Genomic DNA, 288,358 nt, shown 5'->3' with positions numbered 1-288,358 from the left:
CTACTTTATTGTCACATCTGAAAATGTCAATTTCCAATTCAATCTTAAGATCCTTCTAGCATAATATTTTCTCTTTATGAATAGATATAATTAATCAGAAGTGTCATAGAAAGTAATAATATCTTCCACTGCTCTGTATTCTCCCTGGTGGCATGATAGATTCTCTGCTGCATTATTTACCCTTGTGGAATCTCTCTCTTCTTTTTTTAAAAGAAAAAGACCAAAAATATGTATCTGTAAATATTAGCTAATTTCAATGTTGCTAATTTTGAGGAAAGGACCTATGCATCATGCATGCAAAGACAAATATGTCCTACTCAAACATCATTATGACACACATGGCCACATCAAACCAGACGTATGCATGGCTGAAAGCCTCTTCATCCACCAAAATATGGATTTGCACATACAATGTGACTCATGTGATGTAAAATAGCCGTGATTAGAGCTGCTTGCCCTAGATCCTCCTCAGGAATTTCAGACTGCGGGGCACCACCAGGGTGGCGATGAGCTCTTGAGCCAGGCCCGGCTTTCTGCTTGCCGTGCGGGAGGCCCTGCCTCACGCTTCGCCACAGCATGGCCCGGTGGCAGAAAGGGCAGAGCCATCCCAGCCAGTACCTGTTCCTGCCATAGGTGAAAACCACAGGGAAACAGGCTGGCTGGTTGTAGAGAATCACCGCGAGCACCTTCTGCCTCCCCGTTTCCTTTTTAGAGAGCCTTAACAAGGATTGTAGGACAAACCAGGGCCTTGCTAAGGCCTTGTCTATGATGTCCCGGAGCACTAAGAGTTAGACCTAATCTGTCTTTCTCTGCAATGTGCTGCTCTTGCCTCCTCCCCGTAGTGCAATGCAAATCCAGTCACCTCAGGGTAGAAATCCAAGTGCAGACGCAGCACAGGAAACCCATGTTCTGTTCCTTTTATAAAAAGGGTTCTGCTTTTTTCTTAATAGGTCCTTGCCCTCAAGGACCACAGCATCATGGCTTGGGGGTCAAAAGCTTTTTATGTTTGCTTGTTCCATTTTTTTTCCCTTCATGTTTCATTGGCCTGTGGGACTATTAGCTAACACAATGCTGTAAGTATCTTTGGCATCTTGTTTTGATGAGTTAAAGATTTTTTTCAGATTTACACACACTGGAAAATACATGAAAGCATAAAAATACCTAAGTGTTTTCCTTATTCTTTCCTTATTTCCTTATTCTATACCCACTGCTTTCCTTATTTCCTTTTCCTTTTCTATTTTAAAGTATGTTATTTACAAGACCTCTAGCAATATTGAACCCAAATTCTTTAAACTTTCCTTTCTATCTTTTCCTATTGGTATGATTTTTAGATTTTTAGGTCAGAACCTCCCCCCCCACCACCATATTATTTCGAGACTGTCTCAAATTCCAGTGCTTCTATCTCACAATAAAACCACATTCCTGTTTATAAATGGAAAGCTCACTGTGAATTTGGCTTTCAAAGCAGAATTTTAAAGATGCATTTTCTGTGTAGCTTTTACTTGTTTGGGATGCAAAACTCCCTAGGAATCTGAGAACGGCACTTTATAAATGAGATTTACTATTATTGCTGTTTTTACCACAGCAAAAGCTATTGTTAGTAACAATTGAGTTGCAGCCTTATAGCTCCCTGTCCACTGTTACAGCTTTCCAAAATTCTCCTTCTGGGCTCAAACGTCGTGTGTTTAGGATAAGCTGAAAACTTTTCTTTGGTTGACTGAAGTTGCTTCAGCTTTTTCTCTGTTAGCAAAACATGTTTTGCAATAAAAGAATCTGTCTAGAAACAAAACTGAATCTATTTACAAAATACAGTGTGTTGTACAAAACCGATTTTTGTTAGCTTGATAACTTGAAGAAGTTGAAATATGAAGGCTGGTTTTTAGATGCTATAAATGTTGTAGTTCCATGCACTTAAATGAAGCTTTGCCTGTTTATAAGTGATAGTCCTGAAATGTTTAATCTCCCACATGGTATAGCTCAATGAGGAATTATCATTCATAATGGGCTGATTCTAAGTGGTGAGTGGGAGTTAGTGGGATGTGTATATGTGATTGTGAATGCCAGATGCTGCTTAGAAACTTAAATCACAAAGAGAATTTAATTTTTGAAAATTTTATCAAAAGTCTATTTACTGATAGAGGGTAGCTTCAGATTGGAATTTTTTAAATTAATGTTTTCTGTCATTCCATTATTAATTAACATTAGACAGTATGAAGTTCAAAGAGTATGTTATAAAGTTCTATACGAAACCATTTAATGCTTTGAAACAGAGCATTTGGGTTTATGGGTTACTTCTTAACGAAGTGGCATTTTTTCTTATGGCTGTGATTATCTGGGAGACTGTTTCCTTTACGACTCTTTTATGACTTACTGTATTCCAACTGTATAGTGCTGTAACCTGCCTGAGTATTTGCAGAGAGTTTATAAAGCTTTGTTAAGAAAACTGAAAGATAGGGTAATCTGTGGACATAAATCAGTGTTAGGTATCCTCTTTCATAAAATTTAAGAATGGCTGAAACATCATTTGAGGGATAAATTGCCTATATTCAGCACAGAAGCATTGCTGTAATACAGCAAACATTTTCTATCATTATAAAATAACTCTTTAAAAATTGCTTATTTGAACTAAAAATACTCAATAGGTTCTGTGAAAAGGTGGGGGAGAGCAGATGAGTAAAACTTGAAAGAAAGTGATGCAGATTCTCCTTCTTTCTCTTCCCACCTAGTGGTTAGATCATTATTGTAGGATGAGGGAGGCATAAAATAAATCTTCTCCTCTGCTCGAGAGGAACTGAGCCCATACAGTAACAAGGAGTCCTTCCCACAATACTGTGATATATTATGGGCTGCGTTATGCTCAGTTGACTGTGACCTTGTAAATATTAGATATCTGATGCAAAAACAGAAGACCAGTTCTAGGACCTGATGTGTTTAAGGCTGTTTCAGGTATTCTCCTGGATTTCTGCACCTAGTGGAATAGCATTAGCTGCACACATTGAGGGAATGATGCTTTGGGATATTTTATAACCTGGTGATTTGGTCTAAGGCATCAAAAACTTATTTGGAATAAGAATTTGAATTAAATATGCCTTCAACTTAGGGTACTAACCGCTGAATAATTAAGCAAAAAAAGCATCACCTGGAGAAACTGAAAGCAGCTCATCCAAGAGTACTTTAATAAATCACGTTTAGGACATTATGCAGGGAGATGAAATCCAGTGAGGCCAGAGGGCAGCACTGACTCTGTGTCAGCTGTCCTGGCAAGGAACTGATGGCTATACGTATCACAGGGGTTGGGGTGAGACACAGGAGGCTTGTCGTTATTTTCATGTATATTTAGTTTTACTTGTGTTTATGTGTGCTCATACACATATACATATATATAGTATACAAAATATATATGAAAGAAAAAAGCAAACTTTATTTTCAACTTCTAAGACCATGATACATGGTATTTTTTTTCCTGTGGGTTGCCTGTTGCTGGGCCAGGTTTCATCAAGTGAGGAATGCCAGGATTAGGTGGAGGCGGCCGAGGGGGAAGGGATTTTGCACACTGTGACTGCTCATTTATTCAGTTCCCAGCTCCCGAGTGCAAATGGCACCAGCTGGGTGTGCTGAGGAAGGGAAGCTTCCCAGGAGAGGGGGAACCTGGAAGAACCGGCTGGGTCTTAGGCAAGCTGCAAGCTCCTAGTGCAGCACAGGCCTGGAAGGAGTAAGGGGCAAGTGCAGGACAGAGTGTGGCTTCTAGGGGTCAGACATGATGGAGTAGACATGTGTTTTGATTGTGTGACCACAATATAAGAAGTCACCGAAAGGCTGACAGACTGATAAAAGGAATAGGAAAAAAAAAAAAAAAAGGGGGACTCTCTTTTCAGGGAATTTCAGAAAATTCCCTGAAAAGAGCTTGTTTGTGAAGCCTTTCATTCTTTCTTGCTTAATTCCTCACAGGATTTTCTATTTTAAAAGATCTTTTAAAAACTCTTTTAGTTCTTTTAGTTCTTGTTCAAGTAAAACCAGGATTTTGATCTCAAAAGCCCTTGTAGCCTAAATAGAGCCAGTTAAAGTAATGGTAAATTAATACGTCATTTTAAGGGCAAAATAAGAAAGTTATGTATTTGGTACCACCCAATTTTATTAATCTCAAGGCTATCTTAAAGGACACATAAGGAGCCAGGAACAATCTGAACCCTTTTACTTCTTCTAAAGAGGAAGACGCTGGTAGGCTGAAAGTGCCCTAGCAGAATGCAGAGTCCATAAGCAGTTTGGGACGGAGCTGCTGGAGTGGCAGCTAGCTAGGACGAGAGGAACAGGGACAGGTGGAAACAGCACAAGTGTGGCAGCACTCTGCCTTCTTGACTTCAAATGTTTTGTACTTTTGAGGAATAGAGAGAATGTGCTATGTTCAGAAAAACCGCTTTTGGTTGCTTCAATCCACTTTTGTCAGAAGCTCCTGGAAGAAAGTCCTTGAGCTTCCTATATTAGTCTAAATTGGTACCCAGAAGTAAACAGGTGTTGGCTTGAGAGGCAGAATTGAATTCTGGTAAAAGCTGAAGCCTTCACAGTTGCATGTAAGACCCTGCATGTAAGACTCAGTAAGACCCTGAAAGAAGGGGTCCTTGGAAGTGTATTTATTTAGCCTGGTCACCGTGTCAGTAGCATTCCCAAATACTTTCTGCTAATGGAGAGCCCAAAATGTCATATCTGTTTAGTATCTTTTTATGTATTCTGTAGATATCACTGATGCTTTCATTTCAGGAATGGACAAACTGAGGAGGAGCGTGGTCCTAGAAGGCATCCTTATGTCTTTGTTTCCATTATCTCTTCAAGACTTCCTTCCTCTGAAAGGGATATGAAAATCCCTGTTTGGATCACCAAGTGACACACATGGGGTGCGAGGGTGCAGAGGAAGGCAGGAGTGTGTAGCAGAAAACAGACGAAAAGCAGCATAACTCCTTGTCTGAGCAAAATCACAAAAGACAAAACACAAGCAGCTGGACTGAACATAAACAGATCCCCACAGACCTATAAAGACATCTAAGCTTCCAAATTCTGAATTCTGTCTCACAGCCACCGCTCCCTGCTCACTGTCCTGCGGGACGACACGCAGCGGGAAAAGCACCGGCCCTTCTCCGTGCCCGCCCGCAAGCGTCCAGTGCATCGACCTCCTCCAGCTGTTTTAACCAAATTCTCTAGGTGTGCTCCTGTATAATTGTATATATTTGTATAAGAGGATATAATTCAGAAGGGTAGCCTTCCTTTAAAAACATTATTGGATATAGAAGGGAAATAATACATTAATTATCAAAGTGGCATTTCATATGTTTATGTACAGTTAAAGACAGTAAAAACTTTGGTGGATGAAAAAATACGTTTTTTTTCTTACTAAAGGTAGAATGATCTGGATGACAGACATTAATGAGAGCTATTGATGAGGAAATGACCAAGTGGGAGGGGAAAGACTGGAAGGAATGAGCAACATTTCCATGATGTTTGAGAGGAGCAAATGGTAATTCCATTCACCAGGGATTTTTTTTCCCTATTTGAACAGATGCTGTTGTCATTTGGCAAAGTATCCTCCACGAGGTCCATACAAAAACATTAGCACTACTGCTCTTCCTCCAGTGAGTGCGTCACGAGTTCAATTAATTTTGAAAGCGGAAGGTGGTGCTGGAAAGAGCTGATATTAATGAACTCTACTAACAACGTTAGCAACTGAACAAAACTAGCTATTAGAAATAAGAGCAGGTCTTATTACATACTTCTGAACAACTGCAATGAGTAAATCCAGACTAACATCATCATTTTTTGATATATGCCTATCTGTATATAGCACAGGAAAAACTCTGATCCTAACCTGAGTTGTGGGACTCGGTTTTATATCATAAAAAAAAAAAAACTTTTGCCTATAAATGACTTTTCCAACTTGAAAGATAACATTTTACTCTTAGCTTTTTTGTTTTCTTCAGTTTGAATATGTTGTGAGTTACCAGTATAGACTGTTGCCTCTTTGACATTCTGTACTGACTGCTGCTGCTCTCTACGATTTGACTTGCATATCCACGTGACTTTCTTCACTATGCTCTCCTTGGGGCTGGTGAGGTATGTTTTAAGGTAGACACTATTTTTAAAGATTTCTCTCAAGCTTTTTAGCAGTGACCCAGAATAGGATTCTTCTTTTTCTTATTCATTACCTGAAGCCAGAAATTTGTTCCTTTAGTAATATTTCTACCAGCAAATATTAACCCTATTCATCAACCTGCAGGAAATATTTGGTCAAGTTGAGCATGAATTAGCTTTCAATAGTTTGGAGAGACACTAGTAAGGAGACTAATTTCTTCATTATTGAGCAAAGTGTGACAGGCCAGATCATCAAAACGCAAGGCACTAGGCTAAATACTGCTTTTATTTGCACCCCTGTGAACCCAGAGTATTCACAGTGTGATCAAGAGCAGTGCTTGACCCAGTCCTCCTCCCTGCTGGGTGACAGACACATTCACAGCTGAAATCCTGGTACAGCACTAATAGGTGAAAGAAGTTCTCCTTCTCTTAGCTGGGAAGATATTTTCATAGGCATCCGGGAAGAAGGCTGAGGAGCAACAAAAGGAGATGCAGATACTAAGGAAATCTTCTACATAGGTAAAATTGTTTATCACTTCAACCTGTTATATCACAAAAGGAAAGAGTGCCCGATCCTGGGAGAGGCAAGGAGATCCATCTGCCTGGTCACTGGGCTGGGGAGGAAACTTAAATCTTGCCTGGAAGGGCAGGGATGCCTCGCTGAGCCTCTCGCACCTTAGCAAAGCTTCTGTACACAGAGTTAATGTAGAAACCCTCTATTCAATAATGCATATACAGTTTTAGATAGCTGCAGCATGGATTAGCTCTTATATAGGCACAACAAATCCTTCCTTAGAATTCTCTCAGCAGAGAGAATCTTTTTTTTTTCCTTTTTCCTTTCCCCCAAGTGCTACATTTCCATTGAAGTGTATACTTGCATAGGGTTGACTAAGGGGTAAAAATCGTATTTTTATTGCTTTTTTCAGTGATTACTGTATTTATCATATAAATAAGCATTCACATTTTTATTACCATGTGTGGGAAAACAGAGAGAGGAGCAGGCACAACAACCCAGAGGCACCACCACCTCTTCTCCATCTAGGGTCTCTCTCCCTTTTTGATCCTTCAATCTTCTCTTCACCTTTCTAGGTGATGCTTATATCCCCACATCTCTACCTTCACCAGGTGTTCCTTGTTAGCATCTAATGGTTGGCCTCAGAAAATCCTTTAGTCCATCAAGTCATCAGCAGTATCATTTTCATCCCTAGCCAACCTTTCTTCCTATTATTCCTACAACTGTGGAGTCATATTGATATGTATTCAAATCAAACATATTTTCATTCTGCTAGTGCAGAAAAATGTCTTGCTCTTTTTACGTAAAACTTAAATACGGCTGTCATATATCCAGAGCTCGTGGATTAAGTAATTGAAACTTGACTTCCTACAGGAGTGCTAGGTATTCTCAAGAACGGTGGCTAGTATGAGGTAAAAGTGTCCCTATCATGACCTGGAGGATGAAATTATCAGAAAAAAAATCTGTAGTTAGCAGCATGAAAGTCAATGTACAAGTACCTTTTAAAGTCTGAAAGAGGGGCATAAGCAGAGTTAAGCTGTTACAACACAGCTTCAAAGAGCTCATGTATGGAGAAAGACAGGGTAATTTATTTAGGCCACAAAAGAAAAGAACTAATAAAGATAACACTGATCAACACATGATTTTCTCTGTCTGCAGAAAGAAAAATGTAAATACAGAAAAGCCTGCGAAAATCTGGACTGACTCAGCCATAATATATGCAAAAGAGAACAACTTTTATTCTACAAACGAAATAACTCCCACAACAACCTCAAATCCATATGTGCAATGGTCAAAATGAAGCTGGATGCTACCAGCTATGCAGTGTGTTACGTAAGGCACTCAGATAGCTCCTGTTCTAAGCAGTATAAATTGTTATGTGCATTTGGTGGCTGATGGTCTCGGTGGGACTTTTGGAAAGAAAGAGAAGGAAAATTAACTACATGTTGTATAATCCCTTGCCACACTAGGAATCTTCAGGATGACCCTTATCTTATGGTCTCAGCCATCCAACTAGGCAATAGCCAGGCGATAGTTCTAGCCCTAGCTCATCTCTTTTCAATCTTGGCCCACCTCCTGTGCCCTGGGCCTAAAGAGGAAAAGAAAAATGTCAAATTGTCATTGTTTGTTACTTGTGCAACATACCTGCTATCTCTACTCTGACATTCACGGCTGAAAATTATCACATAGTTACAATTTTTACCATCTGCAGAAGGATACCATTACCAAGATATATTTGCTAAATCTTAGCAGATGGGAGAACTCACAACTTTTCTAAGTATTAAATTAAGCTTGCAAACCACCATGAGGGAAGGTTTTGTAGATACTGCATTTTTGCTTTACTTATCCCTGCATATGATATGATGTATCATCTCTGCTCTAATGCAATCAATTAAAATACGTGGTGTAAAATTATTTTAAACCTCTGTCCTTACTTCACCGAGCGCTCATCAATAACTCTGAAATGGAAATGACTCTAGGAAAATAGAAAGCATAGATAGTCAAAGACACAAAGAAGTAAAAACATCTGTACATAACTTTATCACTTGTATGCTGATGTTAGTGCTACCATCTTAAAATGAAGAGATTTCTGTACCAAATTTTATTTTCTAGTGCAAATCCAGAGTAGATAAAAGCTGTTGGAACCACTGATTTATCTTCAGATTATGTGAATCCACACACTCTTGGCCTCTTTACTGTGGCTCCAACTTCTCTATATAAATTAATGCAGTGTATGCTGGAAGGGGGCGAGCGGCGGAGGGAAGAGGAACTAGAATAAATTCTGTATAATCTATTGCTATATCAGGAATCATCAATATGACCTTTATTTTATAGTCCAAGTAATCCTGCTTGATGATCTTTGGAATTCTAATATATGGCACAGATCATTTTCATAACGATTTCTACTGATGGTGAAATTGTAAATAATTCTGTGTGGGAAGAACGTATCCAATTCGATACAGCTATTGTGCATAGTTTTTAGCAATATCCTCTGAAGCCAGCATTTTATATTTTCAATTCTTTGAGTTTCAAACATCTATAATACCTACAGAAGTTACATTATTGAATTTTGGTTTACTGGTACAGGAGTATCTTCTGTCTATTCTAATACAATTTGGTATGACAAGACCTGGAGAAAGTTTATCTGAGCACCTTGTGGGTGACTTTAAAACTGATATATCATTCATTGCACCAGCAATGCAATCTCCTACAAGTGTGAAATAAGAATCAGTTTCTGTCAAAATAGATTTTTTCTGAAACTCAGGATATATTTTCACCAAGGCTTGCAATATCAGAGACTATATGAATGTTGTCTGGCTCCATTTGGAAGGCCATAAAATCCATTTATCACCTTTAACATATTTTATGCCTCTGCAATTAAATAGTATTGTTCATGTGTTTTTCTTGCACTCCCTATATGAAATGCAGGGGGAGTATAATGAATATTACTTATAGGGGCAGAACTTCAAGATTATTGGAATGAAGGCTGTATGAACCATACAGTTTAAGGGTGAGTGAATAAAATTTTCATCAACAGCATTCATAATTATCTCAGCTTTGTTGCTTTAGGAAAGAGTGAACTTCTGAAATATGGCTTTGTTTTGACTCAGCATTTAAGTCAAATATATTGACTTTGGTAAGTGCAGGTGCAATGCTTATTTCTCCTCCACAGAATAAGCTGGGCTCAGCAGCCGAATGCAGTTGTTGGGTCTGTCACGGCTCTCTGATTCTCTTCCGCGGCCAAACTGGGGCAGCCTAGGGACAGAAGCAACCCTTACCAAAACAGCTGATGTTTCCATAATGAATTGCATGGCCAATTCTATCTACAATCTCTTCCACATCCTCTCTATATGTGAAAAAAAAAAGAGTGAGTCTTTTTTAATTGCACATGTCCTTTAAAAGGACTTGTCTTAGCAGGAGGAAATTCAGAACCAATCCAAAATGTCATATTGGAAGATATTCCTAAAACTAAAAGCATACAATCAAATACTCATCAAGAAACATTAACAATATCCTATTTCTGTTTAATGGCTCTTCTCCCAACACACACAAGATTAAAACAAAACAAAAAGATGCTATATCTAAGTATGAAGTATCTCACAATATAAAGGTATAAAATTTGGACAAAATGTTAACAGTACCCAAAGTCAGGAGAAGTAAAATTGAAACAAGTGAAATAATAGTCTGGATAACACACCTGCATGATCTGCATTATAGCTCTGAATTTGTTTATAAATTGGAAGTGGCCTCCTGCACTACTACTACTGGGATTTTGTTAATCTTAGCATTTGAAGCCTTTTCAAGTTACTCTGTTTAAGCTATATTTGTCCTTTCCACAATTGTTTTGGTTTTGTGACTTCTCACCATTATTTATATTTCCTTTGTATTTACTGAAAGCAATCCAATGTCCTTCCAACCTCTATTTTTTTGTAGGCTAAACAAGCTTAGTCCTCCCTTCAGCATTTCAATAGCTTTCTAAGCAGCTGTTCTGGTATAGATTCAGCTGTTTTGAATATAGGTGACCAGATTTATACATGGTATTCCAGATGGGGCTTCGCCTGGCCCCTGTACAAAGCACTAATGTTTATTTCTAGTAGAATGATCTTACTTTTTATATCCTCTATGCTGTCCTCATTGAGTATCAGTTCAATACCTACTAGTCAATCTGCAGTCATTTGCAAGGCATGTAAAATGTGTAATATTTGTAAATTGATTGCACTCTGGCTGAACAAAATTTTGTTTTTCTCTTGCCCAGTTGTTTGCAGGTGACAAATGTTCACTGGTAGACACCAATAACCGCACTGTCTGCTCTGCTGCAAGACCTTTGATTTGGTAACACTAAATTTCACCTTCTTCCTCCTGCTTGGCTCTGGTGTTACTGAGCTTTCCCGATACCATACTCCAGTCCAGAGTATCGATGACATCTCTGAACACCAGCAACTTATCAGTAAATTTCGGGTATGCAGTCCTGTGGTTTTCGGGTATGCAGTCCTGGCAGGATCAGGCCAGAACCAACCCGAGCCTAAGCCCACTTAGTGCCTCTTTACAGGCTGGTACTTCTCCTTTGCCCATGGACAAGTCCTGCTTCCTTAACAAGTCCACAGTTGCAGTTCATGGTTCTCCCACTTCCCAAGCTAGCCAGTATTTTCCCACACATTTATAAATGATGTGTTTACACACATTGAAACTATATATTTTTCTTTCTCACAGTTATTTAATCAAAAAGACAATGAACTTGCCTATCATGACTTGCTATTTGTAAACAAGATGTCGCATTTCCCTACACATTCCATTTGCTTATGTAACTTTTTTTTCCCCCCAAATATTTAATAAAAAGCCTTTAATACTGCAAGGCCAGACTTTCTACTCGCTAGATGATTTTTTTTTCTTCCTTGCTATTACTTAGTCCCCTGAAATCATTCCTACCTTGATGAAGTATTGAAAATATTTTTTGCTCATAAGTTCTGCCAGTATTAGAGGATGGACTTGTATTACTGCCCTGTCATATTCAGTCTCGAGAGCACTGAAGTCTGAGGTTTCTTTCCTCCTACCTCCAAGCAATGCAGTTACTTTTAGCTATTGGGGTTTGTCTATCTTCCCTAAAAGCATATTACTTATCAAAAGTTAAAATACAGTATTGCTTTTGGCTCTTGGGTAAAAAATAGGTTATCTTTAAACGTCAACCTTTCCTTATTTCATGGCGAACACACTTTTTTTTTCCCCTACCTTTTTTTTTTTCTTTTTAAAAAGTTGGAAAATCTATTAATATTTTGAGAGATGTAACTGTCTCTCTCAGTTTCTCTTAAGCTCTCCCTTTCCTTTCTGTGATGAATGATCTTTTTGATTTTGCAGTATCTTTTCCATTCTTAACGCACTTTTAAATACATTAGGTCTCGAAGATTTTCTTTTTTTTTTTTTTCCTCTTTCACTAAGAACCCGATTTCTGGAAAAGATGTGCCTAAAAGTTGCATGATAGAGTCTAAGTTTTTCAGTCTGGATGAGAGCATTCAATAATTTCTTCAATTTCAGTATCTTTTCCATTCTTAACGCACTTTTAAATACATTAGGTCTCGAAGATTTTCTTTTTTTTTTTTCCTCTTTCACTAAGAACCCGATTTCTGGAAAAGATGTGCCTAAAAGTTGCATGATAGAGTCTAAGTTTTTCAGTCTGGATGAGAGCATTCAATAATTTCTTCAATTTCTCAAAATTTTCTATTTTGGAGTCAATATTAGGTTGCAGATTTAATCAGGTATTTAATTAGGTATTTGATTTAATCAGCTCCTGTCCCTGGAGGCTGTTTTGTATCTTTTTTTCCCCTCTTTAAGGATATCTTTATACATCAAGACAAAATATGAAGTAGCATGATTTGCATCTGCATCAATGAAGAATTGCAGCACATGGCCGAATAACCACTCATCTTTGTTTTCCATTCTCTGTTTGGACAGAAAGTGAGAAATATCCTGGTAAGATATATGGCTCTAAAACCAGAGTATTAAAAGAATATGCAAATAACAGAACAGACTTTAGTTTTTATTATTTTGTCGAGGACTCACTGTCAAAAGGTAACAGATGTGAAGAGAGAAAAGGAGAAAAAAAACTAAGAACATACTTTTAATCAACAATATTAATGTCACAATAATTAATAGGTAAGAATAACTGCAAGAATAGCAATGAGAACTTTTTTTTTTTTTTTTTTTTTGGAAAAAGGAATACTAAATCCCTAACTGAAGTCCTCATTAAACATAGATGCTTCCTGAAGAGAAAAATGATACTATTTTCTGCTGGAAACTACCCATTAGAAGTAGATAAAAATATTGATGACTTTGCTGTCAGAGGTTGTAGCTTTGCCAAAACCAAAATGTTTTAATGGAAGCATTCCAATTTCTGACCAACTATCATACGCACTTGCTTGAGGAGGGAAGGGCCTGGTCTTTCTGCATACAAAGCAGCATCTGTCTCCAAAGATTTTAATGGAAGTGGAATATCCTGCAGAATTTGATCCTAACGTGACTGTTTACCTCTCTGAACGATCAATGGAATAAAATTCGAGTGCTGAATAAGTCTCTGAAGATCAATGGAATGAAAAAGAAGAGGCTCTGTCACATGGAAACGGAAGACAGATATTTTCTCATGAATTCCCAGTCCAGCAGAATTCCAGAAAAAAAAATCCTAATTGCTACAGCCGTGGCCTCAAATCAATATGCCTTAATCTGATAAACTAGTTAGGCTCTGAAATCCACAATTCTACTGGTCAGGACAGACTGTTCTAAACACAAATTAGAACTAAAAATTCAGTCTGATCAAAAACTTCCCTTTAAAGCTATTCAAAGATAAAAGGAGCACCCTCAAAGAGAGATGAAAATTGCATACAGAATACTTTCAACTACAAAGTATTAGCCACATTTTTTGTTTTCATTAAATAAAAATGTAAAATATAGTAATAAGCATCTGAAAAATGAAACTGGAACAGTACTTTAAAAATGGAAATGAATAAAAATCAGTAGTGGTGAGGAGACAGTGAATTGCATGAAAAATATTTTAATATAATTCTTTCCAATAACTCATCTGATGCTGCTTTCAAGGCATCCAATAAATTGAGCAAGTAGTTGTTTTCTGGAACAATGAATAACTGTGGTATCTTTAACACTGTATGGCACACACTGGCTTTTAAACTAGTGGCTTCTGTAGAAGTAGGATTTGGATCATTACACTGTGATTTAATAGGATCTTATTCCATGAGCATTCCTGTTTGGCCAGCTTGTGAGCCATTTATTAGCATTCCTATCCAGTAACTCACACGTGCCGTCCCACCTAAAGGTTTCAAAATAGTAGCAGTGTGTCAGTTTTGCTGCCAGTGCAATATGGAATTAATCTATAAACGCAGCGATACAAAAATCTGATTTAGTGTGGCAGGGCTGAATGTTCTGAACAATTCCGAGGCTGAGATAACGTCTCCTAAGCGCAGGAAACCTCTTCTGGCCGCCGCACCAGGTCCTCTGCGCACCGGCTCCCGCACGCTGCCCACCTGCTTCCCGCCACCACCGCGGGGACACGGCGTGTGTGCAGAGACAACCAGGGAATTCCACAGACCAGCATCAACACTGCCACATATCCACCGCTTCCACATCACTATCCACGCCAGAAAATAAATGTGGGTGACAAATGCTGCATCTCCGTGCCTGCTGTCCTACAAAAATGCCCTTTTTATCTGTAGGTCCAGCTTGGATCCCTTGGTAAGGATCAAACCCAGTAAGTTTTCAATAGTTTTACATTTGTTAACTGTTTTATCTACCCTAGAGACCTTATTTAATATCAAATAAATGAAAATAATTGAAGTGATAAAATTCTTCCATTTTCTTTTTTTTTCCACCTCCCACCAAATCTACTTTGTTACTCAATAAAATGGATTATCATTATTACTATGTAGTGGATATCAGCTGATGAAAATGAGCAGACTATATAGCTTAACAATGCATAGTGGTCTTATCAGGGTATTTTATTTTATTTTAGAATGCCTTTTATGACTGCATACTCTGGCAGAGCATATTGATTACCCAGCTGATAATGTCACATTCTAAAATACAGAGATTCTGGGTATTTCATAAGAAATTATCACTAAAAGCGGAATTGACTTAACCTATATGAATATAGTGTTATTGTAAAAATTTCAGAGCCCTATTATTATCTGTTCTTTGGGATAACTATGCAGCATAGCATTGTAGATACTTGGAAAGATAAAAGTGAAGTCTAATCAGACATCTAATCTCTAGCTTTCTGTTTATATTTATATATACAGCTATATATATTGCAAATATATACACTATATATATAGTATTCAGATGTCATGTATGAGTTCTGTGCTGAAAGAAAGTTTTTATGTTGCTTCAGTTCATTACTCTGTGCTGATCTTATCACATGAATGTTATTCACTCCTTTCTTGGATAATTAATATTGATCAGATGCAAGTCCATGAAGTAGGAAAATGGCCTTCATTCCTAGTCAGAAGAAACTCTGCTTAGAAATTGAACAGGTAATTCTTTGCTTCTTTGCACCCTTCTTTCTGCCTGTTTAATGGTGCACCTCTCCTGCCCATGGGCAGTTCTTAAGGCAGCCAGCTCTACTGGTGCTGATCCACAATTTCATTCGCCTCCTGATGCTTCTGCCTGAATCTTTCCAAGCTGCTTTCCTTGAAGAAAGATACAAGCACATGAATGGATTTTGAGATCCCAGAAGACTTTGGTATTGTTATTTACATTTTTTCACCTTAATGCTCTTTCGTCAAGTATGCTTACATCCTCTTGGGAGTCCAACCAATATGCTGGAGTTCATGCTTCTCAAGCATGATCCTAATCAAGTTGTCTTTAAAAAAAAAGTTTGTTCCGACAAAAGTAGGGGGGCCTGAATAAAAATCCACCTTCAAAGACTTCTGAATTGCCTTAGCATTAGGATATGACTCCTAACTTTTTACCTCAGTGCCATCATGACATTGCAGGAAAAGGCATGACTTGAATTATGATCTGAATGTATAATGATCTGAATACACCACAGTGATGATAGACCATTTAATATTACAGAGAAAAAGGAATATGGAAAACATTCTACCAAATATTATGATTTAAGGCATAAAGTCTTAGTACTAGAAAATGCTTTATTTTATCATTTGCGAATGTGTCATTTGCAACACTTTCTTGTTTTTAAGCCAGAAAATCCCCTAGCTAAGTATGTTTTGAAACCAAGGCATGCATCTAAGAAGTTCATAATGACCTTATGAGTCAGATCAAGATCACAAGATATAATTTTAAAATTGGAGAATAAGAAGGTCCTAATGTTATTCCTGTTTTGATAAGCACAGATTTGAAGCAGGCTGTGAGAAGATATGTCACTTTATTTAAATGTCAGAGAATGGTGGAATCACCTGCTAAGCAGAGCTAACGTTTTCCCTAAGAAAAACTCCATTAAAATATATTTAAGGAGACAAAAACATGGAGCTAATGAAAAAGAACATTAATTAATACAAAATGCATTTAAGTAATTGTATTTACCACCTGTGGTTATTTCCCCAGAAGAACATCATCATTTTAAAAATGGAAACATGCATTTTATTTTAACAGGAAAAAAATCTCAGAAAATCTATTCGTGTTCTTGTATCTTCCTTCAGCAAAAGCAACTTGGGAAGATTAAGGCAGAAACATTAACGTGCAAATGAAATTGTGGACTGGCACCATTAGAACTGGTTGTCTCTTCTAACTACAGTATGAAATCTAAGAAAGATCTAGTGGCTACCCTGCAGATTTGGAGTGACATTTACATTCCTAACGCTGGAGCATAGCTGTCCTTCTCAATGTATGAACACTGTTAATACTTTTTTTTTTTGCCTTTGACAACATGTTTAGATCTGCTTTCCTCTCACATATAGATGACCTGAGGGATTGAACCAAGTGCTACATTAGCATTTCGCTTGGCAGGGAGTGATACCGAGAAAATGTAGAAGAGATGACAAAAGGCAAGGCAGAAAGCTTAAATAATGCAGCAGCACATAATGCTGGTACCTTTTCCTGGGTAGCTAACAGCTGTAGACACGGAGGAGCACGTGGCTGGCCCGGCTTTCCAGGGGCTCCGTGGAAATCGCTGACACAACCGCAGGTGCGGGGGCTCCCGCGCGAGGCAGCCAGCGCCAGCAGCTTCCGCGGAGCTGGAACGAGCTAAGGCATCTTGTTAATCCCAAATTGTCTAATCAAACATTGTCATCAGCAGAAATATTTTTGTGCTCATTTTACTGGATTATATGCATGCCATTCTCTTTTACTGTCCAGAAAATTGGCTAATCTTCCAACAGAAATATTCACATATGGGAGGAAGGAAAGCAAAGGAGCTGTCTGTCACTTGGTTATGTGACAACAAAGAGCCCCCAAGACTATAACTAGCAGCAGAAGAGAGGTTCCCTCCTGGACAGTTGCTGTATTGGTCACGATCCTGCAAAGCACATTTAAAATACTGATTCAGAAGTCTTACATGAGGACCACTCTATTTTTCCAAACAACAGTTCCACATCAGACAGAAGGGATCAGTGTATTATCTGAGAAATGTAATTCTCAAATCATTCAGATTTTCCAGCTAGAACAGATGTTAAGAACATCCACTAAAGCTCTGAGTTAGCAAACACCACAGAATGTCAGGAAGTCATTTACATTATCTCAACATCATCTGGACGAGCTAATGCACACAGCTTAGCTATTCTGTTGTCTTGATTTAAATACACCATAAAGTTGAGAATCCACCTCCTCTATAGATAAAACATCCCAGAGATTAATTATTCTTGCTATCTTATTTCTGCTCTTGATTTTTTTTTAATCCTTAGCTTGATTCTTACTATATCTATCTATAATGGAAAAAAACAACCATATGGTTTTTCAAGCTCTCCAGACCCATACGTCTTCCAAATAGATTTAGGACTAATAACTCCCATTGCAAATTCTATTTTGGGGAAAAGCATCCATCCAATCCCACATGCAGAAATAGGAAAAACGATGCACAGAGGATCACAGACACAGAATATCCCTACAAGAATCCCACATTCCAGAGGTGATGTTATGTTTCAACTAGATATCAGACATTTCTCCCACTTTCAGTTAATCCTAAGGTGAGCACATGACATACACACTTACAGCCACATATCGGTACTGGGGAAATCAAGAGAGATTTGGGACTAGGATTTAATGAGTATTAGTGTTCTGCTCACAGGACTATGAATTTATCTAGTTGGAAGCTTAGACTAACATAATGAAGGGAGCAACAGCCAGCCGTTATTTGGGACACTACAGATTAGATGCTTTTCCAACTTTCCATGACTTTCTGGTTTTCACCTAACGTTGTAGCTCTTTGCATAGCTGCTCTGCCTGCCACCCTCATATCCTTGTCCTCTGAATGCCGATAGGGAGAACAGTGTCTGAGGAACGGTGTGATTGCATATTGATACCAGAGGCTCAAAAAGAGACTTTGCACTTTGAAACACTAGATCATCCAGGGAAAATATTTAAAGATTCACAAAAAGAAATGTGATGAAGTGGCAATTTGGAAAAGCTGGGCTTCCAAGTAGAGCCATTTCTGTATAGAAATGTTGAAGCATTTATACTGAGGTTCGTAAGCGCAAATAGACCCAGTGTGATAGGAAAATTTTGGCTCTTTCAAATCAGCGAGGTTTGAGGATAGATACCTGCACAATCAGATTTTTTTAAGCAAATTTAAAAGAGCTCTTTGATGCCTGTAAGTTGCTGAGAGAACTGAGACAAAGAAGTCCTGAAGGAACACCCATGTTTGCAGAGAAAAAAAAAAGCGCAAATTTTTTTATCTTTCATTATTTGAATTTGAATTGATAAAACCAATCTCAAGACAACTGTAGTGGTGAAAGAATGTGGGAGCTTCAACTGCAAGAATTTAGCACAGTACAGGAAGTTAAGAATGCTCAGCAATACTAAAATTAGTCATCTGACAAAAGTATTTTTATCCCACTATCTTGCTATTCAGGCACTCTTCTGAAAACAAGTTTGTCCTGAGAAGCAGAAGATAAGGCTATGAATCATTTGGTAATTTTTTTTTTTAGCCAATGAAAATATTGACTGAGCTATTGCTCTTGGGTTTTATACTCCAAATATACTTGCAATCCAAATCAACTGCTATTAAGTAAAGAGCTTATTGAACTCATAGCTAAACAAAGGAATCTGCTCAGCATACATATCTAGCAGCAGGATTAGTGAAATACTGTTATTTGTTTCATCATCATTTTGTGTCATGAAGAAAACTATTCTTTTTTTAAAGGAGTTATTCATTTCTATTTAGTGTCAAATAGGAATATTTTTCTGTCACTTGTATAAGCTGATATGACACTACATGACACTTGGCTATGTAAAACTCTCTATATTAAGGCCTGTCATAAATAAAACCAATTCTTAATTAAAAGGTAAGCGCCTGTATTCCAACTAAAACAGCATTTGCTGCCTGAATTAGAGAATCACATCTACAGTGATTTAGATTTGGGGGGGGGGGGGGGGGGTTGCTTTTGAAAAATTAGCCCGATATTATGAAAGTAAGGGTTGAATTCTGCCTCAGTGATATGCTGGAAGCGGAAAATTAGGACAAGTCTTCCCATCAAGAACTGTAAATCTACTGCCACATGTGGTATTTGGAAAGTTGGTTGCTGGCTCAAGTGTCCTATCATAAAACAGTTTTCAATTCAGTACTCTGACACTTTAATTTGTCTGTTCTTTACTGTTCAGGATTAAGGAAGGGGCATCATTCCAAGCTACTTCTCCAATATCATTTAGAAGCAACATGCCTTTTGACCTCTGAGTTAAACTGCAAATCTCTTTGCATGCACAGTATTTTGCAGGGCTGAATTATTCCTTACATTAAACCCCCAGCTGTTTTATTTTGCCACTGAGAAAACACAAGCACTTGTTCAGCAAAAAGGAAATTACCATGAAATAAATTACTGTTTTTTTTTTTTTTTCCTCAAGGAAATTAAAGGTTTAGGGAACACCTTGATCTAACGTAGAACTGCATTGCTATTCTAGAACCTACTAGTCAGCTCAGCACAAAGCATCTTCATTTATTTTTATACATAACAAAGAACTTCAAGGTCAAAGCTTCTTTCAGAAATAAAATGATGTGGAATAGTTTAGAGTTTAAATTCTCACATCCACGTTGAATATAACCTGCTACGCCTACTCTCAGTGATCTGACCAAAGACCTTCTAAAACAGCTTTTCTATCCTCTTTGGAAAAGAACCTCACTCTTTTGAGAAGCCTCTTGTAATCAGGTTTTGGTACCCGCATAGAAGATTTCCCAACTCAATAAACTGTAACTTACTTCAGTGTCAGTATAACAGTCACAACTTGGTCTTAGTCATACTAAAAGTCCATACCAAAACTGTAGTTATTTTTCAAGGGGATAAAAATTAATTCATGTGTCCATATCTGTTTCTCTAAGTAACTTGAGGGAAAGAAGGTTTTTTAGGTCATATATCTTTCTGAGGTTGTAAACAAGTTCCTGTAAAGGAGACAAGTGCATTTCTGGTGCAGTCCCCATGCGGTGTTCACCACGCGTGTGGATGCCACTAGCTCTATCAAGCAGGGCTGCTTTTAGTGAAAACAGCTATTGTAACGGAGGAGCTGAGTCCTACTTAAAAAAACCACCTCCCATATCTTCCCATCCCATTTTCTAGTCTGCAGCATACAGATTCTTCCCTATGTTCCACTCTGCACAGTTTATGTGTGGACCCAAGAGATTTGCCATAGCAGAACTCCATATGCATATTTTTGTTGCTTGTCTGTTTAGTTCAGAACTATTCAGAAAAATATCCATGCATTTATGCATGTGAAAACAGCAGCAGTCACTGTTAACGAAATCGCAGTTAGGAAAAAAATAAAAAAAAGAAAGAAATGGATTTTTTAAGTGCAGCACAGCAGCAGAATCAACCTTGAACAAGCTGATGATACTCAAAAGTTTGATAGAGATTCAGCATCCATTGCAAAAGTCTGGCAGAGATAAGTGTGAGAATCTATGTGCACTCAGAGACACTACAATCAAATCCAGACGTATTTGGTGCTTATGAAAGTTACACTAGTTCTGTCACAAATGCAGTTACACAACTTCCATTTGGTTTTGAAAAAGGCTTGAACTCTGAACTCAAAGTTACTGTGGACTCACACCTAAGTTACATGTAGTCCTGAGCCCGTAAAATCCACATACTGCTATACTAGAGCATAGCATGTAGAGTTACACACTCAGATACATGGGGGCCTAACTACATGTTTTTTATTCCCTGTAGCAGACTTCCAATTTCGGAAGTCTTCAGGAAGCATTAAGCAACTTAAAATTCTTGTGTTAACCCTTACTAAAGGTCCTTTAATCTCAACAGACATGGATCTATCTTTATTTTTTTAAAGCTTTTCTGACACAGTTAATATACATTTAGGAACTTATTTGCAGCCACAGAATGGTTTGGGTGTTTCCTTTGTTGTTCCAAAAGCTTCATAAGAAGCCGTCATACGTGGAGGTAAAGATGGACTTGTTGGCTTGAGATTGCAGGAGACATGATAGGATGATTGAGCACTGTGAACAAAAAGAAAGGCTGCCTTTCTTCTTCTGTACACTCTGCTAAATAGAATGCCCTCCACAGGTTCTTTTACTGCATACTGTGCATTAAGAAAGTCTGAATTGCATATGTGGTCCCAATTAATGGCACACTGAAAAACCTCTCTATACTGGGGTCTCAGCTCTAGATATGATGCAGTCAGTCTGGGATATCTTTCAGGTATAAGGTGCAAATGTTTTATTGGGTAACCATCAGTCACTCTCAAGGAGAGAGTTACAAGCAGGTGGTATTTAAAAACTTAATTGCCCTCTGTATACAAGTCATTTTCTATCAGCACTTAATTATCCTTCATGGAAGAGATAGCATTAAAATCAAGGATGGTAGGGAAGACTTGTGACTCTGAAAGGCCAATGAAAGCCTTTACACATGAAATGAGGCATTGCAAAAGATGCACTTTATCTCATCAACTGCCCTCAAGCTCCTGATGATCATGCCTTTCTGAAGGCCTTGTTCTACAACAAAACTCACATAAAAAGCCACCTATAACCTGTCAATCCTCAGATAAAGCTAACAGAGGAATTCTCTTCTGCTTACTGGTAAGAACAGGAGACACCACAGAAGCACTTTCTTTATCAGTCTCATTTTCTCCCTTAAAATTAGCCCCAGTATGTCATCTAATATAAGCCTTTATTCATTCAGCCACAGTAGCAGGTAATCATAAGAGGTTCTGTGGCCATCTTCACCTTTTGTGGGTGTTCCATCTCTGCCAAGCAAGGGAGCAATACAGGGATGCATCACTATGCCAAAGGATGCACTTCTGGTTAAGACAAAAATACTTTCTTCCTTCGGTTTTCAAAATGCTGCTGGAACTTAACATCAATTAACTGGACAATGCTAAAACTTCGAATGCCTCCTGGAGCACGGAAGAGACAACTGGCTTCTGCAATCTGGGAAGCCAAGTGAATCTGCAAGTATCACTTGGTAAGTCAAGTTTAGTTATATATTGGCCACCACCCAAGCCCAGTAGCATTTCATTAACTGATGTACCGAATGCACATCTGAACCAGATATCACATTCAGCTTCCAGAAATCGATTAAAAGGAAAAGAGATATGCTGATAAGGATCTGAAACTAATGTAATTGGGCTATAGCATTGCCTATCTGTAGCATCTTCAATAATTTGCCTTTTGCTGCATTCAATAATTTCTCAAGATCTGAGGCATTTGTAAAACTTTCAGGTTTTAGGGGTTTCTGCTACAGAAGTCATCACATCCAAAATCTTTTAATTGGCCACCTAACTTCTCTTTGCTGCCCAAGAACTGATTCTTCCCCAATGGTACTGCTGGTTCTTTCATCAGACTTCTGAGGTTCCTGCTGCTTCTGGAACAAGCTGCTCGCAATGTGTCTTCAATGACTCCCACTGTTTCAGGATAGTAGCATGATTAATTTGAGCTGTTATTTTCTCTCTAGCAAATTTCTTTACTAACTTTCCTCATACCTTCAACAGCCTCTGGACCAAGAACACATTTTCCCAGGAGAAAAACAATATCCCATTGCTCATTTCTGTATCAGTAGCAAGGTAATCTCATTAAGGAACTGCTCTGAATGCTTGGCTGACTGGAGGTTCTCCCTGTGAAAGAACTGAAAGTGTTTGAAGTTTTCTTCTGTTTCAGCACATGCCCTACGACACTGACTTGTGCTTCTCTCCATCCTTAATCACATGCTAGAGGGGCCAGATGTGAAGGCAGCAAAGTAAAGGGAAAGGGGTGCAAGAGGAGCCCTTGCAACCCCTTGTGCCACCAGCTACCCCGGAGCTGTCAGTCCCCTGAGCCTCACACACACACCCAGGGCTGGCTACTCACCTCGTTCCAGCCCTAGCCATTAACAGACTGGTAGGGATCACAACAGCCTCCAGGTGAGGGTGACCAAACCTGCAATTCTTTCTACTAAATCCAACCAGGGATTGATAAAATACAAGAAATAGGACACAGTCAGAACAGACTTTTGTAGATCTAAATCTGCAGCCAGCCTGTAGGCAGCTAATTTTCTGGACGTACTCAGTCCATTTCTTGTCTGGTGAAACACCACAGTAATTGCTTCTGTTCGTATAAACCTCCATATCAGAAGGTAAATAGCTTAAGCAAACTGAAATTAAAGTAGTCTTTCTAGTGCAGCAATATCTTCATAGAGGTAAAGAGGGAAAATGAATGTCTATCTATAAATTCATAATCAGTCATAGTCTGAATTTCATGTGTATCCATGGGGACAAGTTTTAAAAAGCAGAATGCTAGTTTGCTTGCAGTGCATTATATATTATGATATATTCCATAATTATTGGATGATTGCCATCTGCTGCTAGTGCTGTGTAAAACTGCATGTTATAGTTCATGGAATTTGGACACTTCAAATATCTCAGCTTAAATGGATGGAAAAATCATGTAATTGGTAAAGCACTTGTATAACAATCGCATCTTCTTACTCAAGATTTACTCTCCAAGGGTTTTTCAGCTTTCCATTGGATTGCTTCAATGATAAAAATAAACAGTTATTACTCTCTACACCTGGTTTCAGTACGGAGCCAAAACAGCTACAGGGCTCAGATAAATAGCTGGATAATGGACCAGGGAGGGTTTTCCATCTCATACATCTTCAACAGAAGTTTTAGCTAAATTCCATTAATGATGTCGACTTTCCCTAATGGAGCGAATAGTGTGTACAAAGAGAATTTGGCCTTGTAGAGTCTTTATTGCCAGTAAATATATGTCAGACTGAAAGGCTATATCACATCTGAGATCTCAGGCTGAGCATGCAGGGCTGCAGTTGGAAAAAAAAATAGTTTTTTACAAGAACTTGGGTAAATTTGATATCAAGTCACAGATCATAATAACATTCTATCTGTTACAGTGACAGAAATAGAGACTGTTCTACAACTTGGGAAATAAGATAGCTCTGTTATGTTATGCTCACTGTATTCAAACTTAAGTTAAATCATATAACTTCAAGAAAAACAGTTATTTCATGCATGTGTCACAAACCCAGCTCACACATCTCAAAAAGTACTATTTTTCTGAGCTGTTACATCATTGCTCCAAGACTGGCTTGTTTGAATAGAGGGGGAATGAAATTTATTGTTTCTGAAAAATGGCAGATAACAGGCTGAATATATTTTGCAGCCCCTATCTGGAGAGAACTTTTCAGAAATTCATATAGGAAAGAATGAAGAGACCTCTTTGGTGCCATGAAATAAGAAACTGTACTGTAAAACTAAAATATTGTTTTCATAACCAAGGTGTAATTTCTTAAAAATGCTGGGACCTTGGAAAAGAAGGAATAGTGACCTGCTGAATCAGACCTAAAGTTAAAAAAAAAAAAAAAAAAGGCTTCCATAGAATATGACTAACTTTTGCAATCAAAGATTGCTGGAATACTTGACTTCAAAGTTACCCAGAAAGAGTATTTTTGAAGTCATTATAACTTTCCACATACAATTCCCTGGATAATACCACAGGAAAATTTGCAGTTTTAGTGAAAGTTTTGATGTAGCTTTTTTTTTCCTCTCTCTCCTTAAAGCCCTATATTGTAGACTCCAACAGTTTTAGATTATATTTAGCTTGTAATTAAAAAAAAGAACATTCTCAACTCTTACTTACTATATTTCAAAGATCTTACAACTCCAAACCCCAGGTGTTTAAAGTATAGTTAAAAGATATCCATTTACTATTTTTAGAAGAATATGTTTTTTGAAATAGTAAGTTTAGGAGTGTTAAGTGTATGGAATCTTTCCATTTCAAAGAGGCAAATCTGATTTTACAGAAATATTTATACTTGATATAAAAATATAGAAACATATTACATACAAGAATAGAATCAAAACCAAAAGGAAAAACTTCAAGGACATAAGAAAAACAATATAGTGCTACAGATTCAGTATTAAACCGTAAGCACTGGGATACTATGCAACAATGCTTGAAGAGAAATAGGTTCAAAGAGCCATTCACGGGCGTATGGGGTCAGCCACGCTCACCACACACGGCAGAGAGGCCTGTTTGGACACTAGCCGTCCCCGCAAAGTCTTCTGTGCAGCTCTGAGGCCTGCACAAAGCCCCTCTGCAGAAGAAAAGCAACACTGAGGTGCACAGCCCACTGTGACAGAGTCCTGCCACCCCACCTGGTGCCTGGGACGCGCCAGGATGAGAAGGGGCTGCAGGGAGCTTGTGAGGAGCCCACACAGCCGCTGCTCACCGGCCCACGAGCTGCACTGAGCCCCGGCCCTGGCCCTCGCTCCCTGCCTCCGGGATGTGCCTGTGCTTGGTCTTGGACTTCTTGAAGTATGATCAGCTTGCTCTGCTGGTTCTCCTAGCAAGTTCTGGGCTGGTTCTGCTATTGCTAGACGCGCTCCTTCAATTCAGGCTCCTTGCGGTTGTAGCCCTTGTCAGGGAGCCCGCCTCACTGCCATCCTCAACTCCTGGCTTGTCTTGTTTTGGGGAACGATCCTGCTTTCGTTGGGACTTTCTTGATAGGTTAAGTGTTTTGGATGTATATAAATAACAGTTCATAGAGAGCTACCTGAGTTGCCAAGTGACTAAGGAAATGCTGAAGGTATTATTTTATTGCATGACAATAGAGAAGTCTTTAACTGCCAAGTTGTAAATAACACTAATGTCAACAAAATGGTACCTGGTGTCTGTAAGTCCTCATGCAAGACAGAAAACCATAAGCGTCCTCATCAAAGAACTGTGACTTCAGCAACATTTGCATCTATTTCAGTATTTAGGCCTAGCATGGAAAAAAAACCCACCTTTTTATATGTAATTGAAGGAAATAACACAAAAGTCAATTCATAATAGTTAACTCACACTAAGAAACTACTTAGAATTGTATACTGGTCTACGGAACTACATAGGTATATAAGGTGAATCTATAGACATTGGAGACAAATAGCTTAATCTGTTAGCTTACTGTATCTTTACTATCTAAATGTTTAATAGTATTTCAGAATATACTTTTTGCGGTGTAATATTACTTCCTGATCAAAAACACACTCGTGTATAAAACCTTTTAAAGATATTAGCATCTTAATGTATGTCCCTAAGGAGACAGGCTTTCTGTCACTAGTTGAAGAGCAAGAAGACCCGACATTATTTTTCTTCTATAGTTTTTTTTCCTCTAATAAATGCCTGGAAATGCTTTAAAGATTAGAGGAACAGAGGCTGTAGTTGACTGTTGATAGACTGTTAATTGTTTTATTTAACCTGTGTAGCTTATGGTGATGGATGCAGAATTAAGTACTCAATTTAGACATTTTCTTCTTCTATTATGTTGGGCGGACACTTTATGTACAGTTATTTTGCAGCATTTTTATTTCTATTCCTGCAAGTACTAGCAAGCCCTATTTTTCTAAGTAGAAAAAATGCTCAGATCCAGGAAGTGCGTTATGTTAGAGTTGCCATTCAGGGCAGTAAGCTTATGAAAATCTGATAAATAGATCATATAATCAATTGCTTATATAACCAGTAAACAAGCATGAAAATCAAAGGAAGCAAAAAATCTGAACAAACTGTCTATAGTCGCTGCAAATATTCTTGTGCTATATTCAAGCTGAATTTTGCTTCTGGTTAAGAAACTGTAGGAATGAGTTGTCATTAAAGCTGCAGAAAGCAAGCAGAGCATTGCACTAGTAGCCTATAGTCACCCAGCTGAAACCACAGCTACTACTGCTCTTGACATTTCATTCATTTGTGGCTCTGTTCCTCTTCAGCAGGACACCCACTATTTACTTGAATATTGCACACTGGGGATTGTGCACTATCATGTGCTATTTCAAATTTTTTGGGGGGAGGTTAAAAAAAGAGAACAGTCTAAGGCCTTCTAGATACCTGCCTTTCAACCAGTATAAAGCTTAGATAATAATGCTGCATACATCTCTTCTCTACTAGGTGTTTCTCAGTTTGTTAACAAACATATGTTGGTTAAGAGCACTACCTGTTGCTTTTACTAAGTAGTACTGATGATAGTGTGATTGCTGTTTACTTCTGAAAGTATTCTAATTTATCCTAATATTAGATAAAAGGAATGTGTCAAAATTCTTGTGACAATATTCTCAGAATTTATAAATTTCCCAGAAAGAAGCTTTTAGCATGGAGTAAATAGAGAAAATCACCTGCACTGTAGCCACTAGTTGGACAAAATTTATAAATCTTCAGGAGACAAGCGGTTAGGCAGACCGATTTTAGGTTATTACTAATAATCAGCCTTTATGAAAAATGCAATAACACTAAAAGGGTTAACTGAAAAATGAATGAAAGATGAAAGAATGAGTATATTCAACTGTCTAACTCATGAAATGTGTCATAGCATTTCTGCCTTTCAGCGAAGAGTAATAGAGATAACGTGGTAGCTAAATTTGGATAGTGAAAGTGGTCTCCCTTGGTCTATATTTCCATCTAGAAAGGAGGAATCTGGATTTTCAGCTACCGAGTCCCCCCACTCCTCTTTCTCTGGAGGCTTGTCCTTATGCAGGCTTGTTCTTGCAGAACCGAGCGTATTATTTCCTTCCATTGCTACGACACAAAGTCGGCTCATCCAATAGAATAAAAATATTGCAGTAATAAACTTTATTTCTCCCATACGAGGCAGGTTATAGTACACTACACCTCTACAAGTGTACAAGTTATTAGTACACTACGCTACCACTTCTACAATACACAGAAGAAAGCATACATGCTATCCAGTGTGAACATTTCCTTTCAGGAATTGAATCAGTTGATTTGCCACAACATATATTTCACAGAAGCCAGTGCTAGAGGACAGAACCAGAGCTGCAGAGACTGGAGCCATTTGCTTACCCCAGGCCAGGCAGGAGATTTTCACAGCGGCTGTGTGTGCATCTCCACATCACTCCCTGCGTGCACCACTGGAATACAAAAGTGTCCACATCCAATTGCATCCCTCTGCCCAGACCTCCCCTCAATAACTGGGTATGAGGGCTGTCTCTGGTAGCTGCGTGTTCCATGACGAAAAGATCTTTAAAACAAGTGAGTACTTCAGAAAATTAACAGCCAAAGGGCTTTACACTGTACAGATTGCTTCAAAGACAACTGCAAAGTTTTTAAAGATTTTCTGTGGCCAGGCACTTTTTCTTCATCTCTGCTTTTCACTTTGAAAAGTGCCAGTTGGTAACTCTCTCCCACTAGCAGAAATTGGAGAAAAAATATTAACAGCTAACAATATAATATGTAACCTAGTTCTGGTTTGTAGTCAACCCAGAAACATGCTACATAACTAAGAGCAGGGGTTTGGGAACTCTAGAGAATGAGGAAAAAGGAGCTCTGGCTAGTGATTAAAAAAACCCTTTTTATTATTGCTTTATGCTGCACATGGTTCACACTGATCTGGAACAGCCTAGAAATTCAGCCTTCCAGGCCTGTCTTCCAAATTCTACAGATGCCATCTCACAAAGCAGCTCTATAGCTGTTAATTTTTTTTCTCATGACTAAAACATGATTAGCATATAGAATAACTAAACACTGAAAACACTCTGAACATTTATAGATCAGGAATAATGTTTCCCATTCTGTTTGACCTGTACTACCTGGTTCAAACAGCATACAGCAGGAGAGAAATTCATTATTGAGTTCTGTGCGATGCTTCATAAAACTTTTAGGAGGCGTTTTCTAATATTCTAGCAAATTCCCTCCTAATATCAACATGAGTAAGATTTGACAGGTGGATACAGCATCTTTCTTTCATTTTCAAGAATTACCAAATATCCATCTATGTTTTGAATTCTATGTGCCTAGTTAATAAGATACTGAACTGCTTAGAAACAAGAATTAAGCATTTCTGTGCATTAAGAAGATACACACTAACTAAATCAACAAAAGTTCAATTTTGCAAATAATATTAAGCATTACATTTGGAACTCCGTTTTTCTTTCTTTGTTTGTTTGTTTTCTATAGATCTTTCCAACTTTCCTCTCTACCTTGACTTTTTCTGTTTTGTTTCTACTGTGGCATATTATAGTACTGCCTTATGAGGATTTGACTCAGCTGTTCTCCTGTTGATTTAAGATTTTCTGTGGATTTACTTTTGCAGATGGGTAGACTTGCTGGTAACTGCAGAGCCAATTCATTGCTGAGAAATAATAGCTGCCACAATGCAGAAGTCAAAGCAGGAGCATTAGGGAAAGGCTTGATTAGGATCTGAGGTTTGGAAAGGATAATAATGATGTAAGACTAAGATTATGTAGGTAAAAATCCAGAGGGGGAAGAAATAAATGGAAGTACTGAGGCTTAAATATTGTAAGATTTGAGGATACTGGAAATCTAAACAAGAATTTGGGGGTATTCCTTCAAAATAACAGTGTTATTCTAACATTATGTGATGGTTATGTTTCAAGAACAAAATGAGGGAGTAGAGCCCGAGACGAGATGAAGGAAGGATGAAAGACAAGCCTCCGGAAGACTAGAGGCTTTCTGAAAATTCTGGGAAGAAAAATCTGACTTTATGCTAAGCTCTTGGAGCTTGTAGTCCCTTCAGACTTTAAATTGGGCTTAAGATGCTGCTCAGACACTTTTCTAGCTAAAGGTACTGCAAACTGAGTGGAGAGCAGACAAAGAAAAGCTACACTGGATCTGAAGGATCCTGCTGTTTGGTGATACTTCAAGCAATGAGTCAAGCAATGACTCATTGAGCTGATCGGTGTGATATGCTTGGTCTGTTTTGTCTGGTAGAGTGAAGTAAAGATAACTATACAGAAGTAGAAGTTTCCTCTCTTGAATCTGGAAGGATCAAAGATTATTTTCATGTCAATATGTCCAAATGAAATGTTTGAGTAAAGCTTTCAAAGGGAAGACCTTAGCTCAAATACCAGTGTTATTCAAGGCCTTAGCTTACTGAGTACACTTTCTTTTAATATCCACTGGAATAAAGGAGTAACTAAAACTATTTTAGTGTTTAGCACTGCTACCCATCTCCTTCACCACAGTTCACCATCTGTAGCTGAACATATTCTTAACCGTTTTGCCTGTCCAACAGGAATTTCTACTAAGTATCCTAATCCAGTAAAGCAGCCTTCCACAAACCGAAGTGTGTTACAGGAAGGGCAAACCAGCCAAAGTGCACTGCAGTATGCTCTAAATCAGGTCTCATGTGGCACAAAGGTGTTCACATTGACTGGAGCACTAATTGTGCTTTAATGCTTTTGGTCCACACTTCTTCATCTTCACTTTAATTTCACAGATCATCCCTGTTCCCATTCCTGATAGCAGTCCTTCTAATTAAAGTTAGAATACATTAATATTCTTGTAGTGGTCATTACATTACAAATTGGGCTAAGGTGTAAGAAACCATGCAGCTTAAAATCTGCTTTGCTAGCACTAATTCCGAGGCGTGTAGGGGATATTTACTAAGAGAAAAACTAAGATGTTGCAAAAAAGTGATTTCCTGGGTGCTGAAAAATAAACAGCGCTCTGTAAATATGGATAATACTTTCTGTGATTCAAATGTTTTGACGGGCTTAATGGAAATTAAGACGGGCTTAATGGAAATTGCCAAATAAAGGACATTAAGAACTTTTGATTCTCTTTCTATACTCTTATCCTGACTAGGAGCATATGATCTTGATGGCTTTACTTCCTAATTGTAGTGAATACAAGGCGAATTGTTATGTATGCTTTAGAGCCAGCTTTGAATTGCTTTTTGTACTTGGAGGTATATTTGCACACATTAGAATATCAATTCTAAATGTGCAGATGAACTCCAAATTCAAGGCTTTGGTTTCAGCTTAGCGACTTGCTATTATTTCTGTGATGGACCCTTAAAACATCTGATACTGCCAGCAAGCACTAAATATGATCAAATCTTAGTAACGGAGACTGCAAAAGAATCAGTATAAGTCTATACAAAAAGATTTCCATCTAATACAGGATTTGCTCTTAGAGCATCGGTACTAATCCAGTCCAGAGCTGCAATTAAACTTAGTAGAGAACAAGAGTTTATTTTCAAAAATGTGGAAGAATTATGCATACAAAAACGACAATAATATTTGAGCATCCAACTTAATGTGAAGTGTTCTGAAAACTGATTCCATTTTTGTTGTGGCCTGCTGATCTGCCTTAGAGTGATGGCATAGATGTGCTGGACAGATATAGTAGAAGAACATGGTCATAATTCTCTTGCAACATGAATAAAAATTTCCTCAGAATAGGATTTGGGTTCACATTCTAATTCTGTTCTCCCAAATAATGTTTGGGTATAAAAAAATTTATATGTTTTAAAAACCTTCTTCAAGTTTGCTATATTCATCTTGCTTTTCCCAAATATGAGGGGGAGGCAGAAAAAATATTTAGTGCTCTGTTGCACTGTCTAAAAAGAGGTGAGAGGCTGTAGCATTTAGATGTGAAAAGGGGTAACAATCTTGTGGCTTTTTTGTAATGTAAATCAGTAGAGGCAAGAAATTGTTCTACATTTCTTTTTTTAAGGATATAAGAGATTATTGTGCTATAAAACCCATGGACTGCAATCCATTTCCTGAAAGTCTCTTCACTGCACAAAAACAAGGATCAGACTGTCTTTCTGTGCCAGGCTCCAATTCCCTCACCAGGCTCCTTTGTAGATGATAAGTTCCTTACTGTTGTTCCTTATTCCTTATTTCCCCTCTCAGCTCCAGCCACTCAGCAGCCTGAAGAAGCTACTGCTAATGCCTGTCTGGGGCACTGGCAGGTGTTGGAAGGAATCAGAGCCCACCACCCTTCCAAAAGACTGATACAAAGTCGGTACTTCAAGTAGGCTACATGACTTGGTTTTCTGCTCTGTTTTCAGATGAGCATGTCCCTTTTTTCTTGAAGAACTGAACCACTGATTTACTTCAGGCACCTAAATGACTAGCACCTTCTCCAGTTGCAAGACAGCTCGTGGATGCTCTGTGAAAAGTGAGGGCCTCACCATTTTGCTGAACTAGATAGCAAGACTCTGCCACCAGAGAAACTAGACCTCAGAGCTCAGCCTGGCTGCGACCCAAAGCAGTTGTTTGCAGCCATCCTCTGGCTTTTTCCTCTCCTGCTACCAAATAATATCTAGTGATGACACCCATATCATTTTTATATTCTAGATATCTAGCTTTAAGACTTTTTTAAATAAGCAAAGTCTGACCTGAACTCACTTGGATGAGAATAAGAATAGGCAGGCTGCCTTGCATCATAGTTCACTGAATATTAGACGAAACGTATTTGGTAAGACTTATTGTTAATATTTTGGGTGATTGAGGAACTATTAAACAAACACTAAGTGCTAAGTCCAGATGAGTCCTGCAGACCTACATAAAATGACTAGAAACAACCTGTAACACTGATCTACAGAGCAGTGTAAGGGGCAGTGTAGAAAGGGACTGGAGGGAGAAATGCTTACCTAAGGGGAGGATAAATAAAAAGAGGACAGGCATCAGCTGAAGAATTCAAATGCCTCACTTGCCATTTCAAAGTTATTTTATTTTTTCTTTTTTTCTGGCATACCTTAAGTAATGGTATCAGATGAATTTCTATGTATGGATATTTTTTCACTGATTTGTACGGTACATAAGCAGGAACTTTGAGTAATGATGGATAGACTTTTTGTCTAATTTTAGTGCTAAACATGTTTAGTGATGACGGAGCTCACTGGCTGCAGAGAACATGTAAAATTTATTCTAGAACTTTGGTAACTTTTTGAGAAAGAATATCTTTAAGGTAGAAAATTGCAAATCCCCTATGGAAAAAAAAATAATGGCAATGAAATAATTTGGAGTACTTTTGTTTCATAATATTTTCTTTCAGATCCTACACCTTCAGCTAATGCTGACAGCTAATGTTTTTCTAAGGCTCTAGTGATATTCTTGGACCTGGCAGGTATCCATCCCCTTATAGATCTTTGCTCTCTGAAGCATCTCATCAGCCATCTATTTGGGAGACCTGCTTTCAGTACACTCCGGATTCCAGGAACTCCATATACTTACCCTGTTTCATCTCAGAAGTTCCCCACATACACATGAGCAGCCTGAGAGAAACACATCAAGAATGAAAAGATAATTCCTTACTTTGTATTTTTTTTATTTAAACCATCGTCATCGGTCTAGTTGACCTGGTGAATTACAGTGAGTATCTTCTGAAGTTCCCCAGTTCCAAAGTGAAATGGCTATGGCATCAGCTATTGCCTGTTGCTCTCTTATACAGCAAAAGGTTCAAATCTCTTCCCCGCCATGAAATACTGGGCAATGACAGTGGAGTTGCAAGAATCCACACTATTGATGGCTTGCACAGTATTTGCTAGCATGTGGACATCATTTAATGAGTTTGATTCCTCTGCTGTACTAGTGTAAAGTGGATTCATTTTAATTTCAGCTTACTGGGCAAGAAACACTAGGGAAGAGGAGGAGTGTCACTCCTGAGGCCAGAGAATCCATGTGGAGGCTAATCCTGGAACTTCCAGAGACTGAATATAGGTCCTAGCAACTTCATTAGTTGTTAGAAAGGCTGCAAATGACTATTCCTAAGGCTGTCTCCAAGCGTTCTTTACAGTAAAACATAGTTGGGGGAGACATTTTCTGTTGCTACCTTTGGTCCAGCACCTTTGGTGGAGCACTGCAAATGGAGCAGCAGATTGCTACCTCAACCTTTCCTCCTGCACTCCCTAGGCTGCTCTCAGTGTCCACAGAGAACTGGAATGTGAAAAGCATGCTGCACGGTTTGTAGACTTGCCATATGATTGTGTTTTCCCAAGCACTTTTTCTGATGGAGGATTGCTTAGGTTGGCCTTAAAGGGCAAATTTAAGGTTTCTGGATGTGCAGGCAGATGGGGTTCAAGTAGTTTCTGCACACCCAGGAAACTCTGGACGTGTGTTCAGCATGTGTGGTTCGGTTCTGGGGCACATGCATATAAAGGCGGATGCTTTGGAGAGTTCTTACCCTTGCTATAGCACTACAGTAGAGTAGCCAGTCAGGGGATCAGTACAGTTGATCCAACACTGTCGCTCGGCTGGTCTGAAAGCCTTCGATTGACTGCAGAGCTGATAAAATTAGTAGTATGCAACTGTAGAGCAGAGAAGGGAGGAAGCCATTTTCTTGCATTTAAAGGCTACTGTAGAGGGGAGAGAATGAACAATTCTCCATGTCTGTGGTGCACAGGATGTAAAGAAAGGTCCTTAAACATCAGCAGAAGGATTCCAATTTGACACTAGTTAGTTTCCTCACTAAGTTAAGTGGAAATACTTAATGAAAAGTAAAATAAGCTCCTTTCAGGAGATAGGGATGAGCCTGCTTTAGAGGGGACACTCTCTAGATGGTCTCCCCAGGTTCCCTCTAGGATTATTTCCGTATGATTCTATGTTATGTTCAGTAAATCTGACATGTCTCAAAACTTTCCAATTACTGTGCATGAAGAGACCATCTGTGCAAACATGCTCAATACGTCTGCTTCCTCCAAGCTTTGCACTTACTGAAGTGAATCTAACAGTTCCACACATTTATACAAAAGTCTGTTCAGAGCCATTGTGCAGGGAAAAGAAGTTTAGTAGAAACACCAGTCCTAAAATATCTTCCTTATTATTTACTGAGTGTCTCCTATTTGAATTTGAGTCGCATCTGATTGTCCTTAGATCAGTGGATGCTGAAGACACTCAGCAAGTGTTAAAGATGCGGCCTTTCCTTAGCTATCTTCATAGGGTCCCATCCCATGGGTGCTTAAGGACATAAATACACAATGGATTTGAGTATGTAAAACACTTCAACCGCTTTTATAATGAGAGTTCTCGGTATTTTACTGAAGTAGTTATTCAGGCTTAAGAAATACATCGAACCACTTCTTCTATTCCTTTTCTTCATTAAAGCGAAAAAACACAGCTAAAGCTGTATTGCACTAGCCAGTGTATACACCAAATAACAGTATTTGTCTGTTATTGCAATGTTAACATGATAGGCAGTCATTGTAAACAGCTAAATTGACTGGCTGTGGTCAGAATCAAAGCCCTTAACAATGTGAAATTCTGCAGCTTCAGTGAAGGTGATTTTTTTTCAAAATAAAGAAATGCTCTTACATAAACCCCTCACAGAATCACAGACTCACAGAATGGTTGAGGTTGGAAGGGACCTCTAGAAATCATCTAGTCCAACCCCCTGCTCCAGCAGGGACACCCAGAGCACAGGGTGGCATCCAGGCAGGTTTGGAAGATCTCCAGAGAAGGAGACTCCACAGCCTCTCTGGGCAGCCTGTGCCAGGGCTCTGGCACCCTCACAGGAAAGAAGTTCTTCCTCACATGGAGGTGGAACTTCCTGTGATTCAACTTGTACCCGTTACCCCTTGTCCTGTCACCAGCCACCCCTCATGGAAGGCTATGTGAGAAACGACCATGAAAAGCTATAACCAGCTAGACCAGCTGACATGTCAGACCTGGTGAATCAAATCTTAAAGCACCCAAGATCACTTCTGAAGCTTTCCTAACTAAGCTTTCCTCCAGTTTATATGATTTCTGCATGGACATATGAATATTGCCATTACTTCTGAGGCCTGCACTGAGTACACAAAGAAAATTCTACCAATACATATGGAATCACTTTAAAACCTACTTTATAAAAACGCAATATAGAGTTAGCATAATCTGTCTATTCGGAGGTTTGAAATCTTGTGTCAGTATCTTTAAAATGAGAACTATAAAGTAGATGATAACAAAAATGTCTCTTACTCTTTCCTTGGATTGTTGCTGTCGCTACAGATTTATCATTTCATTATAACAGTAGCTAGTAGCCCTGATTATGACTAGGTGAATTCACACCCTGAGGGAAAGGAATGTGTCCTGTTTTGTGCTCATCCTACAGGGAGTTTTATATCCTTGGAACCCTTCTTGCTTGTAAATGAATAACACCCTAATACAGATCAAGAGTTGGATTGGGTGTAATGAGACAAAAGAATAAGCAGAGGAAGATTTGGCAAAACTCTCACATGTTAATTGTGTTTTATACTGGCAGCTGACCTTGTTAAATGTTCCAGCGCTTTACACTGGACTCTGTTTATGCTGAACTAACAGACCCATAAAGAAAGTTATCAAAAAGACAAAGGAATATCAGAGTTTCACTAAAATAATGAAAGTTACCAGATTCTTCTCTTAGGCTTTGTTGGATGGAGAAGGGATTTGTACACAGGAATATTCTAAGAATCAGCTTTTTTAATTAAGTGTATTTTAAACACCTGACATGTTAGTTCATTCTAGATGAACTAATTAAACAATATTCAAAATATTGTTAAATAAGTTTAAAGTCTATCTTTAATAGGCCTCGCAGATAAATTGTGCTGTACTTAAGTAAATTGTAACTTTTTATGCCATAATCTCATATCCCTCCTGCAAAAATTTGTGACCAAGTTCAAAAGTCTGAATGGGAATGTCTGGGTATGGAACTAGTGAAGGGATGTAGAAGGATAATCATGGTATGAGTTCATAGCATCTTTATCAGAAGGTGCTGAGTACCACTGTGCATCCACATGCAACTTCCAGGGCCCCTAGATCAGAAACAGCCTTCAAACCAAAGACAGACTAAAGTGAAAACTAAAGTGACAGAGTGAAATAAAGATTAAAGTCAGTAAGAAATGATGATGAGAAAACATAGAATAAGTCGGAGCCACTGGGCTCTCAGGGAACGAGACAAATGTCAGTGAATTTATTGGCAGAGATGCCCCGTGACTCTGCAAGTGAGGCAGGCTGGAGAAACAGAAGATATTTCACTGCCACTTCCTAACGGGTGCAAACAGGACACTGTCCCCCATATAAAAAACTTGGAAAAGGCAGTGAGGGCTTGAGAGCCCACATGTCTTTCCCTTCTGTAGTTCCCTGTATAGATAAGCACTGAAACTCATTCTCCTGTTTCCCAAAGACTGTTAAAGGGGGAGAAGAAGCATCGCCAGTGACACTGGGAAAATGGAACTGAAGGAAAAAAAATCTGTACTGTGGTTGATTCTGTGGGGTGAAGTAAGGATGAGGAGATCTGCTTTCTGCACCCAAGTACTTCCTGTAAGCTCACAGGCTCCTACTTGACAGGATGAGTATCTATATCCAAGGGCAATGCCTTTCCTCAAGCTACTTGTTGCAAGTTAAATTGATTTGGGGTTCCCTTCTAGAGGATAAGTAGCTCAACACTGAGGTATCATCTAGAACTGTTAAACAGAAATCATCTCCCTTTTTATTAATTTTAAATTTTACAATTCAGAGGAAGTGTGGCAAAAAATATGTAGCCTTTGTCCCTTTAGACAGCAAGTATCTGGGCAGAAGATGGTACAAAAGGGGTGGAGACCATAAGAAGATGGAGTTCATATAAGCTACATTTGCAATTGCAGGGACAGTTTTTTAGGTAATATAAATCTGTCTAGATCCACTAATCAAGACTGTTTTATACTTTACTGAAAATTGTGTCTCGTATCTTCAGTAATGCTTCTGTAATTTCTTAGAAAGAACATTTTGATGTCATCTCTGGTGCTAGGGTAGATCTTCACTATAACCCGATTAAGAACTCTACTTAGAAAAAAACGTGAGGATGCCTAATGCTGCTTAGCTCAGTACCCTGTGTTGGCTCCAGTTACAGAACTCCCTCTGCTACTTCTAATGTAACGTAAAGACTATGGCTCTTTTTGTTGAGTTTGAAGAGTTGCTGTTTACCCATGCTGATATCCAGGTTTTATATATGTTCCAATTGTTTGCGAATCCTATGGGATTAAAGTCAAATAAAAATAATGTAATTAAGTCTATAAAATACATCACTTAGTGTCACATTCACAAATGCTGTCTATTTTTTGATATCAGTGATGCAAAGCATCATAAGCCAAACTTTACTGTCTCGTTAAACAAAACGTTTTCAATTCTTCACATCAGTGGGTAGTATTAAGTTGCCAGAGGACACTGCTGAATCCTCCTCAGTAATTTTAAAATACTCCATGAATGCTTTATTTTCTTGATATCTTGTAGATCTTGGAGTGTAAAAGATGTAACTTTCTGGAGCAGCAAGCCAAAGGAGAATATCAGGTAGTTGTAGTCTATAAATTGTAAAGGCCAGATGAGAAATCTGTGTCACTCCAATAAGTATTAACGTATTTGATCTGTATCTGTATTCAGGAACTGCCTATTTTAGGATGACATAAGTTGTTCCAAATTAATAATCAAGCTAGATAAATCTGGAGGAAAAAATGGAAGATTAAGGACGTAGTGAACAATTCGTATGTCTTCTTTGCCAGTCATAACAGCTGTTAGCAATGTCTGTTAGGTGCTTTCATCAGCTTTGCTTTCATCCTGTGACTAACATGATAGCTGAAAAGAAACGTACAGGCTTTCAAATATTCTTTTAGAATTAATTTCATAGAATGGTTACTTTAGAAAAGAGGTGAGTAAAGGGCATGTAAGAGGTGTTACCAAATAAAGATGAAAATGGGGAGGTAAATTACACTGTCAGGCCCTTTCTCACAGTGTAATAACATTAAAGGAAGCTAGAAGACAATACACTCTAAAGCTAAGTATATTTGAATGAAAATACAAAATTAGAGTTGTAAGAGATAGTATAAACTTGATCCTTTATTTATTGAAAATATGACAATGTTCCTCATTGATTTTAATGAGCTTTAGTCTCTTTGTGAGCCGAATTTGAAAGCTGAAGCAGGGAATATGAAAGGCACTTTTGCCTGGTGGGAGAGGAGCAGGCCTTGTTCCAGGGGGGCTGCCTTCGCTGCGCAGCCAGCGGAACACATTGCACTGTGAGGAAGCCGCTCGGAGCTGCCTGCAGACTGGCTTTGATCACAGCTGAGAAGGGAGAGAGGCTTCCAGATTCCTTCCAAGAGACGGGTCTTTCTGTCATTAACATGAACACCAAGAACAGAAAGAAAACAGAGAACTTATGTTACAAGTTATGCACCTGAGGCTAAAGAGGATCCAAAGGCTCATCTGGCAAGTTTGGGGAAGTAACGCTAAACAGCACGTACCTGGACAGATGCAAAAAGTCCACTGACACAGGCAGGGAAGACAGCTATTGTAGCAGAAACCTGCGTTTTCTTCAACCAAACCTTTTTGATCCATAGGAGGAAAGAACACAGCAAGGAAGATGAACAAATGGCTCAAAGGTTACTTCAGCTTCAAGGGAGATTCGGGAATGCTTGAACTCTTGGAAGCGTGAATTGAGAAGGGGTCCCTGCCCTCCTCCCCTCGCTGCCTAGGGAAATAATGTTTTTCAGACTGAGGTTGATCTGAACTAGTAAGGAAAAGATTAAGAAGTGAAGGTATGTAGCTCTACACTTGATTTTAAAACACACAGAGTAGTTGATATATGAGGATATGGCAATAGGTAAAACATCAGAGAGTCTCAGTTACAGGTAAGGAATTCAGGTAAGTAATATACTAAATGAAGGCCTTGGATTTTGTGCTCAGTTCAGGACTCCAGGCATCAAAATAGCGAAACTACAATTATTAACATAGAACCTGGAGGTAGTTATTAACACAGCAATCATAGGAGATCACAGCTACTGAGGGACACATTGTTCAGGAAAGGCAGATATAAAGTAAAGATGATGAATACCACTGCATGTGGTGCTGTATTAGATGCAAAGAGATAACAGGGGAAAATCTAAAAATCTGCTTCGAGACAGACAACCTTTTGGGAAAGGTTAATAAAACAGCATGTATTGGGATAGTACTGTAATAGAGTCTCTGGAACAGATTTGGATAGAAAGAAATGATGTAGGAATAATTCAGGAGAATCAGTACAGAAGAATATCCTTATTGAAGACCTTAATTTCCTAATAATAGACCTGAGAGCATAGTTACACATCTAAATATTCTTGAAACTCAGAGCTGACGGTTTTCTATCAGCTTATAACTAAGATGGTGATGCCACAAGTGATTTTGGTAAGTAATGAAAATGTGGAGAAATGAAAAGGCTGGTCACAAGGGGTAAAGAAAACCCTATATCGATGTCATAAATCTATTTTAGTTACGTTAAATAGAAAATAAATAGTTTTGTGATGAATTTTAGATTTCAGAAGGTCAGACCTGCTAAGGGAAAGGAACTGGTTAGTATCTGGATTAAAGCCTTAAGGGCTTGAATATATGAGGTTCACTATTTCCTGAAATCAAAGAAATCTGATTGTTAAGCAAAGTTAAAATGTTATCAGAAAGTTAAGTAGATTCAAAATCCCTTCACAGGGCATATTAGTAATGAATGGTCAATTTCAAAAAAGGAGGACAAAAAGATTTGTTTAAAAAAAGTTGCATGTTAGAAATCAGGAAGCATAGGGGTAAAGTGAATATAGCCTAAAGTCAGTCGGAGCTTCATCTTAAACATTAAAGCAAATAGCAAACATTAAATGTTTTACATATTTAAAGCTATATAAAAATTAGAATAAGGAAAGAGTAGTCATATGTCGTATTCAGTGCTGATAATGATATAGTAGAGAAAGATGAAATGAAAACCATCATTTTTTACTAACATGGGAAAGCAGCGTTGAATAAAAAGGATGATGTGCTGTGAAAAGTGAGGATAGAGAAATTACTATCTTGAATCTGAAATCATTCACTGAGTTTAATTCATTGATGTTATGAAAAAACAATAAATTATTAAGAAATTCTTGCATAACTACTGTAGCAGTGACAGCCTGAGTGAGGCTTCCAACTGGAGCAGCAGCTAGAAAATCCTCTGGTATAGGGTGATCAGTCTCAGAAATGAATTGCACAATATAATGGACTAGACCTGATGACTGGGATGCCCCTTCTAGTTGCAAATTATGGCACAATTTTAACTTTTCCAAACATTTTTCCTGAACAGTTTTTTTCTCCACTGGAACTTTCCAAAGACTTTTAAATGTCTAAATAAATTATGTAAGTGCATTCTCCTTTGTCACCTTTGTTTTGACAGACTTCAAGGTATTCTTTTAACTTAGGCATGGTTTCTTTGCAAAATTATATTTAATATTCAAACACACAAAGTAGAAATCAACAAACTGGAGATGGTAGAAAAATTAGTCTGGATTGAACACAGAGCTTATATTAAAAATTGTTTAAGCCTTGTTCATCACTCCTTTCCAACAATTTTCAGGATATGTTGTTTGACATTATTGCAGAAAGGATGAAAGGCATTCTAGCCATCAAAACCAAAACCCCAACAAACAACTGAAATACAGAGAAAACTAAATTATTTGCTGTAGCAATCAGTTCTATTTCAAAACTAGTTCACTTTTAGTTCCTGCTGTGCCTCTTTAGCAAAAATATTAGTGCCTGGGTCTCTGCCTGGCCTCCACTGCAATTAGTGTTAAAGTTTTATTTCAAAGCACCTCTGAGCAAGTTGTCATCTTTCATCGCTGCTTCAGTCTTCGGCAGAGCTAAGCTTCTCTTGAAAGCAGGAAACATCAAATGAGTCTTAACATTTTCAGAAACAAACCTTAGTGTGATGCTGTGTCTTCCTCCCCCTGACCTAAGCACTCTTGTGGTTCAGTTGAATTTAATTCCCTCCTCTGGGAACTCCTGCCAAGGACTGGGAATACTGCATGGCTTTTGATTTCTTATGCTGCAGAGGTACAAACCATAAAATTTCTAAGAATATCCAGATAATTTTATCAAAGAAAATGACATCATTCAGCAGTCCTGAAATTCTTCCACGGAGCAGATGGGGAGTGGGGAGTTAGAGTCCAGGCTTCCAATGTGAACTCTGAGAGCGTTTCAGTTCTTTAGGTTTTAAATCTCAAATGGTGTAAAAAATTGTAACTTTTCTCTCTGTGAACTGTCTGCATGGAAGATAATTTTTTTCCTCCAAATACTTGATACAGGAATGTAGGAAACTTTAGTGGCAAAGAAACAACGTATTTTCTGACACAACACACCTGTACATCTCGGCACGCACAGGAGCTTCTAAGGTCATACGCTGACATGCAGTTTACTGCATAACACTGCAAGCTGCCAGTTCCAGCATTTGCTAGAGGATTCCTACACCACTAAGATTGCCTTGGCTTCTATGAGGTCCTTCATTTGCTGGATTAGCTCATTGCGTACACTGGAATTAGTAATAAAGAATTTGCTTGAGTCTTTGCGTGATATGGTCCAACAGTTTGCTGTCATATACCTTGCACTGAAATTCAGACTTCATTACCAACTGATTCTAGGAGTGTTTTTTGTCCCATTTTCTAATCAGCATATTTTCCTTAAAATTCTTTTTTTTTCTTGCATTTGATTATTTTATGTTCATACATAATCTTAAATCTCTTCAAAAAACATACTCATTACCAATAACGACTATTTATTGTTTTGTCTTGTGTGGTTTGTGCCAGATTTTAGACATACTTCTGCAAAGTAGTAAATTAAGATTGTCATTTCTTTATTTCCTTGAAGACAAATAGCCCATTATGTTGATGGTAGAAATCATAGCACCGTTCTTAAGAAAGTCTTTAGGAAAATGTCATGATGCAGGCTTCTGTTCCAGTCATTAGTTCTCTTTAATCCATTTCCTCCATGCATTAGAGCTGCATGTCAGGGAGACACAAAAACTTTCAGCGGTTTCTTTCCGATTCACCTAGTTAGTGATTATACATGTCCTAATGCACGGAAAGGTCAATACATTATCCTTTCATCTTCTCTAATGTAACTGTGGAAGACCATATGGTAAATTCTGAACTTTCACATAGAATCCATACATTTAAAAAAAAGGGGCAGATTCTACAACAGGTTAATGATACATTTTGTAAATAAAGCATTTCTTTTTCTAATTTTCAATTGTCTGCCTTGTAATTGGAGCATGGCTGATTTTGAATGACAAAATAGAATGAATTTTATTTTACAGTTAACCTTAAAATGTTGCCAAAGAGATTTTATTTATCCTTCTCTTGTTTACCTATTCTTTTATCTTTAAGAGGTAGGAGTGTTTTCAGGTAAACAGTACAACTTGACTTTCGGTTTGTTATTCACTCTTAGGAATGACCCCGTGAAATGAAATAATGCCTTTGTTCTGGATATCGGGCTTTGGCAACATCGATTTCAAACTTCTGTCATCCTCCTATCCCTCACCTTCCCTGCTGTTGTTATTGCTCCTGCAACTTGCCAGCTTGTCAGTGGCATCAAAAGATTGTGTAGCCATGTTGAACCTGGACCAAAATTCTCTTAGCATTCCTTTCTTACCTCTCCTTTTTTTTCCTCCATCTATGTGTATGTTTTAAGCTGTGTTCAATCCACAAGGGAATCTTGTAAACATTGAAGGGAGCAGTGAGCTGTGACGCAGCTTACCAAGGCAGGAACTCCATAAGCCCTGCTGTTTCCAGATAAGCCTTGCTGTTTCCAGAAACTGCATCATCGAGATTGATGCTTCTCTCTTAGAGGCTTTTTACAAGCTGGAATTTTTCCAAAGTGGCAGGAAGAAAGTTTCGTTGCTCATGGTCATGTGTCTGCATTCACACCCCTTTGGGGTTCTTATTCTAAATTATTCTGGTATAGGTGCAGTTCTTGTTATCCGCAAATGTTGCTTTAACTTGTTGGAACAGATTTAAACAGAGGGTTTTCCGTTGCATAACTTTACCACTTTCTGGTTCACATTAACTACACATCAGCCTCTTACCTCCCTGGCTACCCTGCAAACCCAGTTGTGCAATCTTCGTTCCAGATTAGCCAAGGCAAGGTGGTTGGGAAGTTGTTCCTAGTATTGTATAGAGAAACCAAGAACCCAGGCTGTAGGAAGAAATGGCAAGGCCCAATTTATTGATCTGCTTAAATGCCCCTACATGAGCTGCAGGAAGACTTGCATGCTTCAATACAGCTTCTTATTTTACTCTTTTCTTATATCCGTTGCCTAAGACTTTGCAGATGAAGCAGCAAATCCTTGGTGCTAAGACAAGCTTTTACTGTTATAAAGACAGAAGAACAGCTGAAGCTTTTTATGCCAGAATTGTGATGTTATAAGGAGGAAAAACAATTATTTTACTGGATGTCTTAGTGTCTTTGGATCTCCCTCTTGTTCAGCTCTCCTGCTGTAGGTGATCTTCATCCCACTGGCTAGAGCAAGAATCCACGCTTTTGGCCTTAGAACTCATCTTGTGGCTGAACCTGATAGCACTTCATGCTATTAACCCTGCAAATTTAGAGCAAAAGTACTACAGCATTTACTTTAATTGACCTCTTCCTCAGTCAAGATGCCGTTTGGACACACTGCAGTCAGTGAGAGCTTTTCTACTTCTTTTTCAGTCTGCAGTGTACAACTATCCCTGGAATAATTTCTTCTATTCCTTGAATTAGGTGGTATAAATTTACCTGTGACAATACAACGGAAACCAGCTTCTCTGTTTTGAGGGCAAATTAGCTCACACAGAGTTCTCTGCCATATGTTTAGACTTCAAGTCCTCAGCCCAGCTCTTTTAAAGGTAGTTTCTGTACCTGTTAGTCTACCTTGAACTTCTCTACAAAGTCTGTTAATTATGGGGTTTAAGATTCTAAGCAAGCTTCACAGACTGGGCCATTGTCTGAGAGAGACTTCTGAATCTCACTATAATATAAAAATGAAATCTCATTTCAAAAAATAAAATATCACTGAAGAAATATTTGTGACTCACTTCCATTCTGATGCTGACTCATGTATTGAAAGTTTCCAGAGTTCAGAAAAAGGAGTTTGAAGTTCTTTGCTGAACAGAAAGGCTTACGTTACTTACAGGAGCACACATGATGAATTGATTCAAATACTATTCTATTTCTATTGCTTCCAGTTAAAGTATGGGAAATGCCATTTGATATTTCATCCATGGCAGCAGATAATGAAACTGAAGCCTATCTTGAGGCTTCAGTCTTGCAAGTAAATATCCCACATTATCAAATAAACAGTGTGAAAAGGGATAGTTGGGAACTTAGGTGGAAAGAGAAGAAAAACCGGCACACAAGACAAGAAAGGATTTTGGATCAGGATGAGATTTTAGTCAGAGTGTAATGAAAATCAGACTTCAGAGAAAAAAGGGCTCGGGAGTGAGTACGAAGAAAATGCCAGCCTGGTTTCATTCTGCATCCACAAAATTGGAAGGAGTAGCCTTATAGAAAGCATTATAAGCAGATGACTTGTTACAGGATGAACTTTGGTCTCAAATGCTCCCCATAACCCAGGTAAGTAAGAATGTACTATGATTATTTAAGGGGACAAATGAAAAACTATGGAATAATTTTATCAGTGTACTGCATCTGACAATACCTAAGAAGTCCATGCTGTAACCTGTACGAATCATTACAGGAAGCAAAGAAAGTCACTAATGTTGTAATACTACATTTTCTTGAAAAGAAAACTGTATTTTTTGTTTGTTTTTCTTTGGTAACACTACTTGTAATGTCAGTGATTTTGCCTAAATGTATCTCCACAACTCAAAGATGGATGAGAGGGAAAAGGATTTGGGACTGATAGTCAGGCTTCCTTTTTCTTTCCCCTCCATTCTTTTTCCTTATGCCCCCAAAAAATCAATAATTGTAGAAAGCGAATGTTGGTCATTGTCACTGTGACCACAGTTAGTGAAACCATGACAACCGCACTGAATAGGAATAGCCTGTGGGTGGTAAAAAACAGTCTTTATTTTAAAAAGAAAACAATATGATGAGTCATTTAAAGTAGAAAATATGTAGTATTACACTCCCAATTCAAAAGGATATATTTGATATGATTAGATACCTGGAGTGGTGTTACCAGGGTTAGATGACGTGACACTTTCTATTGCTGCATGTGACAGAAGCAATGAGCCCATGTGCAGAAACCCTTTTTTTGGCAGTACCACCTTATCACATCACAGAGCTCAGGGAGAAAATCAAAACCTAGAGCTAAAAGAAACACCCTGTCTTCATGTTTTTCTAGAGATGCAGAAACTGAGAGACATGGACTTCAGTGCAAGGAGAAATCCTCTGTTACTGGAAAAGAATGGGTATTGGCCATAAGATATCGAAGGAAAAGCAGAGAATGTTGGGCTGAAATGGTCCTATTTCCTGGGAAGCTCCTGAGTAGTTTGAAGAATATAAAGGGCTTATTGAGCTGTGGCACTTAACAGAAGGCATTGCTTAGCAGGTTGTCAATGTACCCCAGCTACACTTGCAGAGAAGCAGCTCTCTGCTCTTCCATGCTCAAGAGTTTGCTTTCAGTCATCATAGATGTTCCTCAATGGGCATTTATGCCCTGAGCTTGAATATGAAGACACCTCTGTGTCTCTGTGCCTCCATTAACAAAGGTAGTCTGATGTGCAAAGATGTTTTTAAGAATATAGAGATCCAACACACTTTCACCATGGCAGATACAGGAAAATTTAGGTGAGCTTCCTGCTAATAGCAGACAGCAGCAGAAACTGTGATTTACAGCACTTGCTGCTCTGCATGAGCTCCTAGGGAGCACTTAATTGCTCATATATTTACTCGGCTTTTAAAATTGGTTCTAGGTGTCCACTACTTCAGATTAGTTCTTATTTGCATGGTGCTTTATTTTGAAGTATCTGTGCCATCATTATACGCTCAGTGTACACAGGCTGGAAACTAATAACTGTTTAGCCAGTGAACACTACTTAAATTAGTTGATATTAACCTCAGACAAATCCTAAGAGTTAACATTTTCATATTTGGAGATGAGAGCTGAATAGGACTTCTCTTTAGTATGTATTTTTTATTTGTTTTCATTTTAGAAAATTAATGAAGTAGCTGCATGAACAGAAGACCATCAAAACCACTCTTTTTTATCACTGATCTTTGTAAGAAAGATGGATTTTTCTTGCTTTTCATCATGAGCCAATTACAGTATCTTCCATAGTAACCATAAAAGGAGCTCTACAAAGACTTGTTTAATTACATATGGACTATTGCCTTTTTACTAGGACAGAATTTCCTCAAAATGTAAGCTCTTATCTCTAACACATCTCTTTAAAGACAGTATTCAATATAGTACTAAAGAATGGTCAGTAATAAGTCATCATTAAACGTCTCTTAAGCAAAAGGTATATTTTTAAAAATTACTTCAGAAATAGTTCATAAAAGGGAGTTTTTTTTGATTCAGCTGCACTTCGGAGGTACATTTTAGACGATACATTCAAAAAGGTTTTAGAGAAGAAAATAAGGTAACTAGTAATTCCCATTCCCATCTTCTCACAATAGGCCAATGATAGAACCATTATTGTCTGTGTACTTTGTTTCATAAGCAAAAATATGTACAAACCTGAGTCAGCAGTATTTTTTAATGCAGAAGCAGGAATTGTGCAGCTTTACAGAGAAGGCTTGACAATTCAGAAAAATCAGATCAATCTTTCCAGGGCTCCTGCATTCTCTCTGGTAATTGAAATGATCATTCTAAGAGCTACAGGTTCTCTTTGCCACTGGCAAGTACCTTCAAAGATGCTGCAAAGCCAGGAAGGATGGTGTTCTCGCAAAGCAGATGTATATTACCTCACAAGGGGCTATACTGTGCCCACAAATTATGCAGATGTATGCAGACAAAGAGGGCAATCAACTTTTTTCTCTTCACTCAGAGCCTGTGCGGCTTACATAAGGACATTGCATAATTGTAGCCTTTGGATGTGGTGGAGCACAGGGATTTCTCCTTTGCTTTTTCTTAGGAGTGTGCAACTGTCCAAAAAAGCAAAGTGGTAGAAGAGTGCTGCTTCGCAGTCATCTATGCCAATTTGAAATATATAGAGGAGCAAACATAGGTGACACCCTTTAGAGATCAATTACCCAAATAGTATTCAAATGCTTGGGCTTTATAGCTAAATACAATTAAGAAGGTACCTTATACGCTAATTATCAAAACACACTTGATTTACTCATTTGCCCTCAAGGCACTACCAAGGAAAAACCCTAAGCTAACAGTGATTACCTCTAGAAACAAACTAGAAACAAATGTCTCAGCTTGTTCCCAAGGGCAGATTCTCCCTGCATCCATTTCGGACTTTCTCATTAACATGCAGTTTAGATATAGGTTGTGAACCCCGTATTTCCGATCATGTGGAGTTATGCGTCCAAATTTAGCTAGTCTTGCAGATGCTTCTGAAATTGAGAAACTCTGGAATTTACTATATGGACACAGAAATGCTCTTTTGTACTTTCAGCAAATCTCTACGTTTATTAGGCTTCTCTAAAAATTGTCACTTGTACTTTAAACTCTGAAACACTATTTCAATAAAATGCTTCAAGGTCCATTTAAAGAAACTTATTTTAACCAGATATTATGTAAAACAGAGTCCTAACGAGGAATGTTAAGGACTTGCATTCATCTTTTGTTTTAGAATACTAATATTACAAAAAAAATGGGCCTGGGTACAGGACTAGTTCTTTGGTAGACAGTTATCAGTTTTGACTTTCATTCAGGATGATCCTGGTCAAGCAATAAAGCTGCTAGAAAAAATCCTGTTGATTCCACAGGGTTTATGCTCTGCTGTAAGCACAAATAAGCTATTATGTGTCTGGTAGCTTTATTTTGAAATCATATTGAAATACATACATGAAACATCACTATTCAGTCATATTACTAGCTGTATTTGTATGTCCTGCAAATAGTAAAGTACTGAGGACACTATAATAATAATATATGAAAAGATTGTAAAATAAATATTGAAAATACATAAATAATTATCTATTTTTGAGGATTTCCCCTTGATTGTGTCACTTAACATATGTGTGAAGGGGAAAGGAACTAATTGTTCTCACAAGGGTAACTTAGCATAATAAGGATTTTAAGTCCAGTAGGGCAAGACTCCCGATGGTCTTTTCCAGAGGATATTTCAGGGGATAGGAGGGAATGCCTAAAGGATGGGTATTCTGCATTTTGTTTTGATTTTTTTTTTGGCAGACGTGCTTTACAAAGATTCTGATCTTTAATTCTGTCTGTGTTGCTCTATATGTTGCTCTGTAATTTTTAACTTGGCTCTTTGCATTGTGTCTAAGCAATAGCACTGGTATTGGCTCCACAAAATCTTTTCACCTTGGCTCCACAAAATCTTTTCTCTGTCTTTAGAACAAATTTCTTCTGAAGAGAATAAATCACGGTACTTTATAGTATTTAATATTTACATTCCTACCTTGATTTTTCTTGCTGTTCTGGCGTCAGTTGAATCTGCTTGTCCAGCCAGGTTCAAAACTCCATTATGAAAACTGGAAGTTGGAAATCCAACTCTTAAATACTCTTAAAGAGAAAATAAATAACATTATCTGGGATGAACACAGCCACAAAGCAACTGATAAATTGGAAAAATGACACAGTATCTGAAGACCAGAAAATAAATCCAGATCTCCTCAATTTTACACCCTTGACTTAGCTGCAGTATTTAATACTTCTCTCTGAAATCATAGGTCCATTTAAATTGTTTTAAATGCCCCTTTTTTATCCCCTGTGTTGTTTTTGGTCTCTGAGAATACTGTTTCCATTTCTGTCCTACAGAAGTTCTGTTATATACGTCCAGAATGTTTGCATTGTAATTTGCCCTAAAACTTTCGGAATAAAAAGTAAACCAGCTTTGCTGTTTGCTTCAGGTTCTCATACTATCATAAATGTAAAAGGCCAGAGTCAAATGTCACCATGCAAATTTTGACTTAGGCTAGTTTGTGGCATTTATTTTCTTTTCTGCAAAATATAGCATTTTTTTTTCTGCTCACAGGACTAACTTTAAATCTTTAAGAAAACTTAAAACAGTGTTGATACCCTTTTGCATGAATAGTAATTGAAAAGAAGAGCTGTTCTGCAGTTCCATATTTTTCTTATAGTTGGCAAATGCTTCTAGATACTCTTTTCTAGTACTACCTGTAGAACACTCAATCAAAGTTTTATTTTCTACTAAAAATACTTCTGTTTTATACGGCTAAATAATGCAAATAATTGAATCAATTTTTATATTTTATTATGCAGATGGGTTATAGAGAGGCACAGAGTTAACTTCTCTCAGCTTGTGGCATGACTGAAATGGATTTGTAGTCTTAGGGTCTTGGGCCCAGGTCGAATAGACCCAAGGACCTTTGCATGATATGCAACAACAACTCTAAATGAGTTGCTGTCAAATATATTTTTAATGCTTGGGAAAAATAAAACCAAGTCAAGTCTCAATAGTATTAACAAAACATGAAATGTTAGCTTGGTTTAAAAATAGGTATTTGTGTTTATTCCTGCAAAATTTATTTCATTAATATGACATCTGCTACTACATCTGCAAGAGACTCCAGATATGAGCAGGAAGATTATCTGCTTCATTCGGGGGATTTATGGTTGTTGAAGCAACTTAGATTGCAAAAGCTTCTCTGAATCCAATGCTTCCCATGACTTAAATGCAGTTGCTTTAAAATGGGCAGTTTTGACTAACTACTAATTAGTTGGCATTCTCTAATATGGAAGAGCAGTGCCTAGTAGGTTAGCTAGGAGCAAGACATGGCTGATGCCACCCTCCTGGTAGATTAGTCACTTACAAAGTGTAAGGTGCTCCTGAGATCTTGAAAAGCTGCATAATGGTCATTTCGAAAGGATCTGGCTATTTATAGGCGTTATATTCTTCATCTGAAAAACATTATTTAGTGCTACAGCAAGTGGGAGGTGCGCAGCGGAGCACAGCGCTCCTGCGGCACGCGGACAGCCCGCGACGAGCGCCGACTGCCCGTCTGCCGGCCGGCCGCTCGCCCGCCTCATGAGGCACAAGCGGCCCAGCGCTCACGGGGCCGCTGCCGCACACTTGTGTCCTTCTTCACTGCAGCACTTTATGTAACAGCCTCCGAGTTGATTATATTGCACTAATTACATTGCTTTGTTCGCCGCAATATTCCAGTCAGACTGTTGAACGTGGTGTCCGACACTCATGGAAGTAGATGTATATTGAGTGATTCATAGTGATGCAGATACCATCTCACGTGGTAGCTGCAATACTCCCTATTAATAAGCTATGGGCAGACCATATGTTTTTCTGCATTTAAGGCCAGAAGGGACTATTAGATCATTCAGTCTGATTTTATGTGTGATACTTGCCGTAGAATTTCAGGCAGTTGATGCTAACAGCATATTTTTCTAGAAAGACATTTGATCTTTCAGCAAAACATCAACAGTCAGGCTCCACCTTTTCTCTTCTGTTGGATTCAGTACTCAGATATCCCTTTGGTTAAAAATGCGTGTCTTGTTTCTACCTTCACTGTGCCTACAGTTACTGGGGTTTATTAATGCCTACCTTTGAGCCAGAACGACATTTAATGCCAAGTATTTTCTCCTCAAGGAAATACTTATGCATTGTGTCAAGTCACCTTTCAATCTTCTTTTTGACATGCTGAACAGATTAAGTTTAAGTCTCTTCCTCAAAGGCATTTTCTCAGCACTCAGTAATTTTGGGTTCTTTTCTCTGCCTTTTCCAGTTTAGAAAACGGGGACAGCAGTTCTGTGAGTGGTATTCCAACACCGCTCCCAGCAATATCGCCCTTAGATGAAGTCCCTTCCTCTTTGTTTACAACCAAGGATCAGATTACTCTCAGGTTACTGTAAACTGTTCTTCTCTTGGAAATCCTCTTCAGGATTTCCCTGACTGAAGACTGCAATTCTACTTATGATTATAAAGCAAAATATTCCTGAATGTCTTATTCCTACTACATCATCTAAGTGATCTGATGGGATTATCTTTTTTTTTAATGTTATTTACCAGTCTTCAGGTTTTGTCACCAAAGCAGTTGTAATGCTGAATAGTAGCACTGAGCTGTTGTCTGCAGAGCCCCATTAGAAGCACCTTGAGGTGACACTGCTTCTTTACGAACAACTATTCTGATAAGACAGGCAGCTGTTCTGAATTCATATAATGTGTGTTTTATTGAAGCTACATAAGGCTTACTTGTTAAAAAAACAGACTAGATCAAAAGCCAGAAAAAGGTCAAGTTTATTTCATGTAATTATCCACCAAAACTGTAGCCTCATAAAAAAATATAATCTAGGTGACAATATTATATTCACAATAATTCAAAAAAAAAAAAGCCCACAATGATTTTGATGGATATTGAAACAATTGTCATTGCCACCTGTCTCAGTTTCAGTAGGACAATTTTATGGTTGTCATTCCAAATTTTGTAACATGCAGTTTAGGCAGGAAAACTGCCTATTTTTTCTTCCTGCATACTGTCTAATACTGTATCATCTGCAGTTGCTGAGCAGAACAAAAACATTGTTGCTTGGTTTCTCTTGTATTGCCAGGCACTGCAATGTTTGCTACAGAGAGGAGTTCAGCAGTGTCAGAAGAAGATAAAAGGGGAAAAAATTATAAAACACAACCAATGTGCAAGCGTAGCACGTGCCTGTGTATCACCACCGTCCTAACTCAAGCTTCTGTTCAAGGAACAACTGGACAGATTTAGAAACCTGCTGGGTTTACTTTGTTCGTTTTTAATGTTAAGTATTCAAATAAAATTGTAGCAAAAGAATATGGAGTTTTCAGAGTGAAACAAGCACTAAAGTTAGAAAATGACAGCTGAAGACCCTCACCCATGTTACTATTCACAGCAGTTGGCCACATTCACATTCAGACTGTAGCAAGAGACTACACAGACAGCAAGGGCATCATGCATCAACATCATCATCATCATCATCATCAACATCATCATCATCTTAGTTTGGCCCAACTACCAAACTCATCCAGACAGCAGATTTGGAAAAAAAAATCAGGATATAAAAATTAAAAGTAAATATAAAAGAAAGTTAGCCGTTTTTAAATAACAGGAAACCTGACCTCAGTTGTCTGGATTAGGAACCACTGCGGTACTTGTCACAAACTTGTCACAAACAATTCAGCACTATCTTGCACATGTTAGGTTCAAACAGCTGCAACTCAAAATATATTGTCACTAGTGGTAAAACAAACAAACAAAAAGAAAATGAAATTCTATCATTGTTCAACTTTACTCCACTCTAAGAAAAATGCTTTCCAAGTGCAGTGTGTACAGCTACTCAGCTGGCATTATTTGTATCCCCTGTTCCCCACGCGGTACCGGCTAAACTGCTGCCTGTGTGCAGGTAACTGATGAGGTCTGGTGTCAGAGGAAGACACGTGAATGCTCTCCTGTTCCCACATGTAAACTGGGAATTTTGATAACTTGACAGTTGTTCAAGACTAGAAGAATATCAGTTTGTGTTAGGAAAAAATATATTGTTGAAATCCGATAAAGCCAGATGCTGACCTTAAAGCTTTGATCCCCATAGCTCACCAAGCACAAGCTCAACACTGGTAGAGGTTGCTTGAGCATCTGGCCATCCAGCTACACATTGCAGTGAATCACTGATTCTTAGCAAGTAATACATCAAAATAACTAGTCAAAAGTAGTAAGATCTTACGTGCCCTCCTTCTTGCCCAAGAATCAGTCCAAAGCATCCAGCGGAGCTACAGGTTAAAGCAGAAACTGTGTATAGAGCCTTTCCAAAGCAATCTATTGGTAGCAACTTCTTTTACCAACAACTGAAGCACAGAAAGGTGAATACGGCGTAACGAGTGGGCAGGTGACAGACCCCCCGGAACCTCCTCCGGGCTGTTACTGCCTCTGCCTCCCGGGAGGAGCGCGGACGGAGCGAGCAGGGACGGGCAAGACCCATCCGCACATTCAACAACACGGCAGTGCAAAGTACCAAGAGCTTTATTTAAGCCAAGACTATCCAGCAGCGCACAGGAGACTTCCAAATCTGAAAACAGAATCTAATTTCCTCACTTGCCATATGTTAAGGGAATTAAAAAGACAAGTCTTCAGACATCTCTTAGGTAATTCTGCTGTTTTCTGTTATTGCCTAACTGCTACCATATTCTGTGATTGTTGTGTTAGAGGATTATAACTGTAGCAGTTACATCACGGTTAAATAGAAAGAAATTATCTCAGCATTAGAGGCTTAACTACTATTACCCTGAAATTGTTTTTGCAGATTCTTTGGAGATTTTTCAGTAGAGCCACAAGATTAAGATGCTTTCAGCCCACAGAACTGCCACAACAATCGGGCATTTAGTCCTGTGGATTCCTTAGGAAACTCTGGTTTGTTTCTTCCAACTTAGAGATTACATTTATAATGTTTTTGGACGGCAGTGCCATTCAAAATCTCCACAGTATCTTCTGTGTTTCAGTAGGGATAAACACAGAAATCTGAACATGCTTTCCTTGAAGGTTTGTTACCTACAGCAATAGAGAGGGGCTGGATTGGTAAACAGTGCCCTGTCCTCCATACCCTGGGCCGTTCAGGTGTGGAACCATTACAGATAATCTCTTCAGTTTCATGCAGGCAGAATTATGGCAGGTCTCCAAGAGTGAATGGTTTGAGACTGAGTGACCCCAAAGAGGAATAATGTGCAATATGCCTATCATAGATATGACGGCAGCATAATTAAATAGGGAAAGGCAACTAATCTATCATTCCAAGTAATTTTAAGTGTGTATTATTTTAATTTAGACCTCTAAAAAGGGAAGGTAAGAGCCTATTAAGAAGGGATAGTAAGGGTCCACTCTTTCCACTTGTTTAAATGTCTTTGCAATTGAGAGTTACATACCCATCTTTTCCTAAGTATCCTTTGGGAATGCTGCTAATTCATCTGTTAACAGCCATGGTTCATGAAGAAAATTCTGAAGAGCAAATGCATTTGAGTGAGCTTGCTCCTGATCATTAGAAATTTGCACTGAAATGACTGCATGTACTCTTGTCTTGGTAATCAACCTGCATTGTCCGTCAGCTAGGACAAGGCTGGGGTGCAGACCTTGAAAACTTTTTTTTTTTTTTAATTTAAGTGCCTGTCTTTAGGAGCAAAATGAACTTCAACTGTGTTAGTTAAGGACAGAACAGTTGTTTTAGAAGGACAAAGAAAGGAGTACATATTTGTGGACTAAGTAGAGGCCATTTGTGTGGGGGGTGGTGTGTGTGGTGGAATATTCTTTGTTAAGGCAACACAAAGATACAATTGTTAGGAAATCCAACGCAAGATCTCAGATAGTTTTTTGCTATGTATTCCTTCCCATTACTCTCTATCTTACAGGTTATAAATCTAGATTAATAGATAGGTAATCTGTTCTCAGGCCTTCTTGAATATTGAAGAACTTAAATATGTGTTCCCCTTTAACATGCTCATGCCAATATTATTCTTAATTGGATTCTTATTTCTTGTAATTGACATAACTTCCTGTAACAAATTGGATTTTCCAAATTTATTTACAAGACAAACCTAGCTTTGCCACTGGAAAGTTTCCTAATTCATCTGCCAATGTAGAATCATAGAATCATAGAATGCTTAGGGTTGGAAGGGACCTCTAGAGATCATCTAGTCCAACCCCCCTGCATACGCAGGGTCACCTAGAGCACGTGGCACAGGACTGCGTCCAAGCGGGTTTGGAAGATCTCCGGAGAAGGAGACTCCACAACCTCTCTGGGCAGCCTGTGCCAGGACTCTGGCACCCTCACTGTTAAAAAAATTTCCTTAAGTTCCTGTGGAACTTTTGGTGCTTCAGTTTGTGGCCATTACCTCTAGTCCTATCAGTGGCCACCACTGAAAAGAGACCAGCACCATCCTCTGCACTCCCTCCCTTGAGGTACTTATAGACACTGCTCAGGTCCCCTCTCAGCCTTCTCTTCTCCAGGCTGAACAGGCCCAGCTCCCTCAGCCTCTCCTCATACGGCAGATGTTCCAGGCCCCTGATCATCCTTGTGGCCCTGTGCTGGACTCTCTCCAGCAGCTCCACATCCCTCTTGTACTGTGGGGCCCAGAACTGGACACAATACTCCAGATGTGGCCTCATTAGGACTGAGTAGAGGGGCAGGATCACCTCCCTCGACCTGCTGGAAACGCTCTTCTTAATGCACCCCAGGATCCCATTGGCCTCTTGGCCACGCGGGCACACTGCTGCCTCATGTACAGCGACTATTTCTTCTAAATCTTCTAAAATCTATCTAGATCTTTAAGCGATTACTGTTTTACTGCCTGCTGGGAAAAGACTTGAAGTTCATAGCAACTAACTTCCAGATTCCTTACGTGCCACAATTTTCCATTACCTTCTCAAATGGAAAGCAGTACACAATTACTGACAACATAAACCTTTAAGAGGCAGCTCAAAAAATATTTTGAAAGAAAACCAGTGCAGGTGAAAGCATGTAAGAGTCAGGATGGGTATGTCTATAATAAGCTTGGAAAAGACTGCCTTTGTGTTCCTTACCAGGTAGGTACCTGTGACCTATTCTACATAGCACAGGTAAAGAAAAGAACAAATGCTCTTCCCCACTGCAGCAGAACTTGGAGCTAGAACATCCTCCAAGGAAAAGCCTCCTTACTGATGTAAGATGAGGCTCGCCCCACACTGAATGCATTTCTTATCCTTTACAGCTTTCCCATGCAGATAACAGAGCTTATTGTGCTGATTATCAGTGAGATAACCCTTACATTCTATTTTTATATGTTAATGGAATAATTGCATCTGTGAAATAACCATCAATGCAGTTATGTTATTCTCCATACAAAATAAAATTTGGGTGCCATTTTATCACACTTCAGGACAAATTTTAATTGCATCAGTACTTCTGGTTTTCCACAGGGCATGTTCTAGAATTTTATTTGTATGAATTGTTATTCTAAGTTCTTGTCTTAGTGCCTCTTACTTTTATGGCAAAAAGATGGCACTTTCTTTTGCCTGATGGGTCATCCAGCTTTAGCATCTGTATTCCTTTCCCTTTTACCTTTCTGGAGGAATCAAACTTGGTTTGAAGAGGCTTTGGGCCTCTTATTAGCCATATGCCACAGCACAGAGACGCTGCTCCTTACCAGCCTTGCTTGGCTCCTGTCCTTCTCCTCCCAGGAGCTCTGCTGTTGAGCCGGGAAGCGAGGACATAGCCAAGGGCTGAGCCCCACTCCATCACATGATCCCCAAGGCAGAGCCAACACAGCTATTTATAAGGATGCTCCATCTAACTCTGAACAGAAGCACACTAGAAGTTCAGCTGCCAGATAACGTGAGTGAGACTTTTGAATTCATGTGGAGTATCTCACTCATTTGAGCTTGCATCCAGTTTGTATGTAAAGCAACTTTAGGGTCAAGTGTAGGTTCAGGCCTGTAGTAGAAAAATAGTGCAAGCTATCCAGTGCAGATAGAGGTTACTAACTTTATCCTGTATGATACTGTTTTTGGTTATTTTTGCTCTCATCTCCTGTTTTCTTTTTTCCCTATAATGATGAACGGGTAAGCTCTTCTGAAAGTTAATCCCTTGTTAGCTTTGTTGCTTGTATGCTAATCTCCTGTTGGCTTTGCAGCTTGTATTCCTGCATCTGATTTGCATTCCTTAATCCAGAGCTGAATCTCTTTGCTTTAAGTACTTACTTTTGCACAGTATGTATTTTTAAAATAATTAGGTCCATGATACTCCACACAAAACTTAACATAGATTGAAAATATCTTACACAAACTGATGTTTAAATGGGCTTTTAAGCCACCTTAGATTTCTTTCCAATATACTTTTCCATCCAGGCATTGGCAAGCCATATGTTTATGTTTCTTAAAATTAATGCTCAGCTCTAATTCTACCACAGTATTTCTGAGACACTTACTCTAGTGCTTGTAAATGCACTGGAGCAAAAACATGGGCTTTACTCCATCTGCCATTTACATCTAGTCTGAAATACTTTCCAGAACGGTCAGAGAATCAAACCGTTGTAAAGCTGTTGTAGTCAAATACAGAATTCTAAGAGTTCTCCTTTAATCCAGTGTTCCCAACTTCTGCTGTTTTGTGGACTTACCAATTTTTAACACAGCATTGTTGCTTACAGTCATATTTAATTTCTAATATGAGCTACTAAATCAGCTACTGTACTCATTGGTGTAATGAATTATTCTATGTTATAGAAAACATTATAAATTTCAATAAATGCATCGTCTGAGATGACAAACATTACCAGTTGGATGCCTGAATATTTACATTCTGTTAGCACATCTGACTGAACAAATGTGTTAAAACTAAACTCCATCTAACTAGAACTACATTTCAAAGACGTCTTTACATGGTAAAAGTGAATCCATCTCAGGCAAAACTCCACAGCATAGGACAAGAGACTGAAGAACTTCCAGCAGTCACTAGCAGTTTGTCACAAAGCCCTAAAATGATTTTACAGGCACGATGACTGTTACTGTGTAAAGCCACAACCCAGTCACCAGCCACTTCGAGAACTTTGTCAACAAATATTAACGTGTACCATGATACCAGACATTACACTTTAGTGTTATGATCCATTCATTGAACTCGGAAGAAAAACATAAATTATGCCTTTTATATTTCTTTATGTGTATATATTACTGATTAAATTAATTAAACTACTGGGATTCATCTTTCAAGAACGTCTTTCCTTTTCAAGCTTATTGATTGTGATTAAGCCATCATATTAATACAGTGCTGAAGAGCACTTGCATTTTGTTTTTACTGAATATCCCATAATTAGAAGAGGTTAATCAATCTAATATTAATTTTGAAGCATTTCCAAATAATTTTTTTTTTCATTTGCACGTGGTATTGACACGCAAGCAAGAGTTGACAGTTACTTTAAGCTCAGCTGAGAAATGAACAGTTAGCTGTTTGCTTAAAAATTAAGTCTCAGTCCTGGCTTGTATAGCAAAAGGTTATTGCAACACTATTCTGCTCTGCTTTATTATTGCTCATTGATTTGTTTCACAGTGTGTGGTGATACACTCATCTGCTGATAGAAGATTCACTGCCCATCTTTTAATTAAATTGTTGAAGAATGATGAAGGACCCTTGATTGTGAGACCACTGATTATAATTTTCCTGTATTTTACCAATTTCTGTCCCCTTCTAAAAGTTTGGGGACGTAAAAGTTGTTTTGCAGCCTATTAATTTTTAATACAGGATAACTCCTTTGGTTTTAATCCCAGTGCTCATTCACTTGCACAGTTAGCTCTTTCTTTTTATAATTTCTTTAGATACTAGAAACATATTCAGATAATACTCTAATTTATATATAAGAATAAATATGAAAGAGATATGAATAAAGCACAGTCATTTTGCTACTAGGCATATGTTGCTAGGCATAATGGTATCAATCAAGTAATTTTATCTGTTGATATACAATTAAACAATCATCACAGTGTAAAGGATAAGAATACGTTACTCTTGCCTATACTCATGTTCACCAAGTGAATAGTGATGGTATGAACTTAACTATGCTGGTTTTGAAGGACTGGCTCCTGGTGATTACTTTCAAGTCCTGCTCTGGTCATGGTAAGTTTTTCTGATGAGTTTGTTTTGGAAAAAGAAGGAACAGAAGTTGCTGCTCCCTGCAAGTTCTATTTATTCTGTATCATCCGAATAACGTTCTTTTTTTGCACAGATTGTCCTCTGGATCCCACAACTTACTGAGTACTGTGCATTGCCCTTTGGTATTTAGTATTGGTTACTGAAGGAGGTCAGGCCGGAGTCAAGATGCACACTCAATGTGAGTTAAAGGATCTTGCTCATTTATTAGCTTGCATGCAGTACATTTATATGATTCTAGCAGTTAGCGATGTAACTACACAGGCTCCTAATTGGTAGACAATGATGTAACTGAGACCCTTACAGCCCCCCCTTACTTGTTTAGCTCAGCCTTTTAGTTCAACAGCTCTTTTATTCCCTCTGACCTTGGCCTACCTCCTTCTCTCCTAGCTAGCAGTCCCTTTGTTCTTTCACTGAAATCTGAAAGCCCGGATTGAGCAGGCCTGCTGGGCAGCCATGTCCACGGCTCCCTAACCATTCCTCTATAGGTTATATTATTTTTTCATTTATGATAGTTGGTGCTAGAGCTCAGACATCACAGTATGTACAAACCGGAATCACTTGGCAAGAACTTTATAAACAATACTCAGCAATCACACATATCTAAGAATGTTTTAGAATGGGGTCAATTTTTATGAAATTATGACTGCAACTTGAGAAAGAGACAGCAATTCTGACATCTGCTTAATCAACCATGCTTTTTTTACATATTTCTGATAAGTTTCTATCAAAAAAAAATTGTTTTAGCATATTTCAGACAGTTTTTGCAAATAAAATTCAGCAAGTTATTTTACTTTCCATAAATGTCCTTGAGTTGAAAGACAGACATTCTTTCAACTTCTTTTCAGTTGACTTTTTAAACTACATATTTTTAGTGCTTGAAAATAGGATTTAAAATAGTCATTAACAAAACAAAATTCAGTGTAACCCCTTACTCTCATAATAATAATTCATAGATTATTAATACAAAGAGTATTCTTACAAACATGCTTCCAATTGTCTGCAAGACACCCTTGAACTTCATTGGTAATTCCTGAAACAAGTTGTAATTTTGCATTGAACTTAGGTATATTGCTAAGAATGGTGTTCAGTCTTCATTTCAAGTGATAGAGAATGGCTAGGGAAGCTTTCCCATTAGCTCACTACTGAAACTGTTGACATTTTGCACCATATTTTCAGTTTGAATGAACCTAAGTTCAGTTTCTACCCGTTGATTCCTTTCATGTCTTTTTCACATGTACCAGAGAGCTCTCTATTATCAGACATCTTTTCTTCACACTACTTGTTGACTGTAATCATGTCATGGTGTACTCTTCTCCTCAATTAGGTAACTGAGTTCACATTATCATTGTGAAAAATTATCCTTTATACTAAATTATTTTGTTTTTAACAGGATTTCATGAAGTATAGGTACAATACACAAGCATAATGTTCCCACTTTGGTCCCACCAGTTTCAGTGCTAAAGCAGTACTCCCATCCTAGTTCAATTTCCTCTCCCTTTGATTATGCACAGAAGAATTGTTTGAGAGACCTGAGCTACCGCATGGCAATGAGAGGTCATATTAAATGAGTTACTAATAGAACTCCTAAATCACACATAATTGCTACTTTTTCATTCTGTAAGTGTTCCCTAAATTCTTTCCTTAGTCTTGGCTTTCATTTATCGTTTTTAGAGTCATGTTAATCATGTTAATGAATTAATGTGATATGTTTTTAAAATGCAACAGGAAGCAAAATGAAGCTTCAGAAGCCCCAGATCTCACCCCATCTGGTGAAGCTCATTCTGTAAGTGGCAGCAGCTCTAAGCTCACAAAACCAAGTGCCTATTACAAGCCACATTTAGCAGGGCTAGCTTAATGCCATGAGCACCTGAGCCCCGCTTTGGCAGCGCTGTTAATGCAACAGGAACGAGGTATAGGGTCACAGCAGTGCAGCTGGAAGCTGAATCACATGCAGGGTGTTACACTTATAGTTTATAAAAGGCTGAATGGGGAAAGCGTGAGGCGAGAGGTTGTCCTTATCAGCGAACCCCAAGGGAGTTGATGCAGGACTGACAGCAGTGGTTCTTGAAGCTGTTAATATTCGCAGGCTACAGAGCAAGTTAGTTGCCATGTTGGGAATGGGTTAGTTTCATGAAGTTTGTAAGATCCAGACTGGCATTTCTCATGGATACTATCATTTTTACCCTCCCAACCCATATTTGGGGAACAGAAAGATGTAATGAGAAGGTTCATTAGTCCAACATCTTCAGAAGTGTTAGGGGGAGTGAAGACGATTCTTTTAACTGTTCACAAAGCTTCTGATACTGTATTCTCTTTTCACTCCTATGACACAAAGACATATAGGTAAAATTTAAGACATATAGAAGGAACATTCTATTTTAACTATATGTAAAAGAGAAGGCAGAAGACTGCATTGTGATGACTTGAGAAAAACTCTTTTTCATTTGGGTATTTTGCTTGCAGCACTCAAAATTCTTTAGAGGATGATGAAAATGAAGTGCTACTGGGAGATATTTAAAGCCTGTAAACTGAAATGTCATCCACTAACGCACCATCTACTAAAGCCATCTTGTTTGGAGAGTCTCCTTTGAAGACTTTCAGGAGGGTGACCAAGGCCTGCCTGTAGGGGAATTAATTAGCTTTTAAACAAATAAATAGGTATCAACAGAGAACTTTCCTACAGTAAACATAAAATTGGAGGCACATCACTATTTTAAACTATGTGTTCTTTCTGGAACATTAGCATTAAAAATAATATTTAGAAGCTTAGGAAGTTCAGTGTCTTTCTCCATCTAGACTAACTTAAAATTACTTCCTGTGATGAATAAATATCAATATGGATGCAAAAAAAGTAATTAAGAAAGTTATAATATTTTACTCTGATTATTATAGGTCATTAAAATGTTTCCATTCCTGATATTAGCTTTGCTTAATATCAGGAGATGAATTATATTCATATGCCTGATGCTTAGAAAATATCATAATTTACATATTTATGTTGTTGTTGCTACTTTATTAAATGAAATGTTTGAGATAATTAAACTTACAAAAGTTTCTTCCTCTGAAAATGTCACGTGCAAAAACCTTCTTCAATGTGCATGTTTATTTTTGGTATGCTAGAAAGATACATCTTCCTTCAAGTTACTATGTTTTGATTTTTGTCTTGCTAGAAGGGATCATAGGGAGAGCTAACAGCAAGACCTAATGAAAACTGTAATCTCAAGAACTGTTGGTTAGCAGAATAAATAGTAAAAAAGAGTTTTGTAACAGGGCAGAATTCTCTTTAAAAGCATGATTTTCCCCCCTAGGATTTAAAAATGTTCCTGCAATGCCCTTGGTCTATCCATCTCCCATACACTGAGTCTAGGGCCCACTGTCCTACTTCTTTCAACTCTTGCCTTCTAGAAGGGGAAAGAAAAAAAAAAAAAAAAAAAGGACTTTTATACTCAGGCAAAGAAGTTTGGAGCTGCTGAGAACAAATAAGAGGGAAGTAAAAATGTGTGGCCTTGCTGTTCACCTAGGAGTGCACATACGATGCAGCTAAGAACGCACACGAATCTTTGCTTAGTATCGCTCCCTAAGAGATAATTTTCAAGCAACTGAAATATTGCTTTCAGATGAGTGACTCTGCAATGGCTTATTTAAAGTAACTAGGTACTGATTTTACTTTCACACTATATTCTTATCACCTATGTCCATTTAAAATGTTTTTTAGATTATCCTCAATAAACCGAACAATATTCAGTATTCCTTAAATGATATGCTTTTGACTAATCAAAAGTCATTTGCATTTCCATGAAAAGCACATCATCTGAACAAACTGGTGCTCCATAGAAATATTTAGCATCTTAAAGTATGAAGCATTTCCATATTTCATTAGAATTATTACTGGAACAGATTAAACCTTATGTTATACAATAAAAACACTCATTATTGAATGTGGAAATGATGTACATTTGCCTTCTCATTCCTAAAGAGGAAATAACTACCATTCTCAAAGCATCATTTTTACTTAAACCTTTTCATAGGGAGAGACGTAAGAGAAATTGTGACTGAAATAACTTTCTGTACTGCTTGTCCTTTTTTTCATGCTCCCCTTTCCATTTATGAATGCAATATTCACATTCAGTACTACTTCAGTATTTTGTAAGTCCTTAATTTTGATGATCCACCAGACATAGTAAACATTAACCGTGCTCTTAATGTGTTGGGCTCTGTCTCTGGACTAGCACCAGCAACGACAGGTACAATTACTGAAATTGGGCCTGCATTTTTCAAAACTATGACTTTTCAGTAGTTTTTGTACGAAGCTTCTTGTGCTCCATCTCTCAACATATTCCTGTCTTCCTCATTAATCCTGCAGCAATTATACCTTTACATTTGCATCTGCAAAAATCAAGCCATTTTTTTGTGGCAAAAAAACCTGCTCTTCTAGGCAGCGTTCCCAGGAGAGTAACTGTGCTGACTGGATTTGGAAACGCAGACCGCCTTCCGTTCATTCACCCAAAGCACTACATTTGTAAATTCCATTTCCATGGATGGTGTTCATCTTCCTAAATTTTATAACCTAACAGTTTACCTAGTCTGAAATAAGCTGCCTGTACAGTCAATGAAAGTAAGTGCTCTCAGAGAGTGATGTAACTTCTCCTAAAGACTAATACCTAAGATAACTCATATTTTCAAGTAGTTTAAAAGAAAACAAATGCTCAAACCTAATTATGTGACATGAATTCACCTTATATCCCTAGTGAGGATCACTTTGACATTTACATCAAACATTTGTTTCGGCCTTTCTTCTGGACTGAGATATTAAAAGGCATAAGCCATTTCACATTCCTAACAGATTTATTTTTTATTTCCTTTCTTCTTTGTAGTCAAATGCCAAACTTAAGAGTTTTCATATAAGGAAGGGAATGGATTATCGCACCACTCTTGTTTCTTACATTTTGAGAATTACAGGTGTCTATAGGCCTAGTTTATAAGTTCTATTCTGCTATTTGCCAATAGAAAATATCTTTTTTTTTCACTTTCCTAAATAAGTTTTTCATAAACCCAGCTTCAATGTCTGTAACTTTCTTTTATAACACACACGACACACCATTTCTTACAAATTCCTTTATGATACCATAGGTGACACACCATTGCTTATAAACAAAATAACCATTAGGATAACGTTAACCAAAACTCCATTAAACAAAGAAAAAAAAGAGGGTTAAGTAAACAATCAGTCAAAATCCACATCAACTCAAAATAGAAGTCTAAAGATCTGATTACACATTATTCATAATAAAATCTTATATAGACTTTGTCTCTAAACACACATATGTGCAGAGATGGGGCAAGGGTGATGCAGAGAGAGACGGGGAGACAGAGATGGAGGGAGACACGTGCACGCTGCAGGGAGCCTCTCCTGGGAGACTGAAGAGGTGTCCCTTCACAATTTCTTACCAGCACAATGCCCGTAACATTTTTTCTAGCTTCCCCACTTTCTTTTTAAAACATTTATTTTCAGAGCCTCAGAGACATTTGCACTGTATTTCTTCGTGCCTGACAGTGCAAACGATCCCGTGAAGGCTGCCCCCCTGTTGCTTATATCCCCATCTCCCTCCTCTTCAGCCCAAGAGCTAAGACGGGCCAGGACCCCACGCTACGGCTGCTTGCGCTTTATCGGTACGGCCGCAATTCAATAGATCTGCAAGGCAACCTGAGCTAACGCCTGCTCTTAAATACAGAAAGCAGGTGCTACACCTCTACTGCTGATATAAATATCTTATGTAAGGATATAATTCTCTACACAGATATATGTTCATAAAGAAAGTTGCTGTTTATGCGTTGATTGCTCTTTTACCATCCTGAATATGTGGATTATCCTATTCTGGATGTGTGTCTGTTTATCCAAGATAACACACAGTATATTCATAATAATGTGAAATAACTCATGAATAAAGCAAAATGAATGTTTATAAAAAACAGATATTCAACAGGTATCCATTGCCTTTAGTAGATGCTGGTAGCCAGATTGGTACTATAACATTAAAAGTTTCAGTGATGGGATCAGTCAAAACTAAAGCCCATTGAAATTAGTGTGTTTAGCTCTAGAGTATGTAAAGTTGTATTTACCTTTTGGAGCGGTATTAATTTTAGAGTCTTAGATAAGTCCATTGTGCTGACTCGGAAATACTGTTACTATTTTGTTAAGCATACTCCTATTAAATATTAAACATTCAATTTCAATTTCCAGATTCAAACAAATTCTAAAATGAGCTATGTTGGCTGACACCTGATTCTAATTCTCTTCATAGACAATTAGCTGAAAACTCCAAGCAACAAACTCAGCAGATTTAGGATTTGTTTACAGAAAAAGGTTGGGGAGTTGTGGCAGTAGCTTCCTATGAAAAAAAAGGCTATCCAATAAAAAATTCTTAAATAAAATTAATGGAGACTCAAATAAGTAGCAGATGATATGTGACAATCAGAAACATATCTGCCTAGACACGGTTGCCTCACATAACTCTTCTGTCTGAACCCGACTGACTGTAACAAAGGTCAGGTTTAAACTTATGGAGATTACTTAAAAAAAAAAAAAGGAAGAAGAAAACCACAGTTGAGTATCCACTTGGAAACCTGAGGTAATTATATTAAACATTCTGTTTCTGAATGAGCTATTTTCCCTGCTCATGAATAGTAAGCAAACAATATTCTTATTACAGGGAGGAAGAAAAGAAGAAAATAATAGCAAAGTAAGCAAACAAGAAAAGAATAACTCCTAAAGTGTTTACTGAAAAGCTTTTAAACAACTTACACTTTTCCCCTAGCTCCCATGAACCGTTAGGCTGGCGCTTCCCTTCACGCAGTTCCCTCTGCTCCCTCTTTAAGGTTTCTGCAGCAGTTCTGGGTGGCAAGGTCTCATTTAAGCTATCTGACCTGTTGATCTGTCATGTTTCTGTCAGCTGTCCCTCACTTGGACAGACGCTCATGCACTGGCCAGGCACTTGCTCCTCTAACCTTTTTCTGCCTGTTGTTTAGGCCCCTAGCTCCACTGCCCGCTCCCGCAGTCTTCCTGTCTCTGCCACCTGTGCCTCATGCCCATGCGTTTTCCTCTGGTAACTCCTCTCGCCAACTCCTACAGCTCTGCTGTGTTTATCCCATCAGCCCCCAGAAGGATTTCTCCACTATTGAAAAAGGAGGATAATCTGCTCATTCGCAGTGGCTCTTAAACAGATTGTTCTCTTCTGCACATTTTGCAGAAAAGTCGAAATTCACAAGAATGCAAAAGTCACCTTTTCTGTCTCTTGAACCTTAAAACAACTTTTATACCAAGTTTTCTGCTCTTCTTGTCCCAGAGTCTGTCCTTTGCATGCTAATAGCAAAAGCAGTTCCTATTTCTAGGGTTAAGACTCTCATCCTAGGTACATTTAGAGAGAGTTATCTGGCTTAGATATATGTATGCTATTATAGATAAAAATTTTTCTTGGTAATTTCCTTTCTGACAGAACTAATGCTCAAGGACAGTAACACAACAAATGCAAAACCACAGTATTTCAGGCCTGTACATGTAATCCTGTTCCATTTATCTCCCCTTCTCCTGGTCCAGGCTGTTCCCCTTTCTCTCTAGTTTTGGGGCATATAGGGAAGGGAGATTTTCTCTTCACTTTTGGCCTTCCTACTAGGCTCATATTCACAACATGTCATTACGCAGCAACTACCCCTATATATAATGAGGCTACTTCTACCAACACAGACTCCAAGTGTAACATATACTGAAACTCCTTTACAGTTCCAAGTTTACTAGGTCGCTTGTTGTATGTTGTGTTTCTTAGTCTTTCCTAGGAAGCAGTAGCTCCCAATGGTTCTTAGTTTCTTAGCAGTTTTAATGCTGTTTTCACACATGGTAAATGTGAAAGGGCCACTGTATGAGGCTCAGAAGGAGAGCAGTAGGAATCCAATAAGACTCCAGTGAATTCATCTTCTAGATTTACCATGAGATTGTTAATGAAATGCTGTTTCTTCTAGCACTCTAGTTAATGCATGTCTCTCCTTACTCCAGTGCAAAATTTCTGTTGAATTCTTAGCCCCTCATGCACTAAGAAAAAAGGTGTTTTTAAAGAGGTACTTATGATAGATATATCCTGTCCCTACAGAGTTGAGGTCTGAGTTTGGAACCTCTAATTTATTATACCAATGGCTCATTTTATTATCGCTCTCTTTTTTCTTCTCTTTCTCCTCACTGAGAAGGAAGAAGGGAGAAGGCAGAGGAGATAACTTCAATCCCATACCATGGTATCATGCTATGTTCACTAGGTAACTTAGATTGGAGGACTAACTGCAGAAATAACAGAAGCTGGAGTAGCGTAGAGGTACTGACAGGGGGAACACAGATGAGGACAACATGCCAATTCACACCGAAGCTTTGTTTCTGATGGTACCACTAAACGGTAGAAGATACACTGACTTGGAAGTATAGGCTCCTCAGGTATATATAGTTCCATCTTGCTTTCCAGTAAATTGCTGCTACTGTTGCTTTTAAGCTAAATCCTAACAAGTGAATGTTAGAATATTCATAATAATGCGTTTTAAAATTAAATGGGGTTTTAAGGGTGATATAAAAAGCCAGTGCATTTAAAAGTGATGTTTTTATCTGAAAAAAAAGACAAAAAAAACTCCTTAGTGGAGCCTTAGAGATTAATGATAGCACAAGAGCTTGCAAAACCAAAATAGGATCCATTTTGTTGACAAGAAAGGAGACAGGAAAGATGGGGTATGGTGCCTTCTCCATGATATTCTTCCCCAGCTCATGAAAGGGAATGTGGGTTTGCAAGCTCCAGAGACACAGGACTGCCCCCCAATGCCCCCCAGGTCCTGGAACACAAATGGAAAAAAAGAAAGTCTCTTACCTCCAATCTTCATACATTCACTTTGCTACCATGTGAGCCTCTCTGTGTATTCTTTATCTTTTTTTCCATTTCCTTCTGTTCCCATACTTTCTTCTGAATTCCCTTTCCCATTTGCAAATGTTCTATCTTGATCAGCCCATTCTCTTTTCCTCATTTCCAGCACTCCAGTCCTTAATTCTCAGCAACCATTGATATATTTTTTTCCTTATATCATTTGAGTGTCTTTTTACTTTTCTGTTGTGTTTTGATTCAACCAAATACAGGGTAAAACATGGAAGTCTTTCTCTCGCCTCCTGAGATTTCTGTTACGGGAGGGATTCAACTGATACGGCCTTGGTGCAGGTTAGATTCAGTGTTTAATAGTTTCTGGAACTTTGATTTTGAGGTGCTCGCTGTGTTCGTAAGATGACGTACAATCCATTTCTGCAGTGCAGGTTGCCAAAGGCTTAGGTAGTCTCTCTCCTTTTCCTTCATGATCTTCTGTTTATCTTTCCATGAGATACAGTAGTTGTTAAATATTAAATGACTTATTGGTAGCCGAGACTAGGCATGACGAGATCTGTGATCTGTCTGAAGAAAGGTCAACAGATGCTGTACGCAAATCTCTTGTTTTGAAGAATTATGGCAGCTGGTGTCTTAGCTTTAAAAAAAGGCTAAGTCAAAGGCTATTGGACCAACCACCCTACATACTTGCAGATGTACATTGCAGATGTAACGGATACAAAAGGAACGATTGATTTTTTGATGTTTGAAACATACAATGCTGAGGCCTCTCCAATATCGTCAATCTATAATCATCAAAATATCATCTTGTGAAATTAACTGCTCAAAATAAACAGATACTTATAAATGCAACTTCTCAGTCCCTCCCTCCGTTTTCTTTTCTATTATGATGTATTTGATTATAAAATCATAATATTTTTCAGTGATAGAGAAAAATCTCTAATGAAATGAGTAATTCTGTCTTTGGAGTCTTCCATATGTGTGTAAGTAATGTAGTGTAAGTTGAGTACTTGAAGTCCTAGAAAAGGATATTAAAAAAAAAAAAGTGCTCCTTAATTTAACATTATCTATCCTATGCACTGCACAATGTGTAGTTTTGTGGAAAAAAAATACACAATCACCTGATATCATGCATGAGAGTACCAAATTAAGGCTGCATAGCGAATGCGCTCCAGGAATTAAATTCAAATTAAGTGTACCGGTATATTACATTAACATCATTTTCTGAAAGGAAAATGTGAAAGGTGATGTGAAAAGGGTGCAAACACGTGGAAAAAATTCCTTTTACTGAAGCGCAGTCTTGACTCAGGACTGTGCTTGCTGCTCAGATGGCTGTGACGGGGATGGGGGTTGTGAGCAGTGGGTAATGCTTCTCACAGCAACCCAGCGCAGCAGAAGTACCCGCTATGGAGCCGGGGGCGACCGCTAAAACGGGGGCTGTAACTTTGGCAGGACACAAAGTTCCCGTGTCGGGTGGGTGCGTGGAGCCCCCGAGGCCACCGCGCGCCTCGCGGCACCGCCGCGGCCCAGGCGCCCAAATGGCGTCGAGGCGGCGCGCGCCACGCGGCGGGCGCCAGGAGAACTACATCTCCCAGGAGCCTCCGCGCCCGCGCCCGCGCCCGGCCAGGGGGCGGGGCTGGTGCCGCAGGTACCGCGGCGGGGGGAACATGGCGCTGGGCAGCGCGGCGCCGCGGCGGCTGCTGCACCTGCCGGCCGGGAGCTGCCTCCCGCTGCGGCTGCTCCTGCTGCTCCTCCTCTGCGGGCAGCTCGGGGGAGGACAGAAGAAGAAGGAGGTAGAAACGCTCCCTTCCCTCGCCCTGCCCTGCGCCCGCCCCCGCCTCTCCCCTCCGCTGCGGCCGCTGGCGCCCCGGAGCGGGCGCGTTGTTGGTCCCGGCCCCCTGTGTCCCGGGCGGGGCCGCTCCCCTCCTGCCCGGCGGCGCCTCTCCCTCGCCGGCCCGGACGGGGGCGCCCGTGGGCGGCGGGCCGCGGAGGGGCGCCCGAGGGCGGAGCGCAGCGCGGCGCTGCCGGGCTTGTCCGTTAGCCAGGGGCCGTTAGCCAGGGGCCGTTACTCGCTGCCTCGTGCCCGTGCGTTGACGCGTATCGTGCCCAAAGTGTGCGCTGCCCGAGGGGAAGAGCGGGGCTGCTCTGGTGTTGGTAGCAGCAGCGTATCCGCAGCAGCCTTGATATTTACATAAGGAAACGTGCAGTACATTGCTTCTCAGTGCGATTGTTCACTGTCTTCCCTTTTCAGGTTTTTATGGTACTAGAGATTATTATATTCTTTTTTCCTAGCTTGCAGCCAGGTCCCAGCAGTTCTCATACACCTGCCGCTAGGCCAATGACTACACTCCGTGTCCTATTTCTTCAACTTAAATTAAGCAAGAGGAGAACTTGTTAAGGACTGATGAATAATCACGTGCTGTTGTAGTACCTCATTTCTTGTAAAGACTTCTTTAAAATCTGTTTTCAGTGTTGCCAGAGAACCTGTGCTTCATGGTGGTGGAGGGGAGGGAAAGAACAGTTTTGCTAACAAATCATCTCTTTGAATTAGCTGCTCAAACAAAGAGGAGATTGGTCACAAAGATTTTATTTGCTTTGATTTTATTTTTAAAAAAATTGGTGGTCATTTCAGGTTTATAGGTCAAGAAGTCCAAAGTTAAGCCTGTAAAATCTGTTTAAACAAAACAAATTGTTTAAATATCTTGAGTAGTCAGACTCTGTGGTCTTTTGTGATTGTTGAAATAAAATATTTGTATATCAGTGCAGAAAATGAACACCTGAACTCTAGATGCTCTCCTCCTTTCCCCTTCCCCCATACATCATAATTTTTATGCAACTGGAAAGAGTAGGCAGCAATATATTGCTCTTCTACAGTAATAAACTTTCCCACCTAAAGTCTAACTTACCAACTTTTTATTTTTTAATAAAATGTTCATTGTTTGACAAATTTGTTTCTTGTTTGTATTGTAACTTCTATTGGCACTTTCCTGTGGTATGGCAGCTGTGCTCACAAGATAGCTGAAATAATCTTTATTTCTTCTTAAATGGAATCTTTTCCTAATAAATTAAATGTCAAATTAAAATTGACATCTGCAGCTACTTTTTGTAATGCTTTACAGTTTTACTGCAGAGATGGTACCTAATCATTCAAGATGGTGTTTCTGCCCTGAAAAGCTTGTTACTTTTAAAGGAAGAAAATCTTTTTCCTTTAATCTGGTATGATTTAGTCTCAGTCTTCTGCATCTTTTTACTTCCATTCCTCATTCACATTTTTATTTTTCTCTGTGGATTCCATACTGTTCATACAGTCAGAACACTTCCTGGTTTTTTGCAGACTTACTGTATCTGCAACTCCATATTTACAGAAATTAATGCAACCTTATAAGTAACTTTTCTCTAATTGCAATTTATGAGAGACTATAGTGATTTTTTCAGGTCTTTATTCACTGTAGTGGTCATTATGTATGTGCGTGTGTGTTTATTATATGTTACAGCTGAGATTGTCTCGTTTTCCAATCTGATACTTAAAACTTGCCATAGTTTATCTCACATATATGTGTGTGTGTGTATATATATATATGTATATATGTAAAGGTAAATGTTAAAGGCGAAATTTGACCTTCCTTAAAGTATGTAGTTTGAAAGCAACATTTGAAAAATATTATTGGAATGATTATATGAATTGAAGGAGCACAGGCTCTTGTACTGTGGGATATTCCTGTTGAGAATACTATCCAGAAGCACAGAGGCAGAAGAGGAAAATCACAGAGGTAAAAATGAGTAAAAAGAACCTAGTTTCTTCTATGCATGTACTGAGAAGATTGCCATCTATTTTATGGAAGTCAGAAAAATGGCTGAACGTACAATGAAGTGTTTCAAGATGAACACTTTAAGAGGGAAGTTAATAGGGTTTAAATGTTTATTTCGGAAACTGAAAAGGAATCAGGTCAATCAATTTATTTCCAGCTTGCTTTGTCTGTATATGTTTTGGGGGTGATGCTATGGAAGGAGAGGTAAGAGACTGGAGAAAGAAAGCGTCTTTTCTGATCAACTTTTTTGAGAGCATGAGAAGTCCTTCAAAATGGAGTACTCAGAAATGAGAAGGACTGAAAGTGTTGGAGTAGAGGCTTTAAGCAAAAGAAGTCACCTTAGTGAAGGCAGGGATTTTTTTTCTTTTTTTTTTTCTTTTAAAGTATTGAATACATAGAAAAATATGCATGAAGTGCAAGTCATGAGTGCTGTTTGTTTGGATCAATTATATGAGTCTGGAAATAATGACTTTGTGGAAAAGAGGATTGAATTTAGATGATTTTGAAGATTTTTTTTTTGTCTAGAAGACAAAGAGAAGAATGGAGAAGACTAGAGATTCTGTACATTTCTGGCATAGATTCACTGTATTGATCATGAAATAATGTAATTGTTATTAGAGAGGAAAATAAAAATTCTTAAATTACTGAAATGTATTGAGCTGTACTGCAAAATACTCTTTATGATAACTCTTCTGTAGCAAATTAGCAAAAGCAGTTAAGTTCCAACTTAAATTTGATCAAATTTGTAAGAATTTAAAGAATCACTAGAGATTTAAAAGTTTTACAGTTAATCATCTGGTATGATTGAAGTTACAATTCTAGAATGGCAGCATAAATATATAAACATACAAACATTCTTACTGCTTTAATTTTATTGTTCACTTTTCTATATTGTGGACACTCATGATAGCCTTTGCTACTGAGAAGATGAATAGAAAAAGGTGGACACTTTTCTTAAAAGCACCAAAGCTGGAATGCAATCATTTGGAAATTAGTCGGAGGAAGAGCAACACTGTAACCTTCTCTCCTGACTTACAATTGAGAGGTCACTGAATATGAAAAAATTGTTTTTTGATTTTAATTCTGACGGTGTGCAGTATCTTTATTTAAAAAGAAACAAACAAACAACCCTTCTAGAAGGAGCAGCGAATGACTGAAGAAGTGATCTTCTTTTGGGAACTATGTAACTGGAGAGATGATAATTTACTGTTCCCACAAACTCTGAGATAATGTAATTTTATTAATGTATGGACAGTGTATCACAGATTTGAGGCATGTTTCTAATCCTTTTGATGGTTTTTATGTGTATATACACACACATACATATATAGGAATCGGAGGAGGATATTATGCTTCAAATATGCAAATAAGCCAGTTGGCTTTTTCTTATGACTTTCTTCACATAAGCTGTTTACATTTCATGTTTCCTTTGTTATCTTTCATCATTATGCTGACCAAATAGACAATTTTTTTGATAAAGCACATACCTGGAAATTATTACTTTTGCAATGTTAAAATTGTTTCTGATAAGGTTTATTTTTGAGCTTTTGGATGCAGAATTCAGAAGCTGACTTAAACCACTGAAATGTAATTGGAGTAGCTACTTATCTGTGGGCAAGTTGGTCATTACTTCTAGGTTAAGCACAGAGAAGCTGGGTATGCTGACTCATATCAACTTCTTACCAGTTTAGCTATCTAGTTTAAGTATCTTGTCAGACTTGAATCTAGTCAACAACATGGTTAAACCGCAACAAAAATACAGGATTTTATTCACTTGTGATTCTTGCTTCTTACATGCCACTTAGGAATACCCTGGATTTGTTGTCTTCCACTTAGTCAGTCCACTTAACAGTTCTGGACCTGGTTTATGCTCTTCTGCTACTTTTTTTTGCTCCTGCTTTCTTTCTGAATGAACGAACAAACGAATGAATTGCATTTTAGTCATACTAGGAATTGTGCTTAATAAAGTTTGGCAAACCTTACTGTGTAAACATTTGTGTATCAGCCTGATGGCATTAGCACTCCCGCCCCAACCTCTGGTTATAGTGGTGCAGGCCCTTTGAGGACTTGCATCTTGAGCTCACAGACGTGCTGAGGGCTGTAGCATCTGTTGCCTTAGGGACAGACATCACTTTCTGCTCTGTTTCAAATTTGGCTTTTCTGGACTTATATATCACCATTGCTGTGTGCCATACTGCTACAAGATTGGGATACTCAGTTACTTTTCTTTTTGATTTGCCCTACAAAGATGAACTTAGACTCTGGTCTAGAATCTGGTATACTTCCATTTATGTTTAATTTTTCTAGGGTTTGGTGTGTATGTCCTGATGCCTGAGCTAATGTGCATGTCTTTTTCAAAAAAGATATTTGGGCTTATAAAGCAATAATGTAACTAATGTAATAAGAAGCCAGCTAAAGTCTTAAGATTTAGTTTTGATTTTTAATAATGTATGACATGTAGATAACTTGTCCCTTTTTTTTTTTTCTTTTCTCTTTTTTGAACTCCTAGATACTTAGCCTGTTTTTTGTCCCTTGTGGAAGTAATTGATAGTTGTTCAGCTAATTGATTAGCCAATTTCCTTAGCACTGCATATTGTCTAGTCCTGCTGATTATACGTGTAGGCTTTTTTAAAAAACTTATTTCTTTACTTAGTTCTTGTGAAAGTCTGAGGTGCATTCAGAATATATAGTTAAACTCTTAATTCAGAACTGCGCTGTTCTCTACGACACTGTTTATAATAATTCTATTTGTATCACAGGAGTTTTCCCTCAGCATGCTGAGGATCATGGTTATTTTAACAATAAAGTGCAGCAAGTATTTATTTGAGTGCCACAATTTAAGCTTTTCTTGATAATTGTAGCTTCTCTGTCTTTCTCTACTGCTGACTTCACTGCTTCAAATTATTACGTTAAACGCTGTCCATTTGCCTTCTTAGTTAGCATCAATACTGACTAAATGCTATATGATCCTCCTCTATTTTTAGTAGTAAGCTAGGACTAATTTGCATTTAATTCAGAATTAATAATTATCTGGGGTATTAATAAAATGTTAAAATTAATCATTTTATTTTAATCCTATTAAAGTATTTGTATGTAAATTATCATCTTTCTATGAAAGACCTTAGTAGAAACTTGGGTTCTGCAACGTAGGTTAATACAGGCCATGATAAAACCAAAGCAGCAAATTTTTGGAAATACTTCAGCTTTCCATACTATTTTATCATTGTTTTATCCTCTTGTCTGATGATATAAACAGGATACTTGAACACATGTATGAATTTATTTTGACTGGAAGAGGTGATACATGCTTTTCTAGATACCCTAGAAGATGTAGAGTAGGATTCAGTGAAGGAATAAAATAAACATATCAGAATTTGCTTAGGTAATTGTTCGAAGAGAGAAGTTAATTTTTGTACATGGTCCTTAGTAAAAAAGTAAAATGGGAGCATAGTCACTAGATTATAAAGAATTTCACCTTTCTGGCTCCATTGATGTTACTGCATCTTGTATTTCCTATATTTTTTTTTCTTTACGCACTGGCATGGTTATAGTTAAGGTAGTACAGGCACATGTATTGATTGAAGTTTGCAGGATATGGTACCAGGGATTTCCTGTGAGAAGCAGAGTTTGAATATGCCCGGGTTGATGAAGGTCTCGCTCCCTGCTTGACCAACCCCTCTGCCCGTTAGAAGTGTAGAAATGCACGCAGCTACATAAGCAGAGTTAGCGTTCGGGCATGTTTTTTTAAGTACATCCTCTGTGCCTCCTTTCAGTGGGAGAGTTTCGGGTATGAATTAGATATGTTCAGATTGTGTGCAAGATCAGGTTCTTAGAGATGCTAATGCACTTCCTACCGACTTTTCTTACATGGGAGGAGCCATAGGCTTGATCGAACTCCCTGCAAAGTCTGAGCAATTTCCGGCGTGTTCGTAGACCTAGTGAACATTGAGGGTTGTTCCTCCTTTATCACTCTGAATAGTCTGTGCACGTAGGCTGTGCATCTTGTAATAAGACCAGCTCATATGCAACTACCAATTTAAATTGCAGATTTGCAGGTGGTTACTGACCTTCCCTACCTTCCTTCTGACTGGCTGTTCAAAACTAAGTCCTCTAAATATGCATACTTCCCATCCAGGGTCATCTCGGGGACTTAAGTGGAAACCCAGTCTTGTTTTGATCTATTGTTTGAACAGTGTGCTTTGGAAAACAAAGGCAACATTGTTGGCTGAAGTAGAATTAAAGAAATTTGTGGCATAAAATTGGTGTCTTTTTGGGTGATTTTTTTTTTTTAAAAATGGAGAGAGAGAAAAAATCCTTATGAGAATTTAAAACCCATTTAAAGCTGTCTTTTGAAATGAAGAGGGCATAAATTTCCAGGGATTTTTATCTTAGCTTTTGTTGTAGTCATCAATCCCTTTAGGATGTTACTTTACTTCTGAATTCGATAGATCTGTCTATCGATAGATCTATGTCTGTTGATAGATCTAGTAGATCTATCTATTGATAGATTCTTCTCATATTATTTTCTGAACTGCTCAACAAGTAGTAGATTCTCCTGACTTAATTCATGCTGAAATATGACTTGTTCAATGAGTAGCCTGATCAGATAGGATTGTTGAATAGCCACTTAGTCTTTTCTATGAGTAGTGGATCTGAATTTTAAGGCAAAATGCATGTGAAATATGCAGACGCGAAAATTATGTGTAAATATCTTAAACTTACAGAAGATACACTCCTAAAAAGCTAAGGTGTGATCATTCAATCAAATATTGTTTTGATCCAGAATAAGCATTTTGGACATGCTGCTGAAATGTGTCATTTTTATTACAGTTAAATAGTGATTTTATTCTTGGTACTTGGTAAATTCATACCAGAAATTGTTTTGACAATATACATTTTTTCTCAGGGAGACATGACATGATCCATTAAAAATTATTAAATGTGCTTACCAGGTTTAAATATTAAGATTTAAGAGAAGCCATATTCAATAACCAAATGAATTCAAAGATGAGAATTTTTAAAACTCCTACAAAACAGTCATAGTCTAGAGACTGCATACTAAATTGTTTGAATTTGTTTTTGTAATTTTTGCACCACATTTTTAAATAGTATATCATGGTTTGTATTCTTGGCAAACATATGATGCCTGAACATTAATGCATTTTATTTGAGATATAGATATATAGAGATAGATAGATAGATATTCATCTTTTGATCTCTATGCCTAATTGCTGCCAGAGCTTCCAATCTTAAGTAGAAGATGTGTGGCAGGAAATTCACTGGATTCCCAGGAAGGACTGAAGTCCTTGGAAACTCTTTGAAGAGCAAGATGTGGGTCTGTTAGGTCTCTTCTGTTCACAGCAAATGAGTTTTCTTCTTATTGGCAATAAGACAGTGCTTTAAATAGATGAGGGAGAAATCTCACCCTGCCAGCTGGACAGGAGTGATGCATTCATACTGAAATAACTGGGTAAACCTTTTCATTGCTCTTCTCTTCTAAAACAGATTGCTCTCCTCTCCTAAACATGGTGTGGAAAAGATTGCTCTTCTCTTCTAAACATGGTGTGGAAGGCAGCTCTTGCCTATGTTTATAACTTTTCTTCAAATCTCTGTTTATTGATAGTGATGCAATAACTTCTTTAGTGGGCAATTTGTTTAGAAACGAAGATAACACGTTATTAATATCCGCTGGATAGGCTCCAGATACTATCATTGTTTTTCATTTCCTCTGGTCTTTTTAGGGTGCGGGCACTGCTAACTGCTAACTGTTTTCCACTTAAAATGCATGATAGGCGTGCGTTCTCTCTCTCTCTCAGGCTATGTATGTAAATTTATGTATACACACACTTCTGTACACACATACACACATATGTTCTGGTTGTCCTGGCATGCATGAAATAGCGCTTATCCTCACGTTGACAACTGTGGATTTTTGCCTTCATACAACTCTAAGTCTAGATTCTGGATGTGATCAGTGTGTAAACCAGACTTCCTGGAGAAGGTAGCTATGAACTTGCAACACCAATAGGTTTTCATTTGCCAATGTAGTGTGACTTATTGTTCTTATATGTAGTAGCTTGTGATTGGAGTACGTAAGTGGGAGACTGAAGCAGTTAGAAGAATTGACACAGTTTCATGGATGCCAAATAATTATCCCACTTCATGCCAAGTACCTTAAACCCTGATGTGTCTGCTTTTCGGCATACTTGAATCTTTTTAAGATGATCTGCATTAGTGTTAAATTCCAAGCAGGCTCCTGCTCAGAGGTGGATCGGTTGTTTTCCACCCTTAATGCACTGTTTACAGAGTGTACTGTTTTCTGCTTGTGTGAACTGGTTTCTGTTCAGTGAGGCTAAGCTGAAATATGCACTCCAGAAAAGCAGGTAATGCACTCCGGTTGCTAGGGTGCAGTCAGCCTGTAAAATCAGTTTTGAACTAGTTTGAAGCAAAATGCTCAAAATGGGCAGGATGAGGTAGTGGGACTTGAGCAGCAGTTGCTTTGTTCTATGGCCCCAGTCTCTGCAGTGCATTGCCATTAATGTAGCTCAAGCTCCCCTTTTGCACAGGCACCAACTTTCAAAGAAGGTTGCAGGATTCTGTGGGCTTGAGGGGTACAACAAGAAGGAAGATGATTTTTCTGACTGAATGATGATCATTTGGAGAAGGGAAATCCTGGGTTCCCAGAACTGTTTATATATTTAATGCAATAAACTGTTTAATGTAAAATATTGTAATACAAGCTGTTCTACTAGGCTAACTTGTCCCACCATCTGGAGATGGGAGCGTTGCCTGCCAAACTTAAAAGTTCGGGAACCCACGGAGGGCACTAAAAGGCATCAAGATTACTACCTTACAGTGAGAGCTCTTCAAGGAAACTCCTTTACTTAGTCCATCTAAACTGCCCTTGTTTTCCATTTGCAGTTGCTTCTCTCAGTGTAGGCGGCTGAAGGAATGCAGTGCTGCCAAAGTCGGTGCTTACAGTGCCAACCCCTGAATGTTTGGAGCTAGCAGCCTTGCTGGGAACGTAAAGGTGTTTATGTATTCCAGCAGTGCAGAGGAGAGGGAGAATGTACAAAATTTGGCACTTAGTTACCCAGTGGCATCCAGGAGATGTTTGTGCAAATCTGCAATTGCTAGCTCTCCTTTACTTCCTGTTTGCTCTAGACCCAGATTCCCCAGTAAACTGTTTCTTGTGTGACTTCTTGAAACTAAGCATTGTATTGGAGCTACAGACACCAAGCAAGAGAGAGTTTAGCACAAGATTATAGTGGTGTTTGTGGTTGAGTATATAGGTAATCAAATATGGCCACATATGACTCATAGGAATTTCATGAGACACATATGAATTTTAATGAAATGTTAAGATGTGGAGGGAATAAAAGCTGATGAGTTTATTTTAGTAAAAAATGTTTTCCGCTCTTAAAGACATTAGAGTGAGGACTACATCAGAAAAAAATGAGGCCTGAATTCATTCCACTTAACTTCAGACTTTTAATTAAGATTTTTTTTTTATTGGAACCTTAGGAGACCCAAGCACCATCAGAGAGAAGGCAAGACAGCTCAGACCGTTTACGATCTGAATGATATTTCCCTCTTCAACCTGTTTATAAAAAGCTTAGGGTGAATATGCTGATAAATTGGCCACTTCCATTTGAAAAGACCCTTGCCGAATTGAAGAGGTCATACATACAAGTTTATATTGCATTTCCAGGTGAAATTTAGTGTTAAGTGCAGTGTTACAGCACTCTGCACTCTGAGGGAAATCACAACAAAGTAAAACTTTCAACTTCAATTGCACTTTTCCTGTCCCACCTTACTCAAGTAATGTAATTTCCTTTTTATTACTGCGTTGGTCTGTTGGCATCTTAGTGACTCAAAATCCAACTGAAGCCGTTCAGTTGTAGTAACAATTTTTAGAGCAGTGAATGCACTGTGTTTTCATGCAGAACTCATGCTTGGCTGTGAGAGAGCATATTACAAGTTCATTAACTGACACAGCAGCTTTGTTTTTTCAACACAATTCAAAATTTTCCCTTCTTTCCTCTCTAGAAGTGAAAATGAAAACTTTAATTCAGTGAGCTGCATTGATTTTATAAATTGTCTAGAAAAAACTTTTTTTCTTGAAGGCCCAGCATTTAATCTAGAATTTATGGAGAGTTGAAAAAAGGTGTTTTAAAAATGAACTCCTATCAGAAACACTTTCAGCTATGTTTATTCACCAAGTTAACTCCTTCATCACTTTTTCAAAGAATGAAAAGTGGGTGGACCTCTAGAAATTTAGACTTCATGAGATCTTCATGTTTTTTAAGAAAACGAGGTTGTTTTGGTAAACACTTCCATCAAATTTTTCATTTTCTAATGTGGATTTTAATTCAATTTCCTATTTGAAATTTGAAATTCTGTTTAAATTACCAAGTTATGCACTGTTAATATATATAAAGTTTTCCTTTTAAACAAATGAATTAATGCTGAAACCAGGTGTTTATATGAGTTTCTTAAAGCATGAAAACAAAACTAATTGTTTTTAATTGTATTATTGCCTTCAGATCATTTGTACAGTAGCGATTTGGAAAACCAACTTCTGCTTTAGTTTTATTAGTCATACTTTTTTATTTAGATTGAAATTATGTGCAGGTATCAGTGGATAGACTTTCTATAAACTGTTCAGAAATAGAGCCAAATTTCCCAAAGTAATTATTTTATTTGAAAAGCATGGAGGGCATTATCCATCACTGAAGATTCTCTGCCTTCCGTTGGACTGTAGGAGCTGTTCATTAATTTTAGCACTGTGCCATGTCCTTTGGCCTGTAACGAGTGACTTAGCAGGGAAGGTACCACTGTCCTGCCCAAGGATTGCTCCCTACTTCTTTTCCCTGTTAATGGAGGGGAATTGCAGGTATGACGGCAGGGGCAAGAGCAGGTCGGATCGCTGCAGAGTGCGACGCTCGAGGTTTCCAAGTGGTTAAACAGGATGGGTTTGGTCAAGGCCTTGCCCTGAGAGCTGCATGGGAAGGCTTGGCGGCCGGGCAGGGGAAATGCCAGCGGGAGGCACGGCTTGGGCACGCGGCTCGGAGGCACAGGTGGGCTCGTTGGATCTAAAGGCCTCTTAAACCTGCTAGGTCTGTGTTCCTCTCTCAGCCGTGCTAAGCTCAAGTAGCTACTGCCTAGGAAGCAGCCAGACGTGGTTGGCAGAACAGTCGGCCTGCCTGGCCCTCGTGCGAGTTTGGTCAGTGCATAGTTTCCTGCTGCCACGCAGTCTGCCAGTCCCCGACTCCCGGCCACATCTGCCACAGGGGCTTTCACTGCAGCAGATATGCATGAACTTCATCCACATGGCTGACGGGGAAAAGGAAAGCTTTCCAGAAAGTTCTGTTGCTTGAAAACCTTGCGTCCCATAGAAGAGGAGTGCTAAATGTTATGGTTCTGTGATATTTATGTCAATTTTTCTTCTAAAAAATGGGAATGGCTAGGAAGCTTCAACAGCAAGCAACTACAAAGGGATGGCATAAGACGGTAAACCTATGAAGAGTAAATGTCAAACATGGTGAAAAATGTATGGATAGCCATTAGTAATGAAATGACACTGAAAGAAACTAAATGAGGATAGATGAAGCTTTTTTTTTTCTTCTCACAAGGAGAGCTTTAGTCATGATCCAAACTAAATTGAAAAAAAAAAATTAAGATACCATACTATCAGGAAATGTATATTCATCCAGAAATGATGAGTGCAATTTAAAAACTGTGCAGTGTTAAAAGTGTAATTTATATTCGGTTAACCTAGCATTTCTATTTTTGTTTTAATTGTTTGTGAAACATATTTCCAAAACAAAAAGAACAAAAAAGATTGCCTTCTGTATGATGAAAGAAGGAAAGTAGACTGAACTTTTACCCAACCTTTTGAGATCAGATGTGTCATCTACACCTATATTTTAGTCCTTATCCCTAGAAAATGAGAAAATTAGGAATTTTAGTTTATGGAAGATAGAGCATATGAAGTAGATTTTCTTTTTTTTCTTGAAGTAGGGACTTTGTAGGATTTTATAATTTCTAGAAATAACTTCTAACTTACCTAGTATAGTTTTTCAATCTGCACTGACTTTTGCTTCTCAGCATATCCTGTGAGGTGTTATAAAATGCAAAGACACTTGCTGCAGTCTCAGGTCATCACAGAAGAAGAAACTTTTTGCTTCTTGTGAATACATTTTTGTTCTGCTTAGTTGAGGACTGATATATATATATTTTTTCCTTCCTGTATTCCAACTGTTGTTTTACTGGGGTGATTATTTTTGGCAGTTTTTTTCTCATACTTGGTTCCTCTGTTTTTGTTTTTTCTCTTTACTTTATTCTTCTTTTTGGTGAATATTTGCTCTGTCTGGCTAATAGAGGGCATCCCTGCTCAGTGCAGGGAGCCAATCTCATCCTGCAATGTTGTGACTGCCGTAGGGGAAGTTACTGCTGCCTCTTCTGCCAAGAAGTGTTGTCTAGGATTTGTTTGTGGTCAAATTTGAGATTGGCCGCATTCACTTTCTGTGGTGTTTCCTTTCCCTTTAGTCTTGGAGCCTATTGTTTTTCCTCCGTGCTATTTCTAACAACCAGCACTTCTGTTTTTTTGTGTGTGATATTTTTCCTTCCTATGTTACTCTTCATTGTGCTGTTGTCAGTGTCGCATACGGTTTTGCGACTAGCTAGATATTTTTCCTTATAGTCTCCTCATTATTATAAAATGGGAATATCCATTTGCTTCATTTTTGATTCAGGGGAGTTGGTTTTGACTCATACGTCTTGAGTGCTTATTTCTTCTGTGAAAATCGCAAATAGGGTGCATAAATTAGTCAGCTCAAGAAACTGTCCTGCTTTGCTAGGCTTAAGGTGTGTGGGGAGGAAATAAGAAATGGGCAAATGTGCCAAATGCCATCAAAATGAATGTGCTCTCTGGCTGCTGGTTGCTTCTGTTTTTCCCTCTGCACTCGTCATTGCAACTCCCAAGGCTAGTAATGGATGCTGGTCTCGTCATGATCACTGTCTACACTACACATAAAAGAGGAGTTTCTCAGTAAGCTATAAACAGTGCCCCACATCTTACCCATCAACTGACAGAAGTCTTTGCAGAAATGCTTTTTTCCCCTCCTGTCTCTGTGTTCTGTCAAGTGAAAATGGTGCCCCTGATGTCTCCTTCCAAAAGAGCAAGCCTGGTGTCATATTATCATAATGAGAGGACACTTTTTTCTGTCCCTTTTGAGCAGTAGTGAAACACCGTATTGTGCTTGAAATATTTTATAACACAGCTAAACATCCCAGTATGAGCTAGTAAGAATGGCTGAACCTGGTCTGGATGAGTTCATCCCATCCCAGCATTCTTTCTCCATTGGCATCTCGTGGATGGGTAGGGGTGAGTAAGATCAGGGAAAGCATTACCCCATCGCCACCCCTTAATGTCCTTTCTGCCAAGTGCTTTCAGCTTGGCTTTTGCTGAGTTTGATGTGGTCCTACACTGAATGTCTCTACTTGGGAGAAGTCTCTTCCTGTCTGGAAACTTCTCCATGTCACAAAAGAAATTCTATTGCATCACTTTGATGTACAAATAAAACCACAAAGCACTTTTCGATTGGAAAGTACAGAAATAATTAGATAAATCAAAATAGACTGGTATAGTTTTACACTTCCAGATCTGTAGTTACAGCTGTTGCCTGCAGAGGATTGATCTGGCCTCAAAATGAGAATAGTTTACCATATATAATTTGCTGTTGTGCACCTTCTGTTGTGTCAGTATATTCTGTTTAATTCAAAGGTTAGTAGAACCATGCACTGAGTGAAGTACTTTACACAACTTGTATGTTCATTGAGTGTTCTCTCCGCTGCAAACAATGAGATTGAAGTTCAAATCTTATGTGCTTGGCTTAGGTGTTGGGCAAGCATTATGGCTCATATCTTTTCATCTTCCTCATCTTTGTAGTGTTTTGCTGTCAGAGTGAGTGCCTTTCTTTTTTCCTTCTTTCTGTGGTAGGATTGTCCATTAGCCTTTTCTTTGAATCTGTTTGATGCAGTTACTGCTGAAACACCTTCAAGCTTATTCCATGCCTTCATAGGAGTCATTTTAACAAGAGACTTTTTTGTCAGAAGTAATTTCTCTACTTTCTTAGCCTTGAGCCCTGTGTAGGGTGAATTTGGCAGATGAGCCTGGGCTCAGTTCGTGTGTTACAGTGGGGAGATTTGTTTGCAGTGGTGGCATCCTTACCACGTCCACTGGGGGCTGGTGAGCATCTTTAGCTTACCTACTTTCATGTCTTTGGTGCCTATCTCTTTTTTTTTTTTTCTTTTCACATTTAATATCTCAAAACCGTGCTGTATTTTGCCATTATGGTAATGGTCTCTTTGGTCCTTCTAAGCCAAACACTCAAATACAGGTAGCTGTTATAGCACATGAGGCTTGGCCAGGTTTTCTGTTGGTGTAAGTTTTCTACTGTATGTATTCCAAGCAGGACTGCTTCCATCTTGTGGATGTTTCTCCTTCTGCCAGTCACGCAGCTTTGGAATTGATGAAAGATTAGAGCTGTTTATTCAGTAGATTAATTCTGTATCTTCCTTTCAGTTGTCTAGTTTTGTTACAAGATGCATTATGATTTTTGAGACTTTATGCCAATAATTTGACAGTGTTGGACTACTGTTCAGTTCAAGAGTAGAGTTCTTATCATATGCAAATAGCAGACTTGGAATCAGCTCCATAAAAAGACATGAACCAGGTCTCTAGCTTGTATTTCTGTGGAAAAAAAAAAAAAGTTTTTCTAAGAAACAAGAGCTATTCAATCAGTTGCAGGTGGGTATCCAACTGAGCTGAACGACTGATATACTAGAGGACAGGGCTGCCATTCAGATGGAACTGGAGAAGGTAGCGAGGAGTCTTACAGAGTTCAAAGACAAATGCAAGTCCTGCACCTGCAGGATTGTTCACACCTGCAGAACAGCCCTGTTCATCCGTAGATGATGATGGATGGTTGGTACAAAAGGACCTGGAGGTCCTGAGGACAGTAAGCTGTATATCAGCCAGCTGAATTTCTTGCAGCGATAAAGGCTATAGAGTTGCAGTGGCAAGAAATAATTTAAAAGTAATTTAAGGGAAATTATTTTATTCAGTGCTTGGTGAGGCAGCATCTCACTGAGAGCAGTGTTTAGTTCTGGTCTCCCGTGTCTCTTTCCATCATTCAATATGAGAGATACTGGTGAACTGGACTAAGCGCCATGGATAGACAGTAAATGTTTCAGGACAATCCAGCATAGGAGGCAGAGAGAACTGGGTTCACTTAGCCTGGAGTAGACAGGGAGGAAATGTAATTGAAGACTTGTGCTGCTTTATAGAAAAGGTGGAGCTAGATCTCTGAGGTTTTCAGAAGCACATAGTGAAAGGACAGGAGGTGAGGGTCACAAGATGCAACAAGGGAGAAATTCTTATTTGTACTAGGGAAAAGTTTTCATAATGAGCACTTCAAAACTCGCCTGTTACCGTCAGTAACCCAGTCTAAGTCCTGAAGTTAGCCGTTCTGTGAGAAAGGGGTTGGACTTCTGACCTCTGGAGGTTTCTCCCACCACCATTTTTCCCCCCATGATTATATAGTAAGTAAGATAAATTTGTTTTCTAAGGCAAGGTTGAGCTGCCTTATTCACTTTAAGAAATTGATGCTTTATATGATAATATTATTTTTCAAGATTGTAACTGTCTGACTCTAGTATTACTTGTTCTGACAACTTAGATGAAAATCATTACTTACCATAAAGACTCGCAGAAATAAGTATTTTAGTAAGAATAACTGAATCCAAATTTAGTGTCTTTGGTACAGCTATTTTGATATGTTGACTTTTCTTGAAGAAGTCATAGTGCCCTCCCTCAGCAGGCTGGCAGTGCTGCTGTTCTGAGGCCCAGCAAGCTGTTGCCTGCAGGGCTGCAGAGCTGGCTCTGCTGCAACTTGTTGCCCACAGGTCTTTTTTTTTTTCTATCTAATCAGCTTCAACCATATCATCTATCAACCTCTCCTCCCCAGTTCTGTGCCATCTGCAATTGTAGTTCGCCAAGTGCAAAATCGGCTATAGAAGTTGTTAAAAAATCTGTTTGACTGCTTGGGTAATGCAGATTTTTAGACTTTGTATAGAACATAACACTTAAAAGGCCATAATACTAAATCTGGGCTTACTTTTATTGATTCTAAATTGACCTTTTCTGCTCACGTATATTTTAAGTATCTCCTTTAATAATCAGAACAGAGAGGGATAGGATGTAGTGTTTGATAATGCTTAGTCCTGTGAATGTGTATGTTGGTGTCAAATGTCCCACTGAAGTTTGTATCCATCAAACAGTGCTCCCAACTATTTGTTCTGGAGCTTTGCACAGAAGGGAGAAAAAAAAAGTGCTTTCTTGGGTAAGCAGCATGATGCTGTTCATTTCACCTATACTTCTGACATGCTCTGGTTGTTAGGATGGCATGTGTGAGGAAGAGAGGCAGTGTTTTTAGTGCTGTTCCTTCAGAATTGACATGAACTTATGATGGAGATCAACCCAGTATAAAACCCGACTCCTCTTAATGTATACTGTCAATCAGCCTTTTGCAAAACATTGAGCTAAGCCCATGGTCGTTTAACAGTACATTATACCAACCCAAATACGGTTTTAGGTTTTTGATGGGGAGAATCCTGTCTTGGTTGCCAAATCATAGATTAACTCTGAACCTGCCTTACTATCAAAAATGAACTTACATTATTTTGAAGAAACAGCTCTTTCCCTACTCTATTTTTTTTAAAGACAAAAGCTTGGAGTGCAAAGATACATTTGGAATAGGTCTTACACCTCTGAAGAAAAAACACACGTGTTGACTAAATTTGGTGTTCTGTTCCTCCTGTAGTTCAAGGGAATGTGTAAAGTCTCTTTTGTGACAGAAGATCAAATGAAACACAGGGAACAGCATAAACAAACCAGAACATCATACTTGCTTAATTAATGGCTGAAACTGCAGAAGTGCTAAGTATCACTTAAAGAACTTAAAGAAGCATCCAAGGAAGCACTCCATCAGTGCAGAAGGCTGCAAAGCACTGCAAACATGAGCTTGTAAATTTACAGGCAGATAACACTGATTTTTAGGCGTCTTAGATTCTGTATGGTCCTGTCCTGTGTTTGATATTGAATACTCATTTTGTTGCACTTATTTGATCTGTGAAAGTGAACACCCGTTCAAAGCTGCTGTGAAGAGAACATGATTCCAGAATAAACATATTTCCGTAAGAAATGTTCAGCTGAGGGAGTTTTATATGAACAGAGTATTGGCACACGTGTGACTATTGATATTCTAACCAGTTCTTGTATCAGCACTGAAGAATATGTTGACAAATAACAAAGCATTTAGAGAAGAATTTCAGCAAATATTTGTAGTGTACCTAAAAGCAGAAGGCTCAAATGCAGTCCTGGTACAGAAAGAAACATTAGGGATGCCATTGACCACAATCTAAAAGTATGTGGGGAAAGGTCTCTCATGTAGCAGAAAATTTCATCTTTGGTTTCATAGCTGAAAGCCTTGAGCGAGTGAGATTAGGTGCTTTTTTTTTCAATGTAAGGTATTAAAAGCTGCTGGCTAATTTATTTGGTGATTTAATCTATTTTGTCTCTCAGTCAGCGGAGTAAGATTCTCCTGCTTTGAGCTATACAAATCATGGAATTAATACAGCAGCTGGGTGTGATCTAATGGTCTTGCTTTGTAATAGGTCAGAGTCGATGATTGAAATTGGTGCTTTTTGGCTTAAGCTCTGGCAATTCTCTATAGCCAGCACAATTTCCTTAATGGATTTCTGTGCTGCAGTTCATTTTTTTTTCATGCTAGGTATTTTTCTAGTATGCCACATATTTGTATCAACGAGTCATAACTGCAGAGTGACAAACTAGCCATTCTGCTCTCTCTGGAATCATTGGTTTTTTGGGGTGCTTGGAAGTTAGTGGGATTGCTCACTAGAGTATTAGCAGACTGTTTCTCCCAAAGCGCTCAGCACTGGAATGAGCCGTGTCAACATCCGAGGTGTCATTCATGGGCCTGAAAGAGCAGATGAAAAATGTAGGTCATTTCATGGCTGTTTTGAATTTTAGACAACTTGAGGAAATCAACACTGCACTGACATCAATCAATTCACCTTTAGTTTTCATCACAAGTCTCAGAGCTGGAATTGTTTTTTTTTAATTGAAGGAACATCTCCAAAACCATCTTAAACCATCACAGCAGTGTTCTTGCTTTACCCCGTTTCCCTCCCTCTCTGGGACAGACATAATTTGCCTGTATAGAGGCTTCAGAACTAAGTTCTGTGATCAGTGCATGCTTAGCTTGCCTAACGAATGACCTGAGGTGAGATGAAGAACATCTGGAAATCGCACTGGTTCTATCACTGGTTTCAACATGAGACATCCTATCTCCTTGATGGTGACACCACTTGAATGGCATTGCTGTCTTCCTCAGGGGGTTTTACATACACTTTATTTGCAAGAGTTTGAGCAAGAGAAGGAAAGCAAACATGCCCATTTGGTGCAGGTGGAGAGTTTCACAGTTAATTTGGCACCCTGACTGGGATAACGTTTCCTTCCGTGACCTGAGGAGGAAGTGATAGGCCTTGGCTTAGACTGAGGGAATGATACCAATGTAGGTACTATCTGGAGGCAGTTTGCAGCAGTAAGCTCCCTGTCGTGAGGACTAACAGATGGAATTATTACAAGAAAGGGAATTGACAGGTAGGTTTTTTTATTATTATAATTATTTTATTTTATTTTCCTCCCTATACCATTACTTTGGGGAGAAATGCTTTAGGGTTTATAGAAATTTAATAAATATGCATAAGCTGATATTTTGTGTTCTGCATCCTTTACATTTATACTGGCTTATTAAAGATTTAATTAAGTTTTCTAAAAAGGGAGAGGATGCATTCTTGCAAAAAAATGCAGATGACAGTGTGGGTTCACAATAATTAGGGCTTCAGGGATAAAATAAAGGTCTCTATAGTTGATGAATATTAAAGCAATGACTGCTCTGAAAACTTATAAAAATGACATCATTTTATTTATCAGATCGTCCTTTGTTTGCATTCTGGCCCTTATCCTTTAATATTTGTGACAAACAATTTATCACTTCTGAATTGTTGAAGTAGGCAAAAGCTACAGAAAATGTTTTATTTTACTCTTTCTGTGCACAAGCAGATATTATTGATAACTTCTTCCTTTTGATTATCCTGCAGTGTCATTCTTCATTGTACACTTGATTAAATCTAAACCCAAACTCCTTTGGGTCTGTTTATTAATATTTTCGATTGAAGAAGCCTAAGAAAACATTGCAGATCCCTCCTGTGTTTTTGTTTTTTAACCCCTCTAAGTCTCCCTTGCTGTGATGCTTCCAAACCCCGACCATGGGCAGACAGTAGGCATGGTGAAGCAAAATCGAATTATGTTAGCTAAGGTCCTTCATTATATTCTGCTTGCAGACACACAGAAGCAAACAAATGAGTTCTCTTCTCTCTTGCAGCGTCCATGGCTTCCAAGCTCCTGGGACAAGAGCTCTGTACCTGGTACAATTAAAATCTGCTCCTTGACTAGAATTTCTTAGCACTCTGATTGTATAAATAACAGCGATACTGAGATGGAAATTCGTGGCACAAAATCAATTAAGAACATGGAATGAAGACAATGTTATTTTGCTTATTCCCTGGACAACCTAATCTGGTCTGTAAAATCTTTATCATTGTAATATTAGAGAAGAAAAATAGTTGTGTTCTACAACAGTTTAAAAGGTTGTTCAGTTGAATACAGCTGCCCTGGATTCTCTTGAAGGCTTTTGTGCAAGGCCATATTAACCTCTTGCTGTTTCACATTGGCCAGAATGTATTTAAATACACTGTCCAACAAGGTGTTGACTGTGGCAAAGACTCTCATCTTTTACGCTACTCTCAGCCATTTTCCAAATCTTTCCTCTGCTATATTGTCATTGATCCTATATCACTTCTAGAATGAGTAGAGGATCTTCTTAGAAAAATAAGTTGCTCGATTTTCTTTCTTTTCTATCTTCTCTGTTGAACAGTTCCAGGGGCCAGTAGCACTTACAAGAAGGTGGTAGCAGTCAGTGGCCCTTTCCTCCTGTTCTCATTCGTTCCCATGGGGAAAGGGGACACTTTTGTGTCTGCGCAGAGACAAACGGGATAAGAGACAAAGGAGCTGCTAAGGGAACTCAAGAGTAGGGGCTGTGAGGAAAGACCATCAGGAGGTAGAGCCAGCTGCAGTGTGTATTTTGTGTGCATGTGTTTTTGTTTTCCAGTTGATAAGGAACTCGACTCCCTCTAGCACAAGCTCCTTTGAAAACTCATGGTCCCCGTGCAGGGTTCTGCTTGCCCCAGCTATATATCTGTTTTTTTTTAAGACTTTTAAAATAGACCTTTTTGCAAAAGGTCTTGTGTTGTTGCAATTTGCCATTTTCAGTTGTCTGAGCACTGGCTTAATGTCATCTTGTTACTGTTCTGCCAATGCAGTTTAAAAGTAGCAGAAGAATAGGATTTCCCCTTGTGCTAACTCTGTGTTTTGAAGTGGAAACTCTCCATTATGTATTTCAAAAAGTAGTATTTGTTTTTGTATAAGTACAAACTTTAGTGCTATGGATTCTGTTAACTTGCTCTGAAGACATAGTTGTATACTGCAAATTACCTTTTTTTTTTTTTTTTTTTTTTAGATGAGATGGTAGAAAGCTATCAGGCTCAGGAGTCCTGCTGTGTTTTTAGGTGTTTGGGCTTGGTTTTCTTGTTCTTATTCATCTTTTGAAACATATATTCATATATTTTTGGCAAACGAACATTTTGTCAAAAAAATACTAAGTGTATTTTGTCTTTTAACCTTGTAACTAAAAAATCCAGTTGTTCAAAAAAGTCCAACAAGTCCAAACAGAAGTGTCCAAGTCAAGCCCAAATATTCATGAATATGGAAAGTGAAATCATTTTGGTCCATTAGCAGTGCTATTTGTACAGAGTGTGTAAAGCAACTCATTTGTATGCGTGACTAAGGTACATACAATTTAATTCCTGCAGATGTAGCTCAGTGTAAATAAAGTGCAGAATACTTGATTTTGTTGGTTTAAATTTTTCTGTTTGTTGTGTCCTATATATATATATATTATAAATTATTTCCTTATTAGAATTATATTGTTTTGCAGAGTAAACTCAATTCAGTTGAAATAAATTGTTGGAATGGAAGACAAATATTTATGTGCCAGGATAGTAAATTGGAAGATAATGCCTCATTTTGTTGTGATTCCGTGATTCAGAACTAAAAGTTTATACCAAAGCATATGCCGTTTTTATGAAAGGATAAGTTTCTGTCAAACAGAGATAAAGTGTGCTCTCACTCCTTGTGTCTGTAGGGATTAGGATAGTAATTGCATCTAATTTTTGGAGATGCTTTTCTCCTCCCTGTTGTCACTGATGTATTATTTCAGTGAAAATATATGGGGATGAGCTGAAATGTCTTTAGTGGATTTCTTAAATATTAATATAATTCTCATTACCTAGGTTTTATTTCTAGACTTGGCAGAATTGGGATGCTTTTCCTAATTGTTTCCTTCTGCTCTAAGTATAGAGGGGAAAAATGTGAAAGTTTGAGAGTGATATTTAGGGGTGGGCACATACATAAAGCTAATGTTGATTTTTCTCTCTCACTTTCCCTCCCACCCCCCCCAAAAGTGGGAAGGAAGTTTTGTAACTAAGAATAGTGGGTTTGTTTTGTTTTGTTTTGTTTTGTTTTGTAAAAAGCTGTTTGCTAGTGCCTAATTCATAAAATAGCAAACCCTGTCTCACTTGCACATTACAGAGTGTAAATTATGCCAAATTAAAATTGGAATATACTAATAAGCACATTCTTTCAAGACGTTTTAAGATCCTAAGACTTTCAGACCCTTTGAATAATGAAATTTCCCCTAATTAATTATGTTTATTTCCCTAATTAATTATGTTTATGGTGATACAGCCAACATTAAATGAATGTTCCAGATTGATATATTTTTTTTTCTTTTTCCCTTTTAATTGAATGAAGTCGGTTGATGTACTTGCATATTCAATATTCACCACTTTTGTTGCTAAAAAATACTAATGAGTTTTACATTCTGTTTATCAGATCTCTGGTTTTAGGCTTTCGTTAACCTTCCTCTCAGCAGTTACTGTTCCCCTCTCATCCCCTCCTCCCTTAAGCTTAACTCCCTAAGACTTCTTTCTCGCTTGATCTTTCACTAGTGAATTATATCACACTTAGGTCGTCCTTGTAAATGAATTTGTAATGTTGACTTGACAAAAACTAAATAGATCAGAAGTGTTCTCGGTTGGCCACTCTGCTGCCGTTTTGTGCTTTCTGCCCTCTGTGGGGAAGGTAGGACTGAGACCAATGTGCTGTCATAGCAATAACGGGCAATATAGCCCACGCTTTAACTGGAGAGTGATTTGCTTTAACTGTCTTTGTGGCCCTGGTGGCGTAGCTGGCTTCCTTTAGTATGTCAACGTCATGGAAAATGGTATAGGGCATTTGTTGGGAAACTAGGAAAGCAGTTTTACATAAGGTCACAAAGCAAAAAGTGCAGACTTTTCGAGTCATTAGGGAGGTTTTCGTATGAAAGCTGCTTTTGGAGACAGGACTTCAGAAGCGTGTATTTTTTTTCCATGCTGATTTTAAACAGTAGATGGGGCAGGAGTTGAAAATGCACTGCTGGAAAATCGAGTAGTTAAGTAGCGTATAAATATTGATTTTATTGAATGCAGATTTCAAAACTAGAATGCTTTAATGTTAGATAATAAAATGAATTAGCTGGAATCTATCTCTTCACTTAGCTGCGTAACTTTTTCTTCACTAAATGTATGGCTGTGGTCTGTCAAGTTAACACAACCTTTGGTGTGACTAATATTTTAGCGTTTATCCTTTGTGTAACTTTCAAAGGGTTTTAAATACAAAGTAGCAGTTCTGTCTCTGCATGACTCTGAGCTGCAAGCGGAAAAGGCTGGAGAATATATCCTGGGATGGCAGCCCGGCCGCCTGTTGGGCGAACTTCAGAAGTCATGCGGGTAATCCCGGGCGCGGGGCTGCGTGCTCTCGTACCTCACATAATCATCCCTCTAACTGCTGTGAAGGAGTGGAGCACACAGCTTTTACAGCCATGACGTTCGCTTCCATTGCTCTGTGTTGATGAGCACCTTGAACTAAACCACTAAAAACAAATTCCTAAATATTTTGTCCTTCCCTCTCCTTAAACAACCCACATTTCAAAAGCAGGAGTATTCTGCCTTTTTTCTCAAGAAGTAACAGCTGCCTCTATTAGTTCTTTTACGGAATTAAGGCTTAATATTTCTTGACTTGAAAAGGTCTTGAAATTAGAGTTTTTCATTTTACAAAAAAACACAAAATATAGATTTTTTGCTGAAAATCTTTTTTTTTTTAAACCCTGTTACCTCCAAACATAGCAGCTGTTAGAGCTATAAGTTTCATGTAGTAAGAGAAAGAATGCTCTTAAGTGCTGTTAATGTCTTTTCTACCATGTCTTTACATTGGAGGCTTTATTCTATGGGTATCTAGGTTTATGGGTAAAACATGAAGAGAATAAATAACATGACTGAAACCTTACTGTTCCTCTAATCACAAACACAGAGGCGTCATCTGGTAATGCTGTCTAATTTTGCTTTAGTATCCTTTCCCCTTTTATTGGTAGCGCAGTTCTTATTTCTCCCCCATCATCTGAATCCCAGTTTACTCACTGATTCTCAGACTGAAACACTATGAGATTGCTTCAGGCAGTTCCCTAAATATTGAAGAATGAATTACTTTAGACTCACCTGATTTCAAAACATCAAACTTTTATGTATTGTTTTTAACTTTTTCATTCCTTGTTCCAGCATATGTTGCTAGTGTTAGTTGTGTTGGCCACCGAATTACAGATAAGCTTTCAGAGGAGACTGAAAAAGGAAAAGCTTTAAACAGTTTGTGTTCTCTGTATGAGTTGCAATGGTTTAATCTTAGAAGCAGAACTTAAAACAAGTGCTGAAATTCATCCTTCCCAGCTCGTCCATGTGTTAAATTGAGTGCTGCAAATCCATGGCTGCAGTAGCGTGGGGGATGCGATTGGATTCTCTTGGGCAGAAGAGTGAGAACTCAGCCTTCCCAGGGAGAGTGTTCTCATCACTGCTTGCCTTACGAAAGGGCACTTGGACCTGCTGTTCGATTACTCCATTTGAGAAGGTGTTACAAATATTAAATCTGTGTTATGTGTCTACTCTGTGATTGGACCCAGTCTAGGAGTCTTAAAAAGATATGGGAGTTGTTAGTCTGTGAATCTTCTCTGGATGTGATGATACAACCTAATTTCAATCCTACCAAATTTGTGATACATTTTTTGTAATGTGCAGGCAGGTAGACTTTAAAGAGTTTTATTTGTGTTTTGTTTTGTTTTTTGTGTGTTTTTCGGAGTGACGTAAAAGATGCGTAGAGCTGGATAGAATTTTGAACTAGGTTGGCATGCTTAATACACTCTGCAGATCCAGTCCTTAGTCTGTTTTTGAGGGGATTTTTTGTTTGTTTTGTTTTTAACTGAAGAGAGGTGAACCTGGTAAATAACATGTGAAGGGAAAGCAGTTCCTTATTGGAAACAAATAAACCCATACCGTCTGTATTTTGTGAAAACAGCCCTTGAATTCTGCATCAAAGATTCTACTTTGCTTATGTAGGTATTTATTATTTGCCTTTTTGAAAAGGAGTTCCCTAAATCTGCTATTGGGAAGTTAATCACCATTCTCCAGGTAGAATTACTGCCCGTGGCTCTCCCATCGCTCGCCTTTCCCGTGGCTCTTCCTCCCCTCCTGCTCCGTGCCGTGCGTTATAAGCAGCGATCCCATCCTGGGAGGGATGGGGTCCTCTGTGCACTTGAATCCAGGCAAGAGTTGAGTCCTCCATTAAATGGGACTGGAGCAGTAGTAGCGATACCCTGAAAGAAGGGAAGCTGTTCCTGCAGTTCCAGGTAGGGAAACTTAGCTTTTCTTTAAAGGAGATGGCTTTAGGGCATTACCACTATGTTTTAGAGGGTAGGGGAAAGATAGTTTTTATACTGAAGATTATAAGTGTCCTTCAATAAATTCTAAGTATACAGATAGATTATTTTTCTGCAAAGAGAACAATAAGCAGTCTTATTTAAAGGCAAACGCTTACATGGAGATGCTTTTACTACTTGTAGGTTTGCGGTTGATACATTGTAGGTGATGTGTATCCTATAATAAGAGTTTTGTAGCATTGGAAATATTGCGGAAATACTGTACCATCAGTAATATTAGATTTCCTAGAAGAACAAAAGGAGGAAAACAAAAAAAGCCAAAATGAGCCATCTGATCAGTAATTCATACGTCAGTACATTGATGCCGTCGTTATCCAACTGACCTTTAATAACCAATATTGTAACATTCCTATCTTACAATGATCTGAATATCTTGCTAGTTCTGCTAGTTGTGCAATCTGAACACTTATGTTTTCTGACATTGTATAAACTGAATTCAAATTAAGAAAATTTCATGTTCTTTCACAGTTCTTGGACATCTAGAATTTTATGCAAGATACAAAATTCATGTCTGTCAGCTATTTAGATGATGCTTCATGATCTTAGGTAACAGTATTTGCTTTTTCACTCCAAGACTGTTTTATAACAATTCTCATTGCAACTTCTTGATTATAATGTTGAAGTACTTGTACCTAGACTAGTTTGCACGCAGTTAGATATGCACAGGGTTGTTTCAGAAAGTAGCTACTTGGCTGATTTTGCTTGTTAAAAGATAGAAAATGTTTATTGCTTATCGCCACATTTATTCTCTGCCATTAGTCTTTCAGTTCCATTATTGTTGCAGTGTATTGAAAAGTGGTGATGCAGATGAGAAATTTAACTGTTTCCTTTCCCAGGATACTAATCAGCAAGGTAGCATTTTATTAGTAGTGAAGGTTAAAACAGGGAATAGGTACTTCAGAATCGTCTCAGTAATAACAAAAGGCAAACCCGTGACCTTTCTTTACTCATTTTTCCAGTTTTGGGAGAGCTAAAAACTGAAATGTTTTCTGCCTCGATAGCGAGATATGATAACATGACAAAAAAAATTACTTTTCTAGTTCCTGTGGATGGGAAAGGGAAGAAATGAGAGTCAAAGTTGCTTAATCTTTAAAAATATCCACAACATTAATAATGTGTCTGAGAAGTCAGTACTCTTCGTAGTAAAGGAGGTTCACAAATTATGTAATTTCTCTTGAATAGCTTCCAGGAGTTAATTTGTATTTCTCTACTGTAAATTGAGGCAGGCTGGTCAGTGCTGAAAGGTGAGGTTTGCAACAAATTGAACTTGACTAAAACTCCTGGGAGTTGTGTGGATGAAATCCTAAAACTGGAAATGGTAATGGCTTCAACATGCAGAAATCAGTTTAAAAGGCTAAATTTAGTCTTAGCTAAATTCGCAAGTCTTAGAAAATGGCAGAATGCATGAGGATGCCACAGCATGTCTTGATGATCTGTAGTACCTGGACTTTGAAGAGCTTTTGTTTCTGAAATCAGATTTGCATATAGGATTAACCCGAAACATCTATTTATTAACTAATATTCTCAAAACAGGCTCATATCCACTTGTCAAGAAGTTTTTCATATCTAAATGTGCAGTCACTTAGAATTATTACGTTAGACATTTTACTATTGAATTCAAATATCTATGCTGAAACTTCCTAATTTTTAACAGTGTTGTATCATTCTAACATTTTGCAAAGGCTTTCCCCCAGCATCATTTAATCAAGAACCTCTGCAGTGTTTTTGCTAGGTCACCCTGATGTGTTTTCCACTGAGAATAAGTTGGTTTTTTTAAACCTTTCTGTTTAACAAGTACTCTTGAAATCATCCTGGCTGCGCTGTATTATGTTTTCCCAAGAGTAATATCCTTACAATGTAAAGGTGACCTAAGCAAAATACATTCTGAGCTTAAGCTGATGCTTTTGTCATAGTATCTTTTCTCTAATTCATAATTCATCATTTTGCTGTTTCCTATTACATTGTTAGTTGCTTTTATGTTTTTAAACAATAGTAAAATAAAAAAAGCAGGGGAGAATGGGCTATAATAGTCTAAGACATCTTTCCTAAACTTCCTCCTGCAGACTTTAAAAATGTTTAACTGGTCTTTATTTAGTGCAGTAGAGTGGAGATATTCTTTCCTACAGGTAACCATTTATTCATTTGCAGTGCTAATGTTCTACTACATAAATAATATTGTAGGCTTTGCAGACTTTGTTAAATATTGAGTGAATAATTTCATGAATAACTCCACTTGGTACAAAATAAAATGTGTAAATATTTTGAAAAATACTATTTAGATATTTTTTCTCTGTTTTGAAAGCAGTTGTCATTTTTGCAGTATGCTCCCTGGCAATTAAGGAACTTTCAGGGAAATCTTTTTTTTTTTTTTTTTTTTTTTTTTTTTTTTTTTTTTTTTACTATGGAAGAGCTAGTGAAGCATACCCTAAAGGCGCCTGAAATCACCTGCAAAGAGTACACCAAGTAACAAGCTACTTTCTAGCTTGCATTTTTTGCAATGAGATGTTGTGTTTGTGTGCGTGTAATGATTAGATGATGACATCTCTGTGTGATGCCAACCCCGTTTTTCTTTAATTGCTAATAGAGCAACATATGGGCCAAAATCAAAAGCCTTCAGTACTTGTAGTTCTGTTACTTTAACCGTTCAGACTTAAAAGGACAAAATGTAGGCTATTGGATATAAAGCTGAAAATCAGTGTCTGACTCCAAGAAACAAACCCTTGGCTGTAAATCATCACAGCTATTTTTATTTCAAGTCAGTGAAGCAGGGTATGAAGTCAGTCATACTGTGCCAGTTTGGATGGCTTCTCTAATTGTGTTTAGGTAATGGTCCTTTGTAAATTAAATACTTTTATTCCTTTCAGACAAATTATCTTATCAGATTGCTTTACACATTAATAATTAGCAATATTTGCATTAACTCAGGTTCTTTTAAAACAAATAAAAACATCTTGGGAAGCTGGAGAGGAGAAGGAGGCAAGGGAAGAGAAATATTTAATGTAGCGAAACAGTTGTTCTCAACAGAATGATCTATAGAAAGTTTACAGTCTGTAGAATAGATTGTGCTTCTCTTCCCTCCAGGATTTGATGTGCATGATGCCAGTTTCTGTGGTAGAAAAAGGCATTTTGTCCTCTGGGAGATCAGGTACTTAATTCTGGAGACCTTGAGCTTCTTGTATTGTCTATTAGGAATTTTATTTGAAGAAGTTTGTAAATTTGACGTGGTCGGTGGTTTTCAGTGCTTGGCTGTGGACATTTGTATAATAGGAAATAATATTTCAGATAATCTTAGTGATGCTGCTTTTTCAAGAGGAGTAAACTTTAAAAGGAGTATGTTAGTTTTGTGCCAGGTTCCAGAATAGTCTTGGAAGTCTTAGGGAGGAGAGTGAAGATCTAGAAAGATTAAGGAAATTACTTAACTACCATACTGTCCATGTGTGCCCTTGTTTAGAGTTTACTTTTACAAACGAGAAACGAAATCGTTAAGCAGTAGTTAGAGGGAGGAATAAAGAAGCCCTTCATCGGGGTTTATTAACAGAAGAACAAAGGAAAGGAGTGCAGGAAAGGAGTCATCTTTTCCCTTGTGAAGGCCTAAGAAGTGATACAAATACATTAGATTACCCGAGAAATGTGCAACTTTTGTTTGGTCAGGTTTTGTAAATGATAAAACTATTCTGTTTAGTCTGGTTTAGATGTGTTTTTATAGGAGGTACCAAGGAGCCTCCTACCAAGGACCTGCTGAAGTGTGTCCATTTAGTACATTTTCTCTATACTATTATTCTTTACATAATTAAATATGAAAAAAGAAGAATATTACAAGAAGCTGGAATTTTAACTATGCACTTCAGACTAAGAGAAGTTTATGAGGCAACTTGTGTGCTTTGATCAATACATCCTACTTTCTTACCATATATTTTGTTCTGAAATAATTGCCTACAAAGTCAACATTTGTTGAGGCTGTGGCTCTCCTGACTGAGCCAAGTGAAGCCTTCATCTCTGGCAGTGTTTCAGGCCACGTTATCTGGCTTTGGTGACATACATGTAAAGGAGCATGGAACTCACCTGAAGCGTTTTGAATGACAATTCATAGCTTAGAATGTATAGGTAAATGTAAATCAGCCCCACTAGCAAATTCAATACGAAATTGTTAATTATAAACTCTTTGCTTTTATTCATTGTGCTGCAGAAACTGTGAAGACTGAGCTCCTGGTGCAAAGGTGAGTTTTTCATCAGGAAAGGAGAACAGCTTGGTCATCAGCAATGCCTCTGCCTTAATAGTAGTAGACAGAATTACGGATTGAGTTCTCATCTGATTCTCAGAAGTAGACTTCTTAAAATTATTTTGAGGACTTTATCATTAATATCTATGTCTTCCTTTACAGCCCTTGCGCCTGCCTTTCCAGAGCTCCCGTCTCCCCCCTTCCCATGTCTGGCGGTAGTCTTCCTCATACCCGAGGAAGAGCTGGGACCTGACCAGCTGAAAGAGGCTAATTGGTAGAGGGCCAAGTTAGGAACTGAAGCCCTGAACGGCAGCTTCAGGCTTGTTCTTTGCCTTTTTTCATGGGTCTGTTTGCCTCAAGTTTCTTGTATGAAGTTATTCTGGGTGAAGGCAAAGTAAATCAAAGGCAGTGTGAGAAAGAAATTAGTTAGTAGAAAATAGCTTTATCATATCACCTTTACCATTATCCTGTGTGTTCCTAGATCAACAGTCTGAATCAACAAGAATTTAAAATCCTACATATTTTGACTCGGAAACAAGAGGTTTGTCTTGAGAATGTCAGTGTCATTCGAGCAGCCAGGAAAAGCTGCAACTGAGAAAATAGTTGGGGTTCCTTTTCTTTTTTTTCTTTTTTTTTTCTTCTTTCTTTCTTTCTTTCTCCCACACAGAAATGGTTTGAGGTGGGCCAAGAGAAACTTAGCAAATCTGCCTGAGGAAGATTAACAGTCAAGTGAAGGGGGGTCTGTGTGTACATGCCTGTTGTTATTGTTTTTTATCATTCGTTTTGTCTGTGTTGTACCTTGGGAGAATAAATAAATAAAGCTGTGTTTTGAGTTGCTAATCTGCTAGTCACAGAGTATGAAAGAGAAGGCTGGTAGATGCCAAGCTCTGTTGGGTTAAGAAGCAGAGAGGAGAAGCTGGGAAGCAGTCCCAGCCAGGGAATTACTTGTGGGGCTTCTAACCAGAGGCGGATGCCAGAGGCGAGGCCTGCCAGCGTCTTCTCGGTCACAGTTTGTCACAGTTTGCCTGTGTTTTGGTCAGGTGGCATATTCTCTTTTATCAAATCTGTGGAGACTGGGGGATAGACCAGGCACATTTCATTCTTTTTCTTTCTTCTTCTTTGTTCTTGACTCAGTGATGTGAACAACTGCAAGTGGAAGAATCTTGCGCTAGTCATGGAGACAAAAGCAGAATTACTGGAATTGCTGTCCTAAGAGCCATGTTTCGTTGGGGACTGCTCATCTGCTTTACAGGAGTAAGGCCAGAACATAGTGATTCTACCCCTTCTTCAGCAACAAGAGTGGATTTCATAGGTGTTCTCTTCAGGCGGAATCCCTGTCCTAAATAAAGATCTGCTTTCATGATGTGGTATCACAAATTTCCTGGATTTTGATTTTCTCAATTTTCTAGTTTTGAAAAAAATATTACTACACTCTATTTTCATTTGTTATGACACGCTAGAGCAATGGCAATTAAGATGTGAACATTTGTACTGTTTACACACAGAGATCTTATGTATCATTTTATTGTTAGAGGCATCAGAAAATGAAAATAAATAAATGATGTGTGGCCGCTGCTCTCCCTCATTGATTTGCCTGTTTTGTATGCTTTTATCAGGAGACTGCTAGCCGTTAGCCCTTTGATAGTTACTCCATTTGCACCATCAAAATTGCAACTTTAAGAAGAATTTGTCTTCATCAGATTTATGCCTGTGCTTTTTTTTTTCCAGTGCATCTGTTAAAACAGTTGCTTTGAGTTAGCAACGCAGAGCTGGCAAGTGGGCAGAGGAATTCTCTAACTAAAAAAACACATTTAAACAAATGTAAAGTCTTTCCCACAGACTGTGGAAAGCAGCAGGAAACTATCAGTCTTGGACAAATTTGAGAAAATGTCTCTCCCTCTCTGTTCTAGAGACAAATTGCAAACGTTTGTGTGTCTCAGTCCTCACATGTTTCCTTACTCATTTGGTCAGAATTAGCCATGTCCTCCTATTTCCAGATTTCCTTTGAGAGGAAAGTTTGCCAAATAGATGAAAAGAGGCGATTCAGTAAGATTTTTGTAGAAGTCTAGAATCCTAATAATGACCCAATTTGGTGACAATTTATACCAATTTATATAAATTTATATTTAAGTTTGGATAGCTGGTAATGAAGTGTAAACTTAAGACACATGCTGGTAGAAGAAAACATGTTAAAGGCTCAAGGTCATGTCATGTTCATTCTAGATAGAATAAATGGCAAGAATATTTGGGATGGGCTTTTCTAACAGTGCTTTCTGAGAAATACTTCAGAAATACCTCAAAATAACTTTTCTTTCCATTAAGACAACGGAACTTGTACCTCTTGTTTCTAAATGCTCTCTGTTATTTTTAACATGCTTATTTTATAAACAGGAGAAAATTTTTGACAGGTGGAGATACAGCTCATACTCATACATTTATGCAACACACTCTTTTAAAAATAAGCTTCTATGCTGCAAACTTTTTACTGTTTATTTTGTTTATTATAAAAAATATCTAAAGGTCCATTTCGGGTTACAAAGTTCTACTAATTTTAGCATTTGATCAAAATATACATTTTTTTCATTTTAAATAGAACTGGTCAATTTTCTGAGTGTAATGACTGAAAAGTAGGTGCCCGTTTGATCCGAAGTCAAAGAATACGGTTGTAACCTTGAAATGTGTCCCATTTGATGAAACCGGTGCTGAACTTTAACAAGTGAAAGGCAGAGCTAAAATGGAATCTCATTTAACAGGAGATTTATTTTGTGAATTTTATTATTAAATGAGGTGTGGAAAAGGTGATAGCTTGCACAGCAGCATGCGTTGTGCAAATGCCTTGTAAATGACAAAGCAGTATCAGACCTGCCTCGAACTGTCAAGTTGTTCTAAGCCAGCAAGCCTTAAAATACAGGAAATTCTCCAGACTTCCTTGTGAATTCTTGAGCCATTGGTCTCATGTAGCAGTCGTTCTGTTGAAAGAGACTTTCTGGAGCAGAAGTAAATCAGAGAATGATAGGATACTTGGATGCAGTCAGATATCTAAGAAGGTTTTGTTTTACGGAAACATGTGTTACCGTTTATATAAATGATTATTCACCGTCTTTTGAATGATAATTTTACATTTCAAAGAACTAGATGGCTTCTGAATCTACTGAAGCTAGTATTAAAATGTTGTTTGATGACTTTGTACTCCTGAAGTACTATCTTAGTTACATGCTTTATTTTAAACTTGATACCAGTTAGCTATCTAGAGCTTTAACAAGGAGAGAAGTCCTAAGTGGGTGACAACATCTGAGTAATCTTCACTGTATCACAGAAGAGCTGTGAGAAGGTGGTGTCATAAGTGGATGAATTTGGGGGAAAAAAAAAAAAGAAAAAAAGAAACAGGGCAAATATTTATTGGTGGCACAAGTTGCCATATAAAGGTTTGCGTGGGGCTTGGCTTCTTTAAGTAAGTCTCTTCCTGTGCTGTTGGTTATTTAGTAGAAACAGGTAATGTAGCAATAATAAAGCACTGCTTTATTTTTTTCCTTTTTTTCAGTCAAGGTCATTATGCTTTTACTTTCAATCACTTACTGAGGATTTATGGAATTCTGTTTCTTTTCACTGAATAAAGGCCCATTCTGGATAGTTTATGGTTTTCTGTAGCAAAATATAATTCATCTTTCTATGTTAATTTAAAAGTTGTTATGTGTTGTTATTGAGCTTTTTCAGTTTATCTTTTTTCTTCAGTTACTGAAGATTTACCACTTTTCTAGTATTTACCACCCTCTTCTCAGCAGCACATGTTTTATTGAATACTACTCATTTAAAACTAATATATTTTTTGAAATGAACAGTAAGATTTAATCCAGACACTGTCAATCCTAAGAAGTCCTGGGAATGCATGGACTTTATTTTTTCTCTGATATCCTTGCTGATTCTTTTTTTTTTTTAAATCAAAGGACTTAATAATCATAGTATTGATTCATTAGTATTCTCATGATCAGAAAAATTGTATTCTGTCACTCAGATAGTGTTCAGATACTGTTTGTAAATATCAGATAATGATTAAGAAAGTTGTTTTTTTTGTTTTTTTTGTTTGTTTGTTTGTTTTTGTTTTTTGTTTTTTGTTTTCAAAACAGGCCTTATGGGGCCAAATAAACCTGATGATTTCAAAACTGTTCAAAATTTGTAACGATCTATGCTTCTGTGTTCTTGAATTACCAGCACAGGTAGTCTTGAAATTCATTATACAGCAGGTCCTCCTTGCAAGGACTATCTTCTATTTTTTTTTTCTTTTTTTTTGGTGGCGGTGGTAAGTAAGTTCTGTACTAAAAGTCTATTACAAATATATTTTTCACTTGTCCACGAAGTTTTCTCATTCTCTCTTTCAGTATATGTATCTTGACTTCTTGTGTAGCCTTGTTGGTTTGCCAAAATGTTATCAGATGAAGGAATTTTTATATTTTTGTATTTTTAAAAATCCTAGAAAAGATGCCTCGTCTCCCTGCCCAAACAATGGTTGTTGTACAGCATTTGAATTTTACCCTTGTCCTGCCCTTAATTTTGTTCTTTTCCCAGCGGGTCCCTATTTCAGGATGTTTTTTTTTCTTAAGCCGATCTGTTCTTCCCTTCCATGTTGGATCCTGATTGTTTTTTCTAACCTTTTGCCAGCTCCTGCTTATTTTATCGCACCTTCTAGTTTTGGGGGGTTTCTTTTGCCTTGGTCTCTCTTTTGTTTGCTGTCCTTTCTCCACTTTCTGTCTCCCTGTCTGTCTCTTTCTTTGTGTTCTTCCTGCCCTCCCTTAGCACTAAGTTACTGTGTGAGTCGTATTATTCCAGTTTTGTCAACTATTTTTTTCCCTTCCTATTACTTATTATAGGCAGCTTCCACAGTGTCCTTTAGCAGGGAACTGAGCACTAAGGTGGGTGGTTGCTTTGATCCTGATCTGCTCTAAATATAGCAGTTCACTTAGAGCATGATTAAGGCAACCCCACTGAAAGTAGGCAACTTTTAAAATTCTAGCAAGCCTCTACTGAGCATGTATCAATTCAGATTTACTTGAAAAATAGTAATCTAAATAGACCTTCATAAGAATGGTTAAATGAATGCATTTTCTACAAGGGCCACCTTATAATAAAACTCATAACCTGCCTTTAAATCATTCACGTGATTGAATGCCTTCATTAAAACATACACTACACACAGGCCAAATATTTTTTTCTTAATGCTCCTAGATCAGCCAAAATGATTTGTTGATCTCAGTGTTAAAAGAAATAAAAAATACCATCTCACAATGGGGAGCGCCTGGGTGAGTGTATAAGAAAATGTGATCATTTCTGTGTATAGCAAGATACAAAAAGTACATTAACATGAACACCGCTCAAATAACATGCATATTTGCAGGAAAATTCTGAGCATAATGACTATTTATCTCTTTGTAGTTGTTTTTCAGCTTAATATATGAATGACAGTATCCTGCTGTGATTTTTTTACAATATAGAATAAATGTAATGTAATGCTGCCTTTTCTAAACCTTCCAATTTTTAATGGCATTTTTCATTTAGACAGTGAATTTTACTGTACTCTCTTGCCTGAAGTAGCAACCTATATGTCTCATTTCATTTTAAATCACTATTCTCTTTAGGAACAGATTGAATTATTTTAAGAGCCTTAAAAACTCATTGTTCTTAGATATATCCAAGACTTAAGTTGTGCTATAAACTTCATAGATATGCCCCCCTACACTCTGTCTAAGTGAATGGGAGCAGGGAGGGAATGCAAAGGCAGAAGGTAGCCACAAAAATATTGAAGTTCAAGTTTAAGCCTTCCTCGTTCTTGTCCTTGATTACAGAACCTTTTGGCTGAAAAGGTGGAACAGCTCATGGAGTGGAGCTCAAGGCGCTCAGTCGTCCGCATGAATGGAGACAAATTCCGAAGGTTTGTGAAGGCTCCACCACGGAACTACTCCGTCATAGTGATGTTCACTGCTCTCCAGCCGCAGCGGCAGTGTTCTGTTTGCAGGTAATTTATGCCTCAGTGACCGCTTTTGTCTTCCCCACCGCAGTTTTTAAGTGAACATTTTAAGCAATGCACCCTGCAAGCAGGACTGGGCTTTGCATGGGGCAGGTGTTGAGACTTTAAAGCCTCACTGCTTGTATTAGCATCCTCTTCAACTTGCCTTCAATCTGCATGATGAATTTTAGGTGTTAGGTTAGTTTCAGTTTGTATTGTTTTTTATTGCAATTGAGTAAAATGTACACTGCCAATGAAGACTTTCTCCTGAAGAAACATGATTTGTTCTATTGTCATTTAGCCTTGTTCTTTCCAAAGATGCTTTGTGATGGAAGTGATTAATTGCTGTTTAGTAAATATGATTGTTTTTTTAATTCCTCTGGTTAAGCGATGTCCAAAGTGCTGATTCAAGTGTGAATTACCCCATGGTTTCACAGTTCCGAGCAATTCTTACATGAAGCACGTGGGGATATTATGAAATCATTATGGAATACTGCCTGCCACTGAACTATGCTGCATACTGCTGGCTCATGTAAGAATCCATGATAGACTGCGACCAGTGTTCTTTTCAGGCCAAGATTTTTCACTGGATGTTCCTCATTCAATAAGCTAACTATACACATGGGAATAAGGCCAAGGGACTGAAAAGTAGTCATGTGCTTGATTATCGTGCTAAAGCAGAAAGTGAGCTAATAAAGACTTCTCTAGCCAAAATATGCATTAGAAAGTATTACATTTAGTAATATGTGGGATTATTTTGCAGAGTGTTATAACCTGTATTTAAAAAGCCAGCCAATTACTCCGTAAGGCTATGAATTAGGTAAGCTCTGTATTAAGCAATATTGTTCCTTGGTTCTAAACTGTGTACTTAAAAAAGCAGGCAAGGTCAATAAATGTAACAGCTTGCTGGGTTTTTTTGGGAATGTTACAGAATTCTTAGGGAATGTGACGTTCACAATAGAAACTTTTATGTGTAATAAGTGGTAAATGTGGAGTCATATGTTCTTACAGTTTTCTTTTTAATATTTTGTTTGTTTGTTATGGGAGTCAGTCCATAAAGGCTGAGGGATGGAGTATGATTTGCATTCCCTCAGTTCACCTTCCACATCTGAACTGTGAAGTGCAAAGAGTAGGTATAGAAACTATCTATTGCTTCAAAGTCAAGGGCATTTTTGCTTTACCCTTCCAATGCTTAGTTGCTGCTCTTTCTTCTTGGTGTTGCTAGAGTTTACCTTTAGAAGATGAAATGCAAATACTGTTTTAAATAGTTTTTTTATTTTCCTACTCAATAGTTAAAACTACATGAGATGCACTAAGTTCAGCTTTTTAAGGGTCAGTTTATTCATCATTATAATGGAGATATGAAATTTCTTTATTATATACAGCTCTTTGTACAGCATATGAAAACAACAGTAATATTTACTGTTATTAAGGGAGTAATGTGCCACTTAAGGCATTTTTGTATATAGCAACATTAAATCTTGAATCAGAGAAGGAAGGAAAAAAGCAACATACTGCTTTTATTAGGTTTGTTGGGTTCCATGCTTGCCCTGTGAAATAAAAGGAATTTAATGAGGTTGATTGTATTGCACATAAAACAATCATCAGGAACTTTGACATCTTTAAATCAACAGCTAATTAATTGATGGGGGCACTGAATGAATATACAGAAATGAAAAATGCATGCATTGCTTTAGTTATTCACTAACCACTTTGCCAAAAGCCAAAACAGACTTTTAACTTAATATGTAATGTTCTGTGATCAAGGTTTAAGTTAACTGTTGCTATTATTTTCATTAAATACTTTCAGAACAGTTGCATACAAAAAAGCAGTGCAATATTTTGAATATACAGTAGCATCTAGGCCTGAAACCCTGCTGTAAGTGTTGGGACAATTTTTCACCTAAGAAGTGCGCCTGCTCACTTTCATGCACCTCTAACATTGACTAAAAAGCTGTTTGTGTCTTTTTTTTTTTTTTTTTAATAGTTATAGTTGGTATTTCATTATGGATGAAAGTAATGGATATGTGCTCTTCTTCTGGAGTAGAGCAGTGAAAGACAGTCATTGTTAAAGCAAGACATTGTAGGTCTGCATTTGAGGCTGGTAGAGATCATGTGTGCCCTGTGGACCCTTTCTTTTCCTTTGTATCTGATGTAACATTTGGCTATATTGTCAAATATTTATTGTCAAAATGAGCCCTTGCCTTTACAAATCTTGTGGTTGAAATGGTTATGCTTGTATGGTTATGTCCACTCATGTTTTAAAGTCATTGCTTGGATATTTCTATTTACAGAGGGAAATTAATTTAGAGAAAAATAACAGATAATATCTACAAGTTGTGCATGTGCATTTTTTTAATTGGAATTTAAGCTGTTTTTAGAGCAACACTGATTACTCCCATTAGCTGAAGTTGTGCATGTGTTTGAATACATACCTATGCACATAGATGTGTATATATGCATGTATATGCACATACACATGTATATATGTGTAGATATATACTCACATAAGCATGTATGTATATACATATACATATATATACACATACATGTGTGTTTATATATCTGTGTGTCTGCATGTGTGTGCATATATATGTGTGTGTACATACATATATATATATATATTTATATGGCCTGAGGACGATGAGTCAATTCCGCAGATGACACATGGTTTCTAATGACTTCTAGTGTTCCATTTGAGCAATGTTGCTGAATTCTGTCAAAAATGATAGGTGGCATCTCCTGGAAAAAGCTAGTAGCCACTGCAAAAACTCTTGGAGAATGAGTTCCATGTCAACTGCTTACAGCTATTGCATCTGTATTGTTTTCAGGATTGTACCAAAGGTAAGTTATGGTACAAGCTGAAACACAGGGAGTTCCACCTCCATGTGAGGAAGAACTTCTTTCCTGTGAGGGTGACCGAGCCCTGGCACAGGCTGCCCAGAGAGGCTGTGGAGTCTCCTTCTCTGGAGATCTTCCAAACCCGCCTGGATGCCACCCTGTGCCACGTGCTCTGGGTGTCCCTGCTGGAGCAGGGGTTGGACTAGATGATCTCTAGAGGTCCCTTTCAACTTCCCTATCTGTGATTCTGTGATTCAACATATGGTTGGTGTATTGTCAAATTTCAAGCTTACTGCAGTGTATACTTCTTTAAGGATTCTGATTATAGCTGCTTTCTGCTGTTGACCTGCAGTATGCAGAAAGAAAGTGACAAAATATGTGAGAGAACAGGTTCCACAGGGTTTCATTAGTGCCTGCCCTATCAATGAGAGACACCCAGGATGAAACTTTTCATTTTGATAGAAAAGAAAGGAAAATCTGCTTGATTTAGACTTTCAAGATCTCAGAGAACAGTTTTAAAGTAGCTGATCAAAGAGTACATCAAAAACAAGAAGAATCATCTGGTTGTAAGGAAATTCATTAGGATGTTTTATTAGAAAGAAAGATCAGGATTCTCTACCTTTCAGTTTTCACCTGTTGATCAAGCATGAAAATCATTGCTGTGTCTCTTTGTTGTGCAGAAATAGAAATATCTTTTGAACTTTTGTCCAAAAAGTAACAGGAAATGGGGAAGGAGTAAAGCTGTGCAATCGCTTTTCCAGTGCTCCTCAGTGTCTCAATAACAGTATGGATGACATCCAGTTTTCCAGGGCAGCAATTACTTGTTTGACTATAGGTGCCTCCTTTTTGTGGTCACAGATCTGTTTACTCTGTGCTATGCAACTTGTACAAAATTTGCTCTGCTAGCTTCTCTTCATCTGCTAAATACTGGACAGCCAGCAGGATGCTGTAGGTAGAATAGCGAAGGTTTTAACTCGCCTTCTTATTACAGAGATCTAGATTGTAAAATTGGTGTAGTTTTTCATCGGTTGAAACCTAGGAGATGTGAAGCCTTCATTTCATAGTGTGTGGTGAATTTTATGGGTAGAGACATTAATGCTTTTAGCCGTGGCACTCTAAGTCTGTAGAAAACTGAGTAAAACGAAACAGACCCCCAAGCCAAAAACGCAGCTAAGAATACAACAGGCAAACCCTTTGAATCTAGTCTCCTGATTCAAAGAGGAAATTAAAATATGCTTTTTAACCTCCTCCACTCTTCATTTTGCAAAACCTTTCCAGATAAAAATGGCAAATTAATTGTTGAGGAAAATTACAGCACTGATGATAGTTTACTTTCAACAGATGGCTAGTACCTGGTAGGTCACCTGCTAGTGCACGCTTTGCTGATTGTACACTTATATGTGGTTTGTAAAGCCTGTTCTATGCCAAAAAATAAAGAGTGTTTACTGCTTTCTTTGGCTAAGAATTTCACGGGCTGTTTTACTCTTTCTGGTACTCAGTTTCTGTTTTCCTTAATATGATGCTAATTGGGTGTGAGTTTTTTTTGAACCAAATGCTTATGCTTTTTAATACTGGTTCATGTGGAGAGGAGTAAGCACCACTTCAAAATGTTATTAATGCAGCTGATTGCATTAGTAGTGTGTTCATGGAAAATTATGTAGTGAAGGCAGAAAATGAATTGTGCTTCTAATAAAATGCCCATGTGATGTTCTTTGCTTGTGTATGTAGTAATGCTGTAACTTCCCTGTCTCTTGTTTCAGTCTTGCTCCTACTAGCCCCTCAGATATTTGTTATACCCAATTCTTTATACCCACTTCTTCCAGTTCTTTACAGAATTAACCTTATGTATTTAGTAGTAGTTCCAGTATGGTAAATGGGACTACTTGCAGTTTGTAAAGTTATTCATATAGGTAAATCTTTGAGAGAGGGGGGAATGAACTGGGGGACCTAGTAACTAGTTCAGAAATGAGAATAGTTCAGAACAGATTCTTGGAACAGTTGTGTGCAGAATGGGGAAGGTAGGGCACATAAGTAATGCTTTTCAGCTCTCTATTCACCATCTGAATGAAGAGTTAGATTTCAACATGTAAATGCAAATATTTGCATTTAAAATTTGAATGACTTGTGGTGATTCAATTCAAACAGCTATGCTGTTTATAACTTGTCTTTTCAGTATCTTCTTTACAAAAATTACTATAATGTTGTATTACAGAATACTTTGCTAAATTCATTGAGGGGAGGAAATTGAACTTCAAAAATGTTGCAGAAAATTTAAGAGGACTTTTTGCAAAATGTTGCTTCCTGAAAAGGAAGAGGCCCATTGCATTAATTCAAAATAGTTTAAAGATGTAAAATGCGTGGAGATCAAGGGGAACAAAAGTGTTTTATTGAATAGCTGAAGCATAACTGTAGTATCTGAATTTCCCAGAAATATTGTTTCAGCAGAAGTTAAAGCTAGACTAAGAAGAATGATAGCATCAGGATGAAGGGATCTTATCTTGTTCAAATAATAAAGATGGTCCAGCTTTAATATAGCAGGTTTAGCAGAACAGTGCCCTGCCGATATGACTTAAACTTTTACAGCCTCCCTTTGATGTTGTCTGACTGCCCTCTTCAGGATGGCCATGAATGTTAGTCTGCTTCATGTAAAATACCCAATTTTAGAATTAAGCCAATATCACACTGCTTTAATCATGCATTTTTTTTTATAGTTAAAATTAATGCCTTAATTAATTAATGCCTTTTGGTCAATCAGCTAGTAAGGGTAAAAGTTTACTTTCATTGTGCTTCATAGGTGGGTTTTTTCTTTTTTTTTTGGAAAGAGATTATCAAATTTTGTTCTAAATCCTTTTCATGATGGATATTCTTATATACAATTATATTCCTTATAATAGTACAGATTTACTGGAATTATAGTATAGCTTGTGCCGTAACAGTTGTGAGGAAACAAGGTCTCTTCTGACACCTCTGATCCTACCTCTTCTCCCCTCCTTTGTTCTTTCGAAATACAGTGTATGTCTAGTGCACAGCTTCCCTGTTGCAGTAAAAGCAAATTTTGCAGATAGAGTTTTCAAAGAAATAGCGCTCTGGACCATAATATATATATATGAAACTGATTTTACAGAAATATTGTTTTGAGAAAACAATGACACCAAAACTCAGTTATGTTATTTGCATCCTTCTGCATGCAAAGGTAGGTGGCCAAATGGTGCAGCCTTGGTTAGCATTCTATAACAGATATATTTCATTTGTGATATGGAAATAGAGAAGGAAGATACATAAAGTCTGAGTAGCGCGTGGATTCTTTCAATTCTTTTTTTCTGATTTTTTTCCAAATTTTTTGATTTGGATGTGTCATGTGGGAAAATCTGTCTGGTTTTGGGATTGTGTATTTGGAGAACTACTTTGCTCATAAAGGATCCCGGAATCCTCCTCTTCTCTGCAATGACAGCAAAGTACTGCTGACAAAACTGCAATGAGGAGACTTGATCACAGCTTGAGTTAGTAACAGTCTGACTTCCAAACTATGATAGAAAAAAATCTTTTTAGTCCTGTATGTTGCGCAAAGTTTACCTTTTATCACTTGTAAGACAGTTTTTATAGAAATAGTGCTGTTTTATGCTGTCTGCGAACTACTGTTTCATTAGTTCTTTCTACAGTGTCTCTGCAGTGTATAGTAGTTTTTGGCTGAGTGCAGGCAGACCTCCTTCTATGCTATTTTGTTTCTTTGCTTTTTTCCCCCCTAGTTTCAGAATCGGTGTATACCCATCTTGAGTGAGTAAATCCTGCCATTTTACCCGAGGGCACGCAAGCATCTCTTTGCATGGTCTGCACTGGGATCAGATTTGGATGGTGCCACTCAGGCTTTTCTTGTTCTACTCCTGCTTTAAGGCTTTTGTTGTTGTTGTTGTTAACATGTTTTGGAATGTCTTTGGTTTGATTTTTGTCTATTTGTAATTCTGGAGAAAGTGGGAATGAATGAGATTTGTGTAGTCATCTGAAACTTCTTTTAATTGGTAGTATCAGTGTTGAGAGTGAGGAGTACGGAATCTCTGTTGCCAGTAAATGCCCTGCTGATGCTGCTTCCCTTCCCTTCTCTAACAGGCAAGCTAATGAAGAGTATCAAGTGCTGGCCAACTCCTGGCGCTATTCCTCTGCTTTTTCAAACAAGCTGTTTTTCACAATTGTGGATTATGATGAAGGGGCAGATGTTTTTCAACAGGTAAATATTGGATACAGTGAAACTTTTTAAATTGTTTTGTGCAGGCCAATTATTTTTAGAACTGCATGCTTATTTGCCAAATAACATAAAGAAACCTGTTTTCTGTTTGTGGAGTAGTTAGGAAGGATGAGAAATCAATTTTGGAGAATAGTGTAGAGTCTACTGTGAAATTGAACAATTGAGAAAAGTAAAATGTAACCCTTGAAAAATAATACTAAATTCCAAAATGCTTTTTCCTGTCTAGTATTTGTCCATTGATTGGACTGTGAAGAACACATTAAGAACAACAACAAGTATTGAAGTTTTCTGGTTTTTTTTTTTGTTTTGTTTTTTAACCTGTAGTGCAAGGTAATGTAAAAATATTCAGAGAAAATGTTTAGTATTTATTGTTCAAAATTTTTGTATATATAAAAGATGACTTACTGTGTTTAGTAAATATTTTTTGTTCCCAATAATCATCTTGGGAGATGTTGTATAAAAAAGTGGTTATTCTTAGTATTTTGCTATTAATTTTAGTTCAGATGGATTTTAAAACAATTATCTATCCTCCTACATGGTTACGGTAATACTGAATACCTGCTTTCATCATTAAACCAATCAATACATAATAGTCTTGTCCAATTTATTCCTGTTTAAGAAAGCGCAGATTCAATTTGCATCAGATGATGCATGTGTTTAAAAATTACACCAAATTACATTAAATGCATGTTAGCTTTCTTTGTGAAATAAACTGAAGCACCAAAAGTTCCACAGGAACTTAAGGAAAAATTTCTTAACAGTGAGGGTGACAGAGCACTGGAACAGGCTGCCCAGAGAGGTTGTGGAGTCTCCTTCTCTGGAGATCTTCCAAACCCGCTTGGACGCAGTCCTGTGCCACGTGCTCTAGGTGACCCTGCGTATGCAGGGGGGTTGGACTAGATGATCTCTAGAGGTCCCTTCCAACCCTAAGCATTCTATGATTCTATGACATAAATGACTGATGTCTATTTTAAGATGGATTTTTCATAAATACTATCTGGACTTTGCTTATATGCATATAAAGTAATAACAGATCTAAATTTTTCTTATCAATAATACAATATTGATGCCATAACAAAGAAATTTGAATTTGATTTTCTACTTTTATTCTAATTATAGAGAAATGTCAAAGCCAGTGGTGGCAGAACCAGTGCATGTGAGCTCTCTACAATGTTCGGAAGTTTCTGTATCTTATAAAACGTTGAATTAAAATATTTTGCAACATCTCTGTTAGCCTCTCTAAGAATATGTGTGTTCCCAGATCCAGCTTACTAAAGAAAAGGGCTGTGTTTTGCTTAGATATGAAATATTTGAATAACTGGTAATTTTGATAAGTTCACATCTGTACTTGATTAAATAATAATGTTTTGCTAATGCAGTAGTACTCACTTTGCAGGAATGCCAGTAAATATAAAACTGAAAAAGAAGTTTGCTTTGTATTTGTTATTGAAAGAACTCCATACTGCATCATCTTTAAATATTTTCTGATTTTTTTTTTTTTTGTTAATTTTCAACCGCTATTTTGGTTAATAGTGTTGTATTTCACTCTTTCTGAAATGAACTGAATTTGGAGCGATTTTGTATAGCAAGAATATGTTATCCTGTATCAGATTGTACAGATCAAGTTCTAATTCAAAAATCAGCTTGCAATATAAAGTGGCAGATATCAATATGAATGTATTTGTTTATCATGTATGGTATTTTTTCCCCTATGAAATATAGCTGATCATTTATCTTATTATGGATATTTTTTTTCTTTAATTAAAGACCTCGATTCCCGTGAGTTTCAATCTTCCAACCTGTCTGCACTAGGAGTAGTTTCAGTGAGTTCAGCCCCTGGGTTAGCATTCCTATCATTCCCCAGAGCAGTTATGTATCCTAAGCTGGTTATCTTGGCCTTTGTGTATTCAAAATGAGAGTAACTGCTCCTGGATGGTGTCTGCCTTGAAACCACACAGACTCTGGATGTATAGCTTGGACTAGATAACACCAACCCGATGAGAGTTAGACCAGGAAAGGTATAAACTTTTTCTTCTGGGAATGACAACGTAATACACTTTAATAAATTGGAAGAGAATGGGGAGTTTGTTTTATTAATCACACTGAACAATGTGTGAGAACTTTAAGGAGTATGATACTCTTACTCAGAAAAGTTTGCATCTGAAATCCCCAGTGGTATAACCGCCTTCCTAAAGAATCTACCAGAAAGAAACAGGAAGGACTATTCTGAGCACTTTTTTTGGAGTCACTGGACTATCTTTTAGGATATATGAAAAGAGTAATTTATATTTGGGAAGGCAGTTATATTAATTAGACTTCTGATGTCTGATACATAAGAGATGAAGATCTGCAAGCTTTAGTAATATATTTTGCTGTTTTTTCCCATTTTTGTAGCTGAATATGAACTCTGCTCCGACTTTCATGCATTTTCCTCCAAAAGGCAAACCCAAGAGAGCTGACACATTTGACCTGCAGAGAATCGGGTTTGCAGCTGAGCAGCTAGCTAAATGGATAGCTGACAGAACAGATGTTCATGTAAGTCTTTTGACAGTTTTAAAAGTTGGAGCCAAATATATCTCTGTAGTTTATAATGGGCTGGCAATAAATGCCATCTTTCCTTAATGCCTTTTTTCTTCTCAAGCATGGGCTCTTAAAAATAAACAAAATATCAAATGCAGTCATGCTGACTTCTGCAATTCGCAGAATATATTCCAGTCTTCTTAAATATTATGTAGTCTTATTCTAGATGAAGATAGTGATTTTCAGATAACTAACTGTTAATTATTAATGTATGCATTCAGTATTACATACCAAACAGCATGTAAAAGGTAGTTGCTCTTAAATCCAGACATACCTATCTGCAAACCTGTTGAAGAAATATTATTAATATTTCTTAAAAAGAGATATATAGTATAATATTCTGTTATTAAATTTCCAGATTAGTAACATATCTGTTTGAAAAGAGTGCTTAAAACTATTTTATGTTATATATTTACTAGAGAGAGTGCTACTTTACCTTATTTAAGAATAACTTTATTGATTAGTCTTTGCAAACCAAGAGTTCACATGCTCCCTTGCTGTTTAGATGGGAGATTTATATGTATACTTTCTTTTCCGTTGATTTTCCTTTTCTAGATTAGAGTATTCAGGCCTCCTAACTATTCTGGTACAATTGCACTGGCTCTTCTGGTATCTCTTGTTGGTGGCCTGTTGTATCTGCGAAGAAACAATTTAGAATTCATCTACAACAAGACTGGCTGGGCCATGGCAGCTCTGGTAGGAAAATTTTTCATACTAAAATGCTTTTTTATTTGCTTTGTGTTACGTGTTTCCACACCACCACAGTAAGTTAGAAGGTGTGTGACTACATCGTTCAGAATGGTGCTGGCTTTTGAGATTGGCTCTCATTTATATGAATATTAGTTGCCAGCTGTTGCTCAATGAAAATTAGTTAATTAATAGTCATAATTAGCTGGAGTTTTTTGTTTCAACTTTAGCAGGAAATTGTTATTAGTAAGGAATATTATTGATATTCTTTACTGGTATGGAACTTCAGAACCTTTTTCGGTAAAAGCAGTAATGTTGCAATAGATTCTGTGGGTATTAACACCAGAGTGTTTGTATTCAGAAAGAGTAAGAAAAAATAGCCAAAGCTTTTATGTGTCTATAGGAAAGTGGTACAAGAATAAGAAATAAAGACAAAGATTAGTTCTTTGAAATACTGGGTTCAGTAGTACATTCTACCATTAATTTAAATACACTAGGAAGATCTCGGCTAACTTCAGAGAAATTTTTAAGCTTGCTATCAGACTGTTTGAAATATTAATAAACTAAGCCTTCAAGCCATAAATGATCAGTTAAGTTAGAATGTGCTTAACAGTGTATTGTAGTATATCCATTTGTAATGTTATTGTTTTCAAATAACCAAGAATAGTGTGATCCGTGCCGCATAGTCTGCTGTCTCAATTTTAGATAGGATATAGCTTTTGAGGATGGCAGATGACCAAATGTATCGGGAAATACTTGATACTAATTACATTTCTGCCTTCGTTTATGACTGCAATGGAAGTAACATTTGGAAAGTATCAGTTATGGCTTAATTTTCCTGATCTGAGAACTGAGTCAGAAGCGTGGTTACCAAGAATGGAAGAGAGTCGAGTGTTATTGAGTCCAGCATGTGTGAAATCACAGCCCAGCATTTCCCAGAAGGATCTTCTCCTTCCTTCTGTGTTAGTGTATCAATATATTAATTGTGAACAGTCCTTCAATCCTTTTTTTTTTTAATGTCCTTTTGTTTTGTACAGCATAAGCCAAGCTTTTCAGCTTGCCCCCAGTAATACAGGTCTGTTTGTTTAGTGGATTTTCATTTGATTTTTCTCAACCTGCGTCAGTCTGAATTGATGTTCTTGAGTTTGTGTGGCTGGATTTGAGGATAGAATATAAGATGAGTGTGCAGTGGCATTCATATTTTAACTCTGCTATGCCCTAGGATTCTGTTTGCCTCTTCAAAGCTGCCTCATTTGGTAGCTTGTTCAGCTCTGACTTGAGCAAGAGGATATTTACCTCTTTCGACACCTTCAGCAGATGAGCGTGTTGGCAGCTTGTACTGAATCAATTCAAAGATGAAGTTGCCCGGTACCTGTTGGACACTCATTCATTTTTATATCTAAATGATTAACAAGCTCTTAAAGCAAACTCTGTGTTTAGAGTGCCTTAATAGTTGGCTTTACCCTTGAATTATGGTTACTGATTATACTATTTTCTCTCATTTGCTGTTACAGCATTTCCTCCCAGTGTACACACGGCATACATTCTTTCTTTAAGTGGCCAGATTGTTAATCTTGCTCATACATTTGGCAAAAAATAAGGCTTAAGTGTAGGAGAGATTTTAAATAAACCACCTACAGGATTAGATTTCAAATAAACCATTTCCTTTACTAAATTATGATTTAGTCTAGGACAGAATGGTGTTTTCTACCCCTTTTTGATCAGGAACAGAAAAACCTGTCATCTGAATACCAGACTATACCATTCTTGGAGTCTCCTGAGCCCAGACAGACTCCATATCTTACTGAGTAGTCTGACATATTTTTTCCATATATTTTTCTAGACTAATACTTCATTCGATTACCTGTTTTCAAGAGCCACAACCACCAGAAACCCCAGATAGGATATGCATCAGTCTTTTTTGGAATCCTTATCAATTGCCTTAGAATTGACCAGAATTAAACAACAATTAACACACAAAAAGAGATATTTATATCAGAATCAAATAACAATATGTGATCAATGGTATTTCCTGTGCTTAATAATGAATTACATCATTGGAGAGCAATTTTAGTCTAATTTTGAACCTCAGAGATTCAAATCAGAAGCTTAAAGTTTGAAAGTTTTGAGGAGGTTGTATTTTTGTCTTGCAGATGTTCTAATCAGTTCTTCAAATCAGGAGTCATTCTATTATACTCTACATCAAATAAAGCAGTTGAAGGTGTAACTAACTTGATAATTAAATTAAGAAAATGATTACACCTTTTCTTTTTATAATACTTCATGTTCTTGCTAGGAACTGTTTAGTGTGTTTTACATATCAACTTAATCGTAAATTGAAGTTTAGAAAGTTTCCAGTCACATTCAACTGAACTCCTTTGGACGGGATTGTTCTCCACTTGTGATCAACCATTAAAAAAATTGTATTAATGTTTTTCAGCAGAAGTTTTCAGCCTTGTGATTATATTGACAACAAAAGTTAAGCTTAAAAGGAGCTTCATTAATATCATTTATTGCTGTTATTACTGCTACTCAGGGTGTGTGGTGATTTTTGACTTAAACAGAGTAGAAATAATAGAGAGGAGAATTTCAAGGACTCTTAGTTGCTGTTGTAACTGTGTTTTTGATCTCATACCTACATTCCTACATCATTTTAACATTTTTTAAAAGCCTTTATTGTTCTCTTTAGAAAAAGATATGCAGAAATTATCTCAAATGTAATATAAATGACACAAGAGAAAATGTAACAGTTGTCAACTGATAAAAGATCATCTCTTAATGCTTGATAGCTTATCTAGCCACTTTCCATGTACGGGGTGTGAGTCAGAGGTTTTTGTTAGCAGCACTAAGCCGTGCATTTTGTACCCTTTCGCTGTGAATTGAAGGCAGAATTGTATTTTATCTTTCTGTATACAACCAGAGTTGAAGCTTTCTGCTCCCCTCTCAGGTCTCATTCAGACAGTATCCATTAACCATATGGAAAATAACATTTTTAATTTCTACTGAGTCTTTTTTATAGATCTCCTGGAATTTATTAGTTGAAGACTAGGGATTTGAGATCACTACAAACATACAAATCTTTCTCTCTTTTTTTTTTTCCCTTCTCTCCTTACCTTTCAGAGCTGCTTAGTTATTTAGAAAAGCTTTTATGCTTCAAAATGTTGCATATTTTTTTAATGAGAACTGGACAGCGTATCAGCCTTTCTAGACTCTGCCGTGTTGAATCAACTGCTGCTAAAAAGCAGAAAAAAACTGTTCTGCAAAGAGTGCCTCTGTGTTGGAGTACAGAGGATCTCAGAAATGTCAACTGGATTTTTATGTAATATTTCCTTCAATACTAAAAGAAAGTTTTGTCACAAAAATATTATTTCTTTAAGGACAAGTTTTGCAATGGCATTTTAATTATCTATCTTCTGATTTTGGTATCAGATTCTCAGAATCCAAACGGGAACTTTTTATCTTCATGTTGATTCCAATGGCGGTTCACCCAGGCCTGTGGAGTTGCTCTGACCCCAGCGTCAGCTGGAGCAGCAGCGGTGCCTTGAGCTGTTTCATCCCCTTGTTGAAGAGCTGCATGCTCTGTTAGGATCTTGTATGCCTTAGGCATTTCTAATCGCAACAGTGTTACCCAGAAGACTTTTAGAATGGCAAACTGTGATGGTTGATTCATAGTACATAATATTCTAAAAGGTGTCTTTGAGATCACATCCAAAATTTATCCCCTAGATTATTTTAGACTTTAATTCAAATCCTACTATTCATCTATGGATATTTTTTCCTCTGACATGCTAGCACAAAGATGAGGAAAGACTTCAGTCCTTAGATATTTGCAGAGCCCTGTCCTTTCATACTGATAACAAGAAGCAATTGAGATTCTTGTCAAGACTCTTCATTTCTTAAGCAGAGAGAATAAAAGGTCAGACAGTATAAGTTCAGCAAATTTCTACCATTTTAGATAAGGAATTGCTGCATTTTAGACAGCAGTTCTGTGGCTGAAAAAATATCTGTTCAGTTGGCTAGAATGTGGATTACTTGGCATTTTAAAGCAATTTCTTTACAAGGCTGATACCATGCTTTTGTACATACAATTTTCAATTTTATGTGTGTATTTCAATGTTGCCCGTGTGCTTCCGGACTTCAGGAAAGCATATTCTGTTCTTGGATTACAAGGCAGCTGTCTGGAAGTTGTGTTGGGCAAGCTATATGTCAGATCGTATGGAAGAGGAGAAAAAGCACGAGCTTACAGTTGTAGCAGTTAATGGTTGTGAGAACGTGCTCTGCACAGCTACATTGCAGGGTGCTCGCACGGTCCTTCTGTCACCAGCTTTTATTCCAAAGCAACTCGAAAGGTGACGTGCACTAGTGGCTTCTTTACCCCTCCTGGGAATGGGAATATGCAGTGTTTTCTCTGGTGAGCGCACTGTAAACAATGGGGCTCCACTGCATAGTAGACAAGGCATCTCAAAAGAACAGCAGTAAATGCAGATTATTGTATATATTTATTTTATATTTTTCCCTTGCTTCCTGTAGTTGAAGACTTTCGACGTGCATAGTACCTTTAGGGGTAGGAAAGCCCATGCTCTTTGCGTGTGTTTTGCACTTTCTGGAAGAATTTGAAAGATTCCATTAGGGTAAATAACCCTGCTGTTAACTCTTTCAATAACACTAATATCGGGAATTAGTTTCTCTCCATTTAAACAGCAATTTGCTTTATGTCTATTGTTTGTTAGACTTTGCCATGTTATGAGGCGATGAATTTGTACTGGCAAGCATTAAAGATCTTCAGTCATTTGAGAGAATTATCAATTATAAAATAATTCAGCTTATATATAGTAATATACTTTATTTTCTCCTCCCATATGTAAGCAGATTTGGCCCTGGAGAGCGATTTAGGAAAAAGTAAAGTGACTGTTTTCAGCTTGCTTTCAGAGAGCCAAGATTTATAAACTGTATGCACCTGTTGCTTTTCTTTTGCTGTTTTATTTTACAGCTTTCTAAGTTTTGCCCTTTCAAAAGATCTCTTTCATCTCACCTGATATCCTTCAATTTCTGTTCCTGTGTTACCTTCATGTAAGCATCTGCTATCTGTTGTGTGATTCATTGAGAAAACTGCAATATAAATTCCTCTGCTAAAGCAATCTGCAAAGTATGGAAATAGCTATCTACTCCTCTTTTCCAGTAATGGAAGCATGTACTCTCTTCACTTCATTGCCTATTATTAATTAAAATGCAATCCATTTGTTAATAATCACTACCAGTATGTTGTCATCTCTCATATTAATTACAATACTATTATACTCCAATCCTGTTACAGGCAAAATGAAACACGCCTAAATTTAAAGCTAAGAATCTGTTCTTAGTGTAATTGAAATCTTACTCGTATAATTGGAGAATTATTATTAATCTGGATCTGATTATTAGAAAAAAAATGCAATTGCACACACCTCCCAGTATCTTTCCTTTTCTGGGATCTTCTGCTCACACTGTTTCCTTCTGGATCCTGAGACTTTATTGTCTCAGGTGGGTGGGAAGGTGTTATGGAGAATCATCAAGTGTCCCAGGTTCTTTGCTGGGAGAGGTAGGCCTTCTTCTTCCTCACGGTAGGGTCTACCTGGGGCTATTTTGTTGTTGTTTTCCAAAACTTTTCTAGTTTGTCTTTTCTTCCTTGATCTGCAAGGACACCTTACATTGGAATTTACTGTCTAAATGGAGATTATCTTAAATATGTTGAATACCTGTCCTTTGTTCTGGTTGTGATCAGCTCTCAGGTCAGTTTACTTTGACCACTGGTGAACTAATGATAGGCCTGGGATCTCCAGGATCATTCTCCATCACCTCTCTTTTCATCCCATACTTTTCATCCCACACTGCATCCGCGGTTCCCACTCTTGAGACCTTTATCATTATCCCGAACCTCTCTTCTTCTAGACTATATCATTTTGTTGATCATAAATATTTAATCCTAAATAGAATAATTACTGACTATTACTGTCTATAGAACACAAAACAAACATGGTTATGTCTTGCAAAGATGAATAAAAGTAATATAAACTAAGCACAACCATTTAGTCTTTAGGAAACTTGCTGTTCTTGCTAAATAAATGAAAACTCCAAGCAAGTCAACACAACTTTGGATAAAGCTGAGCAAGAATCAGTTGAAAGGCCTTGCAGAGCTGGTAAATCCCTGGAAATGGCAATATTGTGTTTAATGGGTAACAGAGCCACACATGCTGACTTTTCCTTCACAAATGTATCATTGAGCATTCACTAAAGCAAGCAGAAGGTTCACCTCCCCACTTCAACATAGTTGCTATTAGTACGAAATAGTCCACTCTGGTTTAGCAAAGCATCATAATGTGTACTGTGGTAACCCCACGTATTACTTTCCATCCCCCTAGTTTGGAGTTATTAGGTTCCTGATCAATGTGTTTAAATTATTCTGAGTACACTATGCTGGTGAGACCATTCCTATGCACTAAAAATGGTCATATACATCAGCATTTGTAGAAACTGGACCTAACTTGTTGGTAAGAATTATGTGTGTTAATATGTCAGAAGAAATGGTTAGGGGGTCAGATCTTTCCATTTCTGTTCTCGTCATTTGACAATCAAACAATACTATATTGTCCTCTTTCGTGACTGTGGCTATGGCCATGGTTTATGTTGTGTAGATTCTATGGCATGACCTTCTGCAACAGGTTATGTCAATTTACAATTAATTACAGGCTGCTGTAATTCTGCTTTTCTTTCCAAAGGGAATTTCACTTTCCTACTGACTCCACCATTGTACTTTTTCATAGCTAAAATGAAGCAGCCTCATAGGACACACGTGTAAGAATTATATAGGGTGGGACACATCTTTTTTTGAGAATTGGATTTTTTTCTAATGTATTTTTATATAATTTCACACACCTGAAAACAAACATTTAGGCTAACCATTTCTACATTCATATTAGATTAGAGACCGAAATAACTTCACAAAAGGCTGTATAATTTTTGAACAGTAATTTTCAGAATGAGTAATTTGCAATGAGTGCCTTCCACTGCCATGCATGATTTTTTGCCGTATAGATGTGTAAATGTGGCAATTCCGAGTGCACATAAAGACATGATCATTTCAAGTCAGATTTTGAAAATCTCTGTCTTGAGCTAACTCATTTTCTAACAGAAGTCATTAAGAATTTAATGAGAGCAACACTTCTGAAAACACATAGATTCTACACATCTAATAGAGGTAGATATTGTATTTGGCTAGGTAAACAATTATGTATCTAAAAGTAACATCACCAGCAAGTTGAGTTTCTACTCAGTTCCTCTGGATAAATAAATGTATTGTTTTCTGTTTTCCAGTGTGTTGTGTTTGCTATGACATCTGGTCAAATGTGGAATCACATCCGTGGACCCCCATACGCTCATAAAAATCCTCAGAATGGACAAGTGGTGAGTGGGTTATTTTATTTTGGGGGGAAGCAATGTATAGATAGGCACTTCCTACAATGACTAGGTATCTGCAGCTATAAAAACTGCAGTTCTGCAGCACCGTATGACAGTGCACCAGGGTCCTCATTCTTAAATTGCAAACAGTGTCTTTTACAAAATTTCAGGTGTTTAGAAAGTATCACCATCTTCGATCTGAGCACTGAAACAAGCGGTCGTGTTTTTCAAAATTCTTTTTGGTAATCTCTCTGTCAGAATCTCTATCTCTTTATCCCATCTGCAGTGAATGTGTTTTCAGTATCACAAGATTTTAAAAAAATAAAACTGCCCCAAAACAAACAGATGTTGTGCCTTTTAGTAGCAATGTACTCATTCACAAGAGGAAAAATTAGGAACTGTTGATTTTTCTCCCCTCAGTCCATCAGGTTCCATTTACACAAACCCTGAGGTTTGAAACCTCTTATCTTCCTCTAGCTTGCAGCATTTTAATTAGAGGAGATGGTAAATGCTCCCATGTGCTTTTGCCTTATTTCCATCATAGCTGTCACTTTTCCACTGAACTTTACAGAATGCTTTTTCCTCTTTGCTCCTTCAATTTAAATGTTTTATCATCTTTCTTAGGAAATTTCTATTAGTTCAGTAATGCCAAAATTCCTATTATATTCTATTACTCCTGCCTGTGAAGGAAGTCTCCCCCTTGCTGGTCCCTGCTCACAAATTAGCAAATGTTCATTAAAATTCAGAAGGAGAAGCTCCCTTTGCCAAATGGGAAAGTGAAGTGCCATGGGTTTCTATCACTGTCTGTCACTTGCCACTTTTCAAATAAGTTACTGGAATGGGATTCACAAAACTTGCAGTTAAATTATTTAGAAAACTCTTCCAAACTCTGTGGAATGTCGAGCTGTTCTGGGCTTTGCCCATTGCTAGTTAATAGAATCTGGCTTAGGTTGCATTTTCTCTCAAACTTGCTTTGATGCGTCATATCTTAATTGGAGTAGCAGAAAGTGATGGTTTGAATTTGATTACTGATCTGCTTTGTGTCAGGAATATAGCAGTATATTGATGTCCTAAAATGACATGAGTCCATCTGTCAATTTTGTTATGCAGAAGCAGAACTGATAATGTAATAAATAATGTCTGTAAAATACTGTGTTCATAAAAATTTAGGATTTTTCATTACTGCCTTGCCATATCAAATTTATGATGCCTTCCTTCAGAGTGACAGAAAGGAGAAATACTGCATAGAAAAAGCAAAATTCCTGACAAATTAATTTTATTGTATCTAATTTCATGATACTGCCTTTCTTAGAGACCCGTCTCTGATGTGTAGCCTGCATTAAATTATATAGAAAAGTCACATAATATTTTTGTTTCCTAAACTTGTACCATGTTGTCTTAGTTTTTTGAGAGTGAACTTGCATATCTTTCCTGAGTGTCTGAAAAGGTACTGGTTTGGAGGTGTTAACATAAGCAACCAAATTATAAAAATACCAGTAAATATGAACTCATATTCTTGTTAATAACCTGCTGGATTGATCTACACATTTTTTCTTCTGGTTTTCATCCATTATATGACTTGGTTGTTTTGTGTGTCCAATTCACCTGTCTTTTATTGTTTGTATGCCAGTACTGCCACCCCTTTGGCACTGTGTTAGGAAGTAAAACCAGTCAGATGCTAAGAATTGAAGAATGGTCTAGGTGAGCATTATAGTTGTGACTTAGGGCTATGAAATATGCCACTGTAAAAAGTTCATAAATATTCTGTAAGCCTTTACATGCTTAGATGGCAGGTCTTTCAAGGAATGTTATTGAACACCTTCCTGTTTCATTTTTCTAGTACTTATATCTGGTCCTCTGAATTTGGAGTCGTAAAAAGTCATAAAACCATGTAACACTGCTGTGGCATTTGTTCAACCGTGACAACCATGATTGTTATAGCAGGGTGTTTCTTTAAGTTAGGAAAGCTGTCTTTATATCTGAATGAAATTTAAGTGATCGTCTGGTCTTCATTGTCCAAGATCCAGTGTTAATTCCAAAGTTTACCCTAATGTACAGGAACAACAGTACTAACATGTAAAGATTCTCAAGTTCTGCTCTGTACACTCAAGAAAACTGGTAAGCGTATAACAGTTTACTAACCTTAAGTGTTTTAAGGTTAGGTTCAAGTTTCCTAATGCTTCCTTTTTCTCATTTCGTGGAAGGGTTTAGTCATTCAGTTCTTGCTGTGGCCCAAAATGCCGCCATACTTTCTGTCTACATGAATTATTCCTTTGATATCTATTGTTGGCTTTATTCTTGACATAATTTTAAGTGACATTTCATTTCTCCTCTTTAAATTATTGTTCTATCAAAAGATGAAAAGCCATTTGTGCACTTGGCTGAAGCATTGCTACTTACGAGTGCCAATATCTTATTAAGGTAATATTAAAACTTTTTTTTTTGGTCATATGCACTGTATTTATGATTCTGCACCTGATTACCTTAATTACTTCCTACGTGCAGTTGTATTGATTGAATGAAGCTTTTAAACCATATTTCTCTAATTCTCTGTGGGTCTGTTCTGTGAAGTTGAGGTAACCTGTTACTGAGATTACTGTTCCTTTTTTTATTAGGCTAGGTGTAAAATACTGAATTAAGGTGCATTTCAAAGCTCCTAATTTTCCCTCTCTGAGAATAACTAATTAAAAGTTGGAAACAGAGGTTTTTCAGGGAGAGAGAAAAATGATACTCTTATTATTTTATGTAATAAACATATAAAACGTATATCTTACCTTTTTTTGTACAAAAGGCGATGTCTTGTGAAAGTGATAATGGTTTTATTTGTACTATATTTGAGATTTTTTTTACATGCCACTTTAAAACTTACTAAAATGGCTTATGCATAGGGAAAAGAATTGTCCTTAGATAGCAATTTTTATCCGATTAGCAGATATTTTGGATAAAACACTTTGCAATATCAGATCAGCTATAAATATCTCTCCAATTGCAGAGCTGTTTATTAAGCCTCTTTTTTTCCCCCCTACTTTAGTGGTTTTATGACCACTGATCCTTATGTAGGAACAGACCCTAAAATACCACTTTAAAAATGGCCTTGCTGATAAGGGCATTTAATATTCTGTATGTTTCTGAAGTCAAATGAAAAAAATATTAGACTGCTATGATTCATTTTTCCATTTCTAAATGGAAAATTAAGGCCTCCTGACTATTTATGTTTAGAATATCCAGGTTCTTAATTCACATTAGTCCTCTACAGCTAGGCATAACAAAATGTCATTTATTTTAGTGTATTCTTCTGTGTTGTTCTTACATAGCCTTTTCTTAGGATTCTAAATAAAATAAACTATTTCTTGGAACTGATTTAAAAAAAATACTTTCCCTTTCAAGCTCAGTAAATGATAGTTCCTTCAACCTAAACGGAAATATGTTTGAAATACATTTCACCAATATTTTATTTGTAATGCCCAGCAAAGTGTCCAGATGGATTGATAGCAGTATCAATATATAAAAAGTCACTTTACTGTGTTGTCTGACATTAGATACTTGCGATGTTTTTGGTTTAAAAAAAAAAAAAAAAAAGAAAAAAAAGAAAAAAAGAAAAAAACCCATACAGGTTCTTATAGTATCAGTGTATAGCCTAAGAGATTCGATTGGCCTCCTTCATATCACAGTGATGTTTTGGTGCATCTGTGAACAACATATGCCTTCGTCTTTCTTGAAAAGACTTCTTAGCATTTCTGGTTCGAATAGTCAGTTCCTTATGTTAGTATGCTTTATATATGCAAAGTGCATTATTTGATTATGACTATATATTTAATGAAACTGTTTTCCTGCGGTCATCAGGACCACATCAGTAGTCAGCTCTGATGTAAGTCTACCCAGAAAGGTGCGACTACTAAAGGCTTCCTCAAAAATTCTGATTTGAACTTATATCATGATTTAGCCAAAAGCTTAACTTACAGTATATGCAGTTAAAACTAACTAAAACAAACTCTCTATTAACTTATCTTAATAACTCTGCTAATAGACCAGCATATTAACCAATAGACAACATTATCGCTAAAGCAGTATTGGGAAAAATACTGACCTAAGACATCTGTCCTAATCCTTAAGATCCCAAGCGTGATGATAGCTACATTTCAGTAACTTTCTGTATAGTGTTTCTGACTTGAAATCAGAAGAAGGAAAATCTTGTCCCATGTTTTGTCCTTTTTTTCTTTTGTTTTTTTAACTAAGGAAACAAAACATGCGAGAGAATTGTTGTGATGCAAGAGTGTTCAGACGAAACACAAGAACATCTAAATTCTTCAAACTAACGGTTCTTGAAGTATATATTCTGTAAACGTTCAAACGTGATTTTTTTTTCCAGTGCTATTGCACTATTGTAGCTTTGGCTGAGTAAAAGTCGAATATGTTCCACATGAAATATAACTAAATTTTGAACAAGTAATCAGGCAGCAAGTAGTCTCCCATGATAACATCAAATGAAAAAAAGCTCATATATTAATTGCTATTTGTAACAGCAGAAGTTCTATTTAATTTGACCAATAATCCTTCCAAGTAACTCCTTTCCCCCTCTTGGTGGAGTATAGCTAGGCTTTGGGAAGCAGTTTAGCTTCATTTGGAGGAACGGTTTGGCATAGAACAGCCATATTTATGTTAGAAGTCAAAGCAACCTCCGCTAGCTGTGAAGTAGCTGAAGAACGGATGACAATGCAGTCAGAAAAAGTATGTTACTTAAGGAAAAAAATCTGTTGTTCTGTTCAGTGAATGCTGATTTAGTGGAGTGCTTAGTTAAAGGATATCACTGACTTCAAGGAAAGTTGGCACAGCCCTGCCCTGCGCACTTCAGAGCTCCTGAAGCAGATCCTTGCTTAGGTGGCACAGTCACTATTCTGATATCCCCACAGTATCCGTACCGGAAACAAGAACGCACTAAGATTGGAGTCTTCAGGGAGATTTTTCCCTCTACATGAGAGATCTTCCTGTAACTACTAAAAAATATAGTTTAAAAATTCAAGCAAGCCTGTTTTGCTCTAGATTTTTTCAGAATGCTTTCTACAGTTTTGAAGGAGTGAGTAACAGAGAGGAAGAAGAAACTCTTCTTTTTTGACCATTGTGCAGGACAACCTTTTGCTACTTCAGCTCAATTTTGTGAATCTTTTCCCTCCAAAAAGATAATCTATAGCACAAGAAATCAGATGTTTCCCTTGCTAATGTAATTTTTCTGCAGTTGCAAGTCATCCTGTGAATTACAAAGCAAGTAAACTATACTGCAGAGCCTTCTAGTGTTACAGACCTGCTGACTTTTTCAGCTGAAAAGTTCTTTCCTCACCATATAGTTTTGCTAGTAAGATCTAATGCTGTAATTTCAATATAACAGTTTTAAATTTCTCATGCGCTTGTGAACAATGTGAAGAAAAGGGACATGTATTTGTGTTTGTAAATGAAAATAAAGCAGTGTACTGCAGGCAGTCCTTCATGAATTAATTCACCCATAGTCTGCTTGGTTATTTTTTATTGAGCTTAAGGAATTTTGTTACTCCTCATTAGCAATGCAAGCGTTGTTTGCTATTTGATAATCTGATAAATACGTTTCATATGTTTTCAAGAAAACAGAAATTATTCTAACTTCTTTTTCTAGCTCTGATGGCAACATTAATTCCTTTCTTTGGTTAATCTTTCATGTTTAATGACTGTTCCTGAAGGAAGAAGCGGTAGAAGGAGAAAAAGACAATATTAATAATCAATAAAAATAAACTGTGAGGTTTTCTTCTACATAAGAGTTGTTCTTCTGAGCCTCTAATCAGCAGAAGGGCAGCGCTGCACATCCTCAGGAAAAGCATCTCTGTCCTCTCGGTGTCAAATACTTTTCTGAGATCCTGGAGATTAAATGACATCATTTCCATGTTTTTGTCTTTCCGTTCTTTGAATCGCTCATAATCTGTATGTGGTTGGTTTCTAATCCCCTAGTAGATGTTGATAGACAGATCTTGCTGCTAGTGTAGGGAGAGACACCCCTCGTTTTCATTCCCTTCCTCACATGTGAAGCATCAGGAACATTCTGCAGGTTAGCAATACTACAGTTACTGTTCTCTCTAACATTCATTTTGATACAAGGTAAAAGTGTTTCGCTCTCTTCTTCTTTTTTTTTTTTTTTTGGGGCGGGGGGGAAGCATTTTAGGCATTTCTTCTTCCCTACCTGTGCTGAAATTCCTATGCTAAAGGGTTGACTGTCAGGCTGAGAAGATTTTTTCAAGACATTGGTAAAAATATCCACTGATTTCAATACAATAAAGTTAGACCAATGCAAAGCATATCCAGGAAAGATTTTTTTTTTTTTTTTTTTTTTTTGTAGCAGTAGTAGTTCTCTGTTACCAGAAATAAGATTTGGTCTCGTGGTATAATAAACAGTGAGACTGTTTTGATAAATGAAGGGCTTTGTTTCCCGATTTTTGTGTTTCTTGGAGTAATTCATCTGCGTTGGTAATATTCATTTCCTGGAATCCTACTTTTGTTTTTTACAATAATTGTAATTATACAGGAAATTTGGGTAATGCTTTCATCTCCCTATGCTCCTCATTGCTGTGCATCTTGAAAATACACTGAAAAGTTTTCAATATTGTTAGAAAAATATACTTACCAAATCTTTAATATTTATGTCATCAGCAAAACAAACTTCATAAAGCTTGTGTTATTAAAACTTTTTGCTATTCGGTCATGTCCAAAGGACAAGTTCCACCTAAACTGTTGGAATTCTGTAGAATATACTTAATATGTGAATTGAAGACTGATAAACTAACAGCCTGCTGAAATGTGAAAGTAAAACTATTGCAATATTTGTTTAATCAGAATTTGCTTACAAATACAACTTTATGGGTGTTACATTATCAGTGCTTGTGTGTAGACCTTCAGTGAGTTGGCTTGCTCTGATGTTAACAGTAATAACACTGCTTTGCAAGTGGTAAAGCTATGTTTATCAACACAGAAAACCAAAAATGCTTGAAAGTGAGTATCTTTCAACTGTTTCTTCCCCTAAAAAGTTTCTTCCCTTGGGGGAAGCAAAGAAGAGAATTTAACTTTTATGGTATATCGTTATTGCTACTGAGGATTCAAACCTGTTTCATGTCCCTATTGTTTCTAAGCAGGTTCACAAAAGGAATGGGCTTGGGAAATTACTCGTGTCTTTCACTGCTGTTTAGTCAAACCCGCTGCCATTCTCCTTCTGAAAAAGCCCCTGTGGCTCTGCCGCACAGCGCGCTCGGAAAGGTTGGCCTAGAGCCCTTCTTAAGCCTGTTACTCTTTTTTGTAGCACAGCTGTGATAAGTCTGCTCTTAAAATGTTTTACAAGCACCTTGCATCAAGCTGATAGGAAGTACGGAGCTGGGAAGCAGATTTAATGTACTTCAATTTCTTAGTGTTTGGTTTTTACAGAATTAAACTTTCACATTCGTTGGACTATGGTTCTTCTTTATATGTGCACTGAAATGAGTAAGTATTTTTTCACCTTCTTAAAAATCAAGTTTTAGTATTTGTTTTAGAGTTGCCAAAGGTTGCAGTATTTTAACTTAAGGCACAGTAAAACTCAGAACAGATTTCTTTACTGAAGATCTTGCAAATCTATATTTTGAGCAATAAACAAAAAATATAAAGTGAATTCTTTCATGTTAACTAGTTCTGAGATTGCTTAGCATAACAAGATCCTCTGTATGAAGAGGAATTAGTATTATCACATAAATAGGGAAGTTTTTTATGTTTTTTGGTTATTCCTTTATGCTGTCAATAGGCATGAATGGATTGAAGACTCTATGAATTTTTATAATTATTTCTCTGAAAAAAATATCTAACAAATGCATTAATGTTCATCTGCTTTTTCTCGTCCGTAATTTCATAGTTTTTACTACTCAGATTAGGTAAGGTTGTCAGAGAAAAGAAAAAACTATGCCATAGTCTTCCAGATGGCTAAATACAAGAGTCATAGAGCCAAACTGAAAATTGATTTTTCAATTAATGTTTTGCTTGTCTAAAAATTGGTAACTCTTTGACTAATGGAATAAACGTCATGTGATCTTATCCAATGTGATCATTGATGAAGACATTATTAATGCTGGAAATGGGGGGTGGAAGAAGATATAGATTGTTTCTAGGACAGAAATACATTTATTGCAATTAAAATGCTGTGGGTGTAGAAGTTGAACTTAAAAGTTGAGCTCTGGAAATGAGCAGAAATATTTGTGCATATTAATATATACAGCCCTTGTGTGTGGCACAGTAGAGAGTTTGCAGTTGCAGAGTTTTGCCAAATTTAGTTCCCTCACCTTAAGAATGGCTATTTAACTAGAAGTATGCAACAGTTGGTGGAAATTATGCAAGTATTGGCAGCATTCGCTGCACAGTTTGAGAATGGATTTTTTAAACCAAACTGAATTAAATGTAAACTGTTGGCAATTCAGTATCTTAGTAATTGATCCTTTGCGTTATTATTAATAACCCTTGGAAAATACAAAACCACAGGGATATGACATGAATTCATTACCCCACTTTGGGTAGTGCTCACGAAGGGACCGAAGCTTTTTTGATGCTCTGGTCTTTCCACTATATACTCTTTTACTATAAATGCACTGTATTAAACAATATCTTGCAAACAGTGAGCATATGGAAAACAGTAAACAGATTTTAATTTCTTTCTTTTGTTTTTCTTTCACTGTTTATTTCCTGCATACCTAATCCTTCTAAAATATTGGGAAGGCTTCATTCACCAGAGAAGGATGAACAAATTAACCTCCTTTCCCTCCCCCTTCTGCCCCCAACAGTCTCTTTAAAGCAGAAGAAAAGCTGCTAGATGAAACAGATAAGAGAAAGCCATTCAGGCCGCTTTTACTCAGAGGATTATTTTTTGCATAAATTGAAGAATGTGCCTTCAAAAAAAAAGGGGGGTAGGAGATACAACACAAGGCAAAACATAATCCTGAAAACAGGTAGAGAACTGGAGTAGCAGATGTGCAGCAGGAAGGCGAAGAAAAAAACAAAACTGGAAGAAATTTTCTCGTAGAATCCTAATTGGTATGTGTCTCTGCTGATATGTTTAAACTCTTGCCAGTGCCTGCTGTGTTAATAACAAACCTTCCAGAACTCCATAACTCCAAAAGGGAGTAAGCTCCACCAGAGCTTCCAACTCTTGCTCGTTTGCAGGAGCGTGAACATATCTGCAAACACACGTCCTAGTGCAGGAGCGCCCAGAACGGGGAGAGCTCCTGCGGCCTCCATGCGTGGGGAAGTACTTCACGCAGAAAGCAGCTCTGACCCAAGCTAATTCAGATGTTGCTCCCACACTCGTTTTAAGGTACTGTTAAAGCTCCTTGTATTCTCATGAAGCAGCTTTTAATCGCTGTATGAAATTGACTGATTTGCTATTTGTTTGTATCAGTGTTTGTGCTGGAATTAAGCATTTCTGTCCCTTGTGTCTGTTTATAGACATACTACATGTCAGCCTCCATTTTCCAAGGTTTGGACAAACCTTTTTACTCTTTCATCCAAAATGATATTTTATTAGTTTGTCTTGTTCTCTGACAGCTTTAGATAATTTGTGGCTATAGGCAATCAGTATCATATAATGTATTGCAGATACAGTGCTTTGTATCCTGGATCTCACTTAATTTCTTAAAAGACAGATTGCATTAATGAGCCATATTCATTCCATCCTTTTTTTTTTTTTTTTGAGATGATAACCTAATTTGTGGAAATTCATCTGACTTTCCAAACATATAACCTTCATTTCGTCCCGTATAATTTAGTGACTTTTTTTTTCTGAGTTCATCTGGCATCAACAAAATCCATTAGTAACTACTTTTGTGCTTAAATCATTACCTTTATACTTAATAAATTCATCTCAAGATCCAGAGTTTTTCCAGACTCATAGTATCTGTTCCTAAATAACACATTCTGTCTCCCAATGAGCCAGTTACTCAGCCCACTATAATCTTGATTCAAAACCCCATTTTCTCCAGATTCACATGTAACACAGTAAAAAACAATTTACCAAAGTCCAGATGAATTATACCACATTTTCTTTGTAAAGAGTGTTATTTACCTAGTGAGAAAGATTATGCCAGATAAATCTACTAGCTTTATCTTTGGAATGACAGAGCCATATTTCATACCACTTCTTATTTAACTTCATCTGTTTAGTTATTCTTTTTTTTTTCCCTCAAATACACTGAAAGCATTTTGTATTACTGAAGTTAATTATTTTCTTTCAAAATCTGTGTATTTTCTATGGTTATGATTCTTTAGATATAGATCATATCCTTTGTTAAATACTACTATAAATTGCTACTAGGCTTTAAAGTATGTACTAATTTTGTAACTCTGCTCTTTGAGTTTTCCTTCAACTCGTGTATTTGAGTTATATACACTAAAATATATTATAGATGTGTTCTGTTAGCTATATAACTCTTGTCTCCCTTTTAGTCATCATCAGCATTGCAGAAACCAGAGAACTGAATTCAGAGAGTGGGTCATTGCCATTGTTTACTGCATATGAACTTTACTTTTTTGCTTACTCTCTGTTTTAATGGCTGAAATCAGCTGTTTTATTTTAATTTGCATGGTCCACCTCAGCCCATCTCCTGACAATTTTGATTTTCTTTCTAATCTTCTTGACCTTTTAAAAGGGAAATGTATTTGCTAGTCAGTCTTGTTTCATTCTTTCTAAGCTCTGCTCTTTCCAGAGCCTAGAAAGTAGGATTCTAGGAAATGAACGTTACCAATAAACACTACAGATGAATTACTCCAATAAACACAAAAATTAGGAAACAAAGCCTTTCATTTATCAAAACAGTCTCACTGTTTATTATACCACCAGACCAAATTTTATTTCTGGTAACAGAACTACTACTACTACTACAAAAAAAAAATCTTTCCTGGATATGCTTTGCATTGGTCTAACTTTACTGTATTGAAATCGGTGGATATTTTTACCAATGTCTTGAAAAATATCCACTTAGCCCGACAGTCAACCCTTTAGCATAGGAATTTCAGCACAGGGGTAGGTTAGGCCCTACCTGAGCATATCTGAAGGCAGGAATAGTTCGTAGCTGCCTGCGTTTAGACCCACTGAATTCCTGCTGGGCTACGTTGCTAGGTGGTAGGGAAGAAGATATGCCTAAAATGCTCCCCTCAAAAAGAACCAAAAAAAACCCCACACACAAAAAAAAGGAGTGGGAAACACTTGTACCTTGTATCAAGATGAACGTTGGAGAGAACAGTAACTCTAGTATTGCTAACCTGCAGAATGTTCCTCATGCTTCACGTGTGAGGAAAGGAATGAAAATGAGGGGTGTCTCTCCCTACACTAGCAGCAAGATCTGTCTGTCAACATCTACTAGGGGATTAGAAACCAACCACATACAGATTATGAGCTATTCAAAGAACAGAAAGACAAAAACATGGAAATGATGCCATTCAATCTCCAGGATCTCAGAAAAGTATTTGACATGGAGAGCACAGGAGATGCTTTTCCTGAGGATGTGCAGCGCTGCCCTTCTGCTGATTAAAGGCTCAGAAGAACAACTAGTCTTCCTTGTATTCTGACGCTTAGGATTATTAATCATTTAGGTCTGGAATCCTTCCCTGAAGGATTAACTTTTTTTTTTTTATATATATCTATGTTGGATGCTGTTTCCAAAAGCTTAAGAAATTTCGATTCTTAGGTGATTGAGTCTCCAGATTTCCCCAGTGCAATTGGCTCGTTAATTTTTAATTATGGAAGAATCTTAAATGGAAACTTTTGCATGTGTTGTTCTTTATCCTTCAATTTAATTTACTGAATCAAATGAGGTCTCTTTCTCTGAAGTCATTTTATACTTCCTGTTTCATTACAGGATTCTTGTTTTCTATCAATATGGTCAATATGAGATTTAAAATAGTGTTGCCTTTGTTCATATTCATATATGTGTATGAAAATAAATATATATACATATAGAAGATACAGCTAGGTAGAACTTTCCTTTAAAAGTTTTGGGATTTTTTTTCCCTTCTAAGAGTAATGAATATTTTTCAAAATCCATTAATTCTTTGGGTCATGTCTGCTTTTGTCCTAGTAGCCTAACATAACTTCAGTTGGGGGAAGATGGAAAAATAAAGACCAAATACCTCTCATACATTTCACCATCTGTGATGCAGCCAGCAATATTTTCTGTTCTCCGATCACTGTTTTCAATGGGGAGAGAAAGGATTGCCTGGGTCAGTTGGACACAAGTACAAGTATTGCGTCCGATACAACAAATGTTTTGTTTATGCTGTTCTATCATATTTTTAAGTATTTCAGTAGATGAAAGAACCTCCTTTTTCGTGTCTAACTACTTTAATGTGCTAGCAACATAAATTCATTTCTATGCTCGTCCTTTTTATTTTATACATTTCTGTACGATTATTCTGAATGTTTAGTAAAATACATTTTCAAGTTGATGACATTAAGACCCTAGACATAAATAATTCAAAAAGGCTCAATCTTTTAATAGAACTCTAACAAATACTGTAATGTATATGTATTTCCTAGTTATAATGCTTCCTCTTTTATTTTTAAAGGTCAATCTGAATATTCTTAATGCTTTTATTTTAATTTGGTCAGCTAAAAAAAGGCATAGAACATTCTCAAACATACAGAAGTAGAATTTTAATATCTATCCTAAAAGCAGTGCATTTCTGTAACAGAGAGTTTGTCAAAAAGGGTTTGCTAGATAGTATTAAAAATACTAGTTTCAAGAGAGACAAAAGAATAACCTTCAAACTTTTTCTGACTTTCTGTGTCTTATCAGTCAAGTAAGTGTCAGAGCCATAATGTGAATACTCAAGAAGGCTTTGAATTGTCAATAGAGGAGGCTTCCTCTTTGAGGTTATATTTGCTGGAACAGAGGAGATAACGCTATTATCAGTGTTTTTATAGTGTAGCCAATTTCTCATTGCATGTACTGAAATGCAGTTTTTAATGTAGTTTAGATATTAGTATAATGATAAATATGTCAGACTCCTAAAATAAATTCTGAATGTTTCTGTCAGTCCTGATACAGTGTCAACTTCTACTCTGATCTCTCTCAGAGATTTTTATGAACATTTTCTGGAAAAGAATTTTTTTTTTTTTTTTTTTTAGGAAATTAACATTAGATATGCATTTATTTCTGGGAAGTGTATATTGAATTGTCGTTTTCTTCTACCAGTTGGTACTTCAGGGTTTAGCACTGGAATGTGAACACACACATAGAATCAATGCAAGCCCTTGTATAACGTACAAATGCCATTAGAAGCTATTTGTGATGGCATTGCTGGTGTTCCGCTTCCTTTGACTATATGAGTTAGTTTGAACTAGGATTTATTACTTTATATATTGTTGTTTTTTTTTTCCTGTGGCTTACCTAATTCACAAAGTTAAAATATATTTCAAAATATATATTGTGTGAATTTCAAAGTACTGTGTGAATTTTACATGAAGAGATACTGGCACCAAGCTTTTGCATATGGCATACTTCACACTCGTTAGTATTTATATGCAAATTAATGGAGGGAAGTAACCGCTGCTGGTGGACAGAGAGCTGCAAATGATTTTGTTTGCAATGACTTGCAATTTATTGTTTAGGAGTATGTCTGTTACCTCAGTTGTTCAAGGCTATTTCTCTAAGAATTATATGTTATCATTACTACAGATTTAGGTAGTCTTCTGAATCTTTACTGCAGAGTAATATGTGTGAATTACTTGAGTAAAATGCTTATCTCTGATCTTCTAATGCACAGATTAGCAAGTAAAGATTGACAAGTGTGTTGGTGCGAGGCATTTCAGTAGCAGTCTCAAGTGTTTCCAATGGATGAAAATAGCCTTTGCTTCCTAGGGAAAATTATATAATCTTCCAGCACTCATAGAGACTGGACAGAGTATTTTATTTAGGCAAAACTATGACTCTGCTCAGAACTAGGCAACATTTTTGTTAATATCATAATATATTCCATATTTTGGACTATTTGAATTAATTAGCAGTGTTTTTGTGAGCTCATTACCCATAGGTTACTAGCTTGCCAGAAGAAGAAATCCACTACTTCTCTTGAAGAATTAAAAAAAAAAAAAAAAAAACACTTTTTCATTTTTTTTCTTCCAGATTTTCCAAGTGTTAAAGAACTCTAAATGGAGAAAAGCATCAAGCTTGCAGCCTAGGCTGTATTTAGCATGAAATAATTCACAAGCTTGACTTTAGAACCTCTTAGTTCAGCCAAAGCAGCAGAGTAATTTTTCTGGAAGATTCTCTGTTGCCCATACAGAGATGTTTACAAATACTTAAGATGAAGAACAGGGCTTTGGAAGATGGGAGAAGGTATTTCTAGAAAGAAAGCTGAAAATAACATAATGTATCTTCCCACAGTAGCTTTATATTTTTTAATCTTGGGGACGCATTGATTCTTCATGCCATGCCATTGTCTGGCCTTTACTCATGATGTTTGCTACCACCAAGATCCTTCCTCTTTCTTCCTTCAGTAGATGACTGAATAATTATTTTTCTCTAGATAGTTGCTCCTTCTTTATTCTTGAATCCAAAGCCCTCTTGCTTTTTTTTGAATCTCTTGTGCAGTAGTTGTCTGACTTTAGGAGGTTCTTATGCTGACCACTGAATTATCGGTATTCTGCTCTTACAGTACATTTCTTTTTAGCTCCTGAATCTGTTTTTAGTCTATTGTAGTTGTTATATTTTAGACTTTCAAGTCTGGTTCATGTTCTTAAGCTGACTAGATATAGAGCTGACCGTACTTTCAGATCTTTGATCAGTTTGTGATGCCAGTGGTTGTGCATTAATCTTCTTTGAGCTTTTCACTTATGTGAGTTAACAAGCCAACATACAGTCCTTGAGTTTTTCAAAATTTATTCTCTTTCCCTAGAATCTTCAAGTCTTTCAAGTCAATTTTTGTCCTAAGATGCTAAGTCTAAATTTTTCTTCCCGTTATATGCTATCTATTGACCTAGTCTTGTAGTTGCTCATATGATGAAGTTGGCCATAAACAATACCTAGAATTGTTGAGAAAATTGTTCTATCTCTAAAAGCCTCCTAAACTTCACTTTTCTATCTATGTTACAGCATTTCATGGATAAGATAGTAGCACTTTGTTTTACACCTATCCCAGGATCACTGTGTTTTTATACCTGCAAATTTTATGGCCAAGTTTAATTGAAACAGAGATAATGCCATGATTCAGTGTAACATACAGAAATCCCATGCTGACCATTGCTAGGTGTAACCTATGTCTCACCAAATGAAATGTCATTAGGTCAAGGATTGTTTAAATTCTTGCTGAATACTTTTATGACCCTGGATCATTCTAATGTCAATAAGAATTACTTTGCTTTTTGCAATCTTAAAACTTAAAACAATCTTAAAACTCAGTTCTTGGTTTTTGGGTTTTTTTTTTTTCCTCCTCCTGGAGATAGCTCACTGAAAGAAGTTGAAATGCAGCTTGTCTTGCTGACAGCAGTATTTGATTTGTATACATTACATGTTGGAGTACTTGTTTATGCTAGCACCGTAAGTAGATGTGAAGTTTTGTATCATAACATAAAATTTTTAGCGACTGACTTTTGTGGTATATTAACTTAATGCCTTTCATCCTACACAGAACTTTAGAAAATTCATCATCACAAATTTGATAATTGCTGAAGTACAAGATGTTTAATGGTATAGCACATCCATTGAAAAAATGGTCTCTCTCTTATACTCTAATAATCAGGAAGCATCTGCCAGTGTGTTGAACAATGAATTTAAATAGGTGACTCCCATAGCTGCCTTCATAAATCATGAATTCAAGGCATTTGTTATTATGAAATACATTCCTGTTTGTCAAGTATGTCTAGTTTCAAATTTTATAACCAAAACTTGGGAGTTATTCCATTGTTCTCAATTTGTCCTGGAAAAAGGATTCGTTTTTCTCAGTTTCTGTGTCATGTCAGCATTACTTCCTCAAATATGCTAACTGGATTTAATATCCTGTGCAAAAAATTGCTCTGGGCAATGCAGAGCAGATTTTTTTAATAACTCAGCTGTTCAGTTTTGAAAGGCATAGGCTTATTCTAGAATATTGATGCAAAGATTAAAACACACTACAGCAAAACCTAACAAGAATTTGCCTTGACCCTTTTGCTATTGAAAATATGAACTAAGCTACTTTTTTAATACTTTTGTTCAGTCATATAATAGGCCTGTCCCTTAATCTCCCTTTCTGTAATTTTGAAAATTGTAAATTAATCATTAATCAGCAAAGACGAACGAGTAAGGTTGTACTGAGAAGAAGATGCAAACATCTCCCTGTGTTTCAGTGAGAAAATTCTAATGTAGATCAGAATTTGAATATTCTGTTGTAACAGAGGCTGCTAAAGTAACTTGTAAAGTCATGGGGAGACAAACTATTAAATATGAAATATAGGTTTTAGAAAAATAAGAATTTAAAAAAGAATGTAAATTACTTTTCCTCAAATAATGTATGTCAGCCTGAATTCTATTTTCTTAGAAGTTTCATTAGGGATGTTCTCCGTATCCCAAGAATAATGTTAACATGTAGGGCTGCAGAGCAATATGATGTAATAAACTTTGAGCATCAGTGTTCAAAGCCCTAGGTCACTGAAATAGCATCTTATTACAACAACATCAGAAAGAGAGATACATCTGCATCTGAACAGAATAATAAAACTCTTACAGTATTGGAAAATATACCCTCTCCTATTAAATGACTTAAATTTTGATACATTAGGTACTTGAATAATTAGATACATAAAATTGTTTGTAGTAAAGAATATTATTTTTTAAGTATTTTAGTGCTTGTTTACTCTCAAATAACAATAAAATCGCAGGGTACACATGCATGCAACAGTTATAAAACTCTGATGACAAACCTTTTGAGTTTTTGAAACTTTTTTTTTTTTTCACAAAAAAAAACGTTGCTTTTTTGGTTATCAAAAATTCCTGAAATCTGAAGAGTCAAAAGAAAATGTTCCTTTTAATGGTGTTTGCAGCTCCAATCACTTGTGTTCCTGTTGGGTGAATTAGCTGTCACTCTTCCTCTGAAGAATAGTCAAGTGTTTACTTAAAAGTGTAACTTAAATGGGAAGCAAAGATCTCCCCTAGTCCTACTGAAGTAGGTCTTTTTATTGTGAATCGGTTAATCCATATTGTGTTTGCTTAGCTCTTTTAAAAGTAGTGTTAGAACAGATGTTAAGGTTTTAAAAGTAGATGTACAATGAGTATTTCAGTTGGTAGAAAAAATGATTACCATGATTTTCCTCTCTGACATGTATCTAGCTATCACACAGGAAATACAGGGATATGATAGTGTCTATGTGAATATTTAGCCTTGATTATTACAAGAAACAGAAATCAGAATCAATAGTATGCTTTATGTGAGACCAATGGAAATACACAGGGATATTTTAGATTTAAGGAAATAACTCTCAGTAGTAGTATGTTGCAGTTTTTTGTGGGAGTGCTGTTTGGCAAAAACACCACAAAATATTTCATTTTACCCATTCTTTTATGAGATATTTTCATCTTTTGCAACTGTAGTTCAGCTGCATTAGTCACTTCTCCAGACTAAGGCACTATATGGTGAAAATTAATAAGTATTGCTATTAAATTTAAGGATGAGGCAATCTAATAATATAAAGTTAAAGGAGAATATTCATTGACAGCTGGAAGGCAGAATATTTGAGATTTAAAATAATGGAAAACAGCTCAGCATCATCAGATTATTTTTAAGCAATTTACAAGGCTAGCTGAAGAAAAGAAAGAGCTAAAGGAAATTAGAAAATAAAAAATTACTATCATTGACATTTTTGTCCTGTGTGTGAAAGTGTTCTTTGCAGAAATTTTACTTAATAGTTTTTTCAGAACTCAAGTAGGAAGGAAGCTCACTGTAATCAATAGCAGTCATAGACCAGTACAGTGTTCTAGTGAAGTGGATTAAGTTAAGTTGTTCTCCGTAGAGCAGCCAGCATTTCCGATGTTTTCTAAAGGCATTTACTAAAAATATATTCACTAACTCTACAATAAATACGGTGTCCTGTAGTTGCTGAGACCTTCTGGCTGTGGCGAGGGTAAAATTCTTACTTTGTCCAGTCCCCGAGGATTACCTCATCCGAAACGAAGCTAGTTTCATGCTTTAAGACCTGATGAGCACAATATCAGGAATAGATTTTACAATGTGAATTAACCCAGAAGTACTATTGTTGTCTTAGATTTTGGAGTCACCAAGTTTGACTCAAACATAGCACCAAAAAAGTGATAGAATTATTTGTCAGCTAATGGTCTGCTAGTCAAATAAATGTTTCCCTTGTGTAGATAGTACAGCTGTGTAGATAATAAAACTAGGGTCAGGCAGGACTGTGCAGTTCACCGTTGTCTCAGGTCTCTGGATGCCAGCCTTCTCCACAACCTCGTTATGGATGTGGGCATGTACTCCTAAACCTAATGGCATAGTCTGACGATAAACTGTGCGAGTATAGAGGAGATGATGTTGAGAGGACTGAGGGTATCGTAAAAGAACAGCAGATGAGTGGTTAGAAACGATAGAGTGTAGAGATTTAAAGCACTAGAAGTAGGAATAAGTTCACACCTTAAAATTATTCTGTCCAAGGGAGGAAACTAATTGATTTCCCTCAGCTAGTTATATTACGAAAGGAGTTAATAAGCTAACAGGTTGCTTGTCTTTGCGTATGTTTTCTGACTACGCCATTTTTTGTTTCCTCATGGGAAGAAATGTCACAGTTTGTCTTCCATGTGCCAAATGACCAGTCAGTAGTCGAAAAAGAGCAGAAATGACTGAACTTCAACTGCAGTCTGTCTGTCTTTAGAATTACTGATTTATGACTTATCTTTGTGTGGCTGTAACGAAATGTGTAGGAAACTCTGGTATCTCGGAGATCTTTTGCCCTGTTTTTTAAGTTGGTTCAAAGTTTGCTAAGGGTGGATGAGCATCACAATTGCAAAAGTTTAATTTCCTTAGGCAGCTAGGCAGAGCAGTGTCAGGTAAATCTCACAAAGCCACCAGAATGCTATTTCAGAGACGCTGGAAGTCTTAACTTCATTGCTCTTAAAGTCTCGCCTGGGTACCCTGTATGTTAATGGCCATTCAGGAAGAGGTGCGTTGCATACCAATCATTCAAGTAACTCAAGAATTAAGTGTTATAAGAGTAGCAGCAACATTTTATTCCTCATGAGAGCCCAGTTTCTATTTGTTCTAAATTTAGCCTACAAAGCAATGATTCATTAAAGGTTTGCTCTATTTTCTTTTTTTGTTACTATTCAATAGTTAATAAGTATGGGAGAATTTTGCCATTGACATAAATTCTTTGCAGCAGCCTATGTCTAAACCTCTGTATAGCCGAGCAATGTTCACAGTTTCTGCTTTTGTGGGATCACCTCTACTAACTAATTCCTTTGATAGCATTTCTAGATCCCCACGTATGAAAAATGATGCTGTATACCCGTGAAAGCTGCCTAGGGGCAGTCAGAGCAGTAGATTTGCATACAGTTTTAGATGAAATAAACTGTCCCTTCCAATGCGCTAGCCTGTGAGGCCAGGCAGCATCCCTCCACCTTTGCATTAGGGCTGGGAACGGAGGTCGTATCCTGCTGCTTCGTGCCGGAGGGACCCTGTGGAAGCCGGCCAGCGCGGGCGGCTGTGGCCAGCCAGCCCCATGCAGGCGGCCTGTGCCCTCGGTGCTGTGGCTTGGAGTGGGGCAGCGCGGGCACAGGCTGCACTCAGGCGTGGAAGGTGTCGCTTGCATTCATTTAACAAATATACCAAGGATTCTGCATAAGGTTCTGTCATGCCTATATATCGGATACACTTTTCTTTTTAAAATGAACCTTATACAGTTCTGAAGTGGAGTAAAAACTCCACCTCAGCCTTTTAACAGCAGCTGTTAAAATCTCCCATCCAGTATAGCTGTTAACGTTCTGTAGTCGTGTTTAGCAAGTGCAAATCTCCACACCTATGGTAACTTGTATACAGAGGATGTTGAGAATGTTTTCATGCCCAGAGTCCAATTTGCAGGATCCAATGCTGATTTTCTAGATATCCCACTGTATTTTGCAGTGCAGGGCTTGAGCACCAGCTGAGCAAAATCAGTCAGGAGTAGGTAATCACTCCCTGGAGGAGTTGCTCTGTTTATTCCTCACTATTCTGTGTGCATCTCAGCTCCAAGCAATAATATGCAGTAATGATTCAGCAGCTCTTGCACAGTGGAAATTATTAGAGTTACCTCTTTTCTTTAGGTATGAGATCAATTGTTGGCATGTTTCTCGCAGTTGTTGGTGCCACTCTTGTTGATCTGCAACTGAGCTGCATTGGATTTTGGGGAGAGGGGAGGCATTTCCTAGAGTTTGCTTGATAGCAACACAATAAATCCAATTTTCATCAGAGTAAATCATATTCAACCCCCCAAAAAAGCAACTCTGTTGTTCTTTCCATGTCTACAATGGTAATTTTGTTAACATTGCACATACCTGCTTATTTCTCTAGGCTAGAGCTAAACTAAAATGTTCCTCTTCTGAAATTAAATAAAATGAGGGCTACTGAAAAAGATACCGGTTTAAATAGCTGTCTTCACATTAGAGTCATATATGGTCTTTGTTTTGCCAGAAATATAAATTAAATGACTCAGGATTTCTGTTGGCAGTTAGTGAGTTTAGATTTATTTCATGTTTAATACTACATTAATTTTTGCAGCAGTTGAGCATCATTTTCCTTTTGATAACCGAATATCTATAATAAAACAAATCACCTTATTAAATACTTGGACGTTTTCCTAACTTTCTGAAATTAATATGTGATTAGTCAAAGGTTCATGAGTTGTTCAGCAAATGAACAAGAGGCAAGACTATTAGAGACTAGGTATGTCTCTAATTCTTAAGATACTGCTTCCTGTATTTAGCTGTGATTTCAGTATTGGTTAAACATATTACCCACCATTCTTCCCCTGACCGAAAAAGGGGTATAAAATAATTTTGGTACATTGTATTCATAAACTATGTGTAGATGATTTAGTCCCAAGACAGCGTCATCTCAGGTTTTTCACTTCAGTGACCATGATGAGGGCTTTCGAGGGCAGGTGGCTACAACGAAGGTAGGTTACTGTAGATATGCTCTCCCTAGCATGTTGCAATAACGTATATTTCTTCAGAATATAATGAAATATACTTAGATTCTATTTTCAGATTTTCAAAGACCTGATGAGGCTGATAACTGCATATTATTAGTCTAATTTCCTAGTCTCTTGTTGGATTCTAAAGCAAGTAAAAATTTGGATCTGCATGTTTGAACTGACTTGATAGTAGGAACAATTCTACTGTCTAATAATAAAACAAGCATATATGGTGAGCATGATCCAAGTGAAACTATACAGTTATTTAGAAAACAAAGTATTAAAGTGAACTGCTGTAGTAAAGGGAGGCTGCGGGCTAGGGTTCTTTGAGCCTTCGGAAGATTCTGTTGATGTTGAAGTGCTATAGCTCATACGAAAAAAAAAAAAAAAGGTCTGGAGCATTATATATATATATATACATATATGTATAAAATATATAATCACAGAAACACACAGTAAAAAAATACTCTAGTGTATATACTCTATACTCCAGTGTGTATATATATATATACTCTATACTCCAGTAATATGCTTCATCTTTCTTTGCATTTACACTTACAGTGATAACACGTTGTAAGTGGTACTCTGAGAGAATATTTTAGAAACTTTGATTTTTAGATATTTAAGAACTGTTGAAAATCATGCAAGTCTTGGATGTCAATTTAATATATACAAAATCTGATATGAAGAAAAATACTGTGTTTGTTTTTTTTTCCCTCCTAGATTAAGAGAAAAGAAAAAAAAGTCCCCTTTTTTTTCTGTGTCTTTCTTTCCTTGTTAGAGTGTATTAGAACAGGATTAACATGACATTTGAGAAAAAAAAAATGTCTTTCTTTCGGGGAAACCTAATGAGCAAAACAACTTGGTAAACCATGAGATAATCTGAAATGATGTGGAGAATGAAATTGGAGATTTCCAGTTGAATTGGAGATGAATTGGAGATTGGAAATTGGAGAATGTGGAGATTCAGTTTTTGGATGAAAAGAAGTTTATTCCTCAAATCTGCAAAACCATACTGAAATATTTGAGGAGGAAAATTTGCAGTTACTTTTGGGTTTATGTATTTCTTAGGAATTTAAAAAGGTAAGGCAATAATGAGGAGAAAAGCAAGAAAAATGCCATGTGAATTTATGGCTAACATTACTATTACAATGCAGTGTATTAGAAGTTGATGCACAAGGGAGTGAGTAATTAAAGAATAAAGAATATAGATTTATTTGAATAAAATTCACAAACCTTGTTTTTAATAAATTGTGGGAAGATCACCCAGTAAATGTAATTAATGTGACAGAACTTTAAGCTCTGTAGGTGTAGACCAGAGGCATCTAATTCAAAAAAATAGTGTATGCTGTGGGAGGGGGAGAAAAAAGTATTTTGTATGTTCAGTTCTTAAAAAAAAAAAGAAAAAAAAAAAAGAAAAAAAACACTTTATGTCATAAGTGAATTAACTTGAAAAAAATAGTTCACTTCAAGTCAAAGGATTTCCAAGTATTTCAAGTTTTATTTTTAAGTATTTCAATTTAATTTTCAAGTAAATGTCAAGCTATGAGCTAAGTAGAATAGATACCTATATTTAGAAAAGCATGGTGTGAAGTGAAAAGTGCACATCTTGGCTATTCCAGTAGCTTGCTTTTGAAACATACTTTTGGTCCAAAATATGTATTTAGACACAAGTTATGTCTTGTAAAGGTAGGATAGGTTATTTGTCATTTATCCATAGTAATAATTATTCATGAAATAACTATTTGTGGTGTGTTATTATGAAATCAAACTCACTTTAATTAATTTTTCCATCCTGGCATTTTTCATGCATGTACCCTTACAAAAATAAACATTGTAGTGTTTATTTAGGGAAGGAGTATCGGGGCACCTGAAATACATGATCATTTTTCAATTTTGATGTGGGCTAATCAAAAGTTGTGGACTGCCTGTTGTTTTAAGCATTAAAATACAACTCACAAGACTTTATTTCTGATTACTATGTTGCTTTACATTGCATAATAGAAAGGAAGTCAAGAGCAGAGACTGCATTTAATGCAGAGACTGCAGTGTTTTTCCAAACCATGACAACTATCACTCTTGAATGGAAATCATATCCAGACGCAATATGTAGGGAAATTTAAATATATTACTAGTTATCCTTGACTGTCATAGCAAGGATTATTTATATGTGCCATCTGCAGTTCAATAGCACTAAATATTTAATGAGTTCAGGAATAGTAGATAAATATTTAACAATGCTGTGTAGACATTTGCATGCGTTGAACAATTGTTTGTTACTGCCAAACAAACCAGCCTGGTGTGGGGAGATGATTATTTTGGTTAGCAATTCAAATGGCTTCTGTGCAGTCAGGCCCAAGGTAGTAGAACATTAAAGCTGGAAAGGGAGCGATTGTTCGAAATGTCACTCCCTAGCGTTTCTGCTCCACTATTTGCTGTGCCAGGGTAGCGTTTGCCTTTGCACCACTTGTGGTAATTCCATGTCTGCAGAGCTCTTCTGCTTGAAACATGGCTGCATCTGTTCTGTTGGGCTTTGGCTTTGCATCTTGTATGGTCCTCTCTCTTGATGATTCTGGAATGAAATAGCCGTACCGGATTTATCCGTGTATTTATTTAAAGCACTCGCATAGAGCATTTATGGCCAGATGCACTTCACAGAGGTTCCAGATGTTAAATGGTTTTAGAGTCAAGAAGCAGAGAAGATAATCAAGCCAGAAACCCTACTTCTCAGTCATTTAATAGTTTATAGCCTCAAATAAAATTTCACAAGAATATATGCTTTACATGTTGGCAGTTCAGTTTCCTTATTACAGAAGAATTGTGAAATAAGGACATCTGACTGAAAATATATGTGACTGGATCCTTTATTTCAATTATCTGGATATAAATTCAAGAACTTCACCTGATTAAAAGCTGCTATGGAACCACAAAAAAGTGTGGAGAAAATTAGCTGAGAACTGTTGGAAGTCAATTTGTCAAAATTCCTTTAGAAAATGCTGTCTTTAAATCTGCTTTATTACAGGCAAATATGAGCCCAAGGTGGCCATGCATTGTAGTACATAAATCTGCTGTATCTGGGCTCATATGCATAAGTATATATCCTTTCCAATAAAATGTGTGTTTCTTGCGTGGCCTGATGATGATGATGATACATGCCTGCAGGGTAAGACACAAGAGCAGTTGCCACAGAGCTCATGTTCTGTCTTCAAGGAGAGTTATTTGCCTTCATTTTTATGTGAATTAATTCTAAAAACTTTTGCTCTGCTTGCTTCTTGTCTGCTATTTTTTGACGACTTCACTGCTGACCTGCAATTTCTGCGGAGATATGCTCTGGCATGCTTTGAATATTCTGGGAATAATGTCTTGGAAAGCTATTTGAGAAGTGTTATCGTCACCCAAAGTCAGGTTTACTGCTAGATAAATTTTAGGAATGATCTGTGTAAACAGTTTTGTAATAATGGAACAAAGAAACTAAAACAAGTGAAAAATGAACATACCAAAATCATTCTTCTCGGGTAGACTTGGTTATGTTTAGAAATAAAAACACAGGAAATTAAATTAGTTTGTATAGCTTTTAGTCTATTCTTATTGGCATTTCAACTAGGTCTTGAGTATTATACTGTTTTGCATTGTAAATACTCCATATGTGTATTGCTTGGAAGTGTGCTATCCTGTAGAGAGCTCTCATCAGCCTTAGATCAAGACTTTTTTTCAGTCAATTTGTCAAGTGTGAATAATTAATGAAGAGTCATGCTTAAATTTTTCAGAGTTGAGAGCATACAGATTGGCATTTTTAAAAAGAGCATTAAAGTCCTGGTTTGTCAGCTAAATACAACTGAAACTGTCCAATCTCATGAACTAAATATTCTATAATTTCTTGATATTCTCAGTTGAAACAAGAAGCCAAATAAAATAGCTCGAGTGATGTTTTTTAACAGTTACTATGCTGGGTGATTGAGATTAGTGCCTAAAATGTGATTCCTCCCAAGTAGGGATAGAATTGTATCTTCAGAAGTAGTAGTATAAAAACTACTTTTTTGGCTAGGAACGGGGTGGGGGGCGGGATGAGAATCCACCTGCCTTCTGGGAAGAAAGCTAGACAGCTTCAACAGTAAACTGTCATGAGGAAGGGAAGGTTTGCTGTGTATGTTCTGTGTGTGTGTGCACGCACATGTTTGTATATATACAAACACTTTCGGATCCTCTGTAAGATTCTCTGTAATATATGGTGTTATAATGGTTTAAATTGCTACCAAGTACAGAGAAAAATTTTAATAAAGTGTATAATTGAGGCTAAAACAGGAAATGTCAAATTGCTTTTACAAGGAATGATCAGCATTGTTTTAGCTGCATGAGTTATGACACAAGGTCACTGTTCCTGTGATGTGGTCACAACTAAGTCAGGAGTCTACTGGAGAGGACCTTTTTTGGGCTATTGTTTAGTCACCATGCTGTGAAAAATGACAGGGTAAACAGCCTTAATTTATCTCATACTTGCATACAAAGGTCAAGATCAGGTCAGCTGGGTTAATGTTATAAAGAGAGTGTTTGGATTGCCGGTAGAGATGTGTTCTTCTAGTGACAGTTTTATATACCAGGAGTAATGCAGAGAGGTCCCTTATGCCACTTGGCACAGCAAAGGATGGTGATAAAGAATCAATCAAGTAGCATTTTAACTTCATCATTAACTTGCCCTAATGTGAAATATTTCTATTTCCTTCATTAAATTACTCTATTTTGCCTCGGTAAGATTTATAAGGACCCTTGAGAAGTAGTCAAGAAATACAGACTCGATTTTTGTCGTATACTATTGAAATGAGATTATCTTAGAGATTTGTGATTTTTATCATGTTAAAGAAAAAAAAAAAGATGGTTTATTTGAGAAATTGAATCATTTAGATACATGAAGTTCTTGCCTGATTTAGCTTTGAATTGGTTATTTGAATATAATGTAATTGAATTTTGAAAACAGTAGGTAAGCATTCAATGAATGGTTACCTACTATATTATCATATCTTGCTATGTTGTCATATCTTATGAACTACATGTATTTTGACAGTACATCAACCAACATTTAACCCGTGTGAATCAAGACTTCTTTTGTATGCTTTTGTATGTAGGTAATATTTCAAATCCAGATTGTTCCAGTTCTTGATAGGGGTGAGATTTAGGCAGAACTATTGAGAATAAAATTAATAGAAGTAAAATGTATGGGTTAAAATAAACAAACAATGCTAAAACCAAAACAAAGACAAAGTTTCCCTTTCTTTCCCTTATTTGGAGCAAGCATTTTTATGTGTATTTTAGTAGGATGAAAATTGTATCTATACATCAGAATGTGAAGAAAATGCCTATACACAGAGACAGGTATACACACACTACTTTGAAAAAAAATGCTATGACAATTCTTCATTTAATTAATGCAGTAGCGGAGGAGAGAAAATTTCCCTTTTTTGTACATATTTGCAGTCCTTCAAATTTTTGCTTTCTTTATTTGATAAAATATCTAGTTAAAGAATACATTTAACAATCTCTGAATAATGTGTTATATGTTCTTAACAATGAATTTGTTAAATGAGCCTATTAACAATTATTTTTAGGAAAAAAGCATTGACTTCTTTAGGTTGGCATTTGGTATTTGCATTGCATTCTTTGCAACTCCGTATAAACCAGACATCTTATTTATGAGTTAGGATTTTTTTTTTGTGAACATACCTGTAACTTCTTAGGGAAGAAGGGTGGAATAGGCTGTGTATGAGGAAACTTCTCTCATTTTGCATAACACAGAAGTCGACCGACTTTTTAAAGACATATTCTGAGGTTCAACTTTAACTTCTGTGAAAATGACGCATCCTTGATTTCATTCCCTCCCTTCTCAAAAAATCATCTCCTAGCAAACAAAGGCCTATTATTACTCCACATCAGCAGTAGTGTGAAAATGAGTCCAATGTAATGTAAATGTATATGAAATACTACATACATTCTGTATATATATATACATACATACTTTACCTAAATAAGCTCTGCTTTTAACATTCCTTTTTACTAAATACATGTACATAAACTGTGCTGCTCATCTGTAGCTGTTACTGTTATCTGTGTTTTTGTGCGAAACTGTTTTTATTTTGATCCATACATGTCTGGTGGTGCCTTTTTTTTTGTTCTAAGAGATTTTTATTTTATTTTATTTTACAGAGTTACATCCACGGAAGCAGTCAGGCTCAGTTTGTTGCGGAGTCACACATTATTCTTCTACTGAGTATCCTTCAAAAAAATATTGAGTGAAAAAAGGCAAGCTGAAGCTTGCTGTGACAGTGGACATCATTGAAGTTTTGAGCAGGTATTGCCTTTTGACTTACTATATGATTAAATAAATATTCAGTGTTGTTGCTATTTATTGCCAAGGAAAACTGGCACAGCTTTTTGGTAATATGCACTATCTTATCTTCTTGTTATGATGATGCCTGGTTACTACTCTGAAAGGTTTTCCTTTCACTGTTACCTTCTCAGTAGCAGAAAGTATTTTTTTTCCTCTTTTTCACTCTTAAGTTAAAAATGATAAGCTAGAAATTATTTCTTTTAACTGTTTTCTATGCTGGACTTTACCAATTATATATGAAGATGATTTGTCCTCTAGTAGTCTCTGTGTTTTCCATGTTTTTTCAACTAAACAGATTACAATAATAACCTAGTCCTGTTCTGATATCTAGTTTTTTGGCAGAAAGACTCTTACTAGAGAAGTCATTTTTGAGAAAGTCTTAACAATCTGTAAATATACTCAAATATATTCAGACGTGAAAACTGTATGCAATCATTTATCACAGTTACTTTTCTCTGAGGAGAATAGAGAGGAGAAAAAAAAAAAAAAAAAAAAAAAAAACTTTTCCCAAGCTTTGAAGAAAGAGCCGAATCTCGATGTTTGGTGATGATAGCTACTGCCTTGTTCTTTCCCTGAAGACACATTGACTGAGATCCTGCCCTTCCCCTGTCTTTGCAGCTGCCTGTCTCTGTGACATTTACATGCACACCGTGACAGATGCTGATCTTTTGTATCGTTTTGCTTACTCCAGCCAGCTATATGGCATCAACTTGCTACTGATTAAACCTCATTTTCTTAGCAGATAGCAAATTTAATTTCAATATTTTCAGACCATATTTTTCAGAGCAAGTGCACTGTCCATTAATGAATGTGGTATCTTCTTGTTGGCAGGAAGGATCTTTAAAGTGGGAAGCTGGTTAACTCTGTTAGCGTCGCTGCCTAAAGAATACTCCCAGTGTTTGACTATTTATTGTCGCTTGCAAAAATAATTCTCTAAGGTTTCATTTCATGGCCCAGTGCTATTGAGCTGAGGTTTCGGCCACAAATTTCACAAGTGACATGAGGTCTTGACAGATTTTAACAGTTATGCCTGAAAGAATTAATACTACTTTATCCTTTTAATGCTGGGAGTAATTACTAACTGCTTCATTGCTTCTTTATTGTATTTCAATTCAGAAAACGTAGATATAAAATGCAGAAATTATTAGAAACTATGCCAGATTGATAAACAGTAGCGTACTCACTTTATCCCTTAAAGTTTGAGAGACTCGCTGCCTTTTGAAGGAAAGCATTGCAGTGCTATAGATAAAATGCTCCATTTGGTTGCTTCTTTTCACTTAGTAGTAGTAGTAAGAACCAGGACAGGATTGTCACTTCCTACTAGGTGTTGAAAGAATGTTGTATTTCTCTGTAAAATGAATTTGAATACCTTTTATGCAAAAAGAAAATATAAATTTCCATTCCATGCGCCACAGTTTAAGTATTTTCTATATTCTTGCTAGTTTAAATATTGATGCTACCTACCCTGCTACATGATTTCCATATAATGATCTGCTATTTTTTCCAAGTCTCCAGGTACAAAAGGAGGAGGACATTAGTAGGAAGCACTTAAGAATGTATGAGACATTCTGTTTCAGTTACATTCAAAAGCCAAATTAAACTCAGTAACACCTACACAGTATTACTTTGTACATCCTAGGTGCATGCCCAGTATTTTTAGAAAATGAAAAAATATCAAGTCTTAGTCTTAACGAATTGTTACTACCTCTTAAGAGTAACATGATGGAAGTAAAGTCATTGTGATAATACAGTGCACATAACACTATATCAGTAAAACAATTCGTAAAAAAAAAAAAATGCTGTGTGTGTTTGTCAAGATTATTTTTTAATTAATTTTGCTTCTATGATATATTATCTAACAGCCAAAATACTGACATTGTGTTTAGCAGCAGATCAGTGTGTTAGATTTTAAATGCTTTCTTTCTGAGCACACTAAAAATTCCCACTAAGTCCCTCAGAAGAAGAATGTAGACATTAGCTTGCTTCGCTTTCCGCTATCATACATCTGCAGTAAAGATTCTTTTTAGGACTTGGAAAAATAGAATTGTCCTACTTTGACATAGGTCTTGTTGAACTTCATATTGTAGAATAATGAAGGAAAAAAAAATGCCTTTTTTAAGAAGAGAAAAAGATTTTCTTTTAAGAAGAGAGAGAAATAGTTTATTTTGTAAGAGGTAGATTACTCAATTATGCTATTTTTTTTTACATTGTGGAGTGAGGTTTTCTAAATAATTCATCCATTTCACTTACACGTCGATTCTAGACTGCATTGTTTGAGGAAAAATGGTCGTGTGGTTTTATGTCTAGGCTAAGAATTTGTCAGTATGACTTAATCTTTTAATTTCTCCCGCAGAATGCCTGTTTCATCTTTTTAAAGTAACTTGATCGCTCTGTATCCAGGCTAATCCATCTATGAATTGGTGATAATTGTGTTCTCTCCCATCATTTATCTATCTCGTCTAATTAAAGTGTAAACTCTGCAGATTAGATACTGTAAGTTAAAATGTTTATTTACCATTGAGTCAGATTCACTCATAGAACTGAGTCAAGTCTCTGTTGTCCATAGATGATTTATTCAACTTTCAGGTAACCTCCCAAGGCATGAGCTGACCTGTGAGCTGGCTGTGAGCAGAGATGACTCCAGTCAAACCCCAGCAGAACATGGCATAGCTATGGTTGTACTTGTTCCAGGACCTATTCAGGACAGTTTAGATCTACCCTGGCCACAGAGAGATCTCATATGTCTAAACCATAACAGACCCAAATTTATAGAGTTGTCTTGGCATCCCAATGCATTTTTTTTCTCATTACTAGGAATGCAGTTCAAAGTATGCAGTTGTTCAGGCTGATCCCGGGTTGCTAAGCTTTGCTGGACGTGCTCGCTGGTACCTGGCCCGCCAGTCGGGTGGCCCTCAGAAGGGAGCTGTTCTGTCAGGTCCTAAGCGAACACAACGAGCCGGCGGCTCGCGCTGCAGGGTTATCACTAACACTGAATTAGGTCTTCTCTGGCTTTCGTCTCCAAGGCTGGAGATTGCATAACCTCCCTGGACAATTACGTAAGTGAAGAAGCTATTCCTAGCATCCTATCTGAACCACGAGAGCTGCAAGTCGTGGCAGTAGCCTTGCTGCTGTGTGTAAGGGCCTTGTCTGTCATAAGGTTTTGACTACCATTTGAATTTTTGCCTGCAGAATCAATGCTTTCATACACAGATAAAAACTATGGCCAGATTGACTATCCCACAATTAGCTGGTTTGGCATGAAATAGTTGTAGAACATTCTGCATTGAGGTTTTGAGCTATTCTCCTCCTGCTCATCCTTTCATTTCAAGCTGTTGAGTTTCTCCAGAACATGGATCTGATTCTCCTTTCCAGCCCATTAGAGTGATGGTCAATTTTGTTGTAGCCAATGGCACTACAATGCTGCGAGGCTGAGAAGAATGTGGCAGAGAGGGGATATTATGGAATGGAATAATGAGATCCAGTATACTTCAGGTTTTTTTATTGCCTAGGGAAAATAAGTCAAGTTTTACTTTTATTCATGTTGCTTTACAGATCATTCTTTTTCCATAGATTAGCAAGTAGGAACATTTTTTTCTTTTCTGGGGGAAAGTGGAGGGAGTGATGGTTTAATAAATTATCACTAAATGAATTACTTGCAGAAGAAAATTAATGCTGAATAGAAGTTAGATATAACTTTAATGTGAAGTTGCATTTAATCTTGTGTAATGATATAGTCATATTTTTAAACATCTGTTTCCATTTTTCTTTGAAACTGACAAACTTTGGTTTCCTTCCCAGGAGCAACAGAAACTTGTTATCATGTGCAATTGAGAATGAAGCCTTATGTAATATAAAGGTATTTATCCCTAGATTAGATGAATGATCACTGCTTCAAGCAACTGTGTATAATTTACACATGTAATAATTTCTGGGTTTAGGCAGAATTATAGCAATATTGTAACTTTCCTGAGAAATAAAAAAATGATCAATAGATCATTGCAAAAACTGAAATATACTCCAAGTAGAATAAATATGACATGCTGCAGAAAAATTATTTTAAAGAAGTGCATAGAATAAGTTTATACAGCCTTTTTTAGGTAAATGCAGAAAAAAAAGCAGAAACATAAAGTTACCAACATACTAGACATTGTACAGCCTGTAATGAAAAATATTTGCTTCTAAAGGGTACATAGGCAACTAGCTTTGTTAATATAAGTAATCCTTTTAAGACAATGTATTTCTTGGGTAGATATTTAATGGAACCCTGTGAAAAGGAGAACAGAATATATCTGAACATATGATTTAGCAGTATGGTTCAGCATCTTCTGTTGTTCACATCAAAATTTACATCTATGCACATGTGTGCAGATACACGGGATCAAATCAGGGATGTATCGAGACATGTTCAGTCTCCAACAGTGACTGTTAAGCGGATAGATAGGGAAGAACTATAAGAAAAAAAAAACACATAATCAGTGATTTAGAGATTTTGGAACCAGACGCTACAGAACGTTGTAGCACTCAACCAGTGATGAATGCACTCACATTTCTTTTTAATCTTTTTTTTTTTTAATTAGTCTTGGTACTCACCACATTCCATAGCAATGACTTTTCACAGTGTTAACTTCGTGGCATGCAAAAATTATTCCTTTAAGTTGTTTTTTCTAGCCTACTATTCACATGCAGTAACTTTATTGAGAGATTTTAGTTCCTTAGTTATGGGAAATGTGCTTAAACATTTTTTTTGCCTTTTTCCTTGCAAGTCTGGCTTTATGGAATTCAGTGTGTAGATTTATCTTACTTTTCTCCTTTCAGAGCTGAAAAATATGACTCTCTGCTCATGCTGTTCCAGGCAGTTATTGTCTGTTCTTCCTCCCCTTTCTTGGCAGAAATAGGGCCATAGGTAATAAGAGTTAGTGGAAATGATCAGGTATTTAAAAAAAAAAAAAAGTTATTTTGACGTTCATGAAGAGCTAAAGTAAAATCAGCCAAAGAAAAGAATATCGAAATATTGGTATAAGAGTTAATGAGGGATAGGGCTATTAAGACACAGAAGCAGAGGGGAGATAAATTTGTGGGAAAAGAGCTGTCTTTTCCTAAGGGGAACAATACAAAATAAACTGCACAATCGGTGTTATTGTTGTAATTAAATATAACTAAAAATAGAAGTATATATTTGGCTATTGCAAGCCAAATAACCATTGGAATATTCAGCACTGAGCTGTAATTATGACTTTGGATGGGGAGCTATAGAGAAAAAGATAAGCAATGATGAGGTCGGAGAAGCTGTGTGGAAGTAAACCTTGATTTCTTTCATTTGCCCTTTTGATAGATCGCTAACCAATATGTCTAATGAATATTTCCATTTTTATCCAGTTTGCGTCATCCCCTTGAAAATGGAATGGAATGGCATGTGTCCTGCTTCTTTTGTTTTGCAGTAATAGTAAATCCTTATAATGTGTACGTAGTTTAAAAGTTGCAGTAAATATTTTCATTAGCAAAAGGATTTCTGTTCCTAGGCAAATTATGTGCTTGTACAACAAGTGATAAATTTAAAGGAATTATTACAGGAATTAGCAGTTGCTATTAACCTGACAATCTTTTTTGTTATTGCTATTAAACTTACTTAAGCGTGATGTTGAAAGAACATATGCACCAAAGTAAAAATGGAAATGTCTCTTCAATTTGTTAATTTGAATTCCCAAAGCAGAATTAATGTAACAGCTGTGTAGGTGGGTATGAGACATTGATTGAAAAGGAAAAAGAAATCTGATCAGTTACAAAGAAAAAGGGAAATCTTTTATATAGGATTAAAATTATAGCTATTATGGAAGACATCTCCTATTCTACAGAGTGAATTTAAAGTAAATGTCTTAAGTGCTTCATTGGTATAAGGAACTTTAATCAAAAGAAAAAAAAACTAAAATGGAAGATGTTATTCTTTGTGTCAGTAAGGTTAGTGCAAATATAATCACTGAGGGCAGAAACTTGAAACTTTGAGACATCATGACTCAACACAGTCCTCAGTTCTCTGTAACAAGAGATTATCTCAGATATGCACACTGGATCAAATTGTGCCCCTCAGAATTTATGAAATAAGATGAGAATGAAAGCAATGAGATTATCATAGTGAACTTTTAATGTTTGATCTGAAGGATAACAAAGAACACAGTGTAAGAAGAGTTGTGTGCAAAGGCACACAATTTTTAGACATATTTCTTAATTATGGAAATCCATGTAAAAAGTGACAAAACACAAATTAATGCGTATTTTACACTCTACCTATGTTACCCACCAATACAATATATTTTAAATATCTCATAGGCTCTTCTGACTCTTTTGAAGGCTCCCAGACTCCTCCCAAATTGTAATAAAGCACAAGGGGATCCTGGTTTGAAAAATGGAGCTTTGTAGTTGATTTTCTATTACATTGCCTCTTTGTTCTCTTTCTTTGATTGCAAAATAATTCATGACTTGTCCTTTTAGGAAAGATTCTAAAGCTTGTTAGGTATAAGTGAAATACAAAGGAACTTCAGTTTTTCAAGTGGACATTAATCATTTCAACATACTATATGCATACAGCATACAATATAATTCTACTTCACCAGCTAATAGAATGCTAAATAAATAGTATTTAGTGAATTGCCTTTCAGATATGGTGTGTGACCTCTACATGAATACATTAACTCTGTAGTTCAGTGGTGTTCCACCTCTTTCATTTTCTAGCTCTTCACATTTTTTATACTGGAAGTACAAACCCCTGTGGAGCAATTTATTTGCCAGCTGCTATGCCCTGTTTTTTTTTTTTTTTTTTCTTCCTTTTCAAATATCTGGCCGGTAGTCACAGATCAAGATGCATTCACTGGCAGTGGGCTGAAGAGAATAGCATGGTATTTTTCAAGGATAAATATTTTAAGTTTTTTATATAAGTAACTTTATAATTTTAACGATTATTTTAATATTTAAGAGATATATTTGTTTCAGTGGCTAAAAGATACAGAAACATTACCTTTTTAGCCATCCACCTAAGGTTCTTACTAACTTGAATCATTATGAAGTGCATTCAGCTGACAAAAAAATCCGTGGATTAAAGTCTTCCACAGGTCTTCAACAATGAGGGAAAGTGCAATAACAGCCTACAGTCATATTGATAATGACTTGTAATATAGAAAAAAGCATGTGTAATATTCTTAAAAAGATCTGTAGGTCTTAGAGCAAAAGAGAGGTTGTATACATGTGAAAAGATCAACTGTGTACTAACAAAGAGATGAGACAGCATACTAAATAGTATGAAGTTTGAAATAAATAAGTCCTTGGAAATAAAACAAGGTGGGAGTTTGGAAGAGGGTAAAGTAAGTGTTAGATGCACGGGAGAAAATGAAACCAAATCATAAATACTGGCGAAGAGTCTAAATACAGTTACCTGTGTTTGAAAGTTAAGAAATGAAGCTAATAAGAAAAAACTGCTGGTAATATTTTAATGTTAAATAAATTAAAGGACTGTTATGCAGCTGTCTCTTTTGGAGATGTGTATACTTTCACAATGAATAATTAGGATTTAATTGAGGCTGAAAACCCCCGAATGGAGAAATAAACATTTGATAAGTTATCTAGCAAAAACTTGATGCAGTCCAATGAAAACACATTTCAGAATATTTCTATTGATCCTAGAGCTTTTATATAACCTTTTTTTTATTCTCAGATGACTCAGAACATCACAAGAGCACATGTCCATCAGTTTATCTATGCATTACCAATTTGTGAAAGCCTCCTAGAATGAAGCTGAAATTAGTCAAAAAAATCAAGAAAGGATGTGTTGGAAGTTGCCACAGTGTGTACCAACCAGCTATGCAGTCCAGGCACGTTAGATCTGGTGCAGGATAGTTTCATGTTTCTGCGCAGGCACTGTGGACATGCACAGGCTTTTGCTGCTGCCATTCCTGCTGAATCGTTCGAGTGAGTGAAAATACTCAGATCCCATTTAGACAAAGTTTTCTGGGCAGAACTGAGATATGTCAGTGGATAGTCAAATACATGTAATTCCCAAGTTCAGACATTTGTTATGTTTTGTTGAACAGCTGGGGAGAGTAGAAAGCTCTCAAAATGCCTTGAGAGAGTTCTAATGAAGAGAGCTCTAATATTTTAGACAAATGGACAAATGGAAGGTATGAAAAGATATATATCGTATTTTCAGTAATACAGAAGTGTTAGATACATTACAAGGAATTCAATATTGTGCTACTTCTGGCTACCCATAGAGCTGAAACTGGCTCAGCTGCGGAGCAGAGCTGTAAATGGTTACAGCCTTGTGGCTGTTCACACAGGCTACAAGAATGCAGGGAATTAGAAAAAATAAAGTTCTAAGACTCTTCTGAGGGATAGATGCCCTACAGAGCGTGTTATACTCACTCTGCACTGCTTTCCTTTCAACTCAATTTCTGGATTTTCTATCACACCTTGACTGGTAGAGCAGTTGGCAGAGGCAAAGTACAGCATTCCTTGAAAAAAGTGTCTGTTCCCCAGCCATCTTTAACCTCTGACCTTCTACCTCTTGCAGTGCAGAAGGATACTTTTGATGAGAAGGATGAAAGCTACCGAGTTGCTTGCGAAGTGGGAGGGGACATTTCAGAGATAAAATCTTCAGTTCATGCCACAACAATTCTGAACTTAAGGTTATTAAGTAAAAGCAGTTTTGGAGCTGAGCCTAGGAGCATGAAAGAAGAACGATGAGTAAAAATTATTGTGGAGTTCCTGAGCTGGTGGAGTTTCTGCTTTTGAAGGAAAATAGGAGCATAGCATAGAAAATGCGTAGCTCAGAGCATAGCATAGACAGCTGCATTGTTTTAAAGTGGGGTCTTTGTATAGCAGAAGCTGAATCTTCTTGAACATTTTTGCTGCACCCGCCACATCCTATTAGAAATCTCAGAGTATTAATTACTAATAAGAAATCAGACAAAATGACCATGGTGTCTGGAAATCACACAAGTTCAGATTGTTCTTTTAATAAAATCACTCAATGACATTATTGATGCTTTATAGGTTCTTTGTAACTTGTTCAAGAATTTTATTGGTTCTCTGATGAAAATTAAAAAGTATGACTGAGTAATTTATTGCAAGTTTATTTTTAAGTTACATCCTCAGGATACCTCTACTCAGATGCAGCATCAGGATTTCAGGAAGATTCATCTTTTCTCTAGTCCTAGGTCAGAAATATATTCAGAATATGCCAAATCTCATGCAATAATTTCTAAACTTCTTGAAATAGTTATTGTCACAGCTGAAGGCAGAAGGTTTGAGGTGAAAAAAAGGATGTAGTGGGTTGTTAAAATGAACATCAGTACAACTAGAAATAAATCAGCTAAAAATATTAAAGTACATCTTGATTATCTATGTACAATTTAAGTTTAAATTAAGTACATCCTAACATTTAGATAAATTACTTTCAAACTCTTGTTCATGTTTTCATCTTACGAATGAGGACATGTCCCTCTTCAGGGAGATGAGATATACATAGATTGGTTAAAGATGTCTGTTTTGCTCAGGCCTCAAGGACTGTTGAATCATCATGGTCCATCATTAGATTGCAGTTATGGTCCAATTCAGAATTGATTGCACACTGGATAGCATAAGTGGAATATTAGAATCATTGCTCATTGTTTCATGAACTGAAGCAACAATGCTTTGTAAGAAACCCTGAGAACGGATTCATTTCAGGATCACACTTTTTGTCTTGATTACTTTCTTCATCCTATCACAAGAGATCAGATTCTCCAGCCAGGGGAAGTACAGGAGCTATAGATATATAGCTGAAGAATATTTGCTAAATAGAACCACTAGAATTCATCCTATGTCCATAATTTTTTAAAATAATTGACTAAGTCTGTTTAAATTCACCCTGAATGGTTCAGTTAAAAAAAAAAAAAAAGGAATGGGGTCAGCTTTTCTGAAATTACAAAAAGTATTTTAGACATTTCAGTTTTAACATGAAAAAGTTAAGACATCTCTCTCCATAGGTTTTAGTATACCTCATGAAAGGGCCAGCAAAGGATTTCTTATGTCTTAATCATTACCTCCAGCCAAAAAAAAAAAAAAAAAATACCGCTTTGCTTGTTTTATCATCCTGTTTTCAAAGTAATCCTTCCCAAAAAATATATGCTTTTCTTTGTTGCATGATTAAAAAGGAGACAGAAGTTTTCACAGAATCATACAAAATCACAGAATGGTTGAGGTTGGAAGGGACCTCCAGAGATTATCCAGTCCAACCCCCCTGCTCCAGCAGGGACACCCAGAGCATGTGGCACAGGGCGGCATCCAAGCGGGTTTGGAAGATCTCCCGAGAAGGAGACTCCACAGCCTCTCTGGGCAGCCTGTGCCAGGGCTCTGTCACCCTCACAGGAAAGAAGTTCTTCCTCACATGGAGGTGGAACTGCCTGTGTTTCAGCTTGTACCCGTTACCCCTCATCCTGTCACCAGCCACCACAAAGAAGAGCCTGGTCCCATCCTCCCTACAATCACCCCTCAGGTACTCGAACATGTTGATCAAGTCTCCTCTCAGCCTTCTCTTCTCCAGACTAAACAGGCCCAGCTCGCTTAGTCTTTCCTCATACAACAAGTGCTCCAGTCCCTTAATCATCTTCATGGCTCTCTGCTGGACCCTCTCTAGAAGCTCCATGTCCTTCTTGTCCTGGGGAAGCCCAGAACTGCACCCAGTGCTCCAGGTGTAGCCTCACCAGAGCTGAGTAGAGGAGAAGGATCACCTCCCTTGACCTGCTGGCAACACTCTTTCAATTTTGAGTGATACCCTGTCTGCATTTTAGTTAACAATAAAATTGAGCACAGATGTAAGCAGAGTGTATTTTGTTCACTTGCTTTTCTATTTCATGTGTTATGAAGTGGTATGCAACTCAAAGGTAAAATTTCTTGATATGAATAATGCTAATGCAGGATTTTGTACTCTTGGCAGTCATCCAGTGGAATATGAATGAGCCCACAAAACTTTTTTCACAAAAGTAACCAAGTGTCAATCAACTTATTTCTCACCTCTCTTTATTCCCTACTCACTACTAGTTAGTACCAATTTTCTCAAGGAAAGTTCTAAATAATATATCACATTAGCAAACTAATGACCTATCAGATTTTCTCCCTTTTGGATATTTTCAATGAAATTGATAGCACTTACATTTTCTATTAAAGTATGGCAATTAAAAGAAGTACCCAAAATTTACTAGCATTTTTTTTTCATTTTTTCTATCACTCTGGAATGTATTGATCCTGTCAAGTTTCTTTTTTTTTTTTTTTTTTTTTTTTTTTTTAAATAATGCCAATCAGGGGTCTTGTTTTTGCAGGGCTAAATGTTATGTTTAGTTGCTGCTGATCTTTTCATCCTGTAAATTTTAATGATGAGCTTGTTTTTTATCCTGCTTTAAAACTGTTCTTCCTCTTATATCAAAGCATTCAGAACCTTTTCAAAAGCCCTAGCTAAATAATGTGTTATCATTTTTTATGAAAAACATTTGCCAGCTGGTAAAAGGGGCAGCAGAAGTTTAATGTGTACAAATAAAATCATTCCAAATTAAAAATTAAAAGAAATGCTACTGGGTTTACACAAACACACACGCACAAATTATTGACAGGAATACATTTGTCAGGAAATATGAACCTCTGAATTTGAAATATTTACTACCATGCTTTATCTGAGTGACACATTCTTCTCATCTTTTCAAAACAGTTTCATAATGCACAGTGAGGGTGATAAATTAGAAAATAAATCTTTTGATGACTTTTTTTTCTGGATAGAAAACTGGCCAATTAACCAGTTGCCAAAATTTTAAATTCTGTGCTGCAAGGGGAATATGATCTTGTAAAAGGTTATTTTCAGGGATAGGACAATCACTGTTCTTTGTAGAATATTAACATGTATAAAATTACAAACACGAAACAACAAAAAAAAAGACTTCAGTTAAATATTCTATGGTAAACAGCTTATGATTGCATTGAAATCACAAGTCAGTGATACTGAGTATTTATTTCAACATTGTAAAGTAAATGCTGAGCGTTACTGTGTAAAGCTATGAAACCACTGTCACTGAAGCTAAGAATTAACCAAGTGAGGATAAAAGCTCATCAATGATGATGAGAGATAGAAAGCAAGAGTTGAAGCAAAAATAGTGACAATGTGAGTGAAGCTGTAGCAGTAATAATGTGACACTCCAAACAGAGAAAAAAATCAGCCCAGTTCAGTTGGTTATAGAGATGCTCCAAAATTCTCCATTGCAAAGAGACAATTCCTTTTGTGAAACTGTTCTTCCTGAGGATAAGGACATTAGATTAAAAATACAATCAGATAAGGAAATAGGAACTCTGTTAGAAAATCGTCATCTGCCAAAAGTCTTTTTAGTGTTGTTGGGTTTTTTGGATTTTTTTTCTTTTCCTCAGAAGCAAGCAGGTAAGGGAAATGGCAAAGAACTACTTTAAGTGCAACTATTAAGTGCAGTATTGCATGTAATAATCAAGCAAATAAATTCTACTTATGAAGCAGTTTAAAACCTTTGAAGAGACTAACACTTACCTAAAAGGTTCTGATAAGTTGCCCTCAATTTTTTTTTTTCCCCAGATTCAGTTAAGCTAAGACTTATATAATACTGCTCTAAACCTAAATGAGAGATCTGGGAAAATAAAATTATTTTAGACAATGCTACATGAGGCAGTTTCTTAGTAGGATAAAAATATATATGAAGTCTGATTTTTGCTATGGCTTGTTTTTTTTTCAGCCCTTCCTGTTCCAGCTTTCTCCATTCATTCACTTTTATGCTTTTTTAACTTCTGAAAGTGGAGAAATAATTTGTTCTTTTTTTGACATTATTTCATTTCTTCTTCCTACATAGAAGCTTATAAGTATCACAGGAGATTTCCTTTCCCTTATGCTCCGTACATATCCTCCTGAATGAATTTTAACAAGAAAATTTTTAGAAAATAATTTTTGCCTTTTCAATTGACATTGTCTCATGGATTCCTTTTTATTTATGTAATTCAAAAACTAAATTGACCTGATTAACCTAAAACTAAATTGATCTGATTGACCTATAGTCTGGTTAATGAATATTTTGTCAAGTTCAGGTTCTGGAATATTTTTATTATGGTTTTCATATTGCATGCTTCGGTTTAATAGGAACTTTTTTATTAGAGTATGTATTTTACAGAATTCTCTAAATAAATGAAAATCTAGTCTGTAAACTCTGCATTTAAAGATACTAGCTAATTTGCAAAGTACCAATCTTTGCTGAGCTCTGATGCCTTTTAAATCAGTGTTCAAGTCCACATTACACAATTCCATTACCTGCAGGACCGGGTCTAATGTGAACTTTTGAAGAAGTCATGTCTAAGGTTCAAGTTTATCACCTTGTTGTCTGATTCTGTTTCTTGAAACATAAACCAAGACAGAAATAAGATGCTGACACAATTAAAAATAGTGTATCATTTCCTAAGGAATAACAGTATCTGCAGAACACAGAGGTGTCTGCAGACATGGAGATTAAAAAAAAAGGTAGATGGATGTGAGATGGATTAGCCTGTCTTTTGAAATGCAGATTTACTTGATTAAGCAAAGAATATTGGAGCATGCTATGCATATAGTAAAAAAAACTGTCAAAATATGTATTGTCCAAGTTGATGTTTTTTGAAATTGTGAGCTCCCGTGATGCACTTCTGCTTCAGTGTGGCATTCACACATGCCTCCTGTTCAGAACAGGTGCTAAGCACAGTAGTAACCTCCTTGCTTTTTATTCATAGTTTCAAATAAGCAATTAAGTGAATGGTTTAAGATGTTGCTGCATTTGATAATTTTATCATTATGTACTTGCTCACACTTGTAACACTTAAAATTAGACAGTAAAACACTGAAAGTGACAGGACTTTGCCTTTGAGATGTTTCTCTGATGAATTATTAAGCAGTATGAAACTAAAAAGGGAGATAATGTCTATCTAATCTAAAAGCACTTCAGTGCTTTAGTGTGAATCAAATAATCAATGAATTAAAAGAACTGTGTGCAATAACACTGAATGTTTTCTGCTTTTTTAAGTCTCCCTTTTCTATAATATTTCCCTTTTAAGATACAGCATACTGTAAGGTATTGGGGAATGTTCATTTTCACAACTATCAAAACTTGCCCTACTCGCAGCATTTGCAGCTGCTTGAGTCATCCTTCCTTTCCTATGTAGAATGTGGCAATAAAAAGGTTGCTGCACATTTTTGCCACAGATGAGTATAATTGTTCAGTACAGAGTGTGATATGGAACTTGATATCTACATACACAGTTTCATTGCATGAAAGTTTTAGTTTGTAAGATGTGTCTTTGTGGCTTTCTTGAGATGCCCTCGTGTTCTGCTGTTTCCTTGACAATAGCCATATAGATGCTGCTATAACCATGGGAATGGTGCTCCTGAATGAAGCTGCTACGTCCAAAGGCGATGTTGGAAAAAGGAGAAGTAAGTTACTTAGTACAATTAAGAAAATATTTATACAGTTATAAGAAATTGAAAAAATACATATATATATGTTTTTTCAAAAGTTTTTCAAAAAATTTCCCTTAGAGCAATTTTTACATTTTGCAGGATAGAGTATGAGAGAGTACCAAACCTGCATTCACATAAAATTATAACAATATAAAAACATGTTAAGCATACATAACCAAGTTACTACTTGAAACAGTATCTACTCACTGTAGTACTGTACAATATGAAGTATTTTTGGCTCTTCAGTTGTAATGATGCAATGTACAAAAGTTTCAAAACACTATTTGCAAAATGAATTTAGGCATTTAAGTTGCTTAAGATGACAACATTCCAAAGAGTATGAAAATTATTTTACTAGGTACACTTTGAAGGTGAGAACCCAACAGCAGATGTGGTACAGACATATTTTAATCTCTATTGTCCAAAGGATCTCAGCTTGACATGCAAATTTTATATTTTTCTGATATTTTGTCATTCAGAATATTTAGAAGCTTTTTTTGACCGTGAATTTCTTAAGCACACAGATTTAAACTTCCTAGTTCTTACATTGCACAGCCACTTTCTTTTCTAATGTAAGGAATTCAAGACCTTTTAAACATACCTGACTCTGTACTACTTCACCATTCTCTCTTAGTTCATTTCTTAGAATCTTCTGTGCGGTACTCAGAAGGTTTTTGTATTCAGTGATTTTGTGGTTTCTTTCAATGAGCTGTAGGTACCTAAACTCCTAATCCCCCCTCCCCGCCACTCGCTTTGATACCAAAGTCAGGAGAGACATTCAGAGAAGTCTCATTAGAATATAATCTTACAACCTGACATCTTGGGAAGGTGACATCTTAGTCTGTGAAGCTGAACATAATAAAATAACACTGGGATACAGTACGCATTCAAACTCTATTCTGCTTGTGACCCTAATGGAAATGCTTTTTCTGTGTACATGCCTTCCACTGTTTATACTTGCCAATCCATACGTTGAAATGATAGTTAAAGTTCTTTGCAATGAAGTATATAACAATATGTAGGTAGTTTTCTCAAAGTTGCAAAAAATATATATATTTTGGCATATTAGCTCTCACATAGAGAATTTTAATGAAAAATATATATCAGTTTCACAGGCTTGATGGCTGCTTCATCTTTACTCAAAGCCAGAACATATTTGAATCATGAATATTGCAATTAAATAGCAATGGTTTGACTAAACAAGAAAAAGTATAAGAAAAGTCTTTAAATTCAAATTAGTTCACTAGAATTGAAAGATTATCTAATGGAGATGAATGCATCTCCACTATATGCATCAGCTTGTAAGGTGCTGCCGTTTTTTACACACAGTTGAACAGGCTATCCTGATTGAAAGGTTTTACATTATTACTGCACAGGTGCCATTTGATGTCAAACTTTATTTGTTAATATAAGCACTTTCCTAGTTTGTTCTTAGCCTGAGAAGGCTCAAAGTGCTTGCATCTGGATACTGTCAAAAGGTTTGCATCATTCTTACTTATCATCAAAACCTAAAGATTTAGGCTATAACATTCAGAGGAAAAAAAGTAATCTGGCCACCAGCCTTATATCTTATTACGTGGAATGTTCTGGCCACAAGGAGCTAGATAAGGTAGTTTCTATACTGCCTTTACCATTACCTTAGCCCTAACTGACTAGAGAGAACATGACTTCATTAGTGAAAGGATTTTTTTCTAAATATAATTTGTTTTCTGGAAAGAAGCAGCAAATACCTGAAATTACATTGCTTGATATATATAATTTACAGAGTTATTAAATCCATTATCAGCAGTAAGGTGTTTACATCCACAGGCGTTTGAGTTGCAAATTGCTATTCCCTTTTCTTGAAAATACGTTCATACTGACAAGTTATTTTGCTTAATAACCATAAATATTATTTCCGCATGTGTTTGCAGTCCTGTCAGAATATAGTGGGCATCAGTAGCAAGGCAGCAACACTCCTATATTCTGTGTCAAAATTTATTGACATAAATAATATTCTTTGTAGACAGTCTAGATTCAAATCTTTTATGTGCTAGTAAACAAATTTATTTTCTTTCCAGTAATATGCCTGGTAGGCCTGGGTCTGGTGGTCTTTTTCTTCAGCTTCCTGTTGTCAATATTTCGCTCCAAATACCATGGCTACCCCTATAGGTAATATTTTATTAAATTATCACTTTAGATAATTTATATAATTTTATATATTTTAATATCATTGTGTATGTTTTAACAAAATCTTACCTAAAAGCTATTTTAATGTTTATCACTGAAGTCCTGGGGAGCAGGACAAAGCAGTGAGAATGATGGTTCATTCAAGCAAGCCAAGAAGCTTAACGTGGTTGTTAGACCAACACTTTTGAGCACAGAACATAGCATCTACAAGTACTCCAGGGAAAGTGCAAAAGGAAACATCTGCTTGAATGTTTAGCCCTCTAGGTATTTATTTGTCTATCTTTATATACACACATTCTAGCTATAAAATAGATATAAAAGACACACACAAAAAAAACAGTGTTTAGTGCTGAGTTCTGATTTTCTGAGTTCTGCACTGTGCAGGTAGATGCTTTTGGGTGGCAGGTTATCTACAGTCTAGACTTCTGATTTACATCTTCACATCAGCTGTCCTGTTCTTTTTTAGTAAACTAAAAAAGTAGTTTTAGTCATGAACAGAGAGGGGTAGCCCATATCATTTTCTCATGATTCTGGCATCATTTTCAGAAAAATGAAAAAGCATCACTAGAGGAAGGAATCAAGGAAAGCAAAGTCAGCAGTGATTTAGAAATGACAGACCAGGCTTCTTTGCAATACAATGACATTTCCCTAGTTATTTAGTTTGTAGAACAAACTAGATCTTTATCTTCCAAACTTCTGTTTTAAGTTTACTAAAGTATTTTTCATGAGAAATAGTTCTTCTACTTGGTCTCCCCCAAGACAACAGTTTCAAGCTATCAGCTACTGATCCTAGTTGAGATTGTGCTTTTCTTCCTTTTGCCCCAGTCTTTTTTTCCATTTTAACCTTTTCTCTTGTTAATGCTCACAGACAACTAACATTTTATATGCTTTATCACCCATAACTGAGCATACGCTTAAGTACATTAGGCCTTTTTTTTTTTATTTTGAAATCTCCAAATGCATGTATATCCAACTAAACCAATCTCACTTAAGATAATGGATATTTTTTTTCTGTTAGCTTTTGCTAAACTATTTTATTGTTCTATTCTCTTCAAGTGTAAATGACATTTAATCTAGATTCCTGTCATTCAATAACACATATTCAAGATAGGAAACTCTTCCTCTTGCAATAGTTGCAGAAGGTCTGCTCCTGCTTCTTGCTCTTGCCTGTCAAGGGAAGAGGTTTATAAAGATCCCAATTGTCTAATAGTGCAAGGTCTTGTTACTGTGTAGCTAGTAGTTTGTATTCTGGGATAGTCTGTTCAGCCTCCTGCTCTCCCTTCTAGAGATAACCTTTTAGCCTTGGGGAAGCTCAGGGTGACAGATTTCAGTTTTCCTACGTGTGACATTTTAAGTAATATTGAGTTTTCTCTTGCATTTTCTTACTTACACTTTTACTGTGTGTTTTCAGGGGGACAGATTTTCTGTTTTCGTCATTGCATCTATATTTGATAAAGTATCAGAGATTCTGGAAGCCACTTTTTTTTTCTCCTCAATTTACTTGTCTTTCCTATGGAATGTCTAGCAGAAGTTAGAGCCCTGTGTAGACTTTAAAGTCAGCAGTTAGTATCTAAGATAAGAATGAAGGAAATCAAAAAGCAGGAAAAAAAAGGAGAGAAAGAACTTAAGAATTCTGTTAAACCTTTAAGTTCAAGAAATGTAATTAAATGTACAATGCATATGTAAGAAAAGTGCACTTATTCCTGTGCTAAAACAGCTAAAGAAAAGACCAGAAGAATTCCAAGGTGGTGCTAAAAAATGATTTGTCACAACCCTGTTATAATCAGGTATTGCTACATCCTGTTAAAATGAAGGAATTTTTAGATCCATAAAACCAAATTCTGCTCTAAGAAGCAAAGTAAACTCACTATTGCAGCTTACTAGTCATAATGCCCACCCATCAAGGAAGTTCATAACAAAATGAACCATGTATGGTTTTCGTTTGCTTTCATTTGCTAGTTTTCAAATGAGTTATTTACTTATTTGCTCCTTTCAGCATTAAATATTTGAGGTTTCCGCGTCTCTCTTGGGGAGCTCTGACCCCATTTTCTGTAGCACTATTGTAAATAAACATGCTGTTGATTCTTTCACACCTCAGCAATCTCAACCATGCCGCCCTTATGGAAAAATTTGTTTGCTACAAAACCAGACACTGTTTCTTAAGAACAGAAGCTTTTACTGGGTATATGCATATAGCTTGAAATAGGTATTAACATGCTTTAGGCATGCCTAAAGCAGTCTTTAAAGAAAACTGGAATTTTAATCCTATATACACATTTTCAAGCATCAACTTTACGGTCATATTTCAAAGAAAGTCAAATAAACTAAATTACTTGTGTACTCTGTCACTGAACAGCCAAATAAGTCTTCTGTGAAGCAGCATGCATCAGTAAAAATTGGAGAAGTAACAGAGCCTGCTGTGCATCTTTTTTGTCGCCACTGACTTGCATCTTGTAAAGATAGAACAAAATAAAGGTAGATGAAAATAAATCATGAGTTAAAAGACTAGAGAAGGACTGTTGCTTCTTCTTCTTGTTTTTTGCATATTTGCTTCACCCTTGTAATGCCATTGTCATTGTTCTTTACAGTGACAAAAGAATAAAGAGAGTCTTAGATAAAAAGCACACGTATGTGAATGTGCTCTTTAGGAGTCTGTATATGTATGTGGGAGGGGAAAATAGCACTTTTTTTCCAGCCCTCTTAGATATTTCCTGTGAGGGTTTTTGATTCTTCCTTCCATTTTTTCCTAATGTTTTTTTTTTTTCTTTTTTATAATGTGATGAATATGCAGGTAAAATATCCTTAGAAATATACACTCAATGGGAGAGGTTAGGCAAAAAACAACAATAAGATACACTCATAAATTCTGTTATTGAAGTTTCTTACTAAATAGATAGAATCATGATGAGTACTCAGCCAGCATGTAATGAATGCCTCTCAGCTGTTTTCTTACCACGGCAAGGCCTTTTAATGCCCACATAAAAATAAGAACAGGAGCAGGATGGATTTTTTTCCTGTTGCTAAGCCTTTTATTTTAATTGCTATCATTAACTGTTGAAATATAACATTTATTTATCAAAGAAATGCCACTTTCCAGACTGGGCATTTTCTCTTCATACAAGAGTATTCGTATATCCAAGAGAATCTTTTGGGAAAGACTTTTCTCCCCTTTTCAGGGATTAAGTATTATTAAGTGATTGAGCGATAAATTTATTACATTAGCATTGATTTTTTTTCTGTCAAGTAACTACAAGAGAAGGACAGAAAAAATTATTTATACACCAGAACTATGACCGATAAGATAACTGCTCATGAAAGAGCTTGAAAATGAAAGCTGAAATTAGGAGGTTCTATGAAAATTACACATTAAGCCATTGCAATCCAGAAAGCACTAGTCCAAAAGCCTATTTAGAAGAATACTGAGAGCCCATAAAATGGATTAAAATATCAGTGCACTACTACAGACTATAATATTTCACATGCTTTAGGCAATTGCCATCACCTCATCTTTGCTATTTTTCTTAGTTAAAATTCAAGATGGTACCCATTAAATTTGAACATTAACCAGCTTTTGTAAGAGCAGCTTTGCAACTTGAGCTAGGGAGTGATAGCAGTGTAAATATTTGTAGTCTGGGCTTCTTCGGGAAGATGAGACAGATAGAAGCGTTATCTATTTACTAGTGCTTAAAAAAGGCCTCTCTCTTTTGAGCATTGACTGAAATTTACCAGCTAATGTGTTGTGTTTGTGGGTGAGTTTCTTGGAACAATTCCTTTATTGTTGACATCTCCAGTTATGCTTTCAAATCAACATGTCTCACCATCTGCAGGTTTTTAAAACTGATTTTAGATTATTTGTACACATGAAAAATTGCGTTTTCATGTATTTTTTTTTTTTATTAAGCTGCTTTCGGTGCTTTAAGGTTTTTTGATAAGTGCAGTTAAGTACTTCATTATCAGATTGTCCTTTTTAGCCATTGTATCAGGATAGTATTGAAAAGTCTTATACATGTATAAGACTTCAGTATAGATAATCAGTCTTTCAAAACTATATAGTGATAGAACGGAAAAATGTTCTGTATTTACTAATAGAGAAGGGAAACTAAGCTCCAAGAAAGCATAATAAGGGATGGCTTACTTTTAAAGAGGTAAAATGTTAAGTCAGACATGAAGTATTCATTTATTGCTTAAATTAAAACAGCCAATGCATCAAGAATAGACAAATTGCAAGATGCCTTAGAGGTGTAAATTTCCTGCATACACCATACATACCATATGACAAATGTCCACCCTCATCATAATTTAGTTCTTTCAGGAAAGAGAACCTGCATAATATTGAGCAGTTGAAAAATACAAATGATTAAAATTGAGTAGTTATTTAAAAGCTACAGGTAAAATATTAGTAACAAATGGTATTTGCAGACTGTTGAAATTAAATTTATTAATAAAGGTTGTTAATACTAACAGCTTCTTAGATGGTATGTTACCCATATTGACTTCATGCATAATTAAGTTGACTTAAGTTTTATAAACTGATAAATCCACTTCTAATAAATACTTAAATTCACATCAAATCTATACCATTACACATAGGAGGCTATCTCCAAATCTGCAGAAATCACGGAGAGAACAATAGCACACAGGTGAATCTTAAATTTACCATGTTTTGGCTAGACCACACGCTCTTTAGAAAGAAGCTGCCCAGAAAGAATTGCTGAAATGCAAGAGGAAAGAGCTCAGTCTCCTTTGCTTCCCAAACCATCTAATACCTCACTGAGTTTACGCAGATCCACAGACCTCCATATTCCCGGCTTTGTAGCACTTCTAAGATCAGTGCTGGTTTCCAGTGCTTTAGAGAACAGGAGAACTGAATTTTAGGATGTCTTACCCCATAGTAGAGCTTTTCAGAAGGCAGTGCCTTGTGTCAAACTCCAGGCATGCCATGCTCTAAATCAAACCTTCTTTATGTGATTGCCACTCAACTTTAAAAAACACTTTTATGGCTTTCCATAAGTCTTCCCATGGCTTTACAATGTATTCTTCTCTCCTCTACTTAAGTAGGGTTAGTTCATGTCTGAAAGGCAACAGTTTGGCCATGATTTTCTGTTTTTCCCTGCTTTCCATAATCAGATATGGTAGAGCTTTGTTTGTTTTCAGGGTTGCTCCAACATATGTTGTCCAATTTGTCATCTTGATTTTTCAGAAACCTTTCCTTCTCCCTCTCTTTTTCTGCTACTGTCTTCTACATAGTCTTAACTTTTTGCCTTATCAGTATTATCTCCTAATAGCTAAAGATAGTCTTTCTGTAAGCAGACTTCTAAGGAACAATAAATATGGCAGTGTCTATTTATCCAAAAATCACACCTGATATTTACAATATTGATGACTACCTTTCTCTACAGTTATAAGCACATCATTAAGTCTTTAATTAGCAAATTTATATTCCCAGAAGGGCTGAGGTTGGCAGGGACCTCTAGAGATCATCTAGTCCAACCCCCTGTTCCTTTTAATTGTAATCTTCAGTCCTTCACTCTTCTCACCACATACATTTTCTTTTACTACACCATTGTTACTCTCCTATCTTACTTTTTTTCCTATACGTGGCCTCATACCATGATCTGGATTACCTTTCTGAGCAGGGAAGGTCTTAATATGCACAGCCTTCTCTTACTTCTTCATTCACCGCCTTACAATTTCCACCTCTGTGGAGTTGTTCTTGATATGAGAGGTGGAAAAACATCACTTCACCCTCCAGCTTCCAACAGCAGTCATCTATTTTGCCTTGGTTTATGCATCTTGCCTAGTGAGCTTGTCAGCTTCTTGCAGCAGAGAAATCTTTATGCTGGTACCATCTTTTAAGCTAACAGTTTTGCATAGATGTTTTGTAATGATTAAGCAGTTATGCAATGAATGGAAAACTGACAAGTTACTGCAGCATGTGTATGCTAGAGCACACTACATATCTGCAAGGAGATGAAAGATGTTTATATGTTTTATGAAAGCTAGAGGCAGTGAAGTTAAAGACACTCCTCCATTCTGTACTTCACATAGTGTGGATTATGTGTCCCTACACAAGACTTCCCACTTTGTAAGATAACTCTTTACTGAAGTGCTTTAAAAATACATATATTGCTTATCATAACTTCAATTTAAGGATTTCAAAGTATGAAGTTTTGTTCCAAGGGAAAAGAATCCAAGTGTGTGCAGCCCTACTGAGCCTTGCCAAGTTCTCTAGACTCTCTGCACTCTATGGCCAGTTTAACAATGAGGAAGAACATCCCGAATAAATCAAACAGCTCTTGGGAGAGGAAGTTCTCACTTAAATAGTAAGAGCAGATGCAGAACTTGATTGGTGTTTGAAGTACATTTTGCTTTTTAAAAAATTTTAATAGGAAAATTTAAGTTTCAGTCACTCAACTTTTATTTATTTTGATAACTTTCATGCTTGCTTAGCAATTACTTAAAAGGATATAAAAATTTAAGAGATCATCATGCATGTCTTGAATGACTTCTCAAATGAGTGTTTTGAAGTACTTGCTTATTCTGTTAAAAATAATTGTGATGCCATATTTTATATGCATTTTTCAGCACTTAATCTCTTTTTCTCTCCTTTTCAGCTTCTTAATTAAATGAATTCAAGAGGGATTCATTTAGAGCTGTTTCCTGTGAAGATAAGCTGTTACTTATTATCTGCTTACCACTGTTACATGTATTTCAGAATATTTTATTGGTTTATCTGTTTTTGTGATAAGTTATATAGTATGCTGACAAATGAGTGCAGTTTTATGCAATGAATGCTTAATTTATAGAAATGTACCATAAAGATCCCATTGGGAAGCGTTAAAATTATGAATAGAGTATACTCAGTGGTCAAACATTTAAATAAAGTTCATTATAATGGGTGTCTTTCCAAGGCTTCCTCATTAACATGAGTCCAGAGTGGCAAGATTTTCCTCTGAAGTTTGTTGTAAGGTTTTGAGCTACACTTCAGAAAACAATGAAAATATCATAGGTTTTTTCAACTACTGCTAAGAAAAATACTGCAGTGGGGAATCGTTATTTGATAACTACATGCCTCTTACCAACACTTTGCTTTGAAATTGTCTAAATTCAGGAAACAGTAAGTGCAGGATTCTGCCCACCCAGGATGTTTAGCAGTTGATAAACCAACTGTGCTAGCACATGCTGTGAAGGGTCTCTGCCTTGGGCAGCCACCATCCTTCTAGAGATGGAACAACCCAGCATCATCTTAAGACTGTTGGCTGAACAGAGTCACAGAAGCCAGGTCAGGTAACCTTCATTTTTAAACAAATAAGCCTCCAATTAGTCAAACTACTTACTTAATAACCATATTTAAAATTCTACCTTTAAGAAAAATTAGAACATCTAATGCTACGTCCAATTCTTTATGGTGTTGGGAGCAATGTGAAACAAGCATCTTCTCAAAATCCATTCTGGAGTCTTTTCAAGGTGTTAACATAGTCCCTGATCACCTTAAGCATGCCGAGTCACTAATATAAGATTTAGAGACATATTTTGATCCTATGCATTCTCTTCTCACCCGAGTTCAGCAGTGTTCAGAGCACATGCATTCTCAGTCTGCATGGACATGGACTGTCCAACATCCACAACCATCATCCACAAGCAAAGGTGAGGTCAAAAGACCTGGTCTTTTGCTTTCTTTCACCGTTGCCGTATAAACCCACCATTGTCATACAAACCTGCCATAGACCCATTTGTCCTGCGGGGGAACAAACCTGTGAAGAGTTTTTAATTTGATTTACCTATGCCAAAAGCATAATTCTGTGTTCTTCATTCACCCCAGTTGGCTACAATATTATATAAGGTAATAAGAAAAAAAACAATTTTTTTCCTTCTGTGTCACAGTAAGTGTATGATGCATAAAGATTCATATTCCTATATTTTCAAGGTGGGTATGTTATGTGTTAACTTTGTGTTAACCAGTTATCCAGTACATTTTGAGGTTAGTAACTTGTGATCACTAAGCTGTCTGTTTGTCTAAGAGCACTTGAAATAAATATTTCTGTTTTCTGTATTTAGCCTTTCCAACTTGTACTTTTAAAAAAGTGAGAAAGTAAAACAGTAATGGAGAAGTCTGAAGTTCCCAAGTTGGAAAGCGTTGTTTCATCTTTCAAGACTTATGTTTTTGCTTTAGATATTTCACTCTGGAGAGGGGGAAAAAACCTCAAGGCAAGTCATTATTGAGAAGTGCTTCAGGCAAAACCAGTGGAATATGTGAATTTATCTAGGTGTTAGAGCACATAATTCCATAAGTATTTGTTATCCCTCTGGTAGCATTTGGTGCAAAAGTTCCCTTCTCTATGTTTCAGAATAAAGAGTAAGAAGCTTTGTAGTATGTTTTCTAAAAAAGCTGTTAGAATCCTATTCAGTTATACTGTGTTTAGTAATATGTATTTTCTCTAGCAATGGAATCATTTTGCCCAACAGGGGAAAACATAACCTTTTATTTCTTATTTGAAAATATTTTAATTCATCAGATCTAAAAGATGATATTGTCTATCAGAGATAGCTTTTAGTGATTCCTTGCCTTTTTCCAAGGATAACATTCACACGCCTGTCTCAAGAGGGCCATCTAAGACCCTGCCTAAGACCATGTCTTGTGGTGAGTAATACCTTTGGCCAACCATCTGTGTCACTAGAAAGTTCTCCATATTCAAAGTATTCAGAGTTAAGAATATTTTTACCTGGTGCAGAATAGCTTTTATCTCTTTTTTCCCCAAGAAGTACTCTCCTCTGCTGCATTTAACCTCTGTCTGTACAGCTCAGCCAGTTAAAAACAAAATCACACAGAACCTTAGGGCTGAGTTTCAGTGGCTACATAGATATAACTAAATCCCAAACAACTTAATTATGCGTCATTTTACAGGCAAGACCATACTCAGTCCCAAAAAGCTATGCCCCATCCAGGCTTATGCTAGAGACATCTATGTTTTCTCATAGGAATGCTCAAGGTACTGCTCTTCTCTGATAGGACTCATTACTACTCACATGTTAATACTCATATCCATTTAATCAGTCAAGCAAACCACACAGATGTGGCAACTTAGACTTTCATGGATATATTAGTCATCAGTGTGTCAGCTGGTATAATTAAGGAACTGCTAGAAAATAAAAGCAATATTCAGATTTCAATCTATTTTTCCGGTAACTCGCTTATCAGAAGTATCTTCTACAAAAGGTACTGAGATAACTGCCCTCCTGCTGCACTGTTTTCAGAGACATCTGAATGCCTCTGGGTTCTCTGTTTATTACAGAACTGCCATATGAAGTACAAGAACATTTTAATCACAGAGCGCTCTGCAGTAGTGTAATGGTACCAGCCAAAGTATCCAGTATCCCTCTCAACCTCTTTTTGACTTAAAAGCCTCGCAGCTTCGTTGTTGCTAGGTTCCCTTTGGGGAAGGTCAGCAATAAAAGTTGATGTCTTTCTTGATAAATCTAGGCATGTTTAAAAACCCTCAGAGTTACTCGTTCCTTCAAGAGGCTCCCTGCTGTCCTTACTGCACATGCACCATCATTTTCCTTTGTGAACTAGCACAGAACTTTCAAGAGTCATTCACACTGGAGGATACCTGAAGTCCATTACATGCTTTGGTTTCAGTTGGTCACGCTTTCTGAGTTACTCTTCCTGCAAACACTTCTTGCAACAGATTCATTTCAGGAAAATATTAACATCTAATGTTATTATAGGTTTAAGTAGTTACTTGTTTTTTTTTGTTTGTTTGTTTGTTTTTTTAACAGGTCCCTTTTGTAATACTAATATTAACCAGCACTAAATGGTGCTTCAGTATGTCATGCATTAGTAAGACAAAAATTAAAAAATGGGCAAGATAGAGATAAGCAAAGGTACATGTAAACTGTCTACGGTATAAACTAACTTTCAGTGTGAACCTTAGATGGGGTAAAGCAATTGGCAATAGTCTCAGTGTGGGAATATAGGGGGTGAAATGTTAATAAAGGTCACCTGGTGAAGATGGAGGTGTGGGATATAGAGGACACCTGGTGAAGATGGGAGTGCCCTTCTCCAGGTTTGGTCACTGAGCTGCAGGTGCTCCAGGACTCATGGGAAGGTTGTTGAAATACCCAAACCCTGGGCTTAGAAGGGGCCTCTGGGCTGTCCCTGCTCCTGTCTCCCACACTTCAGGAGTGTCAGAATTCTGAAATTAAAGGTACTGCTCCACATAGACCTAGAGTATTACCACGTGGTGGTTTTGTAGGCACATTACTACTACAAAGTGTATTAAGTGATTAAGGGCTAGAGATTACTACCAGGGATATCCATATACCTTTTCCAGTGTTTACTTGCCACAACTCCCAAGACAAGTGTTATTACTGTGAAGAAATAATGAAATTAAGCCTTATTCTCCCTATGAAATTTACTTTCATTCAGATTTGTTTTCTGCTGAAAGACTTTTACTTAAACCTATGTGCTATTTGCAATCATTAGTAATTAGCATTCAGGTAAATAACTGAAGTCTGTTCCTAAATACTATAACCTGAAGCAGAAAGTTTGTTGTAAAGAGTTGCTGCCATTTAGAACAAGAGTTTGATTTTGCTTTCCTGTCCATAGTCTGCCTCAAGAACCCAATCACATTTTATATGATGCTGATTATACCAAACGGCTAGGAAGAGTTTACTCAGTCCATACTCAGTGACAGAAAATGCTGCAGATGGTTTGATCTGATCATAACAGCAATTTTCAGTGCTACTATCTTCAAAAGAAGAATTCCTCCATGTCCAGGTAGCCATAAAATAGAGTATCTGATGGTCTCCAGCATTCCAGCCTATCTTCCTTGGAAAAGATAGCCAGCTTTAAGATAATTAGTTTGCCCCACCAAAACAGTGTAGTTGCCTTTCCAATAGCATCAGCATGTAGCTGGCTGCATGTACCACCATAGTCTGTCAGCTGGAGTAAATGCAAAGCACCAGGAAAGGTGTTTTTAGTCACATAAGCTACACCAGTTGATGCAGGACACTAGAACACAGCTCTGCAGCAAACTGGCTAAAGTGAAAACTGACAAACCAGTGTTAAGAACAGGGGATTATTATTAAATATAGAATCAACTTCCAAAACCAAATTAGTTCCATAACTTAAGTTATGGTAATATATGTAACAACATGTTACATACATCACAAAAGTGTCTGCTCAACAACAAAATCTTGGAAAACACCTAAAATTTTTTATACTTCTTTTCTTTTTCCAGTTTTGATGAGATTACTTATTGCAGTGACAGAGACCAATAATAGGCATGCTTTATCCTTTTTGCACACAGTGTTTTTCTTCAAATAAGTTTCCTTTGCTGTGCCTTTCCAGTTCAGTATGAAATATAAAGACCAAAAATGTTACAAAGTAGTACAGATGTTCTAAGCCTTGATTCTGTGAAGATGTATATCTAAGCACATTCAAACACAGCTCTTCTGCAAGCTTAGGAGGAAAAGATGCATGCATGGAGGCGTTAAGGAAGGTATTTAGATTATGTGCACATAGTGTTTGAAGCAGGAAACACGAACTGCTTACCAATTCCTGAATAACTTCAGGAACTAGAAGGTAATACACTACCTTCTATGTAGGGATAATGGTTCCTAAAAACCTGGACATGAAAAGTAAAATTCATGTCTATAGTGTTATTGTTTTCCAACTAGTTTCATTTTTTAATAAACAATACCAAATCTTCAAGATAAACTATTTCACCTTGTATCCATATATATATATATATATTTAAACACAATTCAAACTCATAATATTCCCTTGTTAAATCCAACACAACCCAAGCACTGAAAATTTATTGAAAATTTCCTATTTCCTTCCTATGTTCAAGAGGGCAACTATCTTTTAATGTAACTAAATTGTTTTTTCTTTGAATTACTACACTTTCCTTAGTGCAGAGTCAGCTTTTCTTGATTCAGTCCAATATAACAATAACAGAATACAGCAAGAATTAGACAGAAATTGTCATTTGTATCCTATGCCTGATCCATTTAGTTCATTGCTAAGTTGTGTAAAACACGCGTTACATGTATCCTAGTTAGCCTCAAGGAATTTAAAATGGGTAGCAAATCTCATTATTGTTGACAAAAAGGCAACACTGAACAGTTAGCTGTGTCTTCAGAATAAATATTTGAGGAACCAGAACATACAGGATTAACTAGGCTTGTAAATCTGATGTGCAGCCTCTTGTGTAATTAGGATTACAGCTTCATGAAATCAAATGATAATGAATAATCCTGCTCTATTAAAGCAACAATTACATTTTACATTAATCTTTTTTTACACAAAGTAGTTGTTCCCCTTCTTAGGGATAACTGATTGGTTACCAGTTTGCTCAGTTTAGCAGCCTGCTGTGCTCTTCTCTCATTATCAGAGCTATACTGATCATCAGGATTGCCTTGAAAGTCCTAATCAAGAGTGATGCATCAAGTACAAGAAGTTATAGTATTGTTGATGAAGAGAGTAAATCATCCTTAGAATAGTATCTTTTTTCTTTTTTTAATTTATAATTTATGGCTCCTATGTCATCTATTCCAGCTACTATTTTCAAGTCAATCAGCCAAGGTATACACAGATAGAACAAATGAGCAACATGAAAGTATGGAACATATGCAGTTATAAATGCAAGTTACAAGTTCCTGTTATTTCCAAGCAGATGGGAGCTTAAAAGGAAAGTTTTTGGAGACCCCCTAAGTTCATATATTGTCCTGTGCTGTCCTTTCCCTCATTTGGGCATAGTGTACATATGGTTTGTTAAAGGAGAGCAAAGCAAAGAGCCAACTGCAGCCTGGGCTGGGCAGAGGGCAGCCCAGGGGGAAGGAGAATGGTCCCAAATGCACTGAGCCTGCTCTGCTGGCCAGTTTCCCCCCTATAGAGCCAGATCACAAGCCTGGAGAAAGTCTGAGCAAGCTGGACATCCACAGCATGGTCCAAGATCTAGAGCACTCTCTGGAGAAGAAAAGAGATGTCTCACAGCTAGAAGCCAAAAGCAATAAAGACCACCCTTTCCTACAAGCAGGAGAAAGGCCATAGAGTTTGTTGCAATTTACAAAGGAAAAAAAGTCACCAGTTCTACAAGACCAGACTGGGTGAGATAGCAGACCTCATGTTTTGTCCCATCTTGCAAAACAGAGTCTCATCTTTCTTCTCCAGATTAGCTTCACAAAGCAAGCCAGTCCATATCCTAACTTCAGGGAAGGGACACAAACAACCCCATTCCAGCCAGCTCAGATCTACTCAAGAAACTCCCATCTGAGACAGATGCAATGCTGGAAACGACCTTCACTGCCAAACACTGCACTTCACACACGAAAAACCAGTGGCTCCCAGCACAATGCAGAGGGCTGCAATTCCACAAAGGCACCCACTAAACACTTTGAGGAGAGAACATACCCTCAAATTGCAGCATGGAAGTGAGGTTTGCCTGCATACTCATGGAAGTGATTTTCAGAAAGGGACTGGAAACCAGTTGCTAAAGCTGGGCCAGCTGCTGCACCCTGGGAGGACACTCTACCAAGGAGAAGGCTGCAGGGCAGCAGCTCTCCTCCACTCAAGCCACACACTACCATTGCTGAGGACACCAAACCCCACATCCTTACCTTAGTCTCCAACAGTGCAGGTTCATCAAGCTGCCCTCCCACCCTTTCTCCCAAGGGCTTTCCCTCTATCTTTTCCTGCTTTTATATCCCCTGCAGCTGGGCCCATTTTCTGTCGTTTCTGCTCAATGCATGAGGTTAACCCTCATCTCCCAGGTGTGTTTGTAAGACCCATGGGAGCAATATGTAAATTTGAATCCCTATAATCGTTCTAGCTGGAATGGTTACTTGGTAAATGGAACTTTTTAAAGTAGCTTAATCGAAGTTAACATTGTCTATTTTAAATTTGAAACATTGCCTCTAAAATATACTTATTAATTGATACAATTACTAGAGGTAATAATATTATAGATAATAGCTTGTTTTATGATTTTAATTTTGCTAAGGACCTGCTTTTACTCAGAACAGGGGTGGGTTCTGGAGGTCAAACACAGGCTGAAGCTCTGGAGTTATCAGCGTGATTCTAACAGGGAAGGATGTCGTTCACATCCCTGAGTGTGCAGCAAGCGGCTGCCTGGGAAGTGGGGGCTCCGGCCTAGCGACAGTCAAAGCTGAATGTGGCAAGTGCAAAAGAAAGTTGTTTCTCTTGTCAAACCCTCCTTAAAACTGCTTAAAGCAGATTTCTGCTTAATCATTTATAGACTCACTCACCTCCTAAATGGGAGATGGTGGCTCACTCCTAGCAAAGGCAAGACTATATGCAAGACTATAGAGTATTTACTATTTCCCCGGGTACCACTTACAGGATGGCTGCCTTTATTTTATAGTCCTGGAAGTGGCGTATTTCTATGGTTTGCGGGGAGGCAGGAAAGGTTGTCTTCAGGATTTCTGCTATAAGCAAACATGGCTCTTCTGTTCTCTTTCAAATGTATAGATAAAAACACAGGCATGTTGGGTATGAATTATGCCAAATATTTTATCACTAAATGTAATGGATTTTTTTATTCTCCTCCTTTCTCTGGGCTAATTCCTGTAGGTCTAATAACTACTGCTTAATTGAGAGTAATCTTTGTGAAAACGAAGGGGTAGGGGAAGGGAAGGGGAAGGGGAAGGGGAAGGGGAAGGGGAAGGGGAAGGGGAAGGGAAGGGAAGGGGAAAGGGAAAAAAAAAAAGAGAAAAGTATCAGTCTTGCCCTCGCCCACAGCTGAGCTGATGCAAGCCCTGGGCCTGAACTCATCTCCTTCTGCTGCCCAGGAGCTAACTGAGAAAAGAGCTAAAAATAAACCTTAAAAATATTAGCAAATGTTTTGCCCTCCTCAATTCAGATTTTGATCTTTCGTCCTTCTCTAATTGAGAAGAAGGGATAGATGATTGTGGGAATAGGAACAAAACTGACTTTCCCGTTGCAGAGGTAGTGAGTAGGCGTCCTGCGATGTCCCATGGGCCACCTTGCAGAGGGGACATCGCGCAGGCACTCCCGAGCAGCAGGCAGCACCCAAAGCCCTTGTGCCACCCCACAGGGATCTACCCCAGGTCTCGATACCAGCTCATCTGTAAATGCTTATGCACTGACCTCCAGGCACTAGACCTCAATTAAATAATATTAAGAACCTTGCAACATTTCTGTCATTACACCCGACAAGCTATGGTGATTCTGCAGCCTGGCAGTGGGTAGGCCCTGAAGTTCTCTGAAATATATCAGAAAATTGAGATCTTTAGCTGTATAAACATCAGAAAATGAATGAAAGATCACAAAGCCTCTGTCCTAGAGGAATGCCCAAGTCACAGCTGGGATTTCCCGTGTGACCTCGAGGAAGTGATATGGGAGAGGAAAGTGAAAACTTGTATATATTTATATACCGAAATATGAACCAACTAGGAATTATTGTTCCACTGAATGTATAAAAATAAAGAAAGAAATAAAAATAAAGAAAACAAAATAGAAGATTCCTCTATTCTAAATGGAACTAATTACTGATCTTAAATCAACATGTGTTATATTTGCATAAAATGTTATGAATTCAGTAATATTGTTTGTAAGTTCTATGTAAGCCCAAATCTTCGTTTGCAAAGCCTAGCCTTGATGATGATGTATCTAAGAAGCTGTAAAATAATACTACGATATTATTAACCAAATGAAACTACGCATAAAACTTTTGGGGAAAAAGGAATACATGTTGGCAGAAATTAACTAAGAAATAGAATTAATCAATTGTGATTTTTTTCCAAAATTTTTTTAGGGATGGTTTCCCATTCCTTCCCATTTTCAACTTCTAAACAAAAATTCTGACAAATGCATAGAAAAAAATGAGCAATTTAAAGTTTTAGGAAGAGATTCTGTTGCTAAAAAGATCTGTTTGTAGTGATAGTATGTTGAACAGTGTTTACACTCGTTATCTTATCAGTGTGTTTCTAATGTAATAACCTGCATAATTGTCTTGGCAGAGATTAAGCTCTGTTAGCAGGATTCTTTGTTTTCAAATATTTTCCCTCTTGATAGCCAACTGCACAACAACAGCTTCTCTGCTTTGCCCTGATAAGGGTTGTTTTCTCAGCAGTATAAAGAAGCATTACTGACCACTTTTTTTTTTTTTTCCACCAAAATGTCCATTCGTGTCTTATTTTACATTTATTATCTGTTGCTGTTGTGACCACACCTAGTCAGGACTGGTGCTGTGCTGGGTATGTGACTCCTGGCCCAGCAGCTGGATTTTTCCTTCCTGCTCCTCCGAGTACCAGAACACCGGGTGGGTGATATACATGAGTCCATTTGAAATATTTGAGCATATTTCTGACTTGATATTTGCAGTGACGTTTTAGCGATTTGGAATTTATTATCTTGATTGCTCTAAGTATCGCAAATTTGATGAGCTTCTAATGAATGATTCTAATGAATCCATATTCTAATGAATATGGTTCACCTTTAGAGAAGCGGAAGGACATTGCAATGTATTATTTTGAATTGCTACATGTGAGCATCAACTCTTCAGATACTTATGTGCTAAGCACATAAACATACCCACTGATTTAAACACATCTGCATTATTTTGTCTGCATCACATAGCATACTGCACTGTTAAACAACTATTTTAACCCAGAGGTGTTTGCACTTCTTTGAGAGACAGAGTAATGCCTATATGCGCCTCTTGTAAAGGATTTTGGGATCCTGTAGGATGGGAGTATTGAGCCTTGTCCAACTGTCTTTCCATGTCTCTGGGCAGTTTGTCCATCACTGATAGCATCAGGATTCTTCCTACTATTGCTCGATCTGGGACACAGCAGGAGAATTTAGTTCTGATATCCTCTGCACTGATCCATGGAAAAGCAGTAAAGACAATAGGGAAAAGGGGATGAATGAACCTGAAGAATGAAGATAAGTTACTTTGATGATGATGTACTAAAATGTTTTGCTCATGACTCTCTGTCTCCTAATTTGCATTCTTTTTATTCTGCAAAGAAAAAGGAGCTGAGATTCATAACTACCTTTATTTGCTTCTTTTCAAATTTCTTGGGATTTACCCATCACATGAAAAATTTTAATTGCATTGTCAGTATTCATTAAACTGCACCTAACTTGAAATTCATTTTCTGTCATGAATGGAAAACTTCAAAAATTGTCTCTCTTCTCTAGGAAAAGCTATTTGAATTACTTTAAGCATGAGAATGGATGTTTTGGAGGCTCAAAAGATAAAACAGATTTGACTTTGTAAACACTTATGCACGAAAGTCAGTACAAAATAATATGAGTAAACATCTATAGAATATGAAAGAGAAGTAGATGTTGGATAAGAAAAAGAAAAATGTTCTTGAGAAATGGAGAAAGAAATACCAATAAGAAATCATCTACTGTTGTCAATGGCTCACCATGCAGAATTTTTTTTGCTGATTTACTTTGTTATAGGTAGTACCGGCTGATAATTGCAACAAGGATGGAACAGAGTAAGAAGAAAAAAGGTAGGGGAAGAAAGGGTTTTGGGAAGCTATGGCAGGAGACGGGAAAAGGACACACTTCTGGCCACATGCCAGGTCATTATTTTTACATTAGAGACTGATACATAGTTAATACTTACTGAGTAAACAGTAAACAGTTTCACGTGGTTCAAATGCCATTTCATATTAACCTCTGTGAAACAGTTTTTCTTAATTCTGTCTCTGGATGGTGATAGGAATAAAGGGATGGTCTGCCTGGCACATATTAGGCGAGCAAACAATGCAAGAATCAAGCCCATCAAGGCTTGCTTGTGTTCACATTCAAAAACTCTAGGCAGAGAAGTTAAACATAATCTTTGCCATTTATCCGATTTCTTAGTGCCTTATGTTCTCCAAAGTCTCCAACCACTAAGTTATACCTTGTATGTGTTTAAGCTCATTATACCTTCTCCCTTCGATATTTAACATCCTTGGATACCCACTGTATTTTAATTCTTTTTTTTTTAATTTAATCCAGAAATCAGAGAAACTTGATTCATTTTAGTCCTTTTCATTATAGACTTTGAAATAAGTCTTAGGCAGTTCTTTCTGTTGATTTAGACCAGCTGACAGATTATTAAAGCTCCATGTGTCCAATAGCCAAAAAGTTATATCCCTTTCTGCATCCTCTGATTGACAAGGAAGGTGAAAATTGCAAGTTCAAACAGATTGTTGTAAATAAGATAATTTTGACTTTACAGCTGTGAAAGGAAAGGCAGCACTTCACGTTTCCAAACAGAAAAAATACTTCCCACACTCTGTCATGTTCTTTTTCTGGTTATTGATTTGATTTTCTCCTCAATACTAGGGACTAAGGCATGAATATAATGAGTCAGCTGCTGCTGCTGCTGGCAAGGCCCCACGGACTCTGACACAGGACTACGGAGGGACGGGAAGAGCCGGGATGTGAGGATAGGAGCCTCCCTGGGACACCCCGAGGCCTGCCCCGTGCCATGGCTGTGGGTAGTCACTGATAGCCTGTCCCACCCATCAAATGTGGCAATCTGGTAAAAATCTGTGAAAATTCAACCATTAAAGAGGAAAAGTGGTAGAAGCACAAATCAAGGCTTGGTTTGTGAGGCCTCAGCTCGTCTGGTGAGCCGAAGTACACAGGGTTGTTACACCCACGGGCAAGACAGGATGCTAATACTAATACACTTCTCACTTTGTTCTTAAGTTATTCGACTTCTGTAAAAGATGATACTTGGCTTCTTCAATTAACTTCAATAATATTCCTTCAATAATTAAGATATTATGACTTTGGCAGTCCATCAGAAATAGAAAAGCTGTGTACTGACCTACTGGATATATGAGGAAGTCCCGATAGAATCATGCTTGACCATCATCTGGGGGGTTAAAATTCACACTGTTAGAACAAAAATAACATTTTAAGTCTCAAAATCCTCTGTCAAAGTGGAATTCATACTTACTGAACAGATATACTGAACTTCTGTCAGGGCTGCAAAATTATTATTTATGGTCGTTTAATACAGTTTGTCAATTATTCTGCCATTAATGTTGTAATTCAGTGAACTGAAACTCTCTACCAGGAAGGTCACAGGAATATACAAGACTTATTCTAGCAAACAACTAGATGCACATTCAGTTCCACTTGGCTCTTTATAAATAGTTGTAATTTCTTTTTTTTTTTTTTTTCTTTAACTAAAGCCTCAGGATTTGACTTCTTTCTTCAGATCAGAACATCTAGTCTTTATGATACAAAGCATCATTTATCAATTCATGTATTCAAATTTGCCTGAGGAATTTTAAGGGGTTAATTTTGTGCTTGTAGCTTTTTACCTTGGATGAAATATCATCTGCTTATCACACCCTAACTTCAAGCCAAATCAGCTGTCCTCCCACAGTTGCCTAAAATATATCACGAAGTATAAAAGCAACATAAAACATGTGAATCACAAAATCTCTTTATCAAGTTCTTTGACCACATCAACAGACAAGGGATGGCTGCTCCAGCCTGAGCCAGCTCAAGTTCATTCTGCTGCAACAGGGTCAGCAGACAGGGTCAGCAGACAGACGTGGGATTTACAGCTGCACCGTCACAGCCCAGTTTTCTGATGTTTGGTCTGGCACTGTAAATCACCAGCTCTGTTCTGTTTTTCTCCCAGTTTCTGTGCTGTCCTCAGTGAGCAAGTGTGAACTTTGGAGCCCTATTAGGGCATAGACAGAGGGTATTAAGGTTACTTAATTACTTAAGGTATTAAGTAAGGAGGCAGGAATTTCCATCATTTCCAGTTTGGGTCAGTATCTTCTAAAGTGCAACACTCACTTGCCTAAGTTCATCATCATACAAGACGAACAACCACCTCCTTGCAAGGGCCCCAAGTCCTCTTCAGCCGCCCAACAGCCTGTTTGTTCCTGCACTGGAGAATATGACAAGTCAATGCCCAACAGCTCCCCCTTTACAGGAGTTTTTAAGGAAGCAAAGTAAATTCAAGATGTGGATATAGCACAGCTCCGAAGGCTCCAGATTTTCTTGGGTTCCAAGCTCAGGAGGAATAAAAATAAACAAATATGAAAAGAGGAGTTTAGAAATGTTAGCTACTCACAATAATAAAAATGCTATTTTAAAATTGTACAGTATTTCCTGGAAATTTTCCTTTCAATCACTGAATTCTGAAATTCTGGCATCGGAAGAAAATATTTTTCCTCCAACAAAAATCAGTAGTCATTGCTTTTTTTTTTTGTCGTTGTTGTAGAGTGTCTTCACACAATTATTACATTAATGCAAAATGCCAGCTTTCATTGAATTGGAGCAGTGTGTTTCTATTGAAAAGCACACTAATCTCCAGGGAATGGTTATACACAGCACCAGCACCAGATCTCATGTAGTCTAATCCTAGTTAATGGTTTCACAGAAAACTCATGATCACACTACTTATGCGTCATACAGGTAAATTAGATCTGCATTGAAAATAGAGAATCAATCTAATAGAACATTTTGCTTTTCCCTATTTCTGCTTCTAATATTCTGTAATTGAGATATTTTTAGAAAATAATCCCAGATATGAAGGAAAACTTAAATGAAAGACAGATGGAGTAGCAATACTGGAATATGATCAGAGGCAGTTTTGTCTGCTTTTGTAACTCACTTGGGGGATGGCCATCTAGGAACCTCCGTTTGAATCCAGGGGACCCATTAAAGAGGGTCTGACTTTGCAGAAATGGACACTGCCGTAGCCCAGCAGTCACTTCACAGAAGGTATTCAGGGTAGACTTCTCCCCTTTGGTCCCTACTAGTGCTCATAGATGGAGAAATAACCGTATTGTGATTATGTAAGTCAATTTGCTCCAGTTTGGCAACTCATCACACAAGCACTTGCAATCATAAATAGATATGGAGAAATATGCACATAACTATTATGTAAATTCAGATGCCTTTGGAAAGAGTACAGAGAACCCATATTTCTTGATTATGTTTCTCGTGGGACATTAACTGTACAATATCCCTCTCTACCATTAGGCTGAAATTCCATTTCAGTGTAAACGAAGTTTATTAAGCTTCCTAGGCTTTTCCAAGTTGACTTCAACTAGCAGACAAGAGTCTTCGTGAAATTTGGACCACTGCTCCTGTTTGGCAAATAGCTAAACTCAATATGCAAACTCATCACTGCCTGGTCTCAACAGTCCAGTGATTACGAGTGCAATGTAGTTGGCATTCTTGTCTGGCAGAAGCAGGTAAGTGCTTTTCTTTGAGGACTTTTAAATTTGTTTGTTTTTCCTGAAAGGATGTTGGCTGTATGTTAAATTCATTAGGCTGTAACTTAGGATAAATAAGATTAGAGCTTCATGTCTTAGCTGTAACGTCATATGAGCCTGATGCGATTGGAATATTTGTTCTAGTGATTATCTGCGTCTACAAAAATGATTTCTTCCATTGCCACATCTAAACACCAGTAATACAAAACAATGATCAAATTCTAGTGAGCGAAATGCAAACAGATTTCATTTGTCTCAGTGTCTTCGAGCCTAGACATGTATACAACAACATCCACTGGATTTTTTAGGAGTCTCTTGAGCAAACGATTAGGATGACACAAGACTACATTTCTTGCTTCAGTGAATATTTGGGAATGTATTGACCCAGTTCAGCTCATAGGGGATTATTTTAGGACTTGGAATAATGAATAAAAGAAATGTATTTAGCATGCCACACCTGAAGCATCTAGTGTTGGAATTCTCAAGCAGGAAACCAGTGACAAGTTACTAATAAGCCCTGCAGATAGGTTTTTGCTCTGTTATCACAGAGGCTGCGAAGAGCTCAGGCCTTCTTCCCACCACCTTGTGTCTACAATGATGTGACAAAAGAAGGCAATGATTCTTTGTTTCTGAGAGCACATGACATCCCAGAGATCCAGAGGCAGGTTGTTCAGGGAGTTTGTAATGGTTAATATTTTGTTCCAGACATGAATTTATGCCATGTTTTTAACACTGGGAATGCTAAGAACTAAAGTATGAATTCCCTCATGTTCTCAGACTCAGCTAAAAATGCTAAAATATTCATAGAATCATAGAATCATAGAATGCTTAGGGTTGGAAGGGACCTCTAGAGATCATCTAGTCCAAACCCCCTGCACACACAGGGTCACCCAGAGCACGTGGCACAGGGTGGCATCCAAGCGGGTTTGGAAGATCTCCAGAGAAGGAGACTCCACAACCTCTCTGGGCAGCCTGTTCCAGTGCTCTGTCACCCTCACTGTTAAGAAATTTTTCCTTAAGTTCCTGTGGAACTTTTGGTGTTTCAGTTTCCGGCCATTTCCTCTAGTCCTGTCAGTGGCCACCACTGAAAAGAGACCAGCACCGTCCTCTGCACTCCCTCCCTTGAGGTACTTATAGACACTGATCAGATCCCCTCTCAGCCTTCTCTTCTCCAGGCTGAACAGGCCCAGCTCCCTCAGCCTCAGATACTTTTGCTAACGGAAAGGAATAAACATTTTATACTTTAGAAATTTGCAGTTTTTTGCTAGAGTTTCCATATTCTTCTATATTGCAAATAATTCACCTCCTTATCTCTGCAAGATATGGAATAGGAATAACGTATGTTTTTCTTGCAGCTGTGCTAATTTCCAGGTACCCTACATTCAGTGCCAGGTCTGCTCATGTTCCAAGGTGCTGTGAGAACTAGCCTTGAAATACTTCTTTATTAAGACAATAATTTTTAATATTTTTCTCAATCAAAGATTAAACACTTGATCTGTCTTGCTTTTCTTTAATGAGATAATATGTGCAGAGCTCTGTGCATGACTGGCACCACCTTCTTTTCCCACTTACCCATCTGATGGATGGATGTTAGGATAGTGTATCCGGCAACGAATTTGGAAATAACCTTATGTCTTCACATTAGAGTGATTAAGAGAATAATTCTTTCCCCTTAAAAAAAATGTGATTAATTGTGAGACTACAGGGATTAGTACGAAACCCCTTATATATGCCAGAGATTTGTTTGTTCTAGCATTATCCATGTAGGGCAGAAAATATGAAGCACAAGCTCTGTCCTCCATGGGCAGAATGCCGCTGGCAGCAAAAACTGAAGGACTGCGTTTCGCTACCTTACATCTCCAACACAGCAGTAGTTGCAAAAGTCACAATACTGCCTTAAGGTTATTTCTTATCTTACCAAATGCCTACAGGGGACAGCAAGGCTTTCTTCTATTACATACTGAGATATAGTTCACTTTTATTAAGAGTAGGATAGGAAAGAATTTTCAATGTATTTTTACCTCTCTAAAAATGCATTTCTATAAACTTTAATATCAACTCAAGAACCCGAATAAAATTAATATACAATTAAAAAAAAAGGTTGCTTTAAGAAATGTTCCTCAGCTTTGGATATTTTCAGGCTTACTGACAGTTGACTTTTCATTTTGTTCTGGTTACTATGTATATATACCTTCCTCACCAAAGTAGGGTACTCTTTTGTTGATACAGAAAAAAAATGACACCAGAAAAGGCAAAGGAAAGGATGCAACAACTGTTTGTCTTATTTTTCTTCTTTAGTAAAAATGGTAGATTTAAGAAATTGCTGTAATCCAATTAATTAAAAGCTTTTCTTAAGCTCTTCAGTTTGAAATTCTGTCCAGTAAAAATGCAGGCAACAGTCCTGATAAATAAAGACTTGCCTTTGAACTGCAGTAATCTAGACTTCTAGGTTTCGAAGTAGAGGTAGCTTCTACCTCTATGGCAAGTGGGAATGCAACACTTTCACAGCTGGACTCTACAGATATAATCAGAAGATGAAGGTTTTAGGTATAACAGTAGTATTTCATGCTTTGCTATATACAAGTCCACCTATGATTATGGCTGTACAAGTAAACACAGGTCCTAATCTTAAAAAAAAAAAAAAAAATCATTATCTATATGAAGAGAAACATCAATGAAGAAGAACAGTGAGTTTCACAGGGGATCCCTCTTCCTGTTAATTGACACTTACCCTAAAAAAGGAAAATATGTAAGAGATAATCATTTATATAAGATGTATTATCCTGATACTTTGGCAATTCTATACTCCTTTTAATCTTACATTCTACAAATGTTCTTTTGAACTGAGAAAAAAATCAGAAAAATTCATAACGCAAAAGTAGCAATTACAGCATGGTCTGAGTGGCCTCAACTAGTTGACAAATGCCAGTGATTCTAGCTACATAAATAGAATATAATAAAAAGTTGCATACAGTGTGATATTCAAATATTGTTATAGAATTTAATTATGGAAGAATATGGTAGACAATTGTGCAAAAATAGTTACTTCTGTTTGCCTGTGCTATCAGCTCTCTGAATTTTGCGACAGATGGTGATAATGTCAACACATCAGTGTCAACACAACCAGCTTTGAAGCCTGTTTATCTTTGGTGGTGAATATTGAAAGCAGGCAATCCAACACATCAATTGTGACAGTATGAATAGATTGATTACGTATGTACCTAATGTTGGGACAGACAATTCTGCTGTGAATCCAGTCTCAATTTTTGGAGAAAGTTTCTTGCATAGAGATTCTGATGTATATTCAATGACATAAGGAATCCCCTTGGACCAATTTAATTTTCTGTTTACATTTTCATTACGTAAAGTTGTTTCCCAGTTTGGCATTACTTACCAGGCATATGCAGCTGATACAGGATTTATCACTCATATGCATTTCAGCAGTCATAAATCTAACATATTCAGAGAGCTCTTTTTTAAGAATCCAAATTTACATGATCAATTTTTTAAAGCTGCTAAATATTATGCACAGTTACATCCAAACCTACAGGGTTTCTATGTGCAGAGTTTACAACGTTTGACTTGTTCAATGGATTAAATAAAACAGTTTGGTGACTGTTGTCCTAAGTATAAATATATGTTATAATATATGGGACATGAGAAGATATATTGTTTCTTAAGACATCCAGGCACTTTTTTTTTTGACAAATTAACACTGAAGGCCATAACCTCGCAAAAGCAAGGAAGGGGGGATCCAATCCAATAAAGAATTTGACTTCCAATTGTCACACCACCCTGCATAATTTAAGGGAAGAAAAAGACACTAAAATTCTCATTCCAATGATGTTTAACAAACTTCATGAAATTGTAAAACTGCACAGTGAAGGTTTTGCTCTTTTATCCACCTAGGGGAGTAAATTTAATTCAGAGGTCCCAGCTCGCAGTGGTTGTTCCTCAGAAGGCTCAAAGCACAGTTGTGGTAGCTAATGTAGCTAGAGGGACATTTATTCACTTCTTACAAGGACCTTTAGAGACTTCAGAGCCAGGAACTGCTGAATGGGACCAGAAGGATCAGATGCAGAGAGCAACTGGAGTGGATAAGACCCAAGTCCCCTTTGAAAACCTAAAAATGATTAGCAAATGTTGAGCAAAGATGTATTGTATATGAAATCTTGCACAGGAATAGGCTCACGTGTAGGCAAACAGCATTCACTTTATTCAGTATTTTTGGCTGTGAAGAGAAAATTAGGGTAAAATGATGTGGGAAAAACAATACAGTGCTAAAACATTCTTTGCTTGCTTCAAGCCAAATCACTTTCAATTTAGGTAAGTACATTAGAATCCAGGGCTGAGCACCAGTCTTTGAGAGCATGTACAGTTTATATTCTGATTTACTGAACTACTTTATTGAATGGCTATATTGGTCTACCTCTACTAAATAATATTTTAGTTAAATATAGTGCAGCTCAGGGAACTGGTGAAAAAATAGGGCTGGGGTTGATTGCTGCTTCAATACTCACCAGTATTGAAGCTGTCTGAGTGTAGGTAGTACAAAAAATCCATTCATATTTGAGCAGAATGGGCAATAAAAAAAATTAGTGTGACAATAATTCTCAAATTCCAGGTTGTGTTTAAGAGAGGTACAGGGATGGCAACTGCTACTTTGGCTACATTCTGTAAACCTCATTCTTCCAGTTTACTTACTTTCAAAGTATTTTAATTGGCTTCAAAGGCCTTTAATCAATTGCAAATTGAATACTGTAATCAGGTTAGATGTTCCTCATGATAACAGGGCATCTACATCACTCCTCCTGCAGGCCCAGGTCCTACTGACACTTGCTCCAATGGCAGCAGGATCAGCAGGATTGCACCCTGGAAGATGCTAGTGAGGAAGGAGGCTTTTCCCCACCTAGAGCCCTATTTTTGCCCAGTTACGCTGTGCTTAACTTAAATATAGTATAGTTAAGGAGGACCAATATGATGGTCCTACAGGACTATTGCCATCCAATATTTCTGTCTGACATTTTTCTATTGGAATAATATTTAAGTTTGACAGCATGTTAGTGTAGACCAGGAGCAGAAACAACAGCTAGGCACTCTCCTGCAACAATTCCAGCTCCTAAAGATAGCTAAAGATAACGTATATGGATAGGCATATTAAACACAGCCAGCCATGCCTAGGGGCAATCCTGATGAATATAAAAGTTATGACATTTTTTTGAGAACAAATGTGATAAATGCATGATAAAAACACAATGAAGTGTAGACCACACTTCCCAAAATGGACTCTCAACATTCTTACTTGTACTTTTTCCTGACTTTCCTGTCTGGACAAAGTCTAAAAGATTTTATTTTAAGGACCTAATTTCCAAGTGAGATACTGTGGTTAGTTGTTTACATTTGTGGCTGGTTTGTTTGTTTTTCTGTGTTCAAGGATGATGCAGTTGCTCAGATGAGAAACCGCTTCAGAAAATTCAGTCCATAGCCTGTTTCAAAATACTCTTTGCGTGCCTTGCTTGTACTGCACACGGGTGTGCTTAATGCTTGAAATGCTTGAAATATATACTGGAAAGATCCCAATTTGTGCAAGGCTTAAGCCTCAACCAGTTTGTAGCATTTTATTTTCATGTATTCTACTTTGAGGCAGCTTTGGGCAAATAAAAATAGTTAATACTATATACCATATATGCTATATCAGACATTCTTCCATTTCAGCTTCCTCACAATATATTCATGTGTCTACACCTCAGCTTCAGATTTACTGCTGAAGTGCTGCAACATTTTAAAAGATGTTGTGATAAAGAACCATAGCAGCTCAGGGCATTCCTGTCTAAGTTGTTTTCCATTAAAAGTATTGTTTGATATCATTCATCTTCAACATGTTGTGTTTCCTTTGGGCTTCTATTACTACACCTGCTATGTCAGTCCCATTGAAGCAATGACAGTGATTTATCAAGCACATTAAATCTGCAGTATCTCTGGCTAGTATAGCTACTTTTTCAAATATTAAATCTCTTATGTGTCACACTTAACCTGCCCTGAGCTCCTGAAGCTGTTGTATACTGCTTTATTAAAAAAAAAAAAATCAAATTTGGTTCATTAGCACACTTTTTACCCTAGTGTAAGAGAGAGTACTAACAGTTTTCAAAGTAAAAGGGGTCATAGAAGCATAAGAATTACCTATATAAGGAAATTGTATATTTGTCCTTTTAAAGGTTTTCTTAGTCCTTCCCCTATGATATGTCACTGTCTCCTTCAATTTTCTCTCACCATAAAAATTTATGGCTATCTCTTAAGATGATTTCTACCATTTGCCTCACTGGGCACGCTGCACCAGGCCATGCAGGGTTAGCTTGTGTTACTTTGTCAAACCAATTCCTAAGGTAGAGTTACCCGTTAGATCATCCCGAAGTCTTCCCTTTTTCTGTGATCCCTAACGCCGACATGTCTAAAATAGTACCAAGAGAAACATAAAAGGCTACAGGAAGATGCTAAAGGTGAAAAGAACAGTGTACATTTAGTTTTTCCAAGTAGAAATGAATAGATATAAGATGGCAGATATTCAAAACGCACATGTAAGGCGTTAGAGGAATTTTCCAGGTTGGTGCGAAGGGAAAAATCAACATTCGTGAACTAACTATATATGATGGATGTTGTTGTAATAGTAAGGGTGTACTGGGTACTTTCAAACATACTAGGAAAAGTGTCTCTGTTTGGAGAAGCTTGAAATCTAAGGAGGAGACTTGCAGAAGCATTGGTGGAATTAAGTAACCAGCGGCTGTAAACTCTTCTCCTATACATTTTGGGGACTGTTTGTCCCTCTGAAAAGCCTCCTCAACTGTCCTTAGCTCTTCTTCCTTTATGTAAAACATAAAGGATAGTGGAAAGGAACACAACACAGGTGAAAAAGGACTAAATGTGATATACCTACACATCAGGTGTGTGTATGTGGGTGCATGTTCAGAGAAATCACATTTTCTTTTACAGATGGACAAAGAGGTATAAGAGCTTCTCCTCACTAGCATGAAGCTGCTTTCTTGGAAGCTGATCACACCTTTGGGGCACAGACAGTTAGGTTCCAGCTTCCTTCATCCATTTTTTTTTAAACAGTATAAGACAATATTTGCTAATGCTGGTACCTATAATACCTTTCTGTTGGCCTAACAAATATGGTAGCATTTCACTCTGTAATAACAAAAATAGTTGTATTTACTGTATTTTCACTGTAATTTTAAAACCTAAACTTGCTTTATTCTATGGGTAAATGTCCTCGCTCAGGATCACATCTTCATTTCACATCAACAGACAAAAGCTCCCATTACCTGCCATAGACTCGTACAGACCTAGCAGACATAGCCCCTAGAAAGTTCCTCACCCATGCCTGCCCAGCCTGTCTATTGCTTTCCATGTACGACTGCAAGCCAGTGCACAGAACAACCAGTCAAGGAAGATGAATAATGTTCTCGCCAGCACCAGAGTTTTAGTCCCTATCCTCAGGGCTTTTTTTTATTGATTTATTAAAAAAAAAAGAAACTGTTAAAAAAAAAACAAAGCAAGCCACTTAAAACAGCTAGAGAATTCCCAGCTTCAGCCCAACTACTTTTGCCCTTCAGCAGGGTGATAAGGTGGAAATACCAGCTACTGTCACCCTTCAGTTGCCTTAATAATTCTGTGACAGAGTCTATCTTAACCTCTCCACACACTCAGGAGAAAGAAAGTCTTTTCTTTAACTTCTGTGAAGTACTTTTCACAGATAGTGCAGTTGAAATACTTTTCATGATGGTACACTTAATACTAGTAACTAATTTAATACTAGTTAGGATGGATAAGAAATAGAAGATATAGTTAGTTTTTGTGTCTGACTTCATTTGTATTTCTACTTAAAATATCTGAATTGTTGTTTATAGTTAGATTGTGCGAACAGTAAGACTATTCACCTAGTGGGGTGTTTTACTCTACCAGCTCAGTCTCTAGAGCTTGAGAGATATCTTGGATTCTTTTAAAATCCATTTTATGCAGTGCTGAAGAATGAATGTACCTTCGCCTCTGAGGTAAGTGGGGACCGAGCTGGGAGCTCAAACGCAAAACCCCAATGGAGAACCAGTGGGCCAGATTTTATGGACTGATCTGGAAATGCACCATTTTGTGACATGTCCCTAGCACACCTGAATTTGCTACAGTTATTTTTCAACAACATAGCATTACAGGAATGCATGTAATGTGAGTAAGAAGCACAGTAATTTCTGAGGTGGCCTGGAGACCAGTCGGTCCCTCCCTTCATTAACCCTGCTAAACTTTAGGAACAACACCTGCTGCTCCAGGGAATTTAAAGGGCACAGCAGTTTGCATGAAAATCCAAGACTCTTCCTTATTTCTAGAGCTGGTTTGATATGGGGAAACCTGCACTTACAGGTTCAGTATAGTAGATCCCAAAATCAGCATGGCTTTTTCACCACTCCTCTGTCCTGTGTGGTTTCAATTAAATTGGGACAAACTAATTTCTCAGTCAGTGCAGTCAGTGGCTTATGGCTATACTTCTAATTGCCTCCTGCAAAAAAAACAAAAAAACCCCCAAAACACTCTACAGATCTACAGATTAATCCTTTATTTTCGTAGTCTAAAGAGAAATGGCACAAATGTCAACTGTTATGGAGAGAAAATTAAATGAGTAAAAGCCTGGCTATTATTAGTTCATGAATAAAATCTTCATGTAAAGGGTGTACGTCTGCTAGTTCTCCCATGTCTGCAGCCTCTGACAGAAACTTTGTTTTGCCCTGGGAGAGAAGAGCGTCTGAGTGAGGAGAGCAGAACTAATTTTTGCTGAGCCTCTCTCTTCTGATGAATAAACCTGAAGCTGCCATGGACTCCGTCTCTATTCCTGATTTGATGAGCTCAGATTCCTTTCCCTGTCTCCTCTGAGGCAGCAATCAGGCAGTTACCAAGCAGGAAAAGGTTCTGTAGCGAAACCAATGCAAGGTTCAAAGTGCAGAGTAACTGCTAAAACTTTTCTACTCAAGCGGAAGCAGCAGGGGCTTATATAAAATTACAAGTAAGTTGTAAACTCCTACCAAATAAAGACCTCATGAATCTTCACATACATAGCTGAGAGCTGTCCATCTCCGGATAGCAGTGGCAGACACGAAGGGGTCCATCTTCTTCAGGCTAAGCCTGGGGGACTTTGATCACCAACAAAGCTGGTAAGACATTAGGAGCAGTGAAGGATCTCAGCGAAGTGCTTGAATCAAGGGAGGAAACATCAGGGGCTGGTGGTTCAAGAAACATGTTTTAAAGATAAATCTCCTGTGAACTCCTATGAAGTTTAGGTATTCTTGGCAAGACAGTTGTTCACCAGCTAATGCAACTTAGGCATATTTTACAGAGAATTACATCTACTTCCAAACTTTGTGCTGAGCTCCAACTTTTCTAGGCTTCGCTGTTGCAGGTTTGCTGTTGCCCTAATAGACAATTTTTGCATCCTTGCCAATCTGAGCAACCAGAACTGAAAATAATATTCAACATGAGAGCTTTTCATGGTCTAGATACTCATATATTTTTTCACTAATTCTGTTAGATGTATCTCAGTCTGTACAGATTCATATTTGTTTTACCTTTCCCTTCAGTTTTTCCAAGACAGTGAATTCCTAGTAACCTGAATTATATTTTGCCTCCAAATGCAGAGTTTGCCTTTTGTATTATTGGATATGTCCTATTTCTTTTCTTAACTCTAGCCCAGAATGCCATTCCCACATCCCTCCTTTTGATGTGAGATAGATCTTTCCTTCTTTACACTGAAGGCATTTTCTTATAATTGCATCCGTACCCTCTCATTTTTTCCTGCTAAGATTTTAATTAAAATATTTTAAAACATTGAGTCCCAAATTTATCTCTCAGAAGCTCCACTAATCTTCTTATAGACCAGTAAACTTGCATTGTTGTGTTTAATAGATTTGATAAGTTCTTTATCCATCTTGCAATTTTCCCCTTAATACATCTCCTTTTCACCATCGTCAGCAGTTCCTTACAAAACTGGGTATTAAGTCAGCTCATTCTGTTAAAGAAAGCTATAAAGTTAATGTGGCATGATTTTCATATGTTAGTCTTGCATTATATCCCATTTTTCATTTGTCTCCATGTTACATTTTACTTTTCTTTAAGTCTTTTGTTTTTTAGCCTTGTATAATCCTTGAAGAGATACTGAAGTGGCACATTTTACTCTCTTTGTTGATATGAGTTCTATCTACATTTGCTGTCCTCTATGGCTGCAGCTACCCTCAGATAAATCATGTCAGACATATAGTCGTAAGTCAGACTTAATAGATTAAAAAAGCAAAAAAAGAAGAAGAAAAAATGCCATTGGGCCTTGAACTAAATTATATAGGTGAGGATTATCCATCCTTCTTGGTTTGTGTGCACGTTGCTGAGGAACTCCCTGTCTCTGTCCTCATTTACATGCCTGTTTTCCTTTCGCTTTCAAGGCCAACATTACTGTCCTCATAACTTTGAAAATTGAATGTATATGTTAATTCAGTTTGGGAACCGTACACTAGATTAGTTAGCTCCACCTGAGAGAGAGCTTTGTTTGTTTTAATAGATCCACATATTTCTTGACCTCCAATTTGACAGAGTTCCTTCTTTTTTTCACTCCTTGTAAATGCTACATGTAGTTCTTATAACCATCTCAAAATGTGTATGCAGGTAGGTGTAGTTTTTTTTTTCCTTTTTTTTTTCACAGAAATATAGATTCTGCATATTTATAAATCCTCCTCTAAAGAAAGTTTTTGGCTTCTGAGTTTTTTTGCCTCTCAGCTTTCTTCTACAATTTGTTCTATTTTATTCTTTTTTTTTCTGAATTTGACATTTCCAAATGAAATGAATATTCTTACTTATTTATCACTTCATTTATAGTCTTCCAACCTCAGATTATTTCTGACACCAGCTGTATCTTAAGTACTTACCAATACTAAGTTTAAAATCCCATTGCCTCTTCTCTAGTCTCTCGTTTTGATGAAGGAAACTCTTGGCCACCTTCTCCAAGATTAACTGTTACTGTCAATATTCACTTCATTTATCTAGAAGCTACCCCTCCAGGTCTGAAGTCTCTCACACATGTGTAACCATTGGTAGGACTTCTTTCTCTAATAGCTCCAACAGCCTTCTACCCTATACATACATATCTGTATCTGACTTAAATAACTCCCAGTATTATAACCTTTATCCCTCTTTAATCATCCTTCCCCAAATTACTGTGACTTCAGAAGAGCCTGCTTTATCCATATTGTTATATTTCTTTTATATATCATCATCTTTCTTTTTTTTAAAAAAAAACCTTGAGGTACAATCCTTTATTTCTTTATTTCTGTCCATCCTGAATAATGTTCAGCTTAATATTTGTGTTCCTGCCATGGCTGCTGTTCTAACAAGCTTCTTTTACTCAGAGAATATAATTTCTCAAGTCTTGCATCAATAGTTCTTATTCTTCAACTTTACCACCAAGGCAGCTGGCATTAATATATGACAGTTCAATTGCCTTTTTACTGACTAGTAACTAATTTTCTTTATCTGGATTAATCTTTCACTCTTCATTTCAACTAACTGGCAACAGCTCTCATCTGCAATTGCCTCTGCTTTCGGTCCATTTTCCTGACCACTGATAACCTCTTACCCGTTGCCGTGTCTTACCCGATTTCTCTTTCCTTGTTTATTAAGTCTACAAAAGGATGTGCAGACAGGTTAATAAAACAGAAATAGTACCTGTTTTTTCTGTAGTTTAACATTCATCACAGACATGGATTTGATCGTATCAGAAGGAAATACAGATATACCACAAACTTAATTTCTTTTACCAGAAAACATTAATTAGCGTAAAAGGACAAACGTCAGAAGCCATTGCTGATCATGGGATTCCAGTTTATCCCTTTCATAAAATGAATCTGTACGTGATGGCAGCTAAAGGAGTCTGATTTCCTCAAGCACTTTCAATTGAACTTTTTTTTTTGATTTAAACTGATTTCTGAAATGAATGCAGCCTGGGCATTTGTAAAACACGTGAACTCCAGCTAATACTGAGGTGCCTAGAGGGCAGGGCTGCTGATTGTCACTGCGTTTGTATATGTGACTGAGAATGGGTAAGGGAGAAAAAACAGTATTTGAGCAGGAAAAAAAAAATCTTGTTTTTGAGGTCTCAAAACCTTGTATTTAGAGGTCTCAAAACTCAAGAGTTGATCAAAATGTTTAAACTGTAATAGAAATTAAGGTTGATCCATAACCTGAAGAAATCTTAAAGATGCTCTACGTTTCCACAAGTGGCTGAGGAAACTTCAGCTGATGAGATAAGACGAATGGTAAGTGACCAAAGGTGCAAAAAAAATAAAACAAAAAACCAAAAACCACAGCATCTACTTAACAGACTTTCTCTTTAGCTATTATTTCATAAGGCATTTTATAATAAACTGGTGGCTTTGATTTTTTCAATGTTTGATTAAGAGAAAGAACAATTTCTGAAAAGGAGAGAAAACTCTGTTCTTTCAATTCTAGGTTATGTGAGGGTGAAACCAATGTTGCTTTTTCATTACATAGATAACAGAGTAAAAGCATCTAAGCATCTTCAAAGTTACTCAGTGCAGTTTCACAGTGGAGAAATTTGACTGATAAATTGTCAGCAACCTCCACAGACCTGAACTTTGCTCCTCATAACTAAACTGTTTTGTTAAGTATTTAAAAACTGCTATTTTTATTTATAAAGATATAAAAGATTTATCCTGCCTTTTACCATCAGACTTTAATTCCTATTTTTATATGGATGTTGATGAATAGTCACTAGAAGTAATCCTTCAAATATTAAGCCACTTCTTGGCATTATCTCAAAGTTCTGGATTTTTGCAGTAGTTGGTGAATTGTCACAGTAGATGACTCAGAGGAAGTATATATAGCAGAAAAAAAAAAGACCATATAAAAAAAGCAATATTATTTCTTAAAAATACAAGCAAGAGTAAATTCAGTGACTACTCTTATATAGGAGAGTAGATGACCTGGTTATCTTGGCCTTTTACAGCCTCTTAGTCTCACGTGCTTCTCCCATGAAGGCAATATATTTACATGCATAGATGTTTGCAGGAATCATGCCCAAAATTTCAGCAGACTGAGAAAATTGGGAAGTACATTATCATAAGGGTTTGTCTAGAAGATGATATACTGATTCCACCTCTTCGCTTGACAGAAAAAGAGAACTCACTAGATTTTTATGTTGCAATTTTCCTGTTTAATTAATTATGACCAATAATTTATGGTCATAATTTATGACTGACAGTTTTTGTTCATGACTTTATTTTATATGTTTGCATGTGGCTGTTTTTCTCCTTGTCCAGAAATAAATTCAACCAGGCTTTTCTGACTTATCTAGAAAATCTAGTTGTATAAGACTTAACTAGGATGAGGAAACTGCCTTTCTTTCCAAACTTAGTGCTGCTGTTCCACTAAAGACTAACACAGAGGGCATTAAATACTGCCTAGATGTCACCAGATATACCTATTTTTCATGCAATAGCTTCTATGTGTATTTAGCCATCTGAGTGAAAAAGGAGATGTGAAATCCTACAGAAGAGCAGAGCTGGGGACCAGGGCCAGCAGCTCTCAGGCCAGGCACACTTCTGAATCTGCCATCTGGCCCTGTATTTCCAAATGTCTGCTGATTTTGTGAGCTCATGCCTTGAATCTGAACGTTGATAAGTAGGGTAGCCTGCTTTTTGAGAAGGGGTTTTTACTGGCAGCTCTATTGACTACATGTATTTTTGTCAATGCTCTAAAGGAGTATGAATGTCATGTTGTTATTGCTTATTCTAAAATATAGCAAAAACGTGAAGCAGAACAGCACCCAGGTCTGCATGCTAATTAATAAGCAGTGCTAACTGTTGTCAGAGGAGGAGGTTTTCCTGCTCTCTAGATTTAAACTAATATATAACCTTATTTTTTAAAGAGTAAAAACAAGTAATAGCTTAGAAGTCGGATTTGGCAAATAACCTCAATAGTTTCTTCCTGAGGTAAAATGCACATTAAGCAGCAATATATTTAGAAACTTGATGGGAGTAGCTGCTTTTGCACTATTCAAAGTGAGCAAGGAGGAGGCAACCAGCAAGCATCTTTCACGTCTTATAAATGCTCAAGATTCCCAGGAATCTCTTGAGGAGAGTTAAAATCTCACTGTAAAATGGGGATGGTGGAGATGTTGAGGCACAGCTAGATAAGTCCGTGCTAGTCCAGAATCCACATTTTCACAGGTTCAGTATACTATACCTGGTGTAAAAAGATTTCAGACCAAGATATGGCCCTGTGTAATATATATATGTTAAAAGAAGAAAAGCAAACAGAAAACGATGATAAGAAAGCATCTCTTTTCCCTTTTAGAAGCAAGTTCTTGAGTCACTAAGTAATATTATCAGCTGAATCGTAGTACCAGTGAAGGATTTCATTAAAGATGACCTGCTTGGCCTTCCCCAGAACAGGAAGCACTCGGCTCTTTTTCAAGATACAATTTATTCTCCAGCATGAAACTTAGGCAAATGTCAAAACAAAATAGTTCCCTTGCCTACCACAGGTAAGGAAATTAAAGTAACATATACTCCCCACTGCCTTCTCTTTAATCCCCCTGTTTCAGACTTGTGGCAGGATCCTATCTCCCCTCCTGCAGCTCCCAGCCAGAGCTGAGCCACTTGCAGATTTTTATAATCACAGGCTTCCCTCCCAGTAGGTCTTATAATTGAATGTGTGTAGCTGCCTGCAGGCTAAGTGGCCCTTAAATGGCCAAGGTTCCCTGTTAAAGGTACCGATGTCCCCTCAATAAATTTGCCTCCTTATGGAGGACAAGTCACCTCTCACGGACCACCTCATTTCATCCACAAAGTCCCTGCAAGTTTCCTCTAAATGACCTCTATAATTTAAGCCTGCACACTGCTCAAGCTTCATATTTGCTGCCTCCAGAGCAGACCAACAGCTCACAGTGAAACATTAAAGCTTTTTTTTCTTCACTCTTACACATCACAGTAGAAACATAGGAGGAAAACATCCTCAGAAACATGAATTTAAGATGAGTTCAACCCTTTACAAAAATAATCATTTCTTCTCCTTGCTTTTCTCCAAAGTGCTCAGCTTCTCTGTTTGGAAACATTTTTGCACAGTGAGATGCATGAGAAAAGCATGTTCAGAGAGCAGCTCAGGTTTGGTTTGAGCAATGTGTACACAGAATTTGGACTCTAGAAGCTACTTGGGTTATCTAAGCTCCTAACTTAGACAGCTCTGCTAATCATCAACTTCACTTAGCAAGAATGTGCATCTCGAAAGCTGACATGACCATTTCCTGTTTCACTGTGCTGTTGTGAAGATAAATATATTAGAAAGGGTCTGGCTGAGGAATGGTAGCACAGAGGATTAAGCTAGATACTTAACTCAGTGAAGGGGCAATAGAACATTAAGCTGTCTTGGCCTCTATCCATATCCTCATTTCATCATTTGAAGTCAATGATCTTTTGCTCAATTGTTAGTTTAGCTTATTTTTTAAAAAGAGCTACTTTTAACCATGTATATTCATGCATTTGAAAGGTTAATTTTGCAGCATGGTGAAACAGACTGCAATGTCTCTAATGTCAGATAGCAGTTTAAAAAGTCACAAGAGCAGTCTTGATGGGCTCTGTAGCCTGCTAAGCTTGCTTCTTATGGAAGACATATGCCAAATAGGAAAGTTCAAAGAGGGGACATTATTCAGGCCATCTGTCTGTGATGTCCACAGCTGAGTAGCTGGAACCAGCTCAGAGAAAACAAATCTCATGTTTCCTCTGGCCAGTCACCATAATAGATCACATTGTTTATTGTCTTTGATATGAACGAAACAATAACAACAATAAAAAAAAGCTATTTTTTTTTCTGGTTGAGCATTAGTAACAGAAAATGATTTGTTGTTTTCTAGTCATGTTCTCCTTATACATCACATTTATTTGGGTACTAGGATTAAACGTATTTATAGATCAATATATAATTGAAACTGTGAATCTCAGTCATTCTTCTGTATTAAGCCAAATCAGCTTACAAATGAGGTAAAGTGAATATTGATTTTTAGAGATGAAGAATGTCATGAATTATCCCCCCAAATAAATGGTGGAGAACCCCTCATGTTTGGTTATATTTGAAATAATGGAAATTCTCTTAAAGTGAATCGTAATGAAAATTAGAAACACTATAAAGCAGATGATTTTCAGTTTATTAGGGAAAGTCAGCATTAGAAATGTCATTCAGCACAATCATATTTACATATTCTCTGGACTATTTATTATTCTTTTAGATGATTTTAAGAATATGATTGCCGGACACTTACATTAACTTCTTTAGATTCACTAAGTCCACAAAAAGAAAAAAAGAAGGAAAAAAAAGCCCTAAAACCAGAAAACTGAGCCTGAAAGTCAAATCAATAAGCAGAATATGTAAAGCTATCTTGCTGAGGTAGTAATCATATTTTGACTATAGTTCCTATTTCTGCAGTACTAACACACTCAGGAAACCATATTACATTGAATAATAATTGTGTTTTCGAAACAGATAAAGTTCATTTCAGGCTGTAGTATGTTAACTTAATACATTAATATTAATGTATTAAGTATGTATTAATACATGTAATATGTATTAATACTACATTAATACTACATATTACATGTATTAATACATACTTAATACATTTAACTCAGTTTTATATGATTCGTTTATTGCAGAGATGTATGAGGCAGCCTAGCTTGACTTTGCTAGACATTGTAGGAACCTCTTCACTAGTTTTAATTTACATGGATATAAGTCTTGAGATTCAGTTTAATTTATGAATCCAAAGCTTCAAATAGCACCTGTGTTCCCATCAAAACAAAAATTACATAAATCACATCCAAAAAGATTTTATCCAAGAACACAAAGTCCTCAGAACCAATTTCTATTTGACCCTGGAGACACCTGCAAATTCTCCGCACACCAGCTGCTGTGAGGGATTTTCCCCATATCTCTCAAAATCTGCGTGAGGATGCCCCCAAACCATGGCTCACTTGCTAGTGCTGGACAGCCAGATGTGCGGCTCACATCTGCACAGCCAGATGCCTGCACAGCAGTAGCCTTGGCAGAGGTGCCCCGGGGAGCTTCCTCGGGTCCGTAGGCTCTGGTGTGCAGGACAGGGGCACGGGGCACCACAGGCAGGCAGACCCCTGAAGAGAGGGTGAAGGAGCTGCCTGACAGTGTGAAAATCTGAACACCAGCGGCACTGTCCCAGGCCACCTCTCTGTATTCCTGTTTGCCGACTAAAAATGTTCTCTCCAATGAGTACATTGCCAATGGGCCACCTGTTGTTATGGATTATATGCTTAGACCAAAAGACGAGCTAAAACAACAACAACAAAAAACCCTACATGCATCTCTAATACATACATATTTGGCAGTTGGGAAGAGGAAAGGTAGAAGTGATGGAAAAATCACACACTCTGACTGTTGATTTTTTTGGTTCAGAAAGACACCTTTTCAGAGATACACCTTTTCAGTCTTCCAGCACCTCGCTGTTTGACTAGGGTGCAAAATCCCTTGTATAGGGTTAATGCCAGACAATCTTGCAGCTTGGTTTCTGTCCTGTGCGTCTGCGATGAGTTCAGTTATTTGTGTGGAAAAGGTTTTTCAAAACCTGCTCTGCTCCATGGTGCGAGGAGGAGACACATGCACCTGCGCACACACGCACACACTTGAGGTCTTCGGTGCCTGAGGGCATTTCCTATTTCTTGTAGCAGTGAACGTCTCTCTGTGCCTTCTGAGGAGCAAAAAAACAAGATGAAATAACTCCCAGTTCATCGTCAGCCTCAGTGCTTCAGTGCCATCCTCTCCTGTCACCCGGTGAGGGCTGTGCTCTCCTCCCCAGTCCTAGGTGATTAAACATTGTGATTTCTCTGAAACTCTGAGAGAAATGCTTTGGGGCTAGGAGTACTAACACTAACCCACGAGTCCTGCACCAGAAAAGCTTCAGTTCTTTCTTGTCCTCACTAGCAGTGAGATAATCAACTGAATTACAAACTTACTTTTTTTTTTTCAGACAATAAATCTGAAGACCATACAAAGCCTGTTTCATCTCCTTAGTGATATTTCTATATCACCTAAACAGCATATTAATGCTGTCAGCAATGGGCAGTCAGCACTGTTCTAAGTGACTGACATGAGCTGGCCATAGTTTTGGGAAATGTTGGCAGCTCTTTACCCTGCAGCATCTCCAGTTATGCAAGGGCTACTTTCTAGCCCTGGTCAACAGAAGCCAGGCAAAGTCTGCCTCTGGGTCATATAGAAAAGATGGATTTTGTGCTTCTATATTCATCAAACTTTCTAAGGTGCTAACCATAAGAGGAGTCAAGCTCTTCCTGTACCTCTGTGAAACAGGTTAATATCATCCAAAACTATTCTATATGAAAAAAAAAAAAAAAAAAAAAAAAAAAAGTCCTAAATCCCTGGTGACTCATTTTCCTAAGCAATTTCATAGACCATCTGTGAGTGACTCAGGTGCATTCAGTACACTAATTCTCACTGAAAATGAGTGGGATTTAGGCATCTGCATTCCTTATGTACTCTTGAAAAATATATCCTAGACAATCCACTAAGGTCACAGAAGGATTATTTAGAGAAATTAGGAGTGTTGTGTTGGCCTCCTGAGGTCCCGCCTGGCCTTCTCACCACCTCCATAAGCTCCTCTCAGCAAGCTCCACTGCTAACATTCCTCAGAAAACTGCGTTTCTGTTGTGACTGTAGTGAAAAGCACAGCAGCTCCCTGATGTGCCTTTCATTTTCTCTTGAATCAAGAAGTTGTTTTGCAGACAAACTTTAATGAAAGCTTTGTCAACACTTTTTATTTATTTATTTTATTTATTTATGAATAGCTATGTTTGGAAAGCTGGAGTAATGCAGGGTAGAACAGAGAAGACCAGTTGTCCTCTGATATAATGCTAGCAGGTGCACAGTTTCTGATTTCTGTGGATTTAAAGGCTCTCACACAACTGGACCCTCCTTCCATGTATTTCAGTGCATGCTATTTCTTTCATCCCATGATACACCAGTTATTATGAATTTTTCTGGGATATGGAGAGTGCATTTTGGGATATGAGAGCACATTTTGAAACAACTACAGAGTTTTATTATTCTGAGGCCAAATATCTGCCCAAGGAGTATTACAAATTTAATTTTAGGAGGGGGAGGAAGGGATATGAGTTACGTGTAGCTACAAACTCCAAAAGAAGTCTGGAAAGAGTCTTTTGAGCTTTTGACATGCTGCAGTGAATTTAATAATTGTTACTCAAAATTTCAGCCAAGGCTTAATACTGACAAAATTGGCTTTTCCAACTGCATAGGTACGAGGGACAGCATAGGTAAAACCATCCAGCAGGAAAGATCATTTGGATTATAAATGAGGGTATTAGGGGATATCCTGGGAGAAGGATGAGTTGTAAAAATTGAAAATAGGAAACATTTGCCCTGCAGCTAAATTCTTCATAATATTTAGCCTAGTTCCTCAGAGACTCTCATTCTGAGTTTTAGAAAGATATTCTTCTTAAAATTCAGATTATAATGTTTTTTTTTTTCTCTTGTCAGCTAAAGAATAAAGATTCAAAGATATGCAAGGAAGGTCAAAAAGAAGAAACGGGCTTTTTTTTAGCCATGTTGCATATGTGTAGATAAATCATATATAAACATGTATGTGCATATATATAAACATATATATATATGCAAATAATTATAGAGTATGTCATATTATCTCTTAAATGTAAAGCTGAAACAAATTCAATGTGTTTGTTAAAATGGATGACTATCACCCTCTAAATAAATAATATTAGAAGTCACAATTTCTTCAAAAACACTGCATTTCAGAAGCAGAAATACCACAAAATTTGAGAGTAAATTATTACATTCCTCATTAACTACACATTCATTTTCACTTACTCCAGAAAAAACAGAATCTCACCATTAGCCCTGCTATTTATTTATGCTGGGAAGGAGCTCGTTTCTGCAGTCACTGAAGCAAATTGTAAAAATCTTGCTCGTTTTCACAGGAGTAGGATTCAGCTGAGACCTAGCTGATTAACCTCAATTGTTTAGTCATTGAATTCCACACACCATCCAAACATAAATGTGATTTAAATATATTTATTTGTATGTGTAATGTATTTAAATCCAGATAACGCATTGAATTACTACCTAAGATGATACACTAGAACAGAAAACTAATAAATATCAAAATTTTAATGAAATAGCATGTTCACACCACAGACATAAATAATTACGTAAATATATATATATATATATATCATAGAATCATAGAATCATAGAATCATAGAATGTTCAAGGTTGGAAGGGACCTCTAGAGATTATCCAGTCCAACCCCCTGCTCCAGGAGGGACACCCAGAGCACGTGGCACAGGGTGGCATCCAGGCGGGTTTGGAAGATCTCCAGAGAAGGAGACTCCACAGCCTCTCTGGGCAGCCTGTTCGAGCGCTCTGTCACCCTCACTGTTAAGAAATTTTTCCTTAAGTTCATGCCAAAAATCCATTGTGAGTACAAAAACTTACCTGCTACAATGTCTCAGAAGAGGCACAAAGAAATGAGACACAGAGACATGAGAGAAAAGCTTGGTGGTCCTCCTCTGATTTGAACCTATAAGAGCATAGTTTATGTGGAAGTACCTCATGACTATCAAATATTCTCAAATTCCAGGGGAAATGGTCTCTCTCAGGCAGGAGGAAGTGTCTGCTGGGACTTCCAGTGTCCATGTGCCATGATCCTGCTCCACGCTGAGTGTGCCCTGTGCGAAGCCGTGCCTGGGAAGGATGACAGCTCAGTGCCGGCAGCACATTGCTGGGCTACCTTGGATAAAACCTGCTGCATTATCGCAAGTGACTGCTAGTGTTGCAATACTTGGAGCTCGGTCTGTTGGTACCTTTATGTTGCTTCTGCTTGGCAGATAAGCCAAGCAAAGGGCACCCTCTCCCTCCTGGAGCAACACCAGCAGTGAGCTCCGCATGAGCACTGGACTGCTGGATAAAAGGGGAGAATCTAGATGGCTGCTTTTGATACCGAAAACATTCTGCTTTTTAAATATATTGCACCCTCCTTTGCATGCAGAGCTGCTGTCGCAGCTCTTCCAAGCTGGGCTTTCTTCCCAATGCGTTTTAAATAGCCCTCTTCTTTCACAGCAAATGAAGAAGCCCTATATTGAAGCAAATCCTGAAATTTTATTTCTGATACCATGTTTGTAGGCTTTCCTGCCCAACCCTCTGATGAATACTTTCCAATACTAGCTAGTTTTTTAATGGAAATTAGGCCAAATGGTATCTTGATTTCCCCAAACAGTACAAATTTATTTGGGGAGTGTGTAATTTTCATTGTAATAGCACCATGAATCATATCGAAGGGAGAAAAAAATACATAATTCTGACCTGTTCTGGCCAAAGAGCCAAAAAATGCTCTTTGAAGACTTTCCTGCTACCTGAGAGTGTGCAGTTTCAACTCTTACTTTTAAGCACTAAAAAGAGATCACCACTGAAGACATTCCTGTTCATGTCAGAATCAGATGCTTTTACCACACTCAGTGTCATTGGCATGGTAAAATATTTCCTTGTGGACTGATATTTCCCTTTTTGATTTGTTTGGACTTGACTTCTTGTTGTCCTGGGATTGATTTTCTCTTTTATTTTCATTCTTGTGCCATCCGCAGTTTGCCTCTTTGTTTGCTGTAGCACTATATGCATAAAAGCCATTTGATCTCCATGTTCCTCTAGAGCCTGGTGTCTCATTGAAACGTGAAGAAAGCACCAAGGCAAAAAGCTAAGTCTCAGCAAGAAGTTATTATAGAAAGAAAACACTAGTAGGGGCTCAGCTACTTTCTAATGCAAGAGCCCTTTGAAGGGTGGAAGTAGATGCTATTCCTCGCAAGGCAGTCTTATATTGTGGCATCTCCTGGGCTGCTCTGATTATTAGCACTCATCTACGTGTACCAGAAGTGTTCACTCACCCTCACTCAAAGGTGTTGAGGTTCCTAAGTCCCACGGATAAGAAAACATAGTAGATTTTCCTGTGAGACAGAGATAAACTAGGCATCTCTCTTTTTTTATGGCCGAAGTCAGGTACCAGTTTTCCTTTGCTGGAAATAAGCCAGAAGTGAGAAAAAAAAAAAAAAAAAAAAAAAAAGGTACTTCTAAGGGTAGTTTGAAATAGGACTAGATGATGAGTGCAGAGTGAATGTCATTGTGGAAAAGCAGTTCTTTTGACTCAGGGCATATAAATAAGACTCTTTGACCATCAGTATCTCATCTGATTTATGAGAGGCTGGAAGTCACAACTCCAGAGGGCAGTTAAAATATTTTATGTGACTGGTAATGACCACAGATGCACCTCCTGGGGTGGAAATGTCTCTTTTGTATTCATTAGATCAGAAGCGACTCTTTCCCACAACTCGTTCTTTCATCACTGCTATATCTTTATATTCTGAAGGAACAGAGGACCTTCTTCTCTTGCCCCCAAGAAAGGTTTTATGTTTAGAAACAAGTCAACACATGCAGGCAAACAACTGAGATGCTCTAGGAATAAAGACGGTGTCAGCTGTTGTAAGTTCTTTCACTAAAGCCCTCCCAGACAGCATAAGGTGATCTAGGCTGCAATTTATTTTTGGTACATCTTCTGTAAATTTAAGCATAAAGATGTTCTGAGCTGAAGTTTTCAGTAAAGATAAGTGGCTCTAGTTTGGTTCCTTTCCCCTAGCTACTGCCACTTATTCTTCTGGAGTAATATTATTTGGTAATTTTTTATTCCATGCTTTGACAATTTTAAGTTCCAAGCATTTTGCACCAAAAGTCAATAGAAATTACTTTCCTAAATAATTGTGAAGGTTTTGAAAATGGGCCCCCATTAAACAGTTAAACCTACAATAGACTGTATCTGTATGATGTACAGCATATTCATGCAGCACCTCCTGAAATTAAAAACTATACATTACAGTATGACTGCAGTAGAATTAAAACACAATAGGATGGGAAGAATAGAGGCTACAGATAATTTTCCAGATGTTTGAGTTTAATTGTTGGTTGTTTTGACTCATTTGATTGAAGAGTAAAAGAAAAATGAATTATTTTATATGTAAGCTCTGTGCTAGGACCTTATCAAAATAAACATGTAGAAATTGCTGCCTCGCAATGTGTGGAGCACACAGGAGTCACTCTGGGCATGGTTAAGTGACCGGTTACTGGTTAAGTGAAATGCAAACTTCAAGTTCTTTTTGACACCAGGTATCCTATAAACTAAACCAAAGCTCTCATATATCACCACTCGACAAAAACATCCAGTGCTCCATATAGTCCAATGTGTGATCATGGCTTTGGCTGCTCCAACACAATAATGAGGATGAGCACTGTGCAGGATGCAGCACACTCTTGGTGTTACCGTAAACATGAATTCTCCTTTGATACAAAAGATACGATGACATAGTCAGTAGCAGTTTATTAAAGAAATACTCCAACTGTAAACTCCTCTAAAGCTGTTTGAAATTCCATGAACTTTATGGCATGTAAGGACTAGGAATAGCTTTCTACTGGAAAAATCCCATGCTACTGCTATGTAAGAGCGTGAGGCAGATTTCCACTCTTAATTTATTCTTATTTCTTACTTCTATTCTTACTTCTTATTTCACCAAGTTGGAGATTGTTAGTGTGCAAACAGCATCTGAATTGCCGAAGCTGACCCTTTCAGTCTGCTAACAGAAGAGTCATTTTAATTAAAATGGTAATGCTTTCAATTGCCAAAAATTTCATTTTTATTTAAGTCGAACGCCATGCGCACATTTTAAAGAAATGAATGACTTGTCTGATATCATTTGATTGGTATTGATTCCATCTATGAACTTTAATGAAAAATCTCAAATGAGAATCAGTACATGGTAGAAAAGCTAGAAATATTCATAACCAGGTGGAACTCACATGAATTTCACACTAGGACAAGTTTTCTGAGTGAAGCTTATGAGAAATTTTTTATTTAAAGTGGAATAATAAAAGGAAGACTGTTAGAGTTCCCCAACTCTGAAATATTATATGTTACTTCTTCTATTTTTGAGGTCCTTACAACATTTTAGACCAAATCTTTTCATTGAAAAAAGGCAATTTTCTCCTTACATGAGTATATTGCGTATTACCCATTAGAATAGCCTGTAGCTGGTGACCTCACTCCTGTCAAAACACAGAACAATCTTTGCATTTTGGACAATGTTAATTTTGGACGAGTTACAATGCTAAGGGAAAATGCACTCAGAAACAGCATCTATGACATTTCTTTTGTATTTTCAATCTGAAGCAGACAAATACTTTGTATTTAGCTGCTGCTGTGCTTCACTTAAAAACATTAAAATCATCAAGTAACAAAAACAACAAAACAGACTCCCAAAGTGGTACATTTCCATTTGCTGGCCAAAGAAAGATGGGATGTGTTGGTCTCATACACAACACATGTTTCAAATGCTCATTCCCACTAAAAGTCATCTCTTGATAAAAGATGAAATCTTGAAATCTGACCATCAGTGCCCACAGTGACGTGGAGCCGAAGGACAAACAGCCATTTGGCACAGAGAGACCTTCAGAAAGTAGCTACATGTAAGGGGAATCTGTACTTCACTTTCTGTCTTTCGACAAGAGGAAAAAAAAGGCTTCTTTATTTAATATATGTGCAGGAGACCGTTTACAGACACAGAGCTGGCCAAAGCTTGCTAAAGAAAGCTCTTCCAAAGAACAACTTGAATCATTTATAAAATTTGACAACAGCTTTTGGCTGAAAAAAATAGTTGGGAGGAGATAAAGAAAACTTCAAAACATTTGATTCTATCATTTTCAAATGAAAATGTTTTTTAAAAACAGGACTTTTATTCCACAATTTTATTTCATTTCATTAACATGCAGGGACAGAACACATAATGGAAAGTTTCATGTTTGATCAAATAAAACATCACAAAAATTATTTTGGGGGTGTGATGTACAGGGTGCTATTTAATGAGACGTATAAAGATAGTAACGCATAGAAATATCTTCTAACATTTGTATTCATCCACTGACAATGAAAATCATATTTTGTTTTGATCACATTGCGGTTCCCAGGACAGATCTGGACTGAAGCTTGGACTGCGGGTTTGCTTGATATATTTTTAGTTTCATGTCACCTATCTCCCACGCTGCACATACTCCTTGGGAACTCCCTAGGAGCCCTATGGAAACAGCTGAGATTTTATCACTGTTGTTGAACTTCCATTGTAAGAGCAAATAAAAATCAAGTGCTGGGCTACAATAGTCATTTCTGAATGTAGTCAGGTGTAAAAGCAATCCTGTGCTGTGCAAGGATCCTGCTCACAGCTCATGCTCTGCACCTGGCTAATCCTGACCACGAGCTAATCCTGACCCATGAGCCCAACTGGCCTCTCCTTACTGGGCAACCCACACATGTCCTGGCTGTGTTCCCACCCAGCTAATCCTTCTAAATTAGCACATTGAGAGTAATATGAGATGTGACATGTTGCCATAATATTAAGAAACAGACTTAATTGACAGAAGAGAAAAAGGTTTACCAAAATCTTTGTCCTTTTATGCTTATAGAGCAGAGCTTGGCCCAATCTTTTCCGAGTCTGCCATAACAAGCCAGATCCTTACAGAAACCCATCTCTGGGTTTCCCACTGGACAGTATGGGCCTTTCTCAGTTGTAGATAAGAGATAAAAATGCACTAGCCTGACTAAGGCAGCTCGTATCTCTCAGCAGGCTGAAGCTGGTGCCACAGGACTGACCATGGATGGCCTCTATTTTCAGGGAGTCTTCCACACTCACGAACACTGACTGAAAAGTTGCATAGTAGAGGGGGGATTCCATAGAATGTGTATGGTTAGCTTGTAAAATGACTGCAAATCAAAGATATACAATTATTGATAAAAGCATATCTTAAAAGATAAGACCGAGAAATGAGACCATTTAAACATGCAGTGTGCGGTAGTTTTTGATACAGTGAAAAAGCTCCTCATTCTGGTAAGTTTTTTTATAGTAAGTTTTTTCATATTCCAAGATTGGTGCTCAAATGACACTTCAGATAGAAGGAGCTCTTTTAAAATTGTGCGGTGTGTATTTCTGAAACACAGAAAATTTATTAGAGACAGATGCATCAACAAATGACCTTGTTTTAATATTACTTCTGCTGAATTCATACAAAAGGATCAATAAGTGTTTCATTGATTTTTTGGTACTCTGTATGAGCAGGATGGTAAAATCCCATTCAGTAATGCGGAATAATTTCATTGATATACTGTTATTTTCAAAAATTAATGGAAAAGGTCATACAAGTTTACATTTGTTTTCCAAATCTCTTGAAAAAATAAATCTATACAGGAAGCAATTAGTTTTCAAACCCAAAGTCCTTCTTAAGATGAAATGTTAGGAGAAAAGGTCTAGGAATTGTTTTCATGTCTGCTCAAAAGATTCATCCCCTCAAGAATATTTTAACCCTTCCAATACTTCACATCTTTGCTGACCTTATTCAGAACATATTTTATTCATCTTAGGCGGAAAAATGTCAAAGCATCAGAAACTCACCTTTGACTTACTGCCATCATAATAGGAATCAGTATAACACTTTTTGAGGAATAATGAAATAAAAGAACTCCCAATCAACAACCTTTCCTTTGTTCTATATATCTTGCACTATTTCAAACACCATTGCAAGGCAAGGCTGTCAAGGATGATCTATTGTTCTTCTTTACCATTCAGACTGAAGCTGCAGGAATTCATATGCTCCAAACCCCCTTGCTTCAAACAAGTAAAGCAAACAGAGAGGAATCTGAAGTAGCGATTGATCAGGAGAGCTAAAAGAAGTGTTTGTTACAAAAGGACAAACACCTTCTGAGTTTGCTTATGCAAAAAGTGGTGATCTCAGTGGAACTGCTAACACCACAAGCCCCTTCAAAACACCTTGGCCTCTGGGTACAAGCCTGAGGGCTAAACAGTAGTAGTGGCTTCTGCCTATTCTGCAACAGTATTGAAATACAGCAATTATGATCTAGATGTATACAGCCACCTAAGTCAGTGGTGGCAACAAAGCTGGCAATATTAATATAAATATATTCTTAGGTAGTATGTTGTCAATATTAACTAATACTTCCCTATTAACTAATTACTTCCATTACCACTTCCATGGAGATGCTTCCATTTTCTGAAGCTCAGTGATACATTATCTATCTGCCATGGGGGTTGTCAGCAGTATTCACAAACATTCAGCCCCAAGAGCCTTCACTGACATCTGAATGGCGATGCAAAGAACCTCTTCCCATTGCTCATGGTCATGTGGAGGGCAGCTATGATCCTAACTCTGGTACTTCATTTAGGTTCCTGAGCACAGATCAGTCAATCCTGGTCAAGGTGTCAAGCTGAGCATAAGCGAGGAAAACCAATTAAAAAACAAAAAGTGAAAAAGAAAGTGAAAAGAAACTAGTTTGAATTTCAGCTGAGAAATAGAAAGATCGGAGTCATCACAATCCTTTTTCAGAAGTGGCTGAGATGCTGATTCTCCCCATTATGGAACTTAACTCCCTGAACTGTCTGACTTAATCTCCACGAAAAAGGTATTTCATCCTTTTGGATGAGAGTTGTGTCAGATTATATTAACATTTTTGAATACTCACGTGAAATTAAAAGACTTACAACTGCTTCTAAATTTCTTGCATTATTGACTCTTCGTTTTGTCTGTTTTTTTTTTTTTTTTGGCTTTTTTATTATTATTAGGAGAAGCAATAGTCTTTGGAGGTAATCCTTGCAGGCAGGCTTGGCATGAAAGAATGAGACAGTGAAAACACAACACAATATTGTGTCTTTTGCATAAAGATTTAAATGAATAGATTAACACCTGAAAAAAGCACAAATCTTCATTTAGGTTTAGGCATTTTTTTGGCTAAGCTATAAAAAAGGAGACTAGGGCTAACATTGCCATAGAAAGAAATAGTTTTTTTGATTTAGATAGTTCAAAAACAAATGAATGTTCATGGTTTCAAGAGAATTCATGTAGATTTTGCTGATATCAAAGAGAGTATAATCTGTCATTTGAAGTAGTGCATTCCAAAGTACAGGTAAATAGAAATCCTGATTCCTAGCACATGGTTTTGTATTTATTTTAGAGAGAAAGCTTTGTTGCATGTAATACACTGTGGCAATGTTTTAAAATATTTAAGCTGCTCTGTTTTTGAGAAAAAAATGCAGTTAATGCAAATACAATTAAACAATTCTTATGAAATAGAACTGTGAATGAAGGCAGAATTTCCTTTTTATAAATATCTGATTAACAGCCTTGCAGAATATTCAGGACAGCAATTTCTAAGTGATGGATGGAATAAAGGAGATTTATTTCACACCAAGCGGAGGTAAAATTAACTAGACCAAGCATATTTACCTATGGAAGAAGTTAGGCAACGCTTTCACAGTGTAGTAGTAGCAGTTAAAGATTACAGATACGTTTGCCATTTAATTCAGTTTTTAATCCAAATACCTGGATTATTACTAAGAGTATAGATTAACAGAAGCACACATGGAGCTCACGCTTTTCTCCACCATGCTTTTACTATGACTTCTTAGCCAGGATAGTCATACTTTGTACTCTATTACACGCAGCCATATACTGCGCCTGGCAGCTGGATGAGTATCTGAATTTCTAGTCGGACGTTATTATGATCAGACAATGAAGACTTTTATGTTAATTCTTAAAAGTTTTCAGCTATTGCTACAGAAGGCAGAATACTGGTTATGAAGACCCAGGAAATCTGTCTAGAAGTGGTTTTTGAAGGAAGGAAGCATTTATCCTTCACTGGATAGAAAATCCCAGGGAATTCTGAGGAAATTCTGCTTCCTTCTGTTAAGTTATGTTAATAGAGGATTACTATCCATTCAAATAAAACTATCTTGATAGGCTTGGATAGTTGAACAATGCTATGAGAAAATACCTTGCTCCAGCTTCTCTGTAAGGTACTGGGATTTACATTCAAGATTTTAGAGCATTACAAAGTGCTCGTGGGCAGAAAAAAAAATAGCCAAATTTTTAAAAACTCCAAGGCTAGGAAACTGGATTCAGAGCTCACAGATGAAGCAAACTTGGAGAGGGGAGAATCTTATGCAGGAGAAGTCCTGTTTAACTGCAGGACTATTAAAAGGTGAAAAACGTCAGGAAGAGAGGCGAAGGATACCACAGTTATTAGTCCTATTTAACTGCAGGACTATTAAAAGGTGAAAAACGTCAGGAAGAGAGGCGAAGGATACCACAGTTATTAGTAAACACCACCTGGGAAACCTAGGAACCTAGACTGCTAAAAGGATTTTGAATTCCAACCTATATATTTTCTTTTGTGGGCTAAAACAAGGAAATGGCATTAGGAACCCTTATGGTATCTGTTTTTTTAAATTATATACAATCCAGAGGAATAAACCTTGATGAATTTTCACGAGATAGAAGCTCTTCAAAAAAATGCTGCAAAGCTATTTTTAAGCTGAGGGATAAGAACTGGCTTTAAGTGCTAAGAAGAGCAATGTGGTGCAGCCTGATTTTAAAGAAAGCAATAAATATCCATGCCATGGGAGTATGCTAAAGAAACCAAAACTTGCATAATGTCACATCAAGGAAAGCTTAAGAATCAAAAGTAATGAATAGTAATGAATGTAAAGCAAGAATGAGCTTGCAGTGCCTTCCATACTGTATCGGCTCTGTAATAGCAATGCAGGGGTAAATCAACAGCAAACTCTTCCTGCAGAGGCAGTGCTGTAATGAGGTGATGGTGCAAATGGCTATTCCTCCTTCCAAGACAAGCAGCCTTCTCCCAGACTCTGCTATATCCAGCTTATATAGTAACATAACACCATAAAAAGCAAGGCAAAGGCCTACCTTTTTGACATTTTAAAATGTTAAAATTATTGGACTACAAATTGAAAATTTCATTGGTTCCTGGAGGTATCAGAAATGATAATAGACTCCATTAAATAACTGCAAAAGTGTGCTAACTCTGAGACAGGTTATGTGCTAGCATGTTTAACATCATGTGATTGTCTAACACCTGTTATTTAATTTTTATTTTCTTATGCAATATGATTTACTTTATTCTCCAAACAACCCAGAGATTTACTCAGCTAATCAGATTTCATATATCACTTCTTCCAGCCAATATATCTATATACTTAGTGTTTACCCTGTGTAAAGGAAATAAATCCCCCAAAAGACCGTCTCTATCAGTATAATTGTTTCTGATGTTTATTGCACGGTCTGTGCACATTCCTAGTACTTAAAAACAGTTGGCAGGAGAACAGAAAATGAAATGATAGAATGAGGTACATAGAAAAGCAACTTTTTAGCTTGACAATTTATAAAGCTACATTGTTTATATATTGAATTGCTGATTTGACAACAGCTAAACTAGACTAACACAGTAAGTCAGAACTGACAAGTTTTCAGGAAAGCTGACATGTGGAGTGGGGATGACTTGACTGAGACTTTCTCTCATGGGAGCTTTGACTTACATGAAATTGAAATTGTGTTTGACAGCAAACAGTAAATAACATGTCTATACTGTTCCTCATAAGTTCTCTAATGTACTATAAAAAAAAAAAAGGTTCATATGTTAAAAGCATCTAGAATTCAACTGTGAGCTACTAAGAGCTAAGAATATAGCACAAACAACATTATCTAACAAACTGCATTAGCATGTTTTTTTGCTTTAAAAGGAAAGCCTCCTTCAGAAATTTGTTCATGCATTCATCAGTGAGAATCCAAATATGTTTCCCTATATTTGAGTTCATGACAACTTATCCATTCTGCTTAGGATATTTGTCATGTACTGGAAGCAAATGTCATTGCTTGGGGTTGGCTGCACAGGGCAAGTGCTGTAATGTGTTGAGTACACCTGGAAACACTTTGGAGAGCTTGGTGAGAAACCACTAAAGTGACAGCCTGTGGTTTTTGCCTAATGCACTATAAAGGGTATAATGCACTATAAATGGTAAAAGGGCTGAATTCATTTTTGGACAGATTATCTTATGCTTCATGTTAGCCTTTTCATATTACTTTCTTTCTATTTCAGATTGGCCAAACATTTTAATGTTGTTCACACAGTCAACCACATTTTAAAACCTTTCCTGGTGCTGTCTGATAAGCAGAAATGAACTGTCCTTTCCAGAACTAATTTCTAGCAAATTCGAAAGTTTGTATAAAAAGTATTATCTCCAGTGTGCCTATTTTTGTTCCTAGATGAACTACAGATAGTTTCCTTAATTCAAGCTGAAAGGAAACGAAAAGGTGAAGGAAAAGAAAATAAAATGAGAAAAGAGTCAATGAGAATACTGAAAACTTTGGTTTATGAACATGACTTTAAAGACGTAAGATCCTCTGGAGTGATTTTTTGGATGGTGGAGACAGATCATGATAGATCTGGAGCAGGAGTATTACTGCAGCAGGCATACAATCGTTCATAATTGTTAGGAAGTCATTCTGCTCCCTGGCTTAATGAATAGAAATATACCCTAAATGCTGAACTAAATGCTGAAATACTTACTCAGCTTCCTTTCACTTTTGAATATGGAAGAAATTCCCCTGGGTTCTTTGGGGCCTCAGAGCAGGGATACTGTGTTAAAGAAGAAAACTTGTAATACGAAGTTCAGTCTTTCAGTATAGTCAAAACAGAACTGTACTATCTTTTGTACTCATCATTTTTATGCTTACTACTTTTTGTACTTACTACTTATTGATAATAAATGTCTTCATTTGTATGAATGCCCAGGCTGAGATCTTGGGCTGTTTTTCAGACATTCTGAGATTTTGCTGCTACAAACATCTTGCTGTCACCCAGTGATGATGGAGGTGTCCGGCTTCATGGAAAATCAAGGCTGAGAAGTCTCAACTGCCTGGAATCAATTAGACAAAATTAACTAACTCCTCTGAAAATGCTTTCATTTATTTTTCCTGATTTGTTTAAAATATGGTCTTAGATGGAAAGAAAATTTGAACCTTGGCATGAATATCAAAGCAGAGAGCAAGAGTGTAGTACAAATGCCAGATAGACATGACAAAAGTGACTTTTTGTTTATTCCATACAAAAGTAGGAGAGTTGCTACATTTGGTGGTGTGAGGGAATGGCCAGGTTTGTAATACTGAGAATCCATTAGACTTATAAAATTTCAGGAAAGAAGTGCTAAAAACAACAGAAAAAAAAATAAAAAGCCTAAATATTCATGTCAAGACTAATTTAAGGATTGTTTGATACTCTGATTTTTGATGTGACTTGGAATACTTTCTCTGTTGGCAACTCGATGAATCAAAACTTCAGAAGAGGAAAGCATCACAAGGGTGATTTATTGCGGTCACTCAGGAGGCGGTCTCCCGAGATTCAAGGTTTTATCCACTCATATTATAGCAACAGTCAGAATAGCTATCAACCTTGGAATTGCAGGCCAAAAAAGTCCTTGGGAATAGATATTTGAGAGAAGAATGCTTCTCAGCCACTCATACACATGCCATCAGCCTGCAGGCTGAGCCTAACTGCTATTTGCCATGATTGCCATTTGTTGTGGGAAGGGGATAGCACTCTGTGAAAGAAGTAAAAAATAAGCCCATTGATTTAAAAAATTAAAATTCAGTATCAAACTCTTTAGCAAATCTTGTGAAGGGGGGTCACTAGCTTTATTCTATTCTTCCAACATTTAATTTTAGGTTTTCATCAGTTTATTCTAACTCTACAGAGCTGGTATCATCTTGAATTAGATATTTCAGGGCAACTGCTGATAGTGTTTCCTAGACTCAGAGCTTTCTTACATTGATTATGCCACTACTTCTATTCTCAGGGATATGTCATAGTTTTCCCAGAATTTCCACGATACACTTAGTCGTATTTATCATTTTATTCATTCCTACCCCCTTTTTAAATTATGCAGAGGTCCTTCCTTACTAGCATCAACTAAGCTAACTGTCGTCTTGCTATTGTCATTGCTAAATGTGGACTTGAAACCTAGCCCAGACAGTGGGGTGGCAGAAAAATCTTTCTGGGAGGAATTTTATGATCTTTTATACCTTTGATGCACTTTGGGAACACTCATTTTCACTGAGCTCAATTGCAAATCTTTGTTAAAGCTCTTGATAGGAGGTAAGAGATGGCTGCCAGGGAACAGCAAGAGTGGGTTCCGACAAAAGGTAGGCGAGTTGTGTGTGTAGTATTAGCATTTGACTTTATCATAAAGCCTTCGGCACTTCCAGTGCTACAATTCTTCTCAGTGGGAGCTGCTGTGAAAATGTTTCCTTTCAAAATAACTTTGAGCATGTCTGCCATGTTGCTAGAAAGATGAAGTATTTGAATCTACTTGCTGCAACATGCTCTTTGAGGCAGAGCTATTGCAATTTACTTTCATTATTGCAATTTACTTTTCAAACTGAAACACCAAAAGTTCCAGGAACTTAAGGAAAAAATTCTTAACAGTGAGGGTGACAGAGCACTGGAACAGGCTGCCCAGAGAGGTTGTGGAGTCTCCTTCTCTGGAGATCTTCCAAACCCGCTTGGACGCAGTCCTGTGCCACGTGCTCTAGGTGACCCTGTGTGTGCAGGGGGGTTGGACTAGATGACCTCTAGAGGTCCCTTCCAATCTTAGGCATTCTATGATTCTGTGATTCTATGATTCATCTAGCAACACACTTTAATATGCTAGAATTAATCTAGCACACAAATCAAAGATTTTTTTCCTGGGACTAATTTAACATGACTAAAAGCAGTTCTATGGAATTTTATTCTATCTTTATTTTATTCTGGACGAAGGTGAGATGCAATGGTCTAAAGCAAAGGTAGCCCTGCTCTCCATTTCGAGTATGGATTGCATTTCTGTGTTAGGTGAGAAGTCTAGGCAGTTCTCCTCCCTCAGTAAAACAGCTCAGGCTGCATGAAAACAAAACAGGTTTTGGTACTGATCCTAAACTGGGACTGGGAGGACGTGGGAGGGGAGAGAGAAATCCAGGCACCCTAGAAAGGCACTGACTCTAAGCCTTTAATACCTGCCCTTCAACCCACAGGTCACTAACAGACAGTATTTTAGCTCTGAAGTTTGAGCAGCAATTATGGGAAGCTGAGTCACCCTTATCCCGAGTCTGCACAGAGATTTTACTTATCTTACCTCTTTCCACAGTTAGCCAGGCAAAGTCTGATTATGCATGCTCTCTGAAGCTGAAATCAGGCCCTTAAAGGAAAGTTGAGCTGACAGCTTTCAAATATCTTCTCTTCTGGCTGTTCAAAAGTTGCCATTTCAGAAAGATCTCATGACAGGCAGGTGTTTTTTTGTTTTGTTAGAAATAAATCAGCAATGTGCTAATTGGTATGCATGAACTGAAATCCTCACCTAATGCAGTGCTGTGCATCATAACAGAAGTAAACAGATTGATACTGAAGGGGTTGCTAGTTATTGAAAGGTGACTTTTATAAGGTACATGCAACTCTGGAACTCTCTTACACTACCAGAACTATTCTGAAAATGATAGCAAGCTTTTCTGGTTCTGTTTGATTGTTTTTTTAATGATACCAAGAATACAGAATAAGAAGAAACGTTAGCACCACTATGGTTTTAATATACCTCTGCTTTCAAATGAAAAGAGTCTCAGATTTTAGGAAACTAAGCATAACACAGCTTATGAAATAAGATATTTAGTTTCCTGAACTATCTTGCTGAATGTGACTCTGATGATAATATGAGACAATGAGTGTTACTGAAATTGTTTAATCTAATGTTATTTAAAATTAAGTTGGTCTAATAGACAAAAATATATTGTAGATGATGGAATGGAGTAATATCTTCCATCTTTGCTGTGTTATCTTCCAAATACTGATAGATGCCACAAAGGCAAGCGTGGGACTCTAATGGCGCAGCCCATAAATGAGGGGTTTGCTTTGGGGTCCTCTCCAAGCGTCAGGGGACCTGGTGCACCACGGCAGAGTTAGCACATGGTGGGGTTGTAACCCCCAATGGCCCCATCACTGCTGAACAAACCTAGTCAGAAAAGGGGAGGTGACACCTCAGACTCACACCATAAACATCTAGGTACTGTGAAATTTGGCACCAGGTTATCTTTTGAACATCTGTACTGATACCCATTGATATGTGTACTGTTGTCTGCAGACCCAACAGTCCACCCATGAGTAGGAACAGCCCTGGTGCCAGCTGTCCTGGGAGAAGCTGAATTGTCTTGGCACAGCTGGAGCATGACAAAAACCTTCACGGTTGGCCCAAATGGACATAAAGAGAGGTGGCAAGAATGGTCACTTTACTTTGCATCATACCATGCATTCACTGCTTAACCACATAACTATGATATGTGTATTTGATTTTTAGTTATGTTATATTTCTAGTTTTTTACTATACTTTTTAGCTTTGTTATACTTGTAGGCTGTCAGGTGTTAATTGTTCAGTGTTGTCCGGTGTACATCATAGGTGTAGAACTGCTTAGTTCTAATAAAGTCTTATATTTAACAAATAATGACTGCTAAAACACAGTTTAACTAATCCAGGAAATGAAAAGAGTCTCGGATGCCCCTCTGGTGGGGTGTCATATAAGCACTATAGATATTGAAACAAATTTATTCAGGATTTGAAATAATTAATGAAATTACTCTTTTTTTTGATGAATTATTTTGAACATATTATACAGGTAAGAGCAAAGTGATCTTCCTCGCAACTCCTGGATCATATACCTGAAAAAGTCTATGACTTAAAGCCAATATTTTTTTTTCTTAAAAAAGAAAAAAAGGTAATAATTTTTTTTAATCAGAATTGAGACTGCATATAGCAGAATGCTGTGTGTATGCAGAGTATGCACTTAACCACTGGTATTCACTACCAATAACACAGATGGATCTGCTGATTTAAGTTGTGAAACATATGGCATTAGCAAGTAAGAAATGACAGCTGAGCTAAGTATCTTTGACAGAATAACTCTCAGAAAAGAATAAAAAGTTAGTGGCTTTGAAAACTGGCTTCAAAGCCCACACTCTTCACTTCACCCTCTGTCATCTTAATATCCATGAGTCTGTTTCATATAAGAAATTTTTCATGTCTTTGTACCTTTCAAAATTATATGAGATACATGGCCAGGAGCAACTGTCAGGATTAGCATTACTGAGCACAGAACACGCTATTCCTTTCAAGTGGGAGAAGCCAATTGTTTTTATTACATTAAGAACTGAACATGGGTCATATCTCTTCTTCCATTACATTTAGTTTTCCTTTTAAATCTGTTCATAGTGTAAAATTTCTTCATGGTCCAACTCGTCTCCTTAATAGAAGGCTTTCATCTCCTTCTGGCTTAAAAAATTAAAAAAGCCCTACACATGACTAAGTATACTTATTTTCACCAGTTGCTGAAATCACAGGTGCACGGCAATATTTTTGATACCTAAATATAGAATTTATAGAATTCCTAGCCAGTGCTGCTATTATTCTCAGCCTGAAAGTTAAGAAGAGATTATGTATAACTCTCTTCATAAAATAAAGATATCAGAAATTTTGTACAAATGATTTTCATTTAGGTTGTAGGTTGCCCTGTTTCCAAGTGGTTGACATAGGTTACCTTTGAGTGGTGTACTTAGGTGGTCATGGTACACACTGTCGGTTATACAGCAGCTGCAACTAAGGTTACAAAAGATAAAAATTGGAAAGAACTGTACAATTAGAAATCATGTATAGGTAAGGCTTTAAAATGAATGATGATTCTGTAATGTGAAAGCACTAAAATGTCATTTGCAGAATACATATAAAAAACATACAATGATTTCTGAAAACACGAGTGCCATAATTACACAAATAACCAGTTCTGTTTTCATGTTTTTGTACAAATTCTTTAAACAAATTTTGCACTTTAGCATGTGTGTGTCCTCCAGGTATGTGACTATTTCTGCTGTAAAGTGAAAAAATAAAAAAGCCTTGTCAGTCTGTACATAAGCAGTATTTCAAAATTCAAGAACTCATTTGAATTATTTTTGCCTGATCCAATACATATATGGATTTCTAAAGCAGCTATCATCTGAATGTCTAGGGTTAAATAGATTGAAATTTTAGTATAAGTTGCTTGGCATTTTATTTTTTACTGGATTGATATTTAACATGCTTTATCATAAGATATGGATATGTATCTAACTGTCTAAGTACAGTTCTTGTACTCAAGCCACAGAAGCTTGAGTGCCAGTTGTTAATAACTGAACCTCTCTTCTAGAAAGTCATCATAGCTTCCCCCATAAAGGCTTCTCTTGGTATTCACACTGAATTTTGGGGCGTCAGGGGTATTTCAACTTTAATTGAAGCTTTAAAGACGGGGATTATACAAAGAGGTCTGGTGAAGCTTCCACCATGTCTAGTTTAGAAGTGTGAAAACAGACATTTTGCATCAAAATTTGGACAAGAACTTAGCCTGAAAATGCATCATTTCATAATTTTAAAGATTCTCTTTAAAATCTTTAGTAGGGTTAATAGTTTATCTCAAAGGTAAAGCAATGTGATGCTAGTATGGCAGGTGTCCAAGTAATTAAAACCAACAAATCCTAAAAGCTGTGACTTGTTTGGATAAAAAGGCATCAGAGATTTCCCCTCCTACTCCTTCATTCCAGTTTCTTATTTATGAAGGAGTAAGACCTGCAGATTTCCCAAAAGCTTCTATTTGAAAACCAAACTGAGGAGCAGCATTGACAAACTTGCTCATTTTGATGAAGAATATTTGTCTAGGTCAATGATGATAGCAGCAACTATCACCATGTCTTCATTAATCAAGCTGCTACCCTTGAAGATGCTGCAGTTAGGTTTTTCATATTCTTTCTGTCCAAGAAATACTGTGGTAAATCACACTAACAATAAGTGTCCAATGTTGGCTATTGTTATGAAACTCTAGCACCAGAAGATCAAATGTTAGGAAAAGGGTGTAAATTACACACACAAAAAAATCTTTTCTCTTTCTCCTAGCCACTTTTAGATTTTGCTCATACCCAGTTGAAATGTATTTGTCACCAAGATTTGCTGCACTCTTGGTCCAGTGTTTTTTGAAGTTCTGGCTTTCATATTGGACACTGGACATTTAATTGTCATTGTCATAGATAAAGGTATTATATCTTTAATAGGGCAATTTAAGACATTAACAGTCATTGATATAAATAATCTGTTTTCATAAAAAGGGATTAACATGCTGTTTCATGTACAGTATTATATTTCTAATTGATACACAGAGTGAATACATCAGTAGAAATGAAATATTGTGATGTAACAAGAATGTTTTCTCTTAAAATGTTTGTTGCAGCACTCAGTCTTGATGGATCATTATTTACTAAGGTCTCTGTGCACAATTTGGTTAGATGCTATGATAAATTCTATGTAGATTTTTGAGTAAGATCAAACCCAAAGCAACAAAAATAGACTTATTTCAGAAACTGCTAGAATTTGTTGTCCTTTTCCTGAGCTCATACAGCAAATATAAGAAGCCTGATAAAAAAGTATAAGCCTTCTTGCTTAGCACTTGTCAGAAGAACAATGCTTTTCAGCATAGCAAAAAGACTGCAGCTAAGGAGAAACAATTTTGCCAAAAACATTACATTACCTCATGAGTGGATACTTGCCTGCATGTACAATATACTACAGGATTTTTTTGGATTGCTTGTATCACATGATTTCAAGTATTTTTTATGATTATATGACTTATAACAAAAAAAAAGTTTAACATGACTAATGAAATCAAAGTCAAAATTGGAGAAATAACATGGCTAAAACATATAATAGAAACGCTAATGACTAACAGTTAAACAGAATAATCAAAAGACAAGGCTAGTCATGCAATATTCAATATGTAGAGTTACACTACCTTTTTAATTTTGAATTGGCTTTTCAAAACAAAAAGAATGTAAAACTCCCTGGAAATTTGATTCTTTGGCAGAAAATAAACATTCATCATAGGCATGTAATTGTATGGGATCCAATCTGCTTCATATAAAGACAGGTCAGTATCACAACCAACCGCTGATGAGAGTTAACTGTGTTTGTTCCTAATGGGCATCCCTCTCACATAAACTTTTTATAGCTTTGCCTTCACAGTTTGGCATGGAATGATGGATATTTGTAATAAGGTATTTTTCCCAATACTCATAACAATTAAGGTTGCTTAGAAAATAGTTTACATTATGAAAATCAAGCCTGAAATTGATATTTAGCCTTAGACCTACTCTTCTGAAACTTACCTTTTCCATGAATTAATCTATAACACATGTATTACCTTTCTCAACATGCAGTTAATATAGCAGATGAAGGCTGTCTCTGTAAACACTGTTTAAAAAATGTCTTTTTGCAGCTTTTAGTCACTAGTTGGTAAAGCTGACTGTTCCACAAAGGACAAATAATCAGGTTACACAGACCATCCAATAGGGTTAATGATAGAAGGAGAAAACATAATATAGCGCTTCAGCTCAAAACTGCAGACTCTTGAGAGCTTGATTATATGTTTAGTGACACTACAAAAATGCCTTTATTCATTATAGTAATGTTCTTGAACATGTGTCATTTGAGACTTAAAATAAAAGTATTTCACATATTTTTGAAAATTGGGCTGTAAGTCTTGAGGAAACAGCTGCCATTAAAGCCAAGATGGCTGCATTATCAGCCTCCAAGAATTAAAAGGATTACATTTAGAAGGTGAAGTTCAATGTCATTTTTTCTTCAGTGACGAATCCTAAAATCCATTTTGTTGGCTGGAAATCAGAAGCAATTCAAAGCTAGAATAAAATACGCATTAAAAAGGGGGGAGGGGTAAGGGAGACAATTAATTTCAGAAACAAGAATGTAATTTCTGATGGCAGCAATAAAGCTCTGTGAATCTGTCCTTAGCTATTAATTAAAACCAACAGTGGGCACCATTATTGCAGTACCACTTTATTTCTTTAGATACTACCTATCCTGAAAACTGTACTGTACTGCTAAATGTCAGACGGGGACTGTAAATGTAAGAAACAACTTGGATATTTCTGAAATTTGCTCTGTGCTCTGTGAATTTTTCTGGCTGAGGACACAGATTTAGTTAATATTTGCTTCTGGCATGAGCAATAAATGGAGCACCTCTCTTCATAGGAAAGTCTAGAATAAGTTGGCTCGGTTTAGATTAGCAAATGTAGACTACAAAGGATAACTGTTTATAAATAAAACAGTGGGGAGAAACAAAACCCACTTAACCTAATGCATGAGATTGACATAAGAGCAAGTGGGTACAAAGTAGCTCTGAATGCATTTAGATTATAAATTAGAGGAGTCCTACTTAGAGCAACAGGAGCATAATCCAACTGCTTTTAAAATAGATCACTTCAAGAAGGAGTAATGTTGAAATGGGGAGGAGGTGATTCTCAAAGACTGCCAGGTTCATTGAATGATTTCCATGCCCTGGCTTCCCAATCTGGTGTCTCTACATTTCCACTGATTTCAGCAGCCTTTGTGCCATATTCATTCTGTGAGGATTTAAAAACACTTCACAAGCACATTGTACTCTTAATCTTCACCATCTCTAAAAGATATAACATAAATACTTGCTTAACTAAGATGAATTTAAACGTGCTTAATCATTGTTCCCTCTTGGGATAAAATTATTTGCTCTGGTAAATAAAATCTCCAGTGTATTCTACCATTTTTCTATATTTCTGTTTCTACTTCACAGTAAAGTAATTGTCTCCTGATCTATGTTCTGCCTTTCTATTTATTGCCTACAAATGTACTGCTTGATGTAACAAGTGCACAGCTGACTATTAAGGAAGCCGCAAGCATACAGGCACTTGATTGATCACACTGACCCACATATTGATAGGTATTACTGTAAACTGCTGTGGGATTAAAAACCTTAAGAAACCTTCAAGCAGGCTGCAGGATCCAGGAGTCCCCCATAGCCTTAACCACCAGGTTTTGGTATAGTCCTGCCTGCAGAGGGGAGGAAAGGCCGTGCCCCAGTCTCAGACAAACAGGAGGTTGAAGTGTCTTCTTAAAAGACTGTAGCTGTTGGGTTTCTGGTCTTCTGCCCTATCACTCTGTGCAGGAGAGAATTTCTGACTTCTAGTTTCACAAATATCCTTCACTGCTGCTTTCATTTAGATACCTCAGCCTAAGAAAGAAGCAAGATTCCCATGATACACGCACACATCCATCCATACATACTGCTCTCTCTAGCATTTCCTACCAGACAGTTTAAGCATTCTTCTCTCAATTTTGTGTCCAATCCTACAACCTGGTTTTAATTCTACATCTACTTTTTAAGCAATCTTACAGTGGCTTTCACAACCTCATCCTTAATGCCTCCTTGGTCAGATCAAAAGTTTTTTGTACAGTTTCTTTTCCCTTTGTTCAAAATTTTGGGGAAAAAAAATGTTATTTCTGCAGAGAAAAACTGTATTAGTACTTCAATACCATCAGCAAAGGCTGAATAGTGCAGCATGTGCAAAATGACCCTGGCAAACTGAACCACTAGTAGCAGGATAAGTTTAGGGATGCCAAAAACAAGATCAAAATCTTCTTTACTCAACTATATTTCAGAAATTATGTCTGTGTTTAAATCAGTGTTAAAGGTGACACCTTGAAGGCTGATGATTCTGAAAACAAATCTATCATGGTATTGGGTTGATAGGAATGATCAGAATGTTGAATGAGTCTTGAAGTCATGCTGTCGTATGAAAAGGTTATGATTTTTATAGGATAGACAACAAAATCATAGAATCATATAATCATAGAAAATAGAAGAGTTTAATAGCATGTGGGTTTCAGACAATAGAAGGGGAGAAGAAAAGGCAAGAATCTGATTTAGTTAGATGTGCTTAGCATAAATAAAGAAGCGAGGCATGCATGGGATATTATATTCAGGCAGCGGGACTGCAGCTTAGTGGAATGTGTTTTACTGATATATTAAAATTGCTACATTTCTGTTGGATTGTAAACAGCATTGGTTGTATCCCAAATATAATTTTGGAAAAGGCTTATACCACACTCTTTTTTGTTTCTGCCACTAGGGCATTAAAATATGACAGTATGTAAGCTCAGGCAGCAACGGTTTTGTGAGCAGACTAGCATACATTAACAAAGCTGGTATACACAATATTACCTCAGGTTGCAGTGTCAAGAGACTATGGATTTATTCCATGGAAAAAAAAAAAAAGAACAGACAAGCTTGCTTCTGCATCTAGCGATCTTATAAATTAGTCTAGTGTTTATGAGTGGTACCAACTTCTCATGAAGAGAGGGAAGCTGAAGTCGCTTTTAATCCCAGGAGAGGAACAGCGTGGGCAGCCGCACACCTTCTCCTAAGCAGCTCTCCAGCTTTTGTCTCCAGAAGCCCAGAAAGCAGGAATGCCAACGCTCGCTGGGGTATCAAAGGTAATTCTGTCGCAGGCATGTTATATCACACCCTAAGCCCCAGTTCTTTGTTGAAGCACAGATCAAAGCTCATTTGTCTTCCAGGTCTTTTCAGAAAGCACAGTGCTGACTGCAACTTAAATCTGTTGTATTTAAAATAAGAACTTTAAGGGATTTACATATCTTTATCTCACTGAACTCTGCTTCTGTTCCTTCTCTGAAGTGACAGATCCAACATTCAAATTAACTAGTTAATATTTAAACATGATTTTCATAAGCTTCATCGTGTCTTGGACATGACAGAAAACTCCTGGCTATTCAACTAAACCCATGAAATATAGCATACATCAGACTGACTAGGTGTTCTGTGACAGATAAGGATCAAAATTGTTATGGCTGTAATCTGAAGTACTATCAGCATAAGATGAGTTTAATGATACGGTGCTGTTCATGGTCCTTTTTTCTATTAACACTAATTTTCTCTTGTTGATTTGCAAGGGCCAGTCAAGTCTTCCTGCAAGCTGATTTCCTTCATTTTCAGACTGATGCAGTCGCACAGTTTTCTACACCCATGAGACCTGCAGAATGATTGCTAGTTCTCACATGTTGTAATATGACCAAGATCCTTGTCTCTAAAAACAGAAAGGAAGGGATGCAAGCAGAAGAGATCGGGGCAGGGTGAGACTCACAGAGCACACACATACACATTAATTCCACCACTGTGTTCATTTTGTTCCTGACAATTCCTTCATCTTTTTAAAGCATTAATACTCCATCAATAGCAGAAAAGGCATGGAAATTGGGGGGGGGGGGGGGGGAGGAAAAAACTGCCTGGCATTATAACAACTTACACCCTCTGTGCTGATCCCATTTTACATATATTTGTATATATGGCTTGCTTTCTGCAGGAAGAAGACATTTACAACAAAGAATATGTTTTAGATCATTATAAAAAAGAAAAATCATCTCTTTCTTCTAGTATTTCCAAGACTAGATACAAAATGACAACTAGTAATCTAAGTTATAAGGTTTATCTTTGTGAACATGGCATTCTACAGGGAGAATAAATGATACATAAAAATAATCTTTTTAGAAAATATAGCTTGTAGTAGCATTAAAAAAAGACTTTAATGTATGTGTATTTGCTTAAACATTTATATTAATTAAGATTAAATGTCCATTTCAAATGTTATATAATCACTCTTTTTTGATTTATTGTGCAGATGGGTGCAGATGAGTAGGCTCCCATTATTTTTAAAGTTATAATTTAACTGTGCCAAGTCTCAGAAGCCCAATTACTATGTTGCAGTATGAAAAGAAAAATATTTTTGAAGTTCTGATAGAGAAGTGCACTGAAGCTTGTTATAATCATTTTCCTGAATGCAGATATTTTGTCTTTATTACAAAAATAAAAATTTGGTATAGTACTATAAATATAATCCTAGAGATAAAGTACAGTTTTAATTAAGATGAAAATGTCAAATAAGAAGAAACACCCATGAAAAGCCATTAAAGTGCTAAGGAGGAGAAAGCTGGAGAGTTGCCAGTGATGTGCTGCTATGAATATTCAATATTAGATTCATCACATACTGATGAGGAAGTAATTTTAAAACCTGAGAATTCAATTATGTATGTTTCATTATAACAAATAGATCATATATTGCATTCAGGATGTATATCAAATGTGTAAAAAATCTGCAGGTAAATCACAGCCATTTTAAGGAGGGGACAGAAATTATCACATATTTTTCAGATAGCTTTAAGCACATTAGTTTGAAGAGTTGGCAGTGGGAATAAACCTTCATTTAAAGTCAATGATTTTTCTTGTGGTTTCTATAAGAAGTGGTGACAAATAATTAAGCGTTTATTAATGTAATGATAATGTGTTCCTAATTTATAGCTGTTTTTATGTTTACGTACATCTCCATGTGGGGTAGACATTTTTCACTTGAGTCGGACTACTCAGAATCAGTGTGGCCATGCTGGAGCCATCAGTGGGAATGGCCAAATGGCCTTTCGTTTCAAGTCAGTGTTAATTCACCCCTAGTGCTTGTGGTATGCACCTGGAAGAGCAGTACAAATACTCTCCTTGGTGGAGCTCAAGTCCACTACCTTGGCTATAAAAATATAATTTTTCTTTTCCAAAGGCAAAAAAGAAAAAAAAAAAAAAGAGAGAGCAAAATTGCAGACATATACCAAGTAGTGTCCTAGTTGCTAATCTTTGAGGGAAACATTTCTGTCATTTACCAGTGAAGAAACAGAAATGGATCCAGGTTCTAGAAACTGCTGCTAACAGCAGTTCCCCTTCTGAAAATTCATTCTCTCCATTTATGAAATAATTAGGTCATTGAGAATCAAAGGCAGAAAAGATTTTAAAGTAGAGTGAACTAAAAATTGTCAGATATAAGACAGAATAGCACCTACATATTTGAATATGTATTTATTAAAATACATGTATTTTAAGATGAATGTTACATTTGAAATATATTAGCCTAAAACTTGAAATGTGGTCCCAAAAGGGCAACATCAAAGAAAAAAATATGTATTTCTTAACTTGACCCGGACTGCATCTAGATTTCAGGGACCATCTTTAGGTATCCAAATGTTTATACGTAGGATTTATATTCTGGCTCATGATCTCTAATTTGCCTTCATGGCAGGCCTGCCCCAGCAGTTCCTGCATCAGGGACTAATTTAAATGAGCAGCAATGAAGGGTCTTCGTATATCACCCTCCCACCTTCCTGCTCTCTATAAGGATGCCTTTTGCTGATGAATGAGCACATCTGCCTTACGTTTTCCTTTGCATTTACAAAGGGTATTAACTATTCAGTTCCATATCAGTATTTTGTGTATTTCAAACTTAGTGAATATTTTACCTGGTCATTGGTGTGCCTGCAGGTCTGCAAATTCAAACCTCGACACGCTGAACTCATTGCTCTATTGAAGTTAGTTAGCCACTGAGTTAGTTAGTTCATCATCTAGTGAAATTCTACACTTGGACTATTTGTTTTGTGCCTTAGCTATTTCCTTCTCATAGAGCGTGTATTTTTAATGTAATGAATGAATATAATCTAGATAACAGATATAAGAGGAGGGATGGTACACGATGCTACAGTGTAGCATTAAACTTTAATCAACATCGCAATGGGAAAGACACAGCACTCATGCAGGAAGAGAGCAGGAGAAATCTTGCACACTAAAATCACCTCAGAGAGAAGTTTCTGGCATTGCTTTGTCTTTTGTAATGTTCTCCTGGCAGTTACATGGTGTGATAACTGGCAAAATGTGAATCTGCCAGAAGCCAGAAGCCAAAAGTAAGTTGTCATACCTATATAACTTACTTACATACTTATGTAATCAAGAGTTATACTGCAAACTGAAACCTCCTTCCCAGACAAGCATCCACCTGCTCTTGGCGCAGCCATCCAAGCAGTGGATCCATCACCCCCACAAGAGAAGCCCAAGATGTTATTCACTTGTGGATTTTTGATCTTCCGTGTAGCCCATAAATTCAGCTGCAAACTTATGTTTTGAAAAAAAGCAAATATTACCATTTCACTACATATTAAAGAAGAGTTTTGGTAAACACTTTAATGAATTTAGCAGCCTTCAGCTGTGCTGGGTATTGTATGTTTCATACTGCACTATTGATTACAGTCATGATGACAAAAAGTGGAATATTATTCTATTTAGCCACTTTCTTAATTAAGAAGTCGACTGTTGAGAACTTATCTTGATTTACCAAACTGAATTACCACATTAAACTCATCACATGCTGCTTTAAAGTGAAAATAAATACCCTGAGAGTGGGACTTAGCAAGCCAGACTTTCCTGTCTTTAAGCATATGCATAGTAATACTGTCAAAAGCTGTCACCTATCAGGGAAATATGCATGCTATGTCTCATATTTGCTGATAATTCAACCTTAATAGTGCATGAACTCATGCTCATTTTCCAATAAACTCTAAAAAAGAAATATTTGTAGACACTCTTTAGATCTTGCTTGGAAAACCTTGCACTTCATATCACTAAAATTTTTAACTCTTAATTTTATTCTTACATTCCTTAAACAATCAGAGACTTCCTTGTTCATGAATCACAGCATTATTATTATTATGATTTTATTTATATATGATATACTGTAGTTTTGAATTGTACATGGGCTTTGTTTTCTTTCTGCTGTTTATCAGGAGGAACACACTACATTTTTCCCCCAATGTCACAATTGCAAATCTTTGGAGTAATATGTGGAAGGGTTTACTTTTGTCAGAGGAAAAAAAAAAAAAGTGGTTATATGTAAAGAAGCTCCAAGTATTTCCTGCAAAAAAGTAGTTTCTTTGCATATTTATTTCTACAAGCTCGCAAGATATAGATTGGCACAGTGCCATTTAATTTCATAGAACTATGGAAAGCTAAATGTATTTAATCCTGCTGAGATTCTGGCTCTTTGTGCTTTCTGTAACAAATCAAAAATATTGAAAAACAGTTGCATTCAAAGTTTCCATTTTTGGCAAGTTGTTTAATATACTGCAGACCAGAAGAAAAAATAGGTAGAACAATTATTAAAGTTATTAAAACTTGATCAGTGGAGATTGATAGAAGCAACCCCATAAGGCAGGATGAGTAATGTTGATATTTACAGGGAACAATCTGATAAAAAACAATTTTATTTCAGAAGACCATATTGGATAGGACATGTCTTTTATCTGAAACATTATAAGAAAACTTGCGGAAAAGTTTAGACCAACAAAAATAATGACAAGACTGATGATATGTAACCATAGGCTTTTTAGAATGATTACTTTATCTGAGAATAAGCAACATATGCCACAAAGTACAATTTGTTGGAAGAATGATTGAATCACACACACTTAAGCAGTTTTTATCAGCGTGGAGTTTACAAGCTTGTTTTTCAAGTTCAAACTACCTAAGTTTGTTACTTTTTTTTCTGAATTTCATTAATAAATAGTTTAATAAGTAACTAAATGCTAACCTAGAAATAGCAGCAAAAGATACTATTAATTGTCTAGTAAAGTGATTCTATTTTTTCTTTCTAAATTGTTATTGTTTGTTTCATATGTTGCCCAGTACCAAATATCTACATTGAGATATTTGGTAATATTGGTAATATTTCTAGTTGCTCTTGGGCTTGATATAAAAATTTGAATAAATGAGATGACGACTTTTAACTTCAATACCACATCATCTATTGCAGGCAGAATTTTCGAAGGGGACTTTCCGTAGCTTTTGCTTTCATAATCAGCAAAATGGAAAACACAGATACGGCTGGCTCTCCGTGTTGTGCACACTGACCATGGCAGAGTTTTTCAGCAGGCCTCCCTCCTCTCTCCCTTGCATTTCTCTACCACTATAAGTTCCCTCCTTGTTGTGTGGTTTGTGCTTATTAAAAAGGAAGAAGACGAAAAAGACAAGACACAAAGCAACAGAGAATTGGATCTCTGATATTTCACACAGTACAAGGAATTTTTGCCCTTGATCACTTATAATTTATTCTTCTTGTGTTTTGTTCCAGTTAATTTTTGCCTGCACAGGAGCAGTTAGCAGTTAGCTGTGCCATTTTCACATTGAATTGTTTGAAAACAGTTCGTTCATGGGAAGTCTCACTTTGCCTTCCGTGTTTCCTTCTTTTTTAATATATTATAGCTTTTCGGCAAATATCAACTTTTTCATAAACTTTCTAAGTTTCTTCTTTGAGAGTTAGAAGCCTTAAGTATTTTCTAGTTAGTGACACTACCATATATATTTTTGTTAGTGTTATCTCAGATTAATCATTTTATTTTGACCCTTCAGCATCAATATGAATTTAGCCTGTCTGTGCTGCTTCTTAACTTACACTCTCAGACAATATGCCCTCGTGCATCTACTTCAATTTCACACATTCCAAATCCTTTGGATAACTCCTAGAGCAAACATATAGGCTGGACAGGAAAGAAGATTAACCCTTCAGTCCCAAGGTAAAGAGCCTATGACTGGATTAGCAGAAAAAAATATTAGTAGGAAGGCAGATAGAGAATACCATCGTTTGAGCAAAGGATAAATGCCACGAAGCCCCATATATCTACTAAAAGCTTGGTGGTGGAGCACAGAAAATACCTTTGCATAACAGTCTGTTATTGACGTCAAGAGTCTCTATTCTGGTGAGTTCGTTAGGATGTTTAGGAGCACTGACAATAAGAGAAATGGCGAAGACCCCAGCATCTAGTGTCACTTGCCTGAGGAACTGTAGAAATGACAGAGGCCAGTTTCTATACTTAATAATATGATTTCACTGTAGGAATTGGCAGAAAGACTAAATCATCTGAGCATATCATTTTGCATGGTCTACATTAACATCTTCAGTTTCTCTATGTAAGTTCTCAGACTGCGACGTCTTGTACCTGACAATCTTCCTGCATTTGTCCAGATCTCTCCCATGGGCATGTCCAGAGGCAATTTATTGTGAAGGATAAATTAAGAAATGGAGGGTGGCCAGTCTCTTAATCAATGATATAGCTCCCTTGAAGGAAGGGTTGGATGCCCCACATGAACTTGAGAGTTAATTTTAAAATATATGGGATCATTGTGTATGATGGTTCCAAGATAACAATTGGTGCTTATTGGATTGGTAGGGGAGTACAACCTGTATGAGAAATATTATATTAGTAGCAGTAATCATTTACGAGTGAGTTTACACTGAGAAATTCCTCTGTAAAAGTCAGCAAAATCAATAGAAATAGTAATCAGTCACCCTTGCCGGTGACTGACAAGCCTACAAGATGCTGACATGTGAATGGAATTTGAGAACTGGTGTCAGAAGCCTCAAAAGCATGGTTACAACCTGCAGAGTTCAGAGCAAATCAACTATCTCCTTGAAAATACAGGTATTAGTGGGAGCCCAAGAAATGTACATCACCTGAGAGTGGGGGAAAGCCTTCTCATACAAGAAATTACTAATATAACCCATACTGCAGCCTTTTTCACTTCAGAGACTTTCAGCTTCACATGAGTGAGTAAGCGCTACAGCTAAACATAGTAGTATTAGAAACATGAAATGATTCAAAGAGTTTGATTTGTCTGTGAAAATCCAAAAACGACTGAACACATTCAGGAATCCAAAGGACTGGGAGCTGATAGAGTTTCTTTCAGTACTTTTATGATTAGTAACTAGTTTATAGTCTGCTAATGCCAAAGAAATAACGAAGAATTAGACACGGCAGAGCTAGATGCTGTTTAAACACAGAGTAGTTGGTCCAAAGACATGAAACTGCTCAACAGAGATATTGGGCTGGTTATAAGCAATGAAACAGAACAATGAAAATAAGAACGAAAGCAGTAATGGTAGCAAACAGCATGTTACTCCCACAGTAGTTAAGGTTAGATAAAAGTGAAGGAAAAGTGAAAGGAGAGGTGACTGATAGGCAGAACAAGAGAGAGAGAAGAAGGCAGAAAGTTGTAATGAAGCTGAGAAGAAAAGAAATTAAGAGGGAGCTCTGTGAGGATCCCAACTTTTCTGCAGCCTCTTCAAGCACATTTTCCTCTACAGCCTTGCGGAACCACCCTCCTTGTGTGAGTCTCCCTACAATAATTCTGATTTGAGAGAAGAGGTGAGTCAAATCTCGTTTCTTTCATGGAGGATACTGATAAGGTATACTATCAATTTTCATTATCTGGACTTTTCAGCCTACCCACCTCTGTTTTTATACATTCAAAAATTATAAGAGACATGTAGTAATCTAATTGAAATTTCTGAGTTTCTTGGCAGCCTCTTTTAATTTTGAATTATGCATTTTTTTTCTGTGTAATCAAAGTTTTATTCAGCTATGCTAAAGCATGTATTGTTAACTTGTATTCCAGTTTACCTATCATACTCATTCTTTTATCATTCTTTATGTCATCAGTTAACTTTGTCAGAACTGATTTTGTTTTCTTCTATTACTAAAAATGCTAAATAGAGTGAGATCAAAAATCAATCATTGTGAGATCTGACTAGAATCAACCCTCTCAGTGACAATTACCACCATATTTTGACTGCTGGTTAGTCAGCTTCAACGTAGTCAGTGCATGTCACGTTAACTTTCTTAATCAAAGTGTCACATGGAAACAAGGCAAATGTCTTTCTTACTGATAACTTATTTTAACGTTTATTTATAAGTTTATAATATTTTGGAAAGAAAAAAAAAAGGAATACCAGATTAGGCTGACTGTATATGTTTTCAAAACATCCCTTTAATTATCATTAACCATATAACCAGCATCCAAACCTCTATTACTCAAGCAATACCATCCATTCTGTTACCTGGTCAGGTAACATCCAGGTTGCCAGGTTTAAATCGACTGTCCTCTTTTATCCCTTTAAATACTGAGGCAGCACTAGCTTCAATAATTATCTGAGCATATAAGCTTTTAAAAAAAATGCTAGTTTTCATTACCTGATTTGTAGCTCTGCAGTACCAGTGGAAACAGTCGCTTAATACTAGCCTCTCCTCTGCAGCTGCGTTCTATTTGCATGGATTTTATGACAAGACAAAAAAAAAAAAAAGCTTTAAAAAACTTTCATTTTCATCAAATAACAGAGGGTCGTATTTTGATTAAAAAATAAATACTATTCATACCCCCTGGACATTCAAAATAGGTTATATTGATTAAGGGGAGTCCAACATAGCAATATAATATAATGACATAAGAAAGGAAACCAGGTCAATACGTAACACCCCTACAAGAGACTGCCATTCAAAATGCAGTTAAAACCAAGAGAACGTCAGTGACAAGCAGGAATGGCACACATGCCAAATGTTGCTGGTTTTGTCTTTGCAGAATGCATGGAGCATTCTCTTTCTTTTGAACAACAATGTAGAAGTTATTCTGTGGGGGAAACAACATGCTGAGTTTTCTTATGTAGTATCATATCTTTTCACATCATATCACATCATCTTTGTTTTCTTCCAGTTTGCCCCAGATGAAGCTGTTTTGTGGATTTTTTAAGACTCAATAACCATCATTTATTACTTGATTCTGATCTGGAAGAAATTGTCACTATATATATATGGAGCCATTATGTGAGTAAGCTCAGAATGCATTTCTGTTATCAGCTATCATTTCTCTTCTTCTTCTTCTTCTTTTTTTTTTTTTTTTTTTTTTTTTTGGGTTGGTTTTTAAAGGCTTGTTTCCCTGGTACATTATGGTAGTTCATGTGCTAATAAGCAGTGAATGTTGCACCTTCATTCAAGAGGCCATAGCTTAGTACCCACATATGCTTTGCATTCTACAGAAAGATTGTATAATGTAGTTAACAATTACACAACTTACTTGTTTGACTCATTCATTTATTTTCACGTACTTCATGCTGCAGATGAAAACAGTCTCAAATCTGAACTGGTGAAAAACAAATCCAGGAAGTTAGAGTCTCCCTGTCTTCTTTACCATGACTGTAATCTGGTATAAAAATTACACTACTGGTGAACACTGACATGGTAGGGACCATGAAGGGAGATGCAGTGTTGCAATAAAAGATGCTGATAATTTTTCACAAGAGATACTGGTATTTTCAGATTCTTGTATAGTACTTCTTCCTATGTCATGTAGTGATCGGCTATACTGACCACACAGAGTCCTCATTTAAGTCAGTGGAGCTACACTGCAAATGAACCTGTCTCATTTTACTTCTGCCATTCAGGAAAATCTTTTAAATATATTTGGCTTTAATTACGTGTTTAAAATCACTTCCTCTATACCACGTGTTGTAGTTCAAGGGTGAAAATGACATAACCTAATTCTAACTAATCAAAAACTCTATGTAGTCCAAATCAGTCATCTAGCCTTTCTTAATAGTGGTTGGACTATAAAATGCCTCCAGAGAGTGATTAATTCCCTCTAAAGATGATCCTAATACAGGTGGTGTTAATTGTCCTCTGGAGATGTTTATTTTTCTCCATTAATTATTGAGAGAGCCTAGACAACTAGTGAGGGCAAGGCAATTAAAATTAGGCAAGATGAAAGTAGGCCCAAATGTGTGTAGTGGGATTTAAAAAAAAAAAAAAATCCAGACAGCTTTCCTTAAAAATAATGGTAAAATTTCTAAGGTCTTACACAGGAGAAGAGGTAGGTTAAATGCAAATTTCTCACTCAGAAATACTGTTGTATTGCTGTTTTTTCAATAAAGTGTATTTTCTTTAAGCAGCTTTAGAATAATAACAGTATGATTCCCCAGCCCTAAGTACTATTACAAAAAGTTTTGTTTTTTTTTCTGTGCTCTCTTGTTCTTGAGACTGAAGTCAGTATCATTTTCAGGGATCATAAAGTTCTTTGAGCTCACTGCAGCTAATCTCATTTTCAGTTTTTGCCATTTGTTTTAATGGATAGTTTGTCCTGAGAGCAGTTCAGCTTTCTTCTAGTTTTCCGTAACTCTACCAACAGAAACCAACATTTTTTCCAACCTATTTTATGTATTCTTTTTTGCCCATTATGTCTCCACTGGGCCTCTTCTACCACATTTTCCTTTATAGAAATGCTGCTGTTCACTCACCGCTTTGTTCCAGACTGTCACCATGGATATTTGTTACTGGGTATATAATTTTATGCTTGAGGCTCCACCTATCAAAAACTGCTGCATCAACATCTTGCCCTTTGATCATAACATAATTATCTCTTTCAGAGATAATGAACCTCATCAAGGTCTTCTCTTCTCATTTTCATTTATGAACAAGTTTGGCTAGTGCCAGGAGCTAATGAAAATAAAAAAAGAAAAAGAGGAGGCAACATCGTCTGACAGATATGACACTGTTGAGAGTGGAGGCTCACTTTTAAAAAGATCACTGAGATGAGTTGCCTGCCAAATACTCAGGTGAACCTTGAATGGGACCAGGTGTCCTACCTAAAGAAAAACAGAATTTTAAGAGATATTTAAAAATATGCTGGATGTTGTAATTAAGACTAACAAATTTCCTGAAAGGAATAGTGAGGTGTGGGGTTTTTTTTGTTTGTTTGTTTGTTTTTTTTTTGAGAGAGAGAGAGAGAGCGAGCTATGGTACTTAATATTACTTACTCTTCTGGTGAATGTAAAAAACTATATTCCTTCATTCTATCTGGATGTTGGGAATATTCCAATTAGCTATTATATTGTATAAATAGGAGACTGTAATATCTTTTTCCACCATAACATGTGTTTCTGTGGTATCTTATGAGATAAAGTCACTTGCAGAAAAACAATTACATTTTGAGGCTGTATTTCCTATTATCTAATGGATCAAGTCTAGAATCAAGAACTTAGTACACAGCTAGACTTAAGAGTTAGACTGACAAAGACCAACATCAGGAACTTAGTGAAATTAAGGGACAGGCATTCAACTACTTTTAAGAATCCTAGATGATATTGATATCACATTATTTTTCTTAATATATTACTTCAGTCTAAAAATATTTTGTTTTCCAAAAAACTCACAATGAGCTCGTTTTTCTAAGATTCTCTGGGATGGGGTCTTTTTCACACAGCTTTAATTCTGACATCTGATACGACTAGTTTACAATTTATATTCCTTATATCCAGGCTATAATATAAAATGTAGGAGAAAGCAATATCAGACAAAAGCAAAACAAACAAAAACCCAAAGGAACAATAAGCACTCAAGGAAAAGGCAAAACCACAAAAATGTAAAAAGAAGACTCATGTTTATTTAATGAGTGCTCCTAATGGGGAAGAGAGCCAAAATAACCACTGACATTTTTGTGATTTTGACTTTTTAATTGCTTGTTTATTCCTTTGGGAAGCTTGCTCAGGCATCCATTAGATTTTTGCTAGCTAAATAAAGTGGTTGTTCATGTACTTCGGATTGCATTTATATCTACTTTCATTTCTTATTCATTTTAGAATTCACTGTGAACTGAACTCTGATTTGAGTTATAATGTAGGGTCACAAAACAGTAAAACAGTTATTCATTAGAAGCTGAATATTCAATTAGATTACATAGAAACATAGAAATAAAATAAATACATACTGGATTAACCCACTGGTCATTCCGTACAATAATTTATCTTGGGAAATGGCAAGACCATGTTGCTTCAGAGACTGAGTTAAGCAAACTGTGGCTAGCATATTTATGGCATAGTCTGCCCCCTTACATAGATTCTCTGCTGATTTCTAATTTCTAGAGACTGACTGAAGTCTAAAAAAAAAATTTAATTTTTGAATTTTTATTGCGATTAGTTTGGATGACTATATATGGTCAGCTTTACTTGCTAAATTTATGCTCAATATATTCTTGTCACAGAGTATACAGCATCTTATATGGAAAAGTACATAAAAGTTTTCTGTTTTCTGCCTTTGAAGTGAATTGAATGTCCCCCTGTACTTGTGTTATGAAACATGGGGATAAATGTGCCTACTCTGCCTTGTCTCCCTTTCATTAGTTTGCAGGTTTTCCTCTTGTTCTCTCTTATTTGCCTTCTCTGTAAAGCAAATAATCTCAGCGTTTTCAACTTCTTTTGATATGAAGTTTTCTCCTACACCTTCAGTATTTTCACTCTTCTTGAATCTCTGCTATTTTAAAATATCTTTTAAAATTGAAGTAACCAAAAGACCATTGAGCACTCCAGGTGTATTGTCTTGTAGACTGTTTCTGATGTGATACTCTGGTTCATTTGTCTGATTTTAACTGAGGCTGATACTGCACTGAGGGCAGGATAAATCAGATCATCTAGGATTAAAGAAAGATTTGCATTGCTCTTTCTCATGCACTCTGCTTTGCATTTGTTAACATCACATTTCATCTGCTTGTCGAGCTGCCCATTGTCTTGATTGGTTATAGCTTTCTGAAGCTCTTCATAGCTCATTCTGGTCCTGATTAATCAAAATAATTTTGTATCTTACGCAGATTTATTATCTCAGTGCTCTCTTACTTACCTCTTACTTACTTACCTTACAATTCTTTAATGAAACGCATCTATTCAGCACCATGTTCATCAATGCTATTCTTACAATGAAGCTTTCCTCTATCCTACAGATTGAGTATATATACAGAAAGATCCTATAGACAGGTTTTTATCCATATGAGTGCTTGGCCTTTCATTTCATGTTTACTTCTTAGAGTCTTGATTGTAGTCTTGTCAAAGACCCTGTGAAAGTCTACCTGAATTATATTCATAGGATCTCCCTAATCATTCAAAGAGCCCTAAAGAACTAGGGAGTAGTGTGTGCTTTATTTAGTCTGACTTTCTAAGAAAATAAAGAACATTCACAATTCTTGTTCTTGTAAGTCACTATATAGGTTTGTGTGACTTTGGGCCTGTCAGTCCCCTCCTAATAGTTTTTGTAGCAGGAGTAAATTGCAAACAAATTTGATGAGCCTTGGAGATAGTTGTTTACTACAAATGTCATAATAAAAGAGATCAGACAGAGGGCAGAGACCTTATTAGTATAGCAGCTCCAGGAGACAATACAGTGTGATGAGCTCAACTCTTACTATACATCAGAGAAAACAGGCAAGAGAGATTTGTTGTAAATGCCTGAACCACAGCAGAAACTTCTGTCAGTTTATGCCTGTTGAGCACTTGGTGCAATTAGTCTTTCTATATAATATATGTATTATAAATATCATTATTTTTTACTATATATGTAAAAAAAAAATAGGAAAAAAAAAACAGGAAAAAAAAAACAAGTAAAACACAGTAATCATGCTTTATTGGCTCTGGTGATCCAAAAGCTACCTCTTATCTACCAGCTATCAGATACCTCCCAGGCTCCATTCCTCTCTCTCATTGATTTTTTTTTTTCATATATGCCATCTGAGTTAATATTTTACCCTGTTTCACTGTTAACTATAAGTTTTTTGACAAACCTCACTTTATTGAATCTTTCTTTCTGAAATTGTCACTATGCCACTTTATAATATGCTTTTTACTTTTTAGATGTTGAACATAATTATATCATGTTTACTGGAGGCTCCAGCTAGAGTTTCCCAGATATTCTCCAAATTTCTGAATAGCTCGTGGAAATACCATCAGAATTAGTTTTTCAGCAAATAAAAATTTTCAGAAATTGTTTCTTAAAGTTTGTCTGCTCCACTCGGTGGTCTGTTTTTCCTCCATCTTAATGTTCTGTTAGATGTCTTCTCTCTCTTTTTAATGTTGTGTATGCCAGTTCCCTTGAGAATGATGGGAGAACAGCTTGGTCTTGATCTTTTTCATCCTCAGAGAATCACTGAAGAGCTATTGGATTCTGACTTGCAGTACTGCTACATTTCTAGGCTATCTGACCTATAGAGTGTTGTTTGTAACCACGTACTGTCATATTTTACTTTTGCATGCCCTGTATGTTTCTACATACATACGTATATACATACATATATAAGTGCCCTATATATGCAAGGTCTGATAGTTTAGCTCTTTTTCTTTAAACTAAGTTTCATTTGTATGAGACACACAGTTCTTCCTGTTTACCAAATGTCTGGTTTATTGATTTCTTTGACGTGGCACTCCACTGGTTTGTAAAATGTACCGTTTTGCTCTTATCTCACCCTGGGACTGGTTCAACAGTAATTTCCCACCAGACCACTTCTTAGATTCTGTTTTATTCTCGAAGGCTATTTTGTTCTAATTTCTGTATTCCTTAGCTCTGAGTAACCTCTAAAACTTTTAAAATAAACTTCCCTCCCTCCAAAACACCATTTCCCTTTGCATGATAGCAGGACTGAAAAAAATTGCAAAAGACAGAAAAGAAATGGCTGCTCTGAGTGAGTAAGAGGAACGTGACAGTAAGGAAATACCAGAAGAGTATTGTCCTGGCACACAAAGATCCCTTGATCAGCTTTGATGGCTACTTAGGCTTAAGTTTCAAGTGGGAGCACTTAACTGGGGTGGGAGCACTTAACTGGGGTGCTATATCTGTAATCTGTGCTTCATAGGGAACATCGCCAAATATTCCACTGGGCGATTTGTTTTTGTTACTACTAAAAGCTGTGATTCACTGGCCTAGTAGCAGGAAATTCAGTGTCTTTCAGTGAAATGCAATTATTTCTGGGAAAAAAAAAAAAGAAAAGAAAAAAGTATGAAATTAGAAAAGGTCCCAGAAACTAAGATAATATAGTAACCATTTATTTGTTTCCACCTTCCATTAAGCCTGTGTATTTTGTTTTCCACAAATGAAAAAAGTTCTGCATTTCTCTATGGAAATTCAGGGTTCGACTGGGGGTTGAGTACTGGCTGTGTGAAGGGAGCTATCAGGTTAAGAACGAAAGACATCAGAGTAAATGGAATAGTCCAGGGAGTTGTACAAGAAAATCAGACAAGAGGCAGAGAAAAGACATGGTTAAGGCAAACTTTCCAGATGAGAATAATACGGATGCGAGCAATTTCACAAACAGACTTTTATTGAATTTAGAAAAGGAGATGAAGTTGGTGCTCTGTCAATGGTTGAGAAAAGCTAATGAAATTAACTTTTCTCAACCCAGAGAAGGTGCCTGGAGAGAGGAAGACTGAGTAGAGGAAGGTTGGGTCAGAGAGCTGTTAGAGAAACTTGACACCCACAAATCCATGGGCCCTGATGGGATGCACCCGAGAGTGCTGCAGGAGCTGGTGGATGTCATAGCTAAGCTGCTCTCCATCATCTTCAAAAGGTCCTGGAGAACGGAGAGGTGCGAGAAGACTGGAAGAAAGCCAATGTCACGTCAGTCTTCAAAAAAGGCAAGAATGAGGACCCAGGCAACTACAGGACAGTCAGCCTCACATCTATCCCTGGAAAAGTCATGGAGCAGCTCATCCCGGCTGTTGTCTCCAAACATATGGAGGATAAGAAGGTGCTCAGGAGTAGCCAACATGGGCTCACCAAATCATGCTTGACTAACCTGATAGCCTTCTATGACGGAATGACCGGCTGGGTAGATGAGGGGAGAGTGGTGGGTGTTATATATCTGGATTGCAGCAAGGCTTTTGACACTGTCCCTCACCGCATCTTCCTGGGCAAGCTCTGGAAGTGTAGGATAGATGAGTGGACAGTGAGGTGGATTAACAACTGGCTGGATGGCTCAGCGGCGCAGAGCCTAGTAGCTAGTGGTGTCCCCCAGGGGTCAGTCCTCAGTCCAGTCCTGCTCAATTTCATAGAATCATAGAATAGAATCACAGAATGCTTAAAGTTGGAAGGGACCTCTAGAGGTCATGTAGTCCAACCCCGCTGCACACGCAGGGTCACCTCGAGCACGTGGCACACGAACTTAAGGAAAATTTTTTGAACAATGAGGGTGACAGAGCACTGGAACAGGCTGCCCAGAGACGTTGTGGAGTCTCCTGCTCTGGAGATCTTCCAAACCCGCTTGGACGCAGTCCTGTGCCACGTGCTCTAGGTGACCCTGCGTGTGCAGGGAGGTTGGACTAGATGATCTCTAGAGGTCCCTTCCAACCTTAACGATTCTATTATTCTTTAATTCTATGAATTAAATCAAAACCAAGAGACTTGAAAAGCTCCCCAGTATTCGTAATGAGCAGGACAGTTAGAAAAGTGTGCTTAAATAAACAGTGAGAGCCAAAGAGGTGATAACTCAGAAGCTTAGTACCCGCACAAGGCCATTTGGCACAGTTCTACGTACTGAGCTTTTATTTTGTGCAGTAGCAAAAATAGTAATTCAGTATGTGCTTTTTATGCAGGTTTATACTAGAGATATACATATTTTAAATACTGAATTGGCATAGTGTGATCAAAAAGAAATCCTGTGAATTAGCCAACGATTTTGTGGGGGCTTCAGAGAGGCTAGAAGAATCTTTAAAAAAAATGCTGTGGGCTAACACTTGAATTCCACAGTTGTGTAATATTGAAGAGGAATATATTAGAAAGGTAGCTGGGATATTTTATTGTGGTTTATTTTGGTTTGTTTGGATGGGTTTGTATCACCCTTTGTAGCCTCGTGAATCAGGAGTGTAGAACAAAAAGCTCATTGATTATTTTTAAACACTCCTTTTAGCCATTTAAAGGGTTCTAAGCTAGTTAATCTTACTTATAAGCACTATGTAACATAATAATAATAATAATATGCTTGCACACAGTTATTTGAAGTCATTGGGGGGTCTTAAGCATTTTTTTTGCTTTTAAACGGGGCTGGGTCTCTGAGTGGATAAGAGGTGAGCTAGATTTCTGCTGCAGCTTTCAGGAAATGCAATGCAAGTTTTTCTAGTGTAGTGAGAATTATTTAGCCTGAGTTGAATACAAAGAACACAGATAAAATCTAGCTAGAATTATTGAAAATCAATACCTGCTTAATAATAATGCACTCTAAATATAAAAATAATTTTGAAGGCATTTTGAATTGATATTCTAAAGGTATTTTATCCACCCTAAACAGGAGAAAAAGATGATGATTAACCCAGCTGGAACATATTTTCTTTATAGCTTCTTATATACTTCATATAAAAACTGATTGCAAATATTATTGTAAGCCTACAGAGATAAATATTAACCCTTGCACCTAGGCTCCAAGAAGGTTATGAAGAGACTTCTATATGGCCACAGAATATGTCAAATGTAAAACTACATAAAAATGATTTTTAAATAGTAGCAATATTTTTTCCTTTGTTCTTGCTATGGTTTCCAAAATTTAACCACTGAAATTAGTGAAAATTATATTTCTATAACAGCAAAAACAGTGCAGCTTATTTTTATTCATCTTATGTAACCATTTCCAAAAACATAAACAGCTGATCAGATATTTATGGCGTTTTCCACAAAGTTTGGCTGCTTTTTTTTATATTGTAATGCTCTGGAAAACATTGATTGCTATGTAACAAAATAAAATTAGTAGATATTTTCTTAAAATTTTTAGTATGTGGAATTTCTAACTTGTTGTTAAGGAGTTCCCTCATTAAAGACTAACAAGCTGGTTTGCATAACTCTAATTCCATTATGTTCCCTATGTTTTTTCTCTGTCCATTAACTATAATCCTAATAATCACATACCCACTCATAGCAGCCTGTCTTTCTTAATTTACTTATCACTACTCTACACACTCCCCTGGCATCCGCAGCCTTCCTTCATTTGTCAAACCTGTCAGTCCAAAGTAGAGTAAAGAATTAACAGTGAAGAAAGAAGACAACAGTGTTCCAGAGAGGAACTAAATAATATTAAGCAAGCAGCAACAAGTTCTGAATTTAGATATATACATTTAGGATTCTGAAGATTTACAGGATTATTCAAAAATTCTGGATGAAAAGTTATGGTGAGAGTAAGGCAATGAACAAGGAAGTGAGAAGATTTATTAAAGTCTTTGCAAAGTGCAAAAGAAAACACATAGGAACTGATGAAACACTACTAAATGCAGAATGAAGGCATTAATGCAATAGATGAAGAGTGATGAAGGGGCCTTTCCCCTAATAATATTGTGACTGACACTATTTGTCCATTAGAATATTTCCTTTCTGAATAAAAAAGTACACACATGATAATTAGAGTCATGGCAAGAAGTCAAAAAAAAAAATCCAAACCATAAAATAGTCAGTGGATCTCTCAAGGTCAGGCAGCAGAGAGAGGGAAAAGTGACTGGAAGAATGTGGGAACTTTGAGGAGTTCCACAGAGAGAAGAAAGCCCTAGAGAGGCACTGATCTTTATACTGAGTAGCAGATATTCTGCATTTGATAAAGAAGCTGGAATCCTAGTCCAAATGGTGGCAACATGAACAGGTGAAAAAGAGTTAAGTGGCAGGTCAAGAAAGAGCTTTATTTTAAAAGAATAATGCTGTATATCTGGGGTGCAAATTAAAAGACCCTCATTGGAAGAACAGATAAGTGTGAAATTAGCCTTCTTTTAAAAACAGAATGGTGACGTTCCTTAGCATTCCGCAAACGCTAAACACAAATGTGGAAAACAGAAAAGTAATACTAAAAATTATACAGGATGTATTCCATAATGTGCAGAAGAGAGAGCTCAGTATTGTTTGTAATAGTGAAAAATTAGAGACTTTGAATTAAATAATCTGAAAACCAGAGAAAAAGAAATACTGACATCTAGTTTCAAAGTCCAACACACAGGCATCACCTACACTTTAAGCTAGTGAGAAGAGAAGGAAAAAAAAGAAAGAGACTTTAATTAATGCATATGGTGCAACGTTCCAACACACAAGGATGAGCTGATGTGAAATGTAAGTAGTAAGACTTAGAAATATATTAGTACATTTGCATAAATGCAAGAAAAATTAGATATAAAATGTCAGAGATCATTCCCTAGTGATTCTGGTTGAATTCTTAAAACCTGCTCTTATATGAAGGAAAAAGCTCAGCAGACTCGCAATAAGATGAAGTCTGATACCTACAGTATCAGCATTTATAGCACTACCACATTACACGTTTGATGAGAAGAGACAGTTGCTCATGTTCTGAAAATAAGGATACACGGCATGCAAAAAACTGGCTCAAGAATTGTGGTAGTTACCCAATAGCACAAGACAAACTCGAGGAAATATTTTTAAAACCATCTCACCATGTGATATAAGCTAAAAAACATTACATTACCTAACTCTCTAAGTATTTATTGTGCAAAATACAGATCTACAATAAATAGGTTATTAAGCAGAGTTTGAGCTCTAATCTTAAGAGAAGGAACATTAATTGAGGAATTCCTCTGGTTATTTCTGCCTTCTAGGATGCCATCTCTTCTCCATTTTAACAAACTAACCTCTAGCCACGTTGTGAGGTCTGTGATAAAGTTTTCTTGCATCTACACTTTGTCTATTCAAACATCCAGCAAGAAGCCATGACCATACATACATATGCCAGAAGGACCAGTGGTGCACTTACTTATACAGAGTTAAAAAGGTAATTTGAGCACTGTTTCATTCATACAACAATGAATGTAGAAGCTATAATCGTTTTGAGGTGACATGCTTTAAAAAGCAAGTATTAGATACTATGGTCCACAATAAGAAATATTTGCATCTAAATGACAGATACAGAGACGAACCTACTTTGGGAAATTAAAACAGAACAGAATGCCTTTAAAATGCCTATGTTAAATTAATCTGTAAAATATATATCTATTAATGTAATGATTAATTATAGTATTCTACAGAAAAGTTATAATTTTTGCTTTAAAACTGGTGATCTCTCAGCCATTTTTTCTGACTGATTCATTTTAACATGACCTACATATTTTTGATAAGTACCAGACAATTTTTCTCTACATCTCGTATATTACTTTTCTCTCATAGGATGAATATGTGGAACAAGAAAGCTTCAATTTGCCATGTCCTAGTTGCTGCATGCTTTGTTGAACAAAACTTTCTAGAAGATGGGGGAAAAAGAGATTGAATCATATGTGGGAACAAATAAAATATTCAGGGAGCAATGTTTAATAGCGCAAGGTAAGGTATATGCAAAAAAAAAAAAAAAAAAAAAAAAAAAGCACGTAGCAAGAGGTAACTCTGCAGAGTATCTCAGTCAGGGAAATTGCTGAGCAGATAATAAATCCAAAGTTAGGCTTTCAGGGTGACAGAGAAACTGCCCAGAGTCAGTTTGTTACAGTCCTAGGAGACTGTAAAGAGGAAAGGTTGTTAGAATGACAGCAAGCCTAAATGAGAGGTCCTGCTCCTCAAGGACATGGCAGGCAGGCAAAGACAGATTTGTTTCTACCTCCTTCTCTCCACCTCATTTCTTTTCCCCTTCCTTTCCCTATTCCCATCCTATTTTTTCTCTTTTTCTAAAGGAGATTCTTGTTCCCACTAAAGTTCTAACAGAAGCAGCTCTACAAAAGCCCTTCTGGTCTTGTTGGAGAGTTCAGATATAGGCAGAACAGCCTCAAAGCTCTGGTACTTTTGCAAGTACTTTGCTGTTTATTCAATCACTAGTTGACATCAATTAAAAACAGAAGTTATTATTGGTCATTAGCTTCATTCATGCATTGGATTTCTTATCTGCCTATCTCACTCCAAATTACATTACTCACTCGGAGGAAAACCATCCTGTGAGGATACCAGATAACATTTCCAAGATGTCAAAAGTTGGTGTCATCCCATCCATATAATGCAAGACAATTCTTGCACTCTGTTTTCCCTGACATAGCCCCTAGATGCAAACACTCCGCCAGATGCCTCTGTTTATGCAAAAGGAGTGAGTAGTTGCCAGCCAGCCAAATTATAACTTGTGTAAAACTAACATCCTTTCTGGACCCGCTGGCAATGGTGCCAGTGTGTGCTTGTTCCCTTCTCCTCCCCGTTCAGTATTGCATACTCCATGGGGTAGAAGTCAGAGATGCAAAGAAAGGGCTTAAGCCAAAGCTTCCTGGCAATGAGCAGAGGCAGTTTTCTGCTTGAGGTACCCTCCTGAAAGGAGGTTTTCTCTCTCCAAATCTCCTCCTTCACTATTCCCTGTCATCCTACCCACTGCTCTCAGCAATTGTTCAGCCTTGAGCAGCCACTGAGTGCTGAAGGCAGCACAAGCTGCAACAGGTATCTAGATAAATACATATCCTATAATTTTTCTTCAGCCCACCTACAAATTCAGCATGTGCAGTAGTTCACATTGAAGCCTGAGAGTTAACATTGTCCTAGAAGTCAACTAGATATAATATAATTTTCTGTGTTGCAGAATCTGAACAAACTTTCAGAATGAAATGCATCTTGGAATTAGCTTGATGCTCTTTATGCAAATATACCCAATATACCTTCTGTTATAGTATACATGGACAAATACTATTGTCTATGTGCATCCTATACTACATTTTGGCAACAAATAAACAACATAGTGAATCAGATTAATGAGGATAGTGGGGGAGGGTAAATATTTATTGTTACATAGTCTTTTTGTAGAACCTAGGCTCTATATGGCTGCTGTGTTTAAGAGCCAATTCAATTAATATGGTATTTTTCGCAAGTTAACAGCCTTTGGCTGCTACTGAACATACATACGGCAGCTGTGATTGTAAGCAGTTTATTTTGAAAAATGTATCCATTGTGCCTGCCACATGGTTTGAGAACTAGAATAAACACAAGCTACTCACAATAACAGAAAATCAAAAAAAAAAAAAAGCTTACAATAGAAAAAGGCTTAAGAACATTTGATAAATGTTTAAATCTGTCACTACCTACCATATATAGTTTTCAGCCAAAAGAGACTTAAATAGAGCTGTTGATATTGTAAAGTTTAGCTGTTTCAGTAACTAAGTTTTACAGAATTATGTGAACCCCTCCACCTGTGCCCCCCCCAAAAAAAAAGAAATAAAAATCTTTCTGAATGATAAATTTTAGCCTTGGGTTGGTCATTAAATATGTAAGTGTCTTAATATGACTACATCTTTAATTTACTTGAGTTGAAACATTACCTTTTTCCTTAGCATGGCTTGAGAATGTGAAGGTAAACTATCCCTAGGGTGATGAAATTCAAGCAAAAAGTAGTTTGACAAGTTTTGTCCGAGTACTTAGAAGTTTTGGTCAGTCTTCTATAAAGCAGAAAAGCTGGGATGTTTGCTGTACCCTGATGTAGTGTTTGATGAAGCACAAAGGCAGAGTCCCAGATGGAGTATTACTGCCCTATATATGCAAAAATTTGAAGCGTTAGTGTACCCTCTCCATCTGTTACATCTCTAACTTGTATGCTGCTGTCAGCAGCCACACCGTCTTACAAGATTTCATAAACTACATGGTCAAAAAGTTCCCTGGCAAATGGTGTACAGAAAGAAGAAATTAGAGTTTCAGGGGTTGACTCTGCAAGTCTCAGGCTCCAGCTACAGAAGCACTTGCTTTGAAGCTTTACTCGTTGTATTCAGCCAAACCTCACCTTAACACCAATGGGAAAAGCCCTGTGTGTGTGCAAGTACTGCATAACTTCTATACCTATTATTTCCTTTAAAAAATATTGTGGGAGGGATTTACTGGTATTGTAGGTATTGAGGTATTGTAGTCCTATGTAGTCCATACACCTGTGAGGACCTGTAACCTCTGAGTGTGGTCACAGCTGCAGCCTTCCTCCCTTCAGTGTCCTACACAAAAACTTCTGTGCTTTTACCTCTCTTCCTCAGAAATAAACGAGCACAAGCAGACTACAGCCAGGTGCAATGTCCTCCAACTGAAAGGAAAACATTATTTTCTGCTTTTCATTCTTTTGCAGAGTTCCTTAAGGAGAAACAGGAATCTCTCTGCTAAGTGGAGAATCAGAGAGGTGGGGAACCAAATCTGTACTTTCCAAAACCTGAAGATACTTGAGTTTTCAGATAGGCAGTACAGCAATGCCATGCACACTGGAAAACAACTCTTCTCTAGTGTGATAGCCCTAAAATATATGACAGCCAAGAAACCGGAAACAATGCACATACACAAGACCCTGAAATATCATCTGAAGGACTTACTCAGTATCGCTTGTCCTGCCAGAAACAGGCTATTCTTTAGGAAAATCATCTAACAGCTGATACGCTCCCTCATCTCTTCCTCTCTCCCCATACGAAGGGGTTGAAAGAAAATTTTAAGCTGATGGAAACTACTTTCAAAGATCACGATGAATGAATGGATTCCCCGTTGTTATGGTGCCAAGCCTTCTAGTTGGAGATCTCACTTTTTTCATTATAACCTGAACAATAAGTAGTTGTTTTGGGGCATTCTCTCAGCCTCAGAACTGCAAGATGAGGTCTTCTTTAAGAAGCCCAACAAGTATTTGCTAATGAGCTTGTACTCCTATGGCAAACTCTTGTACAACTGTGCAGAGTTCACCCTAAAAACTGTGAATACCTCAGCTGAAACTTCCTAACACCAACAGACTTTACAGGCTGAAGGGACAATCTGATCGTGTACTCAGATCACTTGCCATAGGTCTTCACATCTCACCCCGCTGCCAATGAACTGAGTTCAGTACCTTGCATTTCAGCTAAAGCATATCTTCCAGAATCCAATTTTTGGATTGGTAGAATCCAATTTTTATCTGAAAAGAAGGATAATAATTTCCTTTAAAAAACAATGAGAACTTAATGGGTGAATTGTACAAATCTGAAGTTTCTTGAATGTGTTGATAGTCAACAGTGCATCAGTAACCAATATGAAACAAAATAACGATCTCAAGATACATCACAAAATTTCTCACAGTCCGAATTAATTGACATCCATTAGCACTCTCAGGAAAAAAAGGAAAAAAAAAAAAGAAAAAAGAGAGAGAGGGAAGAACTGAATGAGCATGAAAAATGAGCTATTCTTTTCCTAGAAGGAGGTCTTTTCACTTTGAAGTTGAAGGTTTTTTAGCAGACTGATATATATATAAAAAAAATGTGCAGTACTAATGACTTTGCAGTATTTGTTCTCTGGGGGAATATAGAACTTCTGTTTCCAGAATTTTTGCTGCAAGAGTTCTGTGAATCCTATACTCATTTCTATTAACAAACAAGAAAAAAAATCTGTAAGCCATGCAATAAACCAATTAATTATGCAGCCATCTAGAATATAGCCACAACTTTGCTGTAGCTACATGGTGGGACAATAGATGCCACAAAACAGTTTTCCTTTCTTTACATTTTCACTTACATATGGAATATTTAACATAGCTTCTTCATCTACTTTATCACTCATTGCTTTAGGAATACTAAACAGATATGTCAGTCTTTTTACTGATTGTTGTCAACTCCACTTAGCACTTTGTTATATTAGTATTCATTAATTTGTGATTTTATTATTTCTGCAGGGCATATACACATCATTATGTTTCAGGGCAGTGGCTCATCATTATGTTGATTATTCAAGAACGATGTGTTGATGACTTTAATGGGCCAATAATCCAGTAACAAAGACTGTGTAATGGCATTCAGTACTGTTGTGGAATTATTCAGGACTCCACACTGATATGATTTCTAGAGCTGTAAAGCTGTGCAAGCAGTATAGTCCATTAACATTTTTTTTTTCTTTTTCATTTTTGGGGGGGGTGTTTTCTATGTATTTGTTTAGGAATGATCCCTGTCACCTGTATCAAATTTCCATTTTTTTTCTTTTTTCTTTTTTTTTTTCCTGATAGTATGGTAGTTTGCATTTATTTGACCAGATGTCTCCAGCAAATGCACTTTAGAAAAGAACAACTTCATTGTTTTAGCTAATAGTGATGAGACAAGAAAGATAGTAGGAAAAAAATATGACTTAATGAAAATGCAAGATAGCTTATTATAAAGCAGGTACTCCTTGAGTCTTTATGAAAGATATCCTTTTTATGCTTTCAATCAAATATCCTTTTTAATTATTGTTTTATAAACTGTAAGACATAATGTGGGTGTGAAACTTAGAGCAGCCCATTATTCTAATCACATTTTTCTCAATTTCATAGATACATGTGTTTGTAAAATAATCAAATATTTCAAAATATAAAATAAATTTATCACACTGTAGAATAGCATTCAACAAGACTATGGATGCATATATATATACATATGCATGTGAATATATGGAGCTTACATGACTATATATCTCCCTGTTAGTGTTTGATGACATAAGAACTCAGATGAACAGAAGTCTAATTTCTCAGTTTGATTGTAATGTTTTTGTATGGGCAATATAAGTATAACTTTCTTCACTTTTTATCTCATAAAATAATGTGGTAGGAGAGAATATTGTCATATGTTACCATGTACTCCTGAGTAATTTCAGTGTGGGGCAAGGAAGTCTGTAAAGTGGATGTTTTTTTATTACGCTGCCATTGATATCACAACATGAAACATGGCAAAATAAATCTATTTGAGACAATGAAATCTAATAAAGGGCAACTATTTTAGAGATGATTTGTGGTGCTAAGCAAAGATGAATGTTGCAGAAATAGAAAAAAATATAAAACTTAGGTTTGTTAAATGAATACAAAATGCTTTTCCAATGAGGAAAGGACGACAATCTAAAGGATTGTCTGTGAAGAGGAGACAGGTTAATCTCACTGTCTAAAGTTTCTCAAACCCACAACTTTTCTTCTCTGACTTGTAATGCATTTTTTGATGCTAACCCAATCCACAAATATAAATACAACCCAGTACATTCTGCTGAAATCAGCATGTGTTAGATCTACGGTAAATATGTCGTCACTGCTAACGGGGCCTTGATACACTGATAATACCCCAGGTCTTTATTCTCTGGCAGTATTATGCCAGGGTTTTGTTGTTGCTGTTGTAACTTCTGGATATGCAGACCTAGGAAAATCTGACTATCTAGTGTCCGAATATGAACTTACGCTTTAAGATTCTTTCACTGTTTTGTATATAATTTTATTTGTACAGCAGAGTATTTTTTTTCTGTTATTCTTTAGAAGCTACAAGTTTGAAGCAGCATCTCTAGTCATATTTAACTTTTTAACATTTTACTTGTTGGATTGTTAGACCGCGTTATACTGGCTGCAATGGGTACTAAATTTCAAAACCTTGATTTAACACTTTGGGAGTCTGAGATAAAACCTGAATACAAGATGATAACAAGTGATGGTCATGATGTTATCTTAGTCAAGAAAATTAAATACATTCCAGAATCAATCTGATAACATGGGAAACAATTTCAGATTACAAACTATTCACTCGGCAGCAGAAGAAAAAACATTGTGTGAGGAGAGCTGAAAGAATAGTGCAACAGGAATCATAGTTTGAATAAAAGCTGCAAGTTTACTTTGATACTTTTCAAGAGCCATTTTTAAATTTTAGTGCGGTAAAATAATGTAAAGTTTGATGATCCTAAAACAAGGGCAGGCTAGTATAGAGTTATTTGGTGATTTCACAGCTGCTGCTGCTGCACAGCTTTCCTTGCTTCAAGGAAAAATGGCATACATGAGGTAAAATCCACCACATTAAATCTCAAATTAGCAATGGGAGGAAGTGCCATGTTTTGTGACAATTTTTTTTTTTCACTACTGCTGTTGTTTTCCAGAGCAAAGAATATGATATGCAATACACAAATCACATCAAAGTAAATCCTAATTACTGATTAAATGATTGCAAGGCTGGTGAACAGATTTATTTATTTTTTTTCCCCATACATAACTGAGGTAGAATTGGTGAAAGAGGAAAGCTGGACACCTAGGTCATATGATAACTTTTGCTTCACAGAGGCAGAAGTCTCCCTATAAACAAAAACAAGGGAGTAAGAGCCACAAGGAGGCTGGATGAAGATAAGACGAGGTCAATATTACCAATATTTAGGATGAATAATGTAAAAATTGTATGTACTCAGAATACAGCCACTGATTGTACTTTATCATATATCTACACAATAGATATCGTGTAGATATATCATAAAGCGTTGATTAAAGAAATTGCGAACGGATAAGTATTCAGACAGTTTCAGAAACCAGAGACTGCAGAATAGAGAAAGTCAGCAAATTCATTTATGTGTGAATGAATATTGACTTTGGAAGAAGTACAACTATTTTCTGAAATACACTGGCCAGCACCAATCTAAAAAGAGGTATCTACAAGAGGTTATTCTCACTTACCTTTTGCTTGCTACTTATAGTGGACTTGTGCCTGACTTGTGATTGTATTGATTAAACAATGAGCAAAATAAACAATGCTTACAAGAAATGTTGATCAATGGGCGGAAGAGAAGAATTCACTGAATAAACATGCAGTTCTGTAGTAAATGGAGAGAAAGAAAAAATATTGAGTTACCATTTGTTTAATCTATAGTTCCTCTTGATGAAGTGTCATGCCAGAATACTCTGACCTGATCTTTTGAAACCTTGAAGGAAATTCCTCTATACACGTAATTCAAAAAGATCAGCCACTAATCTCCACTGTTGGATCTATCAGAATGGAAAGAATTCCCAAAATGTAGCATTCATCTGACTTGGAAGAAAGCAAATAGATTCCTGTACTTCAAATTTTCAGAATAATTTTCTGTATATCTTTGTGATTTTTTTTTTCCTGACTCTTTTTAGCTCTGCCCTATGCATGAGTTTACAGTAAGGTCATACACAGTGGCCACTGGACGAGGAATAGGAATATTTTTTCTGTCTTCAAGTGTTGATCCAGGTGTTGATCCTCATTTTTTTTTCCTGCAAGCATAGAAAGAGTGGCCTGGAGAGCCAGATATCTCAACAAGTAATACTGTTGAAGAGTTGCACTGATGGAGTCCATCAAACTCTTCACATTCCATCATTAAAATTATATTAAGATTATATAACATTAAGATTATTATAAGATTATATAAGATTAAGATAGCCATGTAACTCCGACTTGGTTCCAGTATCAGTACTGAATTCTATGCCAAGATCACAAGCCAATAGCAGACCTTTAGTTGGCTATTCAAAAATATTTTCTGTATTATCTCTTTGTGTCAAATATCTACCACTAGATTAACATTTTCAGCACCACGATCCATATTCATTCTCGGTTTGGGTCATGCAAAGTTGTCCCTCTGAGAAGAAGAAACAGATTACTTTGTAAGTTAGCTGAGGAACTGAAGTTATCCTGGAGTTTATCTGTTGCCATAAAATACAGAGGAAACAAGATGCTCTTCTTCAAGAAGGGGGTAAAACAGATGTCAGATGTCTTTCTGATCTGATGGTGTATTTTCTCTCATTCTTCACCTTCACAGTAAGAGTCAGTCATGGGCATGGGTAAATACAGCTAAACTTCCTTCCTGTAACTTTGTTCCACTCTTCCTAAGAGACATAGCAAAGTTTTTAATCTGTTGCATTGACTGAGAGCATCTAAGCATTGGAGAAAGAGTCATGCTGAAAGTACTTCGAAATGCATTCTATAAAACAAATGTAATAGTCACTCAACTAGATAGATAGAGGATACCCTCCATGCTTGAAATAATCCTAAATAGTGCTGGTGTTATCTTAGTCCTGCTCTGCATTGTGTGAAAGCTGCAGATAGTATGGCATAGATGTAAGCCTAATGCAGGATGGTACAGGGATAGAGGGAAAGCTGTGGGAAAGGAAGGTGTCATTGAAATGCAGCGCACGTCGTGTTGTGTAGGAGTGCATCAGAGTCTTTATGACTTCCCAGGGTAGTAAATTTTCATCCTGCTGACAACAGGAGTAATTTCTGTGTGCTGAATAAAATTGACTGTTTAAAAGTTGGAGTCCTATTTTTTATAAGCTGCACTTCTTTATTTCTTAGCTTAACTTATCAAAGATCATCAATACCCTCGTTGCTACTCATGATAATTATGCTGCTTGTGGAGGAAGCATAGAAATTTTGGAAATTAACAAGTTACTAACATGAACTGAAGTAATATAATATCCTGGGTGGCTTTATATTCTACCATTGTCTTTGTATTGATTTGTGTTTGTTTGTTTTTTGGACATTTTATGAAAGTATTTATATTGACACTTCTGCAAAGGGATCCAGAGTTCCCCTGGTCTAAAGAAGTTATACTAGATCTCTATTTCAGTAACTAGTACACAAAGACATGAATATCCACAAATCAAAGCTTTACCAGTTACCAGACTAAGGGCATCTGGTCACCACTGCCTTTGCTCTTGCTAAAACTGCAGTTGAAAACCAGAATCATAAGATTAAGAAAAACTATAACAAGTGATAAAATGTAAATATAAAATAGGTGGTGTTTGACAAGAAATGAAACCTGGAGTTTGTGCTCTGTAAGCAGTGGCTCAAGCAGAGCTGACAAAAGTATTTTTTTGCCTCTTCAGAACCACCGCAAATTGTGTATACTTGCTTACTTGCCATTTTTCATATCAGAGCACAAATCCAAGCATCTGTATCAGCCAAAAAAAACTTTTCTTGAATTTCATAACAGGCGTAAGGTTTGTTTTTTAAAACTACACATTTTCCATGGCCAATAAAAGGATTATTACTGGTGCTATGTCTTACTGCCATTTAGCATTAAATACTGTGTTGCTCCACATTATACTGTATATCCACATATACAGCCATTTGCATAGTCTTTTTTTCGGCGTGCATATGAGTATGCAGCACTGGCCTGATTTTTCAAAGACAACAGAAACCCCAAATTCACGCTACATTTATAAGTAAGCTTTTGTTCTTCCATGAGGGTTCCAAAGGAGACACAAGACAGAAAAGAAAAGGAGACAATGATCACACTAAAGGTTGTACCATCTGCCCTGATCAAAATGTGTTAAATTTGAACAAATGATTCACCCTAAACTACAAACCTGGTGCAACATAGCTTCTAATAAGTTTGTGCAGAAGGTTGTTAAATCCGTGCAATGCAGGAACGTTGTCCTGACTCAGGACATGAATTCAGAAGCAGTCTGGTCAGATGCACAATTCTGCTTCAGGCTTTGGGCTTCACAGAGGTATCTGTGTAAAATTAACACAGCTGCCCAAAGGGAATTGTAAAATCACTACAATTCCTGCCATTGCCTTGGGGAAAATCCTGGAACGACCCCAGCGATGTCCTCTTGAGCTCTCTGATAGGTTCATGAGCATACAAAAAATAAAATATAACCATTAAGGGCAATATACCACGCTAGAAATTCATAATAGTGTGAGTTGCATAAAAATCTATCTATCTTCTGTTAGGCAGATACCTGCTATTAGTAGGAAAGAAACACTCTTGCTATTTGCATAAGGAATGTGATGGCTTCTCTTCGTGAAAGGTTTCATCCATCACAGAAATAGTAACTAAGAAATTGTTAATATCTCTCAGACTGTAAAAATACTAAATTATGTGACACCATACCTTTATGACATAGAATATCAAATATCTGCTATTTCAAACCTCTGTCACAAAATCACTTAAAATTCAAGTATTTTAGTCTTGAAGTAGATTTGAATTCATATCAGGATTTATGTATTTTAATGTACTCACACACAGGTTCTCAAAATGTTACATGTCTCAAATATAGGACTGCATAAAAAATGGTTCACGTAGCATTTCAGAAAAAAATAGCAAAAAATAATATTCCTCCTTCATGTATGTAGAAAATTTGGCAAAATATTTTGAGTGCATAAGTGCATCCTTTAAAATTTCAAAGGCTTGGAAGTAGTTTATATCTAGTTTATTTCTTTAGATCTCTTTCATGTGTGCTCTATCCTCTTCTTCTATTTCTCAGTTTTTACAAAAACTTCTTCCACTTCTACACTCCCCATGATATTTCCTACTTTGAAAGAACTGTGGTCACTTTCATACATTTCCAGCTTTTATACTTCTATTTTTTTTTTCTATGCCTTTTCCATCTGCTCTCTGTGTAAGAATATATTTTACCTCAGGCTATTAGAGGCTTATGGCTTGCTTTTTTCCTCAGGGTATTCATTCTTCAACTGAACGGCTTTTTTTTTTTGTCTACTGTTGCTTGAAAATGGCTAAATATTCCTCATGCTATCTATTAATTAACATGATTTGTAAAACAAACAAACAAAAAAATACAGTACCTATTTGAGCATGTTATATATATATTTTTCTAAGTTCTGCTGGCATTATTTTTCTTTTTCTAGCAATATTCAATTATTCTAGCAATAACAATTGCTTTTTTATTTTCTTGGCAATATTCTTCACACCTTTTTACCCAAGCAAACCTTTTAATCTCTGCTCAAAGGTATGCCTGAATTGCTGCAGACAAGTAATGGAGACAAAACTGAACTTTTCTTTGGATTTTCTTGATTTCCTTTGTGACATTAGACAAATAAGTTACTTGCGTCTGGTAAAATGCCTGTGTAATACTCTTTTTAGAAGAAATACTGTGCTCAATCTGAGATGGGGAGTGGGGACACCAAGACTCTAAGACTAGATTTACTAGATGTTACTATTACATCAACTGGGTTGCAAAAGACAATTTTTAAAAATCTATTTTTTGTCAGCACATGGACTGTGTCTATTCTTAATAGAGAGATTTTTATTATCTGTTATTCCACATGTCTCATTTATGTTTTGCAGGTTAGTTTTGTTCTAAAACTTGAATTATTTAGTTACTTTAAGACACAGACCTTGCTTTAAAGACAGTAAAAAAATCATTACTCTAAAAATGAAGTCCAACAAGAAAGAGATATATTGCATTGCATTTCTGAAATAGCTACCCTGCTAATTTCACTGCATGTTAAATAGGACCACAGGCTTTAAGACAAGTGAGGACTGCTTTTACCTGTTCCTGAAGAAGACAAGTAGATATTTTCTACTAACGTACATAATGATTGCAATGATATGTTCTTCCAACTATCTCTGTTTTTGGAAGCAAGAGGAGTCTCTCTACTTGGACAACTAGACCAAAGACTTTTATCTTCTGTAAAGGAAGGACAATTCATAAAAACTGAAAATCCCCTTGAAACACAAAGATTATTCCAAGTGGAATGTCTCTGTATTCCTATGTAGGCCAAGTATCCAGGCTTACTTGCAGGAATCCGAGAACAAGGGGAAGAAGGAGAATCCTTTGGAACAACCCAATGAATAGCAGCTTTAATCCCACTCCAGAGCAGGGATAGGGTGCATATTCAGACCCATTAACTACCATAGAGAACTGTAACCACTCTGTATAAAGCTAATACTTAAATAATGTTTTCAATTGCATAGATGTGCAAGCCAATATCATTGAAAAAAAAAAATGAACCTGTGTGTACAGCTTGCAGACTCTCTTGGAGATTCTGCACAGACAATTTGAGCACACACTTGGAAGCTTAAGCTGTTGGTGTGAATTCATATATTTCCCTGTGCTTATTTCCTCTTATTTTTCTTTTGAAGACTTAAACAGAGTCAACTTACATTAATATAAGGGTTTATAATGAATTTGGCATTTTTTTGTTGGTCATTAGTAAAGATTTTTTTTTAATGCTGGAGAGATGATTGTGAAACTTTTTACAAGAGCCGAAAAGAATTCAGATTATTTGAAACTTTTTTTATATATAAAAAGAAATGTTATGCTTAGTTGATGCTCTTTTCACTGCTTCTACAAAACACAGACTTCAGAACCACTGCTTACTTTGAATAAAGGCTGAACTCAGCAATGTACTCTTAAATAATTGCTGAGAAGCCTTTATGCTGCTTTTTTCAACTTAGATGAATTATCCAAGAGCCACTAAAAGTCCTAGCCACTGCAGACATAGGACTGAGACAGAAAAAGATGGCTTTTCATTTTTTTAATGTGTCCAAAATGTGCATTTAAAAGATGGTCACACAGGAAAATGGTGGCTTGATTTACTCCAAAAAAGAAAAGGTTTTAATGCAGTATACAAGCAATACACATCTGCTCTACCACCTGAAACAATTACACGAGCAGCTGGAAAAATTCACAGAAATTGAGATTGCTGTTGTTAATGCAAGTTACTATTTTGTCCTGTCCATTCCTCCATATATCTGTCAGACAGATTGTCATAACCTGTCTGGAAAGGGCACATACGAAACCCACGACATAATTCATTCTGTCAGAGGTCAAAGTGAGATGGAGCTTTGCCTGACCCTGAACAAATCACCCACCATAGCTGCAGCATTTGCTTCTGATAAAAGAGGATGACCAGTAGACACTGGAGAAGAAAACAGCAACCTGCATGGAGATAATCCAGTCTGTGACTGTCTAGCCTAGCCAATGTAATAGTATTAGAGAAAGGACAATAGTGAAGGGGAAAAGCTCATACCTATCTCCCCGAGTCTACCACACTACCCTGCAAGCAGATACATTGCATATCAAGTGCATTTTCCCAGTGGCAAAGTCATCTCTCCTCACATAACTTTCTTAAGAGATGAGGAAACACAAAGCAAAACGTATGCTCCCCATACATTTGCCTTACAACTGTGTTTGTAGTTGTGTGTCTATGTGCACATTCTCCCTCCTTCATAATTCCACAAAACCCAAGCCTTTTCTCACTCCTTTCTAAATTCCTGTTACTCCTTGTCTCATTATTTCTCCACTGACCAGGCATCTTTTGGAAACTTATTCTTCCAGTGTTAAGCTCCCCATTAGCACATACACATCTCATGGAAAATGGGCTGAGGGCAATAATTTTTGGATGAAGTCAAGTGTTCGAGATTTTCTCAGACTCTGTGGATTTCTTTAATTCCTAGGACAGAAAGTAAAAAAAAAAAAAAAAAAAAAAAAAAAAAAAAAGGAGTTTCCAGCTATATCATTTAGTACAAAAAATGTTCTGTCATGTGTCACTTGTGTAGTTAGGTAGCCCTGCCCATATTACTACTATTATTACTACATCACAGCTATTCTGCCACAGTTAGGAGTTGTATTTCCTGCTTTTGTGCTTTTTGATGCTGTAAATTAGAACTTTGGGGTTGTATTTGATCTCATTTCTTCTCTCTTAGGCAACCCATTATGACAGCTAGTAGCAATTTTTTTCACTCTAAAAATTAGCCTGTTCGTTGTCTAGTCATTCAACTCCACTTACACAGCCTCCACTGTTCAGTCGGATGGGGACTTTGCCAAGTAGGTGAAGGAATCAACTAACCTTCTGTCAAAGATAGCATCCTGAGAATAAAAGTAGAGCAGACATTGCTAACAGCAGCCTCACAGTATTCCTGCTATCCAGTTCACTACTTTCCTCCCTTAAATAAAATGTATTCACTCTTAAATTTATCCATATTTACCTGTATCTTTTTAACTAACAAGATCATTGCAAGTTTTATACTCTGGTAAGTTGCATAGTATATGATGGCAAGATATCATCCGAAGATTATTTTTTTCACTTGAATGATATCAATGTTCTCCCCCTGTCTTATAAATCTGTCTTGATGTGTTTCTTTATTTGAAAACAGCTGCAGTGTTTTTAAAAACTACTGTCCTTTACTATTTTTTCCAGCTAGGAGGAGTGACATTGTCATTCTTTTATGCTGCATGAAAGCTTTTAACTTGCAAACACAGCCCTTCTTGCTCACATAGTAGCTGATTTATGTACTATGAAAAAGAATAAATGGCAGCAACATTTGCTTTTTAATAACATACAGAAAAAACACTTCAAAGTCAACCATGCATGAAGGAAATATACAGGAAGGGACCTTAAATACAAGATACTGACAGATCATGAACAAAATGCCTTTTATGTATCTTGAAGAGAAAACTTTGTAATCATCTATGCCATCAGTAGTGACAGTATATTCACTGAAATCATAATACCAAAGTGCTCGAAGACCTGTCATTATCCAAAAGAGTAGGAAATGTTCATTTATTCATGAAGTAAAACTGGAAGTCTTCTGTGAATGTTGGGCCTCTCTTTCATTAGAAAGTCAGGGAAATAAGGCATTTGTTAAACTTTGCTTGAATAGTAAATTAATTATTTAAGAGAACAGGAGGAAGCAGAATATTTTTCTAGGAAGAACAAATGGGCTAATCTCAGGTATTTATTCTTAAAAGGTTGTCAACTATCATTGTGCTACACTTAAATACGAGGAGACATTGGTTTATCACATAAAATTAAAGGATGTTAGATTCACTATAGCATTGAGAACAGGGCAAAATGACTAATTTAATGTTTTTCTAAATCCCAGAAAATTTGCCCAAAAAAAAAAAAAAAAGAACACCTAAGCTACAGAAGATTTAAAACACAGGAAGCAAAAGATGGCATGTAAGCCTCCTGAGGACCTGACTTGGAGGGATCAAGATGCAGAAGATGAATAGCTTCATAGCCTCAATTCAATCTTTAACATAGACCTACTTAAAATAAAATTAAAAAAAAAGAAAATCCTACCAAGGAGATATCCTGCAGGTATCTTTAAATCATTGTTGACCAGAGGTGGATTTCATGGTATTTAAAGTATTATTAAAAAATATTAACCCTTCTCTCCCATCACAAAAATTGCATCTGCCTTCACAGAAACATATTTTACCCATGGAAAGGAAACTTGCTCTTAGTACTACCTTATATGTGTCTTCAGTATCTTTATGTCTTCAATGTCTAATTCATAATTTAACCTTCTTTAATGTTCCTTTCTTTATGCAAACAGATTTTATTCAGAGAGAGCGTAATCAAAAAAAAAAAATTTACAAACCTGCAGACATCCATAGGCTGACAAATTGATACTGTAATTGTACATCCATCATGCTAATTCACAGTCAACATTTTTTTTTGTATTATAAACCTAGGAGAAACATTTATTGATATGAACTATCCCAGTTGTCACAAAATAGACGTTCAGAGTACATCAGATTTTTCCTGTAATTATATTTGTAACACACATAAGGAATGCTTTCACGTAAATGACAATTCTCCAAAAAACTACTTTTATAACTGTGATGATATCTAAGCAAGTTACTGTTTTGACAGGCTCTTATAAGACATTCTCACATTACAGACACCACCAGCATATACTGCCTCATCAATAAAAATAAGCATTATGTACATTTACTTTAAACTTTCTGAGAGCAATTTCTGTTTTCTTCAGCCAGAAACTAGTGCATTATCAAATGTAATGTATGTTAGAACAGAAAGGACGGATAAAAATGAGTCTAAATCTTAAGATAAACACTTTATGTGGGTGCTTTTTTCGCAAGACAACTTTGTCAAATGTCATTAGAAAGAAAATGTAAGCCTTGACAATTTCTAGAATGCTCTAAGGTATATCCCAGCATCTCTCAGGACCATGACAAGCAAATTGTGAGCAAACTATGGATGATTACTAACCTAATCAGAGCTAGAGTGAAGATTCAGATTTCCTCTTTCCATTTATTTCAGTAATAAATAAAATAAATAAATAAATAAGAAGCAGCACTTTTGGATAACCTCCCCTGTTTGAAGAAAAAAGAAAAACATGTTACACAAAAACAGTCACTGTGACCTTTGGAAAGCAGATAAGATTGTCAAAAATCTCTCAAAAATCTTGAGGTAATCGTGTAATATTCATGCCAATAATAATCAATACTGCGTGAACTTCAAGATTTGTCTTCCAAAGTATTTTAGAATAACATGAGCATTTGTGAAGGATGCTGAGAATGAGCAAAATGACAAATACCATTCTCATAAAGCATTAGGTTTATAGGAGATTTTGAAGGAAAAAACAGGTTTACATCAATATAATCAATATAGTCAAAAATAGTTCTGACAGTTTAACAGAAATTTTGATGGAAAGTTTGAGCCTTTTCCTACTGAAGAAAATGTGAAGTAATTATTATTATAGGTTTTGCTCTATATTTAGAGGTCCAAAATCAGTTTAGAGTCTCAGTCTTTAACTTACTTTATACAAGTAAATACAAGACAACATTACGATATAAGACATATATATTTTTTCAGATCATGCTCTCTAAAGGTTTGATAATGCAGATGCTGTGGTCATTGCACAGGATAAATAATATGATCAACTTTGGGATTGAATAAAAAAAAGCAAACTTTGCTAAAAATCTTTCAACTAATATAAGATATGAAAGGCAGGTGTAACAGACAATACAAGTTGATTGAAGAGACAACATTCATAATTACAAGACCACATAGAGTCAGAATAGGGTTTAATCTGGATGGGTATCTTTTCTCCAATGACAACCAAGAATGGATGCATAGGGAATAATATTCTCCCTGATATTTCCATTTCCCTTTTAATTGTCACTAATCACCAGTTTAGGGATTGCCTGTTCTAGAGGCTGCATCTAAGATTTTCACATTTATAGCTTCCAAAGGATTTCTTTTTCATGAAGCTGACAAATACATATCTGAAATAGTTTGTGGTTTTGTTTTTTGCAGTTCCTTTGATAATTTGCTTCCCATTTCAATTATGTGCTATGTGGAAAAGTATTTCCTTTTGTTTATTCTAAATCTACTGCTCGTAATTTCCTTGGGAGCCCACTGAGCCCAATCCTACGAGAAATGTAAAATTATCATTCCCTAGTCACCTTCTCTATATCTATTAAGAAGCACAGACTGCTTTTTCAAATAATTATCTCTTTTCTGAATATTATTTAGAATATTATTGAATACAAGCTATTCAAGCTATATAAGACAATATGGTCTTTCTTGTCACCTTTTACCATACTTATTCTAAAATTATTGAATGCTTTTCAAGGTGGGATGATTGGAATTGTTACACAACTAGATAAGCTTTGTACAAATACCTTATTTTAAACCAACTGAAAAGGTATATGTTCATAAATAAAAATTAAAGAAACACAAGATTTAACCTTGACTAGCATATCTGTAAAATGTTAGCTATTTTAAATATAAACATTTATGATAATTGGTAAATTATTTACTGAATTCAAGATACATCTGTCCTGTCAACATGGTCTTCTCAATATGTACCCAGCTATGTGAATTGGTTCACTACAGCAAATAGTTATAAATCTACAGATGTAAGTCATGTTATTGCTGTGTAATGCTTGATACATGTAGGCAAAAGAATTTCAATATTTTTTTCATTACAGGAAAAAACAAAAAGCTTTAACATTTTAGTAACCATGGGATATGACATACTTATCTTCCCCCTTTGAAGTGCACAACTACCTTCAAAAAGAAAGAGTTTCACATTTGAATGCACACTTTGGCATACAACTGCAGAATGTACCCACACATTCTCCTCACTTCTTGGGGCAATGTAATCCCTGTGGTGGGCTGGAGTGAAATTTCAAGGAGAAGTGTTACCACTGAGATTTTACGGGGAAAGCCATTTAGGCTATAAAAAGATGTCAAAGAGAAAGAGCGAAAAAAAGTATTGAGTAAAAATACATTTGTCAGCTCTGCTTCATCTAAGTATTTTTGTTATAATCTCTCAATGGAATGAGATGTCATTGCTAAGTTGTGTATTGCTCCAGCACAGCCATCCATTACAGTAAAGCAGAAACAGCCAATTCCATTAATCACAGACAGAAAGTTAAATAAAGATGTAAGCATATTGGGAAAGCAAGGCTTCAAGAGTATGTCACCTTGATATATTAAGCAAATGTCATAGAAGGGGTTACAGACTTGAGCTATACGAGCTACATTAGCCATGCTAAACTCAGTAATATTCACTTATACTGTTGTAAAGAAATTGATTTTTTTATCTGTCACAGAGTAAACAACATAGGGTATGTAACATTTCAAATCAGAGGGAATTAAGTGAAAATCTAGGGCTTCAAATTGACTATATCTGTTTGGTTTAATAAACAGTTTCTAAAAATCTATTTATTTTCTTAAACACTACTAAGGTGTTACAAAAGATGAATGCACACAGAATATTTGTTTAATTCATTCTTTTGTCTGTGGTCATTCCAATTTGATATACGACCTCCACATGGACCAGGAAATCTTCTTCTGATGCTATAGTATGGAAGGGTGATTTCTATATATTAAGGGGAGTTGTTTGGACAACAGCAATTCTCATTTTGCCCCATTTTATTCCTTACATATTTTCCTTCTTTTTTTTCATTTATCAATTCTTCTGTTTCTTCTGTTTCTTTCTTCTGAACTGTTCGCTCTCCCATTTTCCACCCCTCCTATTCTTCACCCAGTTCCTTTTTTTTTTTTTCAGCAGCACGGTTCACCAAGTATTATTCCTAGCAGCCCCTATGGATATTTGCAGTGAAAAAGTAAAATATACCATATTAATAATGAAGTTTTGTTTTGTTTTGTTTTCCAGTAAGTCTACTTATCAGTAATATGAGTTGTTAATTTTTAACGAGCATGCCTGTGAGAATGCTTTTTATCACAGTACTTGCATCTTATAACCTTACGGCTGTATCTGAAAAAAGGATATGGAAGTTTTATTTACAATTTATCTGATACTTCTTAATGTGCTCTCAGACTGGTGCACAAAGTCCTTTTTAATTGTGCTTTAAACATATGTGAAGTGCTCTTTGAATTTTGATGGGAATAACTCTATCTTTTCAGAAGCTATCAGCAGTGCCACTCTTTTTGTGTTTTGTTTAATGTCTCTAGATCCTCTCCTTTACTTTAACCATGATGATTATTTCTAGTAATTTTATTCCTCTCACTTTGAAGTTCTGAATCTGGTAAAGCACAACGGACTTGTTTTTCACTCCCAAGTAGGTATATTCTTTTGCTGGTTTTCATTTTTGAAGATTTTTTTTCAAGCAATACCTAAAAAGTACTAATGATCTCAACCATCATCCATTTTCCTAAGACTCCGCATGCTTTGCTCGCAACACACACACAGCAAAACTATCACAATTTCTTTAAGATCTCATATCAGTTTCACAGTTCACATCCATTTCACATTTCAACTATCTATAGAATTGCTTGAAGAAGTTTAATGTCACATCCTATCACATATTTTAGCAAAATTATTCAAAACACATACTACCATCCCACAAGCTATCATCAGTCACTTTTGTAATAGTATATACTATATGATTTCATTCTTTATACTCCCTGTGGGGTCATCAGGAGGAAAATTCCACACTGTGGTTGCCGACTGATAAACAGCAATATCTTGCTGGACTGTCTAATGATGAAAATGGGCAGTTATTTCCATGAAAAATAGACTGACTTTCCTTTTGATAAATAACGATCATATGGAGTTGCCTAAATCTTCGCTATTTTCTCAATTCCTAAATCATATTCTAAATAAGGGGAAAAATTCTCCAGACTTAATTTTGATTTTCTTATATTCTTATGTTCTTTTTTCTCATGACATTCTCAAAATATCAACAGGACTTGCCTGCCATTTTACCTTGAAATACGGAGTTATAAATATATTATGCTTTTCTATATCACACAGTAGGTGAGATTTTTATAATATTTTTTGCCAGACACCTTCTGAAAGAATTTTAATGTGTCTAATAGCATTCCTGCAAAAGATTTCTATAGATCTATGTGCCTCTACTCAAAACAATCTTCTTTCTCTGCCTTAATCATGTAATCTATTTTACATCTCACAGAGGAATATTTCTCTCTTAATCTTCTTTTACAGTCTTAGTTTTCTCTGTGAAATGCAATAATCTCATACTATTTTTTCCTATAAAATCTTTCTTAGCTGAAAACTGCTTAAGTTACAATTCCCTACTCCTTATTTTATCATATCCAAACTTCCCAGCAGTTGTAGCACTCTGGAGAACTGTTAAGAGCAATCTATCCATTTCAGGCACCTTGTACAATTAAGGCTTTTCTACAGGGAATAGCTCTAACTGTAGTTTGATGTTAGCAGTCAGTTTTTCACTTTTTCTCAACTACCAGCTAATTTGTAACACTACAAAAGATATAGAGTAAGACTTAGTTGCCAGTTAGAGTGACACCAGCTGATTATTGGCAGTCATATTATGAGGATCAACTGGTAAGTCCATCATGTTGGAAACATTCTGAACATCAGCCAAAATCTTTATACAATATCCATCCCACTTTAGGTTATTGAATGACTTTCTCTGAAGACTATTCCCAATGCAACTGGATTAACACAAACCAGCCTTAACCTTCATATACTTTATACTAACTAAAGTTAACTTATTTACTATGTTGCAAGCACTTCTGGAATGGTGCAATTTATATCAAGTTTAGCAATTCTTCAGAAATAGACTATAAACACAAACCAAAAAAATATCACTCTTTGGGAAATAGGAACTTCGTTATTGCTAAACAAGCATTACCAGCCAATGAAGATCACCTGCTGACAGTGTGATCCAAGAATTGTGCTTCCTGGGAAAGCTGCTTGCTGGAGCCATAAGATCTCATCTACCCTGCATCTGAAGACACCACGGCAGATCCAGCTGAGGAGAATAATGGGAAAGAACTCAGTTCTAGCTGAAGTAAAAAAAATCTTCCACTATCATAAGTAGGTTATTCTCACTCTAAATTAGTTAACCTAGAGGTTAGATACTGGAGAGCAATAATGAGTTCATGAAAAAGTGACACATGTATTCTAGGCCAAAATTACTTAGAAGGCTTTATAAAAATGTATACCCAAGGCACAAGATAGACCTATGAATCCCACTGAAGTTGATGGGAGTTTTACTGAATCAAAGACTAATTCATTAAGTGCTTTTTAAATCTTCTAAATTACCCAGAGATATTTATTGATACTCCTGATTCTGTTTAGGTTTGTGGGAGTTCTGTCATGGGACTGAGTGGGCCAGATATGGTAAATATTTCTAGATATCTAGGAGGATTAACTCTATCTATGAATGGCAATACTGTCTGACATCTCATTCTATCTTTGTCTAAGGAAAGAAATTCTTCTCTACTATTTTCTTTTATAAAAAATCTGGCACTGTTTGGTTAGACCATGTATTTAGTGTGTTAAAACTGACATGGTTATTTGAAATTAAAAAATATATATATTTATGAGAAATTTAAGACTACAAATGTTGTGCAAGAATTCCTCTGCAGTTTTCTTTTCCTTTGCATAGCCACTACCCTAGCATGCCCCTTGTTTTCTATAATGATGTACTGTTTTCTGCTATGAAGGAAAAAACCTTGCTAGAAAAATGGCACATATATCTGTCATAAATTTTTAATTGAGAGTATCAAAAAGTGCAATTTTTTATAAATTTTTCCATGACTCTTACAAAAAATATGTAAAACTGTGAAAAACTGCAAAAAATATACAGGAAAAAATACTGATGTTTCTAACAGATTCTCTCATCTTTTACAGTTTCATTATTTTTATAGAAAACAACACTCGACTTCTTTGTAATAATCTATATTATTCAGCTAGCAGCTAGAAGGTTCATGTTCTCCTTCTTTGGCTGCATGCCAAAGACGAACTCCAACGTCAACGCAGGACACATCAGCTGTGTATTTACTCAGCAGAGTACATCCTCCCGCTCCTCATTCTATTCGTTTATCTTTGTGCTGCCTGGATTCTAGCCAGAACATTCATTTCCAAAAATGGCCACTTGCCTTCCAATCAGTCCAATTCAGCAAGGCCTTCCAGAATCACAACTTATCAAAGCACTGCAGTGCGTAGTGAGCTTGCATGTAACTGCAGTTGTTTACTCAGTAGCTTTGCAGATCATGGGTCAGTAACGCCATCAGGAATGATACACGTCTTTCTAAAACTAGATGAAGAATATAAGTGTTCCTTCAGAATACTGGAAGATGAGCTTTCTAACGTGCTAAGTCAATAATGAGGAAGAAGGAAATGCTATTCAGGCTTACATACTTTTTTCTATCTATATGAAGATATGAGAGATTGGTCTTGATAAATTTCCTCACATTTTACATAAAAAGAGGACAAATTTTGAGGGACTTGGGAGGAGATATGCTCTCAAATAAGACTCCTCTCCACACAAAATTGAATTACATTCATCCCTACAAAACTACTTTATAAAATTATTCTGATGTTGTACCATTCATTAACTACATGAAAAATAGTGAAAACTTATCAAAAATTCTTATCTTAAACTTTCTGACTATCTAATACAAGATCGATGAAATAGAGTACTGGTAGTAAATCTTCTGAAGGTAAGTAATTGGAGTGAAGTAAATGGTGTATTATCTCTTTATTTCAGGTCTAACTTGGCTTAAATAATGGTATTACTGATAAACAAGCTCAGCAATATAATAAGGTGATCTCACACTTCTCCCTAGAAGGCTCATTTTCCAGATACATTAACTTAGCTATGAAGAATTTTTCAGGAATAAATCAGCCAAAATGGATCAGTCATTTCCATGATGGGACTCATGGAAAACATAAGCATATTAAAAGAATGAAATGTAGGTGTTCTTGTACCCTACCACTGCGGAGCAAGAAAAACTGATTGACATAACGATGACCTGTTTCTCAGTGCTGTGAAAATCTTAATATAAATAAATGGATGAAGCTGTTGATGAAGTTTGAAATAAATCTCAGTGTATGCATGAGCAGCAACGTCTTAGAGTTTTTAGGATAAGAATTTAATACTAGAATTAGTATTTTTCAGATTTTCATGTCTTTTTAGCTATTGGCTTAAGTGTACATTAACTGTCTGCTGGGGTTTCCTGGGAGTGACTGGCTTGCTTCTACTCTGCACACGCAGAACCACTTTGCATCTGCAGTGACAGCCTTAGAGTTGTTTCAACATGAGGATCTGCACATATATATTTAGGAGAAAATAAGGCTTGTTTACCTATGCAAAGATACTTTTCTTTCAGACCCCCCAATTCTACTCCAAATCAGATTTCTTAATACTTTCTCATTAACTAGAAACCTTCATCCCGCCTCCCTCTTATCTCTGACACTAAGCTGGTTGACACAAAAACCTGCACTGAGGGATTTCCAACAACCAGCAGAACTGGTCTTCTTTAAAGGTTTTTCTTGGAAACTCTTTTTTCATCTACTACACAGAGATCACATGTTGCTGGGAAGGCAGAAAATAAAAATTTACATGATTTTATTATTTCTCCCCTACAGTAGTATTCATCAGGCAGTTTCAATTCTTTCTTAAATTCTATATTAACCAGATGGTATCTGGTGCTAAGTATTATAGCGATATCATAGTGCTAAGTCTCTGAATTTTATTTCATTTCTGAAATGCTTGAAACTCACTTCCTGAGTTTTTGGGGTTTTTTTCAGAAAATAAAAAAAGTTCTCCTGCAACTAGCTGTGGCCTAAAGTGAATGGTCCAAGTTAGCTTTTACTTTCATTGATTTATTTATTTACTTACTTATAACTGAGATGAGATATAGTATAATCTGACAGTTGTTTAGCCAGAATCAATTCATATGACCCCAATGTTTTTGAACCTTACTACCAACCTAACCTACGTGTAAATCTGCTGGTGAAAGTATTTTACTCTTGGATCACAGTGGATGCAGCATAATACAGCATAAATGATGATAATAACAGAAATCATTATCATCGTCATCACTGTTGTTATCATCGCCATCACCATCCAGTTTACTGCTGCTGAGAATTTGCCTCAAGTGTCCACCTTAAATGGATTAAAAAAGCTTGAAGCTGCTTTGTAAGATGCTTACATTTTACAAATGATAATTTTTGTGAGATTTCAGAAAACACTGAGGTTCTTAATTCCATGGATTTTAACTTTTATTAATCTTGTCTCTAGTTCAAGAAAAACTTTTAGATTTTTTTTTCCTTCATGCAATCCTCTATATTTAGTTATCAGAAACTGTGAAACTGCTTCAGCTACTAGAGGCAAAAGCAAAGGCAAAGGCATGGAAATCCCTTTACAGATAGCCAGGGCTTCTTCCGGATATCACAGCATAAGGTTTGCTATTAAGCTGCATGGCTCTTTCTTCAGCAGAAAAACATTTACTGCTGAGAGAACAGTCAGAAAGAACAGTTTTACCCAGCCCTTTCTATTTTCAGTCTGTTACAGGTGGAGTTTTTACCATGCTCATCACAAAATTGCAAGAATGTTGTTGAAAGTTTTGCATTTAACCCAGAGTTCCCTTTTCCTCTGTTATCACAAAGTTATAACTGGTTTTAAAAACATATTTAATATGATAACATCACTGAATTATTAACTATAGTACAGTTGCTACAATTTAGAAATATATCATATTCAGTAGGAAAATAGCAACCATTTGCATATATCTGTCAGATAATCTGTTGTATTAAATGTATAATAGGAAAATTAGTATTTCTTCCCAATTTACAGGGTATGATGATTTCAGTTTGGATGATGAAAGCCTTGTTAGATTCAAAGGAATTACTTTCTTAAAAGGTTATCTTGAGTCTATTCTACTGAGCCTGGAATTGCTAAGGATAGTAGATAAGATTGGTATACAGGCTCACAGAAGTCAGATACATTTTTAAAGATATATCCCATTAACATACTTTGACATTTCTCTTCCATTTCCATAACAGTATTCAAATTCCTTGAATTGCTTGCTTCTGCCAACATGAAGAGGATATTATTTCTTCTTCAGTAAAAGATTACAGGCATATCTGTACAATCAGTCTCCACCTTAAGTTTATTGAATACACAAAATTCAAAGTCATTAAAGGACAGGTTCTGTTTTTCAGCCTGAAATGAGTAATATATCTAGTAGGGACTAATGTTGGAGATATATCAAATATGGGAAGTAAATAATCTAAAAATTACTTTGAAGAAGCCTAAAGAGGCTTTTATAAGAAAAGTTGAATTTAATTTATGTATATAACTGAGAAAGAGATGTTTCGTTGCTCTTTTTGATCTCTACGACTTCTCTCCTATTTGCTTGTAGGAATCTGTCAGGTTTGTATTTTGCCTGTATCTTCCAGCTTTGCTTACTGCCTATTCCTCAATACCATCCGAGCAGAACTAGTGTTTTAAATTACTAAAATACTAACATTCATTACAGAGGTATTAAATTGAGCTTTTCATTGTGTTCTGCTGTTGAAATGGAAAAGAACAAAGACCAAATGTTGCATCTTAGAAGCGTATTGAGCAGGAAATATTTTGATCATGAGAGCAGAGAGTTAGCGGTTTACTTTTTGCATATATCCTTTGAGGTCTTCTGTTGTTTAAAAAGGTTTTCTTGTTTATTGTACTAGTCTGTTCCTAGCATGATCTTTACCTAATCTTTTACCTCGGTAAAACAAGCCAAGAGGATGTTTCTACAAATCTTACTATTTTTCTTCATGTTTCTCAAATGAAATCTTTAAATCTCTTGATATTCCACTTGCCTTTAAAATACACCTCTTTAGTCTTTACTTTGCCACCATACTATCCCCTTCACATCTTCTTAGCTAAGTCCTATTTTTATTTCTATGGATACTCACACCTGAAATCATCTTTCTGACATCTCTGTCTGCAACCATCTGTCTACATCATTCATTTCTGTCCACCACTCTATTATTGTTATGCATTTCCATTGCTAAAGCAATTCTTGTTTGAGTACATCTTGTTATCATTTTTTATTTGCCTGATGAGTTAGAATCATCACTGCCTTTTCCAAGACAATAATGGTACAAAAAAAAGAAACAGGATTAGAAATTCAGCAGACAATTAAAAGAAGGAAGCAGACAAAATGAACTGTTTTTATTAAAATATGACATTTATTGGGGAAGAAAAAATACGCTAAAATATAACCTGGCCATTTTCCTGTTTCAAATGCTTTTTTCTTCAGAAGATTGAATATAATAGTTTTTTTTTTTTTTTTTTTTTTAAGAAAACTCAAGGGAATTGAGACCAGCTATGAGAAAAGCAAAATTTCAGCTGTATCTCTTCCCACTGGGCATGAGAAAAGAGAGATGAGATTCATTTACCTAAATCAAAGCAGAGTGCTGATCTTTGCCACTTTATGCATAGTAGGTTTGTTATGTTCTTGGGCACACAGCAGAGGATTTGGGTGATGTATAACTCCGTCTGCAGAGTATTTGAACTGTCTTTGGTGTACTGTTAGCCAACAATTTCGTATGGTCCCTGTTTACCTATCTCTGCTCATGATGGAAGAGATCCCAGGCAATTCTTGCTCATTTGGAGTCATGAATACTCTAATCTCAGCTCACACAGAGCATGGCAGAGAGGTTTTCTGGTTAACAGCTCCCCATGTACAGAGAATCCCTAGTGCCTTCCTTAAAATGATAGGTCCCTAAATGCTATTTATAGGGATTTAATATGAACCATTCCTGATCCACAATATATAATGAGTGAAGAGGGCAGAGGAGATCACAAGGAGAGGAAAAGGATATTGCAGCTCAAATTACTATTTAAGGAAGAATACAAAGCATCCAGATTTTTACTCTAAATGAATCCCTTCAAACAAGTTTTGTCCCTATTCAGTTAACAATTAGGACAGGGGACAGGATAGCTTGAAAGCCCTTTACAGACAGGCAAAGAGCTAAGGGCAGTATCAAGCCCTATGGAGAAGATCTAATTCCCATGTTTCACTTTATTTTGCTATCTCTGTATTAATAAGAGAGGAAAAGATTCAGCAGTGCTTATGGGGCTTTACTAAATCTAAAGCCTATGTCATTTTTAAAGCAAGAACAGCATTCTTGCTCTGAGGCCTGTAATGAGAAAGTAGAGGCAGCCATCATTAGCTACTGGAATTGTGTTCAGACCACTCTGTAGCTTCCTCTGATTTTAGCTGTGGAAAGAAAAGCAACAGCTGGGGCTAGTAAATCTGAAATCCAAATCATTGGCAAAGGAAGCACAAAACCAATACAAAACATCCCTATGGATGGTCTTGCAAAGCGTGCTGACACAGCCGTGCATGAGAATTTCTTCACCAACTTCAAGCCTCAAAAGGGAAAAGGATGTAACAACGCACCATAACCCTCTGCAGGACTTATGTTCTTTGCCCTCTTGGCAACAGTAAAGAAAATAATAATGATTTTGACACAGTGCTTCACAACAGTGTCAAAATATCTCTGTTATCATACCCAGACTATCCAAGGCATCCTGTTACCCATACCTGCCTATATAGCATAGCATAATTAAGTCTGAAATTAAGTGCTTATTTCAATCTGACTCTGGCTGTTATAAACCTTACTGATACTGTCTTTTCTACACTGCCAAACAAAACTGGGTTATTTACTTTCGCCTATAGCAAAAAAGCAGTATTTTGAAAAAAGAAGGAAAATAGCAATAAATAGTCCAATGTTAGCACAGTGGTGTAGGGCTGGACTGGGGCTTACCAGCAGCTCTGGCCCACAGTGGGGACCGTAAATCCCTTGCCAGTTGATTTTGGCAGTTCATTCTCCTGAAATTTTAAGGTGATGGGAAGGGTGCATAAATTCCTATTAAATTAGTTAGTAATGCAGATCTGCCTCCCATTCTCCCATGCTGGGAATATACACTATCCCCTAAAAGATGGCTGCAAGATGGCTTTCTTTTCATTTTATTCTGTCAAGCTGTTTTTCACTTTAGTCGATTCTGAACAGTGCTTGGACAGCTGGCTTGACTGTGGATATAAGTTCATCTTCTGAAGAAAGCTGGTCTCATTTCTTTAAACAAACTATTATTATGAATAATACCTAGCAGTAGTTATGTGTTAGCTTTTGCTATCAACTCTTGTACTAATGGTCAATTTCTGAAGCCTCAAAATTAAATGGGAATGAGAAATTTATCTGATTAAATTTAAACAGCTTGAATAAAGAATGTTATTTAAGCACAAGGCAGCAAAGATCTTTTTGACATGTTAAAAAAAGTGTTTCTGAAAAGGCTGAAAGGCTTGGTTTAAGTGATGTCACAAGGTTATTAATGGGTGATTAGCAAATGGGTTTTGGACAGTTTTATACTAACACAGCCTAGAAAAAAAAAAGATTAAAAAATGCACAGTGGGATGAACCTTAATATTCCCTTTATCTTCATTGCTGAGTGCTTAAAAAGACAAGACAGATGAAAGGTTGATGAAAGGGTTTTTTAAAAATACCAAAATGCAACCCATTTTTGTCATTTTAGTTTCCATTTGTTATGTATCATGTTCACAGAGAGAAAACCAGGAGCCAAGAGGTCACACTTGGTAATGCAGCCATATTTAATTGCTTTTTAAGACCTCTAGAATAACCTTATCAATTATCCTATAATTCCCTCATCATTGTTTTTTTCATACATTACCTACAGCACAAATCCCCTTTTGGCATCTCCGACATTGCCCCTTCACAGGATTTTGCATTATGGCCTCTTCTTTGTTGACCCACTGCAACGTCTAAACCTCCTAAACTTCACAGATTCAGTCCAATAACCACTGCAGTGCTGGATCATGTCCCTGCAGACCTGTATACCAACTCTCTTCTATATTATCTAGTTTGTGAATCTCTTTCAAATCCTTCCCTATAGTACATTCCCCCCCTTCAAAGCCTTTTCAATTTAACCTCTGCAAAGACTCCAAGATTTCCTCACCAACCTGGTCTGTGTTCTCATTAGGTTTTGTTTTGTTTTGTTTACATGTCTGAGCTGTTTTGTACGTATTTTATCTGCCTTGCAAGGTTCTGGGGTAAGTTCTGCTCTCCTCATTTGTTTGCATAATATAATGTTTGTACAATTTATCGCTCAGTCCATAGTATAGCACACAAGAAAATATTAGGTAATTTGTTACCACAGCTTTAAGTTTGTGCTACACCATAGGTGGTGTGGGGGTGAAGAGTCAATTTACTATGTAGGAAATTGCCGAACTGATAGCATGGGAAGGAAAAGACATTCTGTTTCCTCAGGATAGGTTCAAAAGAGATTCCTACTTACTTTTTCTGTCTTTTTTTTTTTCCCTCAAATACACACAGTTTTTATCCACGTTATTTATTTGGCTTTAGTCTGCAAGTCTCATATAGGTGTTCAGACAACTACCATTCAGATTCTTTCCAACTTAGTTCTTCTCACATTAGAGCAGAATTTGGCCCATTAGCTTTGGAGCTATGCTAACGCCCTGCAATTAACCCTGAAACTGGATGAATGGATTTTATGTTTTGTTATAACCTCAAACTCAAACCCCATTTACTCAGCTCCATTATATTCCCATCTGTGTTTCTTAAGAAGCCGGAAAACCTCCCATCAATATTCTTAAGGACAATTTCACGTTAATAGAAAGATTTGTCTTCCACACTATTCCAAATCAAAATGACCCAGGAACGTTGCTGGGCTGTTGACTTCTCCACTGTAACCTTGCACCAGAGATGTACAGCTTCATCCATTGTTAGCATGGTAATAACCATCCCTTGGAAAAGATTTTCTTTTAAAAAGTTTTAAGTTTAAGAGCAGGTTTTACTAAGTTTTGGAGGCCAGATTCTTTCTTGCTTACAGAGATATAACACAGAAATATTACTCTGAAATGACCAGATTTACTCCAAACTTAAGTGACGTTCTACAAAACTGATTTTCATTCTTCTACAGTGAAAGCCTTCAAGCTCCAGATAAGCAAAAATGATAGCACAACACCCGGTGTAAATCAGGGTATAGAAGAACTGATGACTGCTTAGTGTGAGCAAGTCAGCACCAGGCTGAAGATGGAGAGAAGAGGCACTTGGGTTTGCTGACTGCAGTAATACCAGGAGCCATAGTAAAATGTTCAGATAAAAAGAACTTAAGATCATAATAAAGACACCAAACACATTATTTTTTAACACAGTTTTTGAGAATATCCATGCCAGGAGCACTGCAGCACATGCAGAGCTTTAAAACAGATCAGTTAGTTTTGTGGCACCATAGCAGAGAAGTGGCAGTGAAAAAAAAAAAAACTAGGAAAGGCTGCAAAGCTGGGTACGTATTTGGATGTATGTCCGTATAAGTTAGGCCCTGATATGTTTATGTTATTTTCAATGGATGAGCTATTAAGGTCAGTTGAATTTACATATGCAAGAGTTGCAGCTGCAACTCATCATGAATATACCACCAGTCACTGCAGATAGTAATTACTCTAGTATCCAGTATGAAAAAATCTCAATCTTTACTAAGTACTATCTTTACTAAGTACTTTACTAATCTTTACTAAGTACTTTACTGAGTACTATCTTTACTCAATCTTTACAAATCTCTTCTCTACTAGAAGTTATTCTGATATGGCAAATTCTGGACTTCAGAGATGTGAAAATAAATCTATCTGTTAATAAATTGTTAATAAAATGGAAAAACTTAATGGTTCCTCTAGTCATTGGTAAACAATTGAGAAGCAAAAGATGGCTAGCAGTTTGAAACTTAAAGAACAGAGAAAGTGAAGTCAGAAATTATTTCTTTACATTGCTATGAAGACTTACAATATGACATTGCGAGAGGCACTTAGCTACTCTATTTCCAAACCTGAAAATTAGATTAGTATTTGCCTACCTCATTCAGTTTTGAGATGGTAAAGTCAATGATGCATATGAACTGTTTAGCACTTTTTAGAGAAAAAGCTTCTTATAGAAGTGTAGCATAAGCTAATATGGAACTACAGACTTGCAGAAAATCTTTCTACCAGAGATTTTATTTTGATAATTTTATTTTAGCAATTTCTATAAAATATGAATACTACATTTTCTTCACTGCTTATGAATTTCTGTCTGCAATGGATGATATTCAGGTGTTCATTCACAAACATGTATCAGTGACTTCTGATGATAATGCCATATGAAGTTTGTTCTTATGGGATGTTAATTGCCTTTATTCCTTCTTTTATCGTCTCATGTGCAAAATCTCTTTCTTCCCTCTGGGTGCCCCCATCAAGATCTTTTTTTGCTTCCCTCTTGTGCAATCCAGGACAAGTAAGAAGGTTTTTATAAACCTAGAGGCTGGGCCATTTCCAGTTTCTGCTGACAGCCATGTCATAAGCATCCCTATTCACAGGCTACAACTTAGGTGGCAGAGATAGGTAAGTAATATTCAGTTCAAAAATAATAATAATGAAAACTGAGGGTCAGAGAAAAGAACAAAAGGTTGGAGCAGGATTATTTACACTCCTCTGCATTCATAACTCAGAGGTGTGATTATACGTGCAAAAGCTATTAATGATCAGGTGACAATTAATATAGCCCTTCCTTCCTTTTTTATTTCCACCTTCCTTCTTTTTCAAACACTGCCCTGCCTATCATTTCTTCCTGAAGACATTATTATTATCTTTATTCTGTTTACTTTTCAGTTCCATCTGCAAATGAGAGATTAAGAAAGAAAGATAGTAAGAAATGCTTTTCAAATTTGTGCAGCAATACCAAAGCTGTGCAAAACTGGCTCCCAATCAGCTTGTAAAGAGGCTACCTTGGTGTTCAAATTACATTTCTTGTGGTATGGCATGACCTCATGTTGGAGTTTAATTTCAAAATATATGCTTTTTCTTCTTTAAAGTTAGACTAAATACTTCCAAAGAACACTGAGGACTCTTGAACAGCTATTTACAGCTGTCTAACCTATTCAGTTGTCTTCTGTATAGAAAAACAATAGAAAAAGTACATATTAACCTGAGATTATTTCCTTGAAACACAGAGAAAATCTTCCTGAGAGCCATTTACCTGTATCATAAAGATAGCTAATTAACTCCATCTGACAGAGTTATTATTTTACTAGGCAACATTGTACTCTATTCACCCACCTTTATCATCTATTAAGGAGAAGTGTTGTCAGCATAGTTCATCTCGTACCCATTCTACTCATAAATGATATAAGCTTGAACTCTGTAAATCAGTTCAGCCCATAAAAATGAGAGACTGATAATAGACAGACACACAGCACGCCTCATTGCATAGGCTTTTTGTCACATCTCTTGCTGTCAAAGCTATACAACACATCGACTTTATTTGAGTCTAAATATACACATCCTGAAGGGCAGTCACAGGATTTTGTTCTTTTCCATCTAGACATCTTCTATCACTACATCACTAACATCACTAGATTCACAGACTTACTAGATTGCATTAGGTAAAAAAATGAATCAGACCTCTTTAACTACTTCCTTTGAGTAGTTTCTGTGTCTGGTATCATGTGTTTTGATTGTTGTGCTGATTAATTCATATTGTAGACTGAGTTGCACATCATCATTTTACAAAGAGGTCTCACTGACAAGCATCTCTCACTCCTTTGTACTTGCTGATTTTCCTTTGTGCTTTTGAAATATGGATATTAATTATCCAGGAAGTCTATAGCTTAAAAGAGTAAATCAGTACTTTTGTTTGCATCTGTAGGATTGCCTTCTTGGGAGGACTTTTTCCAAAGACTCTATGTTTTGTTTTGGGTTTAAACATTAATAACTATGCAGCATAGTAGCATGCAGCATTAATAACTGCAGCATGGATGCTTCTATGTTATAAATGTGTGTAAAGCAGGAATGAGGAATCAGCATTTAATTTGTGCTGTTATGGATCCAAGATCACAAGTCCACAACATGCCTTAAACAGCTATAACACTCATGTATCTTGCCAACTGTAGACACTGAGCATAAATAGACAGGTTCTGGAGTATCTTGAGTCCATATTACAAGCATTGACCTCTAGTCTGGTAGATGACTTTAGTCTTAGTTCCACTCCTCACCATTTCGACCTCACCAGTGATGTGCTCGAGTATCACAGTATTTTATGTACAAATGCAAGGCAAATCTGCACCTAAAATAATCCCTCTAGCACCCTACATAGCTAATGTAAATTATTAGATCTGCACCATGGCAAATAAACTAACGTGCAATAGAACATTTTAAAATACAAGGAAAAAAAAAAAAAAGGAAAATTTTTCTTCTTTCAAGACAGTAAACCTTCCAAAATGCTGTGAGGCATCATAAATATGTTCAGCTATGCGCATGGGGCAAAAATATTCCAGAGGAACTTTACTGTTCCGAGGTAAGCAAAAGAGATGGGGTAGAAAATAATTTAGCACTAAATGAAAATTAGATAACCAATAAAAGTGTCAGATTGAGCAATCCAGTACCAAACCAACCTGTTAAGCTTTTCCTGTATTAGGTAAATTCTAATTATCCTATAACTCATTAAGTGCACTAAGCATTCACTCAACTTGTCATAGATCATTTTTGTTGCTGCAGTGGAAGAATCACCACCAATTTATCCTCTTTTCTAGACTTTGTTCTAGTTAATTCTGGAATTATTTCAGCCTTGGCTTCTGCTTTGGACCAGATGCACTGAAGATGGAATTAAATAAGGTGTCAGTGTTAAGAAAAACTGTGTTTCTCTCCAAAAGAGATTCCCTTTCCACTGTTCCCTTTTCACCAGGAGAATCTCCTTCTCATATCATATTAAAACTAAAACAAAAGCTTAAAAACTGAGTGTTGGTTACGTCTTCTTTAATGTCGTGTAATAGACCATCCTCTTAATGCTATAAAAAAAAAAAAAAAGATTAGCTTTAATCATACTGACAGTCAACAGCTAAATTTTCTAATGTTTTAATCTCTGCTGGTTCATTCCTTCATTAAATACAGCATTAAGGCACATTACCTGTACCTTTATAATGACATAATTCCATAGATTAATGTCATAGCATACGAGAAAGTAAAAGATTCAGTAAAAACTTTTATAGGGTTTTGAGGAAGGGAAAGTTTGCTGAAGATTTCTTCATATTGCAAGTTAAAAAATCTGTACATGCACCACAAATCTCAGACCAAAGCAGACACTATAATTAGACATTTTGAAACATTTTAATGGCATATTCTCCAAAAGTGAAAAAAGTCAAACATTACATTCCAACATATTACTTAGTCTCTATTTCCTCAAAACAATCATCCAATTATTATGTTTTAAGGACATAATTAAAAAACCTAATACTGATCTATAAAGAGTGTATATGCATTTTTTTGAGGAATTTGGGAGTTCTGGTTGACAAGTCAGCCATGAGTCAGCAATGTGCCCTTGTGGCCAAGAAGGCCAGCGGAATCCTGGCCTGCACCAGGAGGAGAGTTGCCAGTAGGCCGAGGGAGGTGATCCTGCCCCTCTGCTCAGCTCTGGTGAGGCCGCACCTGGAGCACTGGGTGCAGTTCTGGGCTCCACAGCACAAGAGGGACAGGAAACTTCTAGAGAGGGTCTGGTGTAGAGTTACAAAGACGATGAAGGGCCTGGAGCACCTATCGTACTAGGAAAGACTAAGCGAGTTGGGCCTGTTTAGCCTGGAGAAGAGAAGACTAAGAAGGAATCTGATCAATATGTATAAGTATTGAGGGGAGAATGTAGGAATATGTATAAATATCTGAGAGGAGAATGTGGGGAGGACGGGGCCAAACTCTTCTTGGTGGCAGCCAGTGATAGGACAAGGGGTAATGGGTGCAAGTTGAAACACAGGAAGTTTAATCTCCATATGAGGAAAAACTTTAGTGTGAGGAAGACAGGGCTCTGGAACAGTCTGTCTAGAAAGGTTGTGGGGTCTCATTTGGAGATTTTCAAAGAGTTTCAAAAGAAAATTTGTTTTTCTCAAAAGAACTAGGTACTTTTATTAATGGAAGATCATGATTTTGCTATTATATCTCTAGTCAGAAGGGAACAGGAAGGTAGGCTAGCAGCTAGCTCTTTGAAAGTATTTACATGAAGTATTAGAACTATTCAGTGTTAACATTTCCTAACCTGGAAGTTCATTTTCTTGTTCAGATTCAAAAAAGAAATGTGATATATATTAGAATATATTTGTAAATTTGTGAACTTCCTTCAGAGAATTAATTTCCTGAGATTTTCTATTAATGTTTTTTGTATGTACATGGGCTAAGAGGTATTTACAGGAAGCTATAGAGGACATCAGGTTTTTGTCTTTCACTTATACAAAGGTTTCACGGTATTAATCTGAAATTTATGCTATTATTTCTGTTGACTATGATGAGTACTGCTTAGCATCTCTTTGTCATTTATGTCTCTCATTAATTGGCTAAAAGCTTTGAATTTGCTAAAACAGATATTGCATTCTTTAATATGAAATCCTACTCTGAAATCTTGGTATTTAGTGACATAAGTTGCATCTCCAGTTTTCATTTTCATTTTTCACCAGAAATCCCAGATTCTGATTTCCCATTTTAATATCAGTGCCTCTCAGAGAATTCATTTTTTAACTGAAGAGATGTTGGCCTATATTTCAAATTCAACACACAGGAACAGAATAGCATTAAGTGAAATAGTGTTTAAAGACAACTCTGCCACTATTCTGGGTCCTAGCTCACCATTTGTTATTAACATTTCACCAGCCCTATTTACCAATGAAAAAGCAAAAATAGATTAGAGCTACTACCCAAAGTAAAGCTCCAAAAAAAAAGATAGAAAACAAAACAAAAAAGTATTAATTCCCACAGAAGAACTGCTATAGGCATAGGCATTTTTAAAATTCACAAGCACAGGTGGAAAACGCACTGCATGTTTTCAGTTCTGATAAGGTGAAAATCCCATAGAAATAGATTGATTATTTCAATATGAAACAATATCTTCAGGCCCCCTTCTTATCTACTCCTCTGCAGCAGCTACCACAGTATCCAATGAGAAGAGAAACCCTGTGATTTTCTCTTTGTAACTTCATAAATTTTAATGTTTTCTTTTATTATTATGTCTATTAGACCTTTCTGTAAATGCTCAAAGTTAGTTTTCACATTCTTATGCGGAGAATTCTGAGTGAAAGCATTGTTCTGTTCAAAATCTTTCAGATCTAACACCATCAGCTTCATCACAGCTTCAATATTGCGAAGAGATGTCCTGGTAAAAGCTATATCTTTAATTCCACATCATAATTTTTCATAATTCTTGACATTTCCTTTCTTCAAAAAAGATGCAGACTGGATTATTGGAGTCATTGAAGGTCAAGGCTGGAAGGCACTGCCTGGGGTTATGCAAGAAGGACCAAACACATCATCTATACTAAGCCAGCATCAGTTTTTCATTCAAGAATCTCTACCAAGTTAAAATGCAAGTAACAATCAGAGAAGAAAACACATTTGAAGTCTCAAGTATTTTTGCTATTAGTATCTAAAAACTTCTAAAAGGCTGTGACAGCTTACCTGTCTTTTCTAGCTCTAAGGTAGTGGATCAGTTGTGAGCACAAAGAAAACAAAAGAATCAGTATAAGTTAGGACACTTAAGTACAAAAGTATTCTAATACAGACAGGAAAGAACAGTAATGCAAGTCTGTTCATTGTGAA

General features: G+C 36.8%; 1 protein-coding gene across 2 annotated transcripts; it reads left to right on the top strand.

Moving 5' to 3' along the window:
* The first annotated feature begins 70,025 nt into the window (after window positions 1–70,025).
* Window positions 70,026–174,434, top strand: TUSC3 (tumor suppressor candidate 3). Of its 2 annotated transcripts, none has more exons than XM_088524675.1 (10): window positions 70,026–70,161; window positions 105,364–105,533; window positions 112,470–112,587; window positions 115,000–115,140; window positions 115,741–115,881; window positions 123,223–123,312; window positions 150,671–150,734; window positions 165,265–165,339; window positions 167,427–167,517; window positions 174,150–174,434. In XM_088524675.1, exons 1-10 carry the CDS (start codon window positions 70,036–70,038, stop codon window positions 174,163–174,165), a joined length of 1,032 nt encoding a protein of 343 aa, XP_088380801.1. In that variant the 5' UTR covers window positions 70,026–70,035; the 3' UTR covers window positions 174,166–174,434. The 2 variants fall into 2 exon arrangements, with proteins under 2 accessions (XP_088380801.1, XP_088380800.1); XM_088524674.1 differs by lacking the exon at window positions 174,150–174,434 and adding an exon at window positions 169,892–169,925.
* Window positions 174,435–288,358: the final 113,924 nt, after the last annotated feature.

The sequence above is a fragment of the Tinamus guttatus genome, unplaced genomic scaffold (assembly GCF_059628265.1).
Source record: "Tinamus guttatus ecotype Peru unplaced genomic scaffold, ASM5962826v1 Tinamus_guttatus_pri_ptg000213l, whole genome shotgun sequence".
NCBI lineage: Eukaryota > Metazoa > Chordata > Aves > Tinamiformes > Tinamidae > Tinamus > Tinamus guttatus.
Note: the sequence above shows the minus strand (reverse complement) of the source record. Positions and strands in the feature narration are given on the sequence as shown.

Coding starts and splice junctions, on each gene's coding strand:
- TUSC3 (XM_088524674.1), top strand. CDS start 70,036: ATGGCGCTGGGCAGCGCGGCGCCGCGGCGGCTGCTGCACCTGCCGGCC. Junction 70,162..105,363: donor GAGGACAGAAGAAGAAGGAG/GTAGAAACGCTC, acceptor CCTTGATTACAG/AACCTTTTGGCTGAAAAGGT. Junction 105,534..112,469: donor CGGCAGTGTTCTGTTTGCAG/GTAATTTATGCC, acceptor CTTCTCTAACAG/GCAAGCTAATGAAGAGTATC.